The 286,912-nt window shown below is 50.1% G+C and overlaps 1 protein-coding gene and 1 pseudogene across 4 annotated transcripts; both read left to right on the plus strand.

The window, feature by feature from the left end:
• The first annotated feature begins 13,160 nt into the window (after window positions 1–13,160).
• On the plus strand, window positions 13,161–238,517 carry TRABD2B (TraB domain containing 2B). 3 transcript variants are annotated; one of them, XM_081485179.1, is made up of 7 exons: window positions 13,209–14,191; window positions 16,256–16,816; window positions 199,501–199,647; window positions 206,199–206,373; window positions 220,218–220,308; window positions 223,873–224,142; window positions 233,183–238,517. In XM_081485179.1, the coding sequence occupies exons 1-7, from the start codon at window positions 13,316–13,318 to the stop codon at window positions 233,400–233,402; spliced, it is 2,340 nt and encodes a 779-aa protein (XP_081341305.1). In that variant the 5' UTR covers window positions 13,209–13,315; the 3' UTR covers window positions 233,403–238,517. The 3 variants fall into 3 exon arrangements, with proteins under 3 accessions (XP_081341306.1, XP_081341305.1, XP_081341307.1); XM_081485181.1 differs by having other exon boundaries at window positions 13,517–14,191; window positions 223,873–224,125; window positions 233,183–233,656; XM_081485180.1 differs by lacking the exon at window positions 199,501–199,647 and having other exon boundaries at window positions 13,161–14,191; window positions 233,183–233,656.
• Window positions 238,518–259,884: 21,367 nt separating this feature from the next.
• Window positions 259,885–261,329, plus strand: LOC145504419 (guanine nucleotide-binding protein G(s) subunit alpha isoforms short pseudogene; annotated as a pseudogene). The gene has a single exon (XR_014052195.1). The product of XR_014052195.1 is annotated as a guanine nucleotide-binding protein G(s) subunit alpha isoforms short pseudogene (transcript).
• Window positions 261,330–286,912: the final 25,583 nt, after the last annotated feature.

A 286,912-nucleotide genomic window follows, 5' to 3' on the forward strand; every position in this document is an offset into this window, starting at 1 on the left:
CCATATATAAGTAACATTATATGATATTTGTTTTTCTCTTTCTGACTTACTTCACTTAGTAAGGTCCAGCCTTACTAGGACCTTCTCTTAGGTCCAGCCATGTTGCTACAAAGAGCATTATTTCATTCTTTTTTATGGCCAAGTAATATTCCACTGTATGTATGTACACCACATCTTCTTTTCCTATTCACTTGTCAATGGACATTAAGGTTGGTTCCATTAGACACAGGAATGTTAGAAATGAAGATAAGAAGAGTAGAAAGAAACAAAACCTTTTCTAGGAGGAATGGAAAAAAAAGAGCAATATGACACAGGGTAACTTCATCCCTATTGATCTATAAATAGCTGTCATAAAGAAAATGGAGAAGACTTGCTCTGTGTGATCCCAAGGGTAAAGACCAGCAACTAGTGAGTATAAGGCACAGAAAGGAAATGGCAACCCACTCCAGTATTCTTGCCTGGAGAATCCCAAGGACTGGGGAACCTAGTGGGCTGCTGTCTATGGGGTCGCACAGAGTCGGACACGACTGAAGTGACTTAGCAGCAGCAGCAGTAGCAGGCAGATGTAGGCTCAATATACAGGAGTTTCTAAATGTTAGTTCAGTTCAGTTCAGTTGCTCAGTCGTGTCCGACTCTTTGCGACCCCATAAATCGCAGCATGCCAGGCCTCCCTGTCCATCACCAACTCCCGGAGTCCACCCAAACTCATGTCCATCGAGTCGGTGATGCCATCCAGCCATCTCATCCTCTGTCGTCCCCTTCTCCTCTTGCCCCCAGTCCTTCCCAGCATCAGGGTCTTTTCCAATGAGTCAACTCTTCATATGAGGTGGCCAAAGTACTGGAGGTTCAGCCTCAACATCAGTCATTCCAATGAACACCCAGGACTGATCTCCTTTAGGATGGACTGGTTGTATCTCTTGGCAGTCTAAGGGACTCTCAAGAGTCTTCTCCAACACCACAGTTCAAAAGCATCAATTCTTTGGCGCTCAGCTTTCTTTGCCGTCCAACTCTCACATCCGTACATGACTACTGGAAAAACCATAGCCTTGACTAGATGGACCTTTGTTGGCAAAGTAATGTCTCTGCTTTTTAATATGCTATCTAGGTTGGACATAACTTTCCTTCCAAGAGTAAGCGTCTTTTAATTTCATGGCTGCAATCACTATCTTCAGTGAGTTTGGAGCCCCAAAAAATAAAGTCAGTCACTGTTTCCACTGTTTCCCCATCCATTTCCCATGAAGTGATGGGCCCAGATGCCATGATCTTAGTTTTCTGAATGTTGAGCTTTAAGCCAACTTTTTCACTCTCCTCTCTCACTTTCATCAAGAGGCTTTTTAGTTCCTCTTCACTTTCTGCCATAAGTGTGGTGTTGTCTGCATATTTGAGGTTATTGATCTTTCTCCTGGCAATCTTGATTCCAGCTAGTGCTTCTTCCAGCCCAGCGTTTCTCATGATGTATTCTGCATATAAGTTAAATAAGCAGGGTGACAATATACAGCCTTGATGTACTCCGTTTCCTATTTGGAACCAGTCTGTTGTTCCATGTCCAGTTCTAACTGTTGCTTCCTGACCTGCATACAGGTTTCTCAAGAGGCAGGTCAGGTGGTCTGATATTCCCATCTCTTTCAGAATTTTCCACAGTTTATTGTGATCCACACAGTCAAAGGCTTTGGCGTAGTCAATAAAGCAGAAATAGATGTTTTTCTGGAACTCTCTTGCTTTTTCGATGATCCAGTGGATTTTGACAATTTGATCTCTGGTTCCTCTGCCTTTTCTAAAACCAGCTTGAACATCTGGAAGTTCACGGTTCACATATTGCTGAAGCCTGGCTTGGAGAATTTTGAGCATTACTTTACTAGCATGTGAGATGAGTGCAACTGTGCGGTAGTTTGAGCATTCTTTGGCATTGCCTTTCTTTGGGATTGGAATGAAAACTGACCTTTTCCAGTCCTGTGGCCACTGCTGAGTTTTCCAAATTTGCTGGCATATTGAGTGCAGCACTCTCACAGCATCATCTTTCAGGATTTGAAATAGCTCAGCTGGAATTCTGTCACCTCCACTAGCTTTGTTCATAGTGATGCTTTCTAAGGCCCACTTGACTTCACATTCCAGGATGTCTGGCTCTAGGTGAGTGATCACACCATCGTGATTATCTGGGTCGTGAAGATCTTTTTTGTACAGTTCTTCTGTGTATTCTTGCCACCTCTTCTTAATATCTTCTGCTTCTGTTAGGTCCATACCATTTCTGTCCTTTATCGAGCCCATCTTTGCATGAAATATTCCCTTGGTATCTCTAATTTTCTTAAAGAGATCTCTAGTCTTTCCCATTCTGTTGCTTTCCTCTATTTCTTTGCATTGATCGCTGAGGAAGGCTTTCTTATCTCTCCTTGCTGTTCTTTGGAACTCTGCATCCAAACGGGAATATCTTTCATAGAGATGCTTAAAAATGGAGCTGGCCACTTCACAAGGCAGTAAGCTTCTTGTCACACGCAACATCCAAACAAGATTAATGAAAAGAGCTTTCAAACATAAAATGTGAGAAGTAGAGAATCCAGCCCAAATTCTGAATTGAAAAAAATGGAGATTAGAATTTGGATATGATGAGTTTGGAGGCTTCCCATGTGGCGTTAGTGGTAAAGAACCCAGCTGCCAATGCAGGTGACATAAGAGATGTGGGTTCAATCCCTGAGTCAGGAAGATCCCCTGAAGAAGGGAATGGCAACCCACTCCAGTATTCTTGACTGGAGAATCCCATGGACAGAGGAGCCTGGCAGGCTATGGTCCATGGGTTGCAAGGAGTCAGACATGACTGAAGCAACTTAACATGTATGCATGATGAGTTTGAGAGAAAAGCAGGGCACTCAAGTAGAGGAGAGACCATCTGTATCTGAAGATACAGCTTGGAAAGTCCTCATAATGTGTCAATAGCTGAAGACAGAAAGTCAACTGAGTCTCCATCACTGAATTTGCCCAAAGTCCCCAAATTCATCATATCCAAATTCAAATCTCCATTTTTCTCAATTTAGAATTTGGGCTGGATTCTCTATTTCTCACAGAGGCCTCACTTTGCTGACAAAAGCCCATATAGTCAAGGCTATGATTTTTCCAGTAGTCATGTAAAGATGTAAGAGTTGGACCATAAAGAAGGCTGAGAGCCAAAGAATTGATGCTTTAGAATTGTGGTGCTGGAGAAGACTCTTGAGAGTCCCTTGGACTGCAAGGAGATCAAACCAGTCAATCCTAAAGGAAATCAGTCCTGAATATTCTTTGGAAGGACTGATGCTGAAGCTGAAACTCCAATACTTCGGCCACTTGATGTGAAGAACTGACTCATTGGAAAAGACCTTGATGCTGGGAAAGATTGAAGGCAGGAGGAGAAGGGGATGACAGAGAACGAGATGGTTGGATGTCATCACCGACTCAATGGACATGAGTTTGAGCAAGCTCTAGAAGATGGTGAAGGACAGGGAGGCATGGCATGCTGTAGTCCATTGGGTCACAAAGAGTCGGACACAGATTAGCGACTGAACAACAAAGGTCAAGCAAGCATTAAATATTTGAGGAAGTGTGCAGGCCGGTGTTATCAGAGCCACTGCCAGCCTGAATTGTGCCTTGTGGAATCAAACATAGATGCAGCCTCTTGCCCCTGGATTTCACTGCCCACTAACCTCCTCAGCAGAGTGCCCTTGTGCAAGGCACCACCTACCCGAATGCTGAGTGCAGTAGCTCTGGGTGCCACTATGATGAGGACACTCATGACCTCTTCCATAAGGCATCTGTGTTGCAGATGACTGATGCTCTTTTGTAACTTCTTAGAAGAGCATGAAAGCGTTTATCAAAGGAGAAGAGATATTTTAGAAGCCTCTTCCTATCAATATAATTAATAATCATCATAAAAGTAACATTCATGCCCTTGACAGTACACAAGCACCTTCACATCCAACAGCTCGATCCCCACAACACACCTGTGTGCTATGTGTTACTATTGTTCTTACTTCACAGATGAGGAAATTGAGGTCTCGGGGATTAGGCTAGGATTTGTGAAGGCTCTTTTTATACAGCATATATTTAAGAGTTAAAAACTCTTAATTACCATATAAATGTATAAGCCCGATTGCACAAGTGACATTAGTGCTACAAAGACCCACAAAAAAGGAAAAAGCTCCAAGTCACTCGGGGTTCCTAGATTTACCTGACCACCAGTAACCCCACTTAACCCACTCTTCACTCTGCTTGAGTCCTTGTTGACAATCTCAGTAACATCCTATGTCAGTCTGGGCCTCTCATTCTAATGAAGTCCAACCTTTGACCCATTTTGAAAGGCCTCTTGGCTTGTTGTTTTTGCTGCTTAGTTGTTAAGTCGTATCCAACTCTTTTGCGACCTCATGGACTGTGGCTCCTCTGTCCATGGGATTTCCCAGGCAAGAACACTGGAGTGAGTTGTCATTTCCTCCTCTAGGGGATCCTCCCAACCCATGGATCGAACCTGCATCTCTTGCATTGCAGGCAGAACCACTTTACTGCTGAACCACCTATGAAGCCCCAGCCTCTTGGCTATCCTTCTATTAAGACACTCCTCAAAAATGGTTCTACTCTTAATAACCCTCTCCTCTCACAAGTCCTGGGGACACCACTTGTGGATACTGTCTTAAGGCAGCCTTCATCTATTGATTCTTCCTGGTTGCGGAATATCAACTACTGTGCTTCAAGTGGTTTTTTCGGCTGTAGAGATGGGTTACATTAAGTCATCCGTGGTCATTCCCAGGGTCTCCCTCATGTACAAAGGATTACATATCCAGTCTAGGGGCCAGAACTCAGTCTGGATCAGTGTTCAGGGCTAGGGGCTGACCAGAGGCCCAGGACAAGGCACTGATATTTCTGAGGAATAAGTATTTCAGAACAGCTTTCTGAACTACTTACAACATTCACATGCTTGCTGCCCGCGCTCCTGTAATAACAGATGAAACATCCTAACAAGGATGGGATCCTCCATTGTCTCTGGATTTCAAGCCTCTTACCTCCTCTAGTGCTTCTCAAGGACTCTTCCATGGAGTCCTTCTTGCTCTAGGATCACAAACTCTTTCCTGTCTGCTGGATTCTTCACACTGGCATACAAACACAATAGGATCATGATTTTAAGTCTCTCCACTGATCCCTGTTCTTTCTCCATTCTATTTCTTTCCCATAATAGTCCAAGCAAGAGCTGCCTGAATGGGCCACGTCCACCTCCTCACTTCCTTCTCTTTCTTCAACCCAAACCTGCTCACTTTCCTCCAGTTTCACTACATGCACCTTGGACAGAACCACCAGCAACCTCACCTCTTGCCTTTACTGGACTCCTGGAAATCTTCACTTGCCACCTCACCAACCTGCACACCAAAGTCTAAACCAGCTTTTAAAAATGTAAATCAGATTGTGTTGCTTTCTTTAAAGCCCTCCTATGGTTTCTTGGGCTTCCCTGGTGGGAATGCCTGCAATGCGGGAGACCTTGGTTCAACCCCTGGGTCAGGAAGATCCCCTGGTGAAGAGAATGGCAACCCACTCCTGTATTCTTACCTGGAAAATTCCATGGATGGAGGAGCCTGGAGGGCTACAGTCCATAGGGTTGCAGCTGACACACTCAGACATGACTGATCAATTCACACACACACACACATAGTTTCTTAGTAAAGCTGGAATTCCAACCCTTGCTTCACCTGGCCCCTCTCACCTCTCTAATATGATCTCTTAGAATTTCCCCCCTCATGCAGGCAAGCTTTGCTGGGATCTTGTGTTTCCTGAACACACCAAAGTGGTCCCTCCCTCTGGGCTTTGTGCAGGCTGGTCCCTCTGCTGGGAATGCTCTTCCCTCAGCTCCTCTCATAGCAGACTCCTCTGCATCCACCAGACACACTCTCTCCCACTGTTCTGGGTTACTTCTTTATTGTTTTTCTTCATGAACTAGAAAGTAAGGCCATTGTGGATAGATCTCTGCCTATCTTGTTCACCAATGCTTTAGCATTGATTCGACTCTCAACACATATGTGTCGCATTAATGAATGACCAAATCCCCTTTCCCTCTTTATAGAAGTTGCCATCCTTGCCACACTTCAGATGCTGGAGCAGGTACATGAGTTTTGTTCAGCTTGTGTCAGCCTCTGGGGTCACCCTGCCACGGTTCAAATCTGGCTCTGCCATGGACTGGCTGGGAGATTTTGATCAAGTTTGGGGCTCCAATTTCCTAATCTGTATTGCTGTGCTTGGTCCCTCAGTCATGTGGGACTCTTTGCAACCTCATGGACACCTTTGTAGCCCACCAGGTATCTCTGTCCATGAGGAATTCTCCAGGCAAGAATACTGGAGTGATTACCATGCCCTCCTCCAGGGAATCTTCGCAACCCAGGGATCAAACCTAGATCTCCTGCATTGCAGGTGGATTCTTTACTGTTTGAGCCACCAGGAAAGCCCAAGAATACTGGAGTGGGTAGCCTATCCCTTCTCCAGGGGATCTTCCTGATTCAGGAATCAAACCAGAGTCTCCTGCATTATAGGCAGATTCTTTACCAGCTGAGCAACCGGGGAAGCCCTAGGTATCTAGAATAATCAAATTCAGAGAGATAAAGTAGAATGACAGCTGACAAAGGCTGGGCGGGGGGGCGGGAAGAATGGAGTTGCTGTCTAATGGATACAGAGTTTCTGTTTTGCCAAGATGAAAAGAGTTCTGGAGACTGGTTGCACAATGCTATGAATATACAGTTGGCCACCGAATGATGAGGATTTGAACTGCTCAGATCCATCTATATGCAGGACTTTTTCCATAGTAAATACTGCAATACCACATGATCTTCGGTTGGCTGGATCCTTGAATGTGGAGCCATGGATATAGGACCGATATTATACTCATATTTTCAACTGCATAGAGGGTTGGCACCCCTAACCTCCATGTTGTTTAGGGGTCATCTGTACTTACTGCTATAGAACCATGTACTTAAAGATAGTAAATTTTATGTTATATGTATTTAAGCACAATAAAAAATGCAATCGTGATCAAACCAGCAATACACACTCAGGAGCTAATGTCTGAGTTACACTGTTTGAATCATCAGGGTTCAGACAATCAGCATTTCTCAAACTGTTGTGATTCAGCCTTTGCCAGGAATTATTAATTGAAATATTTAGATGTCATTTTTTGTTGTTGTTTAGTTGCTTAGTCATGTCCAACTCTTTGTAACCCCCTACGGACTATAGCCTACGAGGCTCCTCTATCCATGGGATTTCCCAGGCAAGAATATTGGAGCGGGTTGCCATTTCCTTCTCCAGGGAATCTTTCCAACCCAGTGATTGACAAGTGGATTCTTAACCATTGAGCCACCTGGGAAGACCATCCTGTGCATCGTAGGATGTTTAACAGCATCCCAGGCTCTGCCTACTATATGCCAGTGGCACCTTCCCAATTATGATAACCAAAAATATCTTCAGATATTGCCAAATGTTCCTCTAGGGGCAAGAAGGGTCAAACCATTTGCAATAAGGCCTATACTTTTACACCTATCGACAGATATGAAACTGGAAGTTTGCAGAGTTTAAATAAATTACCCAAGGTCTTAGTGCTGCAACATGGGGAGCAAGGATTCAAACCTCCACTTCTTGGTCCAACAGCACATGCTCTTCCTTCCAGCTCACTGCACTAGAGGCTTGAGCCCCCCTTCCCTCACCCTGGTCGGCTCACACACTCACAGATCTGTGCTAATTACACAGCTATGTAAAACGTTATATGTGGTTTGTTATTTTATATTCAGGAACATGGTCCACAGCCTTCATTACATAAAGCAGCTGTGTGTATACTTGGGGTCTAAGTGCTATTTAGTGGTCAGCTCGATGGGGTGTTTTGTTTCAAGCATCACATTTCTTTTTTCCCTTTCCATACTTCTACTAATGGCTAAATAGAGGACTAGAGCCTCAGATGGCTCAGGCTAAAATGAAAGGCAAAAGTTTCCTAAATGACAAATGTCCCACTGTCCTAATGAGATGAGGAGAGACAGCCCAGGATGTGCCACATGTGGTGTGAATGTGTCCCCCAGTGAAAGTGTGTGTGTGTGTGCACAAGATGCACCCAGTCTGGCTCAAACACCTTTCGCTACCTTCCCACTGGTGTCTTAAAGGAAGCGAGTGGTTCAGCAGAAAGAACCAGGCAGTCTAGAACTTCAAATTATCAGCTGTGTTACTTGAATATGTCATATGTCCCCTCTGAGACTCAGCTTCCTCATCTTTAAAATGGGGGTAAAAATACCTGTCCCACAGTGTTGCTGAGATCCTTTAGATCAGTGGTTCCCAACTTTTTTGGCACCAGGGACCAGTTTCGTGGAAGACAATTTTTCCATGGACTTGGATCAGAGGGATGGTTTTGAGATGATTCAAGCACACTACATCTATTGTGCACTTTCCTTCTATTATTATTACATCAGCTCCACCTCAGATTAGCAGACCCCGGAGGCTAGGGTCCCCTGCTTTAGATAAAGAGTCTGGCACAGAACTGGTCTACGATAATCCCCAGCTCTTACTCCTCCTTCACTTGCAGAGACCTGGTCCATATCACCCCATCCCCATGACAACTCATTCTCAATATCACCCTTCTTCTTCAGCCAGAATGTCCTAGGCCCTGACCCTCCTCTGCCTCTTCACTGTCATCATTCCCCCTTAACTGGGTTGCAAACAAGGCTCTTTCCATCTATTTAAATCCCACTTTCCTCTACAGCCGAATACAAACTCCATGCCTCCTGGTTTAACGCCCCTGACCTTCCAGTTCTCACTGGCTTTTCCTGAACTTTTACGATTACTACATGATTCACCTGGCACTGAAATGCATTTTAACTAGTCACCTGAATAATTTTTGTGTTGTTCAACAATTGCAAGTAGCCAGAGGTCAGGACTGTATTCCTTCATGCCTGCAGACATGGGGGCCCATAACTATTTGTGAGTTAACAGAGTCAATGCAGATCATTTTTATTCCATCACTGATGGCTGCACACACAGGGCTGTGAATGCATCTCTTCAGGAACCTGACATGTTCGCTACCCTCAGTTAGCACAATTTATGGAGAATAACCCAAGACGATTATATCCTCTGAAGGGCAAGATGAACAGCTTTCCAAGGTCACACATGGCCCTTACTGATGCAGTCTTATTTCTGATCCTCCCCAATGGTTCTCAAGTTCTAGTTTATGGCATTCCCAGTAAGCCAAACACTTATACCTCCCTGCCTTTGCACACACTGTTCCCACTGTCTGAAATGACTTTCCATTCCTCACATCCCCTGTCCAAATACTGCTCATCCTTAGAGATCAACTCAAACATCACCAACTCAGTAAGACCTTTGCTGGCCTCCTCTCTCCTAAGCCTGACTTTCTTCTCTCCTAAGGTTGCTGCTCTCCCTCAGCCCCCATCTGTTTCCCAAAGTGCTATTTGTGGGTACCTCTGTCTCTCTCCCTGGGTGGCAAGCTCCCTGAGGACAGAACTCTGGGCTGATTCCTCTGTATCCTGCTCCCACATTGGGCCAGATCTAGTAGAACTTTCTGTTTTTAACAAACACCATCTAATCTGGCAAGTCTGCTCTTCGGTTGCACTTCTGTGGTGTATATTTCCCCGCTCCTGGGAGAGAATGAGTACCCTTTAGGAACCATCTCAGCCTCTGCCTTTTTTTCTGGCTCTTTCTACCACTCTAGTGTATTAAGCACTACTGATCCCTGCATGGTCCCAGAACCTTCTTCCCATATTTCCCATCCTCCAAGGACATCATGACCTTCAACCTTCAAAGATTAACTTCCAACCCACTAAGACTAGGGTAAGGGCACTTTCCTGGTGGTCCAGGGGCTAAGACTCCGTGCTCCCAGTGTCTGAGGCCTGGGTTCTACCCCTGATCGGGGAACTAGATCCCACACACTGCACATGCTGCAACTAAGACTTGGTTCACCCAAATAAATATTTTTTTAAAAGACTGGGGAAGATAGAGCTTGGGGGTGGGTAGGAGTAGGGCACATCTGAGATAGAGCTGGAGCTGGGAGTCAGACCATGCCAGGTCCACTGGAAAATACCAGTGTGGCCCACGACCAAGGCTATGGCTGGACGAGAGGGCAGCCCTCTGGCTCAGAGCAAAGCTTCTCCTTTGGTCCAGCCCAGCAGGGGAGCCCCTCACCTCCCTGCCTGAGAGACGCCCTTTGACAGGCCCGGGGCTCCTGGATCTGCTCAAGAGGCAGACTTTGTTGGTTTAGTTCATCTTGATGACAGGGCAACTGAGGTCTAGCCAGGACAGCTCAACCACCAGAAGTCACTCAGGGAGAGGTTAGCAGAAGCCTGTGGAATCTCTAGGACTTTAAGATAGCTCATCTGGGGCTGCTCAGCATATACCAGGTGGGAGAAAAACTTGTTTGAAAACACAGAAACCCCTATTCTTGGGGACCACCCTCTCCTGGGGCCTCAAACTAGTTTGTTCTTCTTTGGGAGTAACAAGTTTATGGAAATAAAACTCACATACCATACAATTCACCCATTTAAACTATACTATATACTGGGTTTTTTAGCATATTCACAGAGTTATGCAACCATCACAACAATCAATTTTAGAATAGTTTCATTATTTTCCAAAGAAATATAGTTCCCTTTAACCACGATCCTTCCTCCCCACCGACCCCCATCTCTGCATTCCTCCTTGGCTGAAGCAACCACCAATTGACTCTCTGCCTCTCTATATGTGCCTATTCTGGACATTTCATATAAGTGGAATCATATAATACATGCCTTTTTGTGACTGGCTTCTTTTATTTAGCATAATCTTTTCAAGATTGAGCCATACTGTAGCATGTATCAGCACTTCATTCTTTTTTAAGGCCAAATAGTATTCCATTGTATGATGCTACCGCATTTGATACAGCCACTCATCAGTTGATGGACATTTGGGTTCGTTCTCCCTTTTAGCTATTTTGAATAGTACTACTATCAACATTTGTGTACAAGTTTTTGTGAGAACAGATGCTTTCAGTTTTCTTGGCTATGTACCTAGGAATGGAAAAACTTGTTTGTTCTTGCATCTCAGTAATAGTATCAGCAACCATACATACCGGTGAGGATCCTAAAGTGTTATTGTACACACTGACTCAGAAAAATAGTGAGGGCAAGACATGGGGTGAAGCAAGAGAGGCACAGAGAAGTGAATTGTTTTGACCTGGTCACACAGCTATATAAAAGGACCGTGGAGGAGGAAGTCATAACTGGCACTCATGATAATTAGCCAATGAAACATTTATAATTTTAGGAAAAAAGCCCTGGAACATTTTAAAACTCCTACACATAGTCATGTGCACCATCACTTTAACTATATGGATTCCTTTTTAATTTCATCATGTCCTTTGTTACCTATGATCTGCCTTGTGTTCTAGGTCCCTGTGAAGACCATCACACGCACTCTCAGTGGAATTAAATCCTCCTCCCACTCCCCAGGCTTTTCACCTCATCCTCGCCATGGGGAGTGCTGACTTTGCAGGGAGTTTTGGAGCCTTGAGGAGTGGAGGCCCTTTAAAGGACTTCTCTTTTGTCGCAGCTGCAGTTCTCAGAGCTCTGTGTGTGGGAAGCACGGAGCCACACTGTTCTCTCACACCATCCGGGCCCTTTGGCCTGATCTGCATCTGTCACCAGATGTGTGCATAGCAAAGAGTCGAGGTGGCTTTGACACCCAGCAGGTGGAACCAGATGAAACTGCCCACACTCATTATTTCTGACCTTCAGAAATGATGATCTCAGGTGAGTCAGCCTGGAAGTCTCTGGTAGCCCCTCCTTACCTTCTTGGTTCCCCACCAAAGATCCAAGTCCTGAGCTCCAGAAACTTTACAGCTCCTGCAGCCCAGTGGGTCTTTCCTGCTCAGCTTCTAGAGTGGCCATTCTCCATCTACACTCACTGCTGCCTGAAGCAGTGGGAGGCATGGGAGAGCCAGGAGTCCGGGGCCCTCTCCACTCACTGCCCATCTACCCAATGATCTGTCTACCTTCAGCTTGACCCCTCCACTCCAGGCCTCCTAAAAGCATAGATCAGCGCCAGCCACCCTCTACTTCAAGTCTTGCAATGATTCCCCATCACCTAGTACACACCAAGTACAACACCTGGCCAAAGGACACAACTTAAATACTTACCTCTGGGTTTTTGCTCCAGCCATGCCTAACTGCTAGCAGTCCCCTGCAGGTACCCGCACTCTCCCACCTGCTCCTTTACTCAGCTTGGCACCTGCTCCTTTACTCAGCTACCCCCGACTTATCCTTCAAGACCTCTCCCAGGAGTCTTCCCTGAGCCCCAGGGCTGTATAAGGAAACTTTTCTCTCTGTTCCCATTTCTCTGTGCTTTCTGTCTCTCCTGGCACTTGCCGTCCATATTTTAATTACCTGTTTGCATGTTTGTCCCCATCTACCCTCCTCCACAGGCTGAGGGCTCTGACAACTTCACCTCATTCTTCCTCCAGTCTCTGTCCTCAGGCTAGAAAGAATCAGTGAACTTTTCTTAACATAAGTAAGCAGTGGTGCCCATGACTCAGTTTCCCTCTTGGCTGGAAACCATCCAGAGGCTTGGGTCTTGCCTCCTGGCCTTCTCTAAGTTTCATTTGTCTCTCCAGAACTGAAGGAGGCTGGTTTTAAGGGCTCTTTCAACTCTTAAGATCTAAGGAACTGGGATATTGATTCTCACCCTTGCAGGCCCCCTCACCAGGATCCTATGTGGTACAAAAATATAGATGGAGAAAACTGTTTAAATGGTTTTAAGTCTGAAGAAATTTTGAGGAAGATCATTTTGTTGTTTTGTTTTAATGCAACTAGTGTCTGCAGAACACCTACTAACCACGTGCCAGCATTGGGAACAGAGGTTTGATACAAAGTTGTAGATATCAGCTTCCGGGGATTTCCTTTGAGCGCTGCCTTCCAGCCAGTCTGGGAGCGCTGACCCACTCCTGTCCCTCTCCTCTCTCTCTGTTTACGGCTCCAGCACTTGTCTGGTCCATCTCCCCACATTTGCCTCTGCCCGGGCCAGTGGAGTCCAGAGCGGAGCTCATTGAAGTTGGCTCTTCGGATCTCGGCCCAGGCGCCCTCTGGCGGCCGCGCGCGGAAGCTGCGGCCCAGAGGGGAGCTGGCGAAGGGAGGAGGGAGGGAGATCGAGGAGGAGGCGCGGGCAGGGGAGCAGAGGAAAAAGTTGCGCTGGGAAGTTTGGAAAGTTGGGAAGTGGCTGCTGCGGGCTTCGCCTCCCTCCGCGCGTGTGTGTGAGGGAGCGAGCGAGGGAACCGGAGAGGAGCGAGCGAGCGCCTGCCATGCCCATCAGACCCCGCCTCGCCGCGCCCGGGCGCAGAGCTCGCCCGGACTCCCTGCGGCCCGGCCCGGACCGGCGCGGCCCCGGCCCCCCGCCCCCCGCGCCGGGTCCTCCCCTCCCCCCGCCCCGGCGGCCCCAGCCCCCCGCCCGGCCCGGCTCCGCGCCGCTCTCCCGCCCTCCTCTCTCCCTCCCTCCCGGCCGCGGAGCAGCATGGCGGAGCCCGGGCAGCGGCCGCGCGGCCGCCCGCCGCCCCTCTGAGCCCCGCTCGGGGGCCACCGGGCGCCCCAGACCCGACCCCCGCCCCCGCCGCGCCCGCCGCCGCACTTGTCCCGCCGCGCGCCCCCTGGAGCGCCGCGCACCCCTGGGACCCTTGCGCGCCCCGGGTCCCCAGCATAACCCCGGGTCCTCGCGCGCCCGCCGTCCCGGTACTGCTCCGGGAACACCGCGCACCCCTGGACCGCGACGCAGCTCCGGGACCTCCGCGCGTCCCGGGACCCCGGCGCGCTCTCACAGCCCGGGGGCTCGCCCAAGCGGGCTGAGCGCCCCGGTGAGGGGGCCCCGCCCCAGAGGATCCCCCTCTTACCGCAGACGGAGCCCCGCCCCAAAGGGACCCCCGGGTCCAGCAGGGACATCCAGCCACGCCCCAGAGGGCTCCCGGCATCCCGCGTCTGGTGCCCCGCGCTGCGGAGGAACCTCCGTGCCCAGACGGGGGCTGCCTGCCCCGCTGAGGGGGCGTCGCCCAGGACGGTCCCCCGCGCCCCGCAGGCCCGGCAGGATGCACGCCGCCCTGGCAGGGCCGCTGCTCGCCGCCCTCCTGGCCACCGCCCGCGCCCGCCCGCAGCCCCCGGACGGAGGACAGTGCCGGCCGCCCGGATCGGTGAGCGAGCGCCCGCCCGGCCACTCTCCCGGCCGCCCGGCCACTCCAGCCCCGCGGGGACGATGGTTTGGGGGTCCTGCCTTCCGCACCCACCTCGGCCCACCCGCTCCACCTCTCCGCTCCGGGCGCTGCCTCGGGCGCCCTGCCCTGGCTTCTGCCGCCCGAGCTCCTGCCCCGTGCGGGGAACCGAGTTGGGGCGCTCCCTCTCCAGCTCCTTCTCCACCCGCTGAGGCTCTCGGGCTCTCTTCGGACTTTCGGTCCCGCTTGGACCTTTCCTCTCTGTGCCCTCTTGGACTCCCGTCTTACTTTGATCCCGTCTTTACCCTCTGGTTCCTCTCTTCCCACTTCTGACAATGTTTCTGCCGTTCCTTGCCTTTCTCTTCTCTGCCCCTTCCTCTCGTTCACACGCTCAGACTCCTCGCAGGCTCCCCTCTTTCTCTTGACCCCCGCCGGTGACCTCAGGCAAAATTTCTCCATCTCTAGCCCAGGCCCCATCACCCACGCTCCCAAGTGCCCCCGGTTTCACAAAAAGGATGAAGATTCCAGAGGAGAGAAAAAGAAAGTGCCAGCACACGCTGGCCTGATATTTCTTTGGGGGTTGAGTAATTACTAGCTCTCCTGATTTTCCTTCCAAACTAAAGAATCCCTTGATTTCCCTCAGTCTCTCTCCCTCCAAGTGTAAAGTAGTGCCTTGAAAATAACTCTGGATTGGAGACCAGGGGGCAGGAAACTGTCTGTAGGGTCCTCACTGGCTGCCCAGTTAGTTGACCTTGGGCAAGGTGCACCTCCAGCGACCTGACTTGTGTGAAAACAGGGAGCTTGGTGACAGGCAGAGTCCTCAGTGCTAGTCTCTCACCAGGATGCTGAGATTTACATTTGTTGGCTGTTAGTAAAGTAAGGTACTATTCCCTTTTCCCACCCCGACAAATACTTTTTTTTTGTACTAGAATCAGGCAGAATAATTTTATGAGTTGACAGAAAGCTTGCAGGTGGTGGCTGGCAGTGGACGGTCCAGGGGGTGTTCCAGGGTGGATGGCAGTGGACAGTTCAGAGGATGTTCCTGGGTGGAAAATGACTCTGCCTGAGAGACAAGAGAGACCCTTTCTCATGTCCCTTGACCCCTGGACCTAAACTGGATTGGAGAAATGACCCATGTCTTCACGACCCTCCTTCATCTCTACACACACACACACATACACACATTCCTCTTCGGAGCCTAGGTGATGGCAGACAATTGGACTTGGAGCCCAGGTACACCTTTTAAGGGGAGGAGCCTGGAAAGTATGTACATTTCTTGGGACTAATTCTGTGGAATCTTTCCCTCCCAAACCAGGGCCTTGAGACTTTACTTAGCCTGCAGGTTTTAAAGCACTTTCTCATCTGTGGTTTCAGCTGGTGGAGCAGAGTAGCTGACACCCCAGACCTGCCCTCCAAAAAGAAAACTGCATCCGCCCTGCTGAATGGGGAAGTAGCTGTTTAAATAGGCTATTTTTAATAGGTGTTCTGCTTTCAAAGTGCTCTTGGCGTGTATCTTCTAATGGTTGGATTTAAAAGTTATATGACTTCCTCCCTTCTTGCCAGAGCAGGACTCTTGGTCCCCCTCTCCCCACCCTCCACATTGAAACACCGCTGGTGAAGGTTTGGCTTGGCCAAGATTAAATATTCTCAGGTGGTGTGGCAGTCCTTGGCACTCACAGCTAGAGCCAATCATAACGAGAGCTTCCTTCACTGCCTTCACTCCCTCTGAGCCTGGCACGGCTCTCAGGGCTTATTTACAAAGATTGTGTCTTTTCATTCTCCCAAAGATCTTTGAGGTGGCTGCTCTCAGCTCCCATTTTACAGATGGGGAAACTGAGTCTGTGGGAAGTGAAACAGTGTGCTTAAGATCATACAGCCAAGACAGGCCAAAGCCAGGATTTGAATGTGGGTCTCAGTTTCCAAAGCCCTTGCTCCTTCCCATGGCCCCAGGTCTGTCTCTGTCTTCCATCCCCACCTCCACCTGCCCCCTCTGTTCTAACCTGCTGGCTTCAGCCTGACTGCCTTCCTTCACCTCTCCTTCTGCAGCAGAGGGACCTGAACTCCTTCCTGTGGACTATTCGGCGCGACCCCCCAGCCTACCTGTTTGGCACCATCCACGTCCCCTACACCCGCGTCTGGGACTTCATCCCAGACAACTCCAAGGCAGCCTTCCAGGCCAGTGCCCGCGTCTACTTCGAGCTGGACCTGACCGACCCCTACACGATCTCAGCGCTGGCCAGCTGCCAGCTGCTGCCGCACGGGGAGAACCTGCAGGACGTGCTGCCCCGCGAGCTCTACTGGCGTCTGAAGCGCCACCTGGACTATGTGAAGCTGATGATGCCGTCATGGATGACACCCGCGCAGCGGGGCAAGGGGCTCTACGCCGACTACCTATTCAACGCCATCGCCGGCAACTGGGAGCGCAAGAGGCCGGTGTGGGTGATGCTCATGGTGAACTCACTCACGGAGACCGACGTTCGCTCCCGTGGCGTGCCCGTGCTTGACCTTTACCTAGCCCAGCAGGCTGAGAAGATGAAGAAGAGCACCGGAGCCGTGGAGCGCGTGGAGGAGCAATGCCATCCGCTCAATGGGCTCAACTTCTCCCAGGTAAGCACGGGGCGCCTGGGTCCCAGAGCCCAGGCGTTCCCATGTGCCTTCCTCCTCTTCTCAGATTGTCTTCCTCCTGCGTCCAGACCCTGTCCTTCCCTTAAAGGGAGAGGATCTTTCGAGCTGTGCGGCAGCTCTGGGGCTGCCTGTGTGGTGGTATGAGGACAAACTGGTGTGTGCTGGACTCGGGGGTGAGAGTTTGGGTGTTTGCTTCTGTCTCAGTGTGCTACCTGGCGGGGCTATACACACTCCCCACCTGCTGTGCCCGCCCAAGCAGAAAGAATTTCCCTCGGAGCATCACAGTGATGAGAAACAGAGAGAGTTGCCGGTTTGCACCTGACTTTCCCTGAGGCCCTGGGGTCTCAAGAGCAGGAGGCTGTCCTGAGGCCATTGGGAGGATGCATCTGGGCAACCGTTTTGTGTGTGTGTGTGTGTGTGTGTGTGTGTGTATGTGTGTGTATACACGTGCATAGAGGGAGATGTGCTTCCTGGGGTTGGGAGGCAGGGGAGGTGCAATGGACCTGGTGTTTGGTGGCCCTGGCTTGCAAGTTGAGGTTAAGAGCTGCCAAATTTCCCGGGGCTTCTACAAAGCTCCATGTGACCCTCGGACTGCCTCCCTAGGCTGAGAGAAAGTCAGCAAGGATAGTCTGGGGGTTAATAATTTCAGAGAGATGTGTTCACTTCACAAGGTTGACAGTTCTGATTTCTGAACCTCAGGCATGGGGGCAGGGAGGAGGGCGGAGCTTATCCAGCAAAGTGTCGTTAAAAGCCCTGTCTCCATGGGCAGAGGTCACTCACAACTCACTGGCCCCAAACTCAACTCTGAGGCCCTGGGAACAATGAGTTCACATCTGTGCCTTGAGACGGGCTGTCAATCCCAGAACCGGTGCTCCGAGTCAGGGGTTGGTGGCTCCTGCAAGCAGGACCCTAGACAGGGCCCTGGGCCCATGCCCCAAGTGAGGTGTGGTCCCCAAGACATGCTTTTCCAGGAAGGGGCCAGCCTGGTAAATTGTCTGTACTAGAAGCTCTACCGCTGGAATCAGACCTGCTTGTGCTCCTGAGATGCTGCAAGCTCTTCACCAGGGAAACAGGAGCAGAAACTGATCCCCCTTCAGAGATCTCTGGCTTTTGTTTTTCCAGGGGAAATGCAATATTGTCCCCAGGGAGGTAAGAAGCCAGATTGATTTGCCGGCCAAATGAAAGGCGGGTTTGTCGGTTCTCCTGCTGGCTCTCCCATAATTGTGGAGTCCTTACCCAGAGGGCCCGGTGGCAGGAATATTGGGGCAGTTAGTCACGCCCCGCAGGGTTCTGACTACGCCTGACTCCTTCTCCGCGGGGAAAAATCCTGTGCATTCTCTGGCCCAGCGCTGATTCCTCTGAACATACCGGCTGGCTCCCTCTGAAGTGCCTTTCTCTTGCCAGCCTCAGGAGCTGATATTATCTGCATTAGGCTCCCCAGTGCTCACCGCCCATCTCATTTTGGAGACAGGTTTGTGGGAGGCCTCTCTGTTCAGAGGCCTCACGTCTGGCCTCGATGTCTTTTTTTAGGCTGGGAAGGTGGGCGACCCACTGTCCCTCTCAACATCCTCTTTGTACCAACTACAGAGGAATCCAACCAGAGCCGAAGGGAGCACACAGGCCCTCTGGTTAAACAGCCCCTGGCTTCAATCTGTCTCTCTTAAAACAACAAAACTATCTTTCTTCGAGGTCTGGAAACACTGCTGTGCAACCAAAGGATGGCTCTGGTAGGTTGAAAACATTTGCTGGAAAGCATGTGAGGTTATGTTTTAGGAAAAGTTCCTGAGAGCCATTCATCGGCCAGCAAGAAGCCCGCTGACAGTCTCCAAAGCCCACGTTTGAAGATCAAACAGACTCAAATCTCTGGTTTCAAAAATGCACCCACCCCATCACCAGCCTGGGCCCACTCTGAAAATTGTTCTTGGGTCCAGCTCCCTGAGAGGGCTTCAGGAAGCAAGTCCTGAACAAAAGAAAACAGGACTCCTCCCGGTTCCCTAATCTGCACACCCTTCACCACCTGCCAGAGTGCCTGACCCCGCCAATTTGTCCTGTTATCATTTTGGAGCAAGGTGATGAAATCTCTCCTCCATACTCGTGGGCAGACATGGGCTAACTGGGAAGGGAGCGATTCTAGAGCCTGGGCAGATGGAGTTGTTAGGGATCCCCAAGCCCAAAGTCAGAAATGCAACAACAGCCTCCTCAGTAAAATTGTATGCACGCGTGCACAGTTTGATATGAACATCTGTGATGCATTATTGTACTGAAATATCTGTTAAGTGCATCAGATTTTTATTTTTTCTTTCCTCTCAGCATTACTGTTATTGCAAAATATTTGGGGAGGGGGGAGCAATGAGAGAAGACAGTGAGGGGAAAAAAAAGCTTGAAAAGAGAGTGCATTTTGTTAAGACCTGGGATTTTAGTTTTAATTTTAGTATTTCTCAAAATTCTTATATTTTCTTCTAGTCAGAAATACCACATTTTCCCTAGCTAAATGGAGAAAGGCTATACCGGCTAAAGATAGGACTTATATAAAAGTTTCTTCCATCTTTGCACAGCATGAAAGATCAAGCTTCTTGGCCCTGGTCTCTAACTTCATTATGAACTGAGCACACTGAACCCAACATCACCGTGTGTTTGCTACGTGACCTTGAGCAAGTCACTTCGCCTCTCTGGCCCTTGTTTTTCCCATCTGTGAAATGAGACAGTGGGATTAGGTCATCATTCAAGCCACTCAACCCTGACATTCCATGGGACGATTATAATCAACTCCATGTGCCAGGCACCCCGCAGGAGGCTCCTCACCGCTTTTTCATCTTGTTGGAGTCTCACAACCCTATGACTTTCTTAGGTGGGCACTCAGAAAGCCTGGATGACTTGACCAAGGCCACATGGCTAATAAGGAACAGAGCCAGTCTGCCTGACTTCAGGGAAGGATGCAATCCCCATGCTGCCCTACGCTGATGCCCTGCGTCTAGGTGATTCTTGTCCTGCAGTTCTTCCTTCAGTACTTTCTTTTGTATCCTTCTTTCCTTTAGGGTAAAGGGCTTAACAGTTTACTTCTTGGAGAATTTATCCTTCTAGAGAAATTATTTCCTTTGGCTCTGTGGCTGGAGCAGGGATGGGTAAAGGCAGGTCCTCTAAAGATTTCTCTGATGTGTTTACAGGGAGCTCAGGATAGTGGGCTGAGGGATGGGAGTCTAGCTTCTAGGTTTTGGTCCCAGCTCTGGCTCCAAAGCCAATGACTTGTGTATAACTCTGGCGTTCTTGTTTATCTATTGAATGGAGCAGTAGTGACTAGCCTTTTTTTTTTTTTTCTCTTTTTACAACTGAGCTGGTTTTGTGAGGATGTGAACCGACACGACCTGTGTGGGGGTTGTCAGGAGGGTAAGAGGACTACCTGGACATAGGGCCTGTGCTTGGAAACGAGTCTGGGAGGCTTCAGGGCAAGGAAAGAAGGCTGCATGGGAAGCATCACCCTCCCCTGTTGGCACCTTCTCCCAGCAGCCATGTCCACTGCCTGTGCTTTGCTGAACAAAGTAAAGCTGGAGTAATAGGATGTGGTGGTAGCCCCTGCGCTCAGGGGCTTGAGGATGCCTGAGTCTCGAGTCTAGATCTTGTGACAATCTTGAGACCTGCCCATTTCAATCAGCTCTGCTGGCTGCCTCTGGGGATTGGTACCAGCTGCCACGAACGCTGTGGACTGATTAGGGGACCTTCTTCTCCCTCTAGGGGGCCTCAGTGGCCCCCACTCAGTACAGTGGAGGCACTGGATGAGGAGCCCTCTAAGGGCTCCGAGGCAAGATGAAAACACGAGGATACTGCCATTCTGAACTTGGCTGTGATTTAACTCGCACGCCGACGCTCATCATCCAGTGTGTGTGGCTTGGGCGTGGCTGCCGAGGGTGTCCAAGATGTTTGTAAAATTCTACAGCCTCCTCTCAAAGGAGTTAGAAAGCCCAAAGTCATCATTTACTGAGCTGTGTCTCCATACAGGGAGCTATATTAGACCTCGTAATTACATCATCTCTAATCCTACTAGAGATGTGATGAGGCCTGTCATTGTATCTCTTTTACAGACAATAAATTAAGGCTTAATAGGTTAAGTCATTCGGTTGTGATTATACAGCCAGGTCAGACGGACTCAAGATTCAAGCGTGAGTGTGTCTGATGCCAGAGTCTGCGTTTTTCAAGATTCCGAGAGCTGACGTAATTTTGTTTTTAACAGTCAGATGGCATTATCTGGTGATGTGTGTGTGTGTGTGTATTGTAGTGCAGGGAGATCATCGTATCTCGCTAAAAAATAAAATATTAAAAAATGTATTGAAAGAGATCATTGAAAAGTGCTGAAACTGATTTTCTCCCTGGCTTAGAAATTAGATCTGATTCTAAAATAGTAGTTCTTGCCTGGAGAATCCCATGGACAGAGGAGCCTGGCAGGCTACAGTTCATGGGATTGCAAGAGTTGGACACGACTTAGCATGCTATCTTTCTTTCTTCTAAAGGCTTGCCCAGCTTCCAAGGGACCAAGGTGAAGACAGCACCCCTAGCACAGGCTAGGCAGCACAACTGAGTAAAGGGTCTCCTTGGTTATAGTCTTCCCTGGTTATGACTTCCCTGGTGGCTCAGATCGGAAAGCATCTGCCTACAGTGTGGGAGACCCGGGTTCAATCCCTGGGTTGGGAAGATCTCCTGGAGAAGGAAATGGCAACCCACTCCAGTACTCTCGCCCGGAAAATTCCATGGATGGAGGAGCCTAGTAGGCAATAGTCCATGGGGTCGCATAGAGTCGGACAGCACTGAGCGACTTCACTTCTTCACTTCTTTGGTTATAGTCAGAGGTCCTAGATCTAGTAACACATCTGAGGGAACAGCACATATTATGGGGTGCTTAATTGGGATTTAGAGAGAGAATGAAGGGTCAGAAGCAATGATATGTCCATCCCTGCTTCCCTTCCTTCGTCCACCACTATGGAATGAATGAATGAAGAAAGTTGACACAAGCCACAGTGAGGCGCTCCCTCCTTGAACGGTAATAGCTCCTCACCATCCTACAAGGACACAAAATGTGGAAATACCGAAGCGGGCAGTGGAGTACAAAATAGGCTCTAGCCCTACCCTGTTTCTGCCTTGGCCATGACTTTTGGCTTGTCCTGTCTCTCTCTGGACCTAGATTGCCCGCTCTGTCCCGCAGTTTCCAGGACCGGCCCAGTTCTGACTTCCGTGTGCTCTTCTGCAGTCCTTGTACTTTGGAGGGCCTGGGCCACCCTGAGATTTCCAGACTGAATTCTCCGCAGCTGGGAGAGGCTGGCCAGCTTGTCCATGGCAGGCTGCTGCCTGTACCTAATCTACTCGTCCTGAAGCCTGCTGGTTCCAGTGGGTGACCTGCTGCTTCTTGCTTCCTGCCTGTCAAGCAGAGGGAGCCCCAGCCCGTCGTGGCGCAGTCTGGTGTACAGCTGCCCAGCCTTGCAGCCTGCCCTTCCCCAGGACTCCCCCCTCACTGGCTCCCTCATTCATTCAACCAGAGCATCTTCGTGTCAGCCAGGATAGTACTGGGAGCAGACACTGGGGAGCAGCCTGGATTTTTCCCCTGGACAGTTTACTGCCAAGCCAGGGGCGTTATCAGTGCTTTCTCCTTAACAGCCGTGGAAACCGAGGCATGGAGAGCCTGTGTGTTAAGTCTCCCCTGTGTCCTGCCTGCACATCACACGGACAGCCTGTTCTTCCTTTCTCTTGCTGTCATACATTCCCATCTCACGGAACCCACCTCTCACTTCCCATCCTCCAAGAATGGCTGTTCCCGAGTCCTACCCCCCTCCCCCACCTGCTGGGCCTCCATGGCAGCTACAGCAGCACTGACCTTTGGCCTCTCACGTCCATAGCACTCATCCCTATTTGTGGCTTCCTATCAGATCCGTGTGCCCTCCCCGGATCGAAAGGGTAAGACACCTCTCTTAAGACCAGCTGGGCACCCCTAAGGACCGGCACCATGCTGAGCCATCTTCTCCCCAGTGTCACCCACAGAGTGAGAGCCTCGGGGTCAGTGTTGGCTCTAAGCATAGGCTGGCCCAGTCCACACCTGTAGCTCCAGATACTGGCCTGGGAGCAGGCTGCTTGTGCTCCCGCCCTAGCCCAGTGGTCAGGAGCTGTTCAGCAATGTCTGTCACATGGTGTGGAAGTCACCTGGAGGACCCCCCGAGGCCTGACTCCTAGACATATGTACTCTCAATTTCTTTGTGTGCCCAGAGAGCTGTTTGCAAAGAGCCCCTGCCAGCACAGCAGGCTCTATCCTTTTTTCTTTTTTCCCCTGACTTGGTTAATTCAGACTTTAACATTTAATGTTACTAAGCTCAGAAGCAGACACTTAGGATGGCTGAGGTGCTTCCATCAAAGGAGAGTGAAGCCATAAAGCCGGAGGTGTGACTAAGATGTCATGAAATATTCTTGTCTCTGAATCAGAAGTTCGCAGCATGAAGTCTTCCTGATTTACAGAATCTCTGAGCTGGGACTTGGAGACTCAGGGAATCTAAGAATGGTGAAATCTTAGAACATTAGCCTCAGAGGCATTTTTGGACTCGAAGAAACTTCACATTGTGAAATCCTAGCCCCTTAGCTTTGAAGACTTTTCAGCTCATACACACAGACTTCTAACATCTTAGAGTTGGAAGGGACCAGTTCTCAAGAATTCCAAGAAGTCCCATCCTCAAACACAGTGATCTCCTCCCCACAACTCAGCCTCCCGCCCTCCCCAGGCCAAAGAAAAGCCTGACTTTGTGACGGAGATAAAAATGGGAGCGTGCCTTTGTTAATAGTTCCCATTTGGACATCTCTCAAAGCCAGGAAGAGGTCGCCTGGTAATGCAGCTTTCCGAGGGAGGAAACTAAAGAATAGGACAAGCCTGCAGCCAGCCAGCCAGGCGGCCGTGTTTCTTCCCCCTCGAGTTTGCTTCTAAATATTATCCACTTCACTCCCTTTTATCTCCCATCGCTGGCTCTCTGTCCGCCCACTTAATCCACAGGCAGCCGGTGGCCCAGCCTTCAGCTCTGCTCAGCGGCTGCCAAGCCGTCTGGCCTAGCAGCTCCTCCAGGATCCGCAGGCTTTTAAATCTGTGCAGAATATCCGCTGGAACACAGAACGTTGCCCCAAGCTTGGAAATGCTGTTGCATGTGCCGGGCCCCCTCCCTCTGCAGGAATTTCCTTCTTTTCTCTTCTACTCCCGAATCCTCAGACCTCTAAGGCTCAGCTCCATGCTGTACCTCCTCCAGGAAGTCCTCCCAGAATACTTCTAAATCTCATCGGCTTGGGAAAACTTGGTGCAAGCCTTTCTTTGATGACGCAGTGACATCTATTCTTTCCCTCCGTGAAATGTGTGATGGTATTTTATGATATTCTTTCACCAGTTACATATTTTACATTCTATTGTAATTATTACTGCTGCTGTCTTTTCTTTCCTAATCAACCCAGCTCAAAATATGCTCAAAGTTGATTACAAAATGAGACTGTATGTTTTCCAGTTCTGAAGTTGGGGCCCTGTGGTGTATCCTGTGGTTGAGGTGTTGGCAGCTCTGGATGCTAACAGGAGGCTGTGTCTTGGCCTCTGGATTCACAGAAAGCCTCAGACTGCCCACCTGAGACATGGAAGCAGTTCAGTGCTATCACTGGTCCATTGGTGAGGACTCTATGACACCCACAGGTCACTGTTGAATTTCTCTCTCTCTCCATCCTGGAATGCTTTGGTGTCTTCTCTTCCTGTCTGTTCCTTGCAAACAAAGGCCTCTTTTTCTTTTTTTCTCCATTTCACTACTCAGAGTTCATGTGAGCTTCTCCAGGGTCACTACATCCCCCACTTTATTTTCACTTAAAAATGTTTAATTTCACCCATACTTGCCACTTTGCTTGGGCTGCCGTGCTGCCGACCTGTTCTGGTCCTCTCTTCCTCTCTCTGTCACACAGTCCCTGATCAGGCCTCCATGCATTTGCTTATGCTGTTCCTCTACCTGAGAGCCCTTCCTGGTTTTTATGGTCTGGCTTTAAGGGTCCCTAAGGGCAGTCATTTGAAAAACCTGGACCCTTCAAGCAAATGATTCCTTATAGCTAGACTTTCATCCAAGAAGATGAAAGTCACCAGATTGGACTGTCCCCTCTTGGCTGATACTGCCTGATCATAACTCAGGCAGTCTGAGTTTAGATGCAATGATGTGATTGGCTTCCAGTGTTGTAAGCTTTTTTTTTCCTTTTCGTTTTTGATTTTTTTTTTTTTTTTGAGGCTTTCTTGATGACATTATATTAGAGATCAAGAAAGAGTTAGTGCTCTGGTGTTGGGCACCTATCCCATCATGAGGACCCCACCTTCATGACCTCTTTTAAATCTAATTCCTTCGTAAAGTCTCCATCTTCAAATACTATTATAGTGGAGGTTAGAGCTTCAGCATGTGGGTGGTGTGGCACAAATCTGCAGTCCCTAATAGCGAGTGAGTTGTACTGGGGCCACTCTGCATGCTTGACTATCCTTGAAAAGAGCCAGAAGGTCATGAGACTTGGCCTACACAAGTCAGGGCCCTGGAGCTGTCTCTGCTGTAGCCTAGGTCCTATCCAGTCTCTTCAGTGGCACCTGCTGCTGGTCTGTGTTCCTCCCTTGACTAGGCAAGGTGACTTCTCCGGTTGGGGGGGGGACCTGCAGGATTTTTCAGATCAGTCCCTAACCACCATCCACCTCCCCTGTGCATGCTAAGTCACTTCAGTCATGTCTGACTCTTTGGGACCCCATGGACTCTAGCCAACCAGGCTCCTCTGTCTGTGGGAATTCTCCAGGCAAGAATACTGGAGTGGGTTGCCATGCCCTTTATAGGGCATGGCCCTATATATATATATATATATATATATATATATATATATATATATATATTCCTGTCCCTATATATATATATGTCTTCCTTTTCTCTCCATCAGATCAGGAAGAGCAGGGGAAAGCACTCAATTTTACCTCTCAGTGGCTCTTACCTTGTGAGCCTGTTCCTTTGTATAAAGCTTCCTCTCTAGCTTCCTCATTCCGAGGAACATCCTGGCCTGACTTAACCTTCAGAACCAAGAATTAGTCAGTATTCACCCAGCATAGCACAGACTCAGCTCAGAAACCCCCTAGGATGCCTCCTGGCAGGGCCCAGGACAGGCCAGTGCTCTTTCAGGCAGGGCCCAGAACCACTGGACTCATCAGGAATATAGGTCTCCTAAGGCTAGTTACCTAACCTTCTTGGGTCTTAGTTTCCTATCTGTCAATTTCATCTGATTGCCATGAGGATTAACAGAATATGAAGTGCCAGACACCCATGGTTATTGCATCTTTAAATTAGCATCATCATATACTTTTTCCAGAAATGATTTTTTAGTCCCCACTGTGTGCAACGGCACCCCACTCCAGTACTCTTGCCTGGAAAATCCCATGGACGGAGGAGCCTAGTAGGCTACAGTCCATGGGGTCGCTAAGAGTCGGACACGACTGAGCGACTTCACTTTCACTTTACCCTTTCATGCACTGGAGAAGGAAATGGCAACCCACTCCAGTATTCTTGCCTGGAGAATCCCAGGGACGGTGGAGCCTGGTGGGCTGCCGTCTATGGGGTCGCACAGAATCGGACACGACTGAAGCGACTTAGCAGCAGTAGCAGTGTGCCAGATACTGGGATTTGTGCTGAGATACAAAAGTGAGCAAGAAGAACGATGCTGTTCCCCGGTGATGCCTTCCAGTATGGGGAGGGAAGGGAGCAGAAGCGCCTTACACTGTGGAGGATGGTGGACAGCGGGGAGCAGTAGGCAAAGAGAGGGGGGTTGATTGTGGCAGGTAATGGATGTGCTCTGGGAGCCGGCTTCCCACTCCTGCCCACCTCTGCTCCAGTCAGGGTCAGAGAGCGGTCGGCTTTGCTCAGACGAAGATTCCGCTAGTGAGATTCCCCTACGAAGATGCATGTTTCCTAGAAGCACTGCACACGGCCCTGCCTGCCCCTCGGTCAGCCCTGGCGACTGTACAGGAGACACGGCAAGCTGCAGCCACGTCCCCTGGCCAGCCCTGCCCTGGGAAGCCAAAGTGCACAGATAAAAGGCCAGCCCTTTTCCAGTTCCTCTTCTGTTTAAAGGACTTACCTGCTTCCTCCCTGTTAACGGTTCTGTAAAGTTTCCTGACCAGTTTTACCTCCTGGCGACTTAGTGCGCCTTCTAGGCAGTTTGTAATTTAAGCCTCCAGCCCCATTTGAAACCGCTTTTGAGAAAAGAAGATGTGGGCAGAGAAAGCCTTTCAGATACCTCCCTGTCTCATCTTTTTGCCCTAGTTCTCACGGTTTCCTTTCCTTGAACTGCTCTGCTTTGAGTTTGAGGAGAGACAAAAGCCTAATTGGCAATGATAATTCCAACCATTTGCATCGAGGTTTGCAGTTTCCACAGTCTTTCACATGCAATAACTCTAGCTCTGCAAGTCCTCTCGACCCCCCAGACAAAACACCTTGAAGGGGGCTGGTCCAGTTTCCTGTCCCTACCCCCTATCTCCCCTATTCTGACTCTCAGTGGCCCCCCAGGAGAACTAGTTGGGTGGCTATAAATTCTTCAGGATTATGGGATATTTTTGAGCTCCAGACCCTCTGATGGGGATGAGATGCAGTCTGAAGAACTGTGTATGGGCTGTGGATGGGTGAACTGAGTTACTTTGGGACCTCAGTGGCCATAATTGGCACGGTCACTGTGTTTGAACTTGATCGTTTAGTTGACCTAACACTATAGCCCCCATGCCAAGGCCTTTTGGTGGTCTTGCAGGTGACTTTTCTGTTATTCTGCTTCCATCAGTGTAGTTTTATGGAGAGGCTGATGAGAAAGGGATGCAGGATTCTTAACAGAGAACTTGCAGTTTCAACAGGACCAGGGCCCGTGCAGATAGGAGTGGGAGAGGCCTTACCTGGGGGAAGGAAACTGCTAGGCAGAAGTGCCGGATGGGAAAGGCAGAAGGTTTGCAAGGAAGGTTTTTCTACCCCTCCTTCCATTGACTATACTCTCTCCTTTTCCTCTCCAGCTCCCAAGACAGCCATTGTTATTTAGTGCCTATTATGTGCTAGACCTCGGGTTTATTACAGTAAATTTCTAAAATACTACTGAAAGGTAAGTATCATTTCTCCCATTTTAGGAGCTGAGACTAAGTACTTTGTGCAGAATGATGGAGCCAGAATTTAGCTCTTTTGATACTTTAAGAAAGGGACTGGACTGAGCTAGAGTTAGAATTCCAGCTCCACCAATTCAGACTGGATGACTGAGGGTCTGTTTCCATATCTGAAAAGCTGGGGCTCGTAATAGCATCCACCTCCTGGTGTGTTGAGGAGTGAATGAGGTAATGCATATCCACCACAGAGCTGACCGCCTGGCACACACTCAGAGGTAATGGATGTTAATTGTGGTGGCTTAAGTCATGGTCAGTTTAATTATTGTTACTGGCCCATTTTCACACTGTGTCTGGAGGCGAAGCCCATCCCATAGAGAAGGTGGTTCTCGATCCTTGAGTCTCCTCTATACTGAGCGTCATCCAGAGCAGGGTGAGGGGTTGGCCTGATTGGGACCATGCAACCTCATCACCCAGAGCGTGGTTATTTTTTTCTGACCATCTGGCCATACTTGTTCTAGTTCAGCTTGCCTACGATTTTCCACCACTCCCTGGAGTGTGGACACATCAAAAAGGAAAAAAGCTTAGGCCGAAGACTGCTACAGGCCCAGCTCTGCCACAGGTTGCATGCCTCATGCATGGGCTGAGGCCATTCCCTCTCTGAGGGTCCTTTTCCTCTTTTGCACAGGGGTTGGGATGTTAATGGCAGTGACTCAGAGTGATAGGGAGAATTGGGGTTAAAGCCTGGGCCGGACTTTATTAGCTCTTCAGTGGGCTGTGCTCTTTGTGCTGCTCAGTATGTATTTCTCCTCTCCTCTTTCTCCCAAAGAGAAGTACCCTGTGTCTACTCAGTGAATTGAATTAGTTATTATAGAACTCTTCACCCATCCATTCCTTCCTTCAGTTAACTGCTGGGAACATCACTGTGCTAGGCTTACTTCCAGGTCACAAGTCTGGGGCTGGTGAGAAAGGGAGGGATTGAAGAGGCCCCAGAGAGAAGTGCTTCACAGCAGAGTGCCAGGAATGGGTCTGAGTCTTATATATGCACTGCCCTGCTGAATCCTCACCACAATCTCTCAGGGACATAGTATTATTCAACCCCATTTTACAGGTGAGAAAACTGAGGCACCGATAGGTGATTTCATTTACCTGAGGTCACACAGTTGGTGAGGGGAGGATCTAGAATTCAGACCAAGAAGTCTAGATGCAGAGTCTGGGCACTCACACTCTCTTCATCTATGAAAAGGGACTGAAATCTGATAGTGGAGGGGTCAGGAGTGGATGGGGGAGGCATAGCTCTTCTTCTGGGACTAGAAATAAGAAAGATTAGGAGCAGCAGGGAGTTGATAGACTTCTGATGTTCCCTCCTAAGGAAGAATGCCACGTTGGAAAGGAGAGAGGGAAGTGGTCTGTTGGCCAGGACCTAAGGTGAGGAGGGGGGCCGGGGTTGAGAGCAGAAGCTGACCTTGGCAGGTGAAGGAATAGCAGGGCAGACCGAGGGCCCAACAGGAGTGGTGGCTGTGAATTTATAACGGGGCAGGCTGGACAACTGGGATACTTCTTTGTGTAGCTCTCTAGGGCGGGTGCAGGAGGAGGAAGTGTGACAAAGGGCCTCCCCTAAACCCCCAGCCTCAGGAGCCCATGCTGCGTAGGGTAACAGTTCCATCTGCCTGTCGTGGTTGAGTGCTGACCCTGAGCCCCCAGCCCCACCTGCAGCTGGGGCTTTGCAGGGCTGTGGGAGGCCTTACAGATGCTGTCAAGATGGATGAGACAACATCCCTGCTGTCCAGGAGTTTTCTTTGCTGGTGAAGATGCTCATTGTATACAATAGACAGACCTCCCCCGCCTTTTGAGTACCTGGCTGGGCTAGGAACTCATACCTATGCTCATACTATACTTGGCAGTACAGTGCCACCTTAGATCAGTACAGAAAGACAAACAGGTGTTCCCAGGGTTCAGGAGGAGCACCAGTATGGGGGTGGGAGCTGATGGTGATATTGATTCAGACTGAGGGACCGTCCTTACTCACTGTCTATCCTGTTTTCTCATGGAGAGTGCTTGCTGGTGGAATAGGAGATCAGGGGACTGGCCAGGGAGGCTCACGGGCCACAGGGTGGAGTGCTCTTAAGCCATATTAAGAAATTTAGACTCCATCCTAGGTGCACTGGGGGGCACTGTTCCCCACTCCTGTGTCCTTTGATCATACTGGAGCGCCTCAGTCAGGCTTGCTTGGAAATTCCCAAGCCCCTTGGCTTGAGGGAGGAGCTCCCATGTGAAGGTCTTTTCCCTCAATAATTCCAAGTTGATCTCAGTGCTGAGCCAAAGGAGAAGGACTCTCAGCTTCTGGAACAGGAACGTGGGTATGTCTCTTAGAAACAGGATCGTAAAAGTGGTCTGGCTGCCGAGTAGATCAGCTCTTTGTGAGGAGCCTGAGACCCTGATCACCATTTCTAAAATAGTTACTGTGGCATAACATGGCCTTGCATTTTGTACGGCCCATTTGATGGCAGAAGTGGGGGGAGGGATTCCAGCTGTTCAGTGTGGAAGTGGGATGAGGCAGGTGGTTCTGGGAGGTGGGGGACGGGAGGATGTGCAGTTCGTAAATGGTCTGTCCATCGTGGGAGCACTGGATCAGGAGTCCAGCAGCATGAGCCTGGGCAAGTTCCTCCCTGGCCGAACCCACTCCATGGATGTGAGCACTTGGTAGACACACATGGCATCCCGCTGCTGCAAAGCCGCTGTCTCTGCTGGCTCTGACCTCACTGGAAAAGGGCATTTTTAAATTTTATTGTCTTTGATGTGTTTACATGTCTGTCTCCTCTGTAGACTGAAGTTCTCCGAGGGCGGGACCCTCATCTGATGACCTGAGTTTGCCTGGAGCCTGGCTCCCAGTACACACCCAGGGATCCTGGGGTTAGCTGTAAAATTACCAGCTGTACCCTCACATCACCGCCTGAGTATCTGGGTGGAAAACAGAAAGCCCCCAACTACCCCCACTCTGTTTCCAGATTTCCAGATGTTCAGTTCTAGGAGGTCAAACATCTAGGGAGGCAGCCATGTGTCCCATTGTGGCGCCCAGGTGTTCAGCTTTGGCAGCTGTGCTCACTGAGCCCCTTCTCACCCGCGATGCTTTCCCGCTGATGCTTCATTCCCACGGAGACCCTCAGTGCTTCTCCTGGGATTGGAGGCGTCTTCCCAGCCCTCCCCCTGCCCCCCTTCCTCACGCTTCTGTGTTTTTTCCAGGACACGGATCAGAGCTTCTGTTTGCTGGTCATTCCGTGATCCTCACACAATATAAATGAAAGCTGCTAAAACTGACAAATTCAAACCATGTGTGGGCACCGGGGAAGCACAGGGACGTCAGAGGGCCGCAGTGTGAGGTGGCGTCAGCTCTGACGGCACCCAAACTGATTTGTATATGAGAAAAGTAAATATCCCGAGTGGTAAACAGCCCTGGGTCTCTCATCATCGCTGCGATTCAAAGGCATTTAATAGGAACACACGCTCTCTGTCTCTTGTAAACAAAGTGAGCTTCTCTCTGCCTGCTGACCCAAATTCTTCATTTTCATCTTTGGGGAAGCCAGCCAATCGTTCTCGTCGGGAGACCGCAGGCAGTCTGGGCTGTCGGGTTGGGTCGCCTTCTTCCTGGCTTTGGCAGTTGGTCAGGCATTTCGGCTTTGCCAGAGGGCTACCTTTTCATCTCTCCTTAGCCTTGGAGCAGATGGGTTGGGTGGCCATTCTCAGCCTGGTCTCATTGAGGAACACAAAGTCCGGAGGTGTAAATCCACTTGCCCAAGATTGCACATCCGGTCCGGCTGAGCCAGGACATCCCTTCGCCCCTCCCTGAGGACTCTCCAGCTCTCCATCCTTTCTCATGAATGGTACTTCTGTTCTCCCGCACACAGAATCCCAGTGACATCCTCATCAACTCCTCCCTTGATTCCTCTCCCTTCCTGGAGCCAGGCCTTCCTCTGGGTGCCTGCTTCTTCTGTTTTTTTTTTTTTCTTTAAATTCAGGCCCTTCTTATGTGCAGGAATGTGCCCCAGTGAAGGAACCAGACAGTCACGGGCTGGGGATTCTGGTTTCTCCGCCTGTCAGCTGTGTGGCTTTCAACAAGTTCCTTTCTCTGAGCCCTGCAGTTATCAGTCTTCACGTCTGTAGAACGGGGATAAGAACACCTACCCTCTTGAAGGGCTGTGAGGATTAAACAGAATTCGCGTGTGTGGAAGTGCCTAGCCTGCTCCATCCCACTTTCCTCCAGCTCTGTACTCTTCAACTGGCCTCCTAATTGTCAGAAAGAAATTGGGCCTTAAAATTGCATACCGCTGAATATACCGTGTACATATACACAAGCAAGGAACCATAAATTGCACACCACTGAATATGCTGCGTACATATACACAAGCAAGGACACATAAAACTCTGAAATCTGAATCACATGAGAGGATTGTGTTAATGTCGCAGTCCTGGTTTTGATATTGAATTCCAGTTACATGAGTTGTTACCGTTGGGGGAAGCTGACTGAAGGGTATTACTTCTCACAACTGCTTATCGATCTACAATTATCTGAAAATAAAAAGTTTAATGAAGAAATGAATTAACTGTTTCAACACACCCATTCTTCTGTGCCTGCTGCCAGTCAGGTACTGCTGCAGGTACTAGGCATGTGTCAGTGGATGCGAAAAAAAAAAAATCCTCTCTCCCGCCTCCTTCAGGTCTTTGCTCAGAGGTAGTCTGTCTCCCTGTGACACCTATTTAAGATGGCAGATCACTCCCTTGAACTTCCTGTTCTTTCCTGCTGTTTTCCTCCATAGCACGCATCATCGATTGGCATTCTATATATTCTACTTCCTTATTTTGTTTATTGCCCTTCACTCTCTCACTAGAATGTCAGCTCTATGAGAGTAGAGAATTCTGTGTTACCTGTATCGTTGGCACCTGGAACAGGCCAGGCATGTAGTAGGCACTCAGCTAAAGTTTGTTGAATGACTGAGAGGTGACAGATAAGAAACAAGTCAGGATAGGCTAAGTATTAAAGGCAAAGAAAGCAGAGAAGGGGCTGGTGAGATGGGGAAGGGAATGTTGTTTTGATCGTGTATTTTTCTGCAAATTTTGTAGGCCTCCCTGTCGTGTGAGGGGTAAAGTCCTGACTTCTTAGACTGTGATCTACTCATTAATTGGCTGTTCTTTTTATTCACTCACCAGATGTTTCTCTGAGCCATTACGATGTGCAGGGCTCTCTAGAGCAGGCTAAGAGGAGGCAGAAAAGGATCCTGCCCCCAGGAGGCCTGCAGGTGGGCAGGAAAGAGGGCTTGGGAATGCACACAGCACGTGACAAGGAAGGATGAAGCTGGTGTGAGCAATGAAAGAGTGCTGGGGAAGGGGCGCTGAGGACGGAGGGCTCACTGGGTGCTTGGGGCAGGCTCCCTAGAGGAGGTGCTGATTCCTGGCCTGAAAAGTCTAGGAGGATCTCCAGCCTCCACTCAGCAAAGCAACTTCCTCTTCCACGGCTTCCCTAGGAGACCCGGCAAGTCTAGTCAGACTACTTGCAGCTGGTTTTGGACGCCCTGACTCTACTGGTGCTTGATCCCTGACTACCTCTCTCCTTCACTCTGCTCTCGAAATCCTATTTCCTTTTCCTGATCCACTCTGGCCCTTCCTGTAGGAAGGCTTCCTTGATTCCTCTAGTTCCCATGATCTGTTATCTCTGGACATCTGTGCCATTTATAGTCTGTATTGTACCATTTGACCCTTTGAAAGTGTGGGACCAGCTTTACTGTAGGTGGGACTTGGTCCTCTGTCTAGTGCAGGAGCTGGCTACTAAGCTGATCTTGGGCTTGGGTGCACAGTAGGCCCTCAGCAATGCTTGTGACTGGATGGACTTGAGAGCACTGGAAAAATGTGACTCGTCTTCAAAGAGAGCAGGATTTGAAGAGAGCAGGATTTGTTATTTTTGTCGTTGACCTAAGTGCTTTTCATCTTGAACCATTGGAAGTCCACTTAGGAGAGGGCTGAGGTCTTCCTTGACAGTGTTCCTGAGTATGTTGTTAACAAACCAGTGCTGTAAACAGAGCAGCCCTGGTGCTTCACAGACTCAAGAATTTGTCTCTTTCCTGGCATCATACTGGAGCCTGTGCTCAGCGTATTCTTACAAAAAGACATGAAAATATATTTATTGCTGTGCATTCATTCACATAACAAATGTGTTTTTTAAATAAATATTTAAATTTAAAACAGTTTCTGATTTACAGAATTATTGAGAAGAGAGTACAGTTCTGTGTCCACTTCCCCCTGTTGTTGACATCTCACATTAGTATATGGTACTTTCTAACAATGAATGCATCAATACTGACATCTTACTATTAACTGTAATAATAGTAATAATAATAACTATTATTATTTCAAATCCTCAAAGATGATGCTGTGAAGGTGCTGCACTCGATATGCCAGAAAATCTGGAAAACTCAGCAGTGGCCACAGGACTAGAAGTGGTCAGTTTTCATTCCAATCCCAAAGAAAGGCAATGCCAAAGAATGCTCAAACTACCGCACAATTGCACTCATCTCACACGCTAGTAAAGTAATGCTCAAAATTCTCCAAGCCAGGCTTCAGCAATTCGTGAACCATGAACTTCCAGATGTTCAAGCTGGTTTTAGAAAAGACAGAGGAACCAGAGATCAAATTGCCAACATCCGCTGGATCATTGAAAAAGCAAGAGAGTTCCAGAAAAACATCTATTTCTGCTTTATTACGCCAAAGCCTTTGACTGTGTGGATCACAATAAACTGGAAAATTCTGAAAGAGATAGAAATATCAGACCATCTGATCTGTCTCTTGAGAAACCTGTATGCAGGTCAGGAAGCAACAGTTAGAACTGGACATGGAACAACAGACTGGTTCCAAATAGGAAACGGAGTATGTCAAGGCTGTATATTGTCACCCTGCTTATTTAACTTGTATGCAGAGTACATCATGAGAAACGCTGGGCTGGAAGAAACACAAGCTGGAATCAAGATTGCTGGGAGAAATATCAATAACCTCAGATATGTAGATGACACCACACTTATGGCAGAAAGTGAAGAAGAACTAAAGAGCTTCTTGATGAAAGTGAAAGAGGAGAGTGAAAAAGTTGGCTTAAAGCTCAACGTTCAGAAAACTAAGATCATGGCATCTGGTCCCATCACTTCATGGGAAATAGATGGGGAAACAGTGGAAACAGTGACTGACTTTATTTTTTTGGGCTCCAAAATCACTGCTGATGGTGACTGCAGCCATGAAATTAAAAGACGCTTACTCCTTGGAAGGAAGGTTATGGCCAACCTAGATAGCATATTAAAAAGCAGAGACATTACTTTGCCAACAAAGGTCCATCTAGTCAAGGCTATGGTTTTTCCAGTGGTCATGTATAGATGTGAGAGTTGGATGATGAAGAAAGCTGAGCACCGCAGAATTGATGCTTTTGAACTGTGGTGTTGGAGAAGACTCTTGAGAGTCCCTTGGACTGCAAGGAGATCCAACCAGTCCATCCTAAAGGAGATCAGTCCTGGGTGTTCACTGGAAGGACTGATGTTGAAGCTGAAACTCCAATACTTTGGCCACCTCATGCGAAAAGACCCTAATGCTGGGAAGGATTGGGGACAGGAGGAGAAGGGGACGACAGAGGATGAGATGGTTGGATGGCATCACCAACTCGATGGACATGGGTTTGGGTAAACTCCGGGAGTTGGTGATGGACAGGGAGGCCTAGTGTGGTGCGATTCATGGGGTCGCAAAGAGTCGGACATGACTGAGCAACTGAACTGAACTGAACTATTAACTGAAGTCCATTCTTCACTTAGATTTCCTCAGTTTTCCCCTTATGTCCTTCTTCTGTCCCAGGATCCCATATTACATTTACTTATCATCTCTCCTCCAATTCTTCCTGGCTGGGACAGTTTCTCAAACTTACCTAGTTTTTGATGACCTTGACATTGAGTAATAACATATTTGGCCCTCAATTGGGGTTTGTTTTGCTATTTTTATTATGATTAGTCTGGGGTTACGCTCTGAGGAGAAAAAGACTAGGGATAAAGAGCCATGTTCATCACATTCTGTCAAGGGCACATACTGCCAACCTGACTTATCACTGCTGATACTAACCTTGATCACCTGGCTCAGGCACTCTTTGTCAGGTTCCTCCACTGAAAGTTACTTGTTTTATCCCATCTTTCCATACTATCCACTTTGGCAAAATGTCGCTGTGAGCAGGCTGTACCTAAGGCATGGGAGCGTTGCTCCTCATCCAGTCAGTGTGTTTGGGCACTGCCCAAACACATGCTCTGTGTTTGTCAAATACTTGCTCTGTGCTGGGCGCTGTCACGGATGCTAAAAATATAGCTGTGAATGAGACAGAAATTCTTTTCCTGCATGGAAGTGAGGGTTTAGCAATGAATGAGGAGATCATTTTAGAGCATGATAAATTGTATAAGGAAAGGGCAATGGGCTAGAGAGGGATCTGGAGGCTAGGGGGAAAAAAGAAGGGGAGGAGCAGCTGCTGGTTTCCTGGGGTTTTCGAGAGAAGGTAGTTTTCAAGCTGAGTCTGGAGGGATGAGAAGGGGCCAGCCATGAGAACCTGGGAAGCACATTCTGGGCAGAAGGAGCAGCAGATGCCAAGCACAGAGGCCTACTTAGGGAACGGAAAGGATGTCATGATCAGAGCCCTTTGTGTACTGGACAGTATCAGGAGATGGAGCAGAAAGGAGGTGGCGTGAGATCTCATGAGACCTACAGATCAAAAGAAGGTATTTAGATTTTGAAGCCATTGGTTCAGAGCAGGGGAGATCGGGTTTTCTTTTTTACGTAAGTGATGGCTTTGGGTGTGGTGTGCAGAATGGGCCCTCCTGGAGTTGAGAGAGGAGGAAACTGGGACACCAGTGTGCATGCATGATGGTGGTTTGGACCTGGGGAAAGCAGGCGGAGGTCAGTTTGGCTCCATTTTGGAGATAGAGTCGACAGTGTGTCTGATGAGTTGCTTGTGGAGAGATCAAGAAACTGAAGCATGCTTGCGTGCTTTGGTCCCTGGTGGTGCCATTAACTGAAAGTAGAGGAGGCCGAGGAGGATCACGTTAAGGAGGTAAACATGCAAATACTCGGGTGCATTAGGGTAGCTCCCACAGAATCCCACTTGTTAGCACTGCTGTTAGTGGCACCTCTGGGTTCCACCACACGTTTGGAGGGATGGGGACAGCATTCTGTTCGCTGATTCAGTTGCCACCTTTCTCCTCGGCAGTCCACCCCTCAATTGAGGGGTGAGTACAAAGGGCAGATGTCCTTGGCAGGCGATTCGGATGTGAAGGGTGGACCTGGCCTGGCCGCCCGCCACACCCTGCTGGGCATGTGCCAGGCACTGAGACGGATGCCTTTCTGCCTCTCCCCATGCCCAGCCCATGGGAAGTTGTTTTTTCCTATTCCACCTGCCATTAAGTAAGCACATGTTAGTTTGTGTTCAATTATGTCCACAGTAAAGTCAGTCAACAAGTGTTAATTCAGCACCGATTACTGTGTGGTGTTGTGGTCCCTGCCTCTGTGGAAATTAAGACGTAAGCACAGTGCAGGGACTGAGTGTGAGCAGCATATTTAGCAAAGAGTATACCGCCATCCATGTACAGGAGGGAAAGAAAGCACAAGTCTCCAGGGATGCCTGAAGGTATCAGGGAGGGCTTCCTGGAGGAGATGGAAATAGAGCTATGAATTGGAAAGGCATTGAGGGGACTGGGCCATGTGGCCAGGGCCTTTGTTAGGGAATTGGAAGTAGATAGTGTTGGAGGGGCACAATTATGGCCCATCTACCAGCATACAGGGGCTTCCCAGGTGGCTCAGTGGGTAAAGAATCTGCTTGCAGTGCAGGAGACGCAGGTTCGATCCCTGGGTTGGGAAGAGGGCATGGCAACCCACTCCAGTATTCTTGCCTGGAGAATCTCATGGACAGAGGAGCCTGGCAGGCTACAGTCCATAGGGTTGCAAAGAGTTGGACATGACTGAAGGGACTGAGCACCCATGCACCAGCATGTGGATCAGAATAGGGGCTAAAAACTAAAAACTGTTGGATGGGTGAGTGATTGGAAACTAGGTTGATACCACTGCCTGGAGGGCCTCTGATGCTAGAGTGAAGGAGTCCATTGTCTCCTAAGGGCCACGGGGAACCACTGTATAAAAAACCGGAGGGAACTAGATCCTGAAGAAAGACTTTTGAATTTCTAGCCAGTATTTAATTTTTTATAATAATAATGATACAGCTCATAATAACAATAATTTTTATAACTACTTAATTAGCATTATTTTTGCCGGAAAGGAACTGTTAGTTATATGCTTGGCCCCGTCTGTGTGTGATTAGAGGTTATTGGCTGAGACCAAGAGGGACTTTTTATCTTGAGGTTTTGCTGTTTTCTTTCCTCATTGGTCTCTGCTGATCGTCCATCTCACTGTTGGCTCTTTAATCTGCTTGTGTTCCATGAGGCACCACAAAAGCACAAACTTTGACAAGGTAAATATGCCAAATCCTTCTTATAACATTTAATCACTTAGGGAGGTTTCGTCCTGGGGTGGGGGTGGAGGGGTGGTGGGAATGGAAAGAGAAGTCCAGATTGCTTTGATTAACTGCATTTTTCTTTCTGGGTGAATGGGAAAGCTTTGGTGCAGATCTCAGTCTTGGAGGCTATTTCCAGGAAAGAGTGAGAAAAGTGATTGAGAAGATTCTGGAGTCTTGGACAGCGGAAGGGATGGAACACCGAATTGGGCCTGGTGCTGGACGGGTGCTGTCGGAATGCAGGAAGAAGGCCCCTATCTTCCCATCAGGAGATGCGTCTGCGGGGAGGGCAGGGGGTTTTGACTGAGCAGGCCTAACTGGCTGATGGACCTCGATAAATTCCCATTGATTGGATGAGCCTTCGACCACACAGTAGTTAATTGTTTTAGCATTCAGACTGATGAGCAATCGCTTCCAACAGGACTCACTAGCCTGGGTGTCACAGAAGAAAGTGGTGTTTGAAATAGGACTTGGCCCACTTGTAACTGCATTCAAAGCCGGCCAGCTTCCCACAGTTTTCTCATGTATTTCAAGGTTTTTTTTTCCACTTTGTGGATGAGGGAGCAACACTCTGGGAGCTCAGAGCTTCATTCATACCACCAGGAGATCAGGGGCGGGCCTCTTCATTCACCAGCCTGCCTCAGGGTCCAGGTGGTATGCTTGCGGACAGTAGGGTTTAGGGGCGTGTGGATTGAATTAGTGAAGTCTTCTGGAAACACACTGTTGGAGGGCTCCAGAAAGTAATATGCGCATGATACAAACCCAGGCCTCCTGTTTCCAAAGCTTGCTTTCTTTTACCATACTGCCCAGTTTCATTAGGCAGAGTTGGTGTGTTAGACAGCTTCTCTGGTGGCTCACATGGTAAAGAATTTGCCTGCAGGTTCGATCCCTGGGTTGGGAAGATGCCCTAAAGAAGGAAATGGCAACTCACTCCAGTATTCTTGGTTGAAAAATCCCATGGATGGAGGAGCCTAGTGGGCTTGGCAGGCTGCAGTTCATGGGGTGTGTTAGACTATTGTTCAGAAATACTCACAACGTCCCCCTTCTGCCATTCTCTAGTGATGCCAGGTTTGGCCATGTACCTTGCCTTGGCTTCCTGTTGGGCAGAGTGTACTTCCCGGCTCCTTGATTTTAGGCTCTGTCATGGGACTTGCTTTGACCAATGAGACATTAGCAGACTTGAAGCAAGCAGAACCTTGAGGTGCTTTCTTAGTTGGGCTCACACTCTCACGTGTTTGCCACCACCATAGAAAGAGATTCCCCGTGTGGCTGCCGGCTGCTCATCCTGGACCCCACGGTGAACACAGTAGACCTGAAACCCAGCCTGCAGTGAGGAACCAAGCCCAGATGGACACACGGCTTGGCTTTAACCCAGACCAGTCAACCGCTCGCTGGCCCACAGTGAAAAGAAGGGATTGTTGCCTTCAACCACAGAGCCTTGGGGTGGTTTGTAACACAGCAGTAGCTGACATTCCAGGCAGGGCATTCCAGGCAGGTCATCCCAGGCAAGGGCTGGCCCTCAGCGCGTGTAGTGGAGGGAAAGAGGGAGTGAGAGGCAGGAGATGAGGCAGGGAGTAGAGGATCCAGCTAAATCTCAGGTCTTGAATGTCAGTGGAAGGAATTTGATCATTTTCCAATAGGCAGTGGGAGACATGGAAAGTTGTTGAGCTTAGAAGGGTGAGACCCAAACCTGCTGAAGAAAGTACACTTAAAAATAAGTGCAGAATAGTTAAATGGAGAGGGGAGGAAGTAAAGGTCGAAGGACTTGGAAAGCTGCTATTACTTGCTCTCCACTCATCCCAGAGCCCAGCACTGTACCCTGTATATGGAAGGTACTTAATACATATTTGTTGAATGAATAAATGTATAACACATTTTCCTAAGGAGGGGTTGATAATGAAGACTTAAATAGAAGTCCCTGATTATTCCCTTATTTACCCATTTATTTGTTCACCCGTGTTTGCTGAGCCCTTGAAATGGATAAATACTTGAATCCAGGGCAGAGCTGGGTGGAACTTGGGGAGGGACCCTTCCCATAGCTTTTGGAAAAGGGGTCAGGCCAACCAGGAGGTAGGGCTAAAACAGAAGAGTGAGGAAGTTAGGGGACACAGCTGTCGGGCATGGGAACAGGTGGTGATGCCCTTGAGGGAGAGGGTGTGCCCAGCTCCTGGTCATGAGGACACAGCAGATTCAAGCATCCTCTCTGTTGGCTTCACCTGGGACCAGGACAGTTTCCCTTGTCCGCTCGCTGAAACCTCACAGGACTGGTTCTGCAGGGGTTACTAGGTTTGGGAATTTCCATTATGATGGACTTCCTCTTTTTTTACACCAGGCTGCGCATTCTTTTAAGGCTTCATGTGCAACTTCATTCACTCATCTGCTCTGGGCCAGCCCCTTGCTTGTGCTAAGTCACCTCACTCGTGTCCAGGTGTTTGGAACCCTGTGGACCCTATATCCATGGAATTCTCCAGGCAAGAATATTGGAGTGGGTTGTCATTTCTGCCTCCAGGGGATCTTCCCAACCCAGGGGTCGAACCTGCGTCTCTTACATCTCCTGCATTGGCAGGCAAGTTCTTTACCACTAGCACCACCTGGAAAGCCCCTTGCTTAGAGAAATGCAAAGTTCAGTGGTTCATAAATCTCTAACATGTGACTTTCGGCACATCCTGGCCTCCCGGTCTGTTTGCTCATCTGTAAAATGGCCACTATGAGGCCTGGATTCAGATCCCAAGTCTGCACCTTTCTGGCTGTGTGGTCTTAACTGAGTTGATACTTGATCAAGGCTCTGAAAGGTGGCCTTGTTCCTTTCCTGCAAGATGGGAGGGTCCCTCGGGGTGGCACATGGAAGAGAAGCTGAGGTGAACTCTCAGAGAACAGGGGCTTTTTAAAAAGTGCCTGTTGCTGGTTGAGATGAAGATCAGCCCCCAATGCAGGGCTGCACCTTGCTTGTGTGAGCAGATTCACCTGCTCTGGGTCAGGAGACATCAGCTCTTACCGGTGGATTCACTAGGGAAAGAGAAGTAAGCACACAGAACCCCCAGGCTTCAATGAGAACAGCCTGGGCCAGGAAGGGTACCTGTTTCCGGTGTTAAAGAGGAGCTAATGGTAGTGGCCTTCTGAAATCTTGGGTTGGGAATGATTCTGAGGCTCCGTTGGACTTACTAGGACATTGGGCTCTGATGAATTAGGAGAAGTTGTGAGGGGCACACGTGCCAAGTGCTTCAGGCTGCAGGATCCCCTGCGCTTGTCTTTCATTTGACAGTTTCTTACTGAGACCCTGCTTGGTGTTGGGGAGTGTCCTGGGTGCTATGGCTCCAAAACCAAGCAGTGTGAAAGACCCCTGTGCACATTACATTCTAGAGGGGACAGGAAGGCAACAAATGACAAATATCCTAAGTAAATATACTGGTAAGCTGGAGAGTAATGTGTGCTGTGAAAATAGGACCATGTGTGCATGTGTGCTAATGTGCTTCAGTTGTGTCTGACTCTTTGTGACCCTATGGACTGTAGTCCACCAGACTTCTCTGTCCTTGGGATTCTCCAGGCAAGAATACTGGAGTGGGTTGTCATGCCCTCCTCCAGGAAAATAGGACCAGCTAATGCCAAAACAATGGTTAATCCAAAGTCATACATCTTGAGGTCAGGTACACAGGATCACATCCTGGGGTCACGCCCAGGTGTGTACACGCCCACACACACACATTCAGACAACCAGACTCCATTGGAATCGCCTCAATTGCTCAGCTGTACTTCCTTCAGCTGCCCAGACAACTAAGAGTTACTGTCCCTCCATGGCCATTCATGCCCAAGGTCTTGGCCTTCTGGCAGCTGATCTAGGAATTTAGGGCCTGAGGTGGTAGACGGAGTAAGATCACAATTTTTGTCCTAGGAGCAGCTTGTAGTTTACCTTCTTTGGCTTGATATACTGAACATATTAGAATTAAAAATAAATATTCATGAGGAAATATGCATATGTGTCATGAACATGCAGTTATCACAAGGCAGGAGTGTTACTTGTTTTGAATCAAATATTAATAAGCTAAATTTCAGCAGTTCTTATCTCTGTGAAAGCAGGTAGTGTAAGCATCTCTACTAGGCAGTGCTTTCTTGTTTAGTTCCAATTACCATGGGAATCAGTCAACCAGGGTGGGTCCCACCACGTGCCCATCACTGATTCTTCGTAATAATCATGAGTACTGCTTGGCCCTGAAAGCCACTTTGTATACTGTGAGATAACACACAGTGACACCTCATTTAGGCAGCATCAGTTTTATGAGCTCTTCCACCAAAATTGAATTATCTAGATCATTAAGTTCAGGTAGATAATTATCTAGATAATAGAATCATAACCATTGGATCTCATGATGACATACCCACTTGGGGTGGGAAGCTCTTTGAAAGTATGTTTGTCACACATGAGGGCAGGCGCTTCCATCAGTCTACCTTTTGCTTGGAGACTCAGGGTCATCCCCGGTGGCCTGGATGGTACATGCCAGTGGCTGCCTTCTCTCTGGATGATCTGCAGCGGCTGCTGTCTTTCTCTGTTTTCTGGGAGTCCTGCTAACCATTTCTCTATCTCTCTCATTAGAGTCAGACTGAAGGTTTTGACTTGCTTCCTGGAGCCAATATCCTTTGCAACTTTTTTGGCTGCTTTAAATATTTCATGGGCTAGGAAGCCAAAGGACCAGATTTATTAAAAGTGAGTCCAAAGCTAAACTAATTTCAGATGAAGATGCTGAGTTATTCTAGGAGTCAAGTGCACGAATGTGATGTGGTGCCAATTCTGTTGTTTGAACATGTGTTCTAGATACGGGAAGTTACCAGATATGGAACTTATAAATTCATGAAGTATTACTCTGTGGTGTGTGCGTGTGTTTGTGTTCATTCACATATACTCAAGACCCATGGGGTGGGGTGGAGGGTTAATTTAGTTTCTGAAGGGCTCTCTTTCGAGACAGGGATCCAGTGTGTTCTTTATGATCCTGATTACTGGATAAAAGCTTTTAGGGGGCTGATTTCAGCTCAGTAAAGGAAGAGTTTGCTGGTAGAGAAGTTTAGTCGTGGGACACCTGCCTTGGGGGCTGCTGGAACTGTTCTAATGAAGGCCAGGTAACTACACATCTAAGTACATGGTTGAGGGGATTTAAACATCCCTCAAGTGATTGACTTGATTTTTAAATTTAGAATTTTTTTTCAACTTTATTGAAGTATAATCGATGTATGCTGCTGCTGCTGCTAAGTCGTTTCAGTCGTGTCCAACTCTGTGCGACCCCGTAGACGGCAGCCCACCAGGCTCCACCGTCCCTAGGATTCTCCAGGCAAGAATACTGGAGTGGGTTGCCATTTCCTTCTCCAATACATGAAAGGGAGAAGTGAAAGTGAAGTCGCTCAGTCGTGCCCGACTCTCAATGACCCCATGGACTGCAGCCCACCAGGCTCCTCCATCCATGGGATTCTCCAGGCAAGAGTACTGGAGTGGGGTGCCATTGCCTTCTCCGATAATCGATGTATACTGAATGTATATATTTGAAGGGTTGACATAGTTGATTTTTAAAATCTGTTTTTAAGATTAGACAAAGCTATGTTATCCAAATGTAAATATGCACATCACTGCAATCTGCAGTTCAGCTTAGTGACTGTTGTGAACTAAATGTATCCTCCCAAAATGTATATGCATGCATGCTAAGTCACTTCAGTCATGTCTGACTCTGCAGCCTTCTGGATTGCAGCCCACCAGGCTCCTCTGTCCATGGGATTCTCCAGGCAAGGATACTGGAGTGGGTTGCATGCCTTCCTCCAGGGGGCCTTCCCCACCCAAGGATCGAACCCATGTCTCTTATGTCTCCTGCATTGACAGGCGGGTTCTTTACCCCTAGTCCCACCTGGGAAGCCCAAAAATTGTATGTTGAATCCTAAACCCCAATGTAATGGTGTTTGGAGACGGGACTTCCTGGGTGTTCATTGGAAGGACTGATGTTGAATCTGAAACTCCAATACTTTGGCCACCTCATGCGAAGAGTTGACTCATTGGAAAAGACCCTGATGCTAGGAAGGATTGGGGGTAGGAGAAAAAGGGGACGACAGAGGATGAGATGGTTGGATGGCATCACTGACTCGATGGACATGGGTTTGGGTGGACTCCGGGAGTTGGTGATGGACAGGGAGGCCTGGCATGCTGCGGTTCATGGGGTCACAAAGAGTCGGACACGACTGAGTGACTGAACTGAACTGAGCTAGGTTTAGATGAGTTCGTGACGGCAGAGCACTTGTGATGGGCTGAGTGTCCTTTTAAGAAGAAACACCAGATTGCTTGCTCTCTCTTCTCTCCGTGAGGACACAGCCAGAAGGTAGCCATCTGCAACCCAGGGAGAGAAGACTCTCTGGAACTCAGCCATTCTGGCCGCTTGATCTTGGACTTCCAGTCTCCAAAACTGTGAGGAAACACATTTCTGTTGTCTGAACTACTCAGTCTGTGGTGTTTTGTTGTGGGAGCCCAACCTGACTAGGAAAGCCGCTCTGGTCTCAGGTGGGTCTGAATTACTGAGGTCTCTGCCAGGAGTTTATCAGCCAGTCTGGGGAGCACTGCCTTCTGTCATTCGCACTGACAGCTGAGTATCCTTGTGTCCCTTCCTCCTTGGTTCCCAAGGTGAGACCTCCATCTTAAACATGGGCGATGCTTCCTTTGATGTCAGATGACAGCGGGGCAGGTCAAGAGCCCAGCTGTAAGGCTGTAAATCCTGATGAGTATAGCCCAGCGCCTTCCAGAAGGCGTGCGCACGGCGCTGGGCTTCATGTGTCTGTGCTGGGAGCAGCCGCCTGGGTTCCCGTGGCCTGGCTAGTGCTTCCAGATGTCACATGGACAGACCTGCCACCTCTCTGCTGTTCACGGCCAAGTCACTGTGGAGGACTCAGACCCTAGGACCCTGTGCTGGTGTTCAAAAGGATTTAATAGGCCTCTTTGTAAACAGCGCCAAACAGTCGTTCAAGTGACACACAGAGCTCCACGTGGACGTGGTGCCGAGCGCAGCTTGGCCTTTTTTTATTTGTTTGGGCTCTTCCCCGCTTTATAAACAGAGAGGAGTGTCTGCCTGCAAAATTGTTTTCTTGGCAGGATGGGAAGAGTAGAGAGAGGAGAATTCTTCCTTCCCTGCTCTGTTCTTCGTGGCTTGGGGGCCACGTCTCCAAAAGCCGTTTTGGAGAACCCAGCTCCCAGTAACCTCAAGCCCTGAGTGTTTAGAGGTGGGAGGGACTCAGGCTGACTCAAGCCAACCCCAGATCACATGGTGTCAAGAAAGAAGCTGGGATCCCATTTTCCTACTTACTGAAGTAGAAAGGGGGTGTGATGTCACATTTAGGTCTCAGGCACCTTGTCAGAAGCCCTGCTGAAACAGACTCCCCCAGAGGTCTGTTGGGTCTGGGTTGGGGAAGGGAAGGGACCAGTGTCAGTCGAAGAGCCATCCTCAGGACATGGGAGGGAAGGTGACATTCAGATGTCAGATGCCACCAAGGCTGGCCTCCCTCTGCCCCAATATCCCACACAGCCATTCATTAGACCTTCTGGTCAGGAAAGCGATCTTTTGCGAGGAGGGGGATGCTTAACTGCAAGTCTGGATCTGTAACCTGGTCGTGGGCCCTGCCAGATAGATATTCCCCATCACTTTGGAATGTGGAGGTGTAACCCCCAAGTTCCCAGGAAAGTCAGACTTGTGTCCTCACTGGAACCCCTTTCACCATCCCCCAGCCCCATCTGACAGGGGCATCCTTCCTACAGGGACTTTGGGTTGAAACCTCAACCTGGCCTTGATGCTTGAGTTGAACCCACTTGATCAAGTCCTGGAAGAAAAATCAAAGGCTATGAAGGGAGAATCATGTGAGGTGCTTATAGTCTGAATACATCTCTGCACAAAGAGAGGTATTCTTTGAAGACTGAGTCAGTTGGCTCAGTGCCCTGCTTGCTCTAAAGGGAAAAGCTCAAAAGAGTTAGGTAGAACCCTGAGATGAGGAGAGATGGTGTCTGCCTGCGGTCAGGGGCAGCACCCTGCCCCGGCCTGGGCAGAGCTTCTGAGGGGTCCCTCCTGTGCTGTACCCATGGGTGTGTTGTCTCCTTCCCAGGACTTTCATCACTTCATCTGCAACATGAGAGATTCTTGATAAAGTGACCAAGCCCTGAGTTCCTCAGCTGTGTAGAAGGTGCTGGTTGAAATTCGAAGGCTGTTCAATGTCAAACAAACAACTGAAGGAATATGATAGTAATTGGAAGCCAACTGCAGAGATTACTCAAACAGCAAGTCTTTAACCCCCAAATACATCGGTATCCTTGGCTTAAACTGTTATCTCTTTCCTGATCAGAAGATAGGACTTGCATTTTTGACAACATCATTAGGGACAGGGATGTCGTTTGTTCAATAGAGAAAATATTTCAAAACATGACACTCAACAGGCTATGAGTGGAAAGGGGAAGTCTTAGTAAAAAGTTTGGAAACCATGTTTCCAGCGTTTCAGAATTCTTAATAAAGTTTGGTTCCTTCCCTCAACAACACTGTGGGTGATCTTTGCGGACTCTTCCAAGCCTAAATTTGTAGAACGGTGGAGATTCAGGTCTGGAAGGTGCTAAGCCCGCTCACAGGAAGCTCCAAGGAACCTTTGGCTCCACCCCTGCACTCACTCAGGTAGTAATTCCATGTGTAATGTAACCAGAACGCTCCCTTTCCATTTCTGTTAATTTCCAGATTGGCTCGTTAAATCTATACATTCCAGAGACTTGGTCCAACATTCCAGGGAACCTTTCCATGGACAATCAGAGCAGGAGTTCTTTTCAGCAGGGTTTGTTCAAGCAGAGGGAATGTGAAAAAAAAAAAAAACCCTCCAGAACCAATTACCTTCATCTTGCAAAGGGGACCTCAGATGGCAGCCTCACTGGCCTCACTGTTACCCCGGCCACATCTCTCCCTGAGTCTGCCTTGCCCCCTTCACTTCACACAGTGTCTCATTTAGCCCAGCTTTGGGCCTAGTCCCAGTTTACTTCCATTTGTTGAACTCCTACCATAGACAAGACACGGTGAGCTAGCAGCCCTGCCAGAGAGTCAGTGCAGTAAACTCCAGGGTGTGCTTTCCTGCATTGTTGTTGTGACACAAACATGTAAGTGTGTTTTAAACTTCAGAGTGCAGCTGCCAGGGGAGGTGTCTGTTTTGCTGCCAGATGGGTATATAATGTACCACACATGTGAGCAGGGCACTGGGGAATTTTCGCTGGAATTAACAACTGCATAAGAACTGGAAGCAAATAAATAAATAACCCGAGTGTTCAAAGGCCGTTTATCAGCTCAGTTTATCTCCACTGCTACATGCCAACTTTTTTTCTTAACTTACCTTTTGCATTCCTCTGACCTTCACAATTCTTCCAACATTCAGGATTAATTAAAGTTGCTCTCACGGCTCTTCAGGCCTCAGCTATTCGGGCCCTTGTTTAAAGGACTGTCCTGCTCTTTTTCTCTGATGTGCTTTGGTGGGGCGATAACTTTTCTATTCCCCAAAGGGCAGCTCCAGACAGTGGGGAGTCAGGAGGAGAGTTCTGGTCCCCAGGCTTCTGGTCTCTCTGTTCACCACCTGTCACGAAGGGGCAGAGGCAGTACAGGCCATCCAAGCCTCATCCATGTGTCTGTCATTGGAAGGATCCTCAATAAACACATCTTGAACCCTCAGTGAATGCATGTAGCCAGGCACCTGTCTGTGAGGTGGCTTCTGCTCCCAGGAACCTGTCAATCCCTGTTTGGAGAGAATCCAGCAGGCAAATGCAAACGGATGTTTAAGTCAGTCTGTGCTCACTGCCCTGAGACCGGTGCAGCTAGTACCAAGCAGTGGCAGGCATATAATAAGTAGTTACCGAATGAACAAATGAATGGGTTCTGGAATTACAGAAGTTCAATTCTAACTCAGAGGTAAAGCAGCAACCAGGCTTACCTTGTTTCATGGCCAAGCAGCAGGCTCACCTGCATGATGTCTCTATGTGACATAGAAGCAGACAGCCTTCCCCTGCATGCATGGGGACCCTTGTGGGATGCATGGCTCATTCTGGGCAAAGGTCAGATCGCACCAGTATGTGCAGTGGCCCTGCTGGGTGAGATAGGAAATAGGTAAAGAGCACACACTCTCGAGCTGGAGTGCTGAGGCTCCTGTGCTAATGTCCCCTCTTCATCTGCTCATCTATACAGTGGGGGAAGAATAGTACCTACTTCAAAGGATTGCTATGAGGCCTCACCAAATCAATACATGTGAAGTGTTTAGAACCGGACCTGGCACAGAGTAAGTACTAATAATTTAGCTCTTTCTAATGTTATTATTTGGAGGTGAGGCAGAGGTGTCAGGACCTCTAGGCAGCTCAGTTTTCAGAGGGGTGAAGGGTGGGAGGGAGGGATGCTGCAGTTGGAAGTAGATTGTTCAGAGGCTGTGGTCAGTTTGAGTGAGTTTCTGAAGCGTGGCTCTCTAGCTCTCAGGTCTTGTCTGGTGGGCAGGTTTCTACAGTAGTGGAGGCAGGAGGTCATAGGTGAAAGCAGATAGCCAGCAGCTTCCTCCTGGTTGTGGTTTTAACCAATAAACATTTACCCTCCCAACACATACACACACACACACTCTTACTGAGTGGGTGAGAGTTTAGCAAATAACATCCAGGCAACAGGCAAGCTCAGGTAGGGTGGTCCAGAGCCAGCTAGGTAGGCCAGAGCTGAGGGATATATTTGAGTGCTTAGTAGGGAAACTGAGGCAGAAGCCCAGTAGATACAGGTTACCCAGAGTTCCTGGCAGGCATACCTGAAATCAGGTCTCTTGCAGCCAGACTGTAAGCCTCTGCTACTGGCATTGCTAACCAGCAGACTCCTGGCCTGGCAGGGCTTGGTCTGAGGACCATGGGAGCAGAGTCAGCAGTGACCCACATCCCAAAAAGGAGAGAGGTGAAGAGGGGCTTGATGAAGGCCCGAAGTTGAGATGGGGCCCCGGAGGATGACTTGGCTGACCAGCGTTGAGGCATTCTGGGCAGAGGGGGAGAATGGAATGAAGATGCAGGTGGGGTTGTGCATAATGAGATCCAGGAATCTTAGCACACTTGTGAGGATGGAACAGAGTGGAGGCTGTGCGTGGAGGGGAGAAGCCCGGGACGAGACTCAGGAGCCAAGGCCAGGGGAGGGTAACCTTGGAACTGAGCTGGTGGTGAAGAGCACTGGCCATTTGGTGAGCACTGTCACAATGTGTCTGATGCAATTAGAGTTTCTGTATATCTATACTGTGGAAACAGGGGCAGATTTTATTTTCTTGGGGTCCAAAAATCACTGAGAATGGTGACTGCAGTCATGAAATTAAAAGACTCTTGCTCCTTGGAAGAAAATCTATGACAAATCTTTATTGTTCAGTGGCTCAGTTGGGTCCAATCTTTGCGACTCCATGGCCTGCAGCACGCCAGGCTTCCCTGTCCATCACCAATTCTCGGAGCTCGCTTAAACTTGTGTCCATCAAGTCGGTGATGCCATCCAACCATCTCATCCTCTGTCATCCCCTTTTCCTCCCACCTTCAATCTTTCCCAGCATCGGAGTCTTTTCCAATGACTCAGCTCTTCACATCAGGTGGCCAAAGTATTGAAGCTTCAGCTTCAGCCTCAGTGCTTCCAATGAATATTTAGTGTTGATTTCTTTTAGGATTGACTGGTTTGACCTCCTTGTAGTCCAAGGGACCCTCAAGAGTCTTTTCCAGCGCTACAATTCAAAAGCATCAATGACAAACCTATACAGCATATTAAAAAGCAGAGACATCACCTTGCTGACAATGATCCATATAGTCAGAGCTATCGTTTTTCCAGTAGTCACGTATGGATATGAACGTTGGACCGTAAAGAAGGCTGAGTGCTGAAGAATTGATGCTTTCGTGTAGTTCATGGTGTTGCAAAGAGTCACACATGACTTAGTGACTGATCATAAAGTGGTGGAAGAAGCAAGAGATTAACAGAGGAGCTTTCTTAACTGAGCCATTGTGGTGAAGAGCCTGGACGGTGCAGACGCCTGGGTGGAGGCAGCAGGAACAATGAGGGAAGGAGAGATGGGAGAAATGCCGTGAAGCAATAAGCTCTCTAGCTCCTGGTGGCTATGAGATAGAGAAGGAGTGCGCGTGGCGGGGAGGCCGGCTGTAGGCCAAAGTGAGTTCTGTTTCCATCTCGTAAGACTCAAGGTGAGTGTCAAGGGCCCCAGTTGATAGGCCGTCAGGAAGGGGCCCTAGGGAGTGGGGCCTGGGCTGGAGAGCAGGATTCCGGACGCCTCAGCAGAGCTGGAGTTACAGATGGGGAAGAGATGGAGCACAGAGAGGAAGAAAGGAGACCAGCGACGGAAGTGGGGACAGCAACCATCCTCGGGGCCAAGAGGGCAGAGAGGGGATGCAGGACCTCAGAGCACGGGTTCCTGGTATCCAGAGATGTCATCAGAGACAAACAGGAGAGCCCAGCTCCCCCCATGCCCAGTCTCAGGCTGGACCCTCTGCCGCAATCCTTGTCCCCAACACACACACACACACATGTTCACACTCACACATGCTTGTTTGCACACACACACATGCTTGTTCATGGACACACAAGCACCCAAGCACACATGCTTGTACACACAGACCACAGCTCAACCCCGTGACTCATCAGGTGCTGGCTCAGGTAGTCTCTCCTCTGGAAATCTCTGGGCAGCTCCCTGCCCCAAGCACCAGTTCCTCCTCCTCTGCATCCCCACAGCCCCTCCCTGACCTCTCCAGGCACCTATCAGATGATGTGGCAAGGACCTGCTTAATGGAGGATCTCCCCACGAGATGTGAGCTTTGCAGGCCGCTTCCTCCATGGGGCCGCAGCCCTGGACAGCACACGGGGCCCCTGAACTGGTGTCAGCTGGTTGAAGAGAGTTCTCGTGAGAAGGGAACTAGGGCAAATAGAGGCCTGAATAGGTACCCGAGTGTTCAGCTGTGGCCTTGCAGGCTGCAGCCCATGTGGGAAGTGGGAGAGGACACGTGATGGAAGGAATACCTCCCCATGACCCCAGCTTCTGGAACCGCCCCCTCCTCTCCCGATTGCCCATCACCTACCGTCCACCTGTACCCGGGCTGTGCCCCTCACCTGACTTTCCTTCTAACTCGGTTTCTGCAGTCTTTTGAAGCTGTGACCTGAGCTCCTCCTGTAACTGCTAGGTCCTCAGAAAATGCTTGTTTAAATGGATTGTGGCCATTTGTCAAACGAGGACTGTTGAAAGAGGAGAAACTGACTGCCGCTCAGAGCTCCTTCCAATGGAACTCAGATTGCTCGAGCCTCTGAAATCATTTGAACGCCTGAAGGAGGCTGAACCATTTACTAGAAAGAGCGCTGGAGTCAGGGTTGTAGCACTACTCAGCCACCGACCCCAGTCGAAACTTAGTTTCCTGAGTTTCTTCTGAAGCCAAGAATAAGACTTGGCACCTTCACAAACAGCATTTTGTTTCATCAATCCACAGAGCAACCTTGGGATACTGACTCATACACTGATTCATCAGCTTCATCTTATTTAATAATATCAGGGAACTCAGAGGGGTGAAGTAACTAGCTCAAGCTGGTAGGTTAAGGTTGCCTGATTGTGCATTTCTTAAATGTCACCGACACTGATTCTCTGCTAAGCACGTTATATATCTGGCCATCCCACAGCCTGAGAGGCCTCTGGAAATAGAAGAGGTTTGCTTTTGTCTGAGAAGAGGCAGGAGTGAGCCTTCAGGAAGGTCTGGAGTGGGAAGGGATGTCGTGTTGAGCCCTAGGATTCCAACAGCAAAGGACCGTGTGACTTGAACACAGAGTATTAGGGCCAAACTCAGTCTTGGGTGTCTGGAAACATCTGACATGATGTCATGAAAAGCTATGAAAGTGTCTCTCCAAAACTCCAAGGGAGGAATTAGGCTTTTGCACGTACGTATGTGTTCAATTTTCAGCTGTCCTGATTTCTCTGAGAGAGCTGCTGGTTCTTCCTTGGACCTGGTCCAGGCCCCTCTGTGCTTCGTCTGCACTGGGACAAGTCCTGCTTGCCCAGCTTCTTTGTCCCATTTTTTCCTGAGCTGCTTGGGCTGTCCTCAGGGGTGTTTTTGAATCACGCATGGTCAGGAGCTAAGAAAATGAAAGCAGAGCAAACCTTGCCCCCAACCCTCAGCAACAGCAGGGGATTGCCGGGTGGCCTGTGGATTGAGCAGGAACCTGGGGTAGGGAGTGAGGACCCAGCAGTCCCTTTGCTGTCACTGGGGAAGGAGAGGACGCCCAGGCCACCCCTCTCAGAGTTGACAGTAGAAAAGGTCCAGAAAACAAAAAGCGGATCTGCCTTTGGGGAGGTCACAGTGTCCTCTAGGGAGGAGACAGGTTGTGTGGAAGAGCAATTACATAAATATAAGAGTAGGGTCCTTCTGGGCTTCCCCAGTGGCTCAGCAGTAAAGAATTCGCCTGCAGTGCAAAAGATGCTGATTCGATCCCTGGGTCAGGAAGATTCCCTGGAGAAGGGAATGGCAACCCACTCCACTATTCTTGCCTGGGAAATCCCATGGACAGAGGAGCCTGGTGGGCAACCGTCCATGGGGTCGCAAAAGAGTTGGAGACAACTTGGCAACTAAACAACAATGAGTCATTCTCTCTCTCATCAGAGTCTCAGCAAATCTTAGGTGAGCAGAGACAGGTATGGGTTGTAGAAGCCCCAGATGGCTCTGTACTGGGCATCCCGCCCTGAAGGGGCTCACCATGTAGGGGGAGAGACAGGCATGCCCAGGAGTCCCAGCATCGGTGATGGGTGTGGAGATAGAGGGTGTGCCCAAAGGTCTTGGGTGTCAGGAGGAGTCCCAGAGGAGGAGGAGGAGGAGGAGTTTGACTTAAGGAAAAGAAAGGGAAAAATATCTTAGATACAAACAACAGTCAGTGGCAGGACTAAGACCTGGAGCTGCCTGAGGTACTCTGGTGTGGGGAGGGTGTGGATGTGGCTGCCCTCTACACCCCACCTGAGGGCCAACTCATGTCTTTGCCCGGGGTCTCAGTGGAGCCCAGCTGTCAGGACAGGCAGCAGAGGCTATAAGGAGGGTGAGGTGTGTGGAGGTGGGAGTAACCTGGGAGGCTTCCTGGAGGAGGAGGCATACCTGAGGCTTCAGTGGGGGAGAGGGTTGGACAAGTAGGAAGGAAAGCGAGAGGACACCTAATAGGAGCACCTAATATGGGAACACGACAGACGTGGTGGGGCCTCAGGCGGGGAGAGGCCTCATGGTGTCACGTGACACAATGTCTGGCACTTTCAGAAGGGGCAGTGAGTACAGGGGAGGAATCCCAGGGTCAAGAGAAGCACCTGCCGTGCTGAGTGCTTGGGTCAGGGTGACCACTCCACGCCGCAGTCTGACCACCTGGGAAACAAGGATGCTGGCATCCTGTGATTACCTTGCCTCATGACCTTGAGCAGGACGTGTCACTTCTGGGATTCAGACTGGGGAGGATGGGGACTTTTGTCGATTGGGGAGGATGGAGCACCGTGGCTCTGTCACCTCGCTGAGCACCATGCCGGAGCAAACCTCCCACCAGGGACCCGCAGCCTGTGATGTGCTTCCCACCCTCTCCATCACTGGTCCCCTTGGGCTTGAGGACCACACAGACCGCCAGCCCCGCCATATGTCTGGAGGGACTTCCTCAGGCTGCTGCCTGGAGCCTGCCCCTGCACACTGGTCCACGCGCCTGGCAGCAGGAGCGCAGGCGGGCCGCCTGGCACCGGAGATGCTCGCCCTGGGAGGACGGCTGCCAGCCTGCTCTGGGCCCAGGGTCCTGGCTCCGGCGCTCTGAGCTCCCTGAGGTTTATTTATTTATCATTTGTTTGGGGTGAAATGGGAGAGAATCAAATCCAGCGGGCTGTTTTAGCTGCAGTTGGTAGAAAGAAAGGCATGTCTGTTTCTCCTGAAAGAATCCCTCGCATTGTGGCCCTGGCCCCTTAGTTGGGTTTCGGCAGACAATGCCCTCCTTTCTCCCCGTGCCCGATGGCTCGCCTCTGCCTGCCCGCCCGCCTGTCTGCCCTTGGTCCAGTGGGCCTGCCGCTGCCCGCTTGACTTGGCTGCTGGGAAGGAAGGGAAGGAGACGCCTGGGGCCCTAGCTGATCACCCCAGTCCAGCCTAGCAGACCCTCAGGGGCCACCATGCCTCTGTGGTCCTCCAGTCTCTCTGCCTGGAGCCCTAGTCCATTGGTGTGTGTTGAAGGCATGCTCTGTGCCAGGCACGGTACCCACAAAAGTGAAGCCCTTCTCCCTGTTGGATCGAGGTCCGAGGTTCAGGTCTCAGGTGAGCCCTGGGGGCCCCACACCTCTGCCAATTCACAGATGGGAAAATGGAGGCTCTAAGAGTGTAGCCAACCTGCCAAGTGCCCATATCGAGGTGTTAGTGACTGAGATTTGGTGGGGGGTGCCTTTCTGCTGCTCCGGGTGGGTCAGTAGAGGCTGAGGGTGACCAAGGCAGCCTCTGCCAGTGCCCTCAGGCCCCTGCCTGCTTGTCTGCAATCTTCTCTTCTCACTCTGCTTGTAGCCTGGTGAAGCCTCTCATCACACATGAGAACAAAACCAGAGTCCAGCCCTGCCCCTGTGTAATCGGCTCCTGTCTGCCTCCCCAGCTCACCAAATGCTGCTCCTCTTCTTCCCCTCTCTGGTCTCACTCTGCGTTTGTTGTGTCTTCAGCCCCCCAGACTCATTTCTGCCTCAGGGCCTTTGCACTCACGGCTCATCTGCCTGCAGCTCTCTCCTCTGGTGGCTGGTGGTCCTTGACATGTAAGGGGGCTTCTGGGTTTCTGCGGTCTCCCCTCACCCACACTCTTTAAAGCCTTACCTTACTCTCCTTTCCTTTGTATCATTTGTCCCTTGCTGAAGTCAAATGTTGATGCGCTTGTTGGAGCTTTGTCTCCCCCACCAGGATGTAAGCTCCATGCCTGGTGCATTCCTGGAACTTAGTAAATATATGTATTTTTTGAATGAATGAGTGAAATCCAAAATGTGTCTTGATTTTCAGGGACTTCTCGGAATATTTTATTGTTTCCTCTAGCATGTTTCTGGGTCCTTGGGAACACAGATCTGAAGACCTGTGGTCTAGGAAGGTATAGAGGATTGATGGGGAGAAGCAGCAGAGGTGAGCAGAGCAGTTAAGCCACCAGGCTTCATAGTCAAATAGACTGTGGCACTGTAGGCCCTCTGCTTCAGTTTCCTCATCTGTAAAATGGGACTCCTGATAATACTGCCCTCAAGGACTGTCTTGAGAAGTAAATGGGTCAATATATAAAACAACACTTAGAACAATGCTGGTCCCATAGCAAGCATTATATTAGTATTATAAACTATTACTCTTGTTATTTTTTATTAGCTATTTTTACTATTACTTTTTTAAGACATTTAATATTTTTTTATTTTAATTTCTGTTTTTGGGCACACGGTATGCAGGATCTTAGCTCCCCAACCAGGAATTGAACCCGCACCCACAGCATTAACCACTGGATCACCAGAGATGTCCCTACTGTTACTATTCTTAGTAGTAATACAGTTATTATTTGAATTCAGCTCTGACGTTTACAACCTTTGTATTCTTATATTAGTCACCTAACCTCCATAAGCCTCAATTTTCTTACTTACAAAATAAAGTTAATGATAGAATACTAGCCTCATAGATTTGTCATGAGGATATAATGAAAAAATGCACATCAAATGCTTAGTAAAGTCATGGGAGTTGGAGCCTTGATGGCCAGAAGAAGGGAGACTCAAGGGGTGAATGAGAGGGTGAGCAGGCTTGGCCAGAGGTAGGGTGGGGCCAACAAGAGGGGGTGATTCAGGGGCAGAGAAACAGGGAGGAAGGGGAGCATGATGAAATTTCAGGAAAGGAATACAGAGAGTAAGGTGCCAGAAAAGGGGGAAGGGAGAGAGGCTGTCTTGTTCTCTCTCTTTGGGGGGCTTTTGGAACCTTATAGAAGGATAGGAATTTTACATTCCTCTTCCCAACAAACTAAATGCTAAGAAGTTGGGGTGAGGTCTTTGAGCTGGGCTTCCTCTCTGTTTCCCTCCTGAAAATCCAAATATGATTCCATTTGTTTTCAAATCCAGGGAGTAGAGAGACGCAGGGAAGTCTCCACACTTGGCGTTCAAATCTGAAGGCTGTCCTCTACACCTTTGGTCCAGGACATCAAGAAGTGAAAGGATGATGACCTGAAAGAAGCGAATTCACTGCTTGATGCTCCAGGGACTGCAAGTTGGCTGGGGTGACAGATTTGAAAGCCTAACGTTGAACTCAACCCCTTTTACTTTTCATGACTCCATTTGCTTATAGGCCTTTAGCCGGTCTCTCTGCTCCCCACTGAAGGACAGCTTGCCATGGACAGGAAAGGCTTTTAGGATAATATTTGCCCCAGGTACCTGAGGGTTTCCCAGGTGGCACTAATGGTATAGAACCCACCTGCCAATGCAGGTTCGAGACAAGGGTTCAATCCCTGGGTTAGGAAGATCCCCTGGAGGAGGGCATGGCAACCCACTCCAGTATTCTTGCCTGGAATATCCCATGGACAGAGGAACCTGGTGGGCTATAGTCCATAGGTTTAAAAAGAGGCAGACAGGACTGAGCAACTTAGCATGCACACAAGTGCCTGCATCCTTTGTCCCCACAATCTCAGAGCCCACTCCCGACATTCATCATCTTTGACCATAGAGCCTGTTTCGTTAGAATTGACCTCAAGATTCCAAAGCCCATGGCCCTCAAATTCCATAACTTTGGGTGCTTTGGTTTTCAGAGCCCATATCACCAACGTCGCGGAGCCTTTCAGGTGCCTCCTTGACTTCACATCCCTATTATCTGGTCTGCCCCGTCTCTGTCATCCTGCCCCTGGCAGAATCCTGGACCAGGAATCAGGTCTGGTCCCCGGGCTTATGGTTGGTGGGGCTTCATCTCCAACAAGCTGTTCACCTGGATAAGGCTCGGTTTCCTCACCTTTAAAATCTGAGGAACAAACAGCCTCAGAGGATGCTGGCGAGGGCTTGGAAGATAACGTGTTGGAATGGAAAGTGCTTCGCAGATGTGAGCTATTCCGGTTTCAGTGCCTGTCAGCCCTGCTCAACATCAGTATTGTGACATTGGAAAATCCAGCTACGTGCTCTGCTTGTCTTGGCTTCCATTTACTCCGTGGGCCGTGTCTATCCTTGCTGTTTATTCAGATTTTTAACTCAATCCACTCTCCAATTCCTCCAGCCCTCTCGCCTGGTTTCACTGTTTTCCTGCTTTCCTATGCATTTTTCATGAGAGCCCAAATCAGGATCATCCCTCCCTGTTTCTCCCCCTGCATTCATGCCTCTACCCAAGTACTTGCCACAATGGCTCTGTACATCTACATGTTAACTGTGTTATTATGCTGATACCTCCCGTCCCCTGTCACTCATGAGTCTTTGGTGTCTAATAGCATTGACTGACCTCTGAACAGGCTGCTGGCCTTTCTGAATCTTAATTCCTCACTGTGAACATGGGGAAAGGAACACATACCTCATAGTTGCTGTGATTAGCAATGAGCAGAATACTAGGCTTGAAGCATTTGAAGTAGCTGGTGCTTAGTTCAGTTCAGTTCAGTTCAGTTCAGTCGCTCAGTCATGTCTGCCTCTCTGCGACCCCATGGGCTGCAGCATGCCAGGCTTCCCTGTCCATCACCAACTCCTGAGGCTACTCAAACTCATGTCCATAGCGTCAGTGATGCCATCCAACCATCTCATCCTCTGTCATCCCCTTCTCCTCCCACATTTAATCTTTCCCAGCATCAGGGTCTTTTCCAATGAGTCAGCTCGTCGTATCAGTTGGCTAAAGTATTGGAGTTTCAGCTTCAATGTCAGTCCTTCCAATGAACACCCAGGACTGATCTCCTTTAGGATGGACTGGTTGGATCTCCTTGCAGTCCAAGGGACTCTCAAGAGTCTTCTCCAACACCACAGTTCAAAAGCATCAATTCTTCGGTGCTCAGCTTTCTTTATAGTCCAACTCTCACATCTGTACATGACTACTGGAAAAACCATAGCTTTGACTAGTAGGTGCTCATAAATATTAAGAGAGATGGTAAATTAAAGTGAGAAGAAAATATACTTTGAATGTGGGTTCAAACCACAGCTGTACCCCTTGAATGCTGTGTGATTTCAGGCAGGCTACTTAACTCTCCCAAGTCTCAACCTTTTCATTCTTAAAATCCTGCAAACTGGCATCATGGGATTACAGCAATTTTCTCATGCTAATATTAGTAAAATGCATGGAAAAGAGCAGGCACATAGTAAATGGGATCTTTTATTATTGTTTCCATTTACCTTAGGAAAAAAATCTAGTCTTATTTTTTTCCACACCCCTTTGGCTGCTGTGTATAGTACAGTATAGTCCCTGAAGTGAATAAAATTAGCAAAACTGATAACTCAGATGGAAAAGATGACAAAGAGAAATGAAAGGAAAAAAATAAAGCTTTGAGAGGAGGGAGGACTCCTCTTCCTTACTCACTTCCTAACCTTATGAGACCAGCATTATGCTGATAACCAACACCAGACAAAGACATTATAAGAAAACTATAGAGCAAACCTCCTTGTGTCATTAATGTGGATGGATGCAAAAATTTTTAACATCTCAATAGATTCAGAAAAAGCCATTGTCAAAATTCAACACTGTTCATGACAAAAACTCTAAGTAAACTAGGATTAGAAGGGAGCTTTCTTGATCTGATGAAGGACATCTGCAAAACACCTACAAAAAACATTAAACATAATGGTGAAAACTGAATACTTTTCCCCAAGATCAGGAACTGGTCAAATCATGTATCTGAAAAAGGACTTGTATCCAGAATATAAAAGAACTTGCAAAACTCAATAATAAGAAAATAAATACAGTTTAGTAATGAGCAAAATATTTGAATACTGATCACACGGACCACAGCCTTGTCTATCTCAGTGAAACTAAGCCATGCCATGTGGGGCCACCCAAGACGGATGAGTCATGGTGGAGAGGTCTGACAGAATGTGGTCCACTGGAGAAAGGCATGGCAAACCACTTCAGTATTCTTGCCTTGAGAACCCCATGAACAGTATGAAAAGGCAAAAAGATAGGACACTGAAAGATGAACTCTGGGTGGGATTGGGGGCAGGAAGAGAAGGGGACGACAGAGGATGAGATGGTTGGATGGCATCACTGACTCGATGGACATGGGTTTGGGTAGACTCCGGGAGTTGATGATGGACAGAGAGGCCTGGCATGCTGCAATTCATGGGGTCGCAAAGAGTCGGACATGACTGAGCGACTGAACTGAACTGAACTGAAGATACATGTGTGGCAAATAAGCACATGAAGAAAACGCTTAATGGCTGTAGTTATTAGGAAAATGCTAATTAAAACTACAATGAGGTACTAGTACATGCTGATTAGAATGGCTAAAATGAAAACTGACAATACCACGTGTTGACAAGTTTGTGGAGCAACTATAACCCTCATACATTGCTGCTGGGAATGCAGAATGGTACTCTGCAAAGCAGTTTTTCAGTTTCTTATACAGTTAAACTTCGAGGGAGTTTCCCTCGTAGCTCAGTTGGTAAAGAATCTGCCTGCAATGTAGGAGACCTAGGTTCGATCCCTGGGTCAGGAAGATCCCCTGGAGAAGGAAATGGCAACCCATTCCAGTTTCTTGCTTGGAGAATCCCATGGACAGAGGAGCCTGCCAGGCTACAGTCCATGGGGTCGCAAGAGTTGGACACGATTTAGCGACTAAACCACCATACAGTTAAATGCTTACCACACCTGAAAAATTCCGCTGGTAAGTGTTTACCCAAATGAAATAAAAAATCTCTGTTCACACAGAAACTGTACACAAATGTTTATAATGGCTTTATCTAGAATAATCCCAATATGGAATCAGCCCAGATCTCCCTAAACTGAGGACCTGATACTCAGCCTGTGCTATGTCCATAAATGGAATACTGCTCTGTAATGAGAGGAGAGGACTCAGGTGAGCTCGGATGCTTTAGGCTGAGTGAGAAAGTCAGACTCAAAAGGCTGCAGACCCTGGGGTGCGTTTCTACGACATTGTGGAAAGCAAAAAACCAGGGGGACAGAAAACAGCAGATCGGGTTGGGGATGGGGTGGGTTTACTACATGTGACGCAGAAGAATTCTTTGGAGTGTTGGAACTTCTTTGTGTCTCAATTTAGGGGCTGATGGGACTGAATGTGTTTATTAAAACATACACTGTACAGTTATTTCACTGTATGTAAACTGTCTTAATAATGAAAAAAATTAAAGCCCCAAGAGCAGATTAGTAAAGCTTTAAGATCTCCAGAGTAAGTGACTGGTGTGCAAATATGTACTGGACCTGGAAAATCCTGCCTTTCTCAGGTTTTTCTCCGACCTCTCTATCTCTCAGACTGCATCCCTGTCCAATCCAGGATTTGCTGTGGAGTCTCATCACCTCCCTGGTGCAGAGCGGCAGCCTCCTGGGTATCCTCCCCGCCTTCCACTGCTGCATGTGCTGTCCCAGGATCTAAGATGGAAATGCACACGCAACCCCTCCTTTCAAGGGCATCCCTTGGCCTTGCTGTGAGGTCTGAATCTATCCCATAGCCCAAAGGGCCCTCACAACTGGCTCCCCCAATCCCTCACTTTCCCGGCCCTTCCTAAGCTCCAGGGACACTGAACTACTTTGTATTTGCTGCCCAAATCAGACCTGGTTCCACCTTGGTGCCTTTGGGGGTGCTCTGTTCTCTATTCCAGGAATTCCAGCCCCCTTTTTTCTCTATCTTCTCAACCTCCGAGGTTCCCCTGAGACACTCCGTCCAGAGGAGCCCTCCTGAGACAGAGCTGCATGCTTCCTCCTCAGTGTGCCCCAGTCAGTCCACTTATCACATCTCTGACTGTGTAGGGTCCCTGCTGCCAGTGAGCACAGAGCCCTGAAGGCCTCCAGAGGCAGCAGTGCCTTGGGGATCTGTCTGCCTTGCAGAACCAAGTCCATACTCTTCCCAGGAGGCTAGCCAGCAGAGCACAGTGTCTGTGCTCTAGAAGAACGTCTACCTCTGTCTTGGCTGCTGTTTCATAGAGCACCTCTACTTGGTTATTCCTTTTTCTCCTGTTAGCCTTTCCTTCTTTCTCCACTGACTCTTACTTAATTCATGCATTTATTCATTCATTCCACAGATATTTCTCAAGACTCCCAGTCCACAGTGGCCCCCCATCCACAGCTCAGTGCCTGAGCTGCTCTCCTTATGCTGCACCCAGCTGTGTCTTCCTCATCTGCTGTTACCATGCACCCCCGTGACCACGCATAGCCACTCCATGTCCCTTGATCCCTCCATTCCCAATGCATGCAATGGCTGTATTGCAGTGTCTTGCAATGGGTCTTGCAGTACCGCCTCTTATTCTTTAAGTAGCTCCTTCCATGTGGGACTTCTGCAAGTCTCAGGTTGATGGCACCTGGCTCTAGTGACAGCTCACAATAGCGCATAGCATATGTTAGGGTGCAGAAATTACTAGTTGAGTGTCTGAGTGACTTTCACATGACTTGTCAAGATTGATGAGAAGTGGTAATATGTGTAAAGCACACATTGAGGCCTGGCAGGCAGTAGGTGCATGGTAAAATGTGCATGGTTGATTTCCAGTAAATTCCATGTGATGGCATATCTCACAAATTGGAGCTGATGTTTCCTTCTGTTGTATTCTGTGGCTTTTTTTCCCCTTGATGCATCACACATAGAGTTGTGAAAGAGAGAGATGGTGCAAACTGCATTGTGTTGTCTTTCCTGAGACACAGGACACAGATGTACTGGCCTCATTGCCGGGTAACATGTGAGACTGGAGTCAGGAGACCTTGGTGCCAGCCGGGGACTCTGCTGATAGCTTGATGTGTGATCTCGTCCTTCTCTGGGACTCAGTTTCACCATCTGTAGTAGAAACTCAGACTCTGGTTTCCACAACCCTTATAGAGCTATGCTTTTGCAATAAGGTCCAGAGCCAATAGAGATGAACTTGGGTTTGCTTTTTGTTTTGAGATTATCTTTGCTTTTTCTACTTTCCACATCCTTTCTCTAGGAGAGCTGAGAGTTCATCAGATTGACTTATAATAACGGAGAGCAGATGTTCAAATCCCTTAGAACTTGATATTAATTACATTTTACAATGTACCTGTGGAGGAACTTAGGTATGTTTCACCCATTTTTGAAATTTCCTTCCAAAAGTGGGGGAAGAAAACGAACATGTATTAATTGCTGGCTGTGTGCCAGTGTCCCAGTGGAGCCTTGTGTGCCTGTCCACATCAAACCTCTACAACCCCATTCTGGGGTGGCCAGTGTTATCCTCATGTTTTTGACTTGGAAAGCAAGACCCAGAAAGAGGAAGAAGCTTTACCAAAAGTTGGAACAGCCAAGTGATTGGGTGTTTGAACCCACTGCTTCCTGGCTTCAACATTTGTGTTCTTCTTTTGAGGTTTTCAAAATAAAGAGAGCAAAAACCCAATAAAAAGTCTAAAATACTTAGAAACAACAAGTCACTCAATACTTGGGCATAGGAAGTAAGAAGCATAAACTCTCAAATAGCCTGTCTAGTTTAAATCCCCCCTGTGTCCCCTACTAGCCGTCCTGTCTTGGGCAAGTTCCTCAACCTCCTCGGTTTCCATCTCTTCATCTGTAAAATGGGTATAACAGTAGTCACTACCTCCTAGGCTATTGTAAGTATTAAATAAGTTAATTTGCATAAGGATCTTATGGGAGTGCCTCCCTGGCACCCTGGTTAAATATGCAGTAAGCACCGGGAATTATTATCATTGTTACTGTTGTTGTCAGAGTTATTTCAATCCAAGCCTGGGATCTGGCGGGTTTCTGTTAGCTTCTCTGCTCTGGAGGGCACTAGGTGGGTGGCAGGGGATGTCCTTCTGGAGAGTGTCATCATAGCTGCTAGGCTGCGGTCCAGCCCATGTGACTCATGAAGAGGAGCAATGAGGCGCCTGAGTCCTGCTTGGCCTGAGAGCGTTTCCTGGAGTAATGCTTGATGGCTGCTGGAGCGGGACCCTGAAAATGTATAAACACCTCAGCTGTGGAGACACTGCCTCCCCTGCTCTGGCCCCTTCACCCCAATCCATCCCCTCCCAACCCTAGTCCTGCTCTGTCTTAAGTGCTTAAGTGCTCTGTGCTGCTGAGCCCAGGAAGTTCCCTGCTTATTCTCCAGGAGAGGAAGGGCTTTGCTCAGCCGGAGGTGGAGAGGGTGACGTGTGAACGGCTGAGCAGGAGATCTTGGCATCCGCAGTGAACCGGGAAGTCTGAGGACAAAAGGGGCCAGAAGAAATCATTTCAGACCAGTTCTCCAGCACAATACTTTTTCCAATACTTTGGTCACCTGATGTGAAGAGCCAACTCATTGGAAAAGACCCTGATATTGGGAAAGATTGAGGGCAGGAGGAGAAGGGGGCAACAGAGGATGAGATGGTTGGATGGCATCACTGACTCAATGGACGTGAGTTTGAGCAAACTCCAGAAAATAGTGAAGGACAGGGGAGCCTGGCATGCTGCAGTCCATGGGGTCCCAGGGATCTGGGCATGACTTAGCAACTACACAACAACAACAGCAACTCCAGCACAGGTGGTACTGGTTGCATCACTCTCTCCTCTGATCACTTTCCTTCATTCTTTGGACAAACATTTCCTGAACTCCTGTTTTGCACTGGGCCAAACAAAGTCAATACATAATATGACTTTGACAATTGTATACCATTGACTAATGTTGAACACATAACATTCCAGGCGCTGTTTTAAAATCTTCCTAATTGTGATTTCACTTAATCCTCACATTAAAACCCAGTGGGTAAATTCTAGGATTATCTCTATTTTGTAGATGAGGAAACAGAGATGAGATAACTCACTCAGGGTCACATAGATGTTGCATGGCAGAGAAGGGACTTAAATCCAAGTAGCTGGGCTTCAGAGCAGTTGTGCCATTGGCCTCAAAGGAGATGAAGGCAGATCAGTTCATCATCCCTGTCTCATGCCTTCTTTCAGCCTCCCAATAGCCCTGAGAGATAGACAAGGCTCACTGGCCTAGTTTATAAATGAGGGGGACCAGAGCTGTGAAATGACATGTACGGCCAGGTTCACACATCTAGTTCATAGTCAGATTAAATTGGAACTCAGTTCCTGGCTCTTAAGGTGATTTATTTTTTTCCTGCACCAGGCTGCCTGTACATGTGTTAATACCTGGGTGTTTGTGTGTGAGCACAGGGGCCTGTGGGTGTGCACATGCATGTTTGTGTGTGCTCAGAAGCACACATGTTTCTCTGTGTGCATATCTGTGCTTGCATATGGATGCAGGGGTGTATGTGCATGCAGGTGTGTGTATGTGTGTTAGGAGCGGGTAGGTGGCTGATGGTAACCCTGAGTGTGAGTGGGGTCTCACCTGAAGACCTCAGCATGCATCCTGGCTGTACCACCAGGGTCCTGGGACTGTACCAGTTTCTTTTGCCTCTCCCCAGCCTCAGTTAGGGTGAGTGATGGGAAAGGAGGGTCTCAGAGGTTCTGCCCTTCTGTGGCACTCTCCGCTGCTGACAGACCGTAGTGAACAGGGAGGGGTGGGAGCAGGGAGGCTGCACCGAGGAGGTGCCCCGAGAACAAGATGTTGGGACCAAGACAGTCGGCTGGAGTGGGGAAGTGTGGGCAGGGAGTGTCATTCATACGCCCGACTGCTCTCCTGGGCTGGAGTCCAGGAATAGCTGTGGTGAGAACTACATTTTTAAAGTGGGTCTTAATGTTTTTCACTGCTGGAAAATATGCCATTATGGGCATTTTTCTCCTCCAAATTCCTGGACCGCCATGCCCCCCGAAGCTCCCCTCCCACACTGCTCACTTTATTTCTCTCTGACGAAGCCTGTCTATTTTTATTTCTGCATGCCACCTCCGTCCCTTGACTGTGCACGGACGAGCCATCTCAGGTCTTGTTGCTGTCTGTCTGTGTTGGGGACACGTGACCAGGGCGATGTGACTCGGCTCACGGCTGGGCAGTGGCCCGGGGAGCCAGCCTGTGGCAGATGGGGACAGGGTACATGAGTGGGCCCAGGAGGCTTCCGGGGCTGGCACTGCTGCTCTCCAGTTCTCTAGAGGAAACGTGTAGTGACGGTCAGCAGTGACACACTGGTGGCATGTGGCCTGGGGTTCAAGAGACACCATCGACTTCAGCTCACTTCTTCCTTTGCAAGTGTACAGATCTGGACAGGCTCCTCTACCTCTCTGTGCCTCCTTTCTTATGAATGAGAAGTGAGATGATAAGAGTAATGAAAATAATACTGAGAACAGTAATGAGATACTAATGAGATAATAGTACCTGTGCACACTAACCCCAAGCATAGCCCAGCAGCCTGCTTATTGTTTTTGAGATGCTCACAGCCTGACGGTGCAGCAGGGAACCCCCTGCTATGTGTGCGACAAGGCAAGTGGAATCCTGCTGCATAGAGTCCTGTAGGGAGCCAGGGGCTGGAAAGCAACACTCATTCCTCCTGGGAGCCAAGGGAGCTTTTCCAGGGCTGCTCGTTGAAGAGTCAGAGTTGATGGGACAGAGAAGAGACCTAAGGACATTGTACACAGAGGAGCAGAGAGCATAAGCCCAGTCACCTGGGGGAGTGCTTGGGGTCGGGGGGAAGCCTGATGTTGCTAGGATGAAGGGAGTATCAGGGCTGGTGTGGGAGAACAGACTGGAAAACAGGACCAGCTTATGATGGGCCTTCAATGACAGAGTTTTTCCTGGGGCATTGAAACCCTGCAAGATTTTAAACTGTGCTTGAATCTTGGAAGGACCACTCTGGGTGCAGTATAGAAGGATGGAGCAGAAAGGAGAGGCTCAAGGCAGGGAGGAGGCTGTGGAATAGTCCAGAAGAGGGGTCCCAGATGCCTGAGCTATGCAGGCCTTGATAGATAAGCTCTTCTGAAGAGAGGTTTGGATGAATGACTTGGAAAGGAGGAGATAGGCTGTGTGTGACCTTGAATAAGTCACTCATCCTCTGGGGGCTTCAATTTTTCCATCTGAAGCAAAGACACTGAAATACTTGTGATTAATATCAGAGTTAGACTCCCAGCCTGGTTTCTTACAAGGTGAGTTACTTAACTTCTCAGAACCACTGTGACTTTTATCCACAAAAGAGGTTAACAGTAGAACCCGTCTCAATGTGCTGTTGAGCAAATTAAAAGAGAGAATCCAGACAAAACACAGCTTAACGCCTAGCAGATAGCAAACCTATACAACTGGCTGCTGTCATTATTGCTGCTTATGGCTAATTTATTTATTACTATTATTATCATTAAGAATCTTCTCCTTCTGTTCCATGATAATCAAGTGTTTAAATAGAACTTCTCTAAGTTAGATCACCATATCCATCCTCGTCCACCGTGCTCTAAGCTGCTGCTGGAGTGTCTGCTCTTCATTGTCTCGTTGGCTTTTGTTGGACTTGAAAAACTTAAAAAAAAGTCTCTGCCTGCTCTTTCTGTCCCATCTTCCCAATTATTTCAAAATAGAAATGATTAACAGTTATTAGAGAATCTTGGAGGGGCACCAGGAATTCAAGGTGCTCACTGTTTGATCTCCTGGGTCTTAGTCCTGGTTCTCTTCCTCAACGACACTGAGGACACTGTGGTTGGGAAGGTCTTCCTGCCTTCCAAGCTTTCTCTTAGTGGTTTTCCCCAACACCCTGTGTCTGTCTGCCTCTTTCCCTGGCTCTATCACACGTGCACACACACAGAGGCACAAAGGCACACACTCTTACTTTTCTCTCTGTGTGCAATTCTGACTCCATCCATGTCAGCCTCTTACCCTATTTCTTCCAAGTAGCCTGCTCAGATCTCTGCTCCCAGAAGGAGTGACTCTCATCCCGGGCACTCTCACAGAGCTCTGTTTGTCTATTACAGGGACTGCTATGTAGCGTAGCTTCTCTGCAGCTGTGCGCATCGTCTCCACCCAGCGAGGCTCAAGCGCTGTGTGCTTCATGCTTGACTTGAGTTGAATCCGGCCCAACTCCATTGTTTTACAGATAAGGACCCAGGGTTCCACTGAAAGGAAGGTGGGAGACCCCGCCATTCCCTTTCCCCCGTCCTAGAGAGCAGTGGTGCCGGAAAGAAGACAGACTGAACCGCGTGTCTTCACGCATACCGCCCCCCGCCCCCCACCCACCTGCCGTTTATGTTTACTCAGGATTCAGGACAGAAGAGACCATCGTTTTCAGATAAACAATGGGAAGGGGTAAAAGTTTGCAGAAAGCCATATTCCCAGGAGGGGTAGAGCTGTGACTAGGGTAGCCCAGAGGTTTTGTGACTCTGTAATTCTGAGTTCTTCCTCTCTTGTTGTCCCCTCTGCTTCCTCCCTCACCTGCCCTGCCCCCTCCACACCTGTAGCAAGAACGCCATCGCATGTGTAACACTCCAAGGAGAGAAGGATTCTGGGAATGGACTGTTCATCCCTTTCTGTGGGCTTCTGGCCTCTTCCAGGCCTGAGTTCCCTTTGGCCTCCCCTAATTTCCCTCCAGCTTTGCTCTGCATGCCCGCATCCGAGGTTTGGTGGCTATGGTATGTAATTTAGGCCCCATTTGCGGCTGGCAAAATATATAATGAGCGGTAGAAGCGGAGAATGATGATATTGTTGGAGACCGCTGTGGGATTGGGGTAGGAGCTGGGGATTTTTCCCGTTTCCTCTTGGAACAAGGAAGTCACGACAGATGTGTGTGGATGCCCCCCCCTCAACAGCCCTTCCCTGAGTCTGGGGCATGTGCTTCCTCTCCCTGGCATCTGGGTGTGAGATGTTGCCCTCTGCCATCAACTGGAGATGGTGAGAGCTTGGCTGAAGGACAGTTGGCACCAGCAAGGCAGGAGGCAGAGAGATGGACCTTGAGAGAAGGTGCCTTTACACAAGCGCTGGCCTAGTCTCCATGACCCCTGCTGCCTAGTCAGAGACCTCTGGGCTTCCACTTGTTACAGGAAGTTTTTTTTTTTTTTTTAATTCCTGTTCTCACTAGAAAAATAAAAGTGTTGGGGCCTGTGTCTAACCCTCTGAGTCACCCTGAACAAATTCTGGGCCTCAGTTTCTTCATCTGTAAGGAAAATGATGCTGATAGTAAGGATGGTGGTGATAATAATGAAGATGATGATCCTTGTTTATTGATCAACATTCCAGTGTGGTGAGTACCATTAATACCCCCTTTCTCCAGATGAGAAAACTGAGGCATTGGATGATTAACTTGGCAAGATCACGCAGCTCCTATGTGAGAAAAGCAGAATACCTTTGACAACAAGGGTAGTGCAATGGATTTTTTAAACTTCCTTCCAAGCCTAAAAATACAATGGCAATCTAATTTTTTAAATTTCTGATCGTTTTTCATGTCTTCTCTTCTGTCTATATGTTGACCCTCTGTAACTGGAGACACCCTTTCATGTAAGTTCCACCCATTCTTTAAGACTCAGCTCTTCCGTGAGCCTCCCCTGACTTCTCCAGGTCTGGCAGAGATCCTCATCAGCATCTGGGTCCCCCCACTGTCTGTCTGTCCTTTATCCTCACACCTGCCAGCTCCTCTGTTCTCCTTTCCACTCCAGTGCATGTGAGCTTGTAGCTGGGAGGGAGGCAGGGTTTTTCCCATCTCTCTCTCCCTCTGCCCTGGTTTGGGCTGGTGTTAGGGTGGACTATCATTTGACCCGCATTCTTTGTACATCTATAGATGATGAAGCGTCCAATTCACAATCTCAGCCCCAGGTAAGCCAGTCTTCTCTCTCTGCCGCTTGATCTATAGAGCATCGCACCCTGTGTGCTCAGCCAAGTCTGTTGCTGAGAATGACTCTTCCCTCTTCTGAGAGAGAGGGAGAGACCGTGTAAATCTCAAGTCCCTGCTGAGTCTTTGCCATATGCTCTCCTGTTTCTTTTCCCAACAGCCCTGCAAGGCAGCAGCTCTTAGCCCCATTTTTGCGTTTGAGCCTCGGAGAAGGGAAGTACTTTGTCCAAGGTTGCGTAGCTAACAAGTGGCTCAAGTGGAACTTGAGCATGAGTCTGCCTGCCTTTAACATCGGTGTCTTTCTTCCTGTGACTTTATGTCCCAAATCGAAAATTGCAAGATGTGGTGGGCCCTTTGGGATGCCTCTTTTGGACATGAGAAAGTGTTTAAAAAGTACAGTTTAGATCCCTAGATATTGGGATTTCTAGGCCATACCAGTGACATAAGCAGCTCATGGATATGAAATTTGAAACGAGGACTAACCCAGAACACTCAGGTCCTTCAGTCCCCATTGAGATGGAGCGTTTGTCCCTGAAGTCGTGTCCTGCATCCTCATTAAGCATTGGTCCCTTTCTTTTGGAGTCTACTTAAATGTCCCACCAGAAATAGATGCCTACCCTAGTTTTATTACCTACTTTGTACAGCAGGACTCTAGTCACATGAAGTACACTCAGTGGTCAATTCCAGAGCCCCACCTTGTGTGTGATCAGACCTGCCCCCCACCCCCAGAAGCTCTGTTCCAGCAAAGGGGGATGAAACAGCTCATTGCAGTGTAGTGGTGACAAATATGGAAGCACACACTGTGAGTTTAAAGTTTTGAGTTGAAATTTTCCGACTTCAAGTCCAACTCCATTAATTGACAGCTGTTTGAACCTTAGGCAAGTCTCTTAACCTCTCTGAGCTTTTGTTCCCTCAACTATAAAGTGTGGGTAAAGCGAATGCCTCCCACAGGAATGGGGTGAGGATTAGATGAGATAAGCGAATGCCTCCCACAGGAATGGGGTGAGGATTAGATGAGATAAGGTACATACTGCATTTAGCACAGCCTTGGGCAAAGAGAAGAGCATCAATAAATAGCAGGTGTGATGATGACTGTGTGTGTTCCCTGCTTAGGGGCAGGGGGAAGGGGTGTCCGAGGGGGCCTCTTGCAGGAGGTGACACCAAAGCTGCCTCCTGAAGAGTCAGTGGGGATTTGCCAGCTGGCTAAGGAGAACGGTGTTGGCAGTGGCCCCCTCACTATGAGCTCTGTCATTTTCTGCTTTTGACTCAGACTTTGCCTTCTATTTTGAGAGCAGAGCAGTGGGCTTATCTGAGAGCCACCTTGAAGGTTCTTTAGTATGCAGGTGATACTTGTCAGGACTCTTACTGGAATTCCAGGCCACCAGAGGCCTCCTCTTGCAGCTCTACTCTGAGCCCTGTGTCTGGCCCTGATCTCCCCCCACCCCCACCCACCTTGGAAATGCGGCCGATGACGAAACGGAGACTTGGGTCCTGTTTGTGACTCCATCAACTCTGGAAGCAGATCATGGGAATCTTCTGAATCTGGGCCCCTGGCCAGAAGGCATTTATAATCAGACATGGAGCAATCATTAGAGCAGAAACGATAAATTACGACAGCACCGAGAGAACTCCCCAGTGCTGCTCCCGCGAGTGGGAGTCCAAGGAGCAGAACGCTGGCAGGCCCAGGGCCGCCTGCCCCACCACACACAGGCTGTGTCCCCAGACGTCTGCTAGCGGGTGCCGCCGTTCTGCCTCACACATGTGCTTCTGCCTCACATGTGTGCGCTGCAGGGACCTTGGTGGCGGGGGGTGGGGGCAGCAGGGTGGAAAGGGTCTCCCACTAAAGCACCTTCAGAGTCAGGCCCTGGAGAGGTGTGGGGTCTGCCTGGGGAAGTGAGGAGTAGGAAGAACCAGAGATTTGGGAATCAGAAGACCTGCTGAGGGATCACAGCAAGTACCTCCTTCTCTCTGAGGCTCAATTTCCTTGTCTGTAAAATGGGAATAATAGTATTCCCCATCTCACTGGATAACAGTGAAGATTAACATGTTAAACAGAGTCAAAAGCCTGATACATACTAAGTGCTTCATGATGTCAGCCCTCCTCCAGCTCCTTCCTTCCACCCTCTATCTGTGCAGTCCATATAGCAGCCATTAGCCATCTGTGACTGTTTAAATTTAAACCCAGTTGAATTAAAACATTTCGTTTCTCCATTGTCCTAGCTTATTGCAAGTGCTTGGTAAGCCGATGTGTGCCAGGTGGTCACTGAAGTGGGCAGCACGGGTACAGAACATCTCCATCATTGCAGAAAGTTCTGTGGGTCAGAGCTGCCCCCCAATCTACTACCTGGGAGGAGTGTGGTCCAGGAGCCACTTGCTGGACCTGGCTCTGGGGTTACAAAGATGACAGAAACTCTGCCCTGGCCCTGGGGCTGCCCTTGATTGGCTGCATGACATCCCAGCATGTCATCTGTTACTCTTATCTGTCCTGTGTCATCACCATAAGACAGGCTTCATGAGGGCTGAGACCTTTTCTCTTTTACTCATTGCTTTATCCCCAACACTTAAAACAGTGCCTGGTACATAGGAGGGGTCTGAACAATGGACAAGTGAGTGAATGAATGAATGAATGAATAGTTATGTGTAGTACAAACAACTTATGTTAAGTTTTAATTCCTTATTTGAAAAAATGGAGATGATTTTCTTGCCTTGCCTTCTCTTTTGGAGTCCTAGAGTGTTCTAGAATAGGGCAAACTTTAGAGGGCCTCCAACTCAGCCCTACTCAAGGCCAGACCTTTCTCTTCCCCTCACCACCAGTGGCCACACTCCTTATGTTTTCTCCACCTGGACAGGTGTGCCAAGGAGACCCGTAGGGTGTGGTCTGTGGGAGCCCTTGAGTCATCAGATGTAGGATCTGGTCCCAACTGTGCTCACAAGTTGCTGTGGGACCCTGGGTCAGTTTCTTTCCCTCTCTGGACCTCAGTGCTCCTATTAGTAAAGTGAGAGACTTGGCCCAAGATCCCATTCTAAGTGCCTTGGGCCTTGGAGAGGAGGGCTGCCAGGAGGAAGAAGGACTTGGGTGACCTGAAGCCTCCAGGTGTTTTTTCTCAGCATAAGGGATGCTGTGGGGAGTTGGGGGTCCAGGGGACAAAGGTACATTAACTTCCATCCATATGCCACCAGCTCTCAAACAAAGATTCGTGTGCATCTCTCTCCCATCACACTGTGAGCTGGGAGTCTCCTTTGTCCACCAGCTGCCTCTGAGGGCAGAGTCATGGGTGGGGGATGAGGGGGTGGGGGGTGGAGAGCAGGCCTGGTTAACCATCACTGAGACAGCAGTTCCCTTCCCTCCAACCTCCCAAATGGCCAGGGCCCTTGTTCTGACTCAGGACGTGGAGCTGGGGTGGTGCTGGAGGCAGCGAGGAACATAGCATTGATCCAGAGGGATCAAGGTGCAGATACCCAGAAAAAGCCCCCCCCACCCCCCCCGGGAAGGGACCGCGCACTTTGCTCCTGCCTGTCCTAATCTCAGGGGCTCAAACGTTGTCAGAGCCAACACTTCCCTCATAAATCACTGGCCTCCTGGTCTTTTTCTTCTTTGGCGTCTTCTGTCAGACACCAAAAGGCACTCAGGAAATTGGACCCTCAACCTCGGCTGACCGTGGCTCAGGATCCACCTTCCAGGAGGGAGGAGGGGAAGGTTGTGGTGTGATCTCCAGGAGCTGGGAGGGTCTGCGGCTCAAACAGCCTGCACTCCACACCTGAGTGCCCACCTGGCTGGATGCTGGGGAATCGGAGATGGGGGAGGATTGGTCCCCCGTTACCCCAAGCTCTGCTGTAGAGGCGGTGAGTATGTGAAAGGGTGGAGATGGAGGGAGTAGGGAGTGAGGTCTGCACAGTAATCTGCTATTTTCATACTGGAGTTCGTGCAGTGAGATGGGATTTTGGCTCAAGGAAGCTGAAGGATGAGAAGGAGCTAGACAGACGAAAAACAGCAGGAAGAGTGTACAAGGGAATAACATATGCCAAACCCAGAGGCAAAAGAGGAGGGCCAGGGAAGGCTCCCTGGAAGAGAAGGTACCCCCTCAGAGTCTGAATGGGAGGCCTGGGGAGAGGGTATTCCAGATAGAAGGATTGAAGTGGGCAAGGGCATGGGTGTGTGAAATGCCACAGGTGTGTGAGTGTGTGTATGTAGCAGGGCAGGAGCAGAAAGGGCCAGCAGTTTGGGATTCGCAAGCCAGGGGGGAAGGTAGGTCTCACAGGTCTGGCATGCCGCGCTTGAGTTCTACTCAAAGACCTGGAAGTTTGTTGCAAAAATTTAAGCAACAGGGAGCTGTAGACAGATGTGTATTTCCAATGGGCCTCTCTGATTGCAAAGGAGCTGGGCAAGGAGAGGCTGGAGGTGAGGAGACAGGTAAGGTGGTGTTGGTGTTGCCCAGCTCCAGCTGCTTGCAACACCCAGAGTGCCAGCACTGAAGCATCATTTGGGTGGCGTATCCCTGTCCAGCCCACTCATGAGCACCCCCGCTGAGGCGGGCCCTGGGCTGGTCCCCAGCATGCGCAGGTGAGGGCTGGCCCCCAGGTGTGCATCCAGGGAGATGAGGGCAGCTTTATGGAGCAGAAGGCAGGGGGTGGTCCCGGTTGCTATGATACTGGTGCTTCAGTGGGATTCAAGAGGACAGGAGGGAGACTAGAGTTTTCTGTCCATTCAGCAAGCACAGGGTCAGTGCCTGCTCTGTGTGCTGCACTCCAGGAATAAAAAGCTGAGCAAGCTGCAGGAGTCTCAGCTCTTGAGCTTACAGTTTAGTGGGGGGTAGGGGGGTGGGGGCTGATAAACACTCAGGCAATTGCAGTGATCTTTGGGAAAGGGTGTGATGAGGGGACAGCATAGAGCAGGGTGTGGAAATAGCCGGGAATTCAGGGAAACAGTGAGGGGACTAGAGTGAATGAGGTGTGAGGACATCTGGGACTCACAGTGTAAGGAGACTCACTCTCTCAGGATCATGCAAGTGCAGGCTGGGCCCCTGAGAGCTGCGGCCTCTGTAAATTTTGTGCTCTCGGTGCCTCATTTGCCTCACCTTAGTCCTGGCCCAGCAGGGGAAAATTTGTGTCTAAACTAACATGCAGGCTGAGACATCAGGTTGAGCAGAAATTTGATGAAGGAGAGGTTTTATGGAAAGTGCATAATTGGTAAGGGGAATAGTCTATGCAAAGACCCCAAAGCAAGAGGTGCCTGCTCAGGGACCTGTCAGTCATCTGGTCTACTAGCCAAAGGGTCAGAAAGTGAGGCTGAGAGGTAGCCAGGGCCTTACACATTATAAGGGAGTCAGCATGAAGTTCCTGAGGCCGAAGGTGTTTGGGTGAGCAGAACCCAGGCAGATGAGAGTGGGAGAAGTGAGCTCAGAGTGAGGGCCTGAGGGACCGCTCAGCCACAGAGTCATCAAACTGACCCAGCTGGGTATTAGGTGCTCTTACCAAGCTGTGGGCCCCTGTCTTCACATTGGCTTTTTGCTGGAGGATTTGATTGGGAACATCTCAGAATTTAAAGGATAAAGGAATCTAAATTTGAAGAGCCTTGCTTACCCTGTGTCCTGTCTTTCACCCTCCTATCAGTTCAGCAGCTGTGTCTGTGTTGTTGGAGGTAGAGGCAGTCTTTTCACAGACTCGTGGTCCTGGTGGTCATGGGGTATGGGATTTGGAGATAGTGGAGGTAGGGAAGCCAAAACTGAATGCCAGGTGTAAGGTATCTGATATGTCATTTCATTTTAATCCTCTACATAGTCATTAAAGGTAGCCATTATCATACCCACTTTAAAGATGGGAAAACTAAAGCTCAGAGAAATTTGCTAGCTTTCTCCCAGGTCATAGACCATATTATGGCAGAGGCAGGATTTGAACTCAGGTTGTCCTGGTTTCAGCTACAATAAGCCTTCCTTTGCACCACACTGCAGCCAGGGCCTGTGTCTACACTTCAGTTCAGTTCAGTTCAGTTGCTCAGTCATGTCCGACTCTGTGACCCCATGAACCGCAGCACGCCAGGCCTCCCTATCCATCACGAACTGCCGGAGTCTACCCAACCTCATGTCCATTGAGTCAGTGATGCCATCCAACCATCTCATCCTCTGTCGTCCCCTTCTCCTCCTGCCCTCAATCTTTCCCAGCATCAGGGTCTTTTCAAATGAGTCAGCTCTTCGCATCAAGTGGCCAAAGTATTGGAGTTTCAGCTTCAACATCAGTCCTTCCAGTGAACACCCAGGACTGGATCTCCTTGCAGTCCAAGGGACTCTCAAGAGTCTTCTCCAGCACCACAGTTCAAAAGCATCAATTCTTCTGTGCTCAGCTTTCTTTATAGTCCAACTCTCACATCCATACATGACCACTGGAAAAACCATAGCCTTGACTAGATGGACCTTTGTTGGCAAAGTAATGTCTCTGCTTTTTAATATGCTGTCTAGGTTGGTCATAACTTTCCTTCCAAGAACTAAGCGTCTTTTAATTTCACTTAGTAAAACTGTATAACCTTCTGCAAGTGACTTGTTCTGAGTGAGCCTCAGTTTCCTCACCGGTAACATGAAGGGGCTAGACTCGATGGACAGGAACAAGACTTCTCAAACTTCACTCTGCATGGGAATCCCTGAGGACTTCAGTAAAAACCAGATGCTCATTTAGAAGAACTGAGGTGGGGTCCAAGAGGCAGCCTTTCTGACAGGCTCCCAGGTGATGCCGATGCTTCTGGTCCATGGACCACCTCTGGAGTGCCAAGCTCTGGACCATTGCCCAGTGCCCACCTATCCACAAAGACTGACTCCTGCTGGGGAAAGGAGCAGAAGCGCTTCTCAAACCAAGATCATTCCTGCAAATCCTTTCCATTCCATGCAGCTTCTGGGCAGAGGTCAGGATAAGTAGAATAGAAGAACCAGAGGCTCAGGGCTCAGCGCTTGTCCACTCCTGGCGATGCCTGGCCAGTGCTTTTCCCCACACTTCCTAACTCTTGGGGGGCTTTCTCTTGTCTGCAGCCTTTACTTCTAGGTACCTCCCAATGTGGACGGCCCCACATTTCCTCTCATGGGGAGGGCCCTCCTGAAGAAGGAGCAGCACCCTAAATACCTGCTGGGTCTTCAGCCTACTCCTCCCCTGCTGCCTGTGGGGCCTGAGAAGGGTGTGGCTCTCTAGAGGGAGGCGCTCATGGAGAGGAGTAAGCCTCCCCCCTGGGAAGCTTGTTCTCAGGCCAGCCAGGCACTGCCATATCACACTCCCAGCCTTGGCTTTGAGTTTGTTGACTTGGAAGGTAGAAGGCGCCGGAAGAGTAGATGTTTGAGAATGGATTTGCAGGCCTCGTATTTACCTGTATTGTCAGGGAGACGGGGCTGCAGGACTGAGTCACCCAGGGCAGGAAGGCTGCACCTGGCACCTCTGGTGGTCTGAGCCCACCCACCCTTGGGGCCACTTTTCACCTGCGCCAGGCCTCCGCTAAGGCCAACTCAGCCCCTGCCCCCACCGTAGCCCAAGCTAGTCTCCTTTCTGGATTGCCATTCTCAACCTTTGTCCTTCCAGGCCCTCCAACATCCTTCCAGGGGGCTTCCCCTACTCCCACCTCCACCTGCCTTCTCTGTGAACTCGGCCTCCGTCCAACAGTCTAGCATCTGCCTGCCATTGTACTTTGTGTGTATATGAACTTCATGGACTTGCTTGTGGGTGGATCTTGGTTTCCATCCACTTCCTGAACCTGGGGACTCATGTTCATACTGCTTCTGCCTCTCTCAGCTGAGCACACGATCAGCACCTAGGAAAGGCTGTTAGGATGGAGTCACTGAAGCACAAGGAGCTGGAGGAGGGCGGGAACAGGGCAGAGAGGTCTACACCGGCAGCCTGTGGTGCAGCATGCCCCGGGGAAGTCACCTTGGCCTGCTTCCTCTATAAATATGTTTGGAAGCTGTGGCCCACCCTCCACCCTCCTCACGCTCCCCAGTCTCCCTGTACACAGGGCTGTGGGGTAGCAATGGCTGCACCTCTCCACTGGGAGGGACCTGCCATCCTGCTCTGGGAGCAGCTGGCAGCTTCTCAGTGCCCTGGCAGGATCAGATGCGGCGTGGGTGGTGTGCAGGGGCGAGGTCACAGAAGGACAGGCTGACCTCGGTCTGCTCGGGCGGCGGTGCTGCCTAGCGGGGGCGCCCTGGCAGGTCAAGCCGGGTCCAGGCATAGGTGCTCACTACGGAGAGCCAGAGCCCCCAGGAGCCTGTGCTTTTCTCCAGAGGTGGGCACACCTCTTCCTGGCTCCTGCAGCCAAGGAAGGGGCCTGCCTTGGCCATGGGGCAGAATCACAGAGAAGGAGACCTCAGGCCCTCTCGGTGCTAAGTGGCTGGGTAACATCCAGGTCCTGAGGACCCTGGAAGCAGCATCTGATGCCACCCAGATAGGCACCTAGGGTCCTTCCATTCTCTGTCCAGTTCCCACCATCTCCTCCTTAACCCCTAGCGGGGATGGGTGCTCTTGGAAACCCCATGAACTGCCGGACAAATGGTGCCTTCAGAGCAGTAATTTGCCCGCACTTTTCCCGAAAGAGGAAAGAAGTAACCAAGTACAGAACATGTCAACTCAAAGCCTCCTCCCACTCTTCGACTTGCACAGCTGCTTCTTTCAATGAAAGAAGGTTCTTCTGGGTCTTGGCAGAGGGCTGGTGCTCTCCTCCCTGGAGGTGGGAAGGGTGCGGGGAGCCTTCCCCACCCGTTGTTAGCGCTGGTCCTTTGGGGACTAAGAACCTGTGGTGGTAAAAAGGGCAAGGCTCTGCTGCGACCAGAGGCAGGACTCGGGCTCAGTCTGGGGCCAGAGTCAAGAGTTAGGTTGTGACCCCAGATGGCCTTGATTCCAGAGAAGTCATCTAGCCCAGAGAGTAACTGAATCGTTCCCTTAATATTTCCAGCAAACCGACCTGGCCCTTTTGAAATGTCAGCCTCCCTACATCATAAAATAGGACAGAAACCTCTCTTGATTCCAGTTTTTATTGGCCCCACCTCCAGTTCCTTCTTACTTTCCCTCAAAACATCCCTGTGCCGTCTCCTGGTTTTCTCACACATTCCATGACAACAGTATGAAAACAGACTTCAAAGCCACATTGGCACTTCACAGAACCATCTTTCCTCTTTAAGAAGAATTGAAAAAGCACCAGGGAATTATTAATAAATTGAAAAAGGGATGAGAATGAACAGGGGTTTGAAGGAGGACTTTTTGTGCTTTATATTGAGAATAATCCTGGTCACTAGTTCACTTCATGAGAGTCAAGCACTGATCTCAGAGTGAAAGGGGAAAATACCTGCGCTGTAACAGCAGCAGCAGCAGCGACTAACACTTACTGAGAGCTAATAGCATCCTAAGGTCTATCTTCTGGGAATTCTTTCCTTTATTCATCACTGAACATAGTCCAGAGACGTAGTTACCCCCGCTGTCCACATTGCAGATGAGGCTGGAGCCTCAGGGCCTGGTTGGGTTTAGATTAGATCTCAGAGGTCACGGGGAGAGTCAGAGCCTCTCAGCTTATTACCTTTGAAGTAATATCTAAAATAATGTTTGACCAGATATCTGAGTATTCAGCCAAAAGTAACACAACAAATTAGTATCACATTGCTTCCTGTCTGAAGAATCAGTGACAATGAGAAACCCCTCTCTCAGCGGTCCTATCATGCGATCCTCTGACAGCCTTGAGGAATAGTCAGAATGGCCAGGATTCGTTGATTCATCCTGTAAACATGCTGCATTGAATTCTGACTTTGCATGAGGCCCTAGGTTAGGTCTAACAAGTCACCTCTAATCCTTTCCATCCTGAGAATGCAGTGATGAAGACAGACATTGAATGAATAGCTACCCAAATCTATCATTGTTTCTGGGTGGTGAGTCCCATAAAGAAGTAAGACAGGGCGTATGGGGACAGCTGGCACAGGACCCGGCCCAGGGTCAGTATTGGAGGGGCCTTCTCTGAGGAGAGGACTTCAAGGTCCAAGCTGAGACCTGAAGGATGGGCGGGGACCGTGGTGAAGGAGAAGGTATCAGGCCAAGGAGCCACGTGTATGAAGCCTGTGAGGTATGAAAGGGTTTGGAGCATTTGAGACTCAGAGGGAAGCTAGCAGGGAGCACAGGTTGTGCACTGTGCAAGGGAGGGAGGTCCTGTTTGAGGCTGCAGAGGAAGGCAGAGGCTGAACCTTGAGCTTTCGAGGCCCTTGCAAGATCTCTACCTTCAGCTGAAGGGCAATAGGGAGCCACTGAAAGGTTTGAAGCAAAGGAGTCACATGAGCAGATTGGTCCTTTTGAAAAAGTGACCATCACTAGACTACAGGGAACAGACTGGAGGAAGGTCAGAGTGGATACAGGGACACCTTAGGAAATGACTCTAGACTTCCAGCGGGGAGACCATAGGGACTTAAGCCAAGGAAGTAATGTGTAGATGGACAGAAGAGGATAGATTTGAGTAACATTTAGGAGTTCAGATCCACAAAACATCATGTTTGTGTAGATCTGGAAAGAGCAGGGAGCGATCAAAGATGCATGCGATGATGCCCATTTTATGAACAGGCAACTGAGGATCAGAGACCAGCAATTTGCCCAAGCTTGCCGACCAGCACCTTCAAAGCTCTGCAGCCCAGGCCTGTTGTGCTCCACCTCTAACTGAAGTGTGGATTAGAGATATTGTCTGTATAGGGTATGTTGCATGCTCAGTCATGTCTGACTCCTTGTGACCCCATGGACTGTAGCCCGTCAGGCTCCTCTGTCCATGGGGATTCTCCAGGCAAGAATACTGGAGTGGGTTGCCATGCCCTTCTCCAGGGGATCTTCCCGACCCAGGGATCGAACTGAGGTCTCCTGCACTGCAGGCAGATTCTTTACCAGCTGAGCCACCAGGAAAGCCCACTATAGATATGATATCCTTTACTATAATAGATCTGGGGGATATTTGAGGTGACAGCCAGCATCTCCTGGCATTGCGTCAATACTTCCAGCACACTCCCTTGTACAAAGTAGGTGCTTTGCAGATGAAGAGCATGGAGCCAGGGAAGGTTTCAGAGATAGTTGACTTCACTGATGCCTCACTGTTCTCAGAAGCATCTTTGCACCATCCAGCATACATCATCCAATGAGTTTTAACATCAAGGGGATACATCCAACATGTAACATCCAGTCAGTTTTAAAATGGAGTGGACACAGCACCGTGTGGGTGAGTGGGGAGAAAGCCCCCATTACAGAGACTCCATCTGGGACACCAGGAGGGAGACAGTAACTCTGTGTTTTCTCTCTTGTGATGAATGCTGTGTTGTCAGGCTGGCGTGTGCTGAGAGGAGTCCAGGAAGGGATTAGCAGGCTTCTTCTCAGCCTGCCAGCCCTCCCATGGGTTTGTCTTCCTGGACCGCCAGCCCTGGAGGCAGAGGGAGCTGGTGTTTTCGTATCTTTAGAGGTCATCGTCTGCAGCCTGGAAATGCCTCCACTTCTAGAAGTCCGTCATAGGTCAGACTGACCCAGCCGTCGGTCCTGGCTGACCTGTCATGCCTGGGGAGTCCAGAGATGGGAGATACAGAGGGGTTTTACAAGCTCCAAGCACAGATGAAATGCTGAGGTCCAGTTCAGTAAGCACTCAGCAAGTGTGTGGCCGGCCACGTGTGGTGCTGGGGATGCAGACCTCAGCGGCATCCCTAGATTTCTGAAATAAAATCAGGAGTGTCCATGGTCAGCGCAGGTTGGATGGTGGGAGGAGCACTACGCTTGGAGTCTGGGAGGGTTGGATTGGGGTTCTGAATACAGCACTGACTCTGTGACCCTAAGGGAAGTCCCTTCTCCTTCCTGGGCCATCCGTGTAAGAGAGGTAGACCTTGTGGTGTCTCTCAAGCCCCTCAGACCTCCCCCTGTGTCATTTGTTCATTAATTCTTTCATTCCCGAAGCCCGTTAGACACAGCTCTGTGCTGAGCACTGTAGAATACAGGGTCCTGTCCTCCAGGGAATGACAGCCCAGGACAAGGGAGCTGCTGGGAACTCTGCACAGGGCACAGTGTGGCTGAGTTCTGTTTCTCTCTAAGCTTTGACTACAAGAGTCTCGGCTACTTCCAGACACCAGACTCAGGCCCAAACCCCTCTTCAGAGCCATCCTGAGGATGCTTTCCTGCTTCCAGAGTGGCTTCTGAAGAGGCCACAGCTCCCCCAGAAGGTGGGTGGCAGCCTCCTAAGGGAATCACCCTGCTTCCCCCAGGGCCACCTTGAATGCGCAGATCTCTTTTGGAAGGAAAATGCTCAGACTCAGAATCTAAAGGTCTAGGTCATGCATTATTTGGACAGGGAAGGCTAGGGTTTTGAACCTATGGCACCTTTGACCTTTGATTTTTCTGGGGACTAGGTCTGAAAGCAGGAAATCCAGAGACCTAGGGTGGTTGTGTGACCCTAGGGATATTGCTTCCCCTCTGAATCTCACTGCCCTCACTGTGCAAGAAAGATGGTGACACTGCCTTCCCTGCCTTCCAGGGAGGCTGAGCTCTTACTGTGCCAGGTACTGGGTCCACATAACTTCACCCAGTCCTCAGGAAAACCCTATAAATATAGGCACCATGATTATTCCCATTTTGCTATAAAAATACCAAAGTCTCACACACAACTGAGGGCTTCCCTGGTGGCCTAGATGGTAAAGAACCCACCTGCAATTCAGGAGACCTGGGCTTGATCCCTGGGTTGGGAAGATCTCCTGGAGAAGGAAATGGCAACCCACTCCAGTATTCTTGCCTGGGGAGTCCTATGAACAGAGGAACCTGGTGGGCTACAGTCCACGAGGTCTCCAAGAGTCAAACATGACTGAAGCGACTAACACAAACACAACTGAAAGTTACAGAGCAGAGTCTCAAAGGTACTTGAGTTTTCTGTGAAAGGGCTCTTCAGAAGGCTGAGTCTTGTCTGTTCTTAGCTCCCTTTCCATCTCCCTTGACCTCAGGAAGCATTCTTCCTCCCGGCATTGCTTGTGCTCCATACCTAAGAGCCTTTGCAACACCTCTCCACCCATTTAACTCCTCCCAATCTTCCTGGCCCAGCACTGGCACCCCCTCCTCCAGGAGGCCCTCCTTGATATCCCACCTTCTGAGCTCCCCCAATTCTTGAGAGTCAGTTGCACGTGGTGACACAGGCTGTGCATTAAATGTGCTATTTTGGAAGGACAGATTACACGAGCTGAATGGAGCAGTGACACGGCTTGGGCACAGGGGCTGATGTGGATATGTGGATGGCATCCTCCCTAGGGTTTTTTTGCCCTGTGCACAGGCCCTTAGGAACTATCTAGTCCAGTCCTCTCATCTTACAGGTGGGGAGTCTGAAGCCCAGAGAGAGGCACTGATTTCCCCCAGGTCACCTGACGGGGAAGAGCAGACTCTGACTAGCATTCGAGCTCCTTTCCCCAGTTGCCCTGCAAGGGTCTTTAGAAAGCACCTCTCCCTCTTACTGCCTCCCCAGGACAGGACTGCAGCCTCAGGCAGCCTCAGGAAAGACCTTACTGTGTGGCTTGACATAGATTCCCTACGATGGAGAGATTTTCCCATCACTTTGGAGAGCTTGCCATGGGTAAGGCTAGGCGCAGGCCATTCACTCACTACCCAGCAGGCCACTTACTCCTCATCCCCCTTTCATCTCTCATTCATCTCTTATTTACTTCATTTTTCACTTGTTCATGTAATCATTTATTCATCCACCTACTCACAGGCCCATTTATTCAGTTACTGACCCATTCATTCATTTAACCAGCAAACACAGAGCACTAAGTGTGTGCTCAAAGGAGAGACTGATAATCAAACTGATACTAAAACTGTAACCAAACACAAAATGATTGTTTTAGACAGTGGGCAGCCCAGAGGGAGCAACTAACTCAGGGAAAGTGGGCTTCAAGGAGATCCCCCAGTGGAGGGCCTCCAAGTGGCCCCTGAGGATAAGCAGGAGAACTGTTGGTGAGAGAGAAGGGAGGACTGTCCCTTTGCTCCTGATGAGGAGCCACTTAGATCTTGAGCTGCCCACATCCCTCTGTCCCAGGCAGCCTGAGCACATGCAACTTGAGCTCCTGGATCTGCTCGCCTTTGGCCCCGACTCTGTGGCCATGGTCACTGGTTCTCCCCGGGCCGTGGAGATGCAGGAGGTGGTGAGCCTGGTTGAGTGTGAAGAGCTGGATCCTCTCTCTCTCCAGCCCCATCTTGGATATTATGGCTTGTCTTCCAGCTGATTACCTGGGGTGCATACTTCCACGTAGCCCTCTCTGCTACTGGAAAGGAAGAAGGAGAGAGAGGGAGGATTAGTAAAGTCAATAGCAGTGTCCTCAGTTGGGAGGATGGCAGTCAAGGCCACTGGGCCACTGTGCTTGGCATCAGACAGACCTGGATTCAAATTCTGCTGGACCTACCAGTTATGTGACCTCAGATGGGTTCCTCTGAGCCCATTTCCTTCTCTGTAAAATGTAATAGCATCTACCTTGCGGGATTGATGGAGGTGTTTATATGTCCATTCTGACTCACTATAGGTACTCAAAATAGGGTTGCTAATGTCTTAAGATGCACTTGCTGCATAATTGTCGAGCTCTTCCTGTGTGTTACACTGCCTGAAAGGTGCTCAGGGTCCAGATAAAGAAAGCCTTCACAGCCCAGTCACTGGGAGAGACACCCGGCCTTGTGCTTTCCATACAGGGTGACTGAGCCTGGGTCTGAAGTCCCTAGAAGGCTCTAGAGAGAAACTGACATTCTAGCTTGAACTTGAAAGCTGAGTTAAGTAGGAGATTTTCTTTTTTCTGAGTCCAAACAGCACCTCAGACTGCTATTATCTTATTCTGACTCAACTGAATGGGAATAATAACTATCATGAGAACAAGGCAGGACAATGCATGTTAATAGGCTGTGTAGTGGGAAAGAGCTACTTATCACAAACAAATAAACAAAACCAAACCTGCTCATCCTGACCCTAAAGTTCTTCCCCACAGCACATGCATACATGCCAACACACGTGTCATAGATCATAACAGGAATTCAGGAGGATTTGCCCAGGAAAGCCCAGAAGGGAAGCAGTAACACTGTTTTTTCAGTCACTGGAGCTTGGGAAGAATATTTCATGAGCACTGAGGCAGTGGCTTCTCTCCCTGCTCTACAAGCTCCCCAAACCCCAATGGGAGGGAAAGGATCCTGATTATGGCAGGAAGGATAGGCTCAGAGGAGCATCTTGGACATAGGCATTCAGCATCTCAGGTTTACCATGTGTGCCCTCTGGAGTCCAGCATCCATGCCCCTGCCTTCCAGAAGCCCTTCCTGACCTCCCCCAGGCTCTCCTTAGATATCCTACATGAAGGCTCAGACTCCAGCCTGCTTCGCCCAGGCTGCCTCGCCCTGACCAGGCACCATTTCAGGACCCCTGCTCCTTTCTAGGACTGCACCTAGGGAGCTTTGGCCCTGGATCACCTCCTGTGTGGCCAGTGTGCTCATCACGGGATCAGATCCAGGGCCTGTGGAACTCTTTCTTCTCAGCGTCTTGGTCCACAATCATCCAGGGGAGTCTTGGGGTTGGCCCTTTGGGGACTGGACTCAGTCTGTGACACCAAAGCTGGGGCTTCTGACTGTGACCGTGACTCTGCTCTGCAGAAGCTGTGGGGTGATCTTGATCAAATTACTTAGCCTCTTAGAGCCTGTGTCATCATCTGTAAAAGTTTTAATGCAAACATTAAACTGTGTCAACAGCTGCAGCCAGCACCTGAGACACAGAGGGTGCTCTCAAGATGTAACTCGTTATCACCGCTGGGCTGGGACAGAGGAGAGGATTGAAAAGAGAGAATGGAAAGGAGAAAAAAGAAGAAAGGGAAGTGGGTTTGACTAGGGGGGGAGAAGGGGACAGATGCAAGGGCATTAAAGGAGGGGATAAAAGCCCCCCAACCTGCCCCCTTTCTCCATCCAGCCCTGAGTTCTGGCTCTTCTCCAGCCATGTGGAATTTGTTGCCATGCATGCAGTTTTCTTCCACTGCCATTCCCTCAGCCATTGTTCCTCACCCTGTTTTGAGATGTCATTTTGCAGACGCTGTACAATGCCCCCTCCTCCTGAAAGCCCTCCTTGACTGACCCTGTCCCTGAGCCCCTCCGCCCTGCATGCCTCTCCCAGCCCCCTGAGCTGCTGCCCTTTTCACAGCACTCATCACATGTCTAGTCTGTTTGCTCAGCTGTCCCCCTGCCTGACAGAACTGTGAGCCCCTTGAGGCCAGGGGCCTGTGACTGAGACCTCCAAAGTGTAGTGGGTCCTTGTGGCAGCTCAGTGAATGTTCCCGTGTTGAATGAGTGGACAAGTAGATGACTCTGAGGGGAGGCAGGGAGGCAGGAGAGGCTGCTCTATGAGCCTGGCCTCACAGTCTTGTCTTCCTCCCACCCTGCCTGTGACTGCTCCCTGCTGCTCCCCACTAGGTCTGCAGCCCCTCTGCTAGTGAGGGCGGGAGCCAGGCCAGGGCCTGTGCTGCACTGGGCTGCCCTCCCCATGCTCATTTTCCTCAGGGCCGGCTGTGGCCTCCCCAGCAACCCCAGGGCCTTGCAGACCTGCAGAAACGGCTCTCCGCTCCCACCCTGCTCCCCCGCCCCAAAACAAACACAGTCGCTGCCAGAGAGCCAAAGGGGCTTGCAATGAAAAACAGGTGTCTCCCAGAGACCTGTCAGCCGTGGCTGTGCTGCAGCTCAGGGTCACTGCTGTGCAGCAGGGGAGGGGTGGGGCCACTGCAGGGTTCCCCCGAGTGTTTGGCTCCTAGAGCCTGGCACGGGGCGCAGCGGCCACTTCATGCCCTTGTCCCAGGAGACTGTGACTCCCAGAACCATCCCCTCCCAAGCCAGCAGAGCCAGAGAGCTCTGGGTCCAGATAGGCCGGCCCTGAGGAGACAGCTGGGCATGAATGCAGGTCTGGCCCTTGTCCCCTCTGCCCTGCCTTACCTGGAGTTCTGCTCCAGGGAGTGAAAGCGCAGATGTCCCAGTCACCTGGCCTTCATCGTTGCTTAATCCAAGCTGTGTGAGTCCAGGGACCTAATTTTTCCTTTAGTGTCTCATTTGACTCACCTGTAAAATGGGTCAGTAAAGGTTCTCTCAGTGGGTCATGGAAGGAGACTGGGGGAAGCTGCTTGTGTGTGCGCGTGTGCCAGTGACCCAGCGTAGGGCCTGGAGTACGATACACATAGTTTATTAAAGGTAAGCCCCGTGCCTCTGGCTCTGAATCCATCCCTGAGGGACTGTCTGAACTCGGGCAGGTATTTTCAACTTTCTGGGGCCTTTAGGAAGAGTCTATAGCCTCTGCTCCCTTCCCTGATCCCCTGAGGCCTGGTCTCCTGCACAGGTCACTCCATCTCTGGCACCTCCCAACCTCTGCGTCCGATACTCCTCAGCTTGGAAGGCTTTCCCTGTGTCTCACTCCTTTCACTCCCAAGATGTGCTTCCTGAGCAGCTGCTGTGCACCAGGGGATGATCTGAGGACTCAGAGTACATGGCCTCACAGACCCTGCCTGCCCCAAGCACCCCTGTTCTGGCCACCCCTGCCCTGGGGTTTATCTCACTGTATTGGGGGTGCTGCACGTGAGCCTGTTCTCCCCACGACCGAGCTCCTGGGGGGCAGGGACCACATCTAACCAGATCTGTACCCTCAGCACAGAGGGATACGTCTGCCTGTTCACCACTGACCCCCCAGCATCCAGCCGAGGGCTTGGTAGGCTCCCAGCCGACTCAGCTCCCCGCTGGCCCTTGATGGAGGGAGTAACTCCATCTCCATCCTTGCTGCAGGGCCACTTTGAGGTTCTGCTGACTCGGCCTCCTCATCAACGCCAACACTCCTTCTCTGCACGGTGGGGGCCAGGCCAGACACCCTGGAAGATTTGGCTGTTGGGGGAGAGAGGCTGGGTGGGTGCCGGAGTGGTCATTGATGTTTGTATTGGAAGCTGGTGCCTTGCATACCGGTGCTCACCCCTGATTTCAATTATCCAATTGCACACTGCTGCTAAAATTGCCGACGGGCAAGCACACTGGCTCCGAGCCCCTTCCTTCATTAATTCCAACCGTCCATCACGCAGCGGCTAGCACCCTCGCCATCCCCAATGAGGCCTGCTCCTCTCCCGCGGCTGGCCCAGCAGAGTCTGTCCAGGTCACCAGGACGGGATCCCGAGAGAAGAGCTGAGAGCAGGAAATGCCCTAAGAAACACCTCTGTGATGTGAGCTGTCTCGGGTCAGATCCTCCCCTTCCTGATGCTCTGACGTTGGCCTCATGCCTGCATCCTTGGGGCTAGTTCTGGCCTTCGGAGGCCTGGGCCAGGAGTCACTTTGGTAAGGTGACCGTGAAGGAAGGCTTCTGTGGTCATTGGCTGGCTTCAGGGACACAGCTTGGGATCAGGGCTCGCAGCTTCACCTGCCAGGTGCCGAAGTTTTTCCAAAAGTGAGTGACTTCCCCGTTTTCATTTATCCAGATCCTGCCATAGGTAGGGTTTGTTGGGAACATTGGAAATATACGAAGTGTCTAGAAGCCTGGAAACAGTCAGGAGCTTTAGCACTTTCCCGAGGCAGGAGGCCATGTGGGGTGATGGAGGTGACACAGTATAGACAGGGAGGGAGGGCTGGGTTCCAGCCGGCCTTGCCGTTCAGTCATTTGCTGAACTTGAGCAGATTGATAGACCATGCCTCAGTTTCCTCATCTATAAAATGGCAGCGAGGATGATATGATGATTAAAAGGTAACATTTGGCGTGTAGGCACAGAGGAGGTTCTCTCTCCTTCTCTCACTGAGTTCCTTTACTTGTGTACTGCTATTCTCCAGATGTTTTCAACCAGAAAGGACATGTCCACTCTGCCCCTGGAGCCAGGTGGTGGGGCAGCGTGATGGGGGAGAGGAAGGGGAGAGGGAAGTGGGAAATCTGCAGTGTACCTCTTGCTTTGATAGGAGCTCACATCCATGAGGTGCTGCTGGCCACCCTGTGTGTTCCCACCTGGGTCTGTACTGGGGTCTCAGAGGACAAAAAAGCAGCCACTTAGAATTTCACCTGTTGAGACTTCTCTGGCAGTCTGGTGGTTAAGACTGCACGCTCCCGCTGCAGAGGGCATGGGTTCGATCCCTAGTTGAGAACAAATATCCCACATGCTGCAGGGCTCAGCAAAAAAGAAAAAAAAAATTCATCTGTTAAGGTCAGGTGGGAAAGGGGGACACCTGGTCTGAAGATGATGGGCACAGTAATGCCCAGTCAGCCACCAGCTGGATCTGCCAGACCAAAGGGATCCTATCGGGCGTCTCTCTACCTTTAACAGTGGCACTTGGGTCCCTTCAAAGTGTCCCTCTTTCCATGGGATCACCATTGGATACCTTATTGGCTTAGCCCAGCCAAAGCCTGTTTCCAGCCCACAAGGCAGTTTGGAGAAAAGGCTGTGCGCTCCTCGGTGCTCATGGGTGGTGAGGAGAGAGGGGGTCTGTGTCTAGAGGAGGCAGTGGGAGTGGATCAGGGGAGCTACTGGGACTGGAAAAACCTGGAGTCGGACCCGGGAAGAGATGCTTGGGGAGGACGAGGTCACTTTTTCCAGATATCTGCAGGGCTGTCCTGCAGCAGAAGGGAAAGACCAGGTCACAGAAGCCAGAGCCAGGCCTGGTGGAGAAGCAGAGTAGAAGTGAGGAAGAACTTCTCAGGGTCAAGCTGCCCAGCCCCTGGGAGCATTGATCAGCAGCCTGCTGCAGAGGGCATGCCAGTGGGCATCAGTCGCCTGGCTTCTGTTAGAAAGGTGGGGGGTTCTGGGATTAGCCATGCTGCCTAGCTGTCCTGAGTTCATTCCTGCTTTGTGGCCTGAGGCTGGTCATTTCCCAGCCATGACTATCCATCCTCTGCCTGACCCATGGTGGGGGGTAATAGTTAGGGAGCGGGCAATGTGCCCTGGCCAGCCCCAGGACATGGCAGGCCTGGATAGAGGGAGTTCAGGGCCCAGCACACAGAGAGGCTGCCTTGGAGCCCCTCTACCCTCCCTGAAGTGACCAAGACGAAGCCCAGTGTCCCTTCTCCCCAGCCCTGAGCTGCCCCTTCAGTCCTCCTAACATTTGGTAAATACCCTCCCAACAAGTTGGAGCTTGGCTGCTCCAGGAAATGTTGTTACAAATTGTTTTTCCACCAGAGCACATACTAGATTTTCCATGCCACCTCCAGCACATTTTCGGGAAATCCCAGGTGGTGGTGATGGGGGCTGAGACCCTCCAGAGAAGCCAAGGCCCCGGCAAACCAAAAGACGGCTGGGTTTTATTTAATCATAAATGCATATATGTCTCAACCTTTGAATACTGGCAAGGGGGGAAAAAAAAAAAAGCCCGGGCAAACCAAAAAACACACACATCGCTTTACTTTGCAGTGTAATTACTCTGAATTCAGTTAAACCAACTTGCTGTAGCTAACTAGATTAGTTTACATCTTGTGGTAGAAAAAGAAATACAAATTACTTAGATTGCAATAAACCATGTTTTTCTAACTAAATAGATTAGTTTATATCTTGTGGCAAGAAACAAGGAGAATGGCTCAGAGATGCCTCTTACTCCCTCCTTCCCCTCGCTCGTCCAGGCAAGTGCGTTTTCTATGTGAACTATAGCCCCTGAGCCCTGCCCCTGACTCAACCCCCTCCTCCAAAAGATGGAAAGGACTGTGACTGGGAAAAAGAAAATCCAAACCACCTCCAGCCCAGCTGCCTTGGGGAGGCCAGAGTGCTCTGCAATTGCATGAGCCACACAGATTCCATTCATTTTTATGGTTGTTTGCTTACTGTCTGCCTACTCTGTGCTGGGCATGGGGCTGGGCATGGAGCAGGGCAGGCCAGCTCCACAGGCACGAGACCACCCCCACCCTGCGTGCTTGTTTAAGGGTTTCGCTGTCACTGTTTTGGAATTCTTAAGAGTTTACAGATAAGGGGCCCTACATGTTCATTTTCCACTGGGTGCTGCACATTGGGCAGCCGGCCCTGGAGGAGAGACAAGGGATAGAGGAGGTGAGGGCCTGCCCCCTGTGAGCATGTGACCTTATTGGGGTTGCATGGCACTCACAAGAACACCTCATCTGTTTCTGAGGCAGGGTCCTGGTTGGACCCAAGGCCAGGGCTTTGCCCACGTGTGGCTAGTGTTTGTCAAATGGATGTTTCTCATAGAGAAGTGATGGGGTATTGTCCTATGTGATTCCAGAGAATTCTTTGGCCTTTTTTCCCACCTGGAAATAAAAGACACTTGCCCCCTACCCTTGTCTGTATCTTTCTATCCTAAAATGACCCGGAGATATAAATAGTACATGCATGCTCAGTTGCGTCAACCTCAGTTTCCTCATCTGTAAAATGGGGCTGTCAAGAGTACCCACCTCACACATTAAAGTAGTGAGGATTATAACAAGTATCTGTAAGTATTTAATAATGTTAATTATTATTCAGAGCATACCTAGCAGATGAAATGGCTAGAGCAAAGCCAGAGTGGTGATCTACCTACTGTCCCCTCGGGAGGCTGGACTGGAAAATGGGGCTGGGGCGGCTGGAGAGGAGGCAGAGAGGTCAGGAAGACCTCCCACACATCCAGCCCTTCTCTGCCAGCTTGTGCCCTCAACCTTGCAGAGTGAGTCTGCTCCTCCTGTCTGGAAGCTGCAGTTTAGGATGGAACTGGCCAGGGGATGGCCTCCTTGCAGAGCAGGCATGGAAAAGGGCAGCAAGGGGCAGAGTTCCAGAATACGGGGCCTGTCGTCCCCAAGACCGTCTCAGAGGGAGGATGGCAGCAATCGGAGTGAAGGCCAGAGAAGCTCGGAGGAGAGAAGACCATGAAGCAGGAAACCAGGGCAGAGGCAGGAAGAGACCAGGAGTGGGAGAGAGACAGGAGGTGGGGCCCAAGAACAGGAGCTGGACAGGACCCTGTATGCGCTCACTCCTTAGACCATCAGGATGGAAGCAGCCGTGGGGGGGTGGGTATGAGCCCTACTTACAGACGAGGAAGCTGAGGTCATGGGACTTTGTGACTTGCATAAGTTCGCACAATCAATGATCTGATTCCAAAGGTTTTTGTTTTTCTGCTCTTAAAGAAAAATGATATTAGCATGTGTTACTACAGAATATGCAATCTTTATAAAAGGCAAAACCAAAAAATTATAAAATTCTACCATCTAGTGGGATAACTGCTGTTCAGTTCAGTCGCTCAGTCGTGCCTGACTCTTTGCGACCCCATGGACTGCAGCATGCCAGGATTCCTTGTCCATCACCATCTCCCGGAGCTTGCTCAAACTCATGTCCATCGAGTCTGTGATGCCATCCAACCGTCTCATCCTCTGCCGTCCCCTTCTTCTCCTGCCTTCAATCGGTTATTAACATTTAATGAGTATCCTTCCAGACTTTTCCCCATGCCCATTTGCATCTCTATGTATGTGCATGTAGATGAATACTTTAAAAGCAGAATTATTACTGTACATACTGTTCAGAAACCTCCTTTATTCAGTTCAGTTCATCATATATCAAAAACATCTTTCTACTCCACTCCAAATATATCCATGGTATATTTTAGTGGCCACAGGACACATTTAGATTGTTCCCAAGCTTCCACAGTCACCTAAGAGAGGACACCTATCAAGGTGACTTTTTAATAAGAAAGGAAAAGAAATCAAGAAAATTTGAAGTGAAAGAAGAGGCCAAAGCTCTAACTAGTCCCTCTTCCCTTTTCCTGCACACACCCAGCTACCTTTCACCTGACCTGGCTTACGGGCTGAGTTCTAAGCCGGCATTGTGTCTCCAGTGAATCCTGCAATTACTTAACTTTATTGCTGGAAGGACTCTCACAGCTCATTTCTTTCAATCGGTTATTGCACAGAAGGCAAACACATTCAAATGAAACATTGTGAGTTTTCTCCTACTATCTTGCTTTCTGTGATAAGGACGCCTTCCTCTGCTTTTCTCATGGCCTCTGGGGCCTGTGATCTTCCACTCTCAGATGGATAAGGAGTGAGAACAAACATGAATGCGCTGGGGAACCAACCACTCTCCACCCTGACACAGTGTAATGGCCCCAAAGTCAGAGGAACTAGGTTCAAATTCCTTCCCTCCTTATTTATAGGGCCCTGATTCATGCCTGAGCCTCAGTTTCCTCAACTGTTAAGTGGATGGGATACAGGGAATCTGAAGGATGGTTGGTGAGCATATGGCACCAAATGGAATGGTACTCAACAGATAATTTTTGAAATTACATACATGTTTCTATCCTCAGAGAATTTTCTCTAAGAGAAATGGGCCCACCTGTTACTGGTTAAATGTCCCCTTTATTCAGTGGCTGAGGAGAGCTTAGAAATCAGAATCCAGTGACCATAGACTCCCTTGTAGAAAGCTGTGTTAGTGGCCCAGCCCACTGTTGTTATTTAGTTACTAAGTCATGTCTGACTCTTTGCAAACCCATGGACTGTAGGTCACCAGGCTCCTCTGTTCATGGGATTTCCCAGCAAGAATACTGGGAAGGATTGCCCTTTCCTTCTCCAGGGGATCTTCCCAGACCAGGGATCAAACTGGAGGCTCCTGCTTTGGCAGGCGGGTTCTTTACCACGGAGCCACCTGGGAAGCCCAGCCAACTAATGAACAAATTCCCCATCATGAAAGAGTTTCCAATAAGCACGAAAGCGTGTTTGCCAAGGCAGCCCGGGCCCTGCAGCCTCAGCTGCTGGAGGTTATGGTATTCCTGCCTGAAGAGCCACACTTTTGTGCCTGGAACATGTGTGTTATTGGAGTCAGACTCTGCCCATCTCCTCCCCACACCAGCGCTGGCCAGTGCTCACATGGGCTACCTGTCCTATGCACACCCAAGATTCATAAGCCAATTCCAGGGGACAGTTCCTAACTGTCCGTGGAAGGGGCTGAAACTAGGCAGGCACGAGGTGTTGTGTTTCTAGGGCGATCATGCTTGTTGCCAGAGGGGGACCGACAGAGCAAGGGATTGGCACTGGCAGCTCCCCCCCACTAAGCTCCAGACAGCCCGCGAGAGCCAGGCTAAGAGATGTGTTTTCTTTGCTGCGTTATTAAGCTGTCTTTTGCTTTTAGGGTTCTGGGACCTGTCATAATACAGGCCATCCTCGCCAAGATTCTGGGCCCCTGTTCCTTTGAACTGCAAGAGCAGCTGTGGAGAAATGCCGCTTTCCCTGCAGGGTGGTTGACAGCTGGCTGACAGCCCCCAGCCAGGCTGCTACCAAGTGGGGTTGCAACAAAGCAAGTCCAGACTTGGGGAATCGGTCCTGTCCCCACAGGGAGGTTGAATGGAGCCCTGTTGCACTCAGACCCTATCACAGGGCAATAGAGCTGAAAACTGGAGGAGAAGAGCAGCACGAGGCCTTGATCAGAAGGGTATTAGCAAGGACTTTCCTGGTAGTCTAGTGGTTAAGAATTCACCTTGCAAAGCCGGGGACACAGGTTTGATCCCTGACTGGGGAGCTAAGATTCCCTATGCTGTGGAGTAACTGAGCCCACGCACCCCAACTAGAGAGTCTAGGGGCCACAATGAAAGATCCCACATGAAGCAACAAAGATCCCATATGCTGCAGCTAAGACCTGATGCAGCCAAATAAATAAGTAAAAATATTTTTTATAAAAAGAAAGGTCTTAGCACATCATGACCAAGGACATGGAGCTTGGTGCTAGGTGGCCCATGCTAAGTCCAGCTCCACCATCCACCACGTGCTTGCTGTTGACCTTACCAAGTTCCTTCACCTTGCTGAGCCTGAGGTTCATCATCTGTGAGATGAGGGAGATACTATTACAGTATCCACCTCCTAGGATCGTTCTCAAGATGAACTGAATCATAATCTTCTTTGATGCAAACCACTGAGTCCAGTGCCTGGTCTGTGGTGACCAAACTCCACTCAGGTGTTTCCTTCATGGGGTCTTAGTGCCGTAGGCGGGCCCTTGGGGGGAAGGAGTGCTCAGAGCTGGGAGTCAAGACACCTTGTTTCTGAGCCCTTGTTAACTTTTCCCTGGTGACAGAAAATTGGGAGATGGCGGTAGTGCTGTGACGATCTCTAGGCCCAGGAGTAACGGAGTGCCTAGGTCTAAGAATGGCAGGTGCAGGGGTGGGGGCTGGCAGGATTCCAGGTAGGATTGGGCCTCCCAGTAGGGAAGGCATTCTCAGAATTAAAGCTTTTCCTTGCACCTGCTCTTAACCACTGAAACTGGCTCAGTGTTGAAGACATGTGAGGTATGCCTCCCCAGTATGACTGTCTGATGCTTTCTCTCTCTCTCTCTCTCTCTCACACACACACACACACAGCAGAGAGAGCCACGGGAGGCCTGGGGAACCATGTCGATTCAGGGCATTGATTCTTTTCTGCTGGGACTGGGGAGGTAGTGGCACTCACTCCCCAGGAAACTCCAACCAGAAACAGGCCCAAAGAGGGAGGCTGATCTGGGGGGATCTTCAGACATCTTCCAGTTTATGAGGCTAGTACCCCTTTTCATGCCCAGCTGCTACTTGGCCAGGCCTGCTCCTCTGGGAAGCTGATTCTCATTGCTCCTCCCACCATATTCTCCCGAGACTTGGACCCCTTGAGAAATGAAGGAGTGGAGTTTCAACACAGCAACCAGAGACTTGCCTGGCAGTTCAATGGTTAAGACTCCAAGCTTCCACTACAGGGGGCAGGGGTTCAGTCTTTGGTCTGACAGCTAAGATCCTGCATGCTGTGTGGACAAAAAAAGAAAGAAAATGTTAAACTTAGCAACCATTTACATAGAGCCTCACACTCTCCAGGCATGAGCTGGACACTTCAGCATGCCTTGTCTCACTTAATTTGATCTTTCAAGCTCCCTTATCCCATGAATCTTCATCTGGTTCTCACGATTTCTCCCTCCATCCATGGTTATTTGAGCCCCACGCCCTCTCCTCCCCATTGACTGTGAGCTGCTGGAGGACAGGCGCAGCCCCTGGTCCCCCTTGTGTCTTTGCAGCCCTAGGCTCCAGCCTCAGCGTGTTGACTGGTTTCTGTTGAATTAAATTATGTTGAGTCAAATCTGATTAATCTGGAGGGAGGCTTCCTGAATTTAATTTATGTGATTTACAGAGTTAAAGAGTTAGCTCTGTTGGGAGGGAGGAGGGAGGAAATTATATTTTGAAAGCAGAGTATATAATATATGGAGGGCAATGCTTACTCAAGTGGAAGATTGGCACTAACGGTGGGGTTCTGGCAGAAGGCATGGGTGATGGGGAGATGGACTGGGAGCATTTTGCTGGAGGGAAGGGAAGGGATGCATGTTGGAAGAGAATCATCCACAAGGGTGTGGGTGGACCCACATGGCTCTGGGACCCTCCACCCTGTGCCAGGCTGACCTGGAGAAGGAAGAGGTGATGACGCATCCTAGGCACTTGGTTGGGGGACTTTGTGCAGCTGGGGTTTCCTGCTCCACTGCTGTGACCACAGTAACAAGGCTTCCTGCAGGGGGTGGGGATTTGCCCTATGAGTTTGCCCTGTATGGGAAAGGACTCGACCTAGTGATGTCTTCACCTACAGAATGAAGCCTGGTGTCCCCAGACCTGGACTCTGCCTACCACTGCACCCTTATTTCTTCCTGGCTCCATGTTCCATTTCCCCCATCCCAGCTGTAAGTCACCCTATTCCCGTCTCTTCCAATGGCCTCCCTGACTCTGACCCATTACCACATCCTTTCACCCCATCTTTCTAGGTTAAACTCAGATCCCTCCTCCTCCAGGAAGCCTTCTCTCATTTCTCCATGGCCAGTAACCCCCCCACCCCCTTCAGTGCCCTATTGTAGCTTCTTCTGTGTGTCTCATGCTGTTTTATGCTTAAGTTAGGTTTGGGGGGATTGAACTCATCTCCTTCCTTCCCCAGAGTGAGCTCCTTGAGGGAGCTCTGAGTCATGGGTTCATCGAGGCGGGCCTGGCCCAGAGAGTGTATGCAGTGAATGTGGGGGAGTGAGAACAACCCCAGGAAGTGGGCGACCCTGTAGCCTGGCCTGCTGCAGCCTCTGGTGCAGCAGGGGTTAATCAGGGGTCCATGTGACCAATAAATATTTACTGGGTGTTAAGTTTTTAGCCTAATGCGGGATTTAGCAGCCATTCTCATTTATGGTAATGGGAGGCATGTGCTACCCTGGGGGATTAGGGGAAGGAGCTCACTCCACCTGCCATCAGAGCCCCACCCCCCACCAGACTCAACTGCCCCAACCAGGAAGCCCCAGAAACCTCCTGGAGGTGGAGCTTGGGTTTCTAATGATTTTCCTGGGCTCTCCAGTATAGCCTGTACCCCAGGCAGCTCCCAGCACCCCCTCCACTCCCTCCTCACCAAATTCTCACTCCTTCACTGTGCCTGCTTCTGTGCTGGGCATTGGGGGCCACCTGAGCAGATGCAGCTTCTTCTTCTGAAGGAAACACCTCATTTTTCATATCTTCCCTGAGAAACGATTCCCAGACCTTGTTCTTGCGCAGCACTTCACAGCTAGTCATCAAAACCCTGGGGAATCAGCTGGGGAGGAGGAAAGGCACAGCCAGGTCTTTGCAGAAGGCAGGGCACAGGGGTGTGCAGAACCCTCCAGGAATAGGGATGCAGAACTCTCCAGGTGTATGGGTGCAGAATCCTCCAGGTGTAAGAGTGCAGAACCCTCCAGGAATAGGGATGCAGAACTCTCCAGGTGTATGGGTGCAGAATCCTCCAGGTGTAAGAGTGCAGAACCCTCCAGGTGTAGGGGTATGCAGAACCCTCCAGGTGTAGGGGTGTGCAGAGCCCTGCAGGTGTAGGGGTGCAGAAGTTCCCAGGTGTAGCGGTTTAGAACTCTCCAGGTGTAGGAGTGCAGAACCCTCCAAATGTAAGGGTATGCAGAACCCTGCAGGTGTAGGAGTACAGAAGTCCCCAGGTGTAGGTGTGTAGAACCCTTGAGGTGTAGGGGTGTGCAGAACCCTGCAGGTGTAGGGATGCAGAACCCTCCAGTTGTAGGGGTGTGCAGAGCCCTGCAGGTGTAGGGGGACAAAAGTCCCCAGGTGTAGGGGTTTAGAATCCCCCAGGTGTAGGTGTGCAGAAGTCCCCAGGAATAGGGGTGTGCAGAACCCTGCAGGTGTAGGGGTGCATATCCCCAGGTGTAAGGGTGCAGAACCCTCAATGTGTAGGGGTGTGCAGAACCCTGCAGGTGTAGGAGTACAGAAGTCCCCAGGTGTAGGGGTTTAGAACCCCCCAGGTGTAGGGGTTTAGAACCCCCCAGGTGTAGGTGTGTAGAATCCTTGAGGTGTAGGGGTGTGCAGAACCCTGCAGGTGTAGGGGTGCAGAAGCCCCCAGGTGTAGGAGTGCGGAGCCTGCAGGGAATTTGTTGCACACTGTCAGAGGGCACCCCTTCACAGACATCACAAGGCTAGAAACTGAAATGAACAAATGCTACACACAGAGGAGATGGATATGTGTGTGCTGTGACCAGAGAAAGCCCAGGGGCTGTGGGGAATGGAAGAGTCCCCTCACTCAGCCTGGGGAGGCTTCTCCAAGAAAGCAGTCTTGAGCTGCAATGTGAAACCAGACAGAGAAGAGGGAATTGACATTTTAGGCAGAATGAATGATATATACCAAGATCCAGCGGCACAGAAAAAATCTGAGACCATGATGTATTGTGGCTAGAGTGCTGCTATTCAGTATAGTAGCCACTAGCAGCATGTGGCCATTTAAATTCATTAAAATTAAACAAAATTAAAATTCAATCTTTAAGCCACACCAGCTACCTTTCAAGTGCTCAGCAGCCAGGTGTGGCTAGTCGTGCTAATGGATTGAAGAATTTCCATCATTAGAGGAAGCTGGATTGTCCAGCACTGGCACTAGAGTGTAGAGTAGCTGGGATCCCCAGAGAAGAGCCCACAAGGTCACTGGGGTCAGACTGCAAGGAGCCTTGAGTGATCTGTGAAGGACTCTGGGCTCCTTCCTAGGGGAGGGAGAGAGTCAGCTCTTCCCTGGACCTCCGTGCGCTGGAGCACAGAGGTTGCTCCTACGTTCCACAGCCTTGTATGAAGTTTTGCTCTGTGCCCTGTGTCCCTGGTTTACAAGAGAGGCATATGCCTAGGAGCCTGGCCTCTGGAGAAGGATCAGATGCTTCCTCAGCTATGTCAGGGCTCAGAGATTGCCAGGGTCTGTGAGCAAGCAGCAAACACAGCACCTGTTCATCCCACCACCCCGCCAGAAAACTCTTGGCAGAGGCTGGTCAGCGCCAACACCAGAAGATGCAGCTTGTGGGAGGCTTGGTCAAAGTTCATGACAATTCATGAGCCACAGGGAACAGAGCAGGCCTGGCGAGCCAGCCAAGTGCGCCGTGTGCTGGGGGAGTGGGAGTGGGTGGAAGTGATCAGGAGGAGGACGTAGCATGGGAGAGGGTCTATCTGCTCCTGGGCTGCCCTATGCCTCCTTGCCCCACAGATCAGTTTCTCCCTCTATCATGCTCAGCTCCAACGTCACCTCCTCTAAGTAGCCTTCCCTGATTGGTTAAAGAGCCCCAACTGCCCATCTCCTGGATTTTGGCCCTTGTCTTACGGACTGATGCCGTGTCTTTCTCCTTAACTCAACCTTGGATGCTTTGAGGACCCAGACCTGCCTTAACTGTGGTCATTCCCTGGGCTGACTGTTCTTCTTCATGAATCGGCCCCCATTGCTCCCCCTCTGCCTCAGAATTACCTGTTTGTGTCCCTGATGGCTCAGCAGTAAAGAATCCACCTGCCAAACAGGAGACCCGGGTTCTATCCCTGGGTTGGGAAGATCCCCTGGAGAAGGAAATGGCAACCCACTCCAGTATTCTTGCCTGGGGAATTCCATGGACAGAGGAGCCAGGCAGGCTACATGTCCATGAGGTCGCAAAGAGTCAGTCAGACACAACTTAGTGACCAAACAGCAACAACCATCTCTGGATCCACCATTAGACTATGAGCTCCTTTCAGCTCAGGGGCCGTCTCGCTCAGCTCCCTAATTGCCTGAGTGAAGGCAGGAGGAGGGGGGTGGTTCTTTGTTAACCCTGCCTGGAAGCAGAGGACCTGTGGGCAGATGGAACCAGGAAGGGGCCCAGGCGGGCAGGGGGAGGTGAGAGGAGGCAGGCCAGGCACACAGCCCCCTCTCCCTGCTACTGAGCCCCTCTGCTCCGACCTGCGCGGCCTCTGTTGGGAGGGGCATCCTGTCTGCTTCCCCAGGCTCCAGGTTTCCTCTTGTGAGATGGACCCACTCCTCCCCCTCTGCTTGACTGCTGCCCGAGAAGATCACGGCAGATCCCTTTATTTCTTGGGCCGGCCTTGAGGTAGAAATCCTTGTTCAAAGTGCCACTTGGTGACTCTCGCAAATTGTTCCTGACAGCCCCGCAGAAGGCCGGGCCATCTGCCTTGCCCTTTCGCAGGGCGGAATGGTCTGCGAGGAGAGAGATTAGGTTTCCACTTCAGTCAATACTTTGATGTTCAAAGCTGTTTAATATTCATTAAGCCAGCCCTTCAGTTGTAATTGCAGTCATTACCCTCCCTTTTATGATTGTCCGTAAATGTTATGGGACAGACGGTTACAGCTATTCTAATGATGGAGGGTTTTGATGATGGATAAAAGGTTGAATGGAAACCCTTCAAATCTATCTCCTTACTCTTTGGTGCCCGCTCCTGCCCCTTTCTGCTTTTTTTAACACTTAAAAAATGGTGTTTGGAATGAGAGGGAAGGATGGCTCCAGTAAAGTCATGGTTTGTTAATTTTACAGACACAAACATTGTCCTGTGGTCTCAGACTGAACCTGAACTCCCCCACATACCTGGGCTCAGCCCTTAGTCAGGCACTGAGCCCTGACCAGCTACAGCCTCAGCCTTGACCCTGGCCATAGTCTGTACTCTTGGAACCTGGAGAAGAAAGCTAGGTTTTCACTCCCTCCCTTTAGAAAACACAAACGGTTAGATCAGGTTTGGACCTTAGAGACCATGGTGCTTTTGCTCTGCAGAGGGGTGGGGGCTACCTTTGGGGAAATACACAGATTTGGAATCAGACTTGCATTTAAATCCAGGCTCTGCCGCTTTCTAGCTGTTTGATTTACTGAAATGTCTCTGGTGTTCAGGTTCTTTTATCTATTAAGAATAAGGAGTTATAAGACCTACTAGCCAAGCCATTGTGAAGATCTCATTAAATAACAGGTGTGCAAAGAGCATGTGCTCAGTCAGTGCCAATTCACAGGGTGAGACTGGCCTCTTGAATTCCTGTGAGAGCTGGTTGGCCCTATGCTAAGAACCCCAGACTTGCTTGGAGATGTGGGCATTATGGGTGGGTCCTGTCGTTGGAAGGGCAGGGTGCCCTTTGCCCACCTCTCCAGCCTTAGGTTCTGACAGTCCTCTCATGCACCCTCTTTTGAGGCCCCCAGTGTCACAGGTTGGGGTCACCAGGAAGCAGACTCTAAGGAAGTTTTGTGTGCCCAATGTTGATGAAGGAAGCCCTTGGGATCAACCTTTGGGAAGGGAGTCGGGGAGGAAGCATGGGCAGAGGAGATGCAAGTTAAATGCCTTTCCATGGGGAAGTTTGGATCTGAAATAACTGTCTGGGTCTTTATACACCTGCCTTGATCCATCATTGAACGTGGGTGCTTCTAGAAGGGCAGGACCTTGAGTGAGGTGACTTTGTGGCTGAGGCGAGCCCTGAAAGGGCTGACAGTTGAAGGCTGCGTCCAGCAGCAGTGCTAGCAGCTGGGCAGCAAGTCCTTCACTGAAGTGGGGTCCAGAGCCACATCACCCTTATCCTCCATGACCAGGACTCGTGGTTGTCCCCAAGTGCTTCCTTTAGAATGCTCTATCTACTCAGCACATATTGGCACATGTACACACACACACAGGACCACCATTACACAAACATTTCAGGCTTCTCAAAACCCTTTCTTTAAGATGCTCTCTTACTACCTCCTCCAGCAAGCCTTCCTTGGTTTCTCTCCTTCGCCCACCTATTGGAACAAATTGCTTCTCTCACTACTCCTAAGATTCATGGGGAGAATGCCAGAAAGGTGGATTTCCTTTTACTGAATAGCAGAGCATTTTGTAACTGGCCTCGTATGGAGTGGAGTGGGCCTTAGCAGTCAGTGTCCAAGTGACCTTGCAGGTCCTCCCTGCCCTGCTAGCCTGTGATTCCTCTAGGTCTCATTCTTGGTGACCTGCTTCCCCAGCTGTGCATGAACCTTACTAGAGCAGGGCCTGGGCCTTCTGTGTTTCTATGAGAGGATCCTTTCAGGCACTTGATTTTCTGAGATCCAAATACATGCCACTCTCTAGTGAACAAAGCAGAAGATTCAGCTCTGTGGGCATAGGAACTCTGGCCTGGAGTGGAGGTCAGATGGAAAAAGGACCATAGCTCTGTGGGGCAAGTTCAACAACGGAGAGAAGTGCGAGATGAGCCCCTCAGGGCCTGTCTCAGGGGCTCACCCCCAGCAGGTTCAGCATGCACTTGAGTGAGTTGATGGCCAGGGCCTCTGTCTCCAGCAGCAAAGGGGTAGACATACATGGTAAAGACTGAAGACGTGCTGAACGAATGAATGAATAGGTTGAGTGAATGAATGACAAGTGATTAAAGAATGAGAGCCACTGAGTAGATTCCCAACCTCTTATCCAAAACCCTAGAAGCTGTATTTGTTTCAGAAGTCCGTACTTTTTTGGATTTTAGAGGGAAAATGAAGGTGAACATCCATGTATTATTTAATACCTCACTGGGGTCTGAAACAGCAGCCATGATCAAACCCAGTAATTGTGCAGTGAAACATGAATATCCATGAACAGTGGGTTCTGTCAAGACTCTGTAAAGTGAAAGTCGCTCAGTTGTGTCCGACTCTTTGAGACCCCTTGGAATTCTCTAGGCCAGAATACTGGAGTGGGTAGCCTTTCCCTTCTCCAGGAGATCTTCCCAACCCAGGGATTGAACCCAGGTCTCCCACATTGCAGGCGGGTTCTTTACCAGCTGAGCCCCCAGGAAAGCCCAAGAATATTGAAGTGGGTGGCCTATCCCTTCTCCAGCGGATCTTCCTAACCCAGGAATTGAACTGAGGTTTCCTGCATTGCAGGCAGATCCTGTACCAACTGAACTATCAGGGAAGCCTCATGCAAATTCAGGCCAGGTTACCAAACACCTGTGGTTCTTCAGAGCTTCTTGGATTCTAAAATGCCAGTAAGAGAGTGAGGGCTGTACTATGACCAACAGGTCCTTCCTCGCTTCAAAAAGTCCTCCTGAAGATGCAGAGCACCAACCTCACCCCAAACTGCACTGCCCTGTGCCTCTCTTGCTCCCCTCAGACCTTGAGCTGGGCCCCAATTCCTTGTGTCTTTCCTTTTTCTGTGTCTTTCCTCTTCCTCCGGGGCAGACCTCTGGCCGTCCTGGAGTCAGTGAAATGGGATTCTCAGACCATTTCTAATCACATATCATTAGCATTCTAATGGCACGTGCTAAATCAACTCCCTTATGAGTATACAGTGGAAGTGACAAATAGATTTAAGGGACTAGACCTGATAGACAGAGTGCCTGATGAACTATGGACAGAGGTTCGTGACATTGTACAGGAGACAGGGATCAAGAAAATCCCCATGGAAAAGAAATGCAAAAAAGCAAAATGGCTGTCTGAGGAGGCCTTACAGATAGCTGGGAAGAGAAGAGAAGCGAAAAGCAAAGGAGAAAAGGAAAGATATTCCCATCTGAATGCAGAGTTCCAAAAAATAGCAAGGAGAGATAAGAAAGCCTTCCTCAGCGATCAGTGCAAAGAAATAGAGGAAAACAGCAGATTGGGAAAGACTAGAGATTTCTTCAAGAAAATTAGAGATACCAAAGGAACATTTCATGCAAAGATAGGCTCGATAAAGGACAGAAATGGTATGGACCTAACAGAAGCAGAAGATATTAAGAAGAGGTGGCAAGAATACACAGAAGAACTGTACAAAAAAGATCTTCACGACCCAGATAATCATGATGGTGTGATCACTCACCTAGAGCCAGACATCCTGGAATGTGAAGTCAAGTAGGCCTTAGAAAGCATCACTACGAACAAAGCTAGTGGAGGTGATGGAATTCCAGTTGAGCTATTTCAAATCCTCAAAGGTGATGCTGTGAAAGTGCTGCACTCGATATGCCAGCAAATTTGGAAAACTCAGCAGTGGCCACAGGACTGGAAAAGGTCAGTTTTCATTCCAATCCCAAAGAAAGGCAATGCCAAAGAATGCTCAAACTACCGCACAATTGCACTCATCTCACATGCTAGTAAAGTAATGCTCAAAATTCTCCAAGCCAGGCTTCAGCAATACGTGAACCGTGAACTTCCAGATGTTCAAGCTGGTTTTAGAGAAGGCAGAGGAACCAGAGATCAAATTGCCAATATCCGCTGGATCATCGAAAAAGCAAGAGAGTTCCAGAAGAACATCTATTTCTGCTTTATTGACTATGCCAAAGCCTTTGACTGTGTGGATCACAATAAACTGTGGAAAATTCTGAAAGAGATGGGAATACCAGACCATCTGACCTGTCTCTTGAGAAACCTGTATGCATGTCAGGAAGCAACAGTTAGAACTGGACATGGAACAACAGACTGGTTCCAAATAGGAAAAGGAGTACGTCAAGGCTGTATATTGTCGCCCTGCTTATTTAACTTATATGCAGAGTACATCATGAGAAACGGTGGGCTGGAAGAAACACAAGCTGGAATCAAGATTGCCGGGAGAAATATCAATAACCTCAGATATGCGGATGACACCACCCTTATGGCAGAGAGTGAAGAAGAACTAAAGAGCCTCTTGATGAAGGTGAAGGAGGAGAGTGAAAAAGTTGGCTTAAAGCTCAACGTTCAGAAAACTAAGATCATGGCATCTGGTCCCATCACTTCATGGCAAATAGATGGGGAAACAGTGGAAACAGTGTCAGGCTTTATTTTTTTGGGCTCCAGAATCACTGCTGATGGTGACTGCAGCCATGAAATTAAAAGACGCTTACTCATTGGAAGGAAGGTTATGGCCAACCTAGATAGCATATTTAAAAGCAGAGGCATTACTTTGCCAACAAAAGTCTGTCTAGTCAAGGCTATGGTTTTTCCACTGGTCATGTATGGATGTGAGAGTTGGACGGTGAAGAAAGCTGAGCGCCGAAGAATTGATGCTTTTGAACTGTGGTGTTGGAGAAGACTCTTGAGAGTCCCTTGGACTGCAAGGAGATCCAATCAATCCATCCTAAAAGAGATCAATCCTGGGTGTTCATTGGAAGGTCTGATGTTGAAGCTGAAACTCCAATACTTTGGGTACCTCATGCGAAGAGTTGACTCATTGGAAAAGACCCTGATGCTGGGTAGGATTGGGGGTGGGAGGAGAAGGGGGCAACAGAGGATGAGATGGTTGGATGGCATCACCGACTCGATGGACATGGGTTTGGGTAGACTCCGGGAGTTGGTGATGGACAGAGAGGCCTGGCGTGCTGCGATTCATGGGGTCACAAAGAGTCGGACACGACTGAGCGACTGAACTGAACTGAAGTGGGAGGGCGGTGGCCTTTATCATAGGGCAAGCCAAAGCAACCTGGGCGCAGAGGTTGGGGGCCGCTTTGCCTGTCTTTGAGCCATCGTCAGGGCTCAGGGCTTCAGCATGGTCATAGCCCCTGATGGGCGGATTGCCTCCTCCACATCTCTCACCAATACATACCCAGGGTAGGAGACTACGTGATTGTATACAAGGATTCTTTCCTTCCTTCATTTACTCATTGATTTATTCAACAAAAATGTCTGAGCACGTACTATGTACCCACATGACTGAGTGTTGTGATTATTCAGTGAACTGGGGCAGTGTAGATACTAAAGAAAAACCCTTTTAAGAGAAAAGCAAATTTCAGTTATATTTTTGTTGTATCAGGTCAATATAATACTTTTGTTTTGTATAGGATGCTGTGCTTTGTAAGTGTTACTTTAATCCTTACCAACAAGCCCGTAAAGGAGGTAATAGCAGGGGAGTTCTTTGGAAGCAAAGTAGTGAATCAGCATCTTGAGAGTGATGGGCTACCACCTCTAAGCTGTTTCTAAGCTGTTTCTTCCTCATGTGCAAAATGACATTTATTAAAAAAAAAAATGACATTTATTAAATGGAGGCTTTCATCTTGCCAGCCTCCCTCCTGGGTCTTCTATCTGTGGAAGAGTCTATTTTCAGTATACACTTCTGAGCTTTCCTACTTCCTGGCTCAGTGAACTCCTCCTCAGCCATCAAAGGCCATTCTGTGTCCTTCTTCAGGGATGTCAGCAGCTATAGAATCATCTGTGCCATGCTGTGCTTAGTCATTTCAGTTGTGTTGGACTTTGTGGACCTCAGCCACCAGTATCCTCTGTCCATGGAATTCTCCTGGCAAGAGAATACTGGAGACGGTTGCCATGCCCTCCTCCAAGGGATCTTCCAGACCCAGGGATTGAACCCGAGTCTCCTGCGTCTCCTGCATTGCAGGCGGATTCTTTACCACTGAGCCACTGGGGAAGCCCATAATACTCTATGGTCTATGAGGTCCCAAATACTCAGCTGCCCTCAACTTATATTGCGTCTTTTGTTCAGTGTCTCAACCCCTGACACAAAATAGACTGTAAGATCCAGGAGAGCAAGGATTGGAGTCTGTTGTACATTGAATATCTCAATATTGGAGTTGGGCTCGATAGGGACTCAGTAAATATTTGTTGAGTTCATATATCACACCCTTCTGATGTCCCATAAATTTCACTTAGTGCCTTCTTCCTCTGCATTTTCAGTGCTTTGTGTGTATGTGTGTAGGTCTTCAATTTTCCTGCCAACCTTGCTAACTAACTCTAGGCTGGGAACTCTGGGAGCTGAATTCAATATCTCAGCTTATTTAAAAATCCTGATCCATGGGGGAGCATAAGAAAAGAAAACCAGCATTGAGTGCCTACTATGTGCAGTACTCTCACTGCACTCTCTTACTCAACCTTCATGATGAATCTTTTCAATTAGTTGCCATGATCGCTAGTTTTCAGATGAGGAAACTGATGCTAAGGAAGATGGAATTTCTTGCCCCAAAAGTGGCAGTCAGTTCAGTTCAGTTCAGTTGCTCAGTCATGTCCGACTCTTTGCGACCCCATGAACTGCAGCACACCAGGCCTCCCTGTCCATCACCAACTCCCGGAGTCTACCCAAACCCATGTCCATCGAGTCGGTGATGCCATCCAACCATCTCATCCTCTGTCGTCCCCTTCTCCTCCCGCCCCCAATCCTTCCTAACATTAGGGTCTTTTCCAATGAGTCAACCCTTCGCATGAGGTGGCCAAAGTATTGGAGTTTCAGCTTCAACGTCAGTCCTTCCAATGAACACCCAGGACTGATCTCCTTTAGTATGGACTGGTTGGATCTCCTTGCAGTCCAAGGGACTCTCAAGAGTCTTCTCCAACACCACAGTTCAAAAGCATCAATTCTTCAGCGCTCAGCTTTCTTCACTGTCCAACTCTCACATCCATACATGACTACTGGAAAAACCATAGCCTTGACTAGACGGACCTTTGTTGGCAAAGTAATGTCTCTGCTTTTAAATATGCTATCTAGGTTGGTCATAACTTTCCTTCCAAGGAGTAAGTGTCTTTTAATTTCATGGCTGCAATCACCATCTGCAGTGATTTTGGAGCCCCCAAAAATAAAGTCTGACAGTTTCCACTGTTTCTCCATCTATTTCCCATGAAGTGATGAGACCAGATGCCATGATCTTAGTTTTCTGAACGTTGAGCTTTAAGCCAACTTTTTCACTCTCCTCTTTCACTTTCATCAAGAAGCTCTTTAGTTCTTCTTCGCTTTCTGCCATAAGGGTGGTGTCATCTGCATATCTGAGGTTATTGATATTTCTCCCGGCAATCTGCAGGACCAAAACCCAGATCAATCTGAATCTGGGGCTGCATTCCCAAGCTGAGAGGTGGAGGCACCTCAGAGAGAGCACAAAGCAGCCCATGGGCAGGATGCAGATAAGCCTGCCTGAGTTCTGTGGGCCCCCGGGCTGGCCTCTGTGCCCACTTTCGCTACAGCATCTTTGGTAAGCAAGTCCTGGCCTCTGAGACCTTGTCCACCCCCATCTCTCTGCCAGGGTCCCTGCTTGCATTCCTGGGGGCAGTGTAGGTAGTGTAGGCCATAGCTTTATGGACCAGTGTGGAAAGGGCCAGACCCAAGGTCACACTCAGAGGGAACACTGGCGTGCCCATTGGCCCAAAGTGGGCTGCACCGCCTGGCTGAACCCAGAGTTTCTTTGTTAGCCTTGAGTCTCCACAGTCCCCAGCCCTGCCTCTCCTCAACCCGCCCTCCTGTCTGTAACCCCAGAGCCCCGAGCTCCCCATCCTCTCTTCCCTCTGGGCCCCGAGCCAAGCCTCCCCCAGCTCCCCTCTGCCAGCCTGTGAATGTCCCTTTGTGCGCAGCCCTGACGTGAGGTCCTTCCTGGGGAGGTGTTATTTTAATATATGGAGGGCAGTCATTTCATTTCATAAAGATAGCTTGTTTGGAGGGGCCAGCGGCAGCCCGGGAGAGATCGCACTTGACAGATGCAGGGACGGCCTGTGGTTTGGGGCTGGAGATCACGGTGTGCGCCTCTGCAGCCCTGTGCCGGGCTCTGTGCCCCGAGAGCCATGGCTGGAATGAGTCCCGCTGCCTGGGGCCCAGGCACGAGGTAACTGTTCTGCCTCCACTGGTGTGGCAAGGCCCAGCAATGGGAAATCTGGGCAGGCTCGGGAGAAAGGCAAAGCTGAGTATGAGGGGGCAGGGCTTGCAGGTAGGGAGAGCATGGGTTCTTCTCCAGCTCCATCCTTGCCCCCTCCCTAGTACAGGACCTGTGGGAATCTCTGCCCACTGAGTCCCCATCAGCAGAGAGGATTACCCAAGGGCTTTCAGGCACTGTCATCGCAAGAGAATTTTACTCCAGCACCCCCCACCCCCAGAGGGAAATTCTGAAAATAAATGAGGAGCGAATTTAGTCTCCTGCCACCTTGAGCCCTACAGCCAAGCCAGGGTGATGGACGGGGTGACAAAGTCTGGACCAGGTTGGTTCCAGGACAGGTCTGGTTTGCTGCCGGGCAAAACACCTGGTCCTTAAGGGGAGTGAGACACGGAGGCAGCCTTACAGCTCCTCTCTGCAACAAGGATCCTTTCTCTGACTGTGGTTGGAGGGGCCAGTGGGGTCCAGGGCCGGGCAGTCCCAAGGCACCCACTACCAGGCAGCCAGGTTGTTGAACTTGGAAGCGCTTGCACTTCCCTCGGCTCAACAGGGCAACCCACAGCTCCCTGCAGTGCTCATGGGGAGTGACCGGATGCAGGCGGGGCTTTATGGTAACTCCAGTGAGAAGAGGGTGTTGGGCTGGGCAGACCACATGAGGCTGTCCGCTCTCCTGGGCTCATCCTCTGTGTCCAAGCGGGGGTCCCAAGCTGTGATAAGGGTTATCCACTGAAACTCAAGTCTCTCTCTCGTCTCCTAGGAATTCCCTGGAGAATGTCAAGTTGTCAGCCTTGGGATGGGGCAGGAGTTACAAGAGCTGATTTTTGTCTGAGGGCTCTTGGAGTTTCTGCCAGCCTCTTTAAGGTGCACTTTTAGAAAACTCCTAAGACAGGTAGAACCTGGACTAGACCTGGCTGGTGGATGATCAGGCAAGAGATCAAGAGCCTCATTCCTGTCCTTCCTTGGGCCCAGCCCTTTGCCCTGAGATCTCCCTCCCTGCTGTTCTGCTTCTTTGTGGTCATGTCTGGCCATCACCCTGATCTCAAGAGTCTCATCTGAACTGCGTCTGTCCCAGCTCTTTGCTGAATGAGTGATATTATGTGCTCACTTCCACATCCACGTACCTTGTTTCTATCTTGATCTTTCTCCTCTTGGTGGTGTCCTCCTTTACAACCGGAACTCTCACATACTACAGCGGGGTGCAAAATTTATACAACCACTTTGGAGAGCTGGCAGGATTTACCAAAGGCAAGCTAAGTATACCCTTCAGCCTAGGATGTCCACTCCTCAGAGCAAAAAAAAAAAAAAAGACTTATTTATATTCACCAAAAGATGTTATAGCAATGTTGTTAACACCTCTGTTCTTAATAGCTAAAGCTACCCAAGTACCTATCCACAACAGAGTGGACTCTCACAATGGATATGATGCAGCAGCAAGAGCAAGTGAACCACAGTTACATGAAATAATATGAATGAATCACAAACAGAATATTGAATTGTTTGTTTTTTTTTAAAGAATCTCAGTACAAAAGAATACACACTCTCCAGTTCTAACCATATAAAGTTTAAAGCCAGGAAAAATTAATCAGTGGCTTTAGAAGTTAGGATAGTGGTTATGCTTTGGGAAACTTGCTTCTGGGGAACTAATGTTTTGCCTCTTGATCATGGTACTGGTTTAATGTCATCATCCAGCTATAATTGATGGTTTCTGCATATTTCTCATGTATGTTCTATGTCAATACAATATTTTTAAAGTGATAGATTTAAGAAAGAAACCACAAATAATAAATGCATAGCGTCTGAGTTTGCCCTTGTCCTGAAACTAGGCGGGGTTACTGCGGTACCGTTGACTCTGTGGTCACTGCCTGCAGTCTTCTGTCGAGGCTTTCTGTCACTGTATTCTGTAATTTTTGAAAGCTGTACGTGCCATGAAGATAGTGGAGCCACCCTGCCCTCCCCTGTCAGTGCATTTCGACCTGATGTCCAGCTGTTCCTCCTGCATTTCTTTCCTCGAGAACTTTTTCTGTCCCTTGAGTCTACTTTGCCACATGCTGCTGCAGCCTGGGGATACCAGGGGCAGGGGCCCCGGGAATGCCCTCATGAAGTGACTGAGGGGGATTGGCCAGTGAAGACTCCTGCTCCCTGGCCCCAAGAGGAACATAACTTGGAGGTTCACTTTCTCCATGGGCTCCCCAAGTTCCCAGTGGGACTAAAGTGCTTCATTACAGATCGTCTCTTGGCTCTTCTCTCCCCTGTCTCAGTTCTTTGCTTTTCCGCCAGCTTTCCTGGCTTCATGTCGCAAATTTTAGCTCCTTAAGTACTTAGCTCAGGGTCAGTTTTAGGGGAACCCAGAGTCAGGGAGACTAGACATCCGGCTACACCATTCACAGGGTCTCCTCCTAGCAGGTACCATGAAATTTCTATTGATCGACTAGAAAGACACATTTCCTTTTCTAATTCTCTGCATCATACCCTCCCTTTCTGCAAAATCTCCTTCTGCATGCCCTCGGTGCTTCTTGTTCTGCATGGGCAGAATTGGTCATGTGTTTTGTGCAAAACCAGCATGACACAGAACTTCGGATATTCCTGGTGCCGGGTGCCCTCCCAACCTGGAGCCTAATTCTTAAATGAAGGAAGTGCCTACACCCCCCAGGCATTGTGCTATGTTGGTCACTCCTCAGTGTGCCAGCATCTGTCCCCTGACAGAGGGAGCAGTCCCATTACCTGCCCTTATCAATTATGTCAAATGATCCACTACAGTAATAGTAGCTGCTAAGACGTGAGTGGCTCTTCACAACCCAAGAAGAAGCACTTCCTACTCAGTTCTCAGTCTTTCCAGCAGCCCCAAGAGTCTGCATTACAGACGCTAAAATTTAGACTCAGATGAGATGTGACCAATCAAGAACAAACAGCTAGCAGACGGTTAGGGCTGGATCCGGAACTGAGGTCTCTGTCCCCAGAGTCATTTTATGCAGTAATACACATCTGGTCTGATGGCCTGGAAAGTTTACACACGGCTGTCACATTTTCAGCGGATGTACACAGGCAGTGTCACTCATCATTATTGTTGGTCAGTACTCCACACCTTGAAGCAGGAATTATCATTGCTCCCATTTTCCAGATGGGAACACTGAGGCCCAAAGAAGGAAAATGTCACACATAGTGGCTCACACTGAGGAAGCAGTGAAGCTGGGATTCAAACTCAAGACTCTAGAGTCCTGCCTTCTCTGCTAGAGACGTAGCAGAGATCCCTGTTGTCCTGCTCCTCTGATGCCCCACCCGCCCTGGCACTCTTAGACATCTGCTCAGAAAATATCTGTCACTTGCCACTCCCTCTGGCCAGACATGTGGAAGCACCCGTGTCCTGTGTAAAGCCAGGAACTGGGATGAGGAGGACAATTCCTAGAAAACAAGTTTTCTTAGGTATTTGAAAATAGTTATCAGTTCAGTTCAGTCTCTCAGTTGTGTCCAACTCTTCACGACCCCATGGACCACAGCATGCCAGGCCTCCCTGTCCATCACCAATTCCCTCAGTGTGCTCAAACTCATCTCCATTGAGTCGGTGATGCTATCCAACCATCTCATCCTCTGTCGTCCCCTTCTCCTCCTGCCTTCAATCTTTCCCAGCATCAGGGTCTTTTCAAATGAGTCAGCTCTTCGCATCAGGTGACCAAAGTATTGGAGTTTCAGCTTCAACATCAGTCCTTCCAATGAACACTCAGGACTGATCTCCTTTAGGATGGACTGGTTGGATCAGCAGTAATACTATCAACTGAATTAAATCGTGAAACAGAAAATAATAAAGAAATCAGTAAATTTATCCCTTCCTCCTGGGAACCCTAGGGAGATGAGACCATCCTCTGTCCAAGGATCCATCTGGCCAGAAACCATTCCTCATGGGCTCCACCAGACCCTCCACCACTGACCTCGTGGTGGCTTGTGCAGGGTGCTCAGGACCCCAGCACTTTTTATATTGTTCTGAAGTAAGCGTAAATCAGGCCCCACCTGCTGTCCTCTTCCCCCCTCCCTTTGCCTCTGGATGTCCTCATAAACTTTGAAGAGCTTTGCATGTCAGACTGTGCTTCCCAGGGCGCTAAGCTGGAGACACCACCTGCTGCTTCAGTGAACTTCCAAGAGCCCCGGAGACGGCCTGCACTCAGATCATGGCTTTAGTTTCCTCCAGATTAGGTGATTCCTCCTCCAGCTGTTATCACCTTCTGGCTGTTCATCCACATTGATAGATCCGGTGGTCATTTTTCAGTCCTTATCTTACTCAATGTATCAGCACTCCTTCCTTCCAGAAACACTTCCTTCTCTTACTTTCCAGAACATCACCCTCTTTTGGCCCTCCTTCTTCCTCACTGGACATGCCTTCTCTTCTCCTCTGCTACTTCCTCCTCCTCTCCTTGACCTCTGAATTTTGCAGGGTCCCAGAGGCTGGGAAGATTCCCTGGAGGAAGAAATGGCAACCTACTCCAGTATCCTTGCCTGGAAAGTTCCATGGACAGAGGAGCCTGGCGGGCTACAGTCCATGGGGTCGCAAAGAGTCAGACACGACTGAGCATGCACACACACACAGGTCTCAACACACAGGTCTCAATCCTCAGCCCTTTTCTTTCTCACTTTTTTCTTTTTTTTTACAAGTTTTTAAATTGATATGTTGCATTTTCATTTTTGCTCAATTCAAGAAATCTTTTTTGTTGTTGTTGTTCCTGCCACTCAGCATGTGAGATCTTCATTCCCTGACCAGGAATCAAACCCAAGCTCCTAGCAGTGGAAGCACGGAGCCTTAGCCACTGGACTGCTAGGGAAGTCCCAAACCTTCTTTTCTTTACTGTTACTGTTCTTATTTCTGTATGGTGGAGGTTTGCCTTTATATCTTCAGCCTGAATTCTCCCTTCATGTGAACTCCCTCATCTCAGATGTCTGGTTTAATCTCCATTTGGATGGTGAATGCATGTCTCAGACTTAACAGCTTTAAAACCAGTAGGTTCTCCCTGACACTACATCCCAGGCCTGATTCTCGTCCCGGCTTCTCAGCTCAGCAGAGGATAGTTCCATTCTGCCAGGTGTTCAGGCTGAAAGCCTTAGGGTCATCCTTGAACGCTCCCTTTCTTTCATATCCTACATCAATCAGCGGATTCTGTAGTCTCCATGTTTTAAATATGTCCAGGATCCCACTGCTTCCCACTGCCTCTCCTGCCTAGTTGTTGTTCAGTTGAAAAGTGAAGTCTGACTCTTTGCGACCCCATGGACTGCAGCACACCAGGCTTCCCTGTCCTCCACTATCTCCTGGAGTCTGCTCAGATTCATGTCTATTGAGTCGGTGATGCCGCCTAACCATCTCACCCTCTGCTGTAGTAGACCCACAGCCAAAGCACCAAGCCTGATTGCAGTCCCCCACCTGGTCCCTTCCTGTTGCCTTTCTCCTGCCTGGGAGTCTGCAGTTCACACAGCAGCTAAAGCAATCATTTGAAAAATTGTCTGATCAATTTGCACTTCTTTGTTTCAAATCCTCTACTGGCTCCCAGTTTCACGCCTAGTAAAATCCAAGTCCTTCATGTGGCCTGAAAGCTTCTGCCTAACCTGGCCCCAGCTACCCCAATGATCTCGCCTCCTACCTCCCCCCAACTCCAGCCACACTGGTTCCTGCTCTTCCTTGAACATGCAAAGCACATTCCTACCTCAGGACCTTTGCACTTGCCATGGCCTCTGCCCTGAACCCTTTCTCCCCAGGTGGTCACGTGGCTTGTACCTCATTTTACCCAAGCTTCTGCTCAAATGTCACACCCTCAGAAAAGCTCTCCCTACCTCCATAGTAGCCCCCATTCCTTTCCATCTCTATACCCTGCTGTATTGTTCATAGCACCTTTTACCACCTGAGTATACATATGTATATATACATATACATATTATCTGTTCCCCCACTAAAATGTAAACTCCATGAGAGCTCAGACTTGGTTTTTGCTCATTGCGCTATGACCAGTGGCCCAGCCAGATCCCTGGCACCTTTTTACAGCTTACACTCCCTACAACGTTGCTATGTGCATTGAACACTATTCTGAATACTTTGCTTGTAAGAATAACTAAGTCCTCACAACAAACCTGTGGACTAGGTCCTCATTATCTGCAGTTGAAGAACTGAGGCAGAGATTGAAAAACATGCCTGAGGTCTTACAGAGCCAAGATAGGGACCTGGCTTTTAACCACTGCACCCTATGCCTTTTCATGGTAGCTGCTCCAGAAGTATCTGTTGGGTAATATAAATCCAGCCACCAAGTGGCTGCTGTTACCAGACTCTAAGAATATCAAGGACAGCCCAGGAAGCATCCCAAACGCAGCAGCCCCCTGCCCAGACCAGTCCAGGGCACCGGAGATCCTGCCTAGGCTGTGGCCTGTTTAAAACTGCCTGCCGCTGTCTGGTTCTTCTCCAGGGTCCATGGAGAATAATTATAGAATGAATCTGTGTGTGTTAAGGGACAGTGAAGAAGAAAACCTGTAAATTTGCTTGGGGGATTCTCGAAGCTTCCTGGAGGAGGACCCTGTGGCTGGGCATTTGAGGAGGCATTTGGCAGACCAGAGGCCTGAAACATCAGGTCCATGGGCCTGTGGGCCCACCTGTTGGTGCTCAGTCATCTGTGGTCACCTAGGCTCCCCCAGCAGCTGGAGCCTGAAGGAATGCTCTCTCACCACCTGGTCGCCTTGCAGAGCGATGACTAGGGATGGGCTGCCGGGACACGGGCGTCTCCCAGGAGAGCAGACTGCCGGGGCCTGCTAACAGGAAGCAGGACAGTGAGGTTTGAGCATAGTGACCACCTCTGCCGCCAGCCTGTCTGTCACTGCTGCCACTTCTACTGGAACTGCCACCTCCACCACCCCCACTGCCCACAGCACACCCACCACTGCCACTGCCACTTCCTTCCAGGTTTTTCATGCCCCCAGCCCATGTTTGTCACCCTCACCGCTGTGCCCTCCATCACAACCATTGCTGCTTGGCCCACCCTGACTTTTGATGCCATAACCCAGCTCCAGTTCAACTCCTTCTACCATTCTAGCCCCAGCTCCTGATATTATTATCACTACCACTCGTAGTTATTGTTGTTCTTAATGATCTTAACTTTTAACGCATGTAGAATACCATGCAGTTCATCAACAGGGTGACATCATGCTTGCTCTGACAGTCACAGCAAGTTGGTGAGGTAGGCAAGGCATCTTGCAGTGAAGAGGGAAAGGAGACTCAGGCAGAGATGTTGAGCAACTCAGACAATGCCATCCGGGTCATAAAAAACTCAGAGATCAAAGTGAAGGAATAACTGAAATTTATGGAGGGCTTCCTCTATATCAGATACTGTGCTGGGCGCATTCATGGATTTTTAACTCATCTGATCTACATGATGACTTTAAGATGGTGATTTAATCTCCCTTATTTCTAACCCAGGGAAGCTGAGGCTCAGAGAGCATAGAGGTCATGCCTGAGATTGCCCAGATGGTCAGAGGTAGGGCACTTCCAGGCTCCAGAGCCTATGCCTTGGAGCTCAGGGAAGATATGTTGATGTGATGGCATTGCCGTGGTTCAGAATTCCAGAGACCTCGATCGCAATTCTCCCACTGAGCTTGGTCACTGAGTCTCAGCAGTTGTGGACCTTTGACCTAGTAGCTCAGCCTCTCTGGGTCTTATTTTGACCATCTCTTGATGACACCTGTCTTACCTTCTGTACTGTTTGTTATGGGAGAACAAACACTGCACCAGGCCACCCCAAGGTCCCATCTTCCCTTGGCGTTCCAAGATTCAGGTACCTGCGCTGATGTGACTTGAGGCACACGCTCCTCATTCTTTATTCTCCCCCAAACCCTGGGAAGCTTCCTTGGTGGCTCAGAGGGTGAAGTGTCTGCCTACAGTGCGGGAGACCCGAGTTCGATTCCCTGGGTTGAGAAGATCCCCTGGTGGAGGAAATGGCAACCCACTCCAGTACTCTTGCCTGGAAAATCCCATAGATGGAGAAGGCTGGTGCAGGCTACAGTCCATGGGTCACAAAGAGTCAGACAAGACTGAGCGACTTCACTTTCACTTTCAAACCTTGGGAGGTGGGAATATTGCCTGTTTCAGTGAACAGATAAGGAAAACTGAGGCTTAGGGATGTGACATGGAATGACAAAGGAAACTCAGCTCCTGCCAGTCAAGGCTAGGGTCTAAACCAGGGCCCCTGGCTTCATATTCCAGGCAGCTCCCACCAATACCTCTACTCTGACACCAAGGAGTATCATGAATTCTGGAAGGATTACCATCTCCCAACCAGCTGTCATCCTACCAGAGCCTCCTGGGTTCTTGTTGTGTGCCAGGTGCTGTGTTAGGGGCCCACATCTTCAGCGGTGAGGGAGAGACAGTCTCCACCTGGGACAGGACACTTCAGTGAGAAAGGCAGATATCACAGAGACTCCTCCAGAGGATGAAATGGTCTCAAGGGCGTCAAGCACAACCAGGAAGGACAAGAGGCTGTGTGTGGGGGCGGCGGGGTAGCGCTGGTTACCACAAGGACCAAACCTGGGGCGATACTAACCACTGTGATGACAAACCCCAAATTTCAGTGTCTTCACAGCCCCTGTGTGGGTATCTGCAGTGGACTGAAGGAAAAGTGAGGGGACCCTGGTGGACAGAGGCTCTACCCTGGCTGGGATCACCCCGGCAGTGTTTGTGGGAAGGGAGGATGGGATGACACAGGGGTGTTTTAGGGTCTGACCTGCAAGTGGCCTGCGTTCCATTGGCCAGTGCCAGGTGTGTGGCCCCACCTATCTGCAGGGGAGGCAGGAATGGCACCCGGCAGAGGGGGCATGATTTGGTGGGCAGGTGGCCAGTTGGAGGTGGTCAAGAGCGATTTCCCTAAAGAGGTGGGATTTCAGAGGTGTCAAGGGGACCAGGCTCAGCCTCTCTCCAGGCGGCACCCAGCCTGGGTAGGAGAACAGCCTGAACCCCTCCACTCCTCCCGGGGCCCCAAGAGGCACAGCGGCTGCAGACGGAAGCTACATCTTCGAGACCAAAGTTGGGGCTTCCCTCCTAACCGAAAGGCCCCTCACTCTATTTTCAGCCTTTCCGAGGGAATCCTGCAGGGGCTCTCTCCAGAGAGAACACAGACCATCCTCTCTGAGGGCTTTAAAGGCTCCTTTGCCACTAGAAGCTGCCTTTCAGACCCGTCAGGCTAAAGATTTTAACCCGAGATTTAAAAGGACCAGAGATCAAAAGCAGATGCTCCTGGAAGACACTTCAGCCTGCCCAGCCGTCTGGGGACACGGCTACGGAGGAGAAGACGATTCATCACGGACCATGCAAGCCCCCGTTCAATAATAAACAGATGTATTATGGGGGAAAAAGAAAGGGATGGGTGTCAACCCCTTGATTCATTTGTCTCCCTCTCAAAATCACCTCCATCCTGGGCTCCGGAGGGCAGGCGCGGGTGCTTTGAAGCGGAGACATCATGTCAGGGAAATGGAAACATTTCACGTTGTAAATCCTGGGGGTTGTCAGAGAAATCCTAATGAGAGAGGAAGCTGCCGGGTGGGGTGGCGGGGAGCACCCTGGACTGGTTTGGTGGGGAGGAGTCTAAAGGCAGTTCTGGGAGAGGGGAACCTGGTCCCCTGCCCCTCCAGACTGACCCTTTCTGCATTGCTCTCCAGCCTCCATCTGCAGTGATACCATTGGGCACTTTGTGACCTTGGCAAGATCCACGTGCTTTATTCAGGTTAAAGCTGTTTTATTGGCTTTGTCACATAATCACCCCTGGGGCTTTCCTACCTTTCACCTAATGGTGAAGAATCTGAAAATATTTTGACAAGTCACAGATTTAAGTGTGATTACCTCCCAAGATAGGATATCTCTAGTTCTCTATTTAGGGGAAACTGAGTCATGATTCCAAAACCTCACACTCTACTCAGTATAAAGCCTTTAGCCATAGTAAGTACACCCTCACAGTCTGAAAGAGCTAGTAAAATGTCCAGGTTAAGATCTGGGGCTCTGGCTCAGTCCTGTGTGCGGAATCTCAGTTCTGTGTGACACGGGGTAAACCGCTTCACCTCTCTGAGCCTCAGTTTTCATGTTTCAAAATGGTAATAGGCATTGCTGCCCACCCATGATTGTTGGGGGGATTGAGTTAATACATATCATGTGCTTGGCTTGTTCAGCACAGAGTTCCTTTGATTCCAGGTCTGCCTCCAAGGTAGATTCACACTAAAGTTTAGATTATTGGTTAACTTTACATTTGAAAATACTGAAGCTTAGAGCATGACTTATCCAGGTTCACATAGGGAGCTAGAAGCCAGCCCTCTGAGTCTTCATTCAGTGCTCTCTTTACCCTACCCTACTTCCCCCTCTATGTTCTGGAAACTTTGATCAGATATGATTATGGAGAAAGCTGGAGGCAGGAGGCAGAGGACCAGTTAGAAGCCCATTAGGGATGAAGAGAACAAGACCAAGGCAGTGGCCTTGGGGGTGTAGAGGAGAAAAACCAACATAAATAGCTCTTCAGAGGGTAAAATCCCACTAGACCATTTCTGATTAATTCATCATTTCTTGTTCCCAGTCCCTAGCACATGGCGTAACAGCCATGTAAGCAGATATTACATTTTTTCTTTTGTGATTACAGAAGGAATAGAAGACTGAGGGACTAGATGAATGAATGAATGAATGAGTGAATGATTAAAAGCAACAGAAGGATGACTCCCAGATGACTTCCAGGTGTCGGGGTTGGCATATTCACTAAAGTAGGGAGCACAGGGAGAAAAGAAAAATTTAGAGAGTGATTTATAGTATAATCAAAACTTTTAAACTTCCTTTGTGTACAAGGTCCAGAGGCTATAAATTCATTCATTCCGATCAAGTGGACTTTTCACTAACACCAGTAGGTGTCTAGCGTCGGGAGAGGAGAAGTGAGACAAGAAGCAAACCTGCCTGCCCCAGGGGAGCCTGCAGTCCAGTGGGATGGCGGGACTCTCAAGGGTAAATGTCATCCAGGGTGCAGAACAGTGAGTAGGCCTGTGTGACCAGCAGAGAGCAAGCAGAGCTGAGAGAACAAGAGCTCCCTGGAGGGCGGGCCAGTCATGGAGGGCTCTCTGGAGGAGGGGGGACTTGAACTAATGGGTTAGATGAAGAATCGGGTTTGGCAGAGGATGAAAGCACCTAAGGGCTAAGGCTTGGATCTGAGGATGGGTCCTGGGTGTGAATGAACCAGTTTGTCTCCATCCTGGCATCTCCAGCATCCAGTAGAGGAGCTGGGATTGAACAGGCAACAACGATCTTTGGAAATTCTTTATCTCACTTCTTATATTCTTGACCAGTAGTTGCCACACAATGACTCTTTTTGGCCATATGCCTGAAGGTTAAAGGCATTCCAGACCCATAAATATTATTTCCAAAACCAACTGATGCATGAAACTAGACTTTGATTAAATATTACAACCAGCAATTGGTAATGGAGCATGAGATTGTCATTTATCAGCAAGAAATGTGGACGTAATAATTCATTAAGCCCCTGTGAGCACTCTGAGCTGAGCACTCGGGACAGAGAGGGTCTGCAGGTGTTATGTTTTGTTTTGGCTGTTTGTGGGACTCTTTACTAAACTGCTCCTAAAACCATTACTCCCCAGGCTGCTGCCCTCCAAGTGTCTCAGCCACTGAGCCACTTGGAAGGCCTCCATTTATCACAAGGACTCCTTGCCTTCCCCTTCAAGCTGGCAGGGGTGGTGGAGGAGGCACATGGACACTTCTCCTGCATCATTAGACGGCTGCCTCCTCCCACAGTCAGAGGACCTGCGCATGGGGCATGGGGAATTCATCATCCATACGTTTAATATTGCTTGATAGTTACCAAGTGGCCAGTGCTGTGACAGGTACTGGGGTAACATGGAGAAAAAACATACACAGTCCTTGGCTTCGTTGAATCCACAGCCTGAGATAGGAAACTGCTAGTAAGTAGACAGTATGCAATGACAGACACTGGAAGAGTGGAGGCACCGAGGAGGCCTTTAGTCTGGCTTGGAAGTCAGAGAGGGCTTCCTAGAGGAGGTGGGAGTTAAGCTGAGGCCCAAAGGAGGTGTAGAAATTGGTTAGTGAAGACAGAGAAGAGTACTCTGGTGTTGGGAATAGCACCTGCAGAGTTGTGGAGGGGAGAGAAAGCATGGCACCTTTGGATGACGAGGATAACTCTGGGCTGAATGGGACTGAGGGTATGAAGCCAGAGGTGGCAGGAGCTGAGGCTGGACAGGTGAACTGGAGCTATTTCCGTGAAGGCCTGGAACCTTATCCTGTTAAGGGGTTTTGAGTGGCCTGGAGAGTAAAGGTGACCCTGGCTGCTGTGTGGATAACAGATAGTAGGACTGAGAGTGGACACCATCAGAGGGACTGGGGTGAGCAGGATGCCCTTCGCACTGTACTTGGGGACCCCCAGTAGATGTGTGGGCTGTGGGAGGTCAGGGTCAGGATAATTAGGTTTTGCTGCGGCAAGGAGTAGCCCTGAAACTCTGAGTGGCTTCAAACAGCAGATGCTTCTCTCTCACCCATGTGGCCACGTGACTGTCACAAACCCGCCAGAGGCCTCAGAGCAGCCACTCTGCGGAATGCGGAGAGACGGACGAGAGCAGGCAGGTTTCACTTGGTTTTGAAGCTGCCACCCACAGGTGACACACACCATTTCCACTAACATTTCATTGGCCAAAGCAATGGCTGCTTCTGTTTTCAAAGAAGGTGAGGAAGTGCTACCCACTCTGGGAAGACCGGAAAGCCAGACAATTTATGGGTGTAGCCCTAACAACTAGCACCATGAGGCTGCTGGCTCTGCAGCTTGCCTTTTATATAACCATCACAAGCATTCATCCACTGCTTCTAGAATTTATTTCTCTGCAGCTGGTCACATTTCATGCTCCCATCGGTCCTGTGAGGCATGCACAGTCATCCCTTCCAAGCCACCAGGCTCAGCTCCTGGAAGTCCCCACAGAGAGAGAATGAATGGTTTGAGAACTTCAGAGTTCCTGGGACAGTTGGGGTGAGCATGGACCTCCCAAATGATCATGCATAGTTTTTACTTTGACTAAAATGAGCAGTAAAAGCAGCGTGCTAAATAAAGAGAAAGCCAATGGCACTAAGTGAGATGCTGGGGAGATAGGACGGGTTTTGGTTTGCGTTCCTCTGTTGGAGCCATTGGAACATTCAGCCTCCCCGTAGTTGGAACAAAATGACTGTTGAAGTGTTTTGCTTTGGTGTAGATACTACGCATGCCCCTGGGCATTTTATTTATTCTGGGTCTGGCTGATCAACCAGATGTCCTGCCTTTGTGACACAGTCGAGGGGTTCAGGCTCCTGGTCCCTCCAGGATCTCAGAGGAGCAGCCCCAAGACACCCCCTTCTTGGGCCAGGCTTGCTCCCAGCTCTGTCCTCTCTTGGTCTTCCTTCTCTCCTCCCTACCCACTAGTCATTTCTCTATCTTGTTGCCAATAGGTCTGTGTTTCAGTGGAGTTAAAGTTCCCAAGGTGCCTGAACACGAACATGAACCTCAAGCTAGAATGCTCATGTTTTGAGCTAAGAAAACTTGAGGCAGTGTGAGAGCGGGAGCTCGGGGAGAAGCCTGGCTTGGGATTAGCTCTGTTGCCTAACTGGGGTGTGGCCTTAGATAAGAGAGTTGACATCCCTGAACCTCTGTGTCCCCATCTGCAACCTGAGGGATGGAGGCAGAGAGCAGATAGGGGTGCTGTAAAGAGTGAGTGACTTACTTCACCCTTTATGACAGACTCTAGAATCTAACACAACATTTTAAAGCAATTATACTCCAAAAGAAAAAGTAAGAGTAAAGAGGAAAAAAGTACTCTGGTGACTGTTGAAGTATCTCAGTGCATTTTTTATTTGCTGATTTCTGTTTTAACCTAATCACTAACACTGGCAAGTACTTTGTCGGAGCTTTTTTATTGGGTTGTTCTTTATTATTGATTTGGAGTTCATGTATTTTAGAAATAAAACCTGTGTCAGATACATATTTTGTGATCATCAAAAAAGTGAGTGAGATAAGATGTTGAAAGCACTGGTTCTGTGTCTTAGGAAGAGATGGGTACCTCTTACTTCACTCCCACCTTCCTCATTCCTCAAGAAAAATTTCCCCACAACCACTCACTGTTTCCTTAAGGTTTAGAGACCCATGCAACCCATCTCCCCTACATTGTACAGTATTTCAGCATTCACAGAGCTTATCCTAGTGAAGCCAGCACTGGGCCCTGGGGCCTTGAGACTGTGGCAGGTTCCTCTCTGCTTCTCCTGCGATAGGTGCTCTGTGTTACACACAAGGTGACTATCACACATGCAGACACCCCACGTGCACGTTAAGGTCAATAACTGTTCCATCCGAACCAAACATCCCACGAATGTGCATTTAAAAAGATTAAATGTGCATTAAAAAGATGCAAGGTCCTTTCTTGCATCCTTTGAGAAGGGTAGACTGCCAGAAGGAGCTGGGAACAGAGATCACTGCCCCCCCCCAGATTTTGCAGGAATCTAGGCCAGAAGAACATCTATTTCTGCTTTATTGACTATGCCAAAGCCTTTGACTGTGTGGATCACAATAAACTGTGGAAAATTCTGAAAGAGATGGGAATACCAGACCATCTGACCTGTCTCTTGAGAAACCTGTATGCAGGTCAGGAAGCAACAGTTAGAACTGGACATGGAACAACAGACTGGTTCCAAATAGGAAAAGGAGTACGTCAAGGCTGTATATTGTCGCCCTGCTTATTTAACTTCTATGCAGAGTACATCATGAGAAACGCTGGGCTGGAAGAAACACAAGCTGGAATCAAGATTGCTGGGAGGAATATCAATAACCTCAGATATGCGGATGACACCACCCTTATGGCAGAAAGTGAAGAAGAACTAAAGAGCCTCTTGATGAAAGTGAAAGAGGAGAGTGAAAAAATTGGCTTAAAGCTCAACGTTCAGAAAACTAACATCATGGCATCTGGTCCCATCACTTCATGGGAAGTAGATGGGGAAACAGTGGAAACAGTGTCAGGCTTTATTTTTGGGGGCTCCAAAATCACTGCTGATGGTGACTGCAGCCATGAAATTAAAAGACGCTTACTCCTTGGAAGGAAGGTTATGGCGAACCTAGATAGCATATTTAAAAGCAGAGACATTACTTTGCCAACAAAAGTACATCTAGTCAAGGCTATGGTTTTTCCAGTGGTCATGTATGGATGTGAGAGTTGGACGGTGAAGAAAGCTGAGCGCCGAAGAATTGATGCTTTTGAGCTGTGGTGTTGGAGAAGACTCTTGAGAGTCCCTTGGACTGCAAGGAGATCCAATCAATCCATCCTAAAAGAGATCAATCCTGGGTGTTCATTGGAAGGTCTGATGTTGAAGCTGAAACTCCAATACTTTGGGCACCTCATGCGAAGGGTTGACTCATTGGAAAAGACCCTAATGCTGGGTAGGATTGAGGGCGGGAAGAGAAGGGGACGACAGAGGATGAGATGGTTGGATGGCATCACCGACTCGATGGACATGGGTTTGGGTAGACTCCGGGAGTTGGTGATGGACAGAGAGGCCTGGCGTGCTGCAATTCATGGGGTCGCAAAGAGTCGGACACGACTGAGTGACTGAACTGAACTGAGGCCAGCACTGTGAGGCTGGAGCCAGAGCAGGAAGATGGGGTGAGGAGACAGACTCGGGGAGCAGATCCCAGGAAGCTGCTACAGCAGAACCTCCGAGCCCCTCTTGGCAGGCACTCAGGCACACACGTGCGGGCCCCACAGCGATGTCCCCGAGCAGTGACAGCCTCAGGGGGTGTGAGGCAGGACTTGCTTCTGCCTTTGGAACCCTGTGTTTGCTGATGTTTACATAGGGAGTGGAATTAATTAAATGCCGCGGGGCCTTCTCGGTTGCTGAAAATAAACCCAGCCAGGCCCCCAGCAGTGTGCCGCCTGCCTGCTTCTGTCGGGTTTCTTCCAGCTTTGCAGGCACACACGGCAGGATTAGAGCTGCTGCTACTCTCCCCACAGGCAGCGTGTCGGAGCCAGATGTGTGCAGAATAGGGGCACATCCCAGCAGCCGGAGGCGCATAGAAACACACTGATTCACAGGACGAAGCATCGGCCTACCAAGCCACACCCAGTTAAATACACACGGAGCCGTGGGTGCTCATGGGTGCACGGTGAAGCAAGTACAGCCTGGCAAAGACGTTCAGATAAACCTGGCACATGTGCCACTTAGCACTCACAGTTCATGGTCCTACACCCACAGTCATGGAGATGCGCATGTGGCTTCCAAATCAGAAAGCCTTAGTCTACTCCTAGATCTACCTTTTGCTAGAAGTGTGACCTGAAGCTTGTTTTTTAACCTGTTTGTGCCTCTGTTTCCTCCATTATCAAATGGGATAATAACAGTACTAATCTCGTGGTGTCATTGTGAGGATAAAAATGAGAAAATGAACAGTTGCTCTTAACAGAGCCCCTAGTGCTCACTAAGCCCTCCATGAACCTTAGATAAAAGCAGTCACGCTCAACACCATCCCAGGCGTGGGCTCACATGGGAACGTGGGCACGTAGGCATTCAGACACACAAAGACACAAATGGACCAAGTAACACATGAGAACACAGAAAGACTGCAGAGGCATCCCCTGGGGCTCACAAATATGTCTGCCTGGACCTGACCTGTGCAGACCTGTGCTCACACCCGTTCTCTTCTCTCCCCCGCCCCCACCAGCCCAGCCCAGGCTGATGGCAGCACATGGCCACGCCATGCAGAGCTGAGGCCAACCAAAGGCCTTCTTGGCTGAGGAGCCACATGCTGCGGGTGTGGTTTCCAGCCACTAAAACACAGACTCTTCTGTGGCTCCCCATGACCTTCTGGCCAAGAGCCAATCTCCCTTCCTGAGCCTGAAATTCACAGACTTCCATGCTCTGCCCATGCCTCCCTCTCCTTGCATCGCAACCCGGCACAGCCCCATGGGGGCTCCCCATGAGCAGTGCCCCTCCAGTTCTGAACAACTGAGAAAGGATGGCAGATGGGGCCTGAATAGAATCTTGATTGCTGAGAAAGTTCTTGATTGCTGTGAGTTGAAGCTCACAGCTTATTGTGAAAGGCAAAGAGGCCTCCTACTGGGTCCCAGAAGGGGTGGGCCATCCCACACAGTTCTAGACAAAAAATCACAATAAAGCAACTATTGCAATAAATGAATTTATAGTTCTGGAGGGGACAGGCACCCCATGTGGAGGGCATGGAGGGGCAGAGAACCTGTGTACATGCTGTTTGCCCGCACCCCTTCCCATGCATCACTCCTGCTCTATCCTTTCTTGGCCTCAATTCTGACCTTGCATCAGTGTCCTAGGCGTGTAACAATACACCACACTTAGTGACGGAACCCAACACTGATTCTCTCACACTGTCTGTATCAGTACAGACATACCTTGGAGATGTTGTGCGTTCAGTTCTAGAACACCCATCACAATAAAGCAACTATTGCAATAAATGAATTTATAGTCACATGAATTTTTTTGGTTGCCCAGTACCTTAGTAAAAGCTAAGTTTACACTACACTGTATTAAGTGTGAAATAGCATTTTGCCTGAAAAAACAATGTACATACCTTAATTAAAAAATACTTTGTTGCTCAAAAAAAAAAATGCTAACCATCATGTGGGCCTTCGGCAAGCTGTAATCTTTTTGCTGACTTAGGGACTTATTTCCAGGTTGATGGCTGCTGAGAGATCAAGGTGATGGTTGCTGAAGGTTGGGGTGGTTGTGGCAGTTTCTTAAGACACTTAATGAAGTTTGCTGATTCGATTGATTCTTCCTTTCGTAAACTATTTCTCTATAATATGCAATACTGTTTGATGGCATTTTACCTATATTAGAATTTCTTTCAAAATTGGAAAGAAGGTTGAGAGTCCTCTCATAATCTGCCGATGCTTTATTAAGTTTTTGTAATGTTCTAAATGATCCTTTGTTGACATTTCGAAAATCTTTACTGCATCTTTGCCAGGAGTAGATTCTGTCTCCAGAAACCACTCTCTTTGCTCATCCCTAAGAAGCAACTCTTCATCTGTTCAAGTTTTATCATGAGATTGCAGTAATTCAGTCACATCTTCAGGCTCTACTTCTAATTCTAGTTCTCTTGCTGTTTACACCACATCTGCAGTTACTTCCTCCACTGAAGTCTTGAACCACTCAAAGTCATCCGTGAGGATTAGAATCAACTTCTTCCAAACTCCTGTTAACATTGGCATTTTGACCTGTTCCCATGAATCATGAATGTTCTTAATGGCACCTAGAACAGTGAATCCTTTACAGAAGTTTTTGAATTTACTTTGCTCAGATCCATCCAAGGAATCACTATCTGTGGCAGCTGTAGCCTTATGAAATATATTTCTTAAAAAACTGAGGCTTGGAAGTCAAAATGACTCCTTGATCCCTGGCTGCAGAATGGATATTGTGTTAGCAGACGTGAAAATAACATTAATCTCATTGTACCTCTCCATCAGAGCTCTTGAATGACCAGGTGCATTGTCAGTGAGTAGTAATATTTTGAAAAGAATCTTTTTTTCTGAACAGTAGGTCTCAACAGTGGGCTTAAAATATTCAGCAAACCATGTTGTAAACAGATGTGCTGTCATCCAGGCTTTGTTGTTCCATTTATAGAGCACAGACAGAGTTGATTTAATTCTGAATTCTTGAGGAACCTAGGATTTTCAGAATGGTAAATGAGCACTGGCTTCAACTTAAAATTGCTGACTGCTTTAGCCCCTAACAAGAGTCAGTTTATCTTTCGAAGCTTAGAAGCCAGGCGTTGACCTCTGCTCTCTAACTATGAAAGTCCTAGATGGCATCTTCTTCCAGTATAAAGCTGTTTCATCTACATGAGACTCTATTATTTAATGTAGCTACTTTCATTAATTATCTCAGCTTGATCTTCTGGATTACTTGTTGCAGCTTCTACATTACCACTTGCTGCTTCCTCTTGCACTTTGGTGTTATGGAGACAACTTCATTCCTTAAACTTCACAAACCAATCTGATGACTTCAAACTTTTCTTCTGCAGCTTTCTTACCTCTCTCAGCCTTCACAGAACAGAATAGTTAGGGCCTTGCTCTGGATTAGGCTTTGGCTTAAGGGAATGTTGTAGGAGATTTGATCTTCTATCCAGGCCACTAACACTTTCTCCGTATCTGCAATAAGCAATTTTGCTTTCTTATCATTCATGTGTTTACTGGAGCAGCACTTTTAATTTCCTTCAAGAACTCTTCCTTTGCGTTCACAATTTGGCTAATTGGTTGGTGCAAGAGACCTTGATTTCAGCCTGTCTTGGCTATCTCCATGGCTTCCTTGCTAAGTTTAATCATTTCTAGCTTTGGTTTTAAAGTGAGAGACATGCAACTATTCCTGTCCCTTGAACACCTGGAGGCCGTTATTGGATTATTAATTGGCCTAATTTTCAGTATTATGGTGTCTCAGGGAATAAGGAGGCCTGAGAAGAGAGAGATGGGGAAACAGTTGTCAGTGGAGCAGTCAAAATACCCACGACATTTATTGTTTAGTTCATTGTCTTATATGGGTACAGCTGGTGGTGCCCCGAAACAATTACAGTAGCAACACCAAAGACCACTGATCACAGATAACTGTAACAAATGTATTTGTAAGAATTATCAGAATGTGACATACAGACATCTAATGAGCAAAGGTGTTGGAGAAGTAGTGCTGGTAGATTTGTTCAACACCAGCTTGCCGCAAACCTTCAATTTGTAAAAGAGAAAAAAAAAGCAGTATCTGTGAAAAACAGTAAAATGAAATGCAGTAAAATGAGGTATGCCTGTATTATTTCCCAATTTAAAAATAAAAGCTTTCTCCCAAAAGGAGTATTGTGATTGAAAGATGGGTTGGTGAATCTATTCATTTCCTTATTCACACCTTGAAGAAGCCTCCTTTTCTGTAGAGGCTGAAGGGAGTGAAAGGTGTGAGACAGTCGGACAAGGAACAGAAGCCAATACCTGAAATAGAAGATAAAAAGTTCAAGACCAGAGTTCAGCCTGGAGAAGGGGTGCCTCCCTGTGGCTCTCCATCCACAGTATCAGCCTCCATCCCCAGGTCTCCAAGGGGCAGGAAATACTTACGGTTCCAAGGTCACCTGGGCTGGTGTCCCCCTCGCTGGATCTCTGTGTGCTCACGCTCATGGCCATAATAACATGACATTGTTGTAAGTCAGGGTTCGAACGGCTCCCCAAGGGTCATTTTATTTGAGTTTTTCCAGCAGTCCCAAGATCTCAGGGCTCCTCTTGAGCCCTGAGCCTCAGAGAGAGTGGCTGACATGTTCAGGGTTACACAGCTGTGATGAAAGGTGGCTTCTCCGATGCAGGCTCTTCTCTTCATGACTGTTACTGTCGCTGTACCGTGCTCAGTTGTGTCCTACTCCTTGTGACCCCGTGGACTGTAGCCCGCCAGGCTCCTCTGTCCATGGGATTTTCCAGGCAAGAAGACTGGAGTGGGTTGCCATTTCCTACTCCAGAGAATCTTCCCAATCCAGGGATCGAACCCACATCTCCTGCATTGATAGGCGGATTCTTTACCACTCAGCCACCTGAGTGGTATCCAGGCTGTTACTGTTACTGTAGGGGCAGAGAATGGATGAACTCAGTTCCTGCGGTCCTCTTGGGCTGGAGGGAACACCACTTCCTTTGGGTGTTCCATACGTCTTGTGAAAGAGCATGTCCAACTGTCTTGGATTTGATTTGCGACATTATTCTTTCAACATGTTATTTTGTAAATATATATACATTGAGTGCCCACATGATGCACAGCATGGTAGAAGGTTCAGTGGGAAACAAAAACTTGAATAGTTGTGAATGTATGTGAAGGCCAAGATGATGGCCAGCATTGCCGCTGGTCTGTGACTGGGTGCATGTCTTGGCTAGGGGGCCAGGATCGGAACACTGAAGGGGCTTGGGACCATGAGGAGGTGTGTGTTCCTCCCCAGGGACAGAATTATCAGTCACACTGTGCTTCTGGCTGAAAAGAAAGCTTGGTGGCATCTAAGCTGTAAGCTTTAGGCTCTATGGGTAAAGTATTCAGGGGTTGTGTGTGTGTGTGTGTGTGTGTGTGTGTGTGTGTGCGCGCGCGTGTGCACGCACACATGTGTAGAGAGAGAGAAGTAAAGAGCACTCGCCTTTTTGTAGTAGGAAAATGTCAGGCGTCCCTGGACGCAGGAAGAGGTCTCGGTGGAGTGCTAACAGGCTTTTCACAACTTGGAGCACAGACTGTTTCCTATCTGGGAGGTACTGATCTCCTTTTAACACCTAAGGCTCAGCCCACCCTAAGGCCACATTCCAAACCTCTCCGTCTGAGCCCTGAGCCCTCAGCACTGACCTCCCCTCCGTACAGTCACTGTGAGCAGCTGTGTGAACAGGTACTGGGCTGAGGAGCTCCTGGGTTCAGAAGCAGTGATGAGACAAGAAGAATCACTTTCCTCTCTGGACCTCAGTTCTTAGTCTTCTTATCTCTGAAGTGGAAGGGCAAGGAGGATTGAACACTTTTATCTCTGAGACTCATCTCAGCTCTGGTTTTCAACTATTCCCTGTCTCCCTAGACTCTGAATAGCAAATGTGTTACAAAGACCTCCCATTGTGGTGTTTATATCTATCCTTTTATTTTTTTCTGCAGAAGACCCTAATGAGCTGTGTTTACGCTGTAGGGGTGATGAGGTGAAGCATAGAACTTGTGTTCCTGTTGTGTGATTAGGAAAACTGAGGTTCTACACTGGATCCCACAGCTCCTTGAACAGCAGCTAGACTTGGCACCAGGCCTCCTGACTGTCTCCACCCTCCGTACTCTGCCAGGCTACATGGGTACCCACCTGAAGCATCCAGAAAGCAAAAGCCCAGCTGAGAGAATCTGTGGTTTTTGTCTCAGTCTAGCCAAGCATCAAGCCTGTAAGGGTTCTCGTTCAAGTGCACTCTGATTTATAAATGGCCTAGTCCTCCATCCACCTCATTATCTGCTGAGACATTCCTTTGTCTTGTCAAGTCCATTTCACAGGTCCACTTCCTCTGACCTCTTCTGCCCAGTAACTTGCTGAGTTGCTCACTCATTATCCACTTTGCCCGCTGCAAATTCTCTCCCCTCCCCGCACCCCCTGTAGACAAGGCTCCGTCCTGGCAAGTTTCCAGTTTGATAAGTTGTGACCTCCATCTTGACCTCTGCTAGGCAGGCAGCCTTCTTTCTCTAAGACAAGGTCACAGCCTGGCCATGGCCTTCTCTGAAACATGTGACAACACGTTCTCCCATCACCCTTTCCCCGGCGTCAGCATCCTCTCATAGCCCACATTCTCAGGTAGAAATCCAGGCTTTTATGTTAAAAAGGGAAAAAAAAGCAAAGACAAACCTTAGTTAGTGTCAGAATGGCTCCCAAACATAGCGCCAGGGTTCTGCCCTTTGCCTTCCTTCCTGCAGGGTCTGACCTAGTGACATGGTGTGCGTGGCAACGTTCGAGTTCCAGGGCCCCAGCACACAGTTGGGGTCTGGTGTGGGACATTCTCAGGAGCCACTGGAGGCCCTGTGCTGTTCAGAATGTGTTCAGACCTTCTCATAGTTTTCCATAGGGAGAGGGAAAGCAGTCGCATGGTCTAGACAGGAAAACCTGATGGTGTAGACACATCTGGAAGACAATGCTGTGTTTTGAATCACAATTGACGTCCCACTTCCCTGTGTGAATGCTCCTGCAACACAGTCCCCTCTCCCCAGCCACGTGCCCGCTGCTGCCCCCTACTCCTGTGGGTTGTAAAGGCTGTGTGTTTTGAGCTCTTTAGACAGGGAGCCACAAATGCATGCATTCCACTCAGTGGATCAGGGAAGAGTGGCACGTGAACAGTGTGTCTGGCATCAGCATCCAGGAAGCTGCTTTCATGAGTCTGGATGAGCAGCCCACTGCCCCCTTCCCTGTCCTGGAAGTGAAGTGAAGCGTTAGTCAGTTAGTCGTGTCCAACTCTTTGCAACCCCATGGACTGTGACCCACCAGGCTCCTCTGTCCATGGGATTCTCCAGGCAGGAATACTGGAATAGGTAGCCATTCCCTTCTCCATGGGATCTTCCTGACCCAGGGATCAAACCGGGTCTCCTGCATTGCAGATAGGTTCTTTACCATCTAAGCCACCAGGGAAGCCCCTCCTTGTCCTGGGCCTGGACTCAAATATGAGTAGCATTGTGGTCTAGCAGGCACCGGAGACCTGAGCACCCGTCAGCCTTCCACACACTGCCCTTGACCTTCCTTCCTCTAGTCTTCAGGCTGCTCAAGAGTTTCTGTCCCATGGGGGAGCCAGATTCTTTCCAAGCCTCATCTTTTCCTTTGAGGTTAGGAAGATAACTTCTAAGACTCAGTTCATATGAGAGTTCTTCTATGGCGCCTTCCTGGTACTTCAAAACAGCACTGAAACTCCTCCACTCTCCAAGGGACTTTTACACCTGTGCTGCCCATGAGCCAGTTGTCTGACCTTCTGGAGGCTCACTTTCTTCTTATGTAAATACCACTACGGCCTGCCCGTCTCATGGGGCCATTGGGAAGCCAGTGGAGGCAGAAGTGCGAATGCTTGCAGGTACCAGTGACATCAGGGAACAGACAGAGTGGGCAGCCTGGCATCCATGCAGCCCATCCCAGTCCCGCAGAGGCATGCTGGGGATGGTCCCAGAGCCAGTGTGACCCTCCGAGAGTGGTCCTGGGGTGTCAGTGGGACCTGCTCAGCATGTGGGGATCACAGGCTTGGGCCGAGAGCATCATACTCACCCTCTGGTGCCTCTCAGAGACTCGGCACCGATGCTCTGTGCTTCCTCGCTGATCATGAGAGTGAGTGCTCGCCGGACGCAGGTGCCAGGCTCTGTCTGTCTCAGTTCTTTAAAATGTCATCAGCGAATTTAACTTCATATTAAAAACCCATAAGGTAGGCAGCAATACTATCCCCAATTTACAAATGAAGAAATGGAGACACCAAGAATACACGGGGAGCAGAAGCAAGTGCCTGGACTGGGAGCCAGGACCCTTGGCTGCCTGCCCTGCTCCTAGTGGGGCCTAGGACCTGCCACTGATCTCTTTATCCATCCATTCCTCCCTCCACCCCTTATTCTTTGCAGATCTCCCTAGGGTGGCAGGGTGGGTGGCAGCGTGGGGTCTGTGAGGTCAAGGGACAAAGCACCCCGGTTAGGGTCATCTGAAACTACAAGAGCCTGAGTCATCGCAGGAGAGCAGACACAGACCCTAGCAGGGCAGTACATGGAGCCGATGGAGTCAGGGTCCCCTGAGAGGATGAGGACAGCACTGCTGTGACCCCTGGGTGCTGCCCTCCTCCCTGTGGTGGCCGCAGGGTACATGCGTCACAGGTATAGCATGCCCAGAACACCCATGCCTCCCAGGAGCCCACAGTCAGTGGGTGTCCAGGAGACACGGGTTCCCTCAGGGGTGGACGTGGAATGACTCATCTCCTAGGCATTCCTGAGGGCATAGTAGTGCACAAGACACTGGCATCTGTTGCCTGACCCCCCCCCTCCCCGCCAGCCTTCCCCTCCTCAGAGAAGCCCTGACCACTGCAGATGCCATTTTGCCTTTGTTTGTTCCAAGAGCCAGGATTACCGGTGCTGAGAGCTAACTTCGAGCGGGCAGGAGGGATTGGACAAATGAGGTAAAGAGAGAGCCTGGACCGCAGCTCTGAGGACCAGGCACCTGGAGCAGACTCTACAAGGAACCTGCTCGGGCCCATGGGGACCGCCGCCTTCTCCAGACCTCACTTCCCCGTCTCTGTGAAGCAGCAACAAGGGTGCATGACCAGCCCCGCCTGACAACGTCTTCCCCCTGCCCTGCCCACCTCCCCGCCCCAGTGTGGGAGCAGCTTATATGAGGCTTGCAGGAAGCAGCCTACCCCGGGTGAAAGGGCCTCACCTGGGGGCTCACCAGCGAGCTTGTTCCAGGATCCAGGTCATTCTCTTCAGCCCCTCTGATCGGCAGGTGCAGAGGGAGCTTCCTGGGTCCTTCGAGTTTCACCCCCACCCCACCTGCCCCTGTCCCTGCCCACCTCTCTAGCTCCCACCCTGGTAATTTTGGCCCCTTACTATTGGTGTACCCTTAGAGGAGCAGCTCTGCCTCAGTCTCCTCAACTGGAAAATGGAAATAATAGTGCCTACCTTCTAGGCTTTTTGTGAGGATTAGGAGAGTTATCAAGTGTAAGGCTCTTAGAATCCTGGCTGGTGTATAGAAAACAGTATACAAATATCTGAGGGTAGCTATCATTACTACTGTGATTATGCTTATCATATGCGGTATGCTCTAATCCCAGAGAACATCCTCCTGCTATTCTGATACTTTGTGAAATTCCATCCCTCCATGTCTGCCTTTCATATGCTATTTTCTCTGCCTAAATGCCCTTCCTTGTCTGATCTGTCTAGAAAACCCCTACTCATCCTTCAAGATTAGCTCAATCTGGTCCATCCTCTCCGACATCCTTAGTGGACGAGTTGACTACCTCCTGACTGTACTGCTTGCTGTGCCTGGGTGGCACTGGGTGTCTATCGTGTGGACTGGTACTTTACCCCCTCACCTGTCTGTCTCCATAGTGATTAATCTACCTCTGTGTCTCTAACATAAGCACAAGTACTGGGGCAGGGGATGTGAGCAATGTTTATTTCGTTTCTAAAGTGTTCACTGGAGGACAGGAGGGTGTATGTGCAGTGGTGATTGTAACACATGGTGACGATGAGCCGCGTGAGGGACAGAGCTGGGGACTCCCGAGAGGGACAGACCTGATTGAGGTAGGAGAGAATGGAGGTAGGAAATTGGGAAGATGAAGTAATGTTGTGGGCTGTCAGCTATTTCTGCAAGTGCTTTAAAGGTGTGAATTGTCTTACAGATACTAGTACAGACTTTTCATCCATGGGCTCATTACACCTGATCATATTTCTGTGTGGTTTCTCTTGATCAGTTCAGGCTGCTACAAGAAACTACCATAGACTGGGGGGCTTTTAAACAAGAAAAATGCATTTCTCATAGTTCTGGAAGTCCAAGAGTAAGGCACAGGCAAATTCAGCATCTAGTGAGGGCCTGCTCCCTGGTTTGGAGACAGTTGTCATCTCACTGTGTCCTCACGTGAGGAAAGGGCTAAGGGGGCTCTCTGAGCACCAACCCATTCCTGAAGGCTCTGCCTAAGGACCTAATCACCCCAAAGCCCCACCTCCAAACACTACCACACTGGGGATTAGGTTTTCAAGTATCAACTTGGGGGAGGGTCATAATCATTCAGTCTCTATGGTATCTGTCTCTGGATTGGATCCTAGCTTATATACTGAGGCCCCACTTCTCGTTGGTCTGATGGGTCAGGTCTAAAGAGAACATCTGCCTCCCCAGCCTGCCCTGCTTCCCTAGAACAGCCGCTGGAACCAGCTCTGGTTGCCTCTGTGGCCTCGAAGTGCTCTTTGGTTTGCTTGCCTTGATTTCTCAAGCCGTGTGTGACTGGGAGGGAACATGGGCCATGTGTTTCTGATTTAGCTCCCCTGTGCTCAAAGGCAGTGTGATCTGGAGCGATATCTGATGGCTTTTGAGCCTCAGAAATATGTTCTCCAAGCCTTCTTTTCCTGCCCCTCTCCCTGCCTTGACAGAAGCAGCCCTCCTGGCTGAGAATTGGTCTCCACAGTCCCAATACTTGGCAAAACTGCCCCCAGCTGGATCTGTGAGCCTAGGAGACTGTGGACATCCAGGATGAAAGCCAGGGTGACACCAGGGCAGCATCAGTTTCTCTTGGAGACACTCCTGTCTGCCTTGGCTGACTGTCCTGGTGGGTAAGTTCACTCTCCAGAGCCCAGTGGTTCTATAGCTCAAAATCAGGAAATATTTTGATGTGTTTCATGTTTGACAAGTCTTGAGAGTTTTCTTTCTCTTTCTCTTGCTGAACATAGCAGTATCTATCTATTTAGTAAACTTTTATTGAGAACCAACGAAATTCTGGGCAGTGGAGATATGAGTATATATAAAACAGCTCCTGTCCTCAAGGAAGGAGAAACAAATGCTTCAGGAGACCATTCCATGATATAGAATTCTTTTGGGGAGGCACAGATAAAGGTTTCTTTGGAGGAAGGAGAGAATGAAGGAAGAGGAAGAGAGACCAATCAGGAGTCTTCCCAGAGGCATGGAACCTGTCCGTGACCACCGTGAGATGCACACGGGCAGAGTCAGAGTAAGACCCCAGGGACAGGGAACAATTGGGACCAAGAATCACCTGGTTACTAATGAATGAGACCGGGCATTGGGATTTTTATGAAAGTAACCAAGGATATCCGCCAAGCTGGGAAAGGTGAGGCCCCACAGTTCTAAATCCCCGTCTGTTTCCAGGCTGATTGCAGCTGAGCACAGTAATATCCCCTTCTGGCTCAGTGGTGAAGAATCCACCTGCCAATGCAGGAGACTTGAGTTTGATCCCTGGGTCGGGAAGACCCCCTGAGGAGAAAATGGCAACCCACTCCAGTATTCTTGCCTGAAAAATTCCATGGACAGAGGAGCCTGGCGGGCTCTAGTCCATACGGTCACAGTGAGTCGGACACAACTGAGCACGCGTGCAATGTTCTTCTTTTCAAGTTTACATAGCAGCATCCCCCTCGTGATCTCAGTGAGCTCTTCCCTCTGTCCTTCCTCTCTTCATTCAAAAGTGTTTCCTTAGCGCGAGCCCTATGTCTGGTGCTGTTAGACTCTGGGAACGGTGATGGGCCAGGTCAGCAGGTCTTAGCTTCGTAAAGTGTCTAATTCAGGATTCACATCACTTTAAAACTAAAGAATGATACTATGCCTCTAGGTACCAAATGGTTCCTGGGGATGGCTGAGTTTCTCCATGTTGATGTTTTCTGTGAAATAGTTTCCTTCCCCCCATTTCACATTAGAAAAGAATTCAAGAAAAAGAAGCAAGGAGGTGGTGTTTTCCTGGTGAGCTAGTTTACCTCTGATCTACTTCTGATAAAAGCATTTCCTTTCTCTGCCCTTGAGGTACTAAGGGAAGTCAAACTCCATTTAAGGCCTCCAGAATTGGAACCTCCCAAGCATTTTGCCCCTAATAAAGCATCACTCTCAGTGGTTCATCTCCAAAAGTTTTGTTATTGATTCCAGCCATGTTTTGCAACACTCTTATTTGCTCATATTTAAAAACAGAACATTTCATGTTGGCTTTTTTTTTAGCCCGATTTCTTGTTGTTTCCCACATATTTCCAGTGAATGAAGAGATTAGAGGGTGCATCGGATTTTTTTCATGAAGGACGAAAGTTAAACATCCTGTTCTGACTGTGGAGAAAAATTCAGGTTTCTGGAATCCATTAAAACCCAAAATGTCACAGGAAAGTTATTCTGGAGCCTGCAAAAACGCAATCTTACACTTCTGATGTCCACTGGGCTTGTTAGCCTGTCCTTGGAAGGAATCACTGTTTTCTTTCTTCACTCCCTCCATCCTTCCCTCTTCCTTTCAGAAAGAGGGAAGGAAGCCAATATATGTAATGCTAAGTGCTTTGCGAACATTATCTTATTTAATCCTCTCAACAGCAACCCCGAAGCTCAGGAAAGCTGATGAACTTGACCTAGGTTGCCCAGCAAGGAAACGCCAGATGCAGCCTCCTTCATCGTGCTGCATCTTTAGTTACATGGTCCCTCACGTCCACCAATGACTTACAGTTTACACCCTGATGCCACGCCATTTTTTTTTCCATTTTGTAGAAAAGGATGTTGGTGTAAGCTAGAAAAGGACCGACATTTTCTCCTTCTCTCTCAGCTAAAGACCATGTTTTCTCATTTGTAAGTGGATGTGCCACTGCAAATATTACAGCCAAGAATGATTTCAGAGCATCTGGGTCCATGATCCAGGGCAGCTCTGTAAATGCAGTTGTCATTACACATTCTACTTCCTTGCAGGAGACAGGCAGGTGGCTCTGAAGTCTGACGGTAGAACTGAGTGTAGGGAAACCTCTTACCAGCTGGTGAGGGGCCGATTGGCTGTGACAGGGCCTGAGAGTGAGGGTCTAGCTGGCTGCAGCCTTGCAGTCAGATCTGGGCCTTTGAAATCCACTAATAGCCCATTCCTGGACGTTGAGGCCCCCGGGGCCTTTCAGCCTGCCTTCATTTGGGCGCTTGTTAGAAAGTCAAGGGATAACAGGCTTGGACGGGAAGGGTGGGGTGGAGAGGGGTCCACTGAATTGCATCACAGGCACAGCCAAGTTCTCAAGCACAGGAGGAACACAGCCAAGGGGCCTCCTCTGGCGTATTCTTCACCCTCATCCTAGCACGTGCCTTGGGAATTTTGCAGGATTCTTCTGGACTAGGCAGGGTTGGGAGGTCTGTGCTGGTGACAGTGGGATTGTCTGGGCCGCTCACTGGTTCAGAAGCCTCACAGGACAGCATCCCTCTCCCAGCGCAAGAGCCCTCATTTCCAGGAAGTAGGCATGATGGGCCTCCTTGCCTCACAGTATCCTTGGAGGAAGGAAGGTGTAGAGAAACAGTCAAGACTTCCAGAGTCAAATTATGTCTCTTGAGCCTTCTCTGATCTCCCAGGAAGTAATGCTCCCTTTTGAGGCTTACATAGTAATTCATTCTCTTTGCTCTTGACAGTCTTAGCCAGCCCTGAGCTGAACTAACTGGCCTGTGTCTGCCTCCCTCAGACCATGAGTTCAGATGCTGAATTTAGAACTTGGGTTTGCACAGTTCTGTCTGTTGTCTGATGTTTTCTATGTCAAGGCTGATCGCCTGCCAGATGAGAATCTTGCAGGCACGCTAGCAGGGTTCACCTTCCCCTTCACAGGGCTTATGTGAATAAGTTCCTTGAGCTATGATGAGGCTTAACAATTGTCATAGCTTCCCAGGTAGCTCAAATGGTAAAGACTCTGCCTGCAATACAGGAGACCTGAGTTCAGTCCCTGAGTTGGGAAGATCCCCTGGAGAAGAGAATAGCAACCCACTCTGGTGTTCTTGCCTGGAGAATTCCATGGACAGAGGAGCCTGGAGGGCTACAGTCCAGGGAATCACAAAGAGCCAGACAAGACTGAGTGACTAACACTTTCACTTAAGTGATCATAAGTCATGCGGTGTGCCAGGCTGTTTAGGTCCAGACTTCATTTCACTTTTAGTTCTTACACAGTCCTTAGCATCTCCCGTCAAATAGAAAGAGACTGAAGGAGTGAAAGTAGCCGTCAGTATGTGGCAAGTTGAGATTTGAGCCCCAGACCTGACAGCTTCTTAACCCACAGTGCACAGTAGCATCCTTCCAGCTCCCAAGAGCGTCTGCCTCTCTCACTAGTCTGCATGTTTATTCTGGCCGTGGTCTGCCCAGAATTATCACCGCCATGGGAAGGAAGTGACAGGGGCCCAAGATGCTGAAAGGCCATTAGAAACCGACTGGTGCAAACTTGTTCCTTGACCAGTGAGAAAACAAGTCTCAGAGAGGGGGTGGGGACCAGAGCGGGAGCCAGTGTCCTGACTTCGCTTCTGAATTCCCACAAGCCTGTTTCCTGGACTCTGGGACACTGCCCAGGCCATAAAATTTTATTCTTTCCCATAAAGGTGAACCGTCAAATGTCTAACGAAATTCCATTTAATCATTAAACCTTGGGTGAAGTTTGTTGGGAACATGAGTGAATAAAGAGTCTGCCAGCAGGTCTGAGTACCGGTGATGGGGTGGACTTCAGTCCCCATAAACCTGAACTTTGGAGTGGGAGGCCCTGAGGTTGGTTCGCAGGAAGAGAGATAGTGAAGAAAGGAGGCCTGGTGGTGGTAGGAAGCCCACCAGAGAGGAGAGGTCAGGCCTCCTTTCCCAAACACCTCCTGGTTTCCTGATTCCTGCTGCAAGCCAAGGGGATGGACTGTCAGAAGGGAGGGCTGGGACAGAGTGTGATGCTGAAGGAGGCTGGGATCTCACAGAGGTGTTGTTTAAAGAGAGGCGCTTCCCAGGAAAGGGGCAGATTGCTAGGCCTTGTGCCCAGGAACCCCTGTAGCCTCGTCTCCCACAACAGTCAGGCCTTCCTGCAGATCTGGCCTGCCCCACCGTGATCTGAGAACAATGAGGCCAAGGCCAGGCATCTGGCCCCACGTGGTGTGCATGGGGCATGGGGATGAGATTCAGGAATGACTGTTGAACAGGAAAGGGGAGGACCAGAGGCTGCTGGGGTACCTGTGCCCAACTCGTAAAGAGGGAAGAGAAGGGCAGGCTTTCCTTCTGGGCAGACGACACGGACAGGTTCCCCCATGACAGCATGCTTGACTCTGGCAAAGGTCACTGGGGACAGGTCTGTGACGGCCTCTGCCTGGAGTTGGCAGACTTGCCCCTCTGGGAGCAAGGTACCAAGCAGGAAGGGCAACTCCCCTTGACCCTCAGTTCCACATGCTGTGTTACCCCAGGCACGCCTCTCCCTCTCTGAGTCTCAGGTTCTGTGTTTGTGAAATGGAGACAGTGCTACCCGCCTGCTAGGGCCATCATGCCAGTCGATGCCATGATGTGGGATGCCTGGTTCAGGAAGCGGGATTCTGCCAGCTGCTATTATTGTTATTGGCCAGATGAGGCCACGTCTTAGTGCCACCTTGGCCTCCTGGATGGCTTTGTTAGAGAGCTATTTTTGATACAAAAAAGAAGTGCCACTTCCGATCACCAGGAAGTTCTGAATCTTCCCCTTGGTGTGTCGTTTCTATAGTAAACATGCAACTTTTGTGAGAGTCAAAGAGAGCAGACAGACAGAAGGTGGTTTTGCTACATGGTAGAGTGTGTAACTCATGGTTCATGTCCTCAACTCATGCCACTTACAGGCATTTGTCCAGCCCGCACTGTGCCATGTTCTCCATGGTTCCTGGACACACCCAAAGGTACAGCCCGTCCCCTGGGAAAGCTCACAGTTTGGGCCCATCAGCACATGGGGTAGTCCCTGTGACAGTGATGTCCCCTAGTGGGCCCGGGGAGGCTGGGGGCTGACAGGGTCCTTGGCGTTCAAGTGGGTGCTGCAGGGTGAACCGGAGCCTGACCATGGGCAGTAGGGTTGGGCACGCCAGGCAGGGTGCTGCCTGCTGACAGTGCTGGGAGACAGGAAAGGCGTTTGGGGGAGTTGCCAGCCCACACCGGGAGGCCACAGGTACACACGCCTTGGGACTGAGCTGATGAGACCTGCAGGAGAAGGGTAGAGCCTCCGGTCTGCCTGGAACTCTTAGACTTTCTCCCGCACCTCGGGGCTGGCCAGCAGAGGCTCCTGAACAAGATGGGAGCTCTTCTCAGGGAAGACAAATGGGCCTTCAGAGGGCAGTGAGGAGGGAGGCCTTCGAGTTAATTGGGAGGGAGACTCAGGGAATCACAGCCGGAGGCAGAGCAACGTGAGCCTGCGAGGATGGTGGTGGTGGAACAGGAGAGGAGAGACCAGCCTCGTACAGCCTTTCTGAAAAAAAAAACAAACCCTCAGAACTTGCCAGTGAGCTGGTCAGAGATGGAGAAGGGAGAGAAGAGGGGAAGGTGATGCCTTGGTTCCTTTTTGCCAATTCTTTACGTGGTAGGAAATGTGGAAACCCAGGCAGGGCTAAGCTGGGAGTGTTGAGCGGGGTGAGGATGGGAGATGGAGGTGCTGGAGACCAGTGACCACACGAACAGCTGCTCGGTGCCAGCTTGGTGCTTAGCACAGGCCTCCCCACCCCCAGCACACACAGTGGTATCGCGCTCGACCTTTACAGTAACCCCAAGAGGAAGATTTTATGCCCAACTTGCAGATAAGGAAACTGAGACTCAGAGAGGTCAATGATTTGCTCAAGGACACACAGCTGCGAGTGGGAAAGCTAAGATTTCAACACGGGTCTGGCTGCTCGCTGCCTTCGTGAGGTAACCCCATCAGTACCTCCAGTCTTGCCCCCTCTCAGCTGGAAGCAGGGTCTCTGTCTGGGCCACCTCACCATGTCTCCAGGAGATGCTGCCATGTGAATTTTGAATGCAGCTCCTAGGTGGAAAAAAATCCAGTGTGGCACCATCTGTTCCTAACAAATAAACAGAGATTGCTTCAGACCACTCTGGGGAAAAAAACCGCAGATACAGAAGGAAGGAAATTTTGAGAAAATCGTGTCATTTTCCTTAGCTTAGACCAGCTTCAGCACTATTGGTGTTTTAGGTGGACTCATTCTTCGTTGTGGACACTGTTCTGTGCCCTGTAGGATATTGTACAGTATCCCTGGCCTCTACCAGGAATAGAAGATGCCCAATTCTTCTACCAGGTATAGAAGATACTCTTAGTGGAGTATTCCACCCCCCATTTATGACAACTAAAAATGCCCTCAGACAATGTTTCCTAGGAAGTTGGAGGGAGCAAAAATTGCCCCCAGATTGAGAATCATGGTTGTAGATAATCAAAGAATTTCAACCTGGAAGGGAATATTGGGGTCACCTAGGTCAGACCAGCTGTCACATGGGAGGGTTGAAAGATGCTCCCCAAAGCTAGCATTCCATCGGTCTATGAGACCCTCAGTTTACTAGGAAGATGCTGAGACTGGGGGAGAGGAGGGTGCCTGCTGTCGCTCAGGAGTCTGGAACTCATCACTTCTTCACGTCACCTGTAACAAGGCTTCAGAGGCTGGAACTGTTTCCTTCCAGACTCAAGTCCCTGGCTAGCCTATCAGGGGTGCCTAGCCCTGTGCCAGGTGCCGGGAGGTGCTGGTTAAGAGATAGAGGGGAGGAGGAGACAGGACTGCTCCAGACAGTTCCGCTCAGCGTGGGTTACAGGCTGGCTGCACATGACCAGAAGAGCTTGTGCAGCTGTCTGTGCAGGCCTGGAGGGGCTGCAGGTCATGGAGGGAAAGAATTCTTGGAGGAAGGAGATTTAAGCTGAGCCTTTGCGAAGAGGAAGGAGTGTTGAAGGAGGGGAGGCAGTGATGTGAGTCAGCTCAGATCCCCTTGCACTTAGCTCTCCAGGAGAGTGGGAGCCACAGGACTCCAAGGACCAGGGCCTGCTTTCTGCAGCATCATGTCCCCGACACCTGAGCCAGGATGCTGCAGGGGCTCCTGGAAAGGCCATCTGACTAGGCGATTCATGTCTGCATCCCCAGCTGAGCCAGGCCTCCCTGACCCGCGTTTCCACCTGTCAGCAGGGCACCCCCACCCAGGGTTGTGTGAGGGCTGAATGAGATCAGGAGCCCCAAGAGTTTGGTTAACCACAAAGAGTTGCCCAGCATGAGGAATGATGGTTATCATACCGAGTGGGGTGAGATCAGCACTGAGACAGAAGCATCAGGACTGGAAGGAGCCGAGAACTTGACTCCCAGGGGAGCAGCCGGGTGGAGCCTCTTGCCATTCGGGCGGTTGGGGGTGGTGGGGAACCAGCCACCCTGGGCCAAGCAGCGTGATCCCCGCTTCTCCACCTACGTGGACCACTCTTCTACCCTGCCTGGCTCTTTCCGAGCGCCTGCTGGTGCATGCAGAAGCCTCCGTGACCCCAGGGCCAGGCCAGAAAGGGGCTGCTGCAGGAAGACTGCTGAATTCCACGGCCAAAGCTTTACAAGTCAAAACCAAGGCCAGCAATGCCTGGGGGCCCATGAATCTATTCTCAGACACAGTTGTTGAGAGAAGGTATTATAAGTGGGGTTGGGAGGCTGATTCTGGATGCAGGGCCTGGGGCCCGACTCAAGCTTGCCTAGACCAGCTAGGCTGGGCGGGCCCTTGGTCACTATATTCATTTCCCAGTCGGGTGTGGCTGGCTCTGGGTAACCACCAGGACCACAGCGCTGGCAGTGGGAGGGCATCCGGAGGTGGAGAGGGGGGCAGGCCGAATGGCAGGAGGAAGAGAAAGAAAGGAAGGATGGGAAGCAAAAGGGTCAGGCCCGCAAAGCCAGGTCCGCTGGAATGAAGGGACAGACAGCCTTGTGTCTGAGAAAATGGTGAACTCCCATCAGGAGCCCCACGGCTCCTCACCGAGCTTGCCTGGCTGCAAAAACCACCTCCCAGCAGGCTTAAGGAGCCTGTGTGTTGGGGATTGAGGGGACAGTGTATGTGTGTGGACGGGGGGGCGGGAGGTAGCTGTGGCTGCTTTTGGTTTAGGGAGCAGACAAGATCACCGCCCTGACCAAGTCACCTCGGTCCCCCTCCCAGTCTGCAGCTCCCCCCTGAGGGAGCTCTCAATCCCTACCCCTCCAGTCCCTACCCGGCCACCAATCTGAGGCCCTTCCCCAGGGTACCTGCAGGCTCAGCCCCTCCCGGAAGGCAAAGGGGAGTCTTTGGTTTCTGGCAGGTTCCTGGAAGGTCTGTGGCTTCTCACTGCCCACCAGTGCAGGATAAGGCTGAGTGAAGACCCCAGGGGCTTCGGGGCTGGGAGGTCATGTTAGAATCTGACCCTGCATTTCAGAGCTGGGTGAATTTTGGAAGTTGCTTCCCCCTTTCAGACTCACCCACGCTGACTGACACAGGGGAGGAGAGTTCTTAATTTGCAGGCTGTTAGAGTGTTCAATGAAAAATAAAGTTCTTGCCGCAATGTCGCATGTAGACACTGGTAGCAGCAGTTACCATTGGCTGGGCAGCAATATGTGACATAATGATGCTGAGAGAAGTAAAGGATGGTCCCCAAGTCCAGGGAGCCAACCCCCTAGAGGAAGGGGCAGGGCCCCAGGGAGAGTTCGCTTGTGTCCTCTCCTCCTTTGTGCATTCTTGGGGGCCTTCTCTGTGCCTTTCCTGTCCTGGACGCTGAGATCAGCCCAGATGCCCTAGGAGGTCACCTGGAGAGACAGGTGTACCATCAGGCCTCAGGCACAGGGGTCAGGAGGGAGCTGGAGGGATACCCAGGAAGGTACTGAGGAGCGGTCTGTGGCCCTGTGCCTGAAAGCGTGAGTAGGAGGATGCCAGGCGGGTATGCACAGTAGAGCAAGGCTGAATCTACAACTGTGGTCTGGCCTCAAGCTCCAATATCTGAGTCAGGTACCAGCAAAGTCTGAACACAAAAGCAACAGCCTTGGGGCTTCAAGAAGGGGTCAGGCTCAGGACCCAAGTAGGTCCCTGATTAGGCAGTGCCTCCTCAGGCCCAGGTGTGAGAGAAGGAGAGGGCACTTGAAGAAAATGCTTGTCTTCCACCAAGACTGACCACTTAGACGCAGAGGGTGCCTTTATGACATTCAAATCCAAAGCCCAGTCCAAAGTTGGAACTTTGCCAAAATGGTCCAAAAGTCTATTCAGACACCATCTCTGAGCCCTGGAGGAGCTCTGAGTGACAGCCCCTACTGCACAGAAACAGCAGAGAGCCTCTGGTACTTTCTACTTTTTACTTTTCCTTCTCCTTTCCAGGCTTACCACTCCCCGCCCACCTCTGTTCCCGCCCGCTGGGTGCAGACCTCCTCATTAATCAAGATAAAATCCATCAAAGTCTCTGGGAGGAGGAGCATAAAAAGAGTTTGTGGGGTAATAAATCTCCTTTTCCATCGGCGGAATTCATCCCAGACTGTGCTCTTTGAAAGCAGAGACTGCCAACAGGACAGTGCAACCGGGGCATGGGGGTGGGTGTGTGGGAGCAGGGACACAGTTCAGAGTCCTGAACTTAACAGCTGGGTACCTGGCTGTGTGGGGGAGCACAGGCCATCAGTGGCAGAACTGGGTCTAGAACCAAGGGTGGAATTTCAGTCCCGCTCCCGTCTGCGTTCCCAAGGTCAACGGAGATAGCTCCCTAAGCCCAGAATTATATATGAGAACTAATGACACTCATCCACTTAGTCCCTTCATCATTCACATTGTGCTCGTTCATTTTTATGTCACTCTCTTCTGTATCTGTCACTAATGTTTACTGTGCACCTACTGTTTGCCAGCCCAGAGCCTGCAGCAGGGCAGCAGGAGGGGCATCTGGGCCCATCGGAGCAGGGGAAAGACCTCAGAGCAGGGGCAGGGAGCACTCCACACTGTGTGAGGAGGGCATGAGCAGAAGAGGACAGAGGTCCTATCCATTCTTCCGTCTCGCCCCAGCAGAGAACGCCAAGCCTGTGTTTATAGGGGAAGGAGATATTGGGCTGCCTTGGTAACCCTCACCCAGGCTGATCAGCATTTAAGGGGACTTTCTTTGTTTGTGTCCAGCCACACACTCAGAAAGTGGCTTATCCATTCTCCAGGGAAAGTGGCTTCCCTTCTCCTGTCTCTCTTCCTCGTGATAGTTTGGTGAAAACAGTATAGACCGGGGGCTGGGAGCTGTCCATCAAGTGAACAAATACAGCATACTCTGTCTCTGTGATGGAGCACAACGTGGCGGTTAGAATGAATGACCTACATGTGTCAACATGGGTAAATCTCACTTACATAATATTGGGTTAAAAAGGCAAATCAGAGAACAATACGTGCAGTCTTCTACCACTTATGCAAATCTAAAGAAGGAACAATATTGCATATTGTTTGTGCACACATATGCATGTAATAAAAGAATAAGAATACAGACAAAAAGGATACAGCCCAAACTCAGAAGTGATTACCTCTGGGGGGGAAGAGAGGTGAATGGGATCAAGGAGGGGACAAGGGGACTTCTGATGCTATAATTTTATTTATTTTAAAACATATGTGAAGCAAAGATGATAGAAGATCAATGTGTGTTGAATCTCAGTGGTAAATACATAGGTATTTGCTAGGTTCTCTGTACTTTTCTGTTGGTTTGAAATATTTCATTAAAAAAATAAGATGTTTAAACAAAACCCAGACAGTCTGACTCAAAAACCCACATGAACCGCAGTCTAAGGGCCTCTGAAGTGCCAGGCTTGTGGAAGGTGCTCTGTTAAACCCTTTCACATTTAATCTGCCCCATTCCAAGAAGAGGGCTTATTATCTTCATTTCACAAATGAGGAAATAGGCTCAGAGGGGGCAAGTAACTTGCCCAGTGTCACACACCTTTAGGTGGAAAATCTGAGCTTCGAATTCTGGTGATGTGACCCCCAAAGGCGTGGTCTCTCCTCCACATCTCACCACCTATATGAGCTGCATTTCTTTGATGAAATATAACCAACTGAAACAAACACCAAACAAAATGAAAACCAGCTCAGAGTCTGACATGAACCTTGCCTCTGTTACATACTGACTCTGACCTTTGAGAACTACTATCCCCTTGGAGCTTTACTTGCCCTCAGGGCAAAATGCAAATGGCACTGTGGTGGCTTCCCTAACAGGATAACTACCCTTGTCCATGTTGTTAATATGTATAAAAGGACTAGCCTGTGGTGCCTGCCACTCAGAGCTGAGACCCTCACCATCAATTTGTAGAGGACTGTGGCTTACTCTAAACAACTGGCAAAGTGATTCCATTTTGCTGGCCAGATAAAACATTTCTGCTCTGGTTGCATATTGATTATACAACCTCGAAGGAAGGAAATCTTAGTTCAGACACCCAAGCATCACTCCTATAATTTCCTTCCTTATCAAAACCAAACCAGAATCTCTGAGTGGAGAAATCAGAGGCAGGAAGAGAACTGGGCTGTGAACATCTCTTTTCACAGAGAGTTCAGAAGGTGAAGCACTCAAACATCATTGTGTGGCCCCTTTCCCTGTTCTCTGGCTGGTGGCCAGCTCTGTAGGTGGTAGGCATTGTGCTAAGAATTAGAAATACCAAGAGCCCATCCCATTTTACAGGGGTCGGGAATTTAAGTGGCCTGGGACATGGCTAGGTGGTAGAGTTGAAAGCCATGTCTTTGTGATTCTAAAGTCCTACTCATAACCATTACATTATATTATTGTGGAGAGGAGACCAGAATGAGACCAGAGGGAGAAAGATGCAGTAATGAAAGCATGAAGGCCATTGCAAGCCACCTGAGCAGCTGGGCTGGGTCCTGCAGGCATGGGAGCTATTGCAAGGTTTAGGCAGGGAAAGACATGATCATTCTGGTGATTCAGAAGTCCTCTCTGGGTGCACTTGGAGCCTAAATTGCCGGGAGGGAGGCGGGAAACAGGGAGTCTAGGTAGGAGATGGTTACAGTTATCCAGGCAAGAAGGGCTTGGACTTGGGCAGGACCAGTGATGGTTGAGAAGAAATAAACTTTCAAAGGTATTTAGAGCATTATAAATATTGGAAGGATAGATGAAGGAATAAATGGATGGATGGATGAATGGATGGACAGATTGTAGGGTTTGAAAGAGGAGAAGCACAATAACTCATATTAAATAACGTGGTCTGCAAGCAGGCCCTGAGCCAGGCTTCCCAAGATCTTTTTAGACTCTTACTTGCATAACTTTCCTTGTTCTGAAATATGTGAAATGTTAGAAGTCAGACACTATAGGAAATCCCACCAGAGTTTTCCCAACCCACAGGCAACAAGTCTAATGCCCACCCTCCACCCTCCTGTGGGAACCTTCTGGGCCCAGAGTATATGCAGAAAGAGATGCTGGGCAGTGGGAGGCAGGGCTGTCCAAACACAGATGCTGCTGAAAGTATGACCCAATATATACCAGCAAATATTGATCCTGCCCCTCTTTCCAAACCAGACCACTGCCAGACAATGCCAGGGCGCATTGTCAGGTCTGGGCCCTAGGCTGCAGGCTGAGGAATGTGGACTCTGCAGGAATCTGTTTGCTCATTTCCCAGAGCTTGACACCCCTGGCTTGATAACACCCAGGGAGTGGCCCTCGACCCGATCACCAAGCAGTTCCCTGTTCAGGATATTTGCACAGGGGCCGCTCTGCTTAGTCTGTATTCATTAGGAAAGGTTTTTCTCTGTGTGGCGTGTTTCCAGGATGTGCGGGGGGCTTTCCCACATGACCCCTCCCTTTACCTATCCCACCCAGTTCTGGCTGCCTCTGCCAAGTCATGGAAGTAAAGCCCTAAAACATCAAAGAGAATATGACAAGTCAGGCGGGCCCTCTGAGAGCTACCATCATTCCATCATCCCCACTTTATTTTATTTTTATTTTTATTTTTTTTCCATCATCCCCACTTTAAAGATGACCAACCAGTACACTTTGAGTCACTCGGCTTGGGGGAAGATATTATGGCTGTTAAGAGCCTTTGAGTCAAAGACACTTTGGAAAGTGAAGTTGGATAAATTACTCAAATTTAACACCATCGCCTCCCACCCCATCTCCTCATCTGCAAAGTGGAGACAGCAGTAGTAGCCCCTCCTCTGAGATTAAGTGAAATAATATTTAATAAGTGTCCAGAACATAGCTGGTGCTTTTAAGCGGAAATGGATTGCACCAGGGAGAGCTACGGGCAGTCACAGTGCACTTGGAGGGTTTGCTGCTTCCACCAGGAGATCAGGTTCCCAGGGAGTCTGGCCAGTCTTGTCTGGCAGTGGGGGCCCAGGAGGGCTGCAGGGACAGTTACGATTCCTTGTGCTACATGTCCCAAGGGACTCCTTTCTAGCTCTCTCCAGCTCACACCATTCCGAGGGGATCCTGAAAGTGTATCCCACGGTGGGTTGGGAGCTGGTGGGGGAAGACCCAAACTCAATTCTGGTCATGGTCAGTTAGACCGCTTTGGCCTGGAATTCCTGGTCTCTGACAGCAACAAAGGCAGCCTTCCAGCCCTAATGAGATGGGCTCCTTGGGGCAAAGAGCCCCTCAGGCCTCTTTGGGCAGCTATACCCTGAGCCCCACCCTCCCTGCTCTGTCTGACTCGGGCCACAGTCTGGGCCCAGCTCTGCTTCCAGAGCCCATGAGGTTCCCTGGGAGCCCAGCCGTGTCAGGGACCACCATTGTGGCTTGTGGGTGTTTGGATTCAGAGTTATATTTTGGACAGTTTCTGTCTTTCTATTTAGCTTTCTTAGTTTAGCCCTTAGCACAGAGCTCTGAAACAGCTCTTGACAGCTTCCCTTGCGTTGGCTCACGCGGGCTTCTGGTTGCTCCACTGTTATTTCAAGGACCTACTGTGTTCATCACATTGATTAAGAGCACAGATTCTAGAGCCACCAGCTCCAGCACATATTAGTTTGAGTTATCTTGGGATATTCATTTGATTTCTCTGAGCCTCAGTTTCCTCATCAATAAAATGATGATAGTAATAGTCCTTGCCTCTTAGGATTGATGGGAGGAGTCAGGAGAGTGATACTTGTGGAGTAATTTGCTCACATCTAGTAATGATACATGGCTTCCCTGGTAGCTCAGATGGTAAAGAATCTGCCTGCAATGCAGGAGACCTGGGTTCGATCCCTGAGTCGGGAAGATCCCCTGAAGGAGGGCACGGCAACCCACTCCAGTATTCTTGCCTGGAGAATTCCATGGACAGAGGAGCCTGCAGGCTACAGTCCATGGTGTTGCAAACAGTCAGACACGACTAAGCGACTAACACTGGCAGTGGCAGTATTGATACTTAGTAAGTCAGCATCTGTGAGATCCACACACACATGTTCTTCTCATTTAATCCTCTCCATGTCCCTATGGAGTTGGAAGTATCACTCTGGTTATGGTTGAGTATCATCACCCAAGGTCACTTACCTGGCAAGTAACAGAGAAGGGCTCCACCAGAAGTCTCTGACTCTAGAAAACTATCTGACATTTCTTCAGCTTATGTGTCACTCAAAAGAAGACTTACATGTCTTGCTGAGTGTAATGTCAAAAAGCAACTTCTCCCCTTCTCTCTCTTTACTTCCCTTCCTGTCCCTTCCCTCCAGTCTGTGACTCTAAAGTCTGAGCAGACCCTGAGTGAAGGATTTGAGTACAAGTCAGGTTTTTGAGATTGGACCAGGGCATTGGGGAAGTGAGCTTGGCAGAGGAAGCCCAATCTGTTGGGATACCCTGAGAATCGCATTAACACCTCACAATGGCAGTGCACCTCACAATTATCCACCCACGAGGCAGGGGAGTTGAGGTATTAATACCCTGGCTCTTGTCCGTCATTAGTCCAGAGGATGGCATTCTTTCCCCAGCACTGGCTGGCTCAGGGTGGGGTAGACCTGGGTGGTCAGAGAAAGCCTCAGGCAAAAACACACAGGGGCTGAAAGTTGGAAGTTGGCCAGGAGTGGAGATATGGTGGGACGTGAGCAGGGTCAACCAAGGAAGTGTCTTGGATGTGTGCCACTGCACACATGATTTTGGACTATAATCATCCACTTCCCTCTCTCCCACCAGCTCCTTACTTAGGGCAGAGTCTCATATGGCTTCAGTACTGGATGAATGTTCATTGAATGGATGAATCTAGATTCTTGAACTCCTTCTGTCTCCAGGCTGGAAGAGGTCTTTGGGGTCATTTGCCAACATGCCATGTGATGTTTGGTCGTTTCACACTGTCTTGCTGGCAAACTCAGCACGGCCAGGGGCAGCCTGCTCTGTGATGAGATGGCTCAGACTGCGAGACAGTCCTTCATCACTCTCATCTGTGTCCACTGACTGTGTCCAGGCCTTTGCTCCATGCCCGAGCCAAAGGGCCTGGACTAGCTCTGGAGCAAAGCTTACAGCATCCTCTGAGGACTTGCAATGGCAGAAGTTTCCCTAAGAAGCCGTCCCTCCTCTGCCATGGCCCAATGACACATTTGTGTGTGTGTCCAGCCGCCTCCCTGCTGAGGGTGGAAAGTAGGTTTTCTTCTGTATAAACAAGTAGCTCAGAGACCCAAGGCCAGGGAATTTGATCTGGGGTGAACGCCTGGGTTTTGCAATTCTCCTGTGAGTCTGTGGGCCAGCTTTGGCCAGGTCTGCATCGCCTTCTGGAAGGAACAGGCCTGTGAAACCCTACATTGTGCCAAATGTCCCATCAGGGGATTCCACTTTCCGCAAGGGGGTGGGGACAGAGTGAGAAGGCAGTTGTGTAACTCCGGGTGTCAACCGCAACTGTAACAAAGGCAAAAGCACCAGGCAGGGACCAAGTTAGCCTTGAGGGGCCAAGTGTACCCTGTCCTTCCTCCCCTCTCCCAGTTCCTAGGGCAGCCCCATCCATCTCCTAATCCAGCAAACAAAGCTCACAGGCTCACACACGGTTCAACAAAGCAGCAGAGACTCACAAAGCGATGGATATAGCGAAGCAAAGATGCAACTTCTGTTGTCCCAGAACTCATGTTCTAGCTACTTGGAGCATCAAGAGGTGCCTACTTGGTCAGTAGGGAAGAATCAGAACTAAGAGTCAGAAGACTTGGGTTCAGGTCTAGGCAAATCTCAGATAAACCTCTCTCAGTCAGTGTGGGCTGCTGTAACAGATATCACAGACTGAGGACTTCAACTGCAGATGTCTACTTTCCCATGGAGTCCGGGATCACAGGGTGCTGGCAGGGTTGGCATCCTCTGAACCCCCTCTCCTGGGCTTGCAGGCAGCCACCCTCTTCCTGCCTCTGCACATGGCTATCCCTCTATACACACATATTTGCCATGTTTCATGCATGTGTGCAGCCTCTCCGTGTGTCTTCGTCTCTTCTTACTAGGGCACTAGTCAGTCTGAACTAAGACCCACCTTGAAGACTTCATTTTAACTAGCTGCTGTTGTTGTTCAGTCACTCAGTCATGTCTTTGCAACCCCATGGACTGCAGCATGCTCATCTTCCCTGTCCATCACCAACTCCCAGACTTGCTCAAACTTGCTCAACTTGCTCAAACTCATGTTCATCAAGTTGGTGATGCCATCCAACCATCTCATCTTCTGTTCCCTTCTCCTCCTGCCTTCACTCTTCCCCAGCATCAGAGCCTTTTCCAATGAGTCAGTTCTTGACATCAGGTGGCCAAAGTTTTGAAACTTCAGCTTCAGCATCAGTTCTTCCAATGAATATTTCAGGGTTGATTTCCTATAGAATTGACTGGTTTGATCTCCTTGCAGTCCAAGTGACTCTTAAGAGTCTTCTCCAGCACCACAGTTAAAAGCATCAGTTCTTCGGTGCTCAGCCTTCTTTATGGTCCAACTCTCACGACGGTACATGACTACTGGAAAAACCATATTTTTGTCTATATGGATCTCTGTTGGCAAAGTTATATCTTTACTTTTCAATACTCCATCTCCAAATACAGTCACTTTCTGGGGTCCTGGGGTCAGAGCTTCAACATGAAGTTGGGGACGGGGATACAGTTCAGCCCATAGCAACCACCCAACTACTCTGCTTCTCAGACTTCCAGCCTCTAACCCAGATCAAAGACTAAGCAACCTGTGAGCACCACATCCATGTGTGAAGGTTGCTGATTGTGGACCCAAAGGGACAAAAGCAGCTGGGGCATTTCAGAAAGCCATGGTTGTAGGGGAGACGTTTGGGGACGTGTGATGGATTATCCTGGAAGACAGACAAGCTCTCCCTTTCCTTCTGTCCCGGGGGCACAGGGTCAAGAAGAGCCAGGAGCCAGGACCGTGAGCCAGGCTGTGACTGCACATTTACCCTCATCCTCTGTTGCACAGGGAGTGTGGGTGGTGGGGAAACCACAGTGGGTGGGGGCAGGTGGCCTGGGCTCACTCTCCCTGCATCCAGGGATATTGGTGAGCCCTTTGTTTCCTCATTTGTATCATGAGCAAGGAGAAAATTAAACCTCGAAGATTACTCAGTTGTGTAACTCTGGGTGCTGACCGCGCTGTAACAAAGGCAAAAACACGGGCTAGGGACCAAGTGTGCTTCCAGGGACCAGGCTTGGCTGACTGTTCTCTGATATTATGACTAGGACTCTATTCTTGGATCCTCTATGAGCCTGTGACCAGAGTCTCATTCTGCCCACTTGGAACAGCTTGAGCCCTGAGACTGGTCACAGCCTGAGACTCACCCTGGTCGTAGACCAGCCTTGAGGAATGCAGATGGCATCGTTCATGACACTTCTGTGTGATCATCCATCACACCAAGAATTGGGAGTAATGTGTGGATCCCCTTCTTAGCACACCATCTCCCATTAAGGGGCTGATTTATGTAACATTTCAGATCAGGCCCTCATCAGAGAAAAGATAGCCCCCAACCTCTTCCTTCTCCATTATATTTTGTGGTCCTCGAACTGGGGACCTGGGGCAGAGGAAGGCTGCCTTGCTTCCTGTGGGTGCGACAGAGTCCAGGGGTGTGGTGGAACCAGTATAGCTTTGAGAGACTCATCGCTCAAAAGAGTTTATCCCAAGCTCCAGGGCCCTCAGGTAGCTGGAATTTATGGTGTCAGCCCCGCCCCATGTCATTAATAAAGGAAAATTAGCCTCTCTGGGTGAGGACATATTTCACTGGAGTCTGAGGGCTGTAATGAGGCTCTAGCAAAGCCCCAATGTGCCATATGAATTTTATATGCCCTGTTTCCTACAAGTTCTGAACAGCTCAGCCGATTTATAAGGTAATGATTTTTCCATTCATAATTTCTTTCGTATGATTTTTGTAATGTGGACATTTCCCTCTCCTGGCTGGGCCGTGCGCAGCCTAGTCAAGTGTATGCAGGCAGGGCAAGGTGGGAGAACTCGCTTCTCAAGCCCAGATCCTGCCAGAGCTGCCCACCAGCTCTATAGCCGGCATGAAGGAGTCCTGAGCTCCATCATGCATCGGGGGAAGGAGTTACATATGCTGAGGACACAGAGGTGATTGATCCTTCCTTCCTGTGGGAACCACGGAGGGCTTCATGGGGGAGGCACTTGCGAAGACCAGCATGAAGGGGAAGCTTTTTGCCTGGCCAGAAAAGGACCCATTTCAGGTTTTGTCAGTTAGGGTCATGTCCCCTTGGCTGTGGGCCCAGCTTCCCTGATTGCAGGACCCCCTTCAGGATTCCCTGCAACACCCCAGAGGAGTAGCTGGCTCCAGGGAAAGCCCTTTATGGCCTCCCGTCCCAAGACCAATACCCCCCCTCCAGATGCCCCAGTGGGGAGGGGTTTGGAGCAGAAACACCTGGGGAAGCCCCTGCACACCTATAAATCTGCCCATCTCCATCCTTTGATGTGGACTCTCCTGTCTCCCAAGCATCACTGCCCGGGAGGTAGCTATTGAACTGAGGGTCAGAGGGCACCCAACCTTCATTTTTGAGTGAGTGTGTGTGCTTTAACCTAACCTAGCCTGTGTTATGTTAAGCTGGAATGTCTTATGGGATGGGAATCACTCCCAGTCTAGGTGGGTGTTACAGCCCCCTCTGGTCACCCATTGTCCGTGTACCAGCTCAACAGTGGTCTTAAGTGGAAAAACCCAGAGAGTCCCCCAGATGCTTAGTCTGTAGTCCTAATGAGCTCCTGCAAGGAACTTTTTCTCTTCTGTCCCCTGAAACGACCAGATGTATTGACCTTCCAGAGATCCAGACTCCATATTTCATGCACCTCACTGACTGTCTTACTCACCCACCCAGGCTCCTCAAAGGTAGGGGCAGCTGCCAGTCCTTTCAACAGGTGAGGAAACCAAGCCCAGAAGAGTTGCATCACCTGCTGGGGCCATGCAGCAAATTGGAGAAACAGGATTCTGACTCCTGGGTGGGCACACACCATGTCTATCAGGTTGCTCCATCTCACGGTCCAGGTGTGAGCTGAGACCATTTTGCAGGTGAGCCAGACAGGATGGGTGGCTGGGTGAGCATCGGCAGTCCCAGAGAAGTGTGGGATGGAAATGATGATGGAGCAGCCCTTGGCATCCCTCTTTCCCACTTCTCAGAAGTTGGTACATTTCCCTTGGGAAAAAGAAAAAAGCCACTTCAACTTTCCTGTAATAAAGTTTTCTAATTAACTGGAGGGGGAGGCATGCTGAATGTTATTAACCACATCTTAGCTGTATACTATATTGGGTCTGGGTCTTTTTTTTTTAACTCTTGCATTGAGAGGCATGGGAGTCTTTGCACAGAAGCTGTTAAAGTATTGCCATAAAGCCAGACTTTGGAGCTTCATATGCCTGGTCACACACCAGACCCCCAGGGCAAATATCTAAGAATAGATGTACTCCCTCCAGCCCTTGACATGCCAGACATGCGGGTCAACCCCAGAGAAAAGAAACCCACTATGTGACTCTGGGAGGAAGCCCAGTTCATTTGGCAAGCATCTTCTAGACACCTGGGCTTCCCAGGTGGCTCAATGGTAAAGAATCTGTCTGCCAATGCAGGAGACACAGGTTCAATCCCTGGGTTGGGAATATCCCCCAGAGAAGAAAATGGCAACCCACTCTAGTATTCTTGCCTGGGAAATCCCAAGGACAGAGGAGCCTGGTGAGCTACAGTCCCTAGGGTCACAAAGAGACTTCATGACTTAGTGACTGGACATGCACACATACACATACTAAGCACCTACTGTGTGCTGGGCTTTGTTCTGGGGATTTCAAGTTGACGACAGCATGTTTATTTCCCCAAAGAAGTGCACGGTTTAATGGGGACTAAACACATTAGAAGGAAATTACTCAGATTATAAAAAATGTATTTCTCACTACAAAAAAATAACAACTTCTCAGCAGTCACACTGCCTTGGGCCGTATACTCACATTCTTTATACCCAAAGGCCCTAAAGACAGATTTCAAACACCACTTGTTCAATGAATTTGCTGCATGTACTCCTGGGAAAGGATGTGTGGTTATTATTATTGCCATTACTAGCATAGTTAGAGTCAGACTTCCATGGTCTATATCCCACCTCCACCATTTACTAGCTGGGTGACCATGGGCAAGTTACTTTACCTCTCTTGTCTCAGTCTCTTGGTATAAAAGAAGAGAGTAATAGTGCCCATCTCACAGATTGTCTAGAAGATATCATGCCTGTAAATCTCTTAACCCAATACCAAACACTTAATAAGAGCAAAATAATTGCCCAGTATTGTTTTCATTCAGTCTCTTGGTCGTGTCTGACTCTTTGCAACCCCATGGACTGCAGCACACCAGGTTTCCCTGTCCTTCACTCTCTTCTGGAGTTGGCTCAAACTCATATCCATTGAGTCAATGATGCCACCCAACCATCTCATCTTCTGTCACCCCCTTCTCCTCCTGCCCTCAATATTTCCCAGCATCAGGGCCTTTTCCAATGAGTTGACTCTTAGCATCAAGTGGTCAAGGGATTGGAGCTTCAACTTCAGCATCAGTCCTTCCATTGAATATTCAGGGTTGATTTCCTTTAGGATTGACTGGTTTGATCTCCTTGCCAGTCCAAGGGACTCTCAAGAGTCTACTCCAGCACAATTCAAAAACATCCATTATTTGGCCCTCAGCCTTCTTTATGGCCCAGCTCTTACATCCATACATGACTACTGGAAAAACCATAGCTTCGACTCTATGGACCTTTGTCAGCAAAATGATGCCTCTGCTTTTTAATATGCAGTCGAGGTTTGTCATAGCTTTTCCTTGAAGGAGCAAGTGTCCTTTAATTTCATGGCTACAGTCAGTGTCTGCAGTGATTTTGGAGTCCAAGAAAATAAAGTCTGTCACTGTTTCCATTTTTTCCCCATCTATTGCCATGAAGTGATGGGACTAGTTGCCATGATCTTACTTTTTTGAATGTCGAGTTTCAGGTCAGCTTTTTCACTCTCTTCTTTCACCTTCATCAAGAGGCTCTTTAGTTCCTCTTTGCTTTCTGCTATTAGAGTGGTATCATCTTCATATCTGAGGTTATTGCTATTTCTCTCAGCAGTCTTAATTCCAGCTTGTGAGTCACCCAGTCCAGTATTTCGCATGATGTGCTCTACATATAAGTTAAATAAGCAGGGTGGCAATATACAGCCTTGACATACACCTTTCCCAATTTTGAGCCAGTCCATTGTTCCATGTCTGGTTCTAACTGTTGCTTCTTGACCTGCATACAGGTTTCTCAGGAGGCAGGTGAGGTGGTCTGGTATTCCCATCTCTTTACAAATTTTCCATAGTTTGTTGCAACTCACACAGTCAAAGGCTCTAGCGTAGTCAATGAAGCAGAAGTAGACGTTTTCTGGAATCCTCTTGTTTTTTCTATGATCCAATGGATCTTGGCAATTTGATCTCTGGTTCCTCTGCCTTTTCTAAATCCAACTTGTACATCTGGAAGTTCTCAGTTCATGAACTATTGAAGCCTAACTTGAAGGATTTTGAGCATTGCCTTGCTAGCATGTGAAATAATTGCAATTGTATAGCAGTTTGAACATTCTTTGGCATTGCCTTTCTTTGGGATTGGAATGAAAGCTGACCTTTTCTAGTCCTATGGCCCCTGCTGAGTTTTCCAAATTTGCAGGCATATTGAGTGTAGCACTTTAACAGCATCATCTTTTAGGATTTGAAATAGCTCAGCTGGAATTCCATCACCTCCACTAGCTTTGTTCATAGTAATGCTTCTTAAGGCCCACTTAACTTCACACTCCAGGATGTCTGGCTCTAGGTAAGTGACACACCATCATGGTGCCCAGTGTTATCCTAACATGAAGGAAGGAGAGGTCAAATATGTCGAGGTATGGTTAGACTAGAGACCAAGCTTCTAACTGAGGTCCTAGACTCTTATCAGTTGCCAGCATGCTAATGGACTCAGCCCCTCCCCTGACCCGCAACAGAAACACCAGCCGTGGTGGCAAGGGGAACCTCACATTTGGAAGGAAGGGTCAGGGCAGAGATGTTGGAACACCGTGGGACAAAGCTGGTGACACGAGCACACCTGCTCAGTGTCTAGAGATTGATGGATGGTGACAAAGATGCTGATTGAACGCCTGTGCAGGATGGAACTCTGACCCACGTGTCCACCCATCTTGGAAGGTGTCACCTGTTGGTGACTAGTGGAAGGATCTCCTGCTCTGGGGGGGAGGGAAGTGATCTGACCAGGGAAACCTCTGTCTTCCTTAGAGATCTGAAATCCTTGCATTTCTATGGACCCATTAGTCTGTGACTCATGGAGCAGCCTGAGATTCTTGGATTCTGAGTGTCTGAGTCAAGAGTTCTAAGCTTGTCACCGGGCCTGTGTTCATGCTGCTTCCCTGTCTGCAAGCCCTTTGTCCCCAAATCCCATCTGTTGCAATCTTACCCCAGTTGTCCTTGTAGGAACAGCCATCCCAGAATCCATGGCTCGCTCTGGGCTTTCACATCGCATTACACTGTTGCCTCTTCTGAAGCACTGACTTCATTCTGCCATCCCCTAGGAGCAGAGTCTCTGCCCATGTCTTGCATTTGCCTGGAGGGGAGGACATACATCAGCCCCTGGGTTCTAAGTGCAACACACAGGGCCCGGCCCCATGGATGTTTGTTGACTTGACGTGAATTTGAGTTGGAGGGTTGGGTGGTGTCTGAGCAGTGGAGGAAACACGTCACGATGACGATGACATGAGCAAGGTCACACAAGATGGACTTCTCCACCTCCCAACTGGGCTACCAGCAAGCCCTGGACTGGCCCCAGCTCATATGGACCTTGTCTAAGAAGGTGGCCCTCAAGAGCCACCCTCCAGCCCCGCTGCTGAGCGGGCGTAGATACGCATGACTCCTGTGGGCTCGGGGAGAAAGAGGCCCATTCAAGGGTGGCCTATAAAACCTCTTAGCTCGCACTCAGAGGCTTCTATCACCCTTAAAAGTGTGGTCAGCTTGGTGTTATTGCATAGCAGCTACAGGGACGTGACATGATTTACTTGCGTAATTAACTGGTTGCTGCACCCGAACTCTAAGCAAACACTGTGCACTTGGCTAAAATTACCTGCTTCCCAAGCTTCCGCTTTTCCTTGTGGGATTCAAAGACATTCCAAGAGTTAGGGCTGCGCTCAGCCTCTGCTGGGGCTCTCTTCCATGGCTGTGGGCCTGGGGCCAGGAGCCCATCTAGAGAGATACCACGGCCCTGCCATTCCATTTCCCCAAAGACCCATTCTGAGTGTGCTTCCCGGGAGGGAGGTGAATGACTTGGTGTATGGGTCCCTCTGCTCCTCAGGCTCCACACCTGCCTCAGCCATCTTCTCCTGTGAGGGCATCTGATTGTTAGCAGCCTTGACTCTGTGGAGAACTTCTTCTTTCTAAAGCGATTTCTACAGTACTTGAATTTTACCCCTGTCTTTGCCTCCTGCCTGCCTGGCGCTCCTTTGCAGTGGCCTGGCTCCTCACAGCTCTGACATCCATGCATCCAGGGCTCCAGGCTCATCCTCAAACCTCCTTTCCACCTCCACTCGTTTTTGAAGTCATCTCCCGAATGTCTCTCTCTGTCCTAGACTTCCCTCCTCAACCCCAGAGCTTGGTGTTCAGCTGCATCCTGTGACGCCTGCATCTGGCTGTCTGGCAGATGCCCCAAAATTAGCCACCGGACACCAAACTCTGAGTCTTCCCCTCCCTTGCACACCTCCTTCTCCCACACTCTCCTCTATCTCAGGAAATGGAGTCACACTTCCAATGGGCTTCCCTGGTGGCTCAGATGGTAAAGAATCTTCCTGCAACGCAAGAGACCTGAGTTCAACCCCTGGGTTGGGAAGATCCCCTGGAAAAGAGAATGGCTACCAACTCTATGGCTACCCTTTCCAGTATTCTTGCCTGGAGAATTCCATGGACAGAGAATTCTGGTGGGCTACACAGTCCATGGGGGGTCACAAAAAATTGGAGACAACTCAGTGACTAACACTTTCACTTTTTCCAGTGGGTGCCCAGGCCCAAACAGCTGGCCTCGTTCTCCACTCCCCTTTCCCCTCACATCCTATGTGCCTTTGGTCAGCACATCCTATGGTCTCTACCTCCATGGTGAGTGCAGACCACCCACTGCTCACCATCTCTCCTCTACCTCCCTGGCCCCAAACCCACCCCAACCCCGCCCCCCTGAGGTAGCCTCTTTCCTGGGCTCCCTGCTTCTGCCTTGTCCCCTTGAATTTTGTTCAAGGGGTCGGTCAGCAGCCAGTCACACACAGTGGTCCGTCAACTTCTAAAATGCAAGTCTCACCACCCGTGACTTAAAGCCATCCAGGGCCTCCTGCTTTGCCCTGAGGAAGAGCCAAGGTCCTCATGATGGCCCGAGGTCCTGCTTATGATCACCCCATGTTTGCACGCTTACCACCTAATGCCTCTCCTCACCCCACCCCTGTCACTGCACTTCAGCCACGCTGACCTCCTTACTGTTCCTCAGACGGGCCAGCGCTGCTCCATCCTCACATGTGGGAGAGTCCCTCTGTCTAGAATGTTCTTCAGGTGTCCCCCATGGCTACTCTCGCATCCTCTTCAGACCTCTGCTCCAGACAGGGCTGTGCTCAGCATGTACAGCTCCCCTCCACCCCTGCGCCACACCCCTCAGACAGCCTGACAGGTCGAAGGCACTCGGACACTGAGTGAGAGAGGGAATGAACGACGGCACAAAACCCACATGTTCCCTTCTTGGTGAAGCCTTCCCTGACCGCACTAATTAAACTAGCCCCACACACACCCTTCTGGTCTCCCATCCCCTGCCTTGTGTTCTCCCAGTGGTTATTGCCACCCACCATCCAAAATATTTACTTGTTTCGTTAATTCCTGCCTTTCCACTAGAAAGTAATTTCAACATGTTAGAGGGTTTGTTTTGTTCCCTGCCATATCCCCGGGATCTAAAACAATTTTTGAATGGAGTAGACACATTCCTATGAATGAATCACCCATTCAACCAATTAGGAAGCATTGTGAGGAGAAAAGGAGGCTCGGAGAAGTAAACCTCTTGCTCGGTTTGGAACAGCCAGCATACAGCCATGGCGGGAGCTAATTCAGCCCTGGCTGCTCCTGTACCCCGTCATGGAACACGCCTTCTCTTTCCTGGTGTTTGGGCTTCCACACCATGGAAGCTTTCTGCAGCATCTGGTGCTGAGGGAGAAGAAGGGACAGTGGGATCAGACCCCTCCCTCTGGGAGGTCCCAGCCCCAGTGAGGGACCAGATATAGTGAGGAAGCAAGGCAGGAGGTTGGGCAGTGCTCTGGGTTGGGCAGTAAACTCTTAGAGGCACACTGGGGGGTGTGAGTCCCCCAGCAAGGCAGAGCTTCCCAAAAGATGAGCCTTCTGGGTGTTTCTGCAAGGATTGGGGTAACTAGAGCCCCTTCCTTTTATCCCAGTGTGCCCAATATTGTCATTTTCCATGTGACATGGAAAAAAAGTTTAGAACCTAGTGTCATTACAGCTGTATCATACCAGGCCCTTTCCACAAGCTTTTTGCGTAAATTGTCACAGCAACTGTTTTGTTGTCAAGATAGCAAGGCAGGGATTTCCCTGGTGGTCCGGTGGTTAAGACTTCACCGTCCAGTGCAGAAAGTGTGGGGCTGGATCCCTAGTCGGGGAGCAAAGATTCTACATGCCTCACGGTCAAAAAACCAAAATAATATTGTCACACATTCAATGAAAATTTTTAAAAATACGGTCCACATCAAAAAAAAAAAAGTTAAAAAAAGAAAAAATATATCAAGGTGGAAGAGACGGTGGGGTAGGCCCTGCAGGATCTGTCCAGAAAGACCAGCTCAATTCTAAGGAACCTCTCTTCCCTCCTCCTGCTGCTGCTGCTGCTGCTAAGTCACTTTATTCGTGTCCGATTCTGTGCGACCCCATAGACGGCAGCCCACCAGGTTCCCTCCTCCTAGCCCTCCCCAATTGAGGTGGTCACCCCAGCCCTGCATCACCTCACCCCTCTGTCCATACTGTGCCCATACTCTGCCGTCTGGGCTATGGGCTCCTCCAGACAGGACTGTGCTCAACACGTACAGCTTCCCTCCACCCCTGCGTCACTCCCCTAAGACAGCCTGGCAGGTGGAAGGCACTCAGGGACACTGAATGAGGGAGGGAATGAATGAAGGCGCAAAACCATGGATGGGTTGTGTCACTTATGCAAAGTTACCCACCTGGTAGGTGACAGTTACAGGATCAGACAAGCCTGGGCACCGCTGCAGTGTCCAGGCAAGTTGAGCATCTTACCTTGTGCCTGCAGGATCTGCGTGTTAGGCTGGGGAGGCACTGGGCTTACCTTGGGAGATGAGAGGGGTAAGGCAGACCACTGTGGGATTCCAGCAAGAAAGCCCCAAATCCCCACATGTCAAACCCAATATGGTTGTTCTACTGTCACGTGGTCCTAGCAGCTCAGGATGCAGAAGACCCATGGGAGGCTTTCTGGGTGTGGAGAGATGGGATTAGAGGTGACCCACAGCCACAGAGCTTGAGGAAGATCCCCTTCCTTACACTAGAGAAAATTTTTTTTTTCTCTGCTTCCTAATCCTGGAGAAATGTCATCAAGCCCCTAACTGATTCCTCCTCCCTGGGCCCTGATTCAGGCAGAAGCTCAAGGCTGCCAACAGGGAGTTTAGAGCTCATAACTCAACTGTGGGCAGGGCCTGGGGGGCCTGATTCCAATTAAAGATGTCAAATGTATTTATGGATTATGTAATCAACAGGTATGCAGCAGCCTCGATAGCCGACAGGGCCACCCTGGAGATAGGCCTGTAATTAATTAATCCCAGTGGGCCTGCCAAATTCTGTTTCAAACATGAGTGCTCTGGGGGATGCTGAGGACCAAGTCTGGGGCTGGCTTTACACCCTGTCTTGTTTCGAGGAGGGCCAAGGAGCTGGGTCTGTGAGCAAAGAAAAGAATGCTAAGCTCAGGAGGATCTGGGTTTGAATCATGGCTGTTACCATTTCCAGTCTAACGGATGTGATCTTGAACACATTCCTGAAACTCTCAGAGCCTCTGAGTCTCTGCTTCTAAAAATGGAGAGGATGTGTTTAGGGCTAATCGAGACAATGTTCATGAAAGGGCTCAACGTGCAGTGGATGTCCATGGGGAATGACAGGACAGCCCTGGAATAGGCCCACCTAACCTCCTTATTCCCAGCATGAGAGCATCCATATGTAAGAGGATAAACCTACCCCGCCATTAAGGATAACCTGCTAGGGGAAGCACACGCCCATCCTAAAATATCTCTGAGCCTCACTTTGCTTATCTGTGAAACGAACTTGCCAACTCTGCATTCTGGTCTCTTTCTGCCCCTTTAAGCTCTGATGAGCTGACAAAGATTCACTCATTCAGCAAACTTGATCTGTGGCCAGGCTTGATCTGCAGCCCAGGGCCCAGAACTGAATCTGAGGAGGTAAACCCCCACCTGGAACTCGCAGTCCATATGGGGAAGCCCACACCAACCGAGATTTACAGGAAGGGTGATGGTAGTGACAGCAATAGGCTTGGCCATGGACAGAGGGCCAGATACCTCACTCCACGCTGTCCACCTGTTGGCTCATCTTCCTCCCCTTTTTTCCACCAGGTGGACAGGGTCTCCGCTCCACAGCTGTGCAGAGTCTGGGAGAGGTTCAGTAGTGCCACAGATGCTAAGCACATGGCCCTTTGACTGTACTCAGTAAGTAGTTGAGTTGCTAGCAGTCGGAATCATGGGGGAGGAGGAACACTGCCAGACTCGTCGAAGCCACATCGAGTCACCCAGCACTTCACACAGGAGCTGGGCCTGCTCCAAAGTTTGAATGTCCTTAGTTCTTTCTTTCTGTTTCCCTCCCCTTAGAGGTGTGATTTGCATTTCCTAAAGTTTGCTCTGGCTGCAGGCTGGATGGAGCACGAATTGCACAGATTGCACGGATTGAGGAGGTCGATCAGCTAGTCTGAATGGAGAATGAGGAGATCTGGAGGCAGTGCCGTCCAGACATTTAAGAGGCCAGCTCAGCCTGACTAGGAGACTGGTTAGATGAGTGAGTGTGTGCGCACATGTGTATTCATGTGTGAGTGAGTGCCTGAGCATGTGCATGTCAGTGCTTGTGTGTGTGTGTGTGTGTGTGTGTGTGTGTGTGTGTGTGTTTGGAGGGGGGTGGGATTAAAGGAGAGATCTGGTGGCTCAGATGGTAAAGAATCTGCCTGCAATGCAGGAGACCCGAGTTTGATCCCTGGGTTGGGAAGATCCCCTGGAGAATGGCAGCCCACTCCAGTATTCCTGCCTGGAGAAGTCTATGAACAAAGTCTACAGTCCATGGGGTCTCGAAGAGTTGGACACGACTGAGCAACTAACACCTTCAACTTCAAGGCTCCTTGCACATGAAGTGGGGGATAGTCTGAGTCGGGGGGTCCCCCATGTCCCCTGGTGCCCCTGCAGTTGGTCACGGTGTGCCTGTCAGAGCCCTGCCCTTTTCTCAGTGGGCTCTTCTATGAGGACAGACTCTGGTGGAGTTGAGACTTCTTGAGTAACACCTACTACATTTTGTGATATGTCCTGTCATGAGAGCATCTCATATCAGTGATCCCGCACCCTTGAGTGGACGTCCAGCCCATTCCCAGAGCCTGAAGCCCAGCATGGCCCACTCAAGGCAAAGGATGAAGCAGGACTGATAGATGGTCACCATGCCCAGCCAGTGCCCCCATGCCATGAGGCTCTCTGAGGGTATCCAGGGCTGACAGAGATCCAGCCTGGGCAACAGGCCATGTGCCCTTCCCGCTGGAGCCCTCTGTTTGCTTTCCTCCATGATCCCTTTTGGAAGCGCTTGGGGGTCAGCCTTAACTCTCTGATTAAGTAGCTCATGCCTCCTTCTACTTCTTCCACACTTGGTCAAGGTCCCAATGTGCTGAGTCTGCCGCGTAGCCCTCTGTTAGTCCCTGTTCCTCTGTGCCTTTGTTCCCATATGTTGGTTGTGGGGTTGCACCAGGGGACAGTCAAGTCCTTTCCGCTGCTGCTGGCTTGTGTGTTACACTACGTCTCTTTAAAAGTGCTGCCAAGGGATCTAGTCTTCTCCAGGGAATGACTTGGATGTGAATATCTAACCCCGTGTGCAGTCACTGACTGCAGAAAGCATCTTTCAACACCTGTTTCTAAGCAGGAAACAGGAGATGCAGAGAGGTGAATGAAGTGCCCGAGGACACCCAGTAAGCTGCAGGCACTGGGAGCCTCAGAGATGATCTGTGGTCTCACTGCTTGTGGGTGCAGATGCTGCTGATCCCCCTTCAGAGATGCGAGGTGATTCCCTCACAGGCCTCAGCCTTCCCTGCTCGTGCCCCATCGTCCGAGGCGGACAGTTTACATTCTTTCTTGCTAAGATGTCTCCAGATCCCTGGGCAAGTGCCTCCTAGAAAAGTAAGCCTGGTCCAGGGCCCAGCCATGGGTGTCTCAGGAGGGAAGCCAGTGTCCCTAGCAGGGGGGGGAAGGACAAGGCCAGTTCTGATTGCAAACAAATTGCACGCTCTCCTCCTCTCTCATTCTGCTTCTCCTGCTGCTGCTTTCTTTGAAGCTGATTGTTTTCCTGAAACTCAACCCCTCGAGTTGTGAATTAACTCTAAATTAAGCCACTGCGGGGGCCCTGCTGCCCTCTCTCACCTCCCAGGCAGATGTCCTACCTTGAGATGCTACGTGGGTTCTGGTTGAGAGTGTGACCTCTGCCCTTAGACAGTGTGGATGCCAGTCCTGTATCCACTCCCTCCCTCTGTGGTATTGAGCATGGTATTGAACCTCTCTGGGCTTCAGTTTCCTCAAGGGATGCTGAGCCTTCTTGTGCTGCTGAGTATTAAGTGAGGACACCCATGGGAAGAGACTGGAAGGGGCTCATAACAAGCAATGTGATTCCTGCTTCCCTGCTCCTTGGCCCACTGCGTGAGTCTTGGGCACTGTTGCCCTGTGGGATGCTTTTCAGCTCATCACTCTTGGAGCTCCCAGGAGTCTTTCCACTCATGGAAGTCGAGTTACCCCAGAAACCTGACTAGCCCCTCTCCAAGCCCTGCAGAGGCCTGATGGTACAGGTGACACAGTAGGGCAGGAGGTGGGCCCAAGGTGCTCAGCTTGGATTCAATCATGAGGAGGCTCTCGGAGACCTGGGAAGGGAGACGGAGTGACACGGGCAGGACAGGGAGAGGTGGCAGGTGGAGACTGTCAGAAAGAATGGCTGTGATGGAGGGAGTATGTGGTCCCTTTAAGAAATTTTAAATGAGGCCTGGTTACCCTTGAATCCCAAATATCTTTCAGAGCCAGGAACCCATTCTTAGCAAGATGTCCTAATGTGGGAAAAACGCGAATCTGCCCCTTCTTGATGCCAAGGTTATGACATTTCCTGCGAAGGTCCTGTCTGGCCTGGCCCTGGACTCTCAAAGCCCAGCAGGGAACAGAGATGGATCCCATGAATGACTTTTCTCTCCTAATTCCAACCCTAGCCTTGTGAGCCCCAAGCCCCTTCCCTGTGGTGTGAACTTTCACAGGATCTTAGGCTTCTGTTTGAATGACAAAAGAGACAGTGAATTTCAGTTCAGTTGCGTGAACACTCCATCTACTGGACAGCTACTCTGTGCCAGGCTTCGGGGACCCAGAGATGATTAAAGAACATCCCTGCCCTTTGGTTGCTCGTAGTTCAGAGTTACCAACATTTATTGGGTATCTACTATGTGAGGATGAGATAGTTAGATAGCATCACCAATTCAATGGACATGAATTTGAATAAACTCTGGGAAATCGCTGAGGACAGGGGGGCCTGGCATGCTTCAGTCCATGGGGTCACAAAGAGTCAGACACGACTTAGCAACTGAACCAGCAACAGCAACTACATGCCAGGCACTCTGCCGGATAAGGATAGTACACTTGGCCACAGTTAACTCCATATAGACTGTCGTGTCCCCACTGTACAGAAGAAACTGAGACTCTGAGAAGATGGATAACTTGTCCAAAGTCATACAGCTAAGAAGGCTGAGGAACAAGTTCACAACCAGATTACCAGTGTGGCCCCCACCATCCAGTGGAAGGGATCTTGTCTTCGATATTCACAGCATATCCATTGCCTTGTTGGGGAATGGATAAACGTGTGGATTAACTACAGCCAGTGCGGAAACTAAGACTCTAAAATGGGAAGTAGCTTGCCAAAGGTCATCTAGCAGTGAAATGACAGCCCTATCGTGTGAGCCCACGTGGGACTGTACCCCACAGGCCTGTAAGCCTCAAAGAGCTGGGCAAATACAGCTTTGGTCTTTCTCTGACCAAAGAACGAGCCTGGAGGCAATGACAGAGACATCGGTGTTTAATAAATGAGGGACCTTACACATCAGAAGCAAATAGCAGCAAATAGCAGGCAGAACACACCAGCCGTCTTCACTTCCAGGGAAGTGGGTTTGAGGAAAGAGAGGGAGATTACCAGTTATAGAGGGAATTGATGTCAGTTTGGCTCAATGGTTACCATGGAACCCGTGGCAGAGGGGCCCATCACTCGAATCACCCCTTTGATGAACTATTGTAGTAGAGATAGTTGTGATCTCATAATTAGTACAGTCACTAGTTGGGGCCTCGGGCAAGTATATAGGCATTTACTGATTAAGCTCTATCATTAAGAGGGAAGGTCAGGCATGTGAGTAGGGTGCAGCTGAAGCAGGGGCTGGTTGAGCAGGGGATGTGCAGAGAGCAAGAGAACAGCCATCTTGGGTGGCCTGGTATACAACCTTGGTCTAAGACTGCTTACATGTTATTTTCTTAGTGTTTTCCCTGGGGATTATAATTAACATCTTAATTTATAACAATCTAGTTCAGATTAATATCATCGTATATTGCAATAGTATACAAAGCTTTGTTCTTACATAGCTTCTTTCCCTCCTGCCCCTTTTGTTTTTGTCTTACCAATTATATCCTTAGGTATAATAAAGCTCATCAACACAGATTTATAATTATTGTTTTATGCATTTGCCTTTTAAATGAGATGCTAGGGGAAAAGTTACAAAAAACTAATGCAGACCATCTTTTATATTTACCTATAAAGCTACCTGCCATTGCTCTATTTCTTCATGTAGATTCAAGTTACTGTACAGTGTCCTTTCATTTCAGCCTGAAAGACTCCTTTTAGTATTTCTTATAGGGCCATTCTGGCAACAAATTCTTTGTTTTTATCTTGTTACAAATATCTTAATTTCTCCTTCATTTTTGAAGTATAGTTTTGCTGGATACAGAATTCTTCACTGACATTCTTTACCTTTCAGGACTTTGAATACATCATCCAACTGCCTTCTGGCCTTCGTGATTTCTGATGATAAATCAACAATTAATTTTATTTAGATATGTAATGACATTTCTCTCTTGCTGCCTTCAAGGTTCTCTATTTTTGGCTTTAAACAATTTGACTATGATATGTCTAGTGTCAATCTTTTTGAATTTATACTACTTGAAGCTCTTTGAGCTTCTTCAATGTGTAGATTAATGTTTTCCATAAGATATAGGAAGTTTTCAGCTATTATTTCTCTGATATTCTTTCTGCCTCTGTTTTCTGTCCCCACTCCTTCTGGTACTCCCCCACTATGCCTGTCTTGGTACCTTGATGGTGTCCATGGGTCTCTGTTCATTGTTAATTCTTATTTCTTTCTGTTCCTCAGGCTGAATAATCTCAATTGACATATCTTCAGTGTTGCACATTTTTTTCTGCTTGCTCACATTTACTATTGAGTCCCTCTAGTGAACTTTTTATTTCATTTATTGTGATTTTCAGCTATACAATATGTGAATATCTATTTGCTTCTTTTATAAAAATAATTTCTGTCTCTTTATTGATAATTTCCGTTTGGTGAGACATCACTCCCATACTTTCCTTTAGTTCTTTAGACATCTTTAATTCTTTAGATGTATTTAAAATAGATAAAGTCTTTTTTTTAGTAAGTACAACTACTGCACTTCCTCAGGGATACTTTCTGTTGATCACTTTTCCCCCCTGTTTATGGGCAAAATTGTTTCTATGAATTTCTCGTATATTTTGTTGAAAACTAGACATTTAAAATAATGTAAGATGACAAGTCTGGAAATCAGATTCTCCCTCTCCTCAGGCTGTTTGTTGTTATTACTGTTTCCCTGGTGGTTTTTCTGAGATGGTTATATGAAATGTGTATTCTTTGTCATGTGTGGTCAGTTGAAGTCTTTGCTCAAATTAGCTTACTGGTGGTGGTGGTGGTGGTGGTATTGGTTTAGTAGTGTCCAACTCTTTGTGACTCCATGGACTATAGCTCACCAGGCTCCTCTGTCTATGGGATTCCCCAGCAATACTGGAGTGGGTTGCCGTTTCCTTCTCCAGGGGATCTTCCCGACCCAGGGGTCAAACCCTGGTCTCCTGCATTGCAGGCAGATTCTTTACCAACTGAGCCACCAGGAAGCCCTGTTTGCCTCAACTGTTATCCACTGCCTCAGACTGCATTGATGTTAAACAATTGCTCTTTTTTTTTTTTTTTCAGTAAACATCCCTGGGGAAAAGGCTGTAAGCATGAGGGGCACTCAAAGTCAGATCACACACAGACAACCTTGAGAGTTGGGACTTCTAAGTAACTACCAGCAGGTCATAGAATGGCAGTTCTCTAGAAATGAGGCTTATAAAGGAGCTCCCTCAATACTATTTTGTACTCTCCAGTGACTGCCAAACTGCTAATTTTCACTGTATTTTCAGTTGTTGGTTTTCAAGGTTACCACCAAGGGAGTGTAGGGGTTGAGAATGCTGCTGCTGCTGCTAAGTCGCTAAGTCGTGTCCGACTCTGTGCGACCCCATAGACGGCAGCCCACCAGGCTCCCCTGTCCCTGGGATTCTCCAGGCAAGAACACTGGAGTGGGTTGCCATTTCCTTCTCCAGTGCATGAATAAGGAAAGTTAAAATACCAAAAAATTTGCTATACTTAACCAAAATTAACCTCCTTTTTCTTGAATACATGCTTCCTGGATTCCTGCAATCCTTTGGCTAATTTCCATACTTCTCTAAAAATTCATTCTGATCTTTTTCCCCCAATATTCTTGTTTTTTTCACTGAGGAGAGAATTTTGAGAGGTCCTTACTCTACTGTACGGTTCGGTGACATCTAACTCCTTGCATGTTTGCTGGAGGAAGTGTCCATGGGCATGAAGGGGAAAGTGGGGTGTAGGAGAACACAGAAGGCAGTATCCTGAAGGTCTACCAGGTGCCAAAATACATGGTTATAATGAATGTCATAGGAGTCCTCAGAAAGGTACAATCAAGGTAGACTGAATTACAAGTAAATGTTACAAGAGGAGCTGGGATGCTAGATTGTTATGACTACCAACAGGAAAGGTATCTTAACACATCCCAGCATCTTCTGTCACCTGACAACCTCTTTTCCCAGTGCTCATTGACTGGCCATACCTTTGGCTGGGGTCTTGGTTATCTGAACTCAACCAAATGCCACTACTCCATCTGGGGAAGCTGTTTTTGGCTTTAAATTTTCAGTTTCTCTTTTAGGCTGTAACTCTTGACTTGCTCTGGAGAAGGCAATGGCACCCCACTCCAGTACTCTTGCCTGGAAAATCCCATGGACGGAGGAGCCTGGTAGGCTACAGTCCTTGGGGTCGCTAAGAGTCGGACACAACTGAGCAACTTCACTTTCACTTTTCCCTTTCATGCACTGGAGAAGGAAATGGCAACCCACTCCAGTATTCTTGCCTGGAGAATCCCAGGGATGGCGGAGCCTGGTGGGCTGCCGTCTATGGGGTCGCACAGAGTCGGACACGACTGAAGCGACTTAGCAGCAGCAGCAGCTTGACTTGCTCAGCCAGGTAGTACCTGAGAATTTATCTTAAAACTGACACCATCTTTTCATTTGTGATGTATCCTTTTTCCTGCTAACCTGGGATCATGATGATGTAAATCTGACTGGACCAGAGCCCTGGGGCTCCCAGTCTCTGTTCTGACCTCCAGCCCACTCTTTAAGGGTCTGATTCCGTCAGCCCAGAACAGGCGGATACCAGTGATCATAAAATGTGAGCTCCAGAGGACAGGAAGTTTTAACCATATCCCAGGGCCGCAGACAGCACTGAGAGCATAGTAGGTGTTCAATAAATATTGGTCTAATCGAATGAATGGACCTTCTAAAATGCAGAGAGAAGACAGGCGATGATGGACTGAAAGAAGAGGCCTGGCATGAGGAGAAGGAACCACAGAACCACAGGTCTTGAACACTCTGCTCGCTTCATCCCCACAGAAGCCCTGTGGGTGGGAAGGACACACAGAGGTCAAAAGGAAAAATCCAACTTGCCCAGAGTCCCCTCACCAGCTGAGTGATGGCTGAGGACATGAACCCAGGTCCGAGCGGTGCCAGGGCCAGGTCTTCCCATCCTCCAGCGCTTCGACTATCCACGTGGGGAATGTTCTTAGTCCCAGCTAATCCACTCTCCCCGCTTTATATAGAGAGAGAGATGAGTGGTCGCCCCAGCGCACAGCAGCTGAGCCCCTGAGCTGCCATTCTTGGCACTCAAAAGTTGCCCAGAGCACACACCCTGTGAGGCTGAAGTCTCCAGCCAGCGCCCTGGGAGCTGACAAACGTCTCCAGAACCCAGAGGTGTGCATGCACGCCCGCAAACACACAAAGCCGGTCCTGCTGCGCCCGCCATGGCAAAGGAGCCCCAGGCCCCTCTGAGTGTATTTTAAACCCATTCTGACTCCCCAGAAAGTCTGTTTTTGTTATTCACGCTGACCTTTTAAACTCCACGTAGTCCTGCATTTTTCCCGAGGCCTCAGTAGGATCTATTAATAATTCCGCTCTCCCACCGAGGCCCTGGGCTGCAGCCGGCTCTCTCACGTGCCGTAAAAGCCAGTCCCCCCGCTGCTGGCAAGCTCGCCCTCCTCTCCAGACCATTAGATAGGAAAGCAGCACACAACCCCCCACCAACTCCAGCCCTGGAGAGAATAGGCCGTGGACTCAGCCACCACCTATGCTCTTCAAAGGTGAGGACAGGTGGTCTGGCAGTGACCAGAGCCAGGATCAGGGCACTCGATGGCAGGGGAATGGGGCCGAGTCGGGCCCCCTGCTTCTGACTGCTTTCTCCTCTCTCTGAGCAAACATCTCTGCAAATAAATCTCCTCTTTCTTCCTTTCTCTCTCTCTGCTGGGTTACTGCTTCAGTTTCATTAAAGACTCTGGAAACATTCTTCAGGCTCGGCCGAGATATATAATACGGAGAACAGAGATTTGCTTCATAACCCACAAACTATTAAAAATATTAGTGTCCCCCAGAGAGTCTCTCTTAAAGATTCCTTCTCTGCCTCCCTCTCCCCCTGGTGCACAGTGCCAACAATAATGCAGGCGGGCTGGTCTGATTTCCTTGAAAGAAAATAAAGACGAGATAACAGGCTTTAGAGAAACCTCTCTTTGTGCCTGAATAATATCCGTCACCCTATACGTCTAGCTAGAGCTTTGTACTTGTCAAAGCCCCTTTCACCACCATTATCTTGTCTGATCCTTTAAAAAGTGCAAAGTGGGGTCATGTCCTTTTTGTTAGGAGGGGAAACTGAGGCCCTGGAGAAGGGAGGCGATTTGGCTTTGAGGCAGATCTGGGGTTTGAACCCAGTTCCTTCTGATCACCAGCCTGGATTGTTTTCTCATCAAAAGAGTGTATTAAGTCACTTCATTTCTCAGTACCAAAGCAAATGCCTGGTCTGTGTGAACCCTTGCACTCCCTTGTCCCAGCTGCCCACCAAGGTTGTTGTATTTGATGTCATTGCAAGAGATCTGTCTTTCATTTGTTCCTCTAAGATGCGTTGAGGGCATCCTCTGGGCCAGGTCTGTCCCTGGGACTGGGAACAAGGGTGAATAAGGGAGGCAAGCTGTTGTTCTCAAGAGGTCTGGTCCAAGAAGAGGTCCTGCCTGGGGCAGGGCAGTGAGACCCTGAAAAGACCAGTTGAAGTGCTGAGCACATAGGAAGACTTCCAACCTGGTGAGAAAGGACCTTAAGAAAGGGCCTCAGCTGGGCTTTCTAAGGATGGTCAAAAGTTAGGCAGAAGGCATAGAAGAGAAAAGCAGGTTCATGAGCCAGAGGCTGGAGAGGGCCTGAGGTTTTAAAAGAGCGGTGAAGCATAATGTAGGGTATGCACTAGTGAGCGATGAGGAGGGAGACGCCAGGTCCCTGATGGTAGATGATGACTTGACCTTGTGCTAAGAAGGATGGTGGTGGTTCAGTCACTAAGCTGTGTCTGACTCTTGTGATCCCATGGACCATGGTCCACCAGGCTCCCCTGTCCATGGGATTTCCCAGGCAAGAATAATGAAGTGGGTTGTCATTTCCTTCTCTAGTCCTAAGAAGGATGGGGCACAGCAAAATACTGTCAGTGTGTTTTAGGAGAATCTTAAGTGTCATGCAGGGTTTCATTGTACACTTGTGTTTGTGTTCTGATTCGGATCTTAGAACTGATGGAGAAAGAAGTGGAGGGGACAGGGATGAGGGAGGGAGGACCCAAGGGGTGGCCTGAACGTGGGAGCAGGGGCCAAGAGGAGTGGTGGAGTGAAGAGTTGGAAGGTGGACTTGAAGATCCAATGGGGGTGGTGACAAGGATGACCCCCAGGCCAGGCATCTGCTCCTGCAGGTGGATTTGGACTGTGAGCCCTGTATGACCACTGAAGACACTTGTGCACAGGGAGCTGTACATCAGCATGCCCCTGTGAGCCAGGGCAGCAGCTGAGCTGCAGCCCCCAGTCCCTGGAACTGCAACCCAGGTTTCTCCCACTCTTCTCCCACCCTGCCCAAGCTGAGCACGTCTGCTGGGGAGGGGGTGAGTGACGCCTAGAACTCCTCCAGGAACTGGACACTTCTTCTTGAGGCCAAATAGGGAGGGCTATGGGCAGCCTCGAGATCTGAGAAGCCAGCACATTCCTAGTGTCCTGCCCCCTGGGGGGGGATATTTAAAATTAGCTTCTTGTAAGAATTTGGAACGTCAAGGCCAGGCCAGTCCTGATGTCCGAGCATAAGGGAACAGGCCGGCACAGGGACTCTCTGGGTCACGTTGGGCTGGTCATTCTCTCTCCAGGCCCCAGCTTCCTTGGCAGTAATGACCCTCCCTGCCCTGCCCATGTCACAGACTCAGGGTGGCATTGGATCAGATGAAAGCATGGTATTCCCATCACAGTCTCTGCCAGGACTGCTGTCATATAATGCCTGTCATCTCACAAGACCTCAGCAGGCAGGTGCGGGACAGGAGCAGCCTATTGTCGCTGAGGGCCCAGGGAGGAAAGGGGCTGGGTTCTGACCCCATCTCTGCTGCCCACTTGTTGAGACACCCCTATAGGGGGCACCTGTGCCCTGAGGGGCTGCAGCCCCCTGACCTTCAAAGGCCCTCTTTTCTCGATGTAGGTTGGGGCTCACTTTGTCATTGGGTTATATTCAATTCATCTAGAATAGTACAGACCACAGGCGGCTTTGGGGAGCGGCCCGAGCACAGGGAGCTCCTCTGGAAGCCCACACCCTGGCAAGGAGCTGCTCAGATAGAGGCCCTGGTGAAGCGGCCTCTAGCCTCCGGCCCCTGTGAGCTCAGCCACTAAAGGGCACCATTCGCCAACTATTCTTTCTTCTTTGCTGCTCCTGGGAACTGAGCCTGTGTGTCCCCTCAAAGGCTGCAGCTGCTGCTGGCCAAGTGGCCTGGGTGCGCCTTCCACTCACAACCACCCTCTTCCATGCAGAAGGTGGGTGGAAGGGCAGGAGGGAAGTGATTTAGTGGCCCCCACCCTCCTGTGTGCACTGCCTCTCCCTCCCGCGCTGTGGGGGCCAAATCAGAGATAAGAGACCGCCATCTGGCCTGGGGGAGGGATTTTCAACTCAGGGGCCTGTTTGGCAGATAAAGTTTGGAAGCCTTCAGAGTTCCAGGGGACCAGCCAGCAAGGGGGAAAGTGCCGCCCCATTGGGGTGGGAACACAACGGGTGGGAGCTAAGCCTCAGAGGGAGCATCTGCCCCTCGGGGCACCTGCTGTGAGACGCAAGCCTGTGAGGAAGGGCTCACCCTCCCCGAGTTAACACGCAGAAACTGAGGCTCCCGGCCAAGTCCCTGGCCTGAGGTCCCAGCCCGTCTGAGCTGCTGGGACTCCATCTTCCTAAAGCCCCAGTGACCCAACTCTCCTGACCAAGCCCTGAAATGGCACCTGTGGGGTGGCTGACCCAAGGTAGTGATGGCTCAGCTTGAGTAAATTGTTCATTTAAATTCCTCCTATTAAAAAAGGAGAGGACAACTGTGTGGGCCAAGGTGCTGACGGCTGCCCACCTGCTGGGGCCTCCGCTCCCGTTCTGCGCCTTTGGGATGATTCTCCCTCATAGTCCCCTTCTCCATCCGCCCTGTGTCTCCTCTGGGCCATGAGAAGCCTTGACCTCCCCATCACAGGCAGGTCGATTGCCTCAGGAATCTGCGGAGAGGGAAATGCTTCTTCTGGGCTCCGGACCCTCCAGGAGTGTCCTCAGCCATCTCCACCTCACTGTGCTTCTTGTCCTGACAATTTAAGGGCCATGAGTGCAGAGCAGGGAGGCCAAGGGACTCGCCACAGGCCACACAGAGGAGGTGACGTGGGCATTTGAAGCCAAGGCTCTCACTGCAGAGCATGTGCGGATGCTCTAACTACGCCTGCTGATTTAAGAAATCAGGCAACCCGCTTGCAGACTTCCCTGATCCGTTCATATTTTCGGAGTCCCTAGCTAGTGGGTTGAGGAATTCATTGGCTACCTCCCCCAATCACACTCCTTCCGGTTCTTAGACATCAGCGGCTGACTTTGGGGAGCCTGCTGGGATGCATGGTGTTAAAGGGGGACAAGAAGCCTGGGTGGCACCCTGGACATCCCTACCCCCTTCCTCCCAACCCACAGTCACCCACCCATCCTGCTTGGTTTTGCATGGAGCTCGGACCCATGAAGCATCCCTTTACCCAGGATAGTGTCTTTCCACTCTTTGTGTTTTAACAACATGGTCCGTTCTCACCCAACATGAACATCTCTGACCCTCTTTTACTTATTCAAATAAATATATCTTTTGAAATAAATGACATATGTCAAATACATTCTATATCATGAGTTACATAGATTTTATATTAAATTATATATCATGAGTTCAACCACAAACCAAAAGCAGTGGTAAAATTAAGAATAGCTTTTCATCTGGGAAGACAGACATTTCTCCATCAACCATAGTTATGCCTATGGGCTCAGCGCCAGCCACCCTCCTGCCCTGGCCCTTGTGTGATAGATGGAGCCCGCTGGAGGCCACTTGAAGCCAAGTGGGCTGCATGACTCTCTATGTATGTGTGACCTTTCACCCAGCCCCCAGCAAGAGTCCAACACTGCACCCACCCCACTGAGAATCCCAGCTGTGGGTTATGAGGTTGTTTGCTGCATTCTACCACCTGCAGGGCACTGAGCATACTGTAAGGGGCACACAGGTCCTCGTCTCTGTTCTCTTGGAGCTTCAGACCTCTCCCCATGGAACAGATAGGAAAACCAAGGCCCATTGCCACACAGCAAGTCAGTGGTGGAGGCAGAATATGAACTAGGTTCCTGACTCCCAGCCCAAGGGTCCACCTCAGAGAGTGGGCTTCCCTTGAAGGGGTGGCACTACATGCTGGGAACTCAGCAGCTTCTTCCCATTCCATTCCCCTAGAGGGTTCCCTGAGCCCATAGGGAGTCCTTTAGTAGGAGCTGAGGGGCTAGGTGCTTCCTGGGAGGAGAGACAGCGCTCCCAGAAATGAGAGCCTTTCTATGCACCTGCTCCATACAAGGCTGGGTGTTCCTGCCCTTGTAGAGCTCAGCACCTAGTCCCAGAGAGCCAGGAATTCTTCAGTGGAAACTCATAAGGAATAGATGCTGAATCCAGGCCGGTTCAACCAGGTGGAGGCGTGGCAGGAGAACTGTCCCAGCAAAGGGTAGGAACTTAAGCAAAAGTGTAGAGGACTGAAAGAGAATGGTGTTTGGGCAACTCATGAGTAGTTAGTTCCCTCTTCAGAACCGTAATTCAGGTGAGTGGGAGGTGCATCTAAGGAAGGAGATGTTGGGTATGTGCATGAGGGGCCGTGGGGAGCCACAAGGGGCTTGGGAGTGAGGCGGTGTGGTCGGACTCGTGCTGTGGGAAAGTCACTCCAGGGCCTGGGCTGGGAATGGACTATGGCTTTCCTTCTCTGAGCCTCGCTTTCTGCATTGCTAAGACAACTATTGTGGGAACTTGTGAGAACCCAGGTTTGGAAGTACTTTGGAAACTACCAGTAGGGTCAACCTTTATTCTTGCTCATGTGTTTTTGAAACCAAGATGTCTAGTCCTGCTCTGCCCCGTAGCCCACTCTGTGACCTTAGAAAAGGTGCCCTCTTCTCTGAGCCCTAGACCCGCCACGGGAAAAATTGGGCTGGCCGTCTGTCTCCCTCACAGCGCCTTGTTCTGAGGTGAGTACCCAGCAGGTCTGGGGCCTGAGCTGGCCAGGCTGGCCTCCTCCTGTGGGCAACCATGTGTATGCATGTGGGGGTGGGGTGCACTCTGACTTTGTGTGGTGTGAGCTGAGCTACTGGGCCTTTTACAGACTATTTATGACGTGCTGTTGCGGTAACTGCCCATGATTAGCCACTCTGCAGGCAGCGCCGAGGCCTGGGAACGATGGAACAGAGTAGAAGGGAAGAAATTATTAAAGGTTCAGGAACCTCGAATGTCGTGCCGGCCTTCTTAGTTTCAGGGACCCCTCTGCCACACAGCCCTTTGCTGTCATCCTTGCCTCCAGTAAGTTTGAGGAGGGAGTAAATAGGACATGGACTTTGGACGTGAGTTTTGGACATGAGTTTAAGTGCCACTTCCCCCACCTACTAGGTGAGCTGTATGCCTGGGTGAGTGGCTGCACTTCCTTGGGCCTCATTTTCCTCATCTGTGAAATGGGGAGGCAACCCTGTCCACCCATAGGATCCTGTAATGACTGAGATCATGGACTAGAGAGCTCATCGCCCCCCGACCCCTACCAATGTGGATGGTCAGTAGGTTCCGTCTAGGACTGAATTTGCAGAACGTTGAGACGGAGCTAATAACCCTCATTACTAGAGGATCCCCCACCAGCCCTGCCTCTGTGGTCTTGGCAGGATTTAGACCTAACAGATCTGTGTTGCCTAAGGAGGCCGCCTGCCTGGGCAGATGGACAGAAGGAGTGAGGGAACAGGACCAAGAATGACCAGGCCCAGAGCCCTGTTTCTCCCAGTTACAGCAGACCCTGTGGGCGAGCCTCTTCCTCACAGTCCTTGACCCCACACCCAGCCAGGGTCCTCTCCGAAGCCCTATGCTGGCTGATTTCCTATGTGTCGCTGACCCTCTTAGTGACCCTGGGAGTCAGTTTAACAGCCTCCTCTTTACAGATGAGGAAATGCAGGCACAGGAAGGACAAGAGAGTTGCCAGTAACCTTCCCGGGGCCAGCGGCAGGGACCAGGCCCCAGGACAGGACTTGCCCACCCGGGGGCCAGCCCAGGAAGCTGCCCGCATGACACCAGCCACCCTCCCAAGAGGGAGCAGCTTGCTGTTTCAGTCAGCTCTGGGGAGCCCTCCTGCAAGTGGGGTGACTCCTGGAGCCCTTCTGATCTCACCCTTTACATGGCTTCCCAGAGGAAGAAATTCTGAACAGGAACTCAATGGCTTTGGTTCTAGGCCTCCATCCAACCCAGTGAAAACCCAGAGGATTCGGCTAGAGGGAAGACCTTCACAGGTCTCTGCAGCTTTGATGCTGCTTCAGCTGGGCTGAAGGCCTCACCTATCACACTGTTCTCTCCTGCCACACCAGCAGCACCCCTGCTCCTCCTGTACCAGTAAACACACACCCGAGAACCAAGCATGCTCACCAGACACCCGTCCTCCCTGAAGCCCTAGGCTTTAGTGAGACCCCGTCACAAGGGGAATGCAAGCAGAGGCCCATGCTTCAGGTCAGGGAGGTCAGGCAGGGCATCTGAGGCCTCTCCCTATAGTCCAAAATCTCCTGCCCCAGGCAGTGACTCTAACCTTACCCTACTAGGGCACCAAACCCTCCATTTCCACTTGGAAGTGAAGTCAGAAGATGAGATTTTCAGTGCCTTTGGTCCGAGAGTCACGTCCAATTCTTTTGTGACTCCATGGACTGTAACCCGCCAAGCTCCTCTGTCTGTGGGATTTCCTGGGCAACATTGCTGGAGTGGGTTGCCATTTCCTTCCTCAAGAGATCTTCCCAAACCAGGGATGGAACTCATGTCTCCTGCATTGCAGGTGGATTCTTTACCACTGAGCCACCTGGGAAGCCCAATGATCACAAGTATGTCTGCTATTTTAATTCCATGTGCCTCAATTTCCTTATCTTAAAATGGTGGTAATAATAGCACCCATCTCATAAGGTTGTTAAGGAAATTAAAGGAATTAAACAAAAAGTGTGGTATGTACATTATCTCTAACTTTCACAGCAACCTTGCAAGAAAGATGTCCCCATTTCACAGATGAGGAAATGCCCTGGAGAGATCCAGGCACCTGCTCAAGGTCACTGAGTGAGTAGGAGTTTGTCCTACTTCTACAGTAGGATGAATGTCTCCTCCCTGCATCCCTAACTGTGATGAGGATGTCAGTGGGGGGTGTACCGGAAGGAGTCTATTAGAGCCGAAGATAGCTGAGATGATGTCTGCATGTTGTACTTTGCCTGAGCAGTAGCCTTGTTCTGGGATCATAGATCCCCAGAACGGAGAGATTTTATCCCAGGGCAAGCCCACAGGTATGCAGGGGGCAGGAAGAGCATAGAAGGTGGGTCGGGCCTAGGGTCAAGCAGGATCTCCCCCGAGGAGTGTGTGTATGACTGTGTATGTGAGAGACAGTATGAATGTGTGTCTGACTGTGTGTGTGTGTGTGTGTGTGTGAGACAGTGAGTATGAATGTGTGTATGATTGTGTTTAACTGTGTGTGTGTGATTGTGTGTGTGTTGTGACCATATGTGTGAGACTGTGACGGTGAGTGTGTATATAGTTAAGTGTGACTGTGTGTGTGTGTCTGTGTCTATGCCTGGGGACCTGTGTACATCTAGGGGTGTGTCTACGGGAGAATTTGTGCAGGATCTTTTGGTGTGTTATGGAGTATGTATGTGAGTGGAAATGTACACATGCACCTGTGTGTGTGTGTGCTCGCATGAGCACGTCTCTGTGTGAAGGTCTGAGAGAGACCAGATTGCCCCGCACGGGGGTTGGGCAATGAGGTTAATGACATTTTCTGGTAGGCTGAGAGTTAATCGGTGGCACCTCTCTGTTCCACCCTCTGTAGAATGTCTTCTTCCTCAAATGTCTGCTTTTGGATGAGATGCTGACAGCCTGGAGGGTGTACAGACTGAGTGCCTGGGTTGGGGGGTCTGTGGTTCATGCTGGCCCAGAGGAGACAGGTTCTCGAGGTGGACGTCTACATGGAGGAGGCGGATTGCATGCACACGGGGTGTTTGCTGCCTCAAACCTCTGCAGCCTTTCCCAGGTCACAGAGCACAGACTGGTTCTGGGGGCCAGCAGGCTGGACTGAGATGGTGGGCAGGGTCTGGTTCAGTGTGAAAAGCACTTTCTAGAAGTTGTAGTGGCCTGGGGTGGGGTGCAGCTGCTCAGGATCCCCCAGTCTACCCCAGAGGCTGGTACCCATCCAACTCACCCCACCTCGTGCCTGCCAGGCAGTGACACTGCAGGGATCTCTGAGCTAGGGAGACAGGCAGGGTCCTTCCAGTTCTGAGAGTCAGAGCCGTGGTTCCTGCTCCCAGAGCTGAGTCCTTTGCTGAATCGGGTTCCCACGGGTCCCCCACAACTCCTCCGACAGCCCTGGGCTTTCTTCTATCCCTTTCCAGAGGAGGACAGGGATGATGACTCAGAGAGGTGACCTGATTTGCCATAACTCAAACTCAGAGCCTCCTCCTCTGCCAGACTCTTGAGGCTCCGCAGCACAGCCTCACACAGAAAAGCACTTGCCGGGAGCTGACTGACTCCCTTACTGCCTGCGATTAGCAATTAGCACTGTCGCGTGAAAGGGTTGCCCTGGATCCTCTCACACACTGACCCCTGTCAGCTGAGGAGAAGAACCTAGGCTCATCAGGGGACTTCCTGCAGGAGAAGAGGAGGGATGGGGAAGGGATGCCAGACGAGGCCCCACAAACATCTGGAGCATGGAAAGAACACGCCCTGTGTGACCTTGACAAGGTGTTCAACTTCCCTGAGCCTTAGTTTTGTTGTTTTTTCAAACTGAAACATTCATTATTCTAGGATTGAGAAGAGACTTGAGATTTTGTAAAGCGTGTACATGCACAAATTTCTCAGTACCTGATAAATGGTATCCATTGACTGTTGTTATTCTCGTGCCAGGAGCGAGGGCAGGATGGCTGGAAGCAAAGTGGGATCCACTGCTGCTGGCCTTGCCAAGGGCTTCTGGTCCTCCTTTCTTGCACAGGTCTTTCCTGGTGCCCTGGTGAGCTTGTAGTGGGCCAGGCCCTCACTGGTTGACCAGGGAGCAGAAGGATCCACCAGCACATCCTGAGGTCTCCTACACTGTGTGACCTTGGACAGACCCCTCTGAGCAGTTGGGTGTGATGGTATATAAGCCCCACCTTCCCTTCTCCCCGGCACTGCCACCCTGCTGCTGAAGGGATGGAGGCTTAGGGCACTGGACTTGCAATGGAGGTCCCGGGAATGGTCACTGGTATTAAAAAGCCACCAGGTTTATTCATTTATTCACATGCCAAACATTTACTGAGTGTTTTACCTTCTAGTGGGAGGAAATGTGATAAGTGAGTGACTAGCATCATGTGTTAGAAAGTGGCAAATGGAGAAATTGATAGTGCCTACGAAGCGATGATGCGGGGGAGGGGGATGGTTAACCACACAGAGGTTGGGGTCAGTATGGACCTCACCAAGAAAAGGAGGCCTAATGGAGAAGGCATCAGCCCCTGGTGTTCCTTCCTGGGTATTTCCAGGGCCCTTGGCTCTTTTCTGCAAGATTTTGCCCCAGTGTCTCCTGGCTGCTTTCTGGAGAATAGCAACTATGTCCGGTTCCATCTGTGCTTCTTCAGAGCCCAGCCAGGGCTCAGCCCACATGGGTGTTCAGAATCCTGTACCTACAGGATTGATCCACACAGGTCTGGAGCAAAGGCGTTGAACCTAGGATCTGAGGGGCTTCTTGCCCTTGTTTCCCTAAGTAGGAGATCCTTCCTGGCACCACCCACCCTCAGAGGGAATATCAGCCCAACTGGCCCCAGACCCTACTCAGACACAGCCAGGGGCGACAGACCTTGCTGTGTTCATTGCCCTGCGCCGCGTCCACGCCAGGCCTAGAATTCCATCTGCTGCCAAATTCCAGGGCTGGAAATAATGAGGCAAATTGTCCCTCACCGCTGATTGACTTTCAAGTTGCTCTGCTAAACTGGGTGCAGTTGAAGTTTTAGCAAGTCTCCCAGGGACCTCAGGCAGCTTCGGTTTCAACCTTGTAAAGAACTGTTAAGATCCAATCAAAATAAATAAAATCAGATCCAGGAAAGCGATGTGTTTGTGACTGCAGACGAAACACTCAGGATATTCATGCCGAAGCCCAGCACCCCACTTTTTGCTGGGATTCCTTACCCCAGACTGGCATGGACCCATGATCTCACTAGCTTGTGCTCTTAGAGGCTTGAGGCTGTCTTGGGCCTCCTGCCCCTGTGCGACAAGAGAGGAAAGTGCAGGCCAGCGTGCACACAGACACCATGACTCCATGAATCTGTGACCCGGCTGCCTCACGGGAGACCCCAGCCCTGAGTGACTGCAGGACATTTACTGGCCTGCCATGTGCCTAGCCCTGCAGCAGTGTGAAGGGCATGGGGAAACACAGGCCCCAGCAACACACAGTAACTACAGAATCAGTAATACCAAGTCGTGAGTTGCCAACACCATAAAACACAAGTGAACTGCTGAGGTCGTAGGGCTTCAGGGCCACAGAGGGACAAGTAGGTCATGTGAAATCTCGAGTGCTGAGAATCACCAAGCAGGATAGCCCAAAGGAGCCCCTTCCAAATGCTCTCAGCCCACTGCTTGCTCCTCTAGACACGCTGGTGAAGCAAATAATGACCAGGACAAGGTTGAAGAAAGACGTGCTCTCTTGAGACTTCTGTGGTGGCCCAGTGGCTAAAACTCCATGCTCCTAATGCAGGGAATCCAGGTTCGATCCCTGGTCAGGAAACTTAGATCCCACATGCCATAACTGTGAGTTCTCATGCCACAGTTAAAAGATCCCACATGCTGCAACTAAGACCCAGAGCAGACAAATAAAATAAAATACTCAAAAAGGAGAAACTCTCTCCCCATCTTCCCTTTGAGGAGGCAGCTTCCTGCTCAGCCAACCATCCCCTCACTAGTTCCCCTTGACCTTAATGATATCCTCTGTCAGTGCTTCATCTGGAATTTTTGATCAGACTCTGAAAGAAAAATCAAAAATATTTGAGAGAAAAATCCTACATAATGCCAAGAGCCACCTCCCCAGTTCTGAGGTTCAGAGGAACCAGCAGGGAAGCCATCACCAGGCTTTTTTGTAGGTAGACATGAGCCACGAGAGCTTAGCACAGGCTCCCCTGTTAGGGATGGAGAAGCAAGTCCCCAGCACAGAGGAGGTCATCAGGGTCGCTCTGGGGAGCTGGTCAGAGGCAGGTGGGGAAGCCAGACCTCCTGAGGTCCCCACTCCCCCTCGCCCACTGCCCGGTCCTTCCTAGGACCCCATTCTTCATCTCCTGGTTGGTGCCCTGTGTCCACTCGCCAAGCTTCACCCAGTCCGAGCTAGGGGTCAGATGGGGCCTCCAACTGCCCCACCAGTGCCAGGCCCAGTGAGCCGTCCTTCCCAGTTCGGCTGCCCCCCGCGCTCGGCATGCTGAAAGGCCCCCTTGTGTGGTGGCCGCACCTCCTGGCCGCAGCGCATGGCCCCGTTCTCTTACCTCATAAACGGCTAATTTGTTACATATTTTCTGACGCTGTAAATGGGAGAACAAAGACCTTTTCTCTCTCATATTTTTGTTCAATTATGTTTGTGGGGGAACCTGATCCCCTTCAAAGGGGGGCCGGGGAGCTGGGGGGAAGCCTCCCAGGCTTATTGACCGCCCAGGCCTGTTCCTAATGCTGGAGCCTGGGTGCGGCTGAGGGAGAGGGTGGTGAGGGGCCATCTTCATGTCCAGTAAAGGGATTGGAACCTCATCTCCAGAACAGATGCCAGTCTCAGAAGCAAGTTGGCTCCTCCAACAAGAGACAAAGCTTTCAGGAGGCAGACATCAGGACTGTAGAAGGAATGCCCTTTCCATGGTCCACATCTCGGCCCTACGATAGCCTTGCCTGCAGGCAGAGACAAGCCTCTGCCCCTGCACAGACAAGCCTGGACCTGCAACGTGTCCCCAGGAAGATGTGGCAGGCGCCTGGAGTGAACGGACTTTGAAAAGAAACCCAGCAGCTGAGAAGCCCTGGACTGCACAATTTCTGAGGCCTCTCAGAAAACCCTGAGGCTCTGGTCTACATTTGGGCTTTTGCCCAGCTCTAGCTCCCTGTCTGCATTCTCTGCATGCTCCATCTTTTTTAGAAAAGTATACTTACTGTGGTTTTTTTTTTTCTAGATAAACTTTTATTATTTATTCCTAATTTTATTGGATTGTGACTAGACATAGAAACCTGTAAAATATCAACTTTTGAACAATCGATAGGATTTTCTTTCTTTCTTTTTTTTTTTTAGTAATTTTTATTGGAGTATAGTTGCTTTACAATGTTGGGTTAGTTTCTGCTATACAGCAAAGTGAATCAGCTATGTGTTTACATACATCCCCTCTCTCCTGGGTCTTGTTCCCATTTAGGTCACTACAGAGCATTCACACTTACTGGTTTTGAACACTACTCTCCCCAGTCAGGAGCCAGGAGGCAGGGCAGATGTGGCCTCTGAAGGCTATTCCTGGAGATCTTTCCAACAGTGGGCATTCTAGTCTGTCCTTCCATCCTTCCCTTTAATGGGGTGGCTGCCAGTGGTAGGCCCCAGACTAGGTATGAGGATGTGAAGATGAGCATGGTAGACATGGTCCCCACCCCTGTGATGTCTCCACAGCAGTTGGTAGAGGATTGGCCCGTGGCTAAAATGGCCAGACTGTCTTGATTCATCCATTGCTTTCTGGTTGTATGACCTCAGGCAAATCACTTAGCAACTCTGCCTCCTTTGTATCATCTATAAAATGTGATAAAAATGGTAACTACTTCGGAGGGTTGTTGGAAGCTTAAATGAAAGAGCTTTGTACAGTGTCAGGCATTGAACAAATGGTTAATCAAAGGAAGTCAAAATTATGCTTCCCTGCTGGCTCAGATGGTAAAGAATCTGCTTGTAATGCAGGAGACCTGGATTTGATCCCTGCGTTGGGAAGATCCCTTGGAGAAAGGACTGTCAACCCATTCCAATATTCTTGCCTGGAGAATCTCATGGACAGGGGAGCCTGGCAGGCTACATCCAGTCCATGGGGTAGCAGTGTAAGACATGACTGAGTGACTAACACTTTCACTTTCAAGCAGACACTAAATGATTATATATGTCAATATATGAAGGCAGACTTATTATGAGCATACTGAAGAAAGATGCCGGGTACAACAGAGACTTGAATGGGGACCCTGAACTGATCTGGGCATCAGGGAAGACGTTTTCAGGAGGTGATGCTTAAACCACTATCGGAAATATAAATAGGAGTTAATGGGGCAAAAAAGAGAGCAGTGATGGGAAAGGCACACATGACAGAAGGACCAGCATGTGCAAAGGGGCTGAGGTGGGAACAAAAGAACACATTCAAATAAAACCTGTCAAGGCAGCATGCTGAAAACACAGAGCAAGGAGGGCAGGAAGCGTGGTAAATCTGAGGAGGCCGGCAGGGCCCGCCAAGCAGAGCTGAGAGGTGTGTTGAATGAGTCCATGGTTATGCCTCGAGCAGAGCAGAGCCATGAGGATTTAAGCCCAGGAGTTCCCTGGCCTCAGCCTAAGATGACCATGGAAAATGATTGATGGGGCCCCTTGGTGTCAGCGAAGAGCAGAACTAAATCACATTTATTTGAGTCTTCCTGGGTCTCCTGCACAGCACCTGGCCTAGATGGGATGTTTGTTGTTTGATACATGTGCAAACGTAAGTCTGTGGTTAGGGCTTTTAATGGTATGGATAGTACACAGGACAGTCCATGCTCCTGTCCTGAATCTCTCAGCTGTCTATCTATCACTGTCTCCATCTCTTTCACACACACGTGCACGCACATATCCTTACAGAACCCCGCAGACTCTTAGAGCCCCAGACCCTGCAAGGCAGAAAGAAACTCTGGTCCTTTGCTGCCCTTCTCAATTGCAGAAGCACGCAAAAAGAGAAGACAAAGACTGGAGCTGAAGGGATTCCTTCTTAGAGGTGGTAAGCTTCCAGATGGGGCAGGAAGGGTGTGAGTGTGGACAAGTGGAGGCCAGCAAGGACCCCTGCCCCTGATCTGGCAGGGCCCTGGCAACAGGTCCAGGCTAGGCAGTGTAATATGCCAGCCTGGGCCTGAGGCTCCAAGAGAAGGTTACAGGTAAGGAACTGAGAGGCTAAGCACCCCTCCCTCTGCCCATGGTGAACTAGCCCTTTACCTAGCACTTCCCTGTTCCCATCAGCTCACACTCGGCCTGCCCTCCCAAGTCTGACCTGCGCAGAAGGAGGCCTTGGACAGCCCTGAGTATTTCCTGTCTGCAGGGTAAGCAGATCTCTGCTCCTCTAGAGTATGTCTGACTTCTCTGTATTCTTTTCCCAGGACCCAAGGCTCGGATTTCAGCTTCACATTCTTTTGCCTGGGTCTAAAAAACATTTTCCTTTTCTGTGGTGGGGAGAAGGCAAGGATAAGGGGGCATAGGAGACCCGAGCTGGCCAAGTAAAGCCTCATTCCTGTCTTAGTTTTCATCCTCCTGATTGCTGTGTGGCCTTGGGCACCTTCCTGCCCTCTCTGGGCCACAACGTCCTCTTTTGACAATGAGATCCCACAGAGGAGCTAAAGACCCTCCCTCACCTGACATTCTCTTGGCAGAGCCACAGTCTCCCGCTCTCCCGTCTTGCTGCCAAGAAGTGTCCCCTGTGACTAAACTGGCGAAAAGCGGGAGAATTTGGGACTGTATTTTAGTTTTGTCCTTGAGGCCAAGTTCTATGCAGCTGTCACCTTTGATGTACTCTAGCAAGATTGTTAAACCCCTGGGCCGTCAAGGCCGCAGGTCCCATGCCAGTCCCATACTGTCTACTTGCCTTCTTGCAATTCTGAGCCTGCTCCTCTTCATCCAACTGCTTCCCCAAGTGTGACTAAGGCTTCCTGAAATGGAAGAGAAGGTAAAGACCTGGTCCCAAATTTGGGGTAGGGGAGAGGTACCAGTGGTAAGCAAGGGGAGAGACTCCAGGCCCTAAGTTGTAGGCTTCTAGATCATCCAAGCCAGGAAGGCATTGGAATTCTAGCCTGCCTTCACTTCCTCAGTTCATCCCCAAAGCCCCCCAGCCCAGGCAGGGCCTTCTCACCTCTCCCAGCCCAAAGAGGTCTAAGACTGTCTCCTGCCTGTGGCCTGGGCTCCTTGGATCCTTTCTCAGTGAAGCAGCCAGAGGGCAGCTTCTAAATTAAAAGTCTGAATGGTTGTTCCCTGCTTTATAACTTCCAGGGCTTCCTGTGGTCCTTCAGATACAGTCTGAGTTCCAGATCTCATCCCATCTCCCTGCTGTAGTCCCAGCTCACACCCTTCACCAGCCACACATGTTATACTCAGCCCAGGAGATCATCGGCACTCCCCTGAACTTGCCAGCCTTACCCAGCCTTTGCATGGACATTGACACTGCCTGAAATTCCTCTTCTTTCTCCTCTGTGTGGCAGATGTGTGCTCCTACCATGAAGCTCCTCCTCTCTGAGTCCTGTGTGCGGTCCTCCCCCAGCTGGATGAGCCCCACCCCCCACCCCCCACCTTCCAGCTGGGCTCCCACAGCACTGTGTCCATCCCTGTGCCCAGCTTCACGAGTGACATTAGGGTTGCAAGCCTTCCTTGGGTACCTCCAGCCTTACTCTACCCCACCCTTGACCCTGAGCTCCTTGAGGATAGAAATGGTGCTGATATTGTTCCATGGCCCCAGCACCAGGCCTGGTACAAATCCATAGTGATCATTGAGGGGAGAATAGGAATCAGTCCATGTACGTTGGCTCCTTCCTTCCCCCTGCACCCAGAGCCACCCCACCACTGCTAAGGGAACAGAAACTTCTTAAAATGCCCTAAAGAATAGTAATGTTTTCCAAGGTTTTTAGGGTGCTAGCTCCCTAGGCAGGGAGAACAAATATTATTCTCCCTACTTGGCAGATGGGTCAGCTGAGACCTGGAGAGGAGAAGGGTCTGGCCCATGTTCTTACGGTAGTACACCACCCAAAGAATGGCAACTTCACACAGCCTGTATTCACCAGGACCCAGATTTGAGTCAGAGCGTCAGAGCCCTGCCCCTTCTGCTGCTCTGTGTGGTTGGTCTCTGAACACTTGAAGCCTGTGACTTAGCAGAGAAACGATTTCACTCATCAGCACCAAGTGCTCACGGAGCCAGCCCCCCACCTCCCACCCCAGACCACCTGGAACTGCCCACCCCTAACCCGTCCTCCCTGGCCGCTGCCCAGGCCCAAGGCAGAACAGAGGTCCCCTCCCTGCTGGCTGGCCCCCGAGGCTCCCCCTCTCCTCCTTGCAAATTGGTAATTGCTGTGTGGTCAGACCAGAAGGAATTAGACAAGCCCTCTAGGAATTTCATACTGATTTTGCAAATGAAAATGGAGACTTGCCTTTTGAAGTCTAGGCAGCTGTGTCAGCAGGCAGGTCTGAGACAGCAGGAAAAATAAAAATGACATGCTGCCAACCAATGGATGCAGCTGCTTCACAATAATGATGATGATGGTGGTAACCATGGCCACCGCCAACTGATTGCCTGCCGCATAGACCGTTGTCCCTCTGAGTGTCTCAATCTGCTCATCTGTGGTTCCCCACCCATTTTTTTCCTCCACAGGTGACCAGCCCACTGTCTGAACATCCAGCAGGGAAGGGCTGGGTGGAGCGCAGAGCCCTTGGCCTGAGACTAAAGGCTTTTCACCACTTGGTCCCCTCCTGGCCTAACTCGTGACACATCTTAAAACATGCCATGCATTTCCTAGCCCCTCTACCTTGAATACACTTTTCTCCAAACTCTACTTATCCTGGACAGTCCAGCTTAAAGCCTGATTCCTTCACCAACTCCCAGGGTGCATCACAAACCCACTCTGAGACCCAAAGTTCCCTGTTTTTCCTTTTTATCACTAACTTATCCCTGGGTTTTATAATTGCCTGTTTCTCTGTCCAACTCCTCCACCACCTTGAAGTTCCTCAAAGGTTTATAACTGAAAATGGGCAGGCCTAAAGGATCCTGAAACATTTTTATTTTTTCCCTCCAATCGTGGTGTGTATTCAACTTAGGAGATCTGAAGTAGTTACTGGGGAGCAAAAATAGTTCATGACAGACAGTCGATGCTGGGGTCAGGGAGTGCTAAGCCTAGGCACAGCTGAGGCTGGGGTCACTGGGGTCATGTAACCCTAACAATGGGGTGGCATGTGATGTTACTTACTTCTCTGCGCCTTGGTCTGTAAAATGGAGTCAATAATGTTGGCCTCACGAGACTGTTACAAAGAATAAATGAACTTTCTTATGCCAAGTGCCTAGAACCATAGACAGTTTAAATCATAAGATAGTGGGGTGTCACTGTCCTAAAATGTTGGGCTCATAGAACATGGCAGGCAGAGCTGGCTACTCCCACACCCTCGTGTTTCAGAGGGAAACCCTGTGACCAGAAAGTGGGCCAACGCCTAGTCTGGGTTCAGAGCCTGCAGCAACAGAATCTAGGTCTTCAGCCTCCCTTGGGCTTACTTGTGCCTAAAACCGAAAACCAAGGGACCTCTCTGCCATCCACCAGAGCAGACTCCCATACAAACTCCCTTCCTGAAGACCCCAAGCCTCCGGGCCTGTCCCCACCGCCCACCCCAGCCTGATCCCCAGCCTAGCTATCAGCCTCCCTACTAGCAGAATGCTAATCTCCTCCTGTGGGTGGCTCCGGATTTATGAGCGTTTCCTGGCATGACTTGAAGGACAGAAGAGGAATGCTGGGATCTTGAAGGGTGGTCTTTGGGTGGAGAAATGAGACATTCAGAGAAAAGAAGGGAAGAAAGCAAGGGTGAGTCAGCCTCCGTGGCCGGCCCAGGAAAGCGCGGAGGGCCCGCCAGCCCACACTGCAGGGCAGACAGAGGATGTGGCTCCTCCACCGACCGGTGGGCGTCCACGGAGCGGAGAACGCCTGCACTAGAAGACAAGTCCAAGTTCTTGGGTTGTGGCTGGTGTTGAGGACAGGGTATGTATGAGGAGGGGAGGGAGGAGTGTGCTCAGCACTTCTGCTTTAGGAAGAAGACAGCCGCCTTCATCTTCAACCTCATCTCCTTGCTTCACGCCATGTCCCCAGATTCCACGCAGCTACCTCTGCTCAGCCTCTCTGAGACTTTCTATTCCCCTCAGAGAAAGCCAGAGGCTTTCAGGGCCCACAGATCCCACAGGATGTGTTCCCCACCTTTCTGCCCATGTCCTGGGAATCCCCTTCGCTTCTCCAGATCAACCCTCTGCTCTGCATGCGCTGAGCCCGGAGCTGACACAATATCACTTGGCCTCTCTTATCCTGGTTTCAGTAAGAAGCACAGGCAGAGGATGAACTGGCAGGAGGGGAAGAAAGTTGGGATATTTCTGGCCGCCACTCACTTCCTCCTTCTTACCAGCCACCATGGTCCAGACTATGGAACAGCAGCTGTCGTCCTCTTCGACGGCTGTGGCTCTGGCTGGTTTTGGGTCTCTGACCCCTCCTTTCCCATTAAGGCTCAGGGGCAGGAAAAACTTCCCATTGCTGCTGCTCCTCATCGCTCCACCATCCCCTGTCCACACCTCTGTGGATATTCCCATCATCCAATGCTCTTCAGTTACCCAATCTGTTGAACTTACTTCAATGGAGCTCACTTCACTGGCAGTGCACCATCTGTTTTCTGTTGGGTCTCTGCCTGAGACAGATCTCATCGACTAGCTCCCCCTTGACCACTCCTGTCCAGCCACGCTGGCCTCTTCCTGTTCTCACACCCATCAGTCTCATTTCTGCCTCAGGGCCTTTGCACTTGTTCTTCCCTGTGCCCAGAAAACCCTTCCATCTCTCAGATACTCCCATGACCTAATAGTCCCCTCATCTCCTTCAGACCTCTTCTCAAGTGTCACTTCTCATTGTGCCTTTCCTGAACATCTCATGTAAAATGTCATCCCCCAACACACAAACACACACACACATACACACACACTCTTCCTATCTTCCTTGCCTTATTTTCTTGTTAGCTACATTCACTCCCTAACGTAGATATTTTACTAGTTGTTTTTGTTTATTGTTAGCTTCCTACTACTGGAATGAAAGTTCCATTAGGACAAGGATCTCTATTTGTTTTGTTTACTGTTGTCCCTCCAGGGTGTGGAACAGCATCTGCTACTTAAGTGTGCAATAAATATTTATTCAATGAATGTTTGAGTGGGTCCTTTTTGCAGGTGGGTAAACCAAGGCCCAGGGAAGGAAAATGACTTACTCAGGGCTTTATAGTGGAAATTCAGATGGCGATGGGAGCTCTGGTCCTACCTGGTAGCCCAGAGCCAGTCCCTGGCTCCAGAAAGCCTTGTGTTTATTTGGAGGCCTGCTGCTCAGTGGCACAGTGTCAGGAGACAGGATTCTGTGCCGGGGGCCAGGGGACTCAATGTACTGAGAAGGAAGCAGGGAAGTTGTCAGCGCTGCTTTGGTCCTGCCGATGGAGCAAGGAGAATAAATAAATAAATCTCAGTCAGAGTCGGGCAAGCTCTAACCTTTGAGGAAATCTCCCCCAGGCTGGAGAAACCTTCCTGCAAGGCAGAGCTGCCCTTCACCCTCAACCCACATCAGTGCTGACAGACATGTGGCCCAGGGTCCAGGGGCTCAGCTGCCACCTCTGTGCCCTGGCAGTATGGGGTCCCAGCAGGGAGCTGCTCAGGATGGGCTCCTGGGGTGAGTGGTCCAGCTTTTCATCCATGCATCCATTCACTCTTTCTACAAGTATTTCTCAAGCACCTACTATGTAAGCATCAGGCTCTGTGCCCTCTGCTGGAGAAACAGCCAAGACCAAGGAAGGCAATTTGCCTGCCCTTAGAGCATTCACCACCGAGCAGGAAGAACGAGCATTAAATAGCAATGACAAGACTTCCCTGGTGGCACAAAGAATCCACCTGCCAATGCAGGGGACACAGGTTCAATCTCTGGTCTGGGAAGACTCCACAGGCCGCAGAGCCACTGAGCCCATGTGCACAACTACGGAGCCTGTGCTCTAAGGCCTGCGAACCACAGCTAATGAGCCCCTGTGCTGCAACTACTAAAACCCGTGCCCCCTAGAGTGAGCAGGTCACAACAACTGAGCCCACATGCTGCAACTACTGAAGCCCACGTACCTAGAGCCTGCCCTCTACACAGAGACCACCGCAAGGAGAAGTCCATGCACTGCAACTAGCGAGTAGCCCCCACTCTCTGCATCTAGAGAAAGCCCACACGCAGCAATGAAGACCCAGTGCAGCCAAAAATTAATAATAATAAAGCAATGAAGCAGGGGGAATGCAATGGTTCAGAAAGCAACAGTGCTTCAGGGGCACTAAGCAGGGAATTCACCCGGCCCTGCCCAGGACAATCCTCCTGAGACGGGAGCCTCTGCAACCACGTGAAAGGGAAGTGGGAGCTGGTGGGTGGAAGAGGGTTCCAGGCAGAAGGGGGAGCAAGGGGCAGGTCCTGAGGCTGAGAAGAAGAGTTTAGCATAAGAGAGGAGTCAAATAAGTCTCCATCAGGAGGGGCAAAGAGTAGAAACCGAGCAGGAGGCCACGTTCCAAGTGGGGTTCCTTGGCCAGGTGACCTCTTTCCTCTCCTCATATGCCAGCTCCAAGCAGGCCCCATGACTGAGGTCCTAGCAAACCTCCTCCTTCGCAGCTGACTGCTCAGAATTTGGGCTTCACAGGCTGGTCCCTACTTGTCTGTTTAGCTGGAAGCAGCCTGGTGACTCAGGCCCAGGGGTAGCAGAAAGAACCCAGCACCTGTCAGCTGGACCTGAGTTTGAATACCAGCTCCAGTTCTTCAGTGTGAGACCTTATGCGAGTGCTTTCACCAGCCTCAAGGCCTCAGTTTCTTCAAGTGTCATATGGAAATAACAATCCATTCTCTGGAAGGATTATGGTGTAGGATAGTTTCTCAACATCCTTACCATGGCCCATGGAACTGGCATGCCAATCAACTCCAATCAAGTTGGCAAAATTAACCATCACACGCCCACCCCTTGTCAAGTTGGAATTCATACAGTATGTCCTTAAAACAGTATGTAATCCCCAAATAAATAATAACAAAGCCTCATTTATCCTAACATGATACAACAATTCTATGTACAACCAGAGCACACTATTACATTCCCCCAAGAGGATGCAAGATCTTTGAGTGGTATTTATTTACTCTTCTTGATGTACCATAACTTGAATTGATACTTAAAGTACTTGAGTTAACAATATTTAACCACAAAGTCAATATGTCTTCTGTTAACATGATGGGAGAGAAGAAAAGAAAAAGAAGAGAGAGAAGAAAACAAAGATTTTATACATACGCGTGCACACACACCTATTCTTAACAAATTAATGAAATACTCCAGGACAGTCCTTGTTTCTGTAGCTGGTCATGTGGTCGAAGCTAGTACTTATAACTGCCTTCAACTGTTAGCAGCACCACTACCCATTCCCGTTGCCTTCTGCAAGCTTCTCAGCTGGTCGTGGTTCTTTACCGGGTGGGAGACCCAAACCTTCATTCCTGGAGGGTCTGGGCCGTTAGACGTCCTGCCGGCATTGGGTCATTGTTGTTTCCCATCAACATTAGTTACCCACAGGACCTGGTAATCTGAGATGCCCTAAGGGATCTCCTGCCCGGGGCACATGCTCATCCTCACCTCTGTTGTGGAAGAGCAGTCCAGTTCCCCGGTCGTCAGGACCAGTCCCCCAGCCCACACAGTAACTCCCTTCTTTGCCTGTTGATTAAGATGCACGAGGAGCCCAAAGTGATGGGGGGCAGTGGGTCTGAACTTTCAGTTAAATGGAACCATTGTTGCGTCTTTAACTCACTAAATAGTAACATTTTGCCAATTATTTTATTTTTTTCCTTTTCTTCCCCAGCAGAGAGAGCAGGATTTAGGTCTGTTTTGTCCCTGACTAAATCCCCCGACCTAGAACAGCGCGTGGCCCGTGCTGGCTGCTCCGTCAGCACCACTGAGTGGGTTGGGGCCTTGGTTGTAATTTCCCTGTGCTTCAGGGTGGGTGAGAAGTGGCAGCCCCAGCCTGAGAGCCAGGCATGTCTCAAACACCTTCCTAACAAAGCGGGTCCTCCCTTCTCTTCGCCATGTCACTGCTGGGCCGACAAGTGAACACAGGTCGTGGTGTTCACCCTTCCAGCCCCTCTAGGACTGTTTACTAGACTAATCTGCAACAATAAACCTGTCCCCACCCTCCTGGCGCCTGCCTCCCTCCATCCGAAGCCTGTGTTTGAAGATGTGTTTAAATTCCGGGCCTATGCTCAGCAGACGCTGTGGACCAGCTCGTGGCCTGCAGGCACCACTGAGGGGGGTGCTGGGACTCTCGGGGCTCTTGGTGGCCAGGCCTCCACACACGGCAATCCAAGGAAGCAAGGTGGCTCTTGACTTCACCCCATGTTTGTTATTTCATGTCAAAGGCTTATCATAAACATTATCCTAGAGTTGGCCACCAGGGCTACAGACGAGGAGGGTTTGTTATTCTAAAGTGGCCAGGAGCAGAAGGCGTTGAGGCCTGGGAGTCTGAGCTGGGCCAGGCTTGGGGATTCAGGATAAATGACAAGGAAGCAGGAAGCAGGGCAGGGCACTGGTTCATGCCCATGCACTGGGCCTTGTAGGCCCTACTTACCAACCATGCTCCATGGTAATGGCCAGTGGGTGTTATCTGCCTCTAAAAGGAGCTCCATGTGGGTGGAAACCAAGTCCAATTAATCCAACCATCCCAGATGCCTGCAGAAAATCAGAAAGTAAATGCTTGTTGAAAGACTGAATGAGTGTAGCTTCCCTATGTCTGTTGAAAGTGCCAAGATTGTTCATGAAGAAGCATGTATTACTTTGAAGCCCTGGTTGGAGCCAGACAAAAGTAAATTTCATAGCCCACATCTGTTCTTTATGAGACCAGTGGCCTTGGGTCCCCTTCCCCTCTGCTTCTTTGGTTTCCCATCTGTGAATAAGGACCGTCCCTGCTGAGTCTCTCCCAGGGAGAGCAGAGGGAAGCCCAAAGGGCAGTGGTGAATTGAAGTGACGGGGTCCAGGGCTGGGTCCCAGTGCATCTGCCATGCCTTCTCCAGCTTTGTCACCTTCAATGAGTTACTCGCTATCTCTTTGCTTCAATTTTTTTTTTCCAATCTATTAAATGGGGTTAATACTAGACCTGTCTCAGAGTTGTTGTAAAGGTTAGATAAGTTAATATGGGCTTAGAGGGTTCCTGACACATGATAAGTGCTCAATAAATGTACTTATCCTGGTGAAAAATAGATAAGGACCGAGTTACAAATTGCAGAGGATGAGTACAAGACAGGGGGTGGTGGGGAAAGGTCATGCATGGGATTCGGGTCAGCATCCTACTCTCTGAAGTAGTTCTTGACTGTCAGTTCTTGACTGTCTGCTCTTCAGCTGTGACCAGAGAGGCAGGCTCCCCACCCACCCCAAGCTCTCAGTCTAGACAAGGAACAGGGAATTACCTGAAATGGACACTTCAGTGGGATAAGTGCCAAGACCAAGGGGAGCTTGGGGGTCTGTGGTGGGGGTTGAGAGGAATCTGGAATGACAGGCTTGGGTTTCAGCCCCAGTCTCATCACTCCTCAGCTGTGCCACCCTAGGGGTGCTTCTTGAATGGTCTGATTGCAGTGATTTATCTCTAACATGTTAATAACAAACACTCCCTGCCTGTTTCTGGCTATCTCTCAAGGCTCTGAAAGAAAATGGATCTGGCAAGATGCGTGGGATGAATGTGGACTGTGCCAGTGGCCACCTGGAAATCCAGCCCCAGACATGGTCCAGGGCACAGCAAAGGGTCCTCAGTTGGGGGCTGGGGAACAGGGAGCCCACTGTGCCCCCAGCTCACTGTGCGGCCTTGGGCAAGCTTCATCCTGCCTGCTCTGAACCCCTGTCCTTTCTCCTCTTCCCTACGAAGAGGGCATAGGAAGAGATCAGTGCTTCTCAAACGAGGCTCCAGGGTACCGGTGGGTTCCACAGAGAAGCACTAGGAGCTTGTCACAGGGGTCACTGAGCCAGCGAGACTTCAGGCAGGCACTAGCCTGCTTCCTTTTTTCATTTCTGTCCACTACACATTTTGAGTTCCAGGCAAGGTTTCTTTGGAAAACAATAACAATAGGAAAGGATTCCATGGCTACAAAAGGTTTGAGAAACACTGGACCCTAAGGGATCTTCCAGCTCCAATCCAAGAATAGTTAGGCCTAACTATTTTCTTCCAAGTTGTATTTGACAAGCATTTATTCCACACTTACTACATTCCAGGACTGTTCTCAGCACCCTACAGACTGCGGTGTGCTTCATTCACTAGAACACCTCCCAGCTCCACGAGGGCTACATGTCTGCGGAAGTGACTCCGTGTGTCTAAGAGGGTCCAGGGGGCCCGTTTCCCCTCCAGCCAGGTCTTCTGGGCGCCTGAGCCGGTGACCTCAGCACAGGCCAGGTGGTGCCGGCGCTGAGAATCAGCGGGGCAGGTGTGTGCAGCACAGGGTGTGGTCACAGGAAGTCTGTGTGTCCCAGCCCCCCAGAGGAGGAGCGCACTCCAGCCCGACATGGATGCTTTCGTCCCAGGCATGTGCCGCGCGGGAGGAAGTGCCTGTAGCTTTAGCAATGTCCGGGCCAACGGGGCCACTGCCTCCTGTGATCCATCCCCAGCCACCCAGCCGCCATCGACACCCTGCACCAGGTGGCTGCAGATCAGATTTCAGGGGGAACAGCCAGAACCTGGAGGCCCGGAGAAGGCCCAGAGGTAGGCTGGTGGGGCCTGACCTCATTTCCAGCCGGCTTATTAGGGGGAGTAGCCTGTGCTGTCACAGCTCCATGCACTCCAGCTCCCCTGCCCGGCTGGAAACAGAAGTGGGAGGGGATGGGCGGAGGTGATCTCACAAGCACAAGCTTGGTCTCGTCGCCCAAGACAGTCTATTCCCCAGACTTTGAGTACTTACCGCCTGAGCTTTGCTGTTCAGATTAGGTGTTCTGGAACCACACGGTGGTAGCATGCCCCCAGTGCTGATGGAATGCCAGAGTTCTAGCAGCTAGTGTGAAGGATTTACGGAGCAACCTTGAATGATGAATTGATCGCTGCAGGTGTCAAAGTGCTAAAGAAAGAATGGGTGACACCCTCTCTTTACCAGACACAGTGCTGAGTGCTGCCGATGCAAAAATACATAGGATGTAATTCCTATCTTCAAGCGGCTCATAACCTCAGTGCAGAGAGAGGTAGCAAAATAGTAGTTACAATCCGATGTTCACGCCCTGCTGGAGGAAGCAGGGTGGGTCGCTCATCTCTCAACACAGCTGTGCTGTGAAGCCTTCACTCAGATGTCTGGGCCCAGCTGCAGGCAGGTGAGCTCAGCTGGGCTCACTTGCTTGCCTGGGAGCTGGCTGGCCAGACCAAGATGGCCTTGATGGGACAACAACGGAAGCAGATGGGCTCTGCCCTGCATGCCTCTCACCCTCCAGCAGACCAGTGTGGACTGTTCTCAAGACAATGTGGGCATGTAAGAGGCAGCGGCAGCAGGACGTGTGTAATGTTTTCTCCATTTGTCTATGGAGGCTTGTGATGCTGGCCTCCACCTGTCATGTAGCAAGTCCAGAGTCAGAATGTGAGGGAGCTACCGAGGTCCCTGGCCAGGTGTATGTATATTGTTGTTGTTGTTCAGTCACCCGGTTGTGTCTGACTCTGCGACCCCATGGACGGCAGCATGCCAGGCTTCCCTGTCCCTCACCATCTCCCAGAGTTTGCCCAAGTTCATGTTCATTGCATCAGTGATGCCATCCAGCCATCTCATCCTCTGACACTCTCTTCTCCTTCTGCCCTCAATCTTTCCCAGCATCAGGTACTTTAACAAGAGTCATCTGTTCGCATCAGATGACCAATTACTGGAGCTTCAGCTTCAGCATCAGTCCTTCCAGTGAATATTCAGGTTGATTTCCCTTAAGATTGACTGGTTTGATCTCCTTGCTGTCCAAGGGACTTTCAGGAGTCTTCTCCAGCAACACAGTTTGAAGGTATCAATTCTTTGGCATTCTGCCTTCTTTACGGTCCAGCTCTCACAACCAAATGTGCCCACAATATGTATAGAGAGAGAGGTGAAGATTTGAGGTCATGACTGTGTCATTCTACCACGCAGGGAGACTATGAGAGCTTTAGGGGGAGGCCTTAACCCAGCCCCCAAATGGTCAGAGAATCTTCATGGAGGAGACATCTAAGCAGAGCCTGAAAGATCAAGTCTGGATCTGCAAGTAGTAGAGAGCGGAGGGGGGAGGCTTCTCATGCGCAAGGAATAGCATGTACGAAGCACAGAGTCAGAAGATTGCTAAGTAGCTGAGCATTTGGAGACACAAGGGCTGGAAATAAGGTCATTGACCACGGCAGGGGACAGATCACTGCCTTGCATGCTCCAGTGAAGAGCTAGGCTTTTATCTTCAGGGCAGGAGGCATCCATGAAAGTTTTGAGCGAAAAAACAGAAAAATAAAGTCAATCAGATTTGTGTTTTTAAAAGATAGCTGTGGTAGAAGAATATGGTATAGATGGGAAGGGAGGGGAGTCTGCAAAAAAGCATGGGTTGCAGTGAGATGCCTGGGCCTGAATCAATGTGAACCAAGAGGCTGAGGTGGGCCCTGTTGCCCCAGATAGGATGAGCTGGGCCTGAGCCCTGCCAGATAGACTGGAGCTAGAAAAACAACCAAGACAGGAGGCCTGAGATTACCTGCTGACGCTTTGCACAGGATTTGCAATTGTTTTTCCCTCTCACTGTGTTAAATAACCCCCTGTATGGTCAAGCTCCTCCCTTTTGTTGACCAAAGGAGTCTGGGTGCACAGTTGTGTGGAGCTGGCTCTAGTCCCAGCCATAAGGATTGGGCATGCCCCTTCCCCTCCTGAGCCTCAATTTCCCCACCTAAAATGAGACATTTTAGATCATCTCTCAGGGCCTTATGCCTCAGGCAGGCCATGTGCCTTTAGAGTGGTGGTGCTCAAATGCCAGAAGCCATCAGACTACTAAAGAAGTTCCCAGGAAGCCTGTTAAAAATCCACAGCCTGGCTGTACCTCCAAGTGATCCTGATACCATCCGGTCTGGCTGGGCACAAATGTGTCCCCAGGGCCTGGCGTGGTGGCCCAGAGCATAGAGGGGCTGGAGGAAACACGTGCTGAGTGGCAACAGAGATCTGACTCGGGTCCCGGCTCCTGAGCCCTCTGCCTGGTTTAAGGATGGCTCCTGGAGGAGGAGGCATTTGGGTTGGGCCTTGATATCTAACGGGCTTTCTGGTTTCTGGTTCATTTGTTTGTTTTGCTGTCTTTGGGGTGCTTTTGATTCCAAAATGAGTTTGTGCTTCTTCTAGAACTTTTCTAAGCACAGAAGAAAAGAGTCAGAATAAAAACTCGCCCGTCATTCCAAAACCCTGACACAACTAGGATCCCCTTTGCCACCTTCTTCGCTAAGCTGTTGATGCCCAGAGCAGGAGTGGGGACCAGTGAGGGCAAAGGGCTGGGGATGAGAGCAGACTGAGTGTGGTGAGAGGCCAGTGAGTGAAGAGCGGAGGCCGTGGAACAGTCGAGCAGCACCAGCTCATGTCAGGCTCCCCTCATTCTCACACACCCTGTTTCAGGCCTGTGGCCCCAAAGTCCAGCGGGTAGAGGGCCCATCCTTGAGGGGTCGGGGACCTCAGCCAGGGGCCGTGAGTGCAGCCCTGACTCCTGTCCTCTCTCTGCTCAGGTGCTGTTCGCCCTGAACCAGACCCTGCTGCAGCACGAGAGTGTGCGGGCTGGGAGCCTGCAGGCCCCCTACACCACCGAGGACCTCATCAAGCACTACAACTGCGGGGACCTCAACGCCGTCATCTTCAACCATGACACCTCCCAGGTGAGGCTCCTCTCCCCGGGCCCAGGCAGCTTCCAGGGCACCAGTATAACCATGGCTTCTAGGAAGGCATTTATTAGACACCTACTGTGTGCCAGATGCAGCTAGTAAGCAGGAGCTGTTGGCATCCCTGCTACAGATGGGGAAACTGAGGCTCAGGGAGGGGAATAGACTTGCTCAAGGCCATACCACTTAGTTGTTATCAAGTTATCAAGAGCCCCGCTTGAGCCTAGTGTGTGTGGCTCTGGGACCTAGACCCTGGAAGCTTTCCCTGTAAAAATAAGGAACCCTCGTCCAGGCTCTGTGCAGCATCTGGGGAGATTAAAGCCCAGGGAAGGGAAAGCTCACAGGTGCTCAGAGCTTGGGCTTGAGTCCAGTCCAGGGCACTCTGCCTCGATTCGAGTCCTAGAGCAAAGATTAACTCCAGGCTGGCCAGAGGGTAGAAGGGAGTCAAGGAGCGGAGCATGGCTCCACCAGGTCTCCTGTTGCCCTTGGGATAATTCTAAGATACTTTGTAGGCAGTCAGGACCCCCGTCCGTATCCTACCCTCCGTGGACCTCATCACAGCCCAGGTCTCCTGCCACACAGGCCTCATTCTGAGGACCTCTGCCACTTGTAGCCCTTCCCCCACCCCCACGCACCTTGCCCTTTCCCAGTGCTCTGCCTTTGTTCAGCCTCCCCCTTCCTGATTTCCTCCCACGTGGCTGTGGTCTAGTGTCATCTCTTTAAAACCACTCTGATACCCTGGATGGATTTAGATATTCTCCTGGGCACCTCTAGGTCCCCTGTGCTTTCCGCATCTGGTGCTCGGTTATCCATTCATTCAAGAGGCAGCTGAATTAGAACAGGCCACCTCTCTGCTCAGGACACTGCAATTGCTCCCCATTTTTCTCAGGGTAAAGCTAGAATCTCTGTGATGACCTGCATGGCCCCATGGTCTTTCACCGTGGTGGACCAGGTGTCCTTCACCCCAGGTACTCTGCCTCCCCCAACACATCACTCCGTCCACATGGGCCTTCTCGCTGACCCATGAGCCCACTTGCACACTTCGTCTTTGCACTGGCTGTTTGCTCTGCCAGGAAGGCCTTTCTCCAGTTATCACCATGGCTCCCCACCTCTCTACCTTCAAGATAGAACTCACATATCATCGTCTCAGTGAGGAAGGCCCAACTGCCTGGGCTGGAATTGCTACCTCCCACCTCCCCACTTGTCACCTTTCTTGTGCTCCACTTTTCCTTCATGGCTTTTTATTATCTTCTCGCACACTTACATATCTCGATTCATTGATCAGTAATTATTTGTTGTCTGCCCATTCCCACTACAGCATAAACTCCCTAAGGGCAAGAATTGGGGTCTGTTTTATTAACTGATAATGAGCCTGGTACAGAACAGGACTCAGTAAATATTGGATGAATGAAAGAAATAATTTTTAAATGTCAGTCACAGAGATATGGAAAGGGATATGGCAGGGAGCCAGAGACAGCTGCCTTCGTGGGGCTGGGGGTCTCTTAAGAGAAAAGGGGAGATTCAACAAGCAATGGCACAAAGCATGACCCTTGCTGCAGGGAGAGTAGAGGATGCTCTTGGAGCCCTTGGAAGGAGCAGGAATTTAGATGGGCTTGGAGGTAGGGGTGGAGCAGGGCTGGGAGAGATGGAAACATTCTTGCAAGATGAAAGGTCAGAGAACCTGCCTTGGCCACAGACAGGAGGCGGAAGAATGTGCCAGTGGAGGAAACCATTCGGATGAGCTGGAGGCAAGAGAGCAGGAGGAGGGGTGAGAGTTTAGGCTGGAGGCATAACCAGGGACCCCACTAGAGCAAGGGCGTCTTGCCCACTCTCGTCACGCTGCTTCACATGTGGCACAGAGCAAATATCAGTGAGCAATGCCACAAAGGCAAACGCAGGTGTGCGCTGTGCTCGGAGGGAGCATCAGGAGGCCCTGCACAGGAGGCTGGGATTCCAGGTGCTCTGACTCTCGCTCCTGGAGGAGAGAGGGAGGAGAACCCTGGCAGCACAAAGCTCACAGTTGCATCACCAGCCACTCTCCCCATGATAGAGCCTGGCCCTGCATCTTCTGCTGGGCAGAGGCTGGTGAGCCCTGGGCAGCCAGGGAGCTGTATGCTTGAGGGGACCCTGGGGCAAGTGGTGTGCAGGACAGAGTTGTGGCCACAGACAACATAACACTAAACTGAGACAGGGAAGAGTGGGGTGACCCCCAGGCATGACAAACTCAGATTTTCTTTGTGCCTGTGTCCAGAACCACTGACACATCTCCGGCAGGTGAACTGCCTTGGAGGGTGTCTCTTCACAGTGCCTATACTTGAAGTGGGTTAGAGAGCACGGGTAGATTCACCCACCCAGATTAGAAGAGCAACCCAGGCTGCACCCAGGGTGCACAGGCAGAGTCTAGCCCTCACAGGAGGGACTAGGCAACCCTGCTCCCAGACATAGACAAGCCTGGCGTCAGGGTATCCATGCTAAATCCAGGGCCCATGTGCTAACAGAGAAGGGCTCTGCAGCTGGAGGCCTCGCAGGACCCAGGGGCTGGAGGGGAGTGGTCACTGCCTGCAGTTGGGGAGGGCTTCAGGGAGAAGGTGATGTGAGAGTAGAGTCTTGAGTACCAAGCTTGAGAGTAGAGTCTGCCAGATGCAGGTGAAGGCAGGGACTGGCAAGCAGAGCCAGCTGCGCGGCCAGTGCTCAGGATGGTGGGAGGTCCTGAGGAATGACCAGAAAGCAGAGAGCAGACCATGTAGGGGTGAGAATGCTCACTGAGGAGCCAACTTCCCCGGGTTGTTTAAGCTAGACAGAGATGTGGTCAGAAAGTTGCCTCTGGCTGCAGTGCTGAGGCTGCTAGAGCGGCCTCTGGAGGCGGGGGCTGGACTGATGCAGGGCCCAGGATAATAACACTGGCAGACAGGGACCAGGCACACCTCATACTTGGTCTGCTTCTTGATCTGCTTCACCTCATCCCCCTAACCCCACATCCAACCTTCAGAAATGGCTGAGGCCCTGGCCTCCCGCCGCTCTCTAATCACTAGCATTGTCAATGTCCCAGATCAGCAGGGCAATCCACTGGGAAGCCTTCTCTGAGCCCCCTAGCTGGCATTATGTGTAGAATAGCCATATATATATATATATCTCATCCATATTCAGATACTTTTGAGAGTGAAAGGTCAAATATAATTGAAGCAGAATAATTAACTAGCATGCAGCAATCTACCCTAGGCATGAACCAGGACTGTCCTGGGCAAACCAAGACACGTGGCCACCCTATTAGGGGCCTCGTCCATGCTCCCACATCACTCACTGTCCTCTGAAAGCACACATCCATCAATCTTCTGATCCCCCCACTGGCCATGGGCTTCATCCAGGGCAGCAGACTCAGTCTGAGGTTTCTCTGTGGCCTCCTAAGTGGACCGAGGGCTGGACCCATGGAAGTTCTTAGAAGGTGTCTATTGGATGAACAAGGTAAAGAGAAGGGATGAGGTTGTGACATTAGCAGACCTGAACACTTGACCTCTAAACCACCCAGTCCTAGCTGAGAGGGGAGTCTCAGGGCCCTGTTCCAGCTCTGTCAGGCCCATCTACTCATCACTCCATCTTGGATCCATCATTCTAAGGCCCTGGGGACCTGGCACATCCTCTTTAAAATTTTTTCATACGTCCTGCACTTGAACTTGTAGCAAGAGATTTAAGGCTCCCAACAAACCTAATGACATCATTAATTTGCTTCCATCCAGCCAGGCTTCATCCTTGGCATGGAGCCAGGGCCCATCAGCATGAAACATGCAGAGAATATCAGCCAGCTGCTGGGCAGCTCAGGGAACCGAATGGCTAACTCAGCCTTTTCACCGCTTTGACGTTGGACTTTCTGGTCCTTGTTCTTTTTTAAAAAGAAAATTTCCATAAAGAATGGATGGAGATTCAGCTTCCCCAGATGCATACTGATGTTTAGGGAGCCAAGGAGAGAGGGCTGGACACATCACAGGTCCCAGGAAGAAGATATATGCCTGGACCATTGGAGAGGGGAAGGGAAGCAGAATGCTGCCTTCATGCTCTCCGATGATCCTGAAGGCCATCTTTCTGTCATCTCCATCTCTGTGCAAGGACACCCTTTGCTGTAGCCTCTGCCATCAGAGGGGAAAGATGAGGGAGTCAGGTCCATCCTCTGAGTTAGTTGTTCTGATGTTTAGTCAAGATTTCCTTTCTACCATGACAATGTATTTAGCAGTCATGTGATCAGTTTGGAAACTGAGTCTCGGAGAGACCAAGTAACTTACAAGTTACAGTAGCCCCCCAACTGGTAAATGGCAAAAGAGGGACTCCAGCCTGAGCTGACCTGGCTATCAGACCTCAGGATTCCCATTCACTATCTCCAGAGCTATTTCCTGCAAGCCTATTCATTCATCTGTGCATTCACCCATTGAAAAAATACTTATTGTTTGGTACAACATTGTCCTACATTCTCTTCCATACACAGGGAATGGAGAGGAGCCTGTGGGAGCCATGTTTCCAGAAATAATCCCTCTGAGTCAGTCTCTCTTGTGCCCCAGCCCCACTCAGAAGTCTGCAGAGTTTCCTATAGCAGCATCAAGTCCAGGCGTGGCCCGGTTTGTCAGGGCTGTCAACCATCTCTCCGATGATTAGGGGAGGGAGTAAGAACTCTGTTCCATCATGTATCCATTTACCAAACAGTCCCCAAGCACTGACTCTGTGCTGGCCCTGATTGGGCACTTGGAAAGCTGCTGCATACAGCTCACCAGGTTGTGCACTGCTCAGGTGTAGGGAACACCAGTCACATCATTGTCTTGTTACTCCCAGAACAGCATACCAGGCCTTTCTGGCAGAGAAGACCCTCTCTCTTGGGGAATGTACTCATCCTTGGCCAGCAGACAGCAGAGGCAGAGGTCCCAGCCTCCCCTGAGTCCCTCTGGTTTCAGCCTCTGTGGATACCACCATTTTCCTTAGAAAGAGGGTTGAAAACTCATCAGTGACTCTAGAAGCCATGTGACCTGCAGGAAATAGTCTTCCCATGCCACACTCTCCATCTGGCTAGTCCACCAGTCATCTAGGCCTTAGGTCCTGTGCTTTGGGCCTGGGTTGATGGAGACAGAGCAATGAAAGGGGGGACTCCAGGTGGAAGACATTCTGTGAGCAAGGGCTTGAAGGTTAGAGTGACACTAGTGGATTGTGGGGAAAGAAGGTTTGTTCTGATTCACGGCCTCATGTTCCCTGGTCCATGGCTTCCTCTCCTGCCCCACCCACATGCTGAAGGACACAGTACTGGAGCACTGGATCCACCATCCAGACTAGAGAGGCAACACATTGGGAGTAAGGAAAGATGGCACATCTTTATATTCAAGGCTCCAGAAACCTGTGCTGGTCACCGACTTTGTGCCAGGCATTGAGGGCCTAGGAATGACACACATGCTGTCCCTGACCTCAAGGAGCTCTGTGCCTCGTTCAAGAACATGTCAGAGATGCTTGGGCCACATGGCTGGGTGTGGACATGGGACTGAGAGCCAGGAAATATGGATAGTTCCAAGTCAGATTGTTGAACAAGCCATCATTATGGGAGGAAGCCTTGGTCCTGGAGCTGAAGTTTTCAAGAAGGGATGGAGGGTTTGGGTTACACCCTGGCAAGTGGCGGAGCTGGGGATGGGAAGATAGTGGTGGCAATGGAAAGTGGTCAACCAGGGCTCATACATTGGGAACACCAAAGGCTATGACCCCTCCTCTAACCTCCTTGGAGGGGAATGGGCTAAAAGGTGTCCATGACAGCACCCATTATGTCATGCAACCCCCCACAGTAGCGTTAGTACCACCTTGTAAATGAAGAAACCGGGACTCAGGAAAGTTTAGTAACTTGGCCCACAGCATCAGACCAGAGCTGAAGCCCAGATCAGCCTTTCTGTTATACCAGGCAGGCAGCTCAGCTGACCCACTACACCTGCTTGCTGAACCAGATTCACTGGTCATGCCAGTGACAGGGTCAATGCCACAGGGAGAGCCTTCCAGAACCTCAGTGTCTAGAGGCTGAAGTTCAACAAGGCAGAGGTGCAGGAGTGATACGTTGAGGGAGGGTGGCATCCGGGGCTCCCAGCCTGGCTCTGCTATTCAGTTAGCTGTGTAACTCTCCACCTGTCTCTGGACCTTTTGCTCTTCTTCTTTTATTCATAAAACTGGGATAGCAACAGTCATCTCAAAGCATCTTGGAATTGATGAAAAACATCAATTACCTTAATAAAGGTAAGTAGCCCAGACAGTAAAGAATCTGCCTGCAAAGCAGGAGACCCAGGTTCGATCCCTGAGTCATGAAGATCCCCTGGAGGAGGGCACGGCAACCCACTCCAGTATTCTTGCCTGGAGAATTCCATGGACAGAGGAGCCTGGCAGGCTACAGTCCATGGGGTCTCAAAGAGTTGGATACGAGTTAAAGAAACTAACACTTTACTTTTCACTTCAACCTGGCACCACACTGGGCTGTGGGTGCTTATTAGAAGCCCTCCTTGCTCCAGAAAGAACTGAAGGCAGCCTCTGTCTTGCCTTTACAGCTGCCCAACTTTATCAACACCACACTCCCGCCACACGAGCAGGTCACGGCCCAGGAGATTGACAGCTACTTCCGCCAGGAGCTCATCTACAAGAGGAATGAACGCATGGGGAAGAGGGTCATGACGCTTCTGCAGGAGAATGAAGACAAGATCTGCTTCTTTGCCTTCGGAGCAGGTTTGGGCCGGAGTGGGGAAGGGATTGTCTGCAGAATCCTTCAGGGCTGAGAGATTTGCTGGGCTCTCTACTTTATAAAGGGAAAAGTTGAGGCCCAGAATGAGCAGGAAAAGCCACCTAGTGTTCAGCAGAGCTGGGATCCAAAGCAAGTCCTCTGCCTCTGGTCTAGGGTTCTGTTGTAACAGTCCCCATGGGCAAGGGCAGTGACTGCTGCCAAGAGCAGGGCGACTTCTGTGGCCCCTTCATGCCCCTGGAGGCCCTGTTGAGAGGCCAGAACTGATGCCAGCTCCCAGTGTCCAGCCCAGCCTTGGGCCCACCCTGTAGAGCCAAGGCCAAGATGATGAGGGCCATGTGGCCCAGTGAGGAGAGGGCAGCTCTGGCATCCCACAGCCCTGGCTTCAGATCCCAGCCCCCTCTGGGTGGCATGGCCTCAGCAGGCTTCAGGACTTCTCAGAGGCTCAAGTCTCTCTTCTATGAATGGGCAGTGATGGCAATAATTATGTGATGAATTGAAAAGACCTACCTTCCCAGATGACTCTAGCGGTAAAGAACCTGCCTGCCATTGCAGGAGACACAGGTTCAATCCCTGGGTCAGGAAGATCCCCTGGAGAAGGGAATGGCAACCCACTGCAGTATTCTTGCCTGGAAAATCCTATGAACAGAGTAGCCTGGGGCCTACAGTCCCTAGGGTCACAAAGAATTAGACATGACTAAAGCAACCTAGCATGCACGCACACTTTGTAGAATAGTAACAAAGATCAGTACCATGGAGTAGTAACTTAAAACGGCAGCCACAGTTATCGGCATCGTTATGATGATGACAGTGAATACAGATTTTATCATCACCAGATGCTCAGGTGCAGGACCTGCTCAGCATCTCTTTCCCTGTTCCTCTCTTCTCTGTCTCCTGCTTCTTCTCTCTCACTCTTTCTTTCCTTCTTTTCCATGGCTGTCTCTGCTGAGGACAGTGCTACCCACGTTGGGACCAGGATACCGCATTTGCCTCCTTGTCAGCTTTTGCTCCAGAGCTACAAGACAAACGTTATTTTTTCTTATTCATGTTACTTGCAGTTTGGGCTGAATGAATTCACCTCTTGTTTTGTGAGAATTAAACGAGGTGGTTGGCTGCCCGCTCTCCCCTTCCTACCCTGGCCAGATACCCACATGCTGCCTGCCTACAGCAGGCTGAGTTGGGTCAAGCCAAGCAGTCTATCTAACACAGAAGGGCTTGTATGGACATCCTGATTCATAATTGGAAGCCTTCCCTGTCCTCACTCATTCAACCCCAAATAGCTAAAGGGCAAGAGCCAGGGTTCATGCCTCCCTACAGCCCTCAGCATAGGAGGGGCCCACGGGAGGGCCTCAGAAACACAGGACTTCTGTGACGGCCTCTTTAGGGCCACACCACCAACTGGACAGAGAGTTCTGGGCTCGCGTTGAGGCTGTGCCATGGCCCGATGTGGCCTCTGCCCCCAGCTTGTGCAGCCCCAGTTTACTCATCTGAGTAGAGAGAGCCAGGACTCACTTGGGCCATCTGCAATTCCAGGAGCTATTCAAACAGACTTGTAAGGATCCGGAGGGGTTCCTGTAGCGGTGGGAGGGCCTTCCTGAAGGAAGCAGGAGAAGCAGGACTTTGACTGCAGGACACCTGCTGGGCACCTGGCATAGCTTTGGCGACCATGCGGGAAAGGAAGTGCTCCCCAACACACCCCTCCCTCACTCACCATCCCAGCCCTCCTCCCATGGGCATATAGGCAGAGTCCCTGGGCTAGAAAGGCCCACAGCTGACCATGAAAGAGGAGCCACTCGGAGCTCAGCCAGCCCCCAGGCTCCTCCCCTGGCCTAAGAGAAGCCCCTAGAGAGCCCAGTCATTGAGGGAGGCCAGTAAGGGACCAGCATTCTGCATGCTCCACCTGCCTCACTTGTCCCTGGGCTCAGGACCAGGCACTCATGGGCTAGGAGTAGCTAACAGCAGCTCCTTTCTGTGGGTGTAGAAAGAGGAGAGCCTAGAGCTGAAAAATCACAATGGCCTGGGCAGCCCCTGACACTGAAACCCCAAGCCCACGGGGCACAATTGTCCACTCAGGCACAGGCCAGCATGCAAGCCTCCTGCCCACCACCAGTTTCTTCCCATCTCTGAAGTCCTTCTGATTTCTGGTCAGTTCTTTGGACAGACCACCCAAAAGACCTCACACCTGTCTGCTCTGCCCATCCTCCCTGCCACTGTCCTAGCCCAAACAGCCCCATCAGCTCCAGCCTCCTGGTCCTCTGCCTGCTTCCAGTCTGCTTCCCACAGTGGAGTGGGTGAGTGGTGCTGGGTCTGTCTCCCACCCGTGCGCTGAACTTCGGGAGGGCAGACTCCACTTAATCATCCCTGTGTTTTCAGTAGCACCTAACAGGTTTCAAGCTCGATGAATATATGGTAGAATGTATGAGTGAAGAAAGGACTAGATGGATGAATGTTGACCAGATCCTCCAGTCCTGGTCTCCTGGGCTTGGAGAGCCTGGGCCAGGCCAACAGTAAAGCTGGGGCAATGGGAGCCCCACCTTGGCTCTCAGAGACCCTCTATCCTGTAGCAGCAGGCCCAGGTTGTGGGCTGATCTTGCCACTTCTGGCTCAGCCATACCTGGAGCAGAAGGCCTGTTCAGTGCTGCACATTTACCCTTATCGTAAGAATTTCAAAGCTGGACTCAGCCTCCAAGCTCGAGCTTGCCCACCTCATCGCAGCCATGGGCAGGCTGGGTTCCACACGGGCCAGGATGTGGGTGAAGCTCATGGTGAGTTGGGGACAGAGCCAGGACGGGTGCCTGGGCCCTGAACTGTGCTCAGGGGCTCTGTTCTCACAGGCCGGCAGGGAGCCAGCCGAGTGGACCTGTGACAGTCAGTGTGTCGGCATGGGACCCATCCTACATAACGTGTGGTGACAAAAATCCATGCCTGCCTCGCTGTGTCCTTATGTCCATGTAGCTCCTGAATCCCATGTCCTCTGGCGGGCTGAGGATGTACATACAGGGACAGGCTAAGCGCTGTTTGGTGGTCTGCAACCTGCAGGTTTGCCCGCTCCATGGCACCCTCTGGGTGCCTGTTCCATTTCGGGCCTGCCCAGACCGGACCCCAGGCACTGGGGACCTGCGTCAGCCTGACTCACGGCCTGTGCCCTGTCCAGCCCTCAAAGGAGGTACAGGGCCCCTGAGGCTGTGGGAGCGAGGGTCTGTACCCCTGGAAATATGCTTCTCTATCCCCCAACAGGTGTCTGCTCGTGCAAAGTTTTCTCAGATCCAGTTTCATGGATGTCCCTAGGAAATAGCTTAGGATACAGAAACACAATTGTAAGACTCCCAGCCATCCCCAGCCCAGCCTTGCTGGTTCTATCACTCTACAGCCTGAGGTTCTGCCATTCTAGAGCAGACCAGACTCAGAGGCCAGCCGCAGACTCTCTGGGTGAGGGAGAGAAAGAGTCTCCACCTGCCTGGTCCAGCAGCACCTATCTTCTCCAGTCCAGCCCTGCTCTAGAACCCCTTCCTGGGAGTCCAAAAGCACAGACTGGGATGCCCAGTGCTGTAGGCCAACTGGTCTCTCCTCTGGTCTGCTCTCCAGGGGGATTTGGTGCAGAGGGTGAGAGCTTTGGAGTTAGTCTGCCTGATAAAAAGCCAGGCTTCATCACTGTTAATTCAGAGAACCTGGGAAAGCCATTTCACCTCCAAGACCTCAGTCTCTCATCTGTAAAATGGGGATAATACACCTGCCTCATTGGACTGTGCTAGATGTGCTTTAGGTAGCAGAGTTAAACTCTCTACTGCGGTGGATGGACGCTTATCCTAAAGGCTCTACTGAGGGCCAGCCCCACCATTCCAGGCTCTTAGATTGCATCACCCCTGCTCTTTGCAATAATGCCATGAGATGGGAGCTATTATACTCATTTTGCAGGTGGAAATAAGGCCCAGGGAGGATAAATGGCTTCCTCAAGGCCACAGGCAGGCACACACTCAATGTGAATCCTGGCCTCTTGGGTCTTCTTCCAGGCTATTCCCCACCTGCCACCCACCCCCCCTACCACCCAGACATGGTGCCCTTGCTGTGTACTTCCAGAAAAATTGACAATATTGTGGGAAAGTGTCTTTCTATCTGGCACATCCCATAAAAGAGTACTGTCCTTGGTGTCTGTGATGTTTCTGTATCCAGGCGCTGTTTGACCTCTTCTGGAGGTTATTCAGCAGGTTCAGGGGCAGTAAGGGTGTGGACATATGTGACAACTCTAAACAGGCCCAGATGGAAGCCCCGCCTCCCTGTGAGGTGGCTGTGGCCAGGGTGCAACCACAGATGTTCTGAAAGGATCCAGGCCCCTGCCTTGGAAGGGTGTATTGGCCTGGGGTTGGGGGAGAGAAGGGCTGATTCCCAAATGCCGGACCCATGCAGTTTGGCAAGGTGAGCCTGAGGGTCCTCAAAGAGCCAAGTGTGTCCCTGGATTTCCTCTGGTCTACACATAACTGAGAAAAATAAGTACAAGGTGGTGAATTTTTTATTAATGAAACATTCAGCTTATAGGCTTGTCTTATATTCTGAAATCATCTTCTTTCTACTGTGTTTGAAGGTAAACATCTTTTGCTTTAAAAAAAAAATGGTGGTGATATGAGACAAATGGGGCTTTCAAAGGCCTTCCTCAGCAAAATGGAAAGTTGGTAACTGTATTGTTTTTCCCCCTCACCCACCTTTCCTTAATACAAAATCTGGAACAGAGTGCATAATGTAGGGGCTGGCTGGCAGAGCTGGGCTGGAGACAGGAGCCAAACTCAAGGGTAGACCAGTTAACCTGCAGGGCCTGTACATTTTGAATTCTGACAGCCAGTGGTTATCGTATATCCTGTAAACCTAGCATGCAACAATCTGAATATAATTCTAACTTCTGGCTTTCCAAATTCCTTGGACCCTCAGCCTGTTGTTCTAAGATTATGTGGTTCTGATATCCCAGCCGTCCATCATGATAGCATTCTAACCCTCTCACAGAGTTTTCATCAATCACTCTTGAATTCTTTGGAAGGAGGATCGAGCTAAGAGCCTTCCAAGGCCTGGAAATCCCTCCATGTATAACTGTTGCCACCTGTCCCCTACCACAGGAAGCAGAAGTCCAAGCTTCTGCTTCTTCAAATCTAATCTGCTTCTTCAAATCTAAAGCAGGATTTGAAGAGTCTAAAGCCAGGGTGTGGAGCACCAGAGACAGAGGTGCTGTAGCTGTTACCCAGAGCACCTGCACGTCCAGCCTCCAGGCCAGGCCAGCCTCTTTCACACCCCAGACCCATAACCAGAAACACACCTGTGGGGCCACGACACAGAGGTTGATTCATGATGAAGACTTGGGCTTGAGGAAGGGAGAGATAGAAACCCAACACAGTGAACACCAGTAACATTTAAAAATTAATAACAGCAGCCGTTGCTCCTTGGAGAGTGGGCACCATCCTGCTTGAAGAACACCCCTATCCATCAGTTCATGTGGCTGTCATATCCTCAGTGCCTCTTGGAGGGAGACGAAATGATATTTATTATTCCCTTTGGTGGGTGGATAAATCGAAGTACAGATAAGTAGAGCAAGAATCTTAGAACTGAGTGAAACAGTGGTCAACAATGACTAGGCCATTCTTCCTGACGGGCAGTCTCCACCAAAAAGTCATTTAGCTGCTACTCTGTTCGCCTGAGAATGCCCTTCCCCTCTCCTGCCTGGACCTCCTCTTTGGGATTCCCCCAGTCCCACAGGATTTCCTAACACAACTCTGCTCATGCTGAGCACGTTTGTCATCTACTCTTCTAGGAGGGAAAGTAAGTCAGAGAAGGCTTCCCGGAGGAGGTGAGAACTGGTTAGTTGAAATTTCCCTGATGCAGGTTCAGCTGCCTTCCAGTTCCTCTTCCAGGTCACCCCCACAGTCCTCAGGGCAAGGCCCATACCCACCTCCTTCCCCCATTGGTTGTCCACTTCGGTGCCTCAGGAACAAAACCCCTCAGAGCTCATAGCCAAGCACAGAAGAGCACAGCCCACGCAGGGCCCTGAGAACCTTAGAAGCAAGGGACACACAGCAAATAGCACACGCCCAGCCACTTTTCTCTTCTCCTGGGCAAACGCCCATCACCTGCCATACTCCACGTTGGAACATGAGGCCACACAGCATCCAGAAGTGTTTCAGAATTTCCGACGGTGTTTCAAAGGGCCCTGCCGCCCCACCATATACACATCTGGCAGCTGGCATGCTTGCTCTGGGCTGCAATCCTTGGCCAGAGTCACCCTTCCTGTTTCGGCCCAGAGCATCCAGCCAGTTCGAACATCCCATCTGCTAGCTTGTCCCTAACTGGAGCCAACCGTGCACTCTGGACTGGGCTGGAGCTCTGTCTGTGAGCCAGGGGGTCTGGATGTCAGCTACGGGCTCAGCACGCCTGCTGGGCATGTGGGGAAGGCAGCGGGGTGGGCTTCAGACTCGGACTGCCTGCGTGAGGAGCCCAGTGCCTCTCCTCATAGGAAGGAGCCTGGGTAGACCAGGTACTTGGCTTCTCTCGACCCTCAGAGTCCATCTAAGAGGAGCCTGGCATCATTGGGCAGCACATGTGTGTCTCAAAACATGATGCAGTGCCATCACTCAGCACACATGAGCTCTTGCCTCATCAGTATTATTTCAAAGCCCAGAGGCCCCCAGGAACAGGACTCCCTCCAAGGGAGAGCAGGGCTATCCAGGGCCAGAAGTGCTCGGTGGCCCCTGAGGACCCAGCTAGGACCCTGTCGAGAGACCCCCACGGCCAGTCTCAGCTCCAAGGTACAGTGAGGCTCTGGAAGTGTCCCTGCCCCAGTGTTCGCCAACAGGGTGCTCTCCTGGAGTGCTGGGTGCTCCCATTCTAGGAAAGGAGCCTCTGGATGTTGAAAAGAGCAGTAACCATGACGCAGGGAGCCCTGTGCTGGGCACTGGCCCCTGCAGTTCACAGAACCCATCACAGGGTCCGGCTCCGCAGCTCTCTCCACAGCGCCTCCGGCTGATTTCCCATCTCTCTGCACAGTCTTCCTGGATCTGGGGTGGTATCAGACCCCAGGAGGGGAAGGCAAGAACATCTGACCTATCTCAGGGTCCCCCAGTCCAGCAGGTGCCTGACGTGTAGGAAGACCCAGTGAAGGCTTGTGGAGGAAACCCTCTGGCTTCAGGCCCTTAGGGTGCAGGTTCATCAGAAAACCCCGGGTTTGCATCCTCACCATGGGACAAGAGTGGGGCCCAAGGAGGAGGCTGACCCCTCCCCCAGGCTGTATCCTGTCCCCTCCTCTTCAGCCGTATAGCCCCTGGCACCCCTCTGCCACCGCCTGGCTCACTCTATCCTGTGATTGTTTGTGTACCCATCTCCCCTCTGCACTGTGATGTCCTCCAGGGTGGGGATCGTGTGCCTCAGCTCCTGGCACAAAACTGGGTGCAGGGAGACATCGTCTCCATCCTCACAGAACTGACAAGGCCCCAGTCCAGCCCTGCCTGGCCGCTGAGCTGGAGAAAGACAGCTCAGCACTGCCAGTTTGCCAGATGGACCCTCCTTGGGAGATTCGAAGCCCCAGGGTACCCCCCATTGTCCGTCCACCCCCCAGGTTCATCTGTCTAGCCCTCCTGCCACACTTCCTCAGGAAAACAAACACCGACATTGCTTGATAACCAGCAGCTGATCCTGGCAGCGAGATTAGCACTTAAAAGTTCCTCTTGCATTAATTTCAGACGCAACATAAATATGGGCTTGGACTCCCTCTTCCAGGAAGAGAAAACTGGAAACCCGTTGGACTCGCTGGAGAGAAAACATGTGTGCTGGCCAAGGGGAGCCTGTGTTACTCTGGAGCCTTTGTGGGAACATCTGGTTCCCCCTCCTTCCCTCTGCCGGGCCCCCCAACACTGTCTTAAAATTACCCTGTTAATTGGAGTATTCTTTGCACCGAACACTCACACGCTTTCCTCTCCGATCTGGTGATCCCAGCAAGGGACACATGTGTCTGACGATGCCCTGCCCCAAAAACGTGAGCTCGGGATCCCTCGTAGCCACCAGCACTTCACAGTGGGTGTACTGGCTGTGCAGCAAGCTAGGACATCTCTGGATGGAAGTCCAAGCTTTGCCTCTGCCGGCTGTGTGACCTTGAGCAGGCCTCATCCCCTCGCTGAGGTCCAGTTCCCTCATCTGTAAACTGGGGGTAACTGGAAAGGCTGCTGCGAGGATGAAATGAATTAATGTTTGAAAATTATTGTGGCCCAGGAGACTCACTGAGGAGGAGGTTATGTTCAAGTCATCACACGATAGAATCATGAAGGTGGGAGATCCCTGGAGACCTATGCAGGGAAACTGAGATTTAGAGAAGGGAAGGAAACTGCCTGAGATCACATAGCTGGTTGACTGTTGAGCCAGGTGGTCTGTCCTAACCTCAGGACAGGATTATTAGCTCTGTCCTACCCTGCCTTTCATCTCAGAGGATTAATGGGAGCCATCAGACTGTGCCCAGCTGATGGGTAGGGACTTGTTGTTTAGTCACTATGTCTTGTCCCACTCTTTGCAACCCTGTGGACTGTAGCCTACCAGGCTCCTCTGTCCCTGGGACTTTTCCAGGCAAGAATGCTAGAGCGAGTTGCCAGTTCCTTCTCCAGGGGATCTTCCTGACCCAAGGATCGAACCTGAATCTCCCCTACATTGGCAGGCAGGTTCTTTGCCACTGAGCCACCAGGGAAGCCCCGGATAGGGACTAGACCCAGCCTATGCTCTGCTCACTGAGCTTTGTGCCCTGGAAGAAGGGGAAACTTTGTCTCTGCACTAAAACACTGTGGGGCTCTGCCTGCTCAGAGCCAGACCCCTTCCCTGACTGTATATGATGTCTTTTAAGTGGTGCTCTGGCTTGTGGGGTCAGGGGACATAGGCACCAAACCAGCCCACCATTTGTCAAACCTCTAAGCCTCCTCCAGGCCCTTGTTCCTTCTCTTGCCTGTCCTCCCTGCCCAAGCCCATATATCTGTTTGAATCCTCCCCTTCCTGGGCTCTTCCTCCAGGAAGCCTTCCCTGATGCTCTCAATGTGTCAGTCTCTCCTTCATGCCCTTTGTTTTCATTGCTGGATTCTCCTTTTCCTCTCATTTCTTTCTCCCTTCTCTCCTTCTGTCTCTCTTTGTATCTCTTTCTTGCTGTCACGGCATCTCTGCTTTTCCTTCTCTCCCTACTGTTGTCTCTGGGTCTCTGGGTCTCAGTTGTAGCCTGCATCCCAGCCCCCGTCACCTCATCTCTTCTTCTGTCTCCTTGTGTCCTGGAGCTCTCCCCCTTCCCTGCCTGTCTCGAGGGTTTCTCCTCTCTCTGCCTCTCTCTGTGTATCCTTCTCCCTTACTCTGTCTCCGTGGCTGTGTGTGCCCCACCCCCTCTCCGCCCTCCTCTCCTGGTTCACGCAGCCTCAGTAAATGAAATGGGATGTGCCTTCCTGCAGAGAGCTGGCCAGAGAGCAGCTGTCAGTGCTGGAAGGAGCTGCTGAGCAGTGGCCAGGAGACCCCGGGAGCCTGGGCAAGCCGAGCAGGCGAAGTTCCGACACCGAGGGGCCCCTTTGGAAACTTTCCACACCTTCCCTGCAGGTTCCAGGATGGGTGTGGTGCCTTTTTCAGGATTTGTAACCTTGGAGGCAAGCCCAAACCCTGTCTGCTAACCCCTGGGGACAGCGTGCCCTGGGCCCTGACTGGGGCTGTTCTGAGGGCAAAGCTTCCAGGATTGATGGAATCTGTGGGGAGCATCACCAAGGGTTCGGGCCAGGGCTACAAGGGGAGGGGATCCTCAAGCTCAGGTCTCCTGGGGATAAGATGAGATCATGGAAAGGATATGGACTAACAGATCCTGTTATTCATTCATGAAGCCACCACCATGTGCCAGATTTTATCTTAGCCTTGGGGACAAAGATAGATCAGGCACGGTCCCTTGCCTTCTAAAAGCTCTTGATCTCCCCTCAAGTGGCTTGTTGGGAATGCGTTCTGACAGAGGCAGCTCTGAGGTGTGGGGAGCTCATTCCAGCCATGGTGAAGAGAGTGAACTGGAGAGAGTGGGGAGGATGCTACATGTAGTGATTCAGGCAGAAGGTGGTGGTGACCTGGGCCAGGGTCAAGCCTGGTTCAGAGGGAACATTTGGGGAACTCTAGTGACTGATGGGATGAGGATGAGGAGAGAGAAGGAAGAGCAAAGATGGGTCCATCTGACAAGGGTAGCGGAACTCAGCTGAGACACACCCAGGAGGGGAGGGTGAGGCTCTGGGGGATGTTGGGTGGGAGATGCTCAGGAGGCCACTGGACAAATGGGTCTGGGCTAGGCCAGCGGGTCCTGAATAGCAGCTGTGGTCAGTGACAGTTCAGGGAGAGCACTGTGGTCACTGAAACCATATGAATGGATGGATTCACATTCCCTGGATTGTGAATAGAGTGAGAAGAAAAGAAGGGCATGGACAGGGTTCACAGGGGCACCCACATTTATCAGGCAAGGGAAAGAGGAACCCACTAAGGGGACAGAGAGGGAGCAGTGAGAGCTATGAAGAAAACAGGACAGAGCAGTGCTGTGGTGTCCTGGGACACCAAGCCTCGAAGAGGGTGAGGAAGGGAGTGGCAATGGGAACCCGGGGTCAGGAGTGAGGGCTTCCGCTGGACAGTCCTGGGGCAGGAACCTCATAGGAAGGGGGCCTCCTGCCGGAGCTGCCCCTTGCAGAGAGCAGACACCCCCCACCCTGGAGGGAAGGAGATGAAGGCCCGTATGGCTTATAGGGATTTGAAAAAAAAAAAAAAATCATTGCTGATTGCTTCCTACTTCTTGAAGTATCTGAAGTCTTCTCTTTGGGGTCTTACCATGCACAGTAAGGGTCTGGAACTACTGAGGTTGAGGGAGCAGACAGGATGCAGACCAGGCACTGAAATGTTTCCAGGCAGTGCTCAGGACCCAGCCAGTGTCCTGTAAGGCTTGGGCCCCTCTGAATGCCCCCTCCGCCAGCTCCAGGAATGCTCCTTTCAGAGCGGCCACATGGCCATCTGCTCCAATGCAGCCTGGGGTGCCCTGTTTTCCCTGTGGCTCTTGATGTCTTCTGTGTGGACCACTGCTGGGCCCAGAGGCCCCTGTCTTTAAACGGGTCTCCATGGACACAGGGAAGGAATGGCCTTTGCTGCCAGGAGTGCATTCCAAGAGCTGCGGGTAGGGAGTTCCTGCGTCCTATGTGCTGGAGGCTGCCACACCTGGTGCCCCTCCAGCCCAATCACACCTGGGGGCAGGCAAGGGTGGGGCAACTCACCAGGACTCACCAGGCCCCAGCCCAGGACTGACTCAGTCCCTTGCTCAAAGGTGCATCCTTTTCCAAAGGATGTTCACTCCTCCTGCCTCTTAGGACTTTATTATAGCCTCCCTGAAAAGGCAGCCACAGGGATCCAGGCCCATCTGACATATAGGGAAACTGAGGCAGGTGGCAGGGCAGCTGATTGCTTAGGATCATGTACGGGAGACTCACAGCCTTGGCAGAATCCTCTGTGTTCCGCCCTCTCTAACGCTCGGTCAGGTGAGCCTCACTGACCTCCTAGTCTTTGCACATGCCCTTACCCCTGCCTGGAACATCCCGCCGCTGCCCCACTCTCATCCTCACCTAGCTAACTCTCATCCCATCCCTCAGCTAGCAATGCCTCCTCCAGGAAGTCTACCCTGTCCCCAGGTTGAATTAGAGGCCTCCTCAGTGCCCTCACCACCTGCTGTGCTTCCCTTAGCTTCGTGCATACCCCGGATCAAAAGACCTTGATTCTCAAGACCGTGAGTGCCTTGAACAGGTCCCTACCTGTTCACCACCATCTAGCTCTGGATATGCACTCGCTCAGTGTTTGTCAGATAAATGCAATGAATAAGTAGAGAAGAGGAGGGGGAGAAGGAGGGAGAGAGAGCACAATTTCATAAGGGTCTCTGGAGTCAAACAAACACCTTCCCCGTGAACGTGGTAGCCAGGGGAGCCTGTGGTGCTGCCCAGTCCCTCCCTGTCCACAGAGATACTGAGAGTGTCCGAGTGTAAGGGGCTTGCCCAGGGCCCCAGAGTGAGGGCAGGGGGTTCCATCAAAGACACTTGTTCCCAGACCTGTGGTTCACAGTGACGCAGAGGTGGGATATCAGGGACTGTGGCAGGTCACCGAGAGGGAGACTATTAGGTGGGGGACTTGCTGGGGCGTCTTGAGGCCAGCCCAGAGGTGTATGGCTGGCGGGGGTGCTACCGGGTTCACCGCCCCACTCCCCCATCCAGCTACTGTGCAGTCCCAACCTCCCTCCCTCCGTTCCCCAACAGCCTGTCCACCTCCTGTGCTTGCTCCCTAGATCTCCCTGGGGCTGTCAACATGCTGACCTCCCAGCTTCCCACCTGTCACCATCCATCACAGGCAATTAGAGTGATAGTGCAAGAATTTCCCCTCAGGTTCTGTAGTGAATGGTGAATAGGAGAGGAGCAAAGTGCCCACGGGTGTGGGGCTGCAGGCAGGACTCGGGCTGGGAGGGTGCAGGGGCCACCACCACTCTGCCTACATTGAACAGTGGGGAGACTGAGGTCCAGCTTGGAGGAGGGGCTGGCCTGGGGGCCAACTGCCAGCAGGGACTGGCCTTTCGAGGAGTCTCCCTAACTGGAACCTAGGAGAGCCTCCACCGTATTCCCAGATCTCAAACCAGGATCCCGCCCGAGGGCCAAACCTGGTCTCATCTGGGGCAGTGGGTCAAATGATTCACTTATGTATTCTCAGGGTCTACCCCGGGGCTAGTCACAGCAAGTGTGTCATAAAAGTCTGTTGGATGAGTGGTTAGTGGGTGGAGGGTGAGGTGGAGACCAGCCCCCTCCCCTTCCAACACACATACGTGCGTGCTAAGTTGCCTCAGTCATGTCTGACTCTTTGAGACCTTATGGACTGTAGCCCACCAGGCTCCTCTGTCCATGGAATTCTCCAGGCAAGAATACTGGAGTGGGTTGCCATGCCCTCCTCAAGGGAATCTTTCTGACCCAGGAATTGAACCCGTGTCTCTCCTGTCTCCTGCACTGGGAGGTGGGTTCCTTACCACTGTTGCCACCTGGGAAGCCTCTTTCCCAACACACAGAATCCTACTACTTTCTCCTTCCCCAGAATCTTACACCTCACTGAGTCTTCAGGGACCACCCTAGGGCCTGGGTCATAGTATGTGGTCCATAAATATTGGATAGATGGTGAACAAATGAATCTTCAAAGTCTTAGATCCAGACAACACATACTGAGCATGTGTGAGGCAGTGGCCACGTGGTCTCTGCCTCTTGGATTCTGGTGAGGAGACAGACATGCACACACAGAACCCCACCTCCATTTCCCTGCTACGGAGGGAGCCTTGAGTTGCTGGTGGAACTGACAAAGATGAGCCGTAAACCTGTTGGACCTTGAGGCCTATTGGAGGAGGTTTTCTCAGAGCTGATCCCTGTGTGACTCCTGGAAGCTGTCCCTGCCTGGACAGTCCACGGCTGGGGTCAGCTCGATGGTGTGGGGGACAGTGATGCAACAGGAAACACGGTGAGCCTTTACTGCATGCCAGCCAGTGTTCCTAGAGTCCTCACAACAACCCTCGAGGCTGCTAGTATGATCATTACCACTTTACAGATGGGAAAACTGAGGCACAGGGCGGTACAATGGATGAGCAACAGAGCCGGGGTTTGGATGCAGGCAGGGTGGCACCGGCCCATCTTCCAGCTACACCACACTGCCTTTCAGGGAGTCTGGCCCTTGACTTTGGCCTAGGCCATCGGCCTGAGGCTCTCTCCAATCACCAGGGACCAGGTATGTGGCTGAGCCCACTTCGTCTCTTGTGTTCCAGGTCACTTTCTGGGGAACAACACGGTCATCGATGTCCTTCGGCAGGCAGGGCTGGAGGTGGAGCACACGCCCGCGGGGCAGACCATCCATAGGTAAGCGGCCAGGGCCTCTGGGGGCGGGGGACTGGCGGGCCCACTGCTGCCAGTCCACAGGCCATGCCTGACCACATGCTGCACGGAGGGTTTTACCCTGCCTTCCTGCTCAGGCCTGCAGGGCAGAGTCATGATGAAGCCTCTGGGGCCTCCTAGGGACGGGCCTTCACCAGGCACCCAAGAGTGGGGGCTAGGCTGGAGGTGGGGAGACCGAGAAGGAGGCTGGTGTGTAATCCTGGCAGGAGGTCAGGACAGTAGGGAAGAGTGGAGGTGGGAATGGGCGGAGCACTAAGTTTTGAGAGATGTTCAAGATTTAGAGACTGGTGATCGGTGGCGTGCAGGGACTCTGTAGGACTTCCGGGTTGCTGCCTAGAAGACCTGGTGGATGCCCAGGCCTTGAATCAAGATGGGGCGGTAGTGACAACACGCAGTGGCCAGGCCTCTTCCCTGAGTCTCAGCCCCACCCAAACCTTGTCTTCATTACCTGCTCTGACTATACCTGCTTGTTGCTGTCTCTTGGCCGGGTCTCTCACCTCTGACTTTCCTGCCAGGGCATACTCACTCAGCCCAAAGAGCCAGATAGCGGCCATCCTCTCTTCCTGTGGGGGTTTTCTGTCCCCCTCTAAGCTGGAAGCCAGCTAAGGGCAGAGGCCAACTGGGTTTACCTGTGGTCTACAGTGCCAGCACCAGGCTGGGCACAGAGAGGTGTCAGCGCATGCTGGGCAGCCCTGGAAGACAATGACAGAATCCCAAGCCAGGCCAACCTGAGCAGGAGCCTTCCTCACAGTGATGGCCAGAGCGATTTAGGCCCTTGTCCGTGATGAACCCAGAGTCCAAAAGAAGCTTGAATAATCATGTGTGCGTGCCTGCTAAGTTGCTTAAGTCGTGTTTGACTCTCTGTGACCCCATGGACTGTAGCCTGCCAGGCTCCTCTGTCCATGGGATTTTCCAGACAAGAATACTAGAGTGGGTTGCCATGCCCGCCTCCAGGGGATCTTCCCGGCCTAGGGATCAAACCCACATCTCTTATGTCCCCTGCATTGGCAGTTGGGTTCTTTACCACTAGTGCCACCTAGGAAGTCCTGAATAATCCAATGTTTATTGACTACTCACTGTGTACTGGGTTCTAAGTGCTTTTAGCTTATCAAATCTTAACGACAACCCCATGAGGCAGGAACAATGAGTATCCCCTTTTTAAAACTGAGGCACCTGAGGCCCAGAGAGGTGAAGCCGCTTGCAGAAGGACACAGAGCTCCTTTCAAAGGGAGTCTGGCTCTACGGCCTTCCTGAGGTCTTCACCACAACTTGTATTCCCTCAAGGGCTTGAGGTGGGGCTCAGGGGTGGGAGGTTCTCGGAAATGACTGTGGCCTTGCTCTTCACTCTGCAAAGCTGGGCCTGGAGCCTGGAACATCTGGTCTCCCAGCTCCAGGCCTATGCCCTCCTGTCTCAAACCTTGGACTCCTCTCCCTTCTATCTTCTGAGTCAGCCTGACCAGATTGCTCTTCCTGACTATTTGAGCCCAGCACAAATCAGTCTGTACTGGGTCAAGGGTAGGCGTGTGCTTGAAGGGTAAGGGACCCGGGTAGCCTCAGGGACAAGGCCCTCCTCAAGCTCCCCCTCCCCACAGGCCCCAAGGACCTTCACCTCAAAGCTCATTGTGTCTGTCCCGACAGGGCAGGGGGTGCGGGCAGCTGAGCAATGCTGCCTCGGCTCCTATTCATCTCAGAGCCCAGGCAGTAGTGGGGGGATGCCCCCATGGACCCTGGCCCACTCTCAGCCTGAGTCTCCGCTGAAATCCTGCGGGTGGGGTGAGGGGGCGGGGATGCCGAGGAGGCCCCAACAATAAAAGCCATCATCGACCACAGGTGCTTCCTGGATCCATCTTTTTGTCTGCCTGTTTTGAATTATCTCCCCAGCAGCTGCGGCATCTCCTGAACCCTAGGAATCTGGGGTTGCCGTGGGGGCTGGGAGAGAACAGGCTGAGCTGATGGCCTTCTGTCCTTCAAGGAGAGAGAAATCCCTCACCCCTTTCATGCATGCAGGAATGAAGTCGGGGGACAGACTCCCCTGGGCACCACCTCGCCTTTACAATTCCTGGGACCATGCCCAACATTCCCCACAGTCAGATGTCTCCAGCAGGAGTTCCGTGTAGACCACAAGGAGGAAAGAATAAAAGAGAGAGGAGTGGAGGTGTTTCCAGGCTGAAGGGTGTCTGTGCACCACTGTATGAAATATGGATTCCACACCACACGTTTAATTGCACGTCAGTGCCTGCTGCAGTCAGCTGCATTTGCTTGTGGGTGACATTAAAGAGAGGCCAGATCTGTGCCAGGCACTATGTTAAGACCTCATCTCTCTCATCCTCATGACAACCCTATGAAGTGAGTAGTACTAACTCCCGCTTATAACCAACAGCTGCTTGGACGCTTGTGTCCCTGCCCTTAGCCACACAGCCTGGAAGGTGCAGAGCTGGGGAGTGAACCCACGTTAGAGCTCAGGACAGCTTGAGCTCTAACCTGCTCTAAGCTGTCCTGCTTCCCCTGAAAAGGTGCTCAGGAGACGAGTGTTAGACGTGTTAGACGTGTGTTAGACGCGTGTTGACACAGCAACAATGTTAATATTTCATATTTAAGGATGTTAATTACTAGAATGTTTCAGCTGCTCTTTGCCAGGCACCATTTCTGAGTGCTTTTGCCTTTGTTAACTCATAAGATCATTGTGACGCGGCTATGAGGCACTGGCTGTAATATCCCCATTTTGCAGAGCAGGAGACTGAGGTGCAGCACATTATAGTTAGGTAACTCACCTCAAGCCCCTCATCCAGAGCTTGTTGAATGAACAAGACCTTGACCAAGATCAGATACAGAACCAGATGCCCACTCAGGGCTCACTCTTGCTAGTCTCGGCTAAAATGTCACCAACAGGGACCAAATTGTCTTCCCTGCCAGCCCCCTCCCCATGGCCCACGCTGTCCCTCCTGACTCTGCTTTATTTTTCTCCTCAGCAATTATCACCATCTGACATCATGCACATTTTCCTCTCTTTCTCCCACTGTGGAATATTAGTGCTAAGAAGGCAGGACCTTTGCCTATTTTGGTCACTACTGACACTCACTGCCTGGAAAGTTCCTGGTGCAGGGTAGATGCTTAATAAATATTTATTGAATCAATATTGGGCTTCCCTTGTGGCTCAGCTGGTAAAGAATCTGCCTGCAATGCAGGAAACCTGGGTTTGATCCCTGGGTTGGGAAGATCCCCTGGAGAAGGAAAAGGCTACCCACTCCAGTATTCTGGCCTGGAGAATTCCATGGACTGTATAGTCCATGGGGTCGCAAAGAGTCGGACACGACTGAGCGACTTTCACTTTCACACATTGAGTCAATAAATGAAAGGAATCAAAGCTCTCTCTCTTAACACCAGGCAGTGATTTTCCTGGGCTACTCTCAGCGGGGCACCCTGACAGCTTCTCCTGCCATGACAACCCACCCACTGAGTTGCGTGCCCTGTCACACGTGAATGACATGCTCCAGTGCGCATGCCTCACCTGCCATTGCCCCTTTCCAGCCCTGTCGCCGGGAGCCCTGCACCTCCACCCGAGGGGACGACGGCGAGCCCCGCCCCAGTGACCCCAGCTGCTGCCGTGCCCGTGGCCCCCTCGGCGCCCCCCACCGCCCCGCCAGAGGAGGAGGACCCAGCGCTGTCCCCACACCTGCTGCTCCCCGACAGCCTCAGCCAGCTGGAGGAGTTTGGGCGGCAGAAGAAGTGGCACAAGAGGCAGAATAAACAGCAGCGGCCGCGGCAGTTCAATGACCTCTGGGTGCGCATCGAGGACAGGTGAGCTGGGAGGGCAGGTCTGCCAGGAGCTGGGCCTCTCCCTGGCCAGCCTACCTCAGACCTGCCCAGGGTCGGACGCGCTGTGTTATCCACAAGCCCGGCTCTAAGGAAGCGGGGCAGGCGGGTGCTCGATCGGAACAGGCTTGCCCCCTGTTCATCCTGCAGGGTTTGTGGAGCATGCTCACACCTGACTTTTCAGTTTCCCACAGTTAAAGGTAAGCGAATAGAAGCTCCCTTCAGGTGCCGTGGACAAAACTCTGCTTGGCCCTTAGCTTTCCTGGAGGCACCTGGGGTGCACAGCTGGCCCCATTTGTCCCATGGGCCAGAAGATGAAAGTAGGAGAAAGTGGAACAGGCTGGTTACGTTAGAAGGCTGTGAGCTCCCTGGACCTGGACAACCTGAGCAGCCAACACCCTGGCAGGGAGGCTGCAGGGGGTCAGAGAGATGGCGGGTGATGGCCATAGGCTCCTTCTGAAGAGGGGCTGAGAGATTTGTGATAACCTTGTTCAGGACTGGCGGGTGCTGCAATCGTCCTGCTGTATTGATTCTTCTCTGTCCTCTGCCCGTGACTCCCTGCACCCCTCCCTTGGCCTGTCTGTCCTCACAGCTCCTGCTGTAACCAAGATGCTGCCTTCCAATCCCCACCAGCAGGCCCAGCACTGAGTGGTCTCCCTAGATTCCACTTTGGGGCAGAAATCTCCACATCTGGTGAACAGTGTCGTCAGAGCAGCCAGGCTGTCCCAGGGAGTGACCGCCGGGGAGGGCAGAGTCTTGCCCACTGCGGTAGCCCAGCCCGGGATGTTGTGCCCAGCACCAGGCCCTTGGAGACTCAGAGTCTCCACCTGGACCCTAAAGATCACTATCTGGGGTTTTCCTCAGCATGCCTAAATAGAATCTCCTTGGGTACTTGTTAAATGGTATCCCAGGCCCCATCGTGGACCTGATATATGGGGACATGCTGCACCAGGGCCGGGAAAGCTGCTTGTTGAACGTGTGCTAGAGTCTTCTGAGCAGCTTTGGGAAACGTGGATCCAACTCTGAGTTTACCGATGGTGAACCAAGGCCTGGGGTGGGGGCTTGTCCGGGGTGGCACAGGAATTCCCTTCAAGATCCTCCCTCAGCCAGGTCTCTGAGTCATAGACAAAAAGCTGACATAGTCCAGTCCACAGCCTTAATGTGCGGCCTGTGCAATGTCTTAAAGAGCCCTCCAGCCAGTAAGAGTCGAGTCCATTGCTCATTTGGGCCTGTGTTGGCTTCAGAGCGCCTGCCTTGGGTTACTGGGAAACACGCTTCTTCAGGGGCCCCACGGGCCTGCCCTGCCCAAGGCGGGGTCACTGCTGTAGCTATATTGGCCTTGACACATTTGGCTCCTGTGCCCGGCATGGTCTCCCTCCTTCAAACAAGAGCACAGCGTTACCAAGAGCCGCTCCTCAGCCCTGGGGAGGGCTCGCAGGCCACCAGGGAGAGGCTGGCAGCCCATGAAACCCCCCAGTCAGGCCATTCACCCTGGGCCCCGATCAACCTGCCAAGTGACCAGACGTGGCCAGCAGTGCGTCCGGCCCTTGGGGTGACAGCAGGGAGGCTGGGCTGTCAACTCCAGCCACAGACCCCCAGCCCCTAACCACGTCTGAAAGGCAAATTTCAGCAAATGACTCCAAACGGTTTCCTTTTCACAAAATGTCTCTCTGGAATACAGAGCCTGGTTTCGGGAGAAGAAAACAGCTTTTCTTTGACTAGAGGGATCCCTTCTCAGTCCCAATAGATAAACTGTGGTTGGATAACTTTCTTCCATCTGGTTGGATTAGAGAAGGAGAGTTCCACCAACCGGCAGCCTGTCTGTTGCAAGTTTCTCTGCGTCACAGGGAAGCCAGCCCTGAGGGCCCCGAGGACCTAGGTGCAAGGGCCCAGCTTCCGTCACTCCCAGGTCTCACCCTACCCATCCTCATAGAGTTCCCAGGTTTCCCATTCTCCACGAGGGAGCAGAGGAGAGCTCTCTGGAGGGAACTTGGAATCCATTGCAGCCCTTCTGACAATACTGTTTACCTTGGAGCGTTCATTCCATTCAGGGTTTTCTCAAGCTTCCCCACCCTGCCTGCAATGCAGAAGACCCAGGTTCGATCCCTGGGTCAGAAAGATCCCCTGGAGGAGGGCATGGCAACCCACTCCAGTCTTGCCTGGAGAATTCCACGGATAGAGAAGCCTGGTACAGAGTCAGACACGACTGAGCACAAACTGTTGTCAGCCCCACTGGATCCATCCTCTGCTCTCCATTCCCTCTCTCTGACCTCATCTTCCACCCATGATCCTGCAGTGGAGTCTTCCCGGGTCTCCAGACCCCAGTCACGCCCCAGCACAGCGCCCTCCTCAGTCTGAGATTCTCAGTGCTTTCTCTCACCGCCGCACTCCCCACCAGCTACACTTGGATGCAGAGCTTTTGCCCTCCTCCTGTGGGACCCCTCAGGCCCTGGCCTGGCTGAGCTGCGTGCTGCCCCTCAGCGGACTGTGCATGGCCCACCCCCACCTTTGTCCTTGCTTCTCTCTCTAAGGGGGGGTGGGTGTGAGTGGACATTTGCTGAGCTCCTGCTGTGCCAGCTGCTTACATCCATCACGTCCCCCAGTCCTGTCAAGAGTCCCGGAAGTCAGCTTTGCTTGACTAAGGAGGAAACTGAGACTCAGTGAGGTCAGGTAACTTGCCCAAGACCATGTGTCAAGTCAGGTTGTTGTTGCTGTTGTTGTTGTTAAGTCAGCCAATCATGTCCGACTCTTTGTGACCCCATGGACTGCAGCACACCAGGCTTCCCTGACCTTCACCATCTCCCGGAGCTTGCTCAAACTCATGTCCATTGAGTCGGTGATGCCATCCAACCATCTCATCCTCTGTCTTCCCCTTCTCCTCCTGCCTTCAATCTTTCCCAGCATCAGGGTCTTTTCTAATGAAGTTGGCTCTTCGCATCAAGTGGCCAAAGTATTGGAGCTTCAGCTTCAGTCCTTCCAATGAATATTCATGACTCAAGTCAGGTAGGGCATCAGAAGCTGCAGCCAGCTCTGTCAGATGCTGAGAGTCACAGTCGTCCAGCACCGTACAGACACCCCTGCTGTCCTCGCCTGGCAAGCGTCTCCTTCCTCCTCCCCTTCCTCCCCACATCGTCTTCCCTGTGCTTCCCCTGCCCCCGGCTCCCACAGCCCCCCTCCTCACCCCACCCGCACCGACCAGGGATGCCTCATGGGTGCCCCTGTCCTGGCATGCTCTCACACAGACAGCAGTTCCTCACTTGTGTCTAGGCTGGGAGGCCCTGGGGACCAGAGCTGGGCTGGACTTCTCTGGGTCACCAGAGGCCTCGTGGGGCGTTTGTTGACTGCATGCATGAGTCAGAGAAGCAGAGAGAGAGTGGGGAGGGGGCCGAAGAGCCTGATCAGGACGCCACCTGGAGCAGGCTGGCCTCCCCTCGCCCCTCATTACCCCAGATGTAAACACGCCGAAGGAAGTTTAGAGAAGCAGCAGCCCGTGGCAGGATGATTTATGGGGACCCGAGGAAGGGGTGGGGCACATGTCCGCAGATGGTTGTGCAGCCATGGTGGAGCGCCGTCAGGGAACCCCCTGCGTCTGACAGCCGGATGGGGGGCAGCAGGGCAGTGGCACGACCAGCAGGGGGGCAGGTCAGGGTGGAGTCGATTCCCATGCAGGCTCTGTGCAGGCCACTGCCCCGATCGGTCGGATCTGGGACAGTCCTCGATCTCTCCTTTTGCACATTGAGTGCCTTGACTGTCCTCCGTAGGTCACACTGGCTCTGCTGTTCCCTAGTCCACCACTGGGCCACTGAGGGGGAGGTGTGCTTGGGGCGGCCGGGAGGAGTTGGATAAATGAGGGAGCAGAGCGCTGGGACAGTCATGAGGGAGCAGGTGCAGGGGAGAGAGCGTTTACCGAGCTCTGGGCATGGCCGGAAGCCAAGCGCAGAGGTGGGCGCTGTATGTGGTGGACACAGAGCCCTTCGGGGGCCACCACGCAGGGGTGGGGGTGCAGGACACACATGAGCAGGGGGTCATTGGCCTCCTGGGCCTTGGTTTCCCCTGAGGTTTGAGCAGATGGCTCAAGGCCCCGCAGAGGAGGAGAGAACCGTGTACTCTCACCCTGGGCCCCTGTGAGTGCACTGCACACTTCCCGCTGGCCTGCCGGCCTGCCCTGAGGTTCTCCAGCTCAGCTTTCTCGCAGTACAGCCAGGCTGTCTCCCAGGACTAGACAGGGTGCTCAGCATCTCTTCGTGATGCCAGGACCCCATCTGATCAGAGAACAAGATCACTCAGTGGATGGAATTACAGATGAATTTGGGCAGCATCCCCAGCCCCTCCTCGTCCTTGCTCTGAGGCTTAGAGTAAAAAGGTGGTACTTGTAAAGTGGTGAGCTGGCATCAGGCCACCGGTGACACTCAGGAACAGCTGTCCCCCCATTGGTGGCTGACTCTCAGAGTCGGGTCTAGGGCGCCACTCGCCCCATCCCCCAGCAGGAAACGGCTCCTGGGCCGTCAGCGCACCTCAGGCTTGAATGAGCCCCTGGGTGAGCAGCACACAGTTAAACAAGAATGTGATGGCCACATGCAGGGTGCCCAGCCCACGTCCAGTGCTGGTGGGGACTAGAGCAGGAAGAGCCTTGGATCAGGGCCGAGCAGGGGCAGCTCCCAGCTATGGTGCAGCTGAAAGAGCCCTGGAGCCACGGCCAGTCTGCCTGTGCCTGGCAGGGAATCCAGCCAGTGAGGGGAGGAAGGTCGGGGACCCTGAAGGGTGAAGTGACCCAGGGAAGCTGAGAGGAAGGTGAAGGCAGTCCTGACAGAGAAAACCATGTGGCCAGTGGCCTGGAGGCTGGTGTGGGCTTTAGATATCAGGACAGGGAGCTGTGGGCATACCGGTCACTTTAGATCTCTGCCTGCATCTGCCTGGTCTGCCCAGATGCTTCCAGCCTGACCACATCACAAGGGCCACACCAGCCAGCAGGGCCACCCATCAGCCAGGCCCTCATGCCTCCAGCTCCATCTCCATTGTGTCTCCTTCGAGCCCTCTGAGGAGCCCACCTGCTTGTACTGCAAGAAAGCCACAGCCCCAGGACTCCCCAGGCCAGTCCTGGGTGGTTCTTAGGGACGCTCTAGTGCCGGGATGGAGGCCCTACTCCAGGAAGCCCCGCAGTGGGGCCTCAGGGAAGCCAGCTGCCGCATCTCAGCCACCAGCCCTGTGTTCCTGTGCATTATACCTTAGGCTTCTGCCTGTGATCCCACTTCTGGCTTCTGCTGCTCGAAAACACTTTAAAGTCAAGGGTCTGTTTCTGCTCCTTCATTGTTCACAGGGATACTGAGGCCTCGAGGGCAGGACTTGCCCAAAGTCATGCAGGGAACAAGGACCTCCTGCTTTTGCCTTCATCCAGGCAGAGGGCCCTTGCTCATACCAGGGTCCCTGTCGGCTCCGAGCACACCCGGCCCTTGGAGCCAGCCATCTGCAGAGCCTGGGAACACTCGGGGTGTTTGGTTTGGCTTCGAGGCCACTTTGCCATGAGACAATTTTCCCCAGCATGGGCCCAGGGCAGGGCTGGGGTCTGGACTGGGGCCTGGGCTTTGTGAGCAGAGGGGGCCCAAGAGGTGGGGGCATCTGGAGAGGATTTCTGTCCACCACAACCCCCCCAGCAACCTCACTCCATTTCCCTGGGACTCCTTCCAAACATATAAAACCCCTACTCAGGCTCCAAGGGGGAGCTTGCATCTTTGGTTTTCAAAGTGTGAAAGCAAATGCCATTGGGCACCTTGTGAGACATAGTTTTCAAGATCTCTACTTGTCTTCCTTATTACAGGGGGCCTGGCTGCAGCCAGCTTTGGTTCCCATTCTGGGCATCCCTGGTGGCAGCCCAGCCTCCCTTCTGAGGCCAGCCTTCCTGGCTGCTTGAGCTGAAAAGATAGGGCAGCAGCTGGGAGGAACTTTTCCCTAGAAAAGAAAGGGAGGGAAGGGGCTGTGGTAGTGGCCCTGCTGGGTATGGGCAAGATACCCCTCCCAAGGCTGAGACCTGGGGGCGTCCTCTCTGACCCTGGCAAGCCTCCACCCGCAGGTGTGTGAGGACTCAACAGGAAGCACCACGCTTCACTCCCAGGCTCTCCATCTCCACAGTTAGGGATGGCACCTCAGCCCACCTGAGGCTGGGGAGGCAGACAGCCCATTGCACATCTTCAGGCTCAGTTTCCCCATCTTGGAAATGGGAATAATGAGATGACACGTGTATAGCATTGAGCACAGGGTCTGCCAGCATACAGGTAGTGCTCCATACATGGAGGACGCTGTTAGTGAGAGAGATGAAGAAGACACAAACGTAATAATCATGCTAAAAACAGCCAATGCCATATAGCAGTCCCAGTGCACCAGGCATTGTTTTGTACATAATACCTCATGTACAAAACCCACTCAAGCCTCATGTAGCAGAAATAGGTGCCAATGGCAGTGTGAATAGTGAGAAATATGAAAGGCTTCATAGGAGCTTCAACTCTTCCAGGGGTCTTGGGGCTTGGAGGACAGATCAAAGAGGTCTCCAGGTGAGGGGACATTGAATCAGGCCTTCAAAGGTGAGTCAGAAAATGGCAGTGACATTAGATGTGACTGGGGAGGGTAGTGTTCCTGAGAGCCTGGGAAGGTGAGGTCAGCCCACACCAAATCATGTGAGAGGTCTCAGGTGCTGCGAAGGCTGGCACGGGGTAGGAGGCAGGACAGGCTCGACTTGGGGGGGTTGTTATAAGCAGCATTTGAAGCCATCTGCCCCCCTTTCTTATGCCACCCACAGAATCTCTGTCCAGAAACACCTTCCTGCCATCAATGGTGCATAACAAGCATTTGCACCCTCCTCTCCTGATTAGTTCTCTGGGAATTTCTAAAGACAGAGGAACATACAGGTCACAACTGTAGAGTCCAGGGTGAGAAGAACCTCACACAAAGATGTGGTGGGTTCCTGCGGCCACAGCGTGACTGGGAGTGGAGCAGAGATGGAGGGTCAGGGCAGAGAGTGACAAGCCCCTTCTCTGCCGAGCACACACAGACACTGATCAGAGGTCCTGATCCATGTACAGGCAAGGATGTGCTTGTGACCCCCGGGCTCCTCTGCCCATGCCCCACCTCCCACCAAGGCTAAGCCAGGGTGGGTGAGAGGGTCCGGCTCAGACAGAGATGAGACTGGGCTGCAGCAGTGATGGTTACAGGGCTCACCACAGTGATGTAGCCAGTGGTTGGTGTCTCATGCCCAGCACGTGAGAACACAGCCAAGATGGCACAGGGACTCCTGGCTGACCTGGGGCGTGAGCAGCCCATCAGGGAGAGGGGGTAAGCACTGGAGAGCGGGCAGTGTTCCACAGGGAGGATCTTCCTGCTCTGCAGACAGCCAGAGAGGGCAGGCTCCCTGCTGAGCTGTCAGCTGCTGGTGAGCACCCACTGGGTGCCCAGTTCAGATCCCGTCCCTGACATGTGTTCTGGAGGGAGTTATTAATGCTTACCCTCTTTGTGACTCTGTTTCTTCACAAGTAAAATGGGATAATGCTCTTGCCTACTTCGTGGTGCTGTCTTGAGCATTAGCAGTGTCCTCCTGATGCTAGGAAAGATTGAGGGCAGAAGGAAAAGAGGGCGTCAGAGAATGAGATGGCTGGATGGCATCACTGATGCAATGGACATGAATTTGGGCAAACTTTGGGAGATGGTGAGGGACAGGGAGGCCTGGTGTGCTGCAGTCCATGGGGTGGCAAAGAGTCGGACGCAGCTGGGTGACTTAACAACAACAGCGTGCTGGCACAACTGCAGCAGGGCCCTTAGTGTGTATGCACTCTTCTCACCTCTGGAGATGCCCTCAGCCATAAGCAAGCTGGACTCACTGCCTTCACAGTGTCACCTCTTCCGCGAGGCCATCCTGGCTCCACACTGGGCTGGGGCCTCTCTGTGTGTCCCTGGCCTTTCCCTCCCAGCCTTGACCTTCTGGGGTGATGGGCCTTGTCAGATCCTCCACCTGCGTCTCCATCTGCCTTCTGCTGCCTGGGGCTGCACAGGGTAGGGGTCGGTCCATCAGCTGTGGGGTCTAGTCCTTTCCTTCATCCGGAGCCCTCTCCCCCTTGGTCTCTCTTTGACATGCCTCCGTCCTTGTCGTGTGTCTTCCCCAGTCCCTGCCTTGCCCTCTGCCCCTCTCTTTGTTCATCATTTTCTATCTCCCCAGGACCTGAGCCGGTAACCTGGTCCTGGACCCCCGCCCTCCCCTCCATTTCCCAATGCCACCAAGTGCTGGCCTTGGCCCGCCAGTTCCTTCTGTACTTCACCTCTTTTTATTTCTCTCTCTCACTGTCTTGTCTCTGTCCTTCCATGTCTCTCTCACTTGGGCTCTCTTGAGCCAAGAACCTCACCCATGAGCTCCCAAACTGGCTTCTGTTTTGATCAGTTCATGAGGGATCACCTTCACCAACACTCGCTGTGATTGTGCAGAGGTCACCAGGGCTTCTGCCCGCAGAGGCACCACCTCACTCCCTCTCTGAGCTGGCCTTGTGGAGCCTCAGTTTTCTCATCTGGTGAAAGGGGGCTGCTGAGACCCGATGAACATTGGTTTTGAGACCAGAGATACTGCTGGTAGTAAAGTGCAGACTCCCGGTAGGTGCTCAGTTAACAGTGGCCGTAGTATGTGGCGGCTGTTTGTGTATTTTTTTTCTGTTTACTTCAGACTGGGGAGGGGAGAGCAGCAGGAAGCCGGGGGTCCCTGCATACATAGGTGTGAGGGCTGCCTGCCGCAGGGTGACCCCAGATGGGTCTCCCCCACAACACTTCACTGCTTTCTGCCCGGGACTTGGTTCTCTTGAGTGGTCACACCTGAGGCTGGCCGTGCGGCTCTGGGCTGCTCACTTTCTGTGTCCGAGCCCTCTGTTTCCTTCTCCATCTTATGAGGGAAGAAAAACCAGATTCAACAAAAAGTTGGATCTGAACTCTAAGATCACAGCCCAGGACAAGGCTACTGAGAGGCCATTCCACATTCCATGTATCTCTCTCCCTCCAGCACCACAGCCTCGCCACCCCCACAGCCCTTCCAGACCACGCACAGCTCCAGGACTGCCAAGCCCCCCTTCCAGCTCTCTGACCCTCTCCAGCAGCAGGAAGAGCCAGGACCTGCCAGCAGCTCAGCGCTTGGCCACTCCCCGTCCACCCTGGGCCTGCTCCCTGCCATTGCTGCCAGCATAGTAGCCTCCTTCCTGCTGCACACCCTTGGACCGTCCTGACCTCGGCCGCATGCCTGCCCAGTGCAGAGAAAGAAGCCAGAGAAACCGACGGGAAGGTCTGCAGCCGCACCCACTGCCCCTGCCACCCTCTGGGGGTGCTCGACACCTCTTGGGCAGTCCAGACGGGATCCGTTAAAACACTAGAGCTTTATTGTACCTGACTTACATCTTCTTTTTTGTAGAAGGATCTTAATTTCCCATAGTGCTATGGGGCTCTTTTGTAAAATATGTGTCCATATTAAAAAAGAAAAATGTATTTATTCTACTGATAAAACTATTTTTATGTGGCCGATGTTAATAACTAGCCCCATCGCCAACCCAGGAGGTGAACCCAGGTTGCCAGGACGACTGCGACCTTGCAGGGACTGTGGCTTTGAACTGGCTTGCTCCTGGATCAGTGGAGTCCTCCAGCGTGCGGGTTAGGCTTCTCCCGCCATGGGGTCCTCAGAGGGAGAGGCAGGCAGACAGGCTTAGCTTTTGTGAAACTGGACTTGGGAGCCAGAGATGTGAACGCTGACGGTCCTTCCTTCCCCTGGATGCATCCTGGGGCTGGGAAGGTACTTTAGGAAAGAGAATGCTGCTATTTTGAAAACCCTGAGTGTCTGTGAACTGGCCCCCCAGAACTCTTGGTAAGTGTTCCGACCAAAGCACTGGGGTGGGGGAAGGGCTGTTGGTGCTGAGGGAGGTGGCCCTCTCAGCCCCAAGTGACAGATGGTTAAACTGAGATGGTTAAACTCACCAAAGAGAAGAAGGTGGTTGCCCAAGGTCACAAAGCAAGTGGGAGATCCAGGGTGTGAGTCTAGACCCCCTGTTCTGGCTGGTATCGTTAATCTATCTCGGCTTGTAGGAGAGGCTGTTGAAGTCATAACCAAATGGAATGAGCTGAGCCAAAGGACAGGAGTGGGCACAGAAAGGCAGTTTTAGAGACAGGGCCTCTAGGAATTCAGTGGTAATAATACTCATAATGAGAGCTGCCATTAGTTCAAAGTCTGCAGTGTGGCAGGCATTTTGCACACTCACTTTATCACGGATCCTCACGCCAGTTCTGTGAGATGTGATTGTCCCCATTTCACAGATGAGGAAACAGCCCCTGTACGAGATAAAGGGACTTGTTCAATGTCACCCAGCCAGCACCTGGCCCTAGATCAGTGTGATTCAAAAGCAACGCTTGTCTCTTGGACCACAGTCTGTCAGGTTCTCTTTGCAGAGGAAAGTTCCAAGGGAGGCCGATCTCACCCAAATGGGCCAGCACATGCTTCTTACTGCAGCCAAAGAGACCGCTTGGCTACAGTCATCATGTTGGTCCCCCGAGCCAAAGGGTTCTGGCAGCAGGCTCTGCCACGTGTCCCATGCCCCAACTTGTCTTATCCTAGAGCCAATGAGAGGCTTTCCTGCCAAATCAGCGAGGCTGGAGGATAGTTGTGATGGCCTGAAGAGACAGAGCAGCCAAACGAGGGCAGGCAGGTCACCAAGACTCAGAGAAACTGACCAGCTCCTCTGTCCCCAAGGTGGGAGCCAAGAAGACAGAGGGCCCAGGTCGACTGCGTCCCAGCCCCGAACCCTCACTGGGTTGGCAGCTCACTAGTTACAGAGTCCTGGAATGCAAGAGCAGAAAGGGCCCCTCGTTTGACAGAAAAGAAGAGTCTTGGGAAGATAAAGCCCAGAAAGACGAGGCGCTTTCCCAAGGCTGCACAACTGGGCAAGTCTGCTGACCCCCAGCTAGCTCAGTGCTCCTCAGTGACGCCACACCACAGGCTTCCCCAGCAGGCCTGGTAGTGTCTGATCCGCATCAATGCCATTGTGCCCAGCTTGGCAGCTGCCTCCCTTCTGAGACAGTAGGATTCTGGGCAACTCACTGGATGGTCAGAAGTCCCAGGGGCATCTTGGCAGGCAGCTGAATTCTTGTCAGTTCTGACCCAGATGAATATGTTTGAACTTGAGGCCTGGCAGGAGCCCTGAGGGTCCAGCCAGCCCCGTGGGTACCACACTGTAAGCTGAACTTGACCCCGGCCAAGGCTGGAGTCCATTTATCCTTGGCAGAAATGTGACTTCCTCTTTCTGAGCCGGAAGGGGCTTAGCTGACTTTTAAAGCAGGCTCAGAAGGCCTGTTGGACATCAAATAGATGGCACAGAGCGCTATTCGGATGAGATAAGTGTAAAGGAATTAGAAACACAGAGGCCAGATTTCCCTCTGTTCAGGGCAGAGTGTGGCATGCGCTGTGTTGAGATGGAGCCCGAGGTTAATTAAAGATGAAGCATTTGGTAAACAGTCCAAGCACCTGACCGCATGCCCAGATCTGTGCCAGGCATGGGGCCAAAGGGGTGTGATTAATGCAGTGTGTGATTATCAAACACACACGGTGCCAGGCTCTGTGCTGGGGCCAAATCTAGCCATCTTTCTTGGCCTAGAGGAGTTCATCATCAAGAGGCAACAAGCAGCCCAATCCCAGGTTCTTAGAAGGAACTTTACAGGGAATTCTGTCCAGGCCCCTGACCACAGGCAGGTTCCCCAGATCCCTCCTCTGAGCAGGTTGGGAGATCCCAAGCTCTCCCTCCACCAAGTACTCTAGTGTTTAAAGAAAGCCACATGAGCAGCAGACGGATGGGCCACCCGATCAGGTAGACACGTGCTGATGGGACAGCCAGAGCCAGTGTGAGTTAGACATCCGCAGCCCACATCCACTGGTCCCTGAGGAACCACCTACTGGCCAAGATTTGAAACTTACATCCCTCAAGCCCCCCCAAGCACTAGAGAACTTGCTGACTTATACCCCCAAAGACCAGAGGCATATGGACAGAAATCTGCACAGCTGGGGTGTTTGAATTCTCTCTTCCCAAGCCAGGGAACCATCATTCCATCCACAGTCACTCACATGCTTTGGAATAATCCGCCCACCACTGCCGACATTTTTTTCCGGCATATGATGTGTGCCTCTCCTCACAAAATGCCCCTGTTGCTCTGAGAGCATTGTTAAGATCCTAAGTCCTTGGCTTAGGACTATTACCTTTGACCTTGAAGCAGGCAGAGGAGATCAAGGACTGAGAGCCAGCATGTGCCTGGTGGCCCTGGGTCCTGTCCCCCAGAACAACTGACTGAATGTCCAAGGGGCTTTCTAGGTCAGGTCAGCCTGGTCCTGTCTCCTGATCTCCCTCCAGGCTGTTCTGAGCACCAGCAATCCTGTGAAGGCAGGGACCATGAAGGTGTACGAGTCAAGCTGCAGGAAGCTGCAAAGGGCCACCAAGGGTCCCACCAGGTCTGAGAGTCAAAGATCTGGAGTCTGTGAAGCATAGCCAGACTGAAGCATATTTGTCCTTCCCAGGACAGACAGGCTGTTTCACACGTGCTGTTTCCAAGGCCTGGAAATGCCTTTCTTTTACTCCTAACTGCTCATCCTTTGAGGATCAACTCAGATAGCACGTCCTCCAGGAAGCCCTCTGCACTGATGTGTCTCTGCTCTCCTATCATACTGTGAGCTCCTCAATGGCAAGGGTCTTGTGAATTCATCTCTGTATCATCACTGGACACAAAAATGGCACTCAAGAGATGTGTAGAGACGGACAGAGTAAGAAAGGAGTGAAGGAAAGAAAGGAGAGAGGCAGACCTTAGTTCTGCTGGTGGAAGGGTCTCCGCAAAGCCAAAGCTGTCATAAGATGGCAGGTGTCCCTAGAAGTGGTGAGTTTCCCATCAGGAGCGGTGTGTGAGCAGGGGCAGTAGGCCCACTGGCTGGAGATGTGGTAGGAGAGCTGAAGTCTTGGCAAGGCAGTAGGGTAGGGTCCCTCCTAGCTCTTTAATACTCAGGTTCTTTGAACATTGTTATTTTTCCAAAACTTCATCTAAGCAGCCAAAAAAATCACCCGGGCTGGCTCTCTAAACCAGTAAGTTTCAGAAATCAGTCCAGCCTCACTCCCGCCATCCTCCACCCCCATTCTTCAACAGCCCAGCCGGGCCTGATGCGAATTGGCACGCTTGCCTGCTGCCCTGGGGCAGGGGGACTTCTGGGCGGTGGGGCAAGGCTGAACCGGAACCCAGGCTCCTGCTCCCATCCCAGAACTCCCTCCCTCCCTGCCCCCCCGACAGTGGGGGAGAGAAAAGGGGGGGCCTGAGAACCAACTGAGCCCTGCCTGGCCCTTTCCCAGGAGCATCAGCACACCCTAAGCTCTCCCTCATGTGTATGCGCTCAGTCGTGTCCGACTTTGCAACCCTTTGGACTGTGGCCTGCCAGCTTCCTCTGTCCGTGAGATTTTCCAGGCAGGAATACTGGAGTGGGTTGCCATTTCCTCCTCCAGGGGATCTTCCTGACCCAGAGATCGAACCCATGTCCACTGCGTCTCCTGCATTCCTGGCAGACTCTTTACCGATGAGCCACCGGGGAAGCCTCTCAGCTCTCCCTGCTCTTTCTCCAAATGTAGGCTTTTCCTTGCCAGAGATAGCCTAGATACTCCTTCACTTTGCTGAGTGACCTTGGGCAAGTCCCTGCCCCTCTCTGAGCCTCCATCTCCTTATATGTCCAATGGAGACTTTGTTTCCTGCTTGAGGAATGCCATGTGCAATCTTGGGGCTCCACAAAGGTGAGGCATCCACCCTCCCCAGCCCAGCGCTTGGCTTTCCTCCCAGCACCTTAGGGCTGCCATGGGATCAGGAGCATGTGGCAGGCAAGGAAGGTGGCAGAGCAGCACGCCTTGAAGGGCCCCTCCATCCCAAGTCCCACTGCGGGAAAGTGGACTTTTGAATAAGACTCTCAGTCTAAGAAGTTTCTGGTGGGCTGTCAGCCATCTTGGGCCCCCAGTGGCTGGGGCGGCAGGGGCTGACTCTTGGTCAAGGGATGTTCTAGCCCAAGCAAGGGAAGCCAGAGCCCCTGTGCCATTCCTGGGCCTCAAAGAGATTGCAGAACATCCCGGCCCGACTCTCACTGTGTGACACAGCTTCAGATCTTAATGTATCGGAAAGGTATTCCTGATGTTGTGCTTTTAATCACCTCTTCCTCTCACCTCTGTGAATTATCCTGAAGAGTTCTTTAAGAATATAATAGAAGACAAAGAAAGATGCTATTAATGTTATTTTGCCAAAAATATTTTTGTAGCATAATATATTAATAAAAGATATGATGACTTCAACGTGACGGTGTCTCTGCATGCCAATGGCTCCCCCTCCTCCTGCGGGGGACCGTGTGGGGAGTCACCTTTGCTCAGAGGGCCAGGACCTGAGGCAGTGGTGCAGAGGACCTGGCATGGGCCCATTTTCCATGTAAAAATGCAGGCAGGTTCTGGGAGGGTGTTTGGGCAGGGGTCCAGTGGCTTGAGAGACTTCACACCAAGTGGGGTCTGCAGAGCCCTCTCCAGCCTTGTTCATCTGAACAATCAACCTGGAACCTGGCTTCACCCTTGGGGCCCCCTCTCTCACTTCTCACTCATCAGCATCTACTGATTTAACTTTGTTAACACTCTCACCTCTCTCCATCCCTCGGTGCCACCCTAGTCCAGGTGTCCTCACTCTCCCCTGCCAACCAGGGCTGTGTTCTCTCTGGCCCACTCTCCACCCACCACCCCTCACAACCCCGGCAGCCAAAGTGAGCTCTATAAACCACAACAATGACCACAAACCTCCCCAGCTTTTTCAAATTCATCCACGTCTTTACTGTTCCCAGTACCCAAGTCAAGGTCACACAAAGCACTCTGATAACCTCAACCTGCCCATGTCCCCAGCATGAAATTCACATCTTACCCATTCCTCTCCTGGTTTCTAGCACTGCAAGGTTGCCGGTCATCTCTGTGTTTTTTCAACTCACCCTACTCGTTTCCATCTTCTGCCTTTGCACACGCTTTCCCCCGGTGCTCCTTGTCTTTCTGCATCTCTACCCCTCATTCATTGCTCTTGTACATCCTGCACAACCCAGCTCCAGCGGTATCTGCTCCACGAGGCTTCCCTTAATCCTCAAGCCACGTCCGCCCTTCTGTCTCTCTGTCCCCACAGCGCCCCATTTGCCGTGCACCTGGGTTGGGCAGAAATGACCTGCGTGTGGCTGCCCTTCCCCTTGACTTCCTGAGGCCAGCACCGTGGGTGGTTGTCTCTGTATTGTCAAGGCACAGGATTTGACGTCTAGTGAGTGCTCATGGAAGAAAGATACAGTCAGTGAAGAAGGGGAGGAAGAAGAATGGGAGGGAAGACTTCAGGTAAATGATAGAGCTTTTGTATCAGATATCACCGTGTTAGCTGGCTAGGATCTGTACAAGGTGACCATGCTGTAAGGGTCCACCAGGGAAGAGGCATGGCCCCTGGGACTCGGCGGCAGAAGGGGGCAGGTCACCAAAAGGTTTGGAGTGGGCAAAGTTTCTAGTTTTGAAATCCCAGAGCCTTCAGCAGAGCCAATTCATTGACCACGGCTCATGAGTCCTTGCTGGCTCCTATGAAGAACGATGCAGACTGCACCTGGGCAGCCTGCCCCCGAGACAAAGGTGACGATGCAACTGCAAGCAAATGCTTATTGAGCATCCGTTATGCATCAGACAATGTTCCAAACAATTATGTCTTAAATTATTTTATTCTCTCCACTCTTCTTCCTTATCTCTAGTTTATAGATGAAATAACTGAGAGAGAGAAGTCAACTAACTTGCTCACAATCACACAGCTTATAAATGCTGGAGCCAGGACTGGAACCCAAGTAGTTAAGCTCTAGGACTATTTTCTTAACCTTTACTCAAGCTCTGCTGTGCTGGCTACAGCCTGTGAGGTGAGCAAGGAGGCCTCTGCCTCCCCCATCTCACAGGGCAGTGGTGAGGTTAGGTCCTATCTGAGGCCCAATGCAGTGAGCCTATTCTGTGTCCTGGAGCCAGACCAGACCTCTCTCCCACCCACTGACTCTGGACAGAGCTCCAGATAGGAAGCCTCCTGCTCCCCACCCACCTCCTGCCCCACCGTGATGGTCTTTAGAGTTGGCATCAATAGTTGGCATCGTAGCTGTAGCCTGTGACCTTGTGTTCTCTGCCCCTCGAGCTCTGGTTGTACTCAGGAAAGGAAGCCTTCATCTACCTACCTAGATGCTCAGTGGGAAAGTGAGCCCTTGTCCTTCCTTGGGGGATGTAGTCCTCAGTTCAAGAAGCTATGGCCCAGGAATGGGGTCTCAGACACTATGGAGTGAGTGACCAAGGGGACCAGGGACTCGTCAGAGCCCCTGACACCTTGCTCTCCATATGGCAGCAGGTGGCAAGAGGGGAGACCCAGCGTTTATATCTGGTACACTCACGTGTTTGCACCTCCTTTCCTGGGAGCCTTGCCCACCTCTCCTGCCCTGAGCTCTGGGCAGACTCCTGCTGACGTGCTCTTCCTGGGAGAAACCAGATGCTCCTTCTGATAATAGATCATTAGATTTGGGAGAACACCATCTCAGCCCCACCTGTCTGTAGAGTGGCCCCAGATAAGAGGCTTTCTCCATACAGCTACAAAGATCAGAGCTGGGTCCAGGGAGGAAACTACAGGGAGGTGGGGAAGAGCTTCCCAGAATCAGGACACAATGCTGAGGAGGTAGAGGGTTCTCTGACTCTGGGAGGTATGTGCGAGGGGCTGGGAAGTCTCCATGGAGAAGTGATCCCCACCCCAGGATAAAGGCTGGCTAGTTGGCCATCTCTAGCTCCCTCTGACTCTGACTCTTCTTTTTGATCTCTTCCCCTCTGGGCCCTTGCTCCCTCTCCATCTTTCCATGTCCCCTGAGGCCCCTCCTTCCTGGCCCTGAGCATCTAGGGCCCTGTAGCCCTAGGTTGGCCCTGTAGCCAACCCTGCAGTGGCACAGTGTCCACTGCACAGGGACCCTGTGCTGGGGACTGCAGGCCCTGCGCTGCAGGCTGTGCTGCTGCCAGCACTATGGCTGTGGGCAACCTCCGCCCCTCTCTGGACCTGTCTCCTTATTTACATGAAAGGAGGTGGAGCCGATTGTAGTCACTAAAATTCCTTTGAGAAAAAGAAACCTCCATTCTCATGTGGAGATATTCCTCTGTGGGTTCCTGAGGTAGGAAGGAGGTGGGGGGAAAATGATCTTTATGACCAGGGTAGCAATTCTGTCATGTTGCTTCTGAAATGGATGGCAAGAGAAGGAGGAAAGAGGAATGATGAGCTGGAAAGATAGAGAAACTGAGGGAAGTAGGCACAGCACCTCCTAGGCAGAGAGAAAACCTGCAGATAACAGTCATTTCCTGGCTGCAGCGAGAACCCCAACTCCTTCTGCTCTGCTGACCCCAAGTATAGCCTCCATTGCTTGTGACAATTTGGGATGAGGGGACCACGGAAGGGGCTTTTCACTGCCAGTTGACATGGAGTGAAGCAGAGGTGGAGAGGTCAAACAACAGGGAGCTGGAAGCCAGGAGGGCCACCTACCTGAGTATGAGTCCCAGGGAATCCACTGACTCTGGATGGGTCTGAACGTCAGCCATGGAGCTGGTGTCCAGGACGATCTTAATCAGGGATGTTGGAGCCAGAATGCTCTGGCCGTGTCTGGGCTATGAGTGGACACAAATCACAAGCTTAGACCTGCCCACCTTGGCTTCCCATGAGTTGAGGGTTTGGGGAGCTCCAGGGCTCACTGAACTGTCCAGGAATCAGCCTCCCCTCTCCCTACCTCATCATTACACACACACACCCCCCACTGGACTGCTGCAGCAGAGGTAGCACCCTGGCCTGGCCGATTCCTGGCAGAGTGGGGCTGGGAGGTGTGAGAGGAATTGGGGGCCTCCATCTGCAACTTGCTGTAGCCGGGAACCCAGGCAAGCCAGGCCAGCCACTGTTAAACGGCACAGTAAAAAGAAATTATTTTTCAGAAAATATTCATAAAACCCTGTTTTATGTCAGTTCTGGGCTTGCAAAAGAGTTCCTATGCTTTCTCTCTTTGTATTTTTCCATTCCTTCCTCCCTGATCAGTCACAAAAAAAGAATGATAAAATTTCCAGCCTGGAGACACAAGTCCCCAGGCAAGGATTGGAGAGTCACAGGGTTCCCAGATGATCCCTCCCTAGTTCTCACCTGCCTCCTGTTCCCCGAGACTCAGGAAGCGTGGAAACAGGACGGAGCAGGATGGTAATAGGGAGAGAGTAGAGGAACGCAGGAGGAGACAAGCAGACATGAGAGAATACTGTACAGAAGATGGAATGAGGATCCAGGAGTGAGGGATCAGCAGAAAGAGAGACAGAGACAGAAGAGGGAGAAACAGACAGACCGTGCTGGAGAGCGATGAAGAGGAGAAGGAAAAAGTAGTCAGAAGAGGCTTGGGTGGAGAGAAAGAAAAACGTCAATGAGAGAGGATCCAGGGGGAGGGACCAGACCACCTGGAATCGGAACACAGCAAGGTCTTGGTGAAAGCAAGGCAGCCACAGCATGGGCTGCCAGCACAGACTGCTGCCTAGGATGAGGGGCCAATACACACGGGCCTCGAGGGACATTCCTGGGAGCAAGCAGCCCCCTCCCCACAGGGAAACTTGAAAAACACAAATTCCCTGCTTGATTTCCCCAATTCAATAGAGCAGTCCCTTCACCCTTCAGTTCAGTTCAGTTCAGTCGCTCAGTCATGTCTGACTCTTTGCGACCCCATGAACCGCAGCACGCCAGGTCTCCCTGTCCATCACCAACTCCCGGAGTCTACCCAAACCCATGTCCATCGAGTCGGTGATGCCATCCAACCATCTCATCCTCTGTCGTCCCCTTCTCCTCCTGCCCCCAATCCTTCCCAGCATTAGGGTCTTTTCCAATGAGTCAACTCTTCGCATGAGGTGGCCAAAGTATTGGAGTTTCAGCTTCAATGTCAGTCCTTCCAATGAACACCCAGGACTGATCTCCTTTAGGATGGACTGGTTGGATCTCCTTGCAATCCAAGGGACTCTCAAGAGTCTTCTCCAACACCACAGCTCAAAAGCATCAGTTCTTCGGCACTCAGCTTTATTTACCGTCCCTAACTCTCACATCCATACGTGACCACCGGAAAAACCATAGTCTTGACTAGACAGACCTTTGTTGGCAAAGTAATGTCTCTGCTTTTCAATATGCTATCTAGGTTGGTCATAACCTTCCTTCCAAGGAGTAAGCATCTTTTAATTTCATGGCTGTAGTCACCATCAGCAGTGATTTTGGAGCCCCCCAAAATAAAATCTGACACTGTTTACACTGTTTCTCCATCTATTTTCCATGAAGTGATGGGACCAGATGCCATGATCTTAGTTTTATGAACGTTGAGCTTTAAGCCAACAAAGATTCTTCAGGCTCAGCACCAGGCACGGGCTGGTCTTCAGGGGTCCTGGGGCCTGGACCTGACCTTGCCCCCACTCCCAAGGAGTCCCTCTCTCAGCCTCATTTCCCTCATCTCTATAATGGTCATAATAAACATAGTTCTGGCACAGGTTGCAATAAGGTTGCAATGAGATAGTGGATGGAAACCAAGCCCCAATACATGGCTAGTTGTTATTGCTTCCCTTGCAGGCTTCAGAAACCAGCAGCTAGGTGCAGGGTCGGGAAGCGGCTGCTGCCGCTGGAAGCCTGCAAGTGTTTCAGCCCTGGAGGGTGAGGTCCAGGCACAGCCAAGGGCAGTGGCCTGAGTGGTGAGCAGGCGCAGACCTGGACCACTTCACTGTGCACATTTAGAAGCTGGTGTTTTATCAGGTAGGTAATTGGAGCCAACGGGTCAGTTGTGTGGCCCAGAGCATGTCACCCATTTTCTGTTCCTCTGGCATTATGGTATTTGATTTTGCAAGTCACCCTGGCTCCAAGATCACTGCAGATGGTGAGTGCAGGCATGAAATTAAAAGGCTCCTTAGAAGAAAAGCTATAACAAACCTAGACAGCATATTATAAAGCTGTTGCTGCTGCTGATGCTAAGTCGCTTCAGTCGTGTCCAACTCTGTGCGACCCCATAAAACAGAGACATTATTTTGCCAACAAAGGTCCGTCTAGTCAAAGCTATGGTTTTTCCAGTAGTCATGTATGGATGTGAGACCATACATGTGGACCATAAAGAAGGCTGCATGCTGAAGAATTGATGCTTTTGAACTGTGGTGTTGGAGAAGACTCTTGAGAGTCCCTTGGACTGCAAGGAGATGAAACCAGTCAATCTTAAGGGAAGTCAACCCTGAATACTCTTTGGAAGGACTGATGCTAAAGCTGAAATTCCAGTACTTTGGCCACCTGATGTGAAGAATTGACTCACTGGAAAAGACCATGATGCTGGGAAAAATTGAAGGATGGAGGAGAAGGGGATGACAGAGGATGAGATGTTTGGATGGCATCACTGACTCAATGGACATGAGTCTGAGCAAACTCCAGGAGATAGTGAAGGACGGGGAGGCCTGGGGTGCTATAGTCTATGGGGTCACAAAGAGTCGGACACAACTTAGCAACTAAAAGTGACTAAGCTTCTGTCCTGTGGAGGAGACTTAGGGGTGGGTGGACCCTGGCTTAGGGCAGGAAGGGGGAGGTTGGAGGAGGGATAAGGCTGGCCCTTATTTTCACCCTGAGGATTCTGTGCCTGAGCCTGGCTCTGACCCCATGCTCTCGGATGTGGGGTGGGTGACATGTTCCCACTGTCACAGGGATCTGTGCCTTTGTGGGCCTGAGGACGCCTAACTGCCTTGGACCTGGAGGATGCAGGAAAGGTTGCAGCAGGAAGCTGGGCTTGGGTGGGGCCTGGGGTCTGGTGTGAGCCCCTGCAACCTTCAAGGTCCTAGGACTTTGCCCGTGGGCAGCAGAAGCCACGGGCGGCTTTAGAACAAAGCAGTGCAACGTCATGTAAAAGTCTGATGGCCTGGGCCCTATCTCTTCTCCCTCTGAGTCTCTGTTCTCACCAGCAAACTAGAAGAGTTCCCATGAGGACTCAGGGTCAAGCGGATGTGCCTGTGCTTATAGAACCTAAGTGCTCCGAGTGCTTTGTGGTGGTGGTGAAAGAAGGTAGTGAAGATGAAAAGGGAGGAGGGCATTTACTGAGCCCCGCCTCCCCCCAGGCCATGACAGCTCGCAGGGACACAATGACACATGAAGTCTCACGGTCCCAGGGACTCTCCTCCGTGAGGTGGAACAGGGTGGGAGGGCATGGGCCGCTCTATATTGGAAGAACCCTGACAATGACTGACTGTGAAGCTCTCTTTCCCCAGTCTCCGAGGAGCAGTTCCCCTGGGCCAGACCCAGAGGTGCAGAACCGGAAGCCTCCCAGGGCAACCTCAGCTAGGATTTGAACCTGGATGGTCCTTGTTGGTGAAGGCTCGCCGTCTCGTAACGGCCACCAGGAGGCGGTGTTACCCAGGCTGTGACCTCGGGCTCCAAACAGGTGACCTGGAAGAGCAAGGCTTCAGCTTGGGAACTGGAAAGGATCAGGCTTGCCTTTGGTTTGGGGAACAAATAAGAAGACCAACAAGAGCAGACTCACCCAAGTCCTGTTGGCACATTCAAGGTGGAGGCTGAGTCTAGATTTCCAGACTCCCAGGTGCCCTCCTGGCCTCAGCACACTGTGGCACACCTGGTTGCAGGGCAGTGGACCAGCATCCGGTTCACCTCAGCTTCCAACACCGTCCCCGCAGTGAGCTCGAATCTGCAGGGAGGGCAGCCCCTACGTTTGGAACTTGTTCAGAAATATTCATTCACCCAATGGGCTTCCATGATGGCTCAGACAGTAAAGAATCTGCTTGCAAGACGGGAGACCTGGGTTCAAACCTTGGGTCGGGAAGATCCCATGAAGGAGAAAATGGCAACCCACCCCAGTATTCTTGCCTGGAGAATTCCATGGACAGAGGAGCCTGACGGGCTACAGCCCATGGGGTCCTATAGAGTTGGACACGACTGAGCAACTAACATTCCAGTGAAGTATTATTGAGCAACTACACTATGCTGTGCATTGAGATCCCAGCTAGAGAACTGATCCTCCCTCTTTCCCAGAGTCCACAGCTTCAGGTGATGCAGGCGCCAGGAGTAACACTACAAAGGGTGATGGCTACCCTGAGGGCAGGGCCAGCCTCAGGACTTAGAGTTGATCTGGAAGCACACTGACCTCCTCCTCAAGCCTCCTTCCCCTCTCCATCCCCATTAATCCTGCTTCCCAGTTCACCCACCCAATCTCTCCAGCCACATGTCCCCTTCCCTCCCCCCACAAATCCACGCTCCTGCCACATAGAACTCCTCAAGGTTCCCTGAACAGAGCCCCAGTTTTCTGACTCAAGTTACCAGCCCCCACTGTTCGCTGCATAGATAATTTCCCATTCTCCCTATTTTTACATGAAATTTTCCTCCTGTTCTCCAAGACCTCATTTCATTCTACCTCCTCATAGACATTTCCCTGGCCTACCAGCCTTACAATTTACACCTCTTCTGAAGCATGGGCTTCATATAAGCAGGCTTAGATTATGGTTTTCTTATGTTTTATTGCTCTTTAAAAAAAAAAAAAAAGGGCAAAGCCCATGCTTGCTCATCCTTGTATTCCCTGAGTGAAGTCTTTAAAATAGAGGACATGTGACTGACATCTAGTTCATTAACTTTATAGCTGAAGATTAAGTACCATCCAAGACTAGTACTGAATTAATTTTATCAAAAGCAAAACTGAAAGCAATGCAAACCTCTGGGTACAACACATGTCTGAGCCTTCCCTCTTGCATGCATGGTTTCTAAGAGAAATCCTCCAAGTCAGTGTTCATCAATAGGGATAATATCACCACCCACAGGGTGTTTTGAAACTCTGCGGGGGGATTTGGGCTTTCATATATTTGTTGGGAGGGGGCTTGTGATCATGGGTCAGGGATGCTTGGTGTCCTGTAAGGAGTCCCACAAAAAGAATTATTCCCCATTCTGCACAATGTTTACACATCTTGCCAGACATTCATCAGGAGAGAAAAAGCCATTTGTATCATCTGAGCCTAAAACCATTTTACGTAAACACAAAGTTGTGGGGTTTTTTGCAAAGTTTTTGTATACACTGCATCTTACAGAAATGCAATTGCCCTGCACACTGAAAGACAAAAGTACATTGTTTTGTTCCCAACCTTATTAAGAGCTACTCGCCACTTCCGAAGGCCACCTTATGGACAGCACCGCTTGTGCATTTGAAGCATCAGAGCAACACATCTGTATCCCGCCATATTTGAGCGATCACACTCACGGTGACTCAACAAAAAGGGGTGTGCACAGAGAATGTCTCCTGCCATATCAGTAAACAGGATATTTCAGCCCTCAAGCTGTCAGTCACTGTAGCCATCCGACAGTGCACCCTGTGGGGGTTCAGGATGGAGAAAAACAGGATACTGGCCCGAGATAGTTCAGTTCAGCAGCTCAGTCGCGTCCGACTCTTTGAGACCCCGAGGACTGCAGCGTGCCAGGCTTTCCTGTCTATCACCAACTCCCAGAGCTTGCTCAAAATCATGTTAAGGTGCCCATCAAAGGAATATGCCCAGACTCTTACATCTTCCCATACAGAGAGAAGTGCTAAATTCATTAAATCAGGATGTCTAGTTTTTCTTTAATTAACAGTAATCTTTTGATGTTCCAACTACCTTTTTTTAATTGAAAAACTCCTATATATCCTGGCTTTCCATTTACCCCTTCAGAACAATCCCTTAGAGCTCCTGAAGGCCACCTTATGGACAGCACTGCTTGTGCATTTGAGGCATCAGAGCAACACTGTTGGATGACTGTCTCTGAGTTTAAGTCCTCAGTTTGCCAAATAAAATGTAATTCTCAGTTTTTAGGTTGTGCAGTTTTTTTTTCCAGTCGACAGGTGTGAGACTTTGACCACTGTATTATGTCTGCTAGTGTTCTTATGCCCAATATTAACAGACCAAATTACATATTGTTTTATTATCAACTACTTCCTTTTTATTTCTCTTTTTCCCTACAGTTAGGGCATCATATTAAATTTTAAAATCATATGTGTAAGTGTTTTGTATTATCCAGATATTTGATTTTAGCATAGAAAGGAGCATTATAAAGTACTTGTAATATAAGAGGACGTTGGTTGAAAACCCCTGTTCTACATGTGTCTTTCAAGTCTGAGAGGCGAAAAGAACTGTGATGTTGGACCAGTCCCTAGAATCTGAAGCTAACGATCTTTTATCCTAAATTACACCAGACTTTTCTCAGTGATTTGCCAAGAGATTAGTGCCTTTCAAAGGATAGGGAGCTGGCATGATCTATTGCAAAGAGCAACAGGCCTGAACTGAAGACTCTTCTGCTAGTTACTGGCTCTCTTGCCTTGAGAGTGTGACTTAATCCTCAACTTATTTGCCTCATCTTGGAAATGAGGACAAAGATAACTTACTTTATAGTTTGGAATTGTGATTAACTGAGACAACAGATCAGAACTGCTTCATATGTAACGCCCACATCGATGCAGGTTATGGTTGTCAGAAGAGGAAAGAAACAGGTCCCTTGAATTTTCACCATCCCTCCAACCTCCACTCAGGAACCCCAAGCTGTGTAAGTGGGAGCTTGATGGTTAACTCAAGCCCCAAACTGGGTTCCAGGCCTGCCTTGCCACCGATTTCATAAATAACACCAGGCCAGTGGCATCCCCTTTTCTGAAATTCAGTTTTCCTATTTGAAGAAGGCAGGAATTAGAGCAGATGAGCCTTAGAGAGCCTTCTAGCTATGGCAGGAGCTTTCTGCACCCTCCAACCTCTCAGCTCAGCTCCCAGGCTTTGAAAGCACCCCCTCTAAAAAGTTGGTTTGCATCAAATGCTAAAGTTCACCAACTTGCTGCCACCTTTATCAGTTACCAGCCCAGCAGCTTGACTGGCTTTCAAAGGGTTGTTGGATTTCTTTAATCTTGGTGAAAAGCTCCAGCTCCATGTTAGAAGCGCTCCAACCACATTCCAGCAGAGCCCATTTTTAAACAGGTCCAAAGGCACGCCCAGTGGCAGTGGTTGCTTGTGGTGTGGAGAGGAGGCCCAGGGAGCCTTTGGAGCGGGAGACAGGCAGAGCAGCCGTGGGAGTGTGGGATGTGGACTGGACGGGTAAGAGAAGCCACTCAGAAGGATTTTTCCCCAAGAGCTGAGCATGAACTCCCAGTGGCTGGCTGTGTAAATAATAGGGAATGAGGGCACAGAGAGACACGGTTTGGGGGTGTGGGGTCCCAGGCAAAGGATTTGAGCTAGGAGGTGGTCTTAGGGGCTGTGGGGCTCAGGGAAGTAAAGGGTCTGGAGCATGACTTGGAAGTCCCTGCTGTGGATTTTGGATTTGATCACTGACTGCAACTGAAAGTCTTTTATTTGAGAAGATGGGAAAATAAGTCATGTCTCTCTGGGATACTGAGGCTCCTGAGGAATGCAGAGGGTGCAGTGGGCCAGGGAATTCAGGAGGCACTGAAAGCTGAGCCAGCTCTCACAGTGGACCCGGGCCCGTCTGCCTGTGCAGGCCAGAGAAACAAACACAGGCTGGCAGAGCCCGGTCAGACACAAAGTCCTGCCCAGAGGGCCCCGGAGTGTCCACGCTTCGCCTCAGCACCCTCGTGGGTGCGCACATGGGTTGCCAGCTCAGGCCCATGTTAGAAGTCCCTCCAGGGGACGAATCACCCAGCACTTGGTCCCAAGCTTCCTGGGGACTCAGGCCAACCAGCAGAGGTGCTTCGCCTGCTGTGGTTTATGCTCCATGAGGCCGCTCCTTTCTCAGAGGACAGCTGCCCGGCCTGCTGCTCTGGCTCCAACACAGTTCTTCGCTTTCAGCTTTTGAATTTCAAAGTAAACCTGAGGCTGACTGCAAACAGATGGATGGGGTCATAAAAATCCCCCAAGCAGGGAGCAAAGAGGCTCATGGTTATAAAAGAGAGGCTCCTTTGGAAGGACTATACCAGCACCCATGCTGGGTTCCTGCCTCTGTGAGTCCCTGCTCATTCTTTGCTGCAAACAGACCAACCATGCCTCCTTCTCACCCATCCAAATCCTACTTGCTCTCAAGGCTCAGGCCAGCCCCAGAGTTCCCAGGCAGCCTTCTGTGACTTCCTCTCCCAGACCTTATACCTCCCCACCCACCCAGCTACCAGACTAGTCTGCCTTTGAGCTCCTTGGTGTTATGACTTCCCACACAATTTCACAGAGATCTGCTGCATACGTGGCCGGCAGCTTTTTTACTTTAAATAATCTTTCAAAATATATTCTAGGCATAATATCATAAAACACCTTCCCCTTTGTGACTAATCCAGTGTTGGACGAGAGATTGATGCTGAATCAATGCTAAGTAGATGCTTCTCATGAAAAAGTAACTTTATATAACTTCAGTAATAGTGGACAGGAAGTGGATGATGTCAGTATTACCTCTAAGCAGCTGTCATGGGGATTTGTTATGGTGCAACACAGGAAGTGTCATTGTACTGAGCAGCGAGGGACCCATTTCCAGGGTGCACTCCAGGCAGGAAGTGTCCTCACTGAGAAAGATGACTTGTTATGTTGTTGTTGTTGTTCAGTCGCTCAGTTGTGTCTGACTCTTTGCAACCCCATGGACTGCAGCACGCCAGGCTTCCCTGTCCATCACCATCTCCCAGAGTTTGCTCAAACTCATGTCCATTGAGTCGGTGATGCCATCCAACCATCTCATCCTCTGTCGTCCCCTTTCCTCCTGCCCTCAATCTTTCCCAGCATCAGGGTCTTTTCCAATGAGTCAACTCTTTTCTTCAGATGGCCAAAGTATTAGAGCTTCAGCTTCAGCATCAGTACTTACAATAATATTCAGGACTGATCTCCTTTAGGATGGACTGATTTGGTCTCCTTGCAGTCCAAGAGACTCTCAAGAGTCTTCTCCAGCACCACAGTTCAAAAGCATCAATTTTTCAGCATTCAGCCTTCTTTATGGTCCAACTCTCACATCCATACATGACCACTGGAAAAACCATAGCTTTGACTAGACGGAGCTTTGTCAGCAAAGTAATGTTTCTGTTTTTTAATATGCTGTCTAGGTTTGTCATAGCTTTTCTTCCAAGCGCCTTTTAATTCCATGACTGCAGTCACCGTCCACAGTGATTTTGGAGCCCAAGAAAATCAGGTCTGTCACTGTTTCCAACTTTTCCCCATCTATTTGCCATAGAGCAAAAGAGAGCTCTTGGCAGAGGGAATGAGAAGACAAGATGACGAACAAGGAGGTTAGGACAGCAAACTAAATGGTAGAACACATGCAGGCTTTAGAATCAGAATCCCAGTTCTGCTATTTGCAAGCTATTTGACTTTGTATAAGGGATTCAATCTCTCTGAGCCTGAGTTTTGTTATCTGTCAATGGGAATGATAGTAACATCTATCCTGCAGTTTTATTATGAGATGTAAAGGAGATAATGATGCTCAAGATATGCTAAGTGTTTTTATCAAGAGAGCCCTGCAGACCAGGCAGATGGCAGGAGGAAGCCACCTCCGCATTAGCAAGAAGAACTGACATCCAGTCTGGGTTGGAGGAAGTGAGAATGCCTCAGAAATGCAAAGATACTTGCTTCTGTTTATTGAGGGTTTATAGGGCTTCCCCAGTGGCTCAGCGGTAAAGAATCTACCTGCAATGCAGGAGATACAGGTTCGATCCCTGGGTCAGAAAGATTCCCCTAGAGGAGGGCGTGGAACCCACTCTAGTATTCTTGCCAGGAGAATCCCATGGACAGAGGAGCCTGGAGGGCTGCAATGCATGGGGTCGCAAAGAGCTGGACATGACTGGAGTGACTAAGCACAGCACATATTGAGGGCTTGCTATGTGCCACCTGACAGGCAAAGAACCTTTCAATCTTTACACCATCCTGGAGAGTAAAGGCCATTGCCCCTGCTTTACTGACAAGGAAACTGAGGTTCCAAGAAGTTAGATGATTTACTCATGGTCACCTAGCCAATGTCAGACTCTAAAACCCACACACTTAACCACTCTTCTACACTTAAAAGTTGAGCATTTGAGACAGAGAAGCTAAAGTATAATACACTGTTACTTGTAACTTTTCCTGGTGCCTAGGAGTCACAGCTGAGGCCCCAAAGCTAAAGACTGATGTGTTCCAATTCAGAAAAAGGAAGCCAGACCACTCCTGCAGGACTTGCTAAGGGAAAACAAAACTAGCCCAGCACCCATAGACCACCCCTGCCCCACCAACCTATTTATGGGTAGCATCGAGGCCAGAGGACCCTCAGAGCAGGGATGGGAGATATGGAGGCCATGAGGATGGACGTTCAGAGCAGAAACCTCAGGGGAACTGGAAGATGCTAGCCAGGGAGGGCTTGGCCCACATCACGGAGGAGCTCAGTAGTTCTGAAGAAATCCACTCATATGCCCCCAACCAGAGAAAGAGCCAGCACTTGGCCATCTACCACACAGACAGGACTGGTGTCTCTCCTCCCTTCATCTCACCTCTGTGTCCAGCCTTGCAGGAGCCATTGCAGCCTCCACTGAAGGGAAGAGGTTATGGGGCTTACTCTGTGCTGACAGGGGGTTGGGGGAAAATGAACACTGTGAATTTGACAGGAAATTTAGATTGATTTTCATCAGGTGGGAGTCTTTAATATGTGAAAAGAGACTCTTCTAATAGCTGATAGTGACAGGAAAGTTATTGAATGGGTCTGCACAAAAGGTCATCCGGGGGTGGGACTTCCTTGGCTGTCCAGCAGTTAAGACTTCACCTTCCAAATCAGGGAGTGGGGGTTCAATCCCTGGTCAGAGAGCTTAGATCCCACATGCCTCGTAGCCAAAAAAAAAAAAAAGCAAAACATAAAACAGAAACAATATTGGAACAAATTCAATAAAAACTTTAAACAAAAGGCCCAAGTCAAAAAAAAAATTCTACAAAAACTCATTCAAGGATGAAGAAGGAGCACAGAGCCAGTTGCAGGGAATGGTTGGGGGAAAATAATAAATTTGTTTCCTCTTTGCACCCCACTGGGTCCAACCAGATAAATCAGAAGTTTACATTAGGAAACCAGGCCAGTGGAGTCAGCTACACAAGTAGCATCAGGCAGGACAAGGTGAAAAAGAAACCAAACCAGACCATGGCAGAGGTTCTGCCTTTGCCTGCTCTGATAATGATTCTTACCAGTTCATTAGTAAGGAAACACGGAAGTCCCATCTCAAAAGTCACTAATGTAGCACTTCAGAACAATTAAATCCAATTAGCACTGTTCCAAATAGGAAAAGGAGTACGTCAAGGCTGTATATTGTCACCCTGCTTATTTAACTTATATGCAGAGTACATCATGAGAAACGCTGGGCTGGATGAAGCACAAACTGGAATCAAGATTGCAGGGAGAAATATCAATAACCTCAGATATGCAGATGACACCACCCTTATGGCAGAAAGTGAAGAAGAACTAAAGAGCCTCTTGATGAAAGTGAAAGAGGAGAGTGAAAAAGTTGGCTTAAAGCTCAACGTTCAGAAAACTAAGATCATTGCATCTGGTCCCATCACTTCATGGGAAATAGATGGGGAAACAGTGGAAACAGTGGCAGACTTTATTTTGGGGGGCTCCAAAATCACTGCTGATGGTGATTGCAGCCATGAAATTAAAAGACGCTTACTCCTTGGAAGGAAGGTTATGACCAACCTAGATAGCATATTGAAAAGCAGAGACATTACTCTGCCAACAAAGGTCCATCTAGTCAAGGCTATGGTTTTTCCAGTGGTCATGTATGGATGTGAGAGTTGGACGGTGAAGAAAGCTGAGCGCCGAAGAATTGATGCTTTTGAACTGTGGTGTTGGAGAAGACTCTTGAGAGTCCCTTGGACTGCAAGAAGATCCAACCAGTCCATCCTAAAGGAGATCAATCCTGGGTGTTCATTGGAAGGACTGACATTGAAGCTGAAACTCCAATACTTTGGCCACCTCATGTGAAGAGTTGACTCATTGGAAAAGACCCTAATGCTGGGAAGGATTGGGGGCAGGAGGAGAAGGGGGTGACAGAGGATGGGATGGTTGGATGGCATCACCGACTCGATGGACATGGGTTTGGGTAGACTCCGGGAGTTGGTGATGGACAGGGAGGCCTGGCGTGCTGCGATTCACGGGGTCGCAAAGAATTGGACACAACTGAGAGACTGAACTGAACTGAACTGAACTATGTAGTAAGCTGTGTATGATTTTCATTCCCAAAATGAAAGTCCAAGTTTAAAAAAAAAAAAAAAACCTGTGGTTTTTCTGCTCTGAGCTGGGTTGACCATTAGAGTCCAGATTCTGGAGTCCAGAGAGAACAGAGTCATCATCTAGCTGGCATGATAAAACATTTAGTCAAAGGACTCTACATAGGAAACCCTTGAAAATGGCTTTCTTGGTCTTAAAGTAAGACCTTGATTCACAAACCTAGCACCCAAGTTCATGTCTCGCATTAAAGAGACCTGTATCGACCGCCACTCAGCACTCACTCTCAGTGCCCTTGCTCTCCCAGAGTTCTTAGGCAGGGCATTGGGTGTCATCCTCTCACCCACACGGCCAACAGCCCTGAGAAATCAGCACCCCTGCCCTGTTGTATAACCACAGACACCGAGGTTTGGAAAGAGGAGGGACTTTTAAGGGGGCCTCAACCCAGGGATCAAACTCAGGTCTCCCGCATTGCAGGAGGATTCTTGAGCAGCTGAGCCACAAGGGAAGCCCAAGGATACTGGAGTGGGTAGCCTATCCCTTCTCCAGGGGATCTTCCTGACCCAGGAATCCAACTGGGGTCTCCTGCATTGCAGGCGGACTCTTTACCAACTGAGATATCTGGGAAGCCCTCACAGCTAGGGAGTGGTTGCAAAAACCAGAATTAAGGTCCCTAAGATGCTAATCCATGCCTTTTCAGCACCCTAAGTCAGAGCCTGGCCCAGCCCCAGTCACTACCTTTTGGAGCCCAGAATTCTGCCCTGCCCAGAGCTACTCTCTCGGCCTCCCAGCCCAACTCCATGTGAGTTTCTTCATATCACATTCACTCCCTGACCTTACCCGACAGACTTCTTCCTGAGCTCGATGCCTGCCTGCACCAGCCCCGTGAGAACTAGAATGTCAGCCCCCGGGTTTCACACCTTCCCTGCACATTCTCTGCTCGATGTCCACTGTCTGGCTCGAAGCCCGCTCTCAAAAAGTGTTTATGGTGTGAGTTTTGAAAGTTCTGTCTATAGTAAAACTAGGGCTACATTTTTAAAGAGATGTGTGTCATTATAGGGTATTCAAAGGCATGGCTCCCAGGCCCTAATTCAGGAACTGACCCATTGGCCAGCTCTCAGATGCGTGCCTGTGTCAGTCCTTGGCCAGACCCTGAGGACCCATAGGCAGACCATACACACTCCACAGGATGACTGGACTCTGAAGTAAAGAACTTTCCTTCTGGCCCCACGTGAGGGGATCACCAGTTAACAGCAGGGTTTCTTCTGCCCTCAAGGGATTCACAGTCTACTGAAGCATAACTAAATATGCTGGACTTCCCTGGTGGTCCAGTGGTTGAGAATCCACCTGCCAATGCAGGTTCGATCCCTGGTCTAGGAAGATGCCACCTGCTGAAAGGTAACTAAGCTCTTGTGCAACAACTACTGAACCAGTATGCCTAGAGCCCATGCTCCACAACAAGAGAAGCCACTGCAAGGAGAGGCCCGTGCACCACAACTAGAGAGTAGCTCCCACTCATGGCAACTAGAGCAAAGCCTGTGTGCAGTGATGGAGACCCAGAACAGCCAAAAATAATTTTAAAAATAATTTGAAATTCAAAAAAAATTTCCTTCTAATAAATAAATAAATATATCAAGGGTGGTGATTTACAGATTACAGATCATCATCACAGTAAAAACTGAGGCCCAGAAAGGGAAAGGTCGGGCAAGTTAGTGATGGTACCAGAGAGCAGGGAAGAAGGGGGATGAGGGGCAGCTGAGGGGAGTGGGAGCCCCTTTCACTGTGCCAGGCTCTGTGCCCTGTGCTTCATTTGGGGCCTCATTTTTATCTCTCCACAACCCCAAACAGGATGCATTTATTACCCCCCATTTTATAGATGGGATAACTAAGTCCCTGAGGACAAGCATGTGGGCTCCTCGCAGGAATGATGGAACTCACCTCATACGAGGGCTAAGGGGAGAGTCAAAGTAAGAAGAGAAAGCAGACAGGCCCAGGTGAGGTGGGAGAGGTGGTGGGGAGGGAGAGGAAAAGCAGGCTTGCCCTGCATCAGCCATTCAGCCTGGGTCTGACTGATGGAAGGCAGGACTGTGCTGCATTGGCCTCCCCTTCCAGACTAGCAAGGGCCCAGCACTGGCTCACATCTGTGTCCTGCACAGGCTCGAACACAAAGCTGAAGGGGGCCTGCAAACTTTGGGAAGGATACTAATAGAAAGAAATCCTTGGGGCTTCCCGGACATCCCAGAGGGAGCCTACCCAGTGTGTGTGTGTGTGTGTGTGTGTGTGTGTGTGTGTGTGTGTCTGTGTGTGTGTGTGTGTGTGTGTTGTGTGTGTACATACAGGAATGACATCATGGAAGGCTTCCTGGAGGAGGCACTGCAGGAGCTGAATCATGAAGAATAATCATTTCTGAAAAAACAAACTTACACAGCTGAGCAGACAGGAAGGTAGAAACTCAGGCAGCCTCATCAGGATAACCACCACCCCCGCTGCACATCTGTCAGCCCCTGGTCCCTAGACAATCCTCTCATTCTGCTACTGCTTCCTTTACTTTTTTTCCCTTCTCCCATGGCCTTCACTCGCAAGGGGAGATCTTTGCCTCCTAATTCTCTGAGGCCTTTGGTTTGGAATTCTTCAGCTTTCTGCCATGCTCCAACCCAACCCAGATATGTCAAACTAACTACTTCCATGTCGTTAGCCTCAGTCTCAACTAATGGGGGAATCAATCTTCCTTTTCCAGGCTGGTCCCTTCTCTTGAACACCCTCACCTCATCTCCTTCGGGGCCTTGACCCGTCAATCTCTCCCTCTCCTGCATCCTCAGCCTCTCCCTCTTCTTCAACTCCTCTCTTTTGTGTAAATCGGGCTCAAGTGCCTTCCATCTTAGCACACCACTTGTTCAAACCATCAAAGGAATACAAATAAAACAACTTGAGCTTAAGATTAAAGACATCGACAAGCATCTTCTTATGAGGTTTTCCAAAGAGCATCCGTGCTTTCAGAATCAATTCTAATCTCATTACAATTTATTCTAAGAGATAAACATTAAAATCACTACTTGCATATTTTAATAAAATCCATCCTTTGGGCTCCTTTGGAAGATACCATTAACACTGGGAGGCAGATCCACAGAGGTAAGGTATCCTCAGCAAATGAGCACATGCAGTGGCCTAAATGCAAGCCCTCCCTCCCCACCTATCCCTGCTCACATATAGCCATGTATTCATCCAGTGGACTCAACCTTCACCCAGAAACTCATGTTTTGTTGAATTGCTACAAGTATTTTGCAAACTAACATGATTTCACATACATCATCATTAAACATTGAGTAAAAACAAAACAACAAAAACAAAAATAGCCAAATAATTAGCATCTATGTTTTCATACAACTCAAGGGTGAATGTCAAGTTAACCATAATCATTAAACCAGTTGTTTGCCTTTAGGCTCATTAAATGTGCTATTAGATGTGCTATTCAAGAAAGGTACTTGCCAGCTTGGATGCCTCTTGTGATCACAAATTAGATTCTGCCATTTGTGCACTGGATAGTATTTTTATAATTTGTTGACTTTATCTTCCAAGTATATTCTAAGGTTGCCCATAAAAGAAGTATTAAGAAAATTTGTATAGGCTTCTCTGATTTAGATATGAATTTTAGAAATTAGAATTATATTAAAAATTATTTTGAGTTATCCCATCCTCATCTTCACTAAATTGTGAGCTTCAGAGAATTGAGACAATATCTGATTCATTTCTGGAACCCAAGTCTGCACTTAGCAAAGGATCTGGTCTTGTATCAGTTAGTAATTACCACAATAATACTATAAACAAACTGCCCAAAATTTAGTGGTTTAAAATAGCAGGCATTTATTCCCCTGCTAATGAGTCTGCAGGTCAACTTCAGATTGACTGTTTAGTCTGGGTAAATCTGCTCAAGCTGAAGGTCATCTGGGTGAGTTTCAGGCTGCAGCTTAGGTTCAGGTCTGATCCATGTGTAGGCTGAAGGTACAGTGGCTTTCTACAGCTGCTCTTCTCATGGCAATCACCAGAAGCCAAGCTCCTTTAAGTCTTTGGCCTATGTCAATTTACCAGCTTTCCATTGGCCAAATCAAGTCACACAGCCACTCCCAGTATCAATGAAAAGAAGACGTATGCTCTCCTCACTGCAAAAGTACATGGCATAAAGAAAAATTAACACCAATTCCCCTCAAGTTCTTCCCAAAAATTGAAGAGGAGGGGATCCTTCAAAATTCATTCTACTCTGATACCAAAGCCAGACAAAGACAATGAAAAAAATTACAGACCAATATCTTTGAGGAATGTTGATGCAAAAATGCTCAAAAAAAATATTGGCAAACAGAATCAACAGCATATCAAACAGATTATATGCCATGACCAAATGGGATACATTCCTGGAATGCAAGGATGGCTCACCACAAGAAAATAATCAATGTAATATGCCACATTAACAGAATAAAGGGGGGAACACATCATGTTGATTGATGCAGAAAAACATTTAACAAAAATCAACACCATTTGTGATAAAGCACTCAACACATAGAAAATCCTGAAGACTCAACCAAAATCAAAAACAAAAAAATAACTATTAGAACTAATAAACTAAGTTAAGTTGTAGAATACAAAACAATATGCAAAAATTACTTATATTTCTATACACTAATAACTACCATGTGATCCAGCAATTCTACTTCTGGGTATGAACCCAAAGAATTGAAAACAGGAACTCAAACAGATATTTGCACACCTATGTTCACAGTAGCATCATTCACAATAGCCCAAAAGTGGTAGCATCCCAAATGTTCATCGTGTTCAACAGATGAAGGAATAAACAAATGCGGTACATATATACAATGGAATATTACTCAGCATTAACAAGGAAGAAAATCCTGGCACAGAAAACATCATGGATAAACCTTGAGGCCAATATGTTAAGTGAAATAAATCAGTCGTAAAAGGACAAAGATTATGTGATTGTATTTTTATGTTACCTAGAGTAGTCATGTTCTTAGAAAACAGAATGATAGTTACCAGGGGCTAGGGAAGGGGGAACAGATAGGGAGTCATTATTTAATGATTACAGAGTTTTTATTTTGCAAGATGAAAAGAGTTCTGGAGATGGAGGGGGGTGACAATACCTACATAACAATGTGAATGTACACTCTGCCACTGAATTGGACACTTAAAAATGATTCAGATGGAAAAAAGCTGGAGGAGGAAGGGGAAAAAAATGATTAAGATGGTTAATTTTGTTATGTATATTTAACCACAATTAGAAAAATAAAATAAATAAAATTTAAAAGCACACGGCAAAGAAAATGGCTATTTAATCCTATTGTTAGTGTCTTATAAAAGTCATACAGGCTGCAAGCTGAAGAAGCCCACCCGCCGCGACCCATCGCCCGAGTCCCCTTCCAAAAGGGGGCCCATCCCCATCCGGCGTCACTAATGGAAGACGCGCCCTGGATTCTCCTTGTGTTCTTTGACCCAGGTGCTGGAGAATCTGGTAAAAGCACCATTGTGAAGCAAATGAGGATCCTGCATGTTAATGGGTTTAATGGAGAGGGCGGCGAAGAGGACCTGCAGGCTGCAAGGAGCAACAGCGATGGTGAGAAGGCCACCAAAGTGCAGGACATCAAAAACAACCTGAAAGAGGCCATTGAAACCATCGTGGCCGCCATGAGCAACCTGGTGCCCCCTGTGGAGCTGGCCAACCCAGAGAACCAGTTCAGAGTGGATTACATTCTGAGCGTGATGAACGTGCCAGACTTTGATTTCCCTCCCGAATTCTACGAGCATGCCAAGGCTCTCTGGGAGGATGAAGGGGTGCGTGCCTGCTACGAGCGCTCCAACGAGTACCAGCTGATTGACTGCGCCCAGTACTTCCTGGACAAGATTGATGTCATCAAGCAGGATGACTACGTGCCCAGCGACCAGGATCTGCTCCGCTGCCGTGTCCTGACTTCTGGAATCTTTGAGACCAAGTTCCAGGTGGACAAAGTCAACTTCCACATGTTTGACGTGGGCGGCCAGCGTGATGAACGCCGCAAATGGATCCAATGCTTCAATGATGTGACTGCCATCATCTTCGTGGTTGCCAGCAGCAGCTACAACATGGTCATTCGGGAGGACAACCAGACCAACCGCCTGCAGGAGGCTCTGAACCTCTTCAAGAGCATCTGGAATAACAGATGGCTGCGCACCATCTCTGTGATTCTGTTCCTCAACAAGCAAGATCTGCTGGCTGAGAAAGTCCTTGCTGGAAAATCGAAGATTGAGGACTACTTTCCAGAATTTGCTCGCTACACTACTCCTGAGGATGCGACTCCCGAGCCCGGAGAGGACCCACGCGTGACCCGGGCCAAGTACTTCATTCAAGATGAATTTCTGAGAATCAGCACTGCGAGTGGAGATGGGCGCCACTACTGCTACCCTCACTTCACCTGCGCTGTGGACACCGAGAACATCCGCCGTGTGTTCAACGACTGCCGTGACATCATCCAGCGCATGCACCTCCGTCAGTATGAGCTGCTCTAAGAAGAGAACCTTCAAATTTAATTAAGGCCTTAAGCACAATTAATTAAAAGTAAGATGTAATTGTACACGCAGTTGATCACCCACCATAGGGCATGATTAACAAAGCAACCTTTCCTCTCCCTCAAGTGATTTTGCGAAACCCCCTTTACCCTACAGCTTGCTTAAATATTCCAAATTTAGAAAGCTTAAGGCGGCCTATAGGTTAAGATTAAGAAAAAAAGGCCATAAATGTTCCCTTCTCTCTTTAAGTAACTAAAATAATAGCAGCAAACAGAAATAAATGAAATAAATATCGTGTTGTGCAGCATTAAAAAAATCAAAATAAAAATTAAATGTGAGCAAAAAAAAAAAAAAAAGTCATACAGTGGGCCAGTGCCAGAGACATGAACTGGAAGCAGACCTTTGTCCATTCAATCAAAGTGACTAAACACTAGTGGAAAGAACACCGGACTTGAGATCAGACAGACCTGAGGAAAAAATCCTATCTCTGCCACAGGCGTGCTGTTTGACCTTGGTCGAGTCCCTTCCTTTCTCTGTACTTCAGGTTTTTCCTCTATACAGTGAGGAAGTTGGACCAGACCAGTGCTAAGCTCTAATTTCTCCTGCCCTCTAAACTCACTCATCCATTCAATAAATACTTAACTTGCCACATACAGGGTGCTGTGTTAGATCCTAGGGGTAGGGTGAGGATTTTCAACACAGCCTCCTAACTTCTTGAAAAGTCTTCCATGCACTCAGCCCCTTCCCTATAGGCTTGCCTCTGAGCACCTATGTAGAGGTGACTGGGGGAGTCATCAGTGGGACTGGTTGGTATTACTCTGATGTCATCATCACTAGTCTTAACCCAGTTCTCAGTGCTGTCCGGTATGTCCACTTCATTTCTCTGATCACTACCCTCTTACTCTTCTTACAATGATCATTTCATATATTCCCCATCCTCTAACCTCTGACACCCTAACTCTTCCCTTATTCTTGGTGTATAACCTTCACTCCTAGTTTTTGGTAAAAGCTGAAGCTCTCAGATGAAATCTCCCTGAACTTCCAACTACCTTACCTACATACCCACCTACCCTATCTTCTGGGTATACCCCTTGCTTCATTTGAGGCTCTATTCCCCTCTATCCAAGCCATTCCTGCTACTGGACTTCAGAGCTGCTCCCTTCCCACCTTCATAGATTCATGTGACCAATTTCTTTTGTCTCAATAGTTCCCTCTCAAACAGATCATGAGCATCAATATTTAAGTATGTTTAAGTCTTTTGCGTCTTGAAAATAAAAGCCTCTCCTTGACTCAACATCCCCTTCTAGCTGCCAGCTCACTTCTCATCTCCCCTTCTGTTGCAGTCAGATTTCTTGGCTACAAGTAACAGAAGCCAGCTCTTGCTGATTTAAACAAACAAACAAAAAAATGGAACTGATTAAATGGCTATTGAAACACATGTCCACAAAAAGACTAGTACACAAATGTTCACAGCAGCCTTATTGATAGTAGTCAAAAACTGGACGCAACTTCAATAGTCACCAACAGGTGAGTGCACAAATAGGTGAGTGTGGTATGTTAATGAGTAGCATACTACTCAGCAACAAAAAGAAATGAACTACTGGTAAACATTACAGCAACACAGAAAAATATTAAAAAACATTAAGGTAAAGAAAAGAATCCAGACCCAAAATACTGATTGAATTTGTGTACAATTCTAACACAGGTAAAGCTATATAGATATAGAAACATCTCTGGGACCAGAGGTGGGGGAAACAGTTGACCATAATGGGCCACAGGAAATTTTGGGGGTAATGGAAGTGTTCTAATCTTGATTAGAGTAGTGGTTACACAGGCATATACATTTTAAAAAACTCATTGAACTTTACCTCAAGTTCATTTTGAGTACATAAACTACCAAAACTAAAGTTGATTTTAAAAGTTATAGATACGTTCAGTTCAGTTCAGTTCAGTCGCTCAGTCGTGTCCAACTCTTTGCATGAATTGCAGCACGCCAGGCCTCCCTGTCCATCCCCAACTCCCAGAGTTTACCCAGACTCATGTCCATCAAGTCGGTGATGCCATCCAGCCATCTCATCCTCTGTTGTCCCCTTCTCCTCCTGCTCCCAATCCTTCCCAGCATTAGGGTCTTTTCCAATGAGTCAACTCTTCGCATGAGGTGGCCTAGCTAGATGATAATAGATATAGATAGATAGATAGATAGATAAATAGGCAGATATTTGGTTGGCTTACAGAATTTCTGGGAAGATAGAGAGACTGGCTTGGGTCTGCTTCTATAACCACCATCACCACCATAGCCCTTTCTTTTGGTACCACGGCTAGCCACACTCACACCTTTGTTACCAACCAGCCCTTCTGGGCCACTAGCCCAGGAACTCTTCCTTTCATGACCACCACTGCTTTCAGAAAACACTCCTCTGCGTCCTTGCCCTTGTGTTTCACTAACTCCTGATTCCACGTTGTGCTTCTGGTTGGCAAGTCCTTTGGCAAGTCCAGTCCTTTGCTCATCCCAGCTCAAAGCCAGTTGGAAAGACAAGTATCTGGTACCTTCCTCATCTCCAATGGGAGGAAGGCCCTGTTTTTCAGCAATATTCATAAGTAGGGAATTCTCCAAATATAGGGAGGTGAGATGGCTACTGGGCAACCAAGAGGAATGACAGGTGTCAACATTTACAGCTCACACAAACTTCTTCAAAGAGTGGACTACACCAGCCACTCTGTTCTGCCTCCCACCCCCTTCTTCCGCTGCAGCCCAGCTTATGTGGTCCCCATCATTCTCCAAACATGGATTACAAAGGTCACTGGTGGCCACCCTGTCACAATCTAACAGACACATCCCTTGTTGGCCACTCTCTCCTTTTTGGAAGGACAAGACTCCCTCTTCAGTGCCACCTGACTCTCCTTCTACTGCTCCTGTCCTGTCTGCTTTGTAAGATCACCCCGCTCTATCCAAACTTTGAACGCCGGAGCTCCTCAAGGCTCAGCCTAAAGGCCTCTTCTCTCCTCCATTCTGACCTTTTCGCTGGTGATTCACATTTATCTCTCTGGCCCAGACCTCTTCTCCCAACTTCAGACCTGTTTGATATCTGCACTTGGATGTCTCAAAGGCAATAAGGCACCCCGTCTCGTCCATTCTGAACCAACTGAGAAGAAGACACAGGAATCATGGAGGTGACAATAAACATGGCAGCTCTAGTGCCAGTGAATCTGGACAGGACATGATGCTTGAATACGTAGCCACAACCCTGCTCCCTAAAACTTGCCTTGACTCCAGTCCTTAGGGTGACCCACCCAGGGGGAATTTGGATCAGCTGAGCAAACACAATTCTGCAGAACCACATCTTTACACTGAACCAGGAAAGTGGGACCAAAGTGGGCCTGGCCTCCAGATAACCTCTAGAAGCGGGTGGGCCTCTGTCCCGTGTGCTGTCCACACGAAAGAGGGAGCAGAGCCAAGCTCAGCCACCCTGCAGGCGAAGCCCAACGAGAAAGAGAAGGTGGCAGGGTCACGCCTGGCTGATGTCATCTCACTAACAGATAAGTCCCTATCTACTTCCTTTGGAAGGGCTTCCCTGATAGCTCAGTTGGTAAAGAATCTGTCTGCAATGCAGGAGACCTTGGTTCGATTCCTGGGTCAGGAAGATCTGCTGGAGAAGGGATAGGCTACCCACTCCAGTATTCTTGGGCTTCCCTTGTGGTTCAACTGGTAAAGAATCTGCCCATAATGCGGGAGACCTGGGTTCGATCCCTGGGTTGGGACGATCCCCTGGAGAAGGGAAAGGCTACCCACTCGTGTATTCTGGCCTGGAGAATTCCATGAACTGTATAGTCGGTCCAAGAGGTCACAAAGAGTCAGACATGACTGAGCGACTTTCACTTTCACTTCCTTCTGAAGGAGGAGGCAGAAAAGGAGGAAGATATTCTTCCTGGTTCTTCCAAAAGTGTGGGGGCACCCACTCCAGGAACACTGGGAAGAGAGGTTGCTTGTCCCTACAAATGTGTCCATAGTCCAACTCATGATCTTTTCCCCAAATATAGTCATCTTCCAAGATCCACTATCAGTCATGGCGTAGGTAACCCTCTAGGTGCCCATGCCAGGAGTCAGCAGTAGGATCATCTTATTTGCTGACTATATTTTTCCAAATTCACCCCTCAGTATTTTGGGCTCATCATGTCTCCTTTATTTCCACAGTCACTGTTTAGCTGAAGCAACTCATTTGGTTACTGCATTGCCTCCCAACCAGTCTCCCTGTGCCTAGTCAAGTCCTTCACTCTGTCTCCGTACTTTAACCAGAGTGACCTCTAAAGGCAACTCTGAACATGTCACCCTCCACCCCTTTCCATTCTCTTAGGATAGAGATCAAAACCTTTGGTGTGAATGAGATGCTTGCCGTAAGGACTGGACCCACCCTCCCTGCAGCCTCCTTTCCTTCCCTGTCTCTGGTTCTGCCAAGACCTCCTTTCACTTCCTCAGATACACCCCATCTCCTCTCACCACTGTCTCCTCTCACCACCAGCTCTGCACGCATTGTTGTCCTGTCTGGATGGCCCTCTCCCCTCCCCACTCCATCACTCTTGACTGCCTTCAGATCTCACCTCGAGAACATTCCACTGGGCTATCACCTCTGACAATCCTTCCCTTCCTCTCATACCAGATCATCTCCTTAGTCATGGCCTTCATAGGTCCTCAGTCCTTCCTTCATAGCCCATCTCAACGGTGTCTACTAGTTGCTTTAGTGTGGGTTGATTAATGTTGGTCACTCTCACTTTTTCTATGCAACGTGACCCCGGGGATGAGCCTCTCAGCCCAACATTTTACCCCAGTTAGCTACCACAGTGACAGGCAGAGGGCGGGCCTTGGTGAATGCTTGTTGAGTGAATGCATGGAATGAACCCTCAGCTTATCTCATTTCTTCTAGACCAAGCACATGCTGGAGCATCTTTGTCCCGTCTCTGTCTCTTTGGTTCTCTATTGGTTCTCTTCTCTCTGTCTCTTCATCTGTGTCTTCTCTATTACTCTCTCTCTCTATCCCTCCCTCACCCTCCTTCTCTCTAGTCCACTGTTCCTCTCCCTTTGCTTTTCTCCTTTGCCTTCCCCTCAGAGTCCTAACAGCTTTGCTAAAAATTCTTCCACCCCAAACTTTTGCAGCCACAGCGCCACCTAGAGTCCATCTGTGAGATGGGCCAATTCTAGGGGAGCTGACCGCTGTCCAGCCCAGCCCAGTACTGCCACCGTCAGCTCCCCAAGTGTTTCGGGCACATTTTGAGTTCTCACACCTCATTTTCCTTGCTTCGAGACAATGTCATCTGTCCAACCCCCTAAGTGCCTAGTGGAGACTTTAAGATAGAAAACCACAGCAAATAGGAGGGCAGGGGATGTGGTTCAAAGCGCTATCTTCCTCTAAACTTTGATCTATCTTTTCTCTCCCCTCTCTAGCTCTAGTCCTCTCTGCTTAACATTATAATTTCAGTTTTTATTAAAATATAGTAAACAGTTCATGAGCAACAACAATATTTAGGGGCCAATGCAGGGTTCCTCCTCCAGGGGAACTTGCAGGGCTACTAGGGAAATGATGTGAATGGAAGCAAGTCTTTCATTGCACTCAGTTGCTGTTTCTCTGTCTCTAAAAATACAAGCTTTATTTTAGAAGTTTGGACCAAGTCCTTTAAAAAGCATTCCAACACATCTCATCATGTGTACAGAGCTTTATGTACAAAGATTCTTTGTGCATCCTTGTGTGTAACGACAAATACGTAGAAACACCCTACCTCCCCAGCAACAGGAAGCTGGATAAGTAAGTCATGGCACATCCCCTTTTCTGAATAGTATGCAGCAAGAAAAATAATGCAGATCAATGCTTTAGGATAATGTGAGGACATACTTATAAGCCATTTTGTGGTAGAAAAAACAGATGAGATGTATAGGAAGTATTATTGAATTATATAGAATAAAGATATATATGGGAAAAGATTATGAGAGAAGACTGAAATATTCCTAGTGGGTTGTTCTGGGAGATTCCTTTCCCCTTTTCTTTCCTAAAACTTTTGTAAAGAATTTGGTTTATTACTTATTTACTTACTATTTGGAACAAACCCCCCAATTTATCAGAATAATCTTAGAGAAAAGGAAAGTGGGAAAAAAATAAATGTGGGTTAAAATAGTCTCTGAATAGTTTACAAAAGCTCTCTTCAGAGATTGGGAGTCTCTGAACTATTTCTTCTCAATAGACAGGGCTCTGAGGTCTCTAAGATCTATCAGATTTAAGGTCAAGAAACCTGGGTCAGTCTGCCTCCTGCCATGGACTCAGCCAGCATCTCCTGGGTGCTTAGCAATATAGTTGGATCTTAGCGACAGACATCGTATCTCAGCCACAGTGCCTGCTGCAGAGCACCACGGTCTTTTGAGAGGAGCAAGGCAGACCCAGGGGACAATAGTGTGGAAGCTGTTACCCCAGGAAAAATTCCAGAAGGATAAAAACTTGAATGTAAAACCTAAAAGTAGTATAAGAAGGAGAATGATTTTATAGTCTCAGAACAGGGATGACTTTTCTAAATATGATAAAACTGAGAAGGCACAAATTAAGAAGGTTGATAAATTTGACTTCACAAAAATATAAATTTTATTCATGGCCAAAAGACTCCCTAGAAATATCAATAGAATATTTTTTAACTCCACAAATTCTAAATTCATGTGGAAAAGTAAGTATGCAAAAATATTCATAATATAATATTGAAGGGCAAATAATGAATTGGTGGAAATACTTTCAACTCATATCTTAGGCAAAAGTAAATTTCCTTTAAAATATAAGCTCAGAAAATCAATTATAGAGATCAACACTCCACCCCACACCCGAAACAAGCAAAGGATAAACCAAATAATTCCTAGAAAAGGAAATACTACATAGATTTCTTTTAAACATATAAAAAGATATTCATGGTAATAATTAAATTAATGCAAATTGAGACTTCTCTAAGATTTTTTTTCACCTATCAGACCGGTAATGATTAAACAGTTTGATAGTATATACTGTTTGCATAAATATAGGTAAACCAACAGCCCACACTGCTGGGGGCTGGGGGCGGGGTGGCAAGGAATGCTAACTCATTCAGTTCCCTTAGATGGCTGTTTGGCAACATCAAAGTACATCTGCATATATCCTGTGTCCCAGCAACTTCACCTGTAGGGTTTATTCTGCAGATAGATCATATACAAATGTGTGTGCACAGAAATTATTCATTGTAGCTTTGATTGGAATAGTATTGTGTGTCCTGGACTCAGTCACTAAGTCGTGTCCAACTCTTTGCAATCCCATGGACTGTAGCCCACCAAGTTCCTCTGTCCATGGGACTTCCCAGGAAAGAATACTGGAGTGGGTTGCCATTTCCTTCTCCAGGGGATCTTCCTAACCCAGGGATCGAACCCGCATCTCGAGTCTCCTGTATTGCAGGTGGATTCTTAACCAATGAGCCACCAGGGAAGCCCTAAATGTTAATCAATAGGAGATAGTTAAATACATTGAGGTATATTCATCAATGCTACTCTTTGGCATGGAAAAGAATAAAGAATGTTCTTTAGGAGATACCGTGGAATCACTGCAAGATACATTGTTAGGTGAAAAGGGTGACATGCAGAAGATAGTGTAGAACTTTTGTGTGCTGCAAAATTATACATTCGAAATGCATAAAATATCTCTGGGAAAGGGAATAAGAAACTGGTGACAGATTCTCTGGATGGAGGCGGCTAAGTGGCTGGAGACAGGGGTGGGATGGAAACTTTTCACTGTGTATCCTTTTGTAACTTCTGAAGTTGGCATCATGGGCATGCATTACATTTTTAAAATCTCTGTATCATTCTGGGGCAAAATATTCAATTATTTGGGGAAAACACAAGAACTGGCCATTTAGTAATATCTTATAAAGCAAATACTCCCAATTCCTTCTGTGGGCTTCCCTGGTGACTCAGACGGTAAAGAATCTGCCTGAAACCCTTTCATGGGGAATGTCTAATTAGCTTGAAGTAGGTAGTCATGTCAATTGTCACAAGCAGTATGGTAAGTGCTGTGTTTCTGTAGATTTTATTGTTCTTTTATCAAAACTTTAAGATAGAAAAAATGATGAATATTTATTTGCTTTCTATGAGTTAGACTTCATTGTGCTTGTATGTGTGTGTGTGTGTGTAATCTTATTTAATAATTCATCAGACAGCCTAAGCTGAAAACAGAGATGTCCAGATGTGGTATTTGCAGGACCAGTGGTAACAGTTATCCAGGCTGACTTAGAGCTCAAACTGAACTAATTACAGATTTCTCCACAGGCTGCATACGTGCTAAGTTGCTTCAGTTGTGTCTGACTCTTTGCAAACCTATGGATCATAACCTGCCAGTTTCCTCTCTTTGTGGGATTCTCCAGTTAAGAATACTAGAGTGGGTTCCCCTACCCCCCTCAGGGGATCTTCTTGACCCAGGGATCAAGCCCTGGGTCAAGCCATGTCTCTTCTGTCTCCTTCATTGGCTGGTGGGTTCTTTAACACTAGTGCCACGTAGTTTTCCAGGCAAGAATACTGGAGTGGGTAGCCATTCTCTTCTCCAGGGCATCTTCCCCACCCAGGGATCGAACCTGGGTCTCCTGCATTGCAGGCAGATTCTTTACCGTCTGAGCCACCTGGGAAACTTCCTCCACAGGCTACTTAAGCTAAACGACCCAGAATCTGGGAAACGTACTGATTGCTGTTCAGTTGTTGCTTTCTGATGTGATTGCCTTTGCAGCACTTAGGACCAGAACTCACCCTTGTGAATAAGGCTAGGAAGTGGACATTCCTATTGCCAATCATCTAGGCAGCCATCAAATCTGATACTGGCATCCTATACTCATCAGGCCTTTTGATGTTTGGTCCAAAATTCTGACGAAGACATCTCAGTGGATTCCTGCTTAGAGGCAGGGACTGGCAGGGTGTGAGCTAGCCTCTCCCCTGCAGAGACAGAATGGGACAAGGCAAGGATGCTTTGAAAATGATCTTAGAATGGATTCAGGCCTTAGGGCTCTAAGAGAATCCACAAGTAGTAGAGATTATATAATTCTCCAGTGAATGCCCCTTGATTGCCCCTGAGCCTTCAATCAAAAGTTATAGACAATCTTGGATTTCTGTAAGAGATTAAGGGGAGGTTAAGACAGCATGGTAAAGGGAAGAGCATGTTCATCACTTCCCAGAGCCAACAGCACGTCCTAACAGAGAACTGTGGGTCTGAGGCATGATTGCCTCTGGTCTCCATGTGGTAGCATCACATGAGTCTCAAACAGAAGAGCTGGGGTCACAGCAGCACCAAGACTACATCTGTCCACGTAGCGCCCACATCCTGGTCTCTGACACTACTGTCCACGAGAAAGAATCAATGTGTTTTAGGGGACAGATCGTTCTATATCCTGGAGAAAAGGAGGAACAGTATGGATGGATATGCAGCCTCCTGCTGTTGCCAGAAAGCAGGATTGCCTTAAAGGATATCAACGGAGTATTAAAAAGACAAGGGGTCAGCTTCAACAGCCTTCCACTGGCAAAACTGTGATCATCTGAACATCAAAGAGAAGGAAGACAAGGAAGAAGAGAGGAAGAAATAGAGTTTATTAGAGCAAGGTAAGGGACTTTCCTGTTGGCTCAGATGGTAAAGAATCTGCCTACAATGTGGGAGATCTGGGTTCAGTCCCAGAGTTGAGATCTCCTGGAGAAGGAAATGGCAACCCACTCCAGTATTCTTGCCTGGAGAATCCCATGGACAGAGAAGCCTCACAGGCTACAGACCATGGGGTCGCAAAGGATTGGACATGCCTGAGCGACTAATGTATATATGTATATTCAGTTCAGTTCAGTTCAGTCGCTCAGTCGTGTCCAACTCTATGCGACCCCATGAATCACAGCACGCCAGGCCTCCCTGTCCATCACCAACTCCTGGAGTTTATCCAAACCCATGTCCATTGAGTTGGTGATGCCATCCAACCATCTCATCCTCTGTCGTCCCCTTCTCCTCCTGCCCACAATCGTTCCCAGCATTAGGGTCTTTTCCAATGAGTCAACTCTTCACATGAGGTGGCCAAAGTATTGGAGTTTCAGCTTCAACATCAGTCCTTCCAATGAACACCCAGGACTGACCTCCTTTAGGATGGACTGGTTGGATCTTCTTGCAGTCCAAGGGACTCTTAAGAGTCTTCTCCAACACCACAGTTCAAAAGCATCAATTCTTCGGCGCTCAGCTTTCTTCACTGTCCAACTCTCACATCCATACATGACCACTGGAAAAACCATAGCCTTGACTAGACAGACCTTTGTTGGCAAAGTAATGTCTCTGCTTTCAAATATGCTATCTAGGTTGGTCATAACCTTTCTTCCGAGGAGTAAGCGTCTTTTAATTTCATGGCTGCAGTCACCATCAGCAGTGATTTTGGAGCCCCCTAAAATAAAGTCTGACACTGTTTCCACTGTTTCCTCATCTATTTCCCATGAAGTGATGGGATCAGATGCCATGATCTTAGTGTGAGAGAGAGAGAGGGAGAGAGAGAGAGAAAGGTAAGTTAACGAAAGCCCGTGAATTCATGACACTTTTTAAAAAGTCAATGTAAAAGCAATATAAAAAGGTGGCTGTAATTAAAATGTGATAAGATCCATTCATTTTTATTATTTCAATAAGTTGAAGAATGTTTACCTATTTTATTTTTCTAGTAAACACATGTCTTTTTAAAGCTTTGTCATGTATCCATTTCTAGCTACATAAACAAGAAAGAAAAATCACAGGGAGTCATGAGTAAGTCAAGAAACCATGGAAAAGGTAGGAACTGTGTTGAGAACCCAGACGGTGGCCTCACTAACAACCAGGTAGAAGACACCTTGAGGTGAGCTGGCCCCTCCAGCATGCGAACCCCATAACAGAGCAGTGGGAGCATTCTGCCAGGTGTCCACGGTGATGGATTAGTTAAGCCTTTTATAGAGGAGGAAAAACATGCAGACCCAATCCCTCACCTCCTGTGAAATCTCCGTATGACCCCACTAATTATAAAATAATAAAGAATTCCTAAATAACATGCATGGATTGGATCCACAGGTCACAATAACAGGACAATGAGTTATGTGACACTGACCAAGTGAGATTTGCAACTTACAAAATTTAGAGGAGAGACATCGAATCACAAAAAAACTGAAGGCTATGTGAAAGGCCTGATTGTACAAATCCTCCTGATATAACAATGGAAGATTAAATCAAAAGAAAAGAAACAGTCCAATCTATTGACTGGCAACTCTTGTTCAAAGCCTTTGGGAGAAGTACTCATACTCCATGCCCAGTCAAGAACCAAAATGTTTGAAAACCCAGATTCTGGTCTGGGTCAGTATTACTTTTCAATTTATAAAGTTATTGCAACCCTCGCTACCTGTCAAAATAAATTATCTTAGAAACTAGGAAGGCATAAAATTAAGTATAGAAATCATGAATAAATATATTAACCCATGGAACAGATGCTTTAGGATAAGGATGAATGTCAACATAGTCATTAAATTTTAATAATTCTGTTTTGTGTATCTTCTATCTGTTTCATGAGTTTGGAAGAGTCAAAAATATATTGCAAAGTTTGTAATTACAGTTTAAGAAAAGATATATACTTAGTTAACTAAAAGCATATTCTTAACTAAGAAATATGTTTAGTTAAATTTATAGCATATTTAAATGTTCAATAAAATTTTGTTTTAACATCTTATTATTAGGTATTTAATGATATACGTATATTTTTTAAATTTTTTAAAAAATTTTATTTATTTATTTATTTTTTAATAAATTTATTTATTTTAGTTGGGGTAATTACTTTACAATATTGTAGTGGTTTTTGCCATACGTTGACATGAATCAGCCATGGGTTTACATGTGTTCCCCATCCTGAACCCCCCTCCCACCTCCCTCCCCATCCCATCCCTCTGGGTCATCCCATTGCCGCAGCCCTGAGCATTTGTCTCATGCATCGAACCTGGAATGGTGTTCTGTTTCACATATGATAATATACATGTTTCAATGCTATTCTCTCAGAACGTCCCACCCTCACCTTCTCCCTCAGAGTCCATAAGACTGTTCTATGCATCTGTGTCTCTTATTCTGTCTCGCATATAGGGTTATCGTTACCATCTTTCAAATTCCATATATATGCATTAGTATACTGTATTGGAGAAGGCAATGGCACCCCACTCCAGTACTCTTGCCTGGGAAACCCCATGGACGGAGGATCCTGATAGGCTGCAGTCCATGGGGTCGCTAAGAGTTGGACACCACCGAGCGACTTCACTTTCACTTTTCACTTTCATGCACTGGAGGAGGAAATGGCAACCCACTCTGGTATTCTTGCCTGGAGAATCCCAGGGACAGAGGGCTGGGATTCTCAGGGACAGTGGGCTGCGTCTATGGGGTCGCACAGAGTCGGACACGACTGACGCGACTTAGCAGCAGCAGCATACTGTATTGGTGTTTTTCTTTCTGGCTTACTTCACTCTGTAATGATATACATATATGTTTTTAAAATGTTAATACCAATAGTGGTGGGACTTCCTCTGCAAGCCCCTTGGTTATGGTTTTGGTTACCTACTACAGTGTACAGATTATCCCAAAGCTTAGTGGTTTAAACCAACATTTTATTATATCTTTTGATTTCAGATGTCAGAAACAGGGCAATTCCTTTGCTCCACAGTGTGTCAACTGGGGTTATACAGTTTTCCGCTAGTGACTAGGCTGGGATGGAGGATCCAAGACACATCCATTCAGATGCCTGGTGTCTTAAGTGGGGATGGCTGGAGAGCTGGACTTAACTGGACCCTGTCTATGAAGTCTCAGAGTCTCTCTCTGCTGATTTCTCCTATAGGGTAAGACAGACTTATTACATGGCAGGTCGAGGTTCCTAGAGACCAAAGCAGTACTTATCTGTTTTTTTTAAAGTCAGGCCCAGCACTGGAACACTGTTACTTGTGCCGTATTATATTGGCCAAGCAGTCACAATCCAGACCACATTTAAGGAGAGAGGACACAGACTCCATCTCTTTAAGGAAACAGGACCAAGGAAGTCATTCTGAATCTGCCTCGACCATTAAATAGCCAGGAGACTGTGAAGTAGCTGAGTGAGCTAAGAGAATAGCAGGTAGTTTGATATAAAAGGATGACAGTGTAAGTTATGAGGATAATGTCCATGATAATGGATAACCCTGAGTATTACTGAGTGTTTGCTAGGTGCCAGGCAACATTATAAGCACTTTACATTTTCTTTTATTATTGAATCTTTGCAGCAACCCTATGAAGAAGGTTCTATTATTATCCCCAGTTTATAGACTTACAGGTTGGGTAACTTGATCCGCATCATTCTGCCCATAGTAGTGAGGCTAAGATTCTAATCCAGGGCTACACCCTGTACACAAAAGAGCCGAAAGAGAGGAAAGCATACAAAGGTCAACAGAGGGAGATAGTGAAGAGACTCTGAACCCCAAGAGGAGCTGAAGGACGTCCTGACGGCAATGGGAGGGCTCTCCATTAGGTTGTATGCACATTTGTGTGCAGAGGATAAAACAGGAGACAGTGAAGATGCATGTGCTATTCTAGGTATGAAATAATGAGGCCTGAATCAAGGCTGAAACTTAGGGGAATAGGTAAGGGGGAAGAGGACTGGCGAGTAACTAAGGAGGAAGGCGGGCAGGATCTGGTGCCCTTTGGGTGTAAGGGAGAGAGTGGAGACAAGGGGCAGCCTCAGGGGCAGAAGTCCCCCCCAGTCACAAGCAGAGCCCATGCAGATGGTTTCAGGGAGACGAGATGCTGACAAAACTCTCCCCCTGCACATCCCCCCTGTTGGGGGGACAGCAGGCCCTACCCTGGGCTCTCATATACATTTATGGGCCTTGGGGAGAGAGCTGGAAGTTGAGGGGAGAGACGGGAGGCATCAGGGGAGGCCTGTCTGCTGAAGGGGTTTGGAACAGGGATTGGAGTACTCCCTGAGTGATGGCCCACGGGAGCCTGGCTGCCCACGCCCTGCCAAGACAGCCTCAGGATGGAGCTGGATTCTGAGTTCCCTGGCCTAGGAGAAGACATTTTCTTGATCAACTCAGAGGCACTGAAGCAAGGAATGAGATTGGAGTGAGCGGGGCCAGCTTGTGTGGAGGAGGGGTTTTCTAGCACAGCCAGCCTTCATGCCGCCAACCAGCCTCACTCATCCACAGATCCCACGTGACCTCCATTCTTAAAATGACCACTGTGGTCATTCAAGGCCCAACTCCAAAGCAGTGTGACATTGTGATGAAAAGCAAAGGCTTGGAAATCAGACAGACCCAGGTCCAAATCTTAAATCCAGAAGTCACTATCGTTGTTGCTGTTTAGTCGCTAAGTTGTCTCTAACTCTTTGTGACCCTGTGGACTGCAGCCTACCAGTCTCCTCTGTCCATAGGATTTCCCAGGCAAGAATACTGGAATGGGTTGCCCTTTCCTTCTCCAGGGGATCTTCCTGACCCAGAGATAGAACACACACCTTCTGCTTGGCAGGTGAATTCTTTACCACTGAGCCACCAGGGAAGCCCAGTGAATTTGGGTGAACCACTTAACCTCTCTGAGCCTTAATTTGCCCATATATCAACCTAATACAATTATTGTGAGGATTCTGTGATAATGTATATCACATACTTGGCACAATGTCTGGTGCATAGTAATTACTTACCAACTAGTAGCAGGAAAACAAACAAACAAAAATTCCCACATCTGCATTTACTCTTTCCCAGCCCACACTGGGCTCTCCCGTCTTTGCATGTAACCATGGAATGACATGCCCTGTCATTTTTGCTTCTTGGAATGACTCAGCATCTCTGTGGTCCTTCCCAAAGGAGGGTTAAGCAGCTCATAGTCCTCTGGGGTGTACACTTCCCCGTCCTCTCCACGGGTACAGGCTTGTACTGGTTGGGTGCCCGGAGGAGTGCAATAAAGACTGATTGGGCTAAATGGCCAATTTATGACTTCGCTTTGAACAGGCCTTAGATGATTACCTTTTATGAGGCTTACACTTTAGACTTAAGATGTAAAACAGAAGCTCAGGTTAAGAGGCAAATAATGGGATATTTTATGTGCTGCTCTGGAGCAAAAGTCCACAGCTTTATTGCAGTGGCTATAAAAGAACATGATTGGAAAAGCCTTGATTGAGAAACCCACAGCGGAAAGAACTCTGGGTCAGGAGACAGGAAGCCCAGACTTCTCACCCTGTCCCACACCATCTAGGCAGGTGCTCGCCCTGTCTGACCTACTGTGCAAAACCAGGGACCCCCAAGGACCTTCCCAACCCTAACCGTGTATGGTTCTTGAGGCTGCATGTCTAAGATACTCTCTTTCTGGTATTTCATGATTCTAAAAATCTTAAGATTCTCTGATTCTAAGATTCTAATACTCTACGATTCTATAACACCAAAATTTTGAAGTTTTAGATTGTACTCTCCTAAGATTCTATAGCAAGGTATTGTGCCTCACAGCACAAGTTTGGAGTCCTGAGATCTGGGGTTAACATTTCAATCTCCCTGCTTATCAGAGCGCAATTCTGGACAAATTGCTTAACAAGAATCTCAGCTTTCTCACCTATACAATAGAGCTAAAACTGATGATGTGAAGAGGATGAAAAGAAACTGCCTTTACAAAATACTTACTATAGTTTCCAACACTGAGAAACCTCTCTGGTAGTTATTGTTGTTGTTGTTCAGTTACTAAGTCATGTCCAACTCTTTGCAACCCCATAAACTGCAGCACTCCAGGCTTCCCAGTCCTTCACCATCTCCCAGAGTTTGCCCAAACTTACGTCCATTGAGTCGGTGATGCCATGCAGCCATCTCATCCTCTGGTAGTTATTTTTACTCTTCTAGAGTTCCATACCCACAATGTCTCAAGCATCTAAAATTCCCCGATTTTAAGAGCAAACTTCCTTGTGATTCTAAGAATCTGTGACTCTTTCAATGTCACCCATGAGTCTGGTGGCTCAGCTGGTAAAGAATCTGCCTGCAATGCAGGAGACCTGGGTTCAACCCCTGCCTTGGGAAGATCCCCTGGAGGGGGGCATGGCAATGCACTGCAGTATTCTTGCCTGGAGAATCCCCATGCACAGAGATGCCTGGCGGGCTACAGTCCATGGGGCCGCAAAGAGTCGGAGACCACTGAGCACAGCCCGGCACAGGACGCCTCCATCCCATGCTCGTTGCAGGAATGTCAGCATAGCCGTGGCCACCAGATGGCGGGCTCGGGTTAAAGGTCCTTCCCTAACTCAGTTTTGGATCCAGCCCCCAAGTCTTCTCTGGGGCTCTCACTGAAAAGTTCCTTTCTCTGATGGGAACAGAGTAAAGGAGGCGGGAGGGAAAACTGCAATTGCTATGTTTTTCTTATCAATCCAAAGATCAACAATGCAGGAATTAAAGGGGACCCGAGCAGGGAGGTGGTTTTATTGTCAAATGAGCTTAACATGATGCCATATAAACACTTAATGGCTCGGCCTGGAAAGGTAACTGGAGCCGGGGAGCCATACCCCAGGGCTTCAGCAGGCTCGGAGATTCTCACGAAGGTTATCGGCTGCTTGCCCCGCTGTCTGGGAGCCGCGTGGTCCTCCGTGCGCCCCTCTCCCCAGCTCAGACACCCATTCCTCTGGGAGGGCGGGAATCATCACCATGTTTACAGATCAGAAAGCAGAGGGTCTAAGGGGTCAAGGATTTGCCTCAGATTCTTCCGTGGTGAGGCCAGGATTCAGACAGAGAACCTTCTGGAGTGTGCTCTGTCCAAGAGTTGAGGCCGGGGGCACTGGTGTGTGACACGGGGTGTGGCTTGGGCTGTGGGGTAGGGCGTGGGGTGTAGGTGGGGAGTGGGGTGTGTGGGGGGGGGTAGTGGAGACAAGGACCCAAGTGGATGCGGACATCTCCTTACTTCAGAAGTTACAGCCGCCACTCGCCAAAACACACCCCCATCCCCCGAACCCCACCCCACCCCCAACCCCCCTAGCCCCGCCCCTGCCCTGCCTGTCGGATTCTGTCTGGGCACCTGCCCTGCACTATCTCTAATGTGATTCTTTCACCAACCCTTTGGGGGAGGCGTTTAAAAATGCGAGCCCTGAGTGCTCGAGGTGAAGGGACCTGCCCAAATTATACAGACATACCAGCCAGGAGTCAACCCGAAGTCTCCCAGGGCCAAACCGCCTGCTCCCTCTTTCCACAGTAGGCGCTGCCTGGAGGGTCCAGAGACTCAGGGCCCTGGGCGACCTTGGGTCAGCCTCGCAGGCATCTCCTCGGGGCGGGGTCCGTGGCGACAGCAAGGACGAGGCCTGGGCAGCCCGGATGCGGCCCCGGGCTCGGGGAGGCCAGCGGGGGCTGCCTGCCGGGGGCCCTGGGTGGTGCGGGCGGCCAATATTGACTTTGGTAAACACCATTTTGCACAGAGCGCTAGGCGAGGGCGGGGGCGCGCTGACCCGGGGGGCGGAGGCAGCGGCTCCGCATTTAGACGAGGCCATTAGCGGCGATCGATGGCCGCGCCACGCTCTCAGGCCGCTGGGCGCTCCCAAATGAAGGTTAAGTTTGCTCTGCGCCCGGGCGCGGCCGGCCATGCGTCCGCATAATGGCCCTGGCCCAGCCGGCTCCGTGCGCCCAGGTTAAGCGGAGACCGAAGCACTGGTGCGCGGGGGAGGAGTAGGGCGGCCTTGGGGGGTCTTTGGGCCCCGGGGTGCCCTGGTCTGGATCCGTGTCCCCTGCCGGGCTTCCAGGCGCTCCGAGCCTGGTGATGTGGTGTGTGTGTGGTGCCCGGGTCCCCCGCTTGAATGCTTGATCTGCTGGCGAGGGCGCCAGAGTGCCTGGATGCGCGCCTCACCCCTGTAAGCCAGGAGCAGGCCAGTCTGGGGAGCAGGAGCCCGGTGCAGTTCTGAGTCTGCCATCGCCTTGTTTCCTGGGCCAGGCGCTTTCCCTTCTCAGCCTCAGACTCAACCCAGAAACAGCTGGGACGGGGGAGCCTGTTCCCGAACCCCCAGGGAAGTGTTCACACTGCATTTGAGGGGAGCTGGGCAGTGTGGGGACACATGTGGGCTCTGTGCATGAACATGGGTGTGGCTGTGCCCCTGCTGTGACTACAATGCTGGACCAGGGGCAGCAGCAGGTCTGAGTAAGTCAGAGTGGTTGTTCTTTGCTGGGAATCCCCTGGGGCCTGTTGCTCTGCATCAGGGCAGCAGCCTTGCACCTCACACCTCCCCCAGCAGACTCGCACCTCCTGGCTGTCTCATCTGTCAGCTCGACCTGTGAGCATGAGGACACTTGTCCGAGCTCATATCTACTGGCGCCCAGAAGTGTCCAGCGCTGCAGTGATATCACCTTCAATCCTCACATCTATTCTTTTCTCCACTTTTCACAAATGAGGAAACTGAGGCACAGGGTGGAGAAAGAACAACTTTCCCAGAACCACCAAAGCCAGGAACTGAAGGAACAGGGATGCAAACTGTGTTCTCCCTCCACACCCTGCTGCTTCTGCTGGTAACCTTAGGGACAAGTGACTTGAAACACCACATCCTCAGCAGGAAGGATGTAAGCAAAATGCTGTGTGCACCCACCTGGGTGCTTAGGTAGTGTTCTCTGGTCTCTTTCGGGATCTGTTTATCTCCGGCATTCAGCTGAGCAAAGAGGCTCAGAGGGGGAAAGGCAGTTGTCTAAGCTTGTTCAGCATCGGAACAGGGACAAAACCCCTGATGGCTGGGCCCCAGGAGTGTGCTGCTTGCCTAGGTCCTGGCTGCCTGTGGTGACTCTGCTGAGGGAGGGGCACTGGTTGTGGACGGCAGCCATCAGAATGTGAATGTGACCAGGGTGAGGGCTTGGAGGGAAAAGAGAGCCAGGCAGTCTCCCCACTGGGAATTGTGTGCCTTGCTCTCTCCTGGGACAAGATTCTGGGCCTCTCATGGCCCCGTCCCCAGTCAGCACACCAAGGCAGTCGGACTCATGGGCTCCAAGCAGAAGAGGTGATGGAGTGGGCCAAAGCGGTTGGCATCTACCCCCAGGGCCATTAGGGAATGTGTGGGGACATTTTGTCACAGTGGGTGGCCCTGGGATGCTGTTACCGAAATGCCAGCTGAGCCCGAGGAGGACCTGAGCAGAGGTTCTGAGGAGCCAGGGAAATGGGTGGCCTTTGGGGGTGGGATGCCTTCCTTCCACTCTCCCCAGCCCCCAGCTCCCAGCGAGGGTGGTTATTCTGAGGGCCTGGGAAGCTTCCAAAGGAGGTAACTAGCATCAACAGAGGAATTAACTAGACTGGGGCTGGCCTGAGGGTGGGAGTGGCATTCCTAGGGGTGGAATCTGTGCATGGGGAGGCCCTTGGGTGGGAGGCAGCCTGGAACATTCAGAGAACTAGGAAGAGTCCACTATGGGTGGTGTGATGGTACTACCTGTGTGTGTGCTAAGTCAGTTCAGTCGTGTCCAGCTCTTTGCAACCCTATGTCCTTGGGATTCTCCAGGCAAGAATACTGGAGTGAGTGGGTTGCTATGCCCTCTTGCGGAGGGGGTGATCTTCCCAACCCAAGGCTTACCACTAGTGCCACCGGGGAAGCCTGATGGTACTACAGCAAAAGGCAAACCTGGAGCAATCAGCAGCCCCTGGGAGCCACAAAGGAGTTGCAGTCTTATCCAAAAAGCATTAGCAAGCCGTGGACGTAAGCAGCAGGAAGGTCTGTATTTTCAAAAAATCCCATTGGCAACACGTTTAGGCGAAAGAAAAGATGGGAGCCCAGTGAAGGGGGTTGATGGTACAATCCAAGCACAGATGACAGCTCAGATGTGGCAGAGGTGTGCCTGAGTGCCGTGGATGCAGGGTAAGCTGACAGACCCTGGTGATGGTCCCGCTAGGGAGGTGAGGGAGCAGGAAGTGTCAGACTGACTGAGCTGAGGATGGACTGCTGGCTGTGATGCCAGGCACAGAGACCAACAGGAGCTGTGGCACGGGCATTCTTTTTGGGGTCTGTTTGTGTTTCAAGTCCCTTTAAGGAAGAGCTCAAGTAGGTTCTTAGCTGTGTGGTTCTTAGCTGAGAGGAGAGAGACATGTCACTGGCAAAGAGAGCTGAAGTCAAGGGCATGATGAGGTCGTGTAGGGAAGGAGGATGGGGTGAGGTGAGAAGCAGGATAAAGGTAAAGGCCCAGGACAAGTGGGCAAGCCAGCAAAATACCCAAGAGAAAGCAGCTGAGAGCAACAGAGCATGGCCCCAAGAGGGGACGAGCACTAACTCTCCAGGCCTTTGCACAAATTCCTCTCTCTGTCCGAAATCCATCCTCTTCCAACCAGCCCATGCCTGATCTTTCAAAGCACAGCACAGGTCCAATGTCCTCCAGGAGGCATTCCTCAGTGCTGCTCCCTCCCCAGAGCCAGATGAGGTTCTTGGGCTTCCCACACCCCCTGGGCAGAAGCAGGTGGTGGAGAGAGCAGAGCTTTGGAGCTGGACAAGCTGCTCTCCAGACGTCTCGGTCTCCTCAACTGTCAAATGGAATTACTGCTCTGTGGGGATTCTATTTCTCCTGAAGATCAAATGATAGAAAGCATAGAAAACCTATATTTCCTAACAAGATGCACTAAATAGAAGCTGCAATTCTCTTAGTTCTTATCACACTGTATGTACATCTGATTTTATCTTTTCTCCTGCCCAGCCCATGAGCGCTCTTTACCTGACAGGGTTTTATCCATTTCACCATCCCCAGTGTCTGGCCCAGAGCCTGGCATGTACTATATGCTCATTGTAATCAGAGTGAAGGGCGTTTGGTGGGAACAGGAGAGTTCAGGGTAGACTTCCTGCAGGAGGAGGGGCTGAAGCCAGCCCCACCTCCACCATAATGCAGTGCAGTGGGAGGACCAGGGGAGGGGAGAGAGGGAGAGAGTCAGGGGAGGAGGGAACAGCTTGAACATGTTTCTCCCAGCTGAGGGGTCTGGGGATGACTTCTCAGCTGAATTTCGACCTCTGAGTCACATATTCTCTCTGAACTTCAGGCAGCCCCAGCCCTGGGGCTGAGCTGGTGAAAAGTGAAACTCAAGACCTGCCCCAGAGCTGTCCCCAGTGAGCCCCAGGCCCACCCCCGCCCCCAGGCCTTGCCTCTCTGCCCCTTGCCTTCCCCCGGCCGAGCAGAGCTGGTGGCTTCCTCCAGCCCCGGATCCCTGGCAGCTTCTCTTCCAGCCTGGGCAGGGGCCCCCGCCCTGTGGGCAGAACTTGGACTCCAGAGCTGGGTAGGAATGTTGCTCCCCACTACACACAGTGGGGAAGTGTGGGAAACTCGGGAAGTTTCTCCACTCTCTGAGTCTCGCTTTATCTGCAAAATGGGGGGCATATCAGGTAGGTCATTGTAAGAATTAAATTCTCATGTAATTAAAGTGAAAGTGAAAGTCGCTCAATCGTGTCCGACTCTTTTCGACCCCATTGACTATACAGTCCATGGAATTCTCCAGTCCAGCATACTGGAGTGGGTAGCCTTTGCCTTCTCCAGGGGATCTTCCCAACCCAGGGATCAAACCCAGGTCTCACACATTGCAAATGGATTCTTTACCAGCTGAGCCACAAGGGAAGCCTGAGAATATTGGAGTGGTTAGCCTATCCCTTCCCCAGCAGATCTTCCCGACCCAGGAATCAAACCAGGGTCTCCTGCATTGCAGGTAGATTCTTTACCAACTGAACTATCAGGGAAGCTTGTAATTAAAGTACAGAGCTCATAGAAGGTGCTTAACAAGTGTCAGCTTCCTTCTCTGACCTCGGACTATGGCCCAGGGGCAGGAAAAGTGGGTACTGGCTGTACCTGTGTGCCAGAAGCCTGCAGCACCCTTGCTTCCTCCCACAGAGAGACTCAAACTTTAAGCACAGCATGGCAGATTTTTACTCCCATCTTACCTGTGAGGAAACCATGGCTTCAAAGTAGCAGAGCCAGGGTTCAAACCAAGGGCCACCTGACCTTGGGTTCACAGTGGCAGATTCCAGTGGGAACATAGCCCTATTCTAGAAGTTGGGCACCCTGGCCCTAGTCCTTCTACCAGCAAAGTTCCTGGCCCCTGGTAGGCCTGGCAGCTCACTGAGTCCCTCACTGAAAGTCCAGAGGGCTCAGCGACTCACGAGCAGAACCCAGAACTCATTCCCGAGCTCCTAGCCAGAGCCTGGCACCAGAAGGTTTGTTGAGTGACTAAATGAATGAATTCCCAACTCTTTCTAAAACACCCATCTCTAAGGGTGCTAGATAGTGAGATAAGTAAGTAAAAATAAACAGGAAGACTGAGGAAAGTGAATGTGAAGGATTCGTTTAGTTATTAGTATAAGGAATTAATGTAATTAATCATAGATAATTAATATTCCATTGATAATCTTTTATCCATAGTCCTTCCTTCTTTTCCTGTACAAACATCTATTAGGTGCCTCCCATGGACAGGTGCAAGGATGATAATATTGAATTAGCGCTATTATGTGACTAGCACTATCCTAAGCATTTGACATGATTTTCTCACTTAACATAGCTCCAAGAAGTAGAAGCTATTATTATTATTCCCATTTTAAAGGTCAGGAAACAGAGATAGAAATTAAATACCTTAATCAAAGTAACTTAGAAACAGGTAATGCCCAGATTTATACCCAAATGCACAAATTTCAGAGCCAAGAGGAAATGTGTTTTCTGCACCGAAGAACTCACTGGATGATTGAATAAGGGGTGTGCATGGTCAGAATAAGACAGAAGACTGAGATGAAATACGTAGCATGGGGCTAGGCAAAGAGAAAATTCAAAGATGAGTATTATGAGCACTAATTTTATTGTTTAAGTATGACCAGGAAGATAGTCATTTTGTTATTAGTAAACCGTCTCTTTTCCTTGGTGTCTAATGAACTTAACAAAAAGATACAAAAACAGGGAGGAGGGTGGAGAGAAAAAGTCCTTTAGAGGTAGCCAAAGAGCCCACACACTTTGACTAAGGAGGAAAGTGAGGCCCAGAAGAGTAGGAAGCTCTTCCCCTCAGTCCACCAAAGCAGGAAACTTTGGCGTTGTTGAATGTCGAACACCAGCTGCCACAGGGGATAAAGCCTGGTCTGTAGCCTTTGCCACCTTTTGTGGAGTAAAGACTCCTCATGGCCAACTTCAGGCTACTAAAGGGAGGTCACGGAAGAGCAGAGCTGGAGAGAGATATGATGGACAGCTCTAGGACATGGTCGACTACAGCACAGGCCATGACAGCCGGGAGACCTCTAGCTCGTCTGTGCCCCAGAGGCACAGGAAGGAACAAGGGCCAGACAAATGTGGAACCTGGGAGACCTCTGAGATTAAAAGCGCCTTTCTGCTCCACATACTCAGGTCATCACGGTGTTTTTCCAGCACAGCAGGGCTTGGGCGTCGGCCTACCTATCCTCCTCTGGGAGCCCAAGTTGCTCATTCTGTGTACTGTCCCATGACTTGTAAAGGTCAGACTCGGGGGGCAGGAGGCAGGATGGGAACCTCCTGGGTGATCAGTAAGATACTGCAATATCCACTTCCTTTGCATTTCTGAGGGCCTGAAAGACAAATGGCCTTGGCTGGGCTCTGCTGGTCCCTTGGTCCAGACAAGACGACCAGGCGGGTTCATTTCGTAAGCACTGCATTTATTAATCTAACACTGGTTCCTTTTCATGGCTTGTTTCCTTCCCTCTGTGGCCTAGTCCCCTAGTGCCCTCAGCCCACCAGTCCAAGACCTGGACTCAAACACAGGCGGAGCTGGCGATCCCTGCAGAGCCCCTCCACATCAGGGCCCTACCTTCCGCAGTTAGCTCTTCCTCTGGCTTAAACTGGGGGCCTTCTATTAAAATTACCTTACCGTTAGCAATGGTAGTGAAAAACAACAGTTTCATTTACTCTAATATCTATGAACAGATTACTTAATATTAGCTCAGCGCTATCCCAAATAAAAGAAATAGTTAAGCCCCTGCTGCGTGTCAGGAATGTAATAATGTGTATCATATGTAATCTTCCAAGCAAAGTGACCAGAAAAGTTATTGTCTGTATATTTACTGATGAATAAAGTTCTGCTTAGAAAGGTGACATAAGTTGGGTGAAGCCACATGGCTAGTAGGTGACTAAGCCAGGATTGGAACCCAGGTGTATTTGTGTTCTATATTCTATAATATTTAATTGCTCATCTTGATTAAGATAAAAATCAAGATAATTCTGAGAGAGTGGACCTAGGATGGGCATACTACTTTTCTATTCTTTTGTAAAAAATCATCACAAATTTAGCATCTGAAAGCAACACTCGGGACTTGCCCCGTGGTCCAGTGGCTAGGACTCCATATTCCCAATGCAGGGGGCCCAGGTTTGTTGCCTGGTCAGGAACTAGATTCCACATGCTGCAACTAGGAGTTCACATGCCACAGTGAAGATGCTGCCCCTGCTAATGCCACAGGTAAGACCCAGTGCAGCCAAATAAATGAAAAACAACAAAAAAAGGCAACTCTCATTCACTATCTCACAGTCTGTAAACCAGGAATTCAGGTGGGTTCACCTGGGTCCTCTGCTCAGTGTCTCATAAGGCTGAAATCAAGGTGTCAGCCTCTGAGGGTCTTGCAGGGGAGGCTCTGGAATAATTCAGCTTCTTAAGGTCACACACATTCTTCTTCATGTGGTCACCCCCATCTCCTAAGCCAGGAACAGTGAGGCAAGTCCTTCTTGTGTTTCCAATACCTCTGACTTCCCCTTCTTCCCACAGCTGGAGAAAGTCCACTGCTTTTAAGTGCTCATGTGATTACAGTGGGGCTACCCAGCTAATCCAGGATAATGTCCCTATCTTAAAGACACCTGGACCATAAAATATAGTGTAATCACAGGAGTGATGCCTTATCATATTCACAAGTTCCAGGATTAGGATAGGATATCTCTGGGAAGCTGTTTTAGAGGTTCTGCCCACTGCAATGGGTAAGCTTTGTAGAGTGGAGGTTCTGAGGGGATCCTCTAAGAAGGTCAGACTGTGATGGAGAGGGGCTTCCCCTCCGGGGCCTTGAATACCCAGAAAGTACTGTGGGGGCTAACAGGAATGGTCCCAGGCAAGGAGGCAGGGTTTGTAGGGTGAGGGTGGAGATGACAAGAAAGAGAGAGGTAGAAAGAGATGTTAACAAAAGAATAGGCTTTACATCTATAGAGAAGTTCAAGTTGGCTCTGCTTCCTTTTGAGGGTTCCTAAAAGATGCCCGATAAAGAAAATATGTGGTAGTGAACAGACTGTGCTGCTCAGTTCACATGGAATGGGCTGGTTTGAGAGTTATTGGGTAGACTGGGATTAGAGCTGAGTTGGAATGAGTTGGATGGGATCATACAGGTCAAATTGGAAATAAGCAGCTTGTTTAGACAGAGTGTTGGTGTGGGCTAGATTGGGATGAGCTGCATGGAGTTCAAATTGACTGGGATAGAAACACATGAGCAGGGGGTAGCTTGGTTGGGGCTGGATTTGGCCGGCCTACATTGATTAGGGTCAGGATGGACTGAACAGGCTTGGATGGGTTGAAAAGGTTTGGAGCAGGTTAGACCCACTTGAGGGTTGAGTTAGCTGGGGATTGGTTAGTGTTTAGTTGCAGAGACAGAATCCACTCTGGATAGCTTGTGTGCTATGCTTAGTCACTCAGTCATGTCCAGCTCTTTGTGACTCAATGGACTATAGCTTGCCAGGCTCCTCTGTCCATGGGGATTCTCCAGGCAAGAATACTGGAGTAGGTTGCCATGCCCTCCTCCAGGGGATCTTCCTAACCCAGGGATCAAACCCAGGTCTCCCACATTGCAGGCAGATCCTTTACCATCTGAGCCACCAGGGAAGCCCTGGATTGCTTAAGCCAAAATAAATGTGTGAATGGGTTTTTAATGGCTTACAGTGATGGTTGATGAGCTGAAGAAGCAGATTCTAGGCTGTATCTTCAGGACCAACTCCCAA

This window comes from Giraffa tippelskirchi, chromosome 5 (genome assembly GCF_054371585.1).
Source record: "Giraffa tippelskirchi isolate mGirTip1 chromosome 5, T2T-mGirTip1v1.2.pri, whole genome shotgun sequence".
NCBI classification, from domain to species: domain Eukaryota; kingdom Metazoa; phylum Chordata; class Mammalia; order Artiodactyla; family Giraffidae; genus Giraffa; species Giraffa tippelskirchi.

Bases quoted from the DNA above. Each gene is read 5' to 3' on its own strand.
- TRABD2B (XM_081485179.1), top strand. From the start codon at position 13,316: ATGCCCATCAGACCCCGCCTCGCCGCGCCCGGGCGCAGAGCTCGCCCG. The intron at 220,309-223,872 runs GTAAGCGGCCAG...GCCCCTTTCCAG, and splicing joins GCGGGGCAGACCATCCATAG to CCCTGTCGCCGGGAGCCCTG. The intron at 224,143-233,182 runs GTGAGCTGGGAG...CTCTCCCTCCAG, and splicing joins TGGGTGCGCATCGAGGACAG to CACCACAGCCTCGCCACCCC.